Genomic DNA, 244,026 nt, shown 5'->3' with positions numbered 1-244,026 from the left:
ACTGAACCCAGGCCCCCAGCAGACTTAACCATTGGACCACTAGGGAAGTCCTGGTTTTGGTTTTTAAGATGGGATATATTATAGCATTTTGTGATAGGAATTATTTAACTGTCAAGAAATTTCGGTAAAAGGAAAGAGAGGAGACAACAAGAATAGACAGAGGCAGTGGACTGTGGGGGCATGGCGACTGCATGGCTTTAGACAGTGACATGGATGACATTGATTTTCAGGAGGGAGGCAGTATGGTTAGGTATACTGCAGGCCAGCTGGCAGATCTGGAAGTGGGAACACAAGGAAGTTCTTTTCAGATAGCTTTTATTTTCTCAATGTAATAAGAGGCAAGGTTGTGGCCTCATTGGCTACATGTTCACCCTTGGAAATTTCTTCACATCCAACCTTCCTTTCCATTCTCATTGTTAACTTCCCCGTGAAGACTCTTAAGCTGGCCAATAGGGAGTATCCTGGTGGTGAAGAAATCAGCCTCTCCTTAATAATGAAACAGGAGGGAAGGGGGCAGGGCACAACATTTAAAAGAATAACATAGTTAGATTATGTGACATAAAGTGATTAGAACCAAATAGGCCCATGATGGACAAATGGACTTCCATTAGTCCTTGAGTCTCAGTATATGCTCACTGTAGCTCACCAGCAAGATAAATGACACACCCACAGGTGCCCTGATGGTTCCAAGACCAAAAAGTGGGTGGTGGCCCAATTCCTGGAAATCTCCGCCCCTTCCCCATAATAGTTGGAATAATCCTCCCACTCATTAGCCTATGAAATTACCCAGCCCATAAAGCTAAACACACCACATTTGAAGGCTGCTCTTGCCTTCTGAGATGGCCCACCCTCTAAACACAGAGTGTGTTTCTCTCTAAGTAAATCCACTTATTACCTATCACTTTGTCTCTCACTGAATTCTTTCTGTGATGAGACATTGAGAACCTGAGCTTCATTAGGTCCAGAAACCAGATGTGTGATCTCAACTGCAGCACTGTGGGTTTTGGCCTGACCACATGGGTTAGTCCCAAGCTGGGTTTTGGCTAGATTCAAATCCTGGCACATGGGTTCAAGTCCCAATCTGAGGTGAAGGGTTTCAATAAGACAGTCCTACACTTAGAGTCCCTTGGACAGCAGGGAGATCAAACCAGTCCATCCTAAGGGAAATCAACCCTGAATATTCATTGGAAGGACTGATGCTGAAGCTACAACTCCAATACTTTGGCCACCTGATGTGAAGAGCTGACTCATTGGAAAAGATCCTGATGCTGGGAAAGATTGAGGGCAGGAGAAGGAGATGACAGAGGATGAGATGATTGGATGGTATCACGGATTCAATGGACATGAGTTCGAGCAAACTTGGAGATGGTGAAGGACAGGGAAGCCTGGCGTACTGAGTTCATGGGGTCACAAAAAGTCAAACACGACTGAGCAACTCAACAACAACAACACACTTAGAGAGCAGATTCAATTCTTGGGTTAGGAAGATCTCCTGGAGGAGGGCATGGCAACCCACTCCAGTATTCTTGCCTGGAGAATTCCATGGACAGAGGAACATGGCAGGTACAGTTCACAGGGTTGAAAAGAGTCAGACACAACTTAAATGACTCAGCACGCACACATGCACACGTAGAGAAAGTGAAGGTCTCCACAAATTGTTAGGTCCTTCAAATGTGTTAAAGGATAAACACTAGGACACCTATCAAATAGCCTCTCTGAGGTTTGTTGACCCAGGACTGCTAGGTAGTCCCCTCTCCTGCTAAGTATGTCTTCCATCTCCTGAGTATTATGAGGTACCCCCTCCTTGGGCTGACAACAGGCACTTCATTTTGTGAAGAGGATGCTCGTGTGTAAAAGGTGACCTATAATTTATTGTGTTAAGGAACTGGACTTTGATTGCTCAGCTGCTGCTGCTGCTGCTGCTAAGTTGCTTCAGTCGTGTCCAACTCTGTGCGACCCCATAGACAGCAGCCCACCAGGCTTCACCGTCCCTGGGATTCTCCAGGTAAGAACACTGGAGTGGGTTGCCATTTCCTTCTCCAGTGCATGAAAGTGAAGTGAAAGTGAAGTCTCTCAGTCATGTCCGACTCTGCGACCCCATGGACTGCAGCCTACCAGGCTCCTTCATCAATGGGATTTTCCAGGCAAGAGTACTGGAGTGGGGTGCCATTGCCTTCTCCGGATTGCTCAGCTATTGGCTGGTAAACCCGCCTCTTCTTTCCCACGAGGCAAATCAGTTTTGAGTTCATAGGAATAATTTGGCTTGATTGGCAGGGTCTGGAGTAGTATGGATCTGAAGAGGTAGGCCAGGTGGGAGTCTGTGTGTGGCAGGACATTTTCCTGCCTTATTTCACAGAACTGTTTCAATTCAGAAAGCCTGTATTGTTTCAGAAGGGATTATAAATTGAGCCTGAATGTTGGTCTACCCAACCTCTATGTAATCACTCTCTCCATTTCCTAAAAATCCCAAACCAGGTGTCATGTTTTTTGTGCAGAAGCAATTTGACTTTCTACGGTTCTTTCCCAGTTCAAAGGCCAGGAAGAGAGCCACATTTTTGCTCAGTTTAGGTTAAATATTATGGCCCTTGGTTTATAGATGTTTAAAAATGGAACCGATATTCAGGCTGACTTGAAATTAGTTTTTCCTTGATAGTTCTTGAAATCAAGATGTCATGATGATGGTCTAAGGAAAAAATTAGAGATTTTATCCTGATTAGCTGAATCATGGTATGGCTGGGAGGATGAGGTCTGAAAAGAGACATAATATCCTTAATTGCCTCCACAGATATCCAGGTGAAGTCACTGCGGAAATGAATCTCCCATTGAATCTCAGCTTCTCATTTTGCTCCCAGAGCTGAAACAGCCCTTGTGTTAGGTGACCACCAGCCTCCAGATTTCTTGGAGGATACCAAGAATTCAGTCTGACCTTAACATGCTTTGATCTCCCATGGTTCCCTCCTCATCTCTCTTCAGATACATCTCACCCCACCTCTATCCATCTGCTGGTCCTCCTTAAATATCTCTTGTGTGCGCATGCTAAGTTGCTTCAGTCGTGTCTCTTTGTGACTCCATGGACGTAGCCTGCCAGGCTCCTCTGTCCATGGGATTTCCCAGGCATGAATACTGGAGTCGGTTGCCATTTCCTTCTCCAGTAGATCTTCCCGACCCAGGGGTATAACCCACATCTCTTATGTCTCCTGCACTGGCAGGAGAGTTCTTTATTTTTTTTTAATTTTTATTTTTACTTTATTTTACTTTACAATACTGTATTGGTTTTGCCATACATTGACATGAATTCACCACTGGTGTACATGTGATCCCAAACATGAATCCCACTCCCACCTCCCAGGAGAGTTCTTTATAACTAATGCCACCTGTCCAAATCTAACTAGTTCTTCAGGACTAAGCTTAAACTCTATCTCCTCTGTGGAGAGATATAATTAATTTAAGTCAGATGTTTGGGATTCCCTGGTGGTCCAGTGTCTAAGACTCCGAGCCCCCAGGTAGGGGACCCGGGTTGGATCCCTGGTTGGGGAACTAGATCCCACATGCCACCACTGAGAGTTCACATGCTGCAACTAAGACCCGAGGCAGTTCCCAAAACAACATCAACAAACAGAAAGGCAGATGTTTATCCTGAAAGCCAGGCACTCTAGAGTTTCGGGATTCGGAGATGCGCTGTGAATAAAGGACACAACCCGGCATCAGGAAGGCTGCAGTCTAGTAAGGGAGGTATTGCTTGCCCAGGTGACACAGTAGTAAAGAATCTGCCTGCCAATGCGAGAGACGTGGATTTGATCCTGGATTGGAAAGATCCCTGGAGAAGGAAACGGCAACCCACTCCAGGATTCTTGCCTGGAAAATTCCATGGACAGAGAAGACTGGAGGGCTACAGTCCATGGAGTTGCAAAGAGTCAGACACGGCTGAATGACTGCTCTTGCACATAAGCAAGGGAGGTGTTAAAAGAATTAGAGGACAGTGTGGTAAGCACGACAGTGGGGTTGGGTGTAAACTTGAAGAGGCGCAGAAGAGGGAGTTGTTACTTGTGTGTGTAGAAGGGGAAAGCTGTCCTCAGGGAGATGACATCGGAGGCTGAGGCTGAGAAAGGGCTGACTCTCCAAGAGCTCTCTCCTTGCTTTGAATTCCCATAACACTTAAACCTGACCCCTCCATGGAAACCTGGCTTGACTGCCTTGCACAGTTGTTGCTCTTCACTTGTGAGTCTGATTACATCCTGTCTCATACTAAAGCAGGATGGAGATCTTGCCCTCATACTCTCCATGGTCAGATCACTAGCCTGATACCAAATAGGGGCTCAATACATATTTGTTAAATGAACAGAATGACAGGTTTTTCTGTTCCCAAACACTTGATCCAGAGTTTCCCTGAGCAAGCCGGGGTAAATTCCTTCCTAAGGCTTCAGGAAGAAGTGCCAAGTCAGTGGAATGTCCCCTGTTTCCTGTCCTTTGCTCTTTTGCTCTGACTCCCCAGTGTCCCCTGCTGCCACCAAATGTGACCCACCAAGGCCTCCCTTTCGGAGAGTTCTAGGCTCCAAAATGTCTCTGAAGAATCTCCCTTTTATTGATAAATGATGAAATGCAGCTGTGTGAATGGTTGAGCATAAGGCTTTCCAATGTATGCTTTTAAGATATGAGTTTGATTTTGGAAACATGTGAATGTTCACCTATTAAAAATATAGAGAGGGAAACCTAAACCTTGCTTTGAAGATGATGTAAAATTCACCTGAGTGTGAATGACTGATGAATTTTCAATCTGAGCTTTAACAAACTATTTGTTGGGTGAACACAAGAAGATTTCCCTATAGCATCTCTGGATCTCCACTTCGGGCATTTGCTCTTTCTCCCTAGAGAAGGAGGAGACCTCACTACTATGGACAGCCAGAGGCTGGAGGATAAGGGCACTTGAAGCCCTTTCTACCATACATGTCTGCTTCAAGGACATCCTACCAAGCATGGGTTCTTTTGATTCAAACTCCTTTCGATGGCCTCTATTCCCAGCTTCTATTGGGCAAGAGATGGAGCTGGTTAAGACACTGATTCAGACTTCATGTGTTCATGGTTAGTTGGTCTTGAAATTGGGAGAACCCAGGTGGTTAGCAGATTCCCTAGACTCCCTTCCTGGGTCCACACATATCTGTCTATCTACTAGGTATTTCTACTGGGATCTGTCTCAGGCATCTCATCATATCAAAAAATTGCCTCATCATTCTCCACCCAAACCTGGCTCTCTCGGCCTCCCAACCCTCCTGAAGATCACTATCACATATGCAGTTACACAAACAAATCTGGGTTTCAGGCTGAGTTATTTCCTCTCCCTCACCATCCTCTGATTTGAACACCTCATCCTCACGCCTCACCTCAGGCGTGATTGAAACATCTTTCAAATCTCCAAATCTGTTAGGAACTCTCCATCTCTGCAGTCATTCCCCTAATCCAGGCTTCCAGCATCTGTTAACTGGATTATTATAGCAGTCTCCAACCTGGATCCTGCTCCAATCCATCTGTAGCCTTGTAGGTAAAGTCATCATTCCAAAATGCAAAGCTCATTATGTCATCTTCCTGCTTAAAACCCTTCAGTGGCTCCTGCGTGGCATTAAGACAGAAGTCCAAACTCCTATTGCAGTCCTATAGAACTTGGTTCTATTTTTCTTTTCATCCTTATATAAAGCCATCTGGGCTTGGTATTTTTTGTTCTAAGATTTTTAACTACTGATTCAATTTACTATTGTATTGTTCAGTCGCTAGAAGGTGAAGGTGAAGTTGCTCAGTCGTGTCCGACTCTTTGCGACCCCATAGACTGTAACCTACTAGGCTTCTCTGTCCATGGGATTCTCCAGGTAAGAATACTGGAGTGGGTTGCCATTTCCTTCTCCAGGGGATCTTCCCAACCCAGGGATCGAACCCGGGTCTCCCACATTGGAGGCAGACGCTTTAACCTCAGTCACTAAGTCGTGTTCAACTCTTTGTGATCCCACGGACTGCCGCACTCCAGGCTTCCTTGTCCTTCACTCTCTCTCAGAGTTTGCTCAAATTCGTGTCCATTGAGTTGGTGATGCTATCAATTTACTATAGCTTAGTCTATTCCAAGTTTGATCTGTGGGTTGGGAAGATCCCCTGGAGAAGCAAATGGCTACCCACTCCAGTATTTTTGCCTGAAGAATTCCATGGACAGAGGAGCCTGGAGAGCTATAGTCCATGGGGTCACAAAGAGTCAGACATGACTAACACTTTCACTTTCATAATCTATTCAGATTTTTATTTTTTTATTGTGTCTAGGAAGTTATATTTCCTAGGCAACTATTCATTTCAGATTTATTGGCGTAAGTTGTCCATAGTATTATTTTTTAAACTGTGATAGTATCTAGTTATATACATTTGAAAATTCTTAAAAGTTATTTTTTCTCCTTGTTATTATTTTGTCTGGGTTTTAATCTGTTGTTCTTCTCCCAACTTTTTGAGGCAGATGCCTAGCTTATTAATTGTCAGCCCATCTTCTGTAAATAAGTATGGAAGTTGTTAAGATGTTTCTAACTTTCCCTTTAACTGTGTCTGACAAGTTTTCATATGTAGTATTTTCACTATCATATTCAATTCTAACTTTTAAAAAATTTCCATCACGATGTTTTCTATAACCTATTAGTTGTCTATAAGTGTGTTTCAAAATGCCCAACTATATTTCTTTTCTTTTTTGTGAATGACCACCAGTCTTAATCCTTGGGTCACAAAATCACTCCCAGTCTGTACTTCCTGGATACATCTTAGAACTGCCATCCCCAGAGCCATGCTTTTTGGCCTTTGGACTTTTACATACTTTGTTTCCTCTGCCCAGACACTCCTCCTCCTCGCTTTACTAACTCCTTCTCAATGGTCCCAAAGAAGGGCGATGCCAAACAATCTTCAAATTACCACACAATTGCACTCATTTCACATGCTGGTAAGGTCATGCTCAAAATCCTCCAAATTAGGCTTCAAAAGTACGTGAACCAAGAACTTCCAGATGTACAAATTGGATTTAGAAAGGCAGAGGAACCAGAGATCAAATTGCCAACATCTCTTGGGTCACATAAAAAGCAAGAGAATTCCAGATAAATATCTATTTCTGCTTCATTGACTATGCTAAAGCCTTTGACTGTGTGGATCACAACAAACTGTGGAAAATTCTTAAAGACATGGGAATACCAGATCATTACCTTCCTCCTGAGAAACCTGTATGCAGGTCATGAAGCAATAGTTACAACCAGACACGGAACAATGGACTGGTTCAAAATTGGAAAAGGAGTATGTCTAGCCTGCACCCTGCTTATTTAACTTCTATGCACAATACATCATGTGAAATACTGGACCAGATGAAGCACAACCTGGAATCAAGATTGCCGGGAGAAATACCAATAATCTCAGATATACAGATGACACCACCCTTATGGCAGAAAGCAAAGAGGAACTAAAGAGCCTCTTGATGAAGGTGAAAAAGGAGAGTGAAAAAGCTGTCTTAAGACTCAACATTCAAAAAACTAAGATCATGGCATCTGGTCCCATCACTTCACAGCAAACAGATGGGGAAACAATGGAAACAGTGATGGACTTTATTTTCTTGGGCTCCAAAATCACTGTGGATGGTGACTGCAGCCATGAAATTAAAAGACACTTGCTCCTTGGAAGAGGAGCTATGACAAACCTAGACAGCATGTTAAAAAGGAGAAACATCATTTTGCTGACAAAGTTCTGTTTAGTCAAAGCTATGGTTTTTCCAGTAGTCATGTATGTATATGAGTGTTAGATCATCAAGAAGGCTGAGTGCCAAATAGCTGATGCTTTTGGACTGTGGTGCTGAAGACTCTTGAGAGTCCCTTGGACTGCAAGGAGATCAAACCAGTCAATCCTAAGGGAAATCAACCCTGAGTATTCACTGGAAGGACTGACTCTGAAGCTGAAGCTCCAATACTCTGGCCCCCTGATGTGAAGAGTTGATTCATTGGAAAAGACCCTGATGCTAGAAAATATTGAAGGCAGGAGAAGATGACAGCAGAGGACAAGATGGTTGGATGGCATCACCGACTTGATGGGCATGAATTTGAGCAAGGTCCGGGAGATAGAGAAGATCAGAGAAGCCTGGCATGCTGCAGTCCATTGGTCTGAAGAGTCAGACAGGACTGAGCAACTGAATAATAACAACAACTCAACCATCAGGTCTCATATTTTCTTAATTAAAAAAAAATTCTCTGCACATCTGACTTGAAATTCCAATCTGGATTAGATAGCCTTCTGCTTTTCTAAGTGCTATCACACAGCTTACATTTAACCTACTGCTTGTTGTTGTTGTTGTTTTTATCCCTCACTTTGAATTTCCTTCTGCAAACTCCTTGAAGACTCTGCTCAATGCCCGGCCACATGACTCTTACCCTCTCACTTGCTGGTAATTTCTGTTCTGGAGCCACAGAGAACGATACATGGCTGCTTCCCTTCTCTCAGGAGTATCATCATATCCACTGAATCTTTTTTTTATGGTTATGGTCCATCACTGGCTGTTCATTCAGCTCCAGCCCACGCCACCCAGGTCCCTGGGGGGCCTGTTCTCCAGAGCAGGACTGGGGCCAGGCTGGACTCCAGCCGATTCCCCTACCCTGCTCCAGCTCAGTGACTCCCTTGCACTGAGCCTTCTTGCCAGCAGGTGGCACCCAAAGCCTGAAAGCTGAACTACTCTGTCCCACGTTGTTTTTCTGAGCTGCTTATTGGGACACATTACCTGGCTTGGGCTGTGCTTGGGCTTGGAGAGGATGCTCTGGCCTGTGGACCTGGCTCCTGGCTCCTATGCTGTTGTCCTTTCCTCCTGATCTAGTAGCAGTCATTGCCTGGACTTCCCCTTTGCCTCATAGTCTGATTCAGTGTGTAGGTAGTTCAGTTCAGTTCAGTCGCTCAGTCGTCTCCGACTCTGCAACCCCATGAATCACAGCACGCCAGGCCTCCCTGTCCATCACGAACTCTGAGTTCACCCAAACTCACGTCCATCAAGTCGGTGATGCCATCCAGCCATCTCATCCTCTGTCGTCCCCTTCTCCTCCTGCCCCCAATCCCTCCCAGCATCAGGGTCTTTTCCAATGAGTCAACTCTTCTCATGAGGTGGCCAAAGTATTGGAGTTTCAGCTTCAGCATCAGTCCTTTCAATGAACACCCACGACTGATCTCCTTTAGGATGGACTGGTTGGATCTCCTTGCAGTCCAAGGGACTCTGAAGAGTCTTCTCCAACACCACAGTTCAAACGCATCAATTCTTTGACGCTCAGCTTTCTTCACAGTCCAACTCTCGCATCCATGCATGACCACTGGAAAAACCATAGCCTGACTAGACTGACCTTTGTTGGCAAAGTAATGTCTCTGCTTTTCAATATGCTATCTAGGTTGGTCATAACTTTCCCTTCTAAGGAGTAAGCATCTTTTAAATTCATGGCTGCAATCACCATCTGCAGTGATTTTGGAGCCCCCAAAAATAAAGTCTGACACTGTTTCCACTGTTTCCCCATCTATTTCCCATGAAGTGATGGGACCAGATGCCATGATCTTAGTTTTCTGAATGTTGAGATTAAGCCAACATTTTCACTCTCCTCTTTCACTTTCATCAAGAGGCTTTTTATTTCCTCTTCATTTTCTGCCATAAGAGTGGTGTCATCTGCATACCTGAGGTTATTGATACGTCTCCCAGCAATCTTGATTCCAGCTTGTGCTTCTTCCAGCCCAGCATTTCTCATGATGTAGTCTGCATATAAGTTAAATAAGCAGGGTGACAATATACAGCCTTGACGTACTCCTTTTCCTATTTGGAAACAGTCTGTTGTTCCATGTCCAGTTCTAATTGTTGCTTCCTAACCTGCATAGGCACTTATGCTAATAAAATGATCATTTTTGAATATCATGTATGTTCTTATGCTCTTTCTTTACTAACCGTCTCTCCACATTCTCCCTGCTTCCTCTTAGATCATCTAGGAAACCTATCTGAGCCCATCAAGGAAGCCCAGCAGCTTGGCTCCCCTCTTAGTTTCTTTTCCTGTCCAAAGCCTAAGGGCTAGAACTGCAGTTATTATTTTTTCTTTTAAATATTATAACAAAAAATTTTTTTTGGCTGTGATGGGTCTTTGTTGCTGTGTGAAGGACTACCTCTAGCTGCAAGTGGGGCTACTCTTTGTTGTGGTGCGTGGGCTTCTCACTGCAGTGGCTTCTCTTGTTGTGGAGCGCAGGCTCTAGGGGCACGGGCTTCAGCGGTTGAAGCTCACAGTCTCGATAGCTGCAGCTCATGCGCCCTAGAGCACTGGGTCAGTAATTGTGATGCTCAGACTTAGCTGCTCTTCCTGGACCAGGATCGAATCTTCCCGGACCAGGGATCGAACCCATGTCTCCTGCACTGGCAGGTGGATTCTTACCCACTATACCACCAGGGAAATCCTATTTTTTTTTTTTTTAAAGTAGAGAACAAAAAGTAGACAACTTTTGTTTGTATGTGTGTATAGGAGTGTCACTGACCTGGAGAAGGAAATGGCAACCCACTCCAGTATTCTTGCCTGGAGAATCCCAGGGACAGAGGAGCCTGGTGGGCTGCCATCTATGGGGTCACATGGAGTCAGACAAGACTGAAGCGACTTAGCAGCAGTAGCAGCTGACCTGGGTCCCTGAATTCTTTAACAGAAATTGATGAGGCCAGATAAGGAATTCGGGCGAAGCTATATTGGGACTTAGACTAGCACAAAAGGGCAAGAACAGGTAACAAGTACCCTTGCTCGCTCTCCCATGGAGGGCAGGCTGGTTCCTTCAATGGGGTGAGAACAGGAGCAGATTCACAGCTGGGGCTGGAGGGTGGGTTCGGTGTTCTGCCCATTCACTTGAAGGCGCTGTGCGCAGGGATCATGCGCAGTACCCTGCTTTTGCTCCTGGCGCCTAAGTGGCAGTTGGTCTGTAGCTTTATATCTTATTGTCCATAACTGCACTGATTGAGGCAGGCATGCTGTTATTTTTAATTCCGTGTAGTTTCTCTGCATTCTGTTGCTCAAGGAGATGTTTGTCCAGCTGCAAGTGCAAGCACTCTGGGAAAGGGTCCCAGACTCCAGTCTCTCAGGAGGAATTTCCTGAGGCACTGCTAGTATCACCTCTTCATTGTCTGAGAAATATTTTAAAATTAGCTTTTGGTGGTGGACAGTTCCTTTGATCACGTCACTGCTTTGGGTCTGAACTTGGTGGGTGACAATCTCACAAAAATTACATCCAATTACAGCAGTGTTTTTATAGGTGGGCAAGTGATCCTTGGGAGGTAATGGAGGGGCTACTAATCTTGTCTGGAAGAGGGTCAACAAAGGGACAGTTTGATGTGACCCTTGATGGCAGAGGGGAAGGTTATCCTGTCTAGGTAGAAAAACAATGGGAATAAAAGGAGAACCACAAATCAGCCTTCTGTATTCCCAACCTCTGCCTGTTAAAATCCCCTCAGCCTACTCATAGGCATCTTTGGTCAAAGCCTCCCTTGGGTACCAAGGAATACGTACCCCAAGAAGATACTGGAAGATACTGGCAAGATACTGGCAAACTCCTTTGAGAGATAATCTGGTCTCTTCTGGGTGCCTTAGCTTGCGCCTCTCACCTGCACATTTGCCCTGCTGTGCCCAAGTGTGGCTCTCCCATCTTCTTGACCGCTGGTATCTCCTCTTCCTTCTTCACGCTCTCCTAGGAGCTAATGGGAGTTCAGCTGGAATTTCAGCTACCTGTGCTCTTGACGCCGGGTCTCAAGATGTTGTGGGTGAGATCCTTACCCTGTCCTTCTATGCTCTGGTTTTCAGCTTCGTGAACGCAGGCCAGTTGGCAGGTCTCTCCTTGGGAGGGAATGAATGCCCCACAAAGGCTGTGAATGGGACTCTTCTTTCAGGCTGGAGAGACAAGGACTGGGGAAGAGAGTGATTTGGGGACCATGCGACAAATTTAAGAAAAAGCTCATATTTTGCTGATCCTCAGCCCTGGGACAATGAGCAAGACAAAGGCTACACTTGGGTGCCAAGAATACTTACCCCAAGAAAGCACAGACTGGAAGACACTGGCAAATTCCCTTGAGAGATAATCTAATCTGCTCCCAGCAAAGATCTTAGGACTAGAGTTATTAAACCACTCTGGAGAAAATGCTGGGGTTGACACTGTCCACAAGTGCAGACCCACATCTCTGCTCTTCTCTTGCTGATAAACACTCCCTACCAACTTTTAGGATTCGAACGAAGCACTGGGCTTTTGGTATTGTGGTTCTATTACACTGGCAGCTAGACCCTATCCTGCCAGGGAGCATTACCTGGAGGTTCTGGAGGTTGGAGGTACTCTGGAGAAGAGCTGAGGGAGAGGTTTCTGGACATGGAAGAAACCTCTAAGCCCATTAAGCTCAACCCTATCTGTCATTTTATAGTTGAGAAAACAGATGGGAAATTGCTTGCTTGCTTAAGGTCACACTGAGTTAGTGGCAGAGCTAAATCTATAGAAAACACTGGTTGCTATGGATTTTTCTTTTCTCTTTTTTTTGGCCATGCTGCAAGGCTTGTGGGATTTTATTAATAGTTCCCTGACCATGGATTGAACTGGGGCCCTTAGCATGGGAATGTGGAGTCCTAACCCTTGGACCACCAGGGAATTCCCAGCTGCTATAGTGCTTAACACTGACATCTGCCGTAACCAGATGATGTCTCATATCCCCCCCACCCCCCACCACCCGTATCTTATTTCCTTATCGTGGGGCATGAGTGATTATGGACCACCTAACGTGGTCCAGGATGAAATGCTATCCAAACCATGTTGAAAAATGCCACCACTAAGCTTCAGACCCTCACTTTTTGCTTATGCCTGAAGTGTCCTCTCAACAGGAAGAAACAGATTCTGGTAGAAAGAAAATAGGTCTCTCGCTAGCAGGATCTCAAAGCCAGTGGAGAAGTGAAATGGAAAGGGCCCTGGAGGATCCTAAAATAAAGGACACAGGAGCCTTTGTGTGTGGGGGTTGTTTATTGCAAACTGTTATTATTAAAGTGGTATTTTACAAGTGTTTTTAAGACAGAGGACAGACAGGCTCTGAGCTGGGCCTCGGCTCCAGAGGCACACACCCGGAGGGGAAATGGCACTTGCAGGGAACGTGAGCTCAGCGGCTATTCACTTCATAAGCACAGTCGTGCTGGAGTCTTCTCAGGAAGCCTGAGAGGAAAAGAAGGGAGTGGGGACAGCCATGAAGCAGCTGCTTTAAATTCCTAATCTCGCTCCATCCCCACTGTGCACAGGGCCTTCTGGGGCAGGCCTCAGAGCCACCCTGGAGACTGACACAAATCCATCCTTGGGCCCAGGCTTCCTGCCAACTCGGGGGGTCTCGGTCATCCTTGTTATCACTCATCACTGATTTACTTTTTCTGTCAGAGATTTCCCAAATTTGTAGCTTAAAAACACCAGCAGGAGAAGAAGCAAGGAATGTTCTTGTTAATATAAATCCACAGCAAGATGGCTTGAGAACTGGGTGTTTCCCACGGTTGGCAGGTATGTGGACAGTTGCCTGCATTCTTTATCCATAGGTGCTTGAATGCATAGTAGTTTTGAACATGCAAAGGGTCTGCACTTTTAGGACTTGCTTGTGTTTTTGAGAACCTCTAGAGAGACTCACTGGATCAGAATCAGCCTAGCAGAATGTGGGGACAGGGGCGACTTGGATCCTAAGATCATTCCCAGGAGAGAGGGAGCACTGCTTCCAAAAGTAGCAGCAGGGAGGCTGTGCCAAGGCTCTGCCCAAGGGTCCAGGTGCCTGGTGTGGAGAGGTGGCTCCTTGCGCAGTTTTGGGTTACTGTTTGGGCAAAGAGAAGTCCCAGGCAGTCTCCTGTGCACATTTCCACATGGCCTGCATGAGGCGGGTGAAGCCCATGTCTTTGGGCTTCTCCAGGCCTCTCATCAGCCGTTGCTTCATGATAGAAACAAATTCCTTATTGCTCAGCTCTCCATTGCCTAGAAGAAGAGGCAAACACAACAGGGATAAGTGAAGGCCTTGGAACAAAGATGAGAAAATTTCACTGTCACATCGTGTCAGTTCCAAAGCCTAGCACTCTCTCACGGCCAAATTCAATTCTCTTGGCTAAAAGTGAACTGATTTGTGCCTTCCTTGATGTTTTCGACTGCAACTCAGTGACAATTCAGTGTAGTGTGACAGAAGTTGAATGAGACTATATTATATGTCAGTTCCTGTGCTATGCTAGGTATTGAGAATAAAGAGATAAAAATGACTTTGTCCCTTGAGATACCATCAGATCGTGGGAGAGACAAGTACATTATTTAAGTATTATGGTAGATGTCATAATGGGGTAAACAGAGGATGCTATGGGGCACAGAGGAAGAATGTCTAACTCAGGATGGGCAGGGTACAATTACAGATCAGTAAAGACTTCATGGAGGTGACTCTTCAGTTGACTCCCAAAGGATGAGCAGGAATTGGCCACACACGGGGGAGTGAGATGGGAGAGGCATTTCAGCGGCGGTTGTAGCATAAGCAAAGGCACCGGCAGGAAGCAGTCCAGCTGCTGGAGAGCCACACTGGGTGAGGTACTGCTGGACACACAGAGGTACAGGTGGGGCCGGGAAACCAATGAGGGAGGCAGGGAGACAGGTCCCTCAGGAGCCTGTATTCTCCTTAAAGGGTTTGTACTTTATCTTCAGGGCAGGAAAGGACTGGAAGAAGGGAGGAAGATGCAGTTAGATTTTCATTTTGGATGGATTTCTCCAGCTGGATGATGACGGTGATGGCCTGGAGGGTGGCACAGCTGGAGTATGGGAGCCAGTTTGGAAGCTGCTGTGACAGTCTAGGCTGGTACACCTGAGCTATCTGCAAGGCTCCATCAGAAACAGTGTCTACGTCAAGGGCAGTAAAGCTCAGTTTTCCTGCCGGACTCCAGAGGGCCCCACTTACCATCGCAATCGAAAAGCGCAAACACCACATCACACACATGATCTGAGAGTTCCACTTTGGCCACCGTCCGGGCCACCTGCTGCATGGTCACTGAAAGAAAGATGTTGAGTTAGCCCAGCAGAGGGACTTTTGTTTTGCTTTCTCTGAATGAAAGGATAAAAACATTCCATCACAGTAAAAAATTTTCAGATGTATTTGTGATCATTCAGTTTTTAATCCATAACCACCCTTCCTTTTCACTTCAGGTTCCATTTTTTTCTATTGCTGCCACACTTTAGGAGGTATATATAATTAAGTAAGAATGCCTGGTAACAATTCATAGGGAAAGTAGATAAGAGGTTACCAACAGCTGGGAAGTTAGTGGTTAATGGGTACAGATTTATCATTTGGGGTGATGGAGAATTTTTGGAATAGTAGTGATGGTTGTATAACATTGTGAATGTAATGAAAGCCACTGACATACTTAAAAAATGGCTTAAATGGCAGCTTTTGTTATATGTATTTTACCATAATAAAAATTTTAAAAGTTAAAATCCACATAATATTTAAGAATGGAATTCTAAGTCTCTAGCATATAGTGGTGGCTTTTCTAATAACTTATTACCAGAAGAGTGCCTTGCAAAAAAGTAAAGAATATCTGATATTATCATAGTCTCCATCTTGGCATTTCCCTCCCACTGGAAAGAACACAGTAACAAATAGTCAAAGAAATAATGAGGCAGCCAAAGGATGGGGAGATGAGAAACAAGGAGGCTAGTCTGACTGCACTGAGGCTTCGCCACCAGTTGCTGATGAACAGCGGAAATGCACAGCTGGGCTCCTGCCCCTCCTCCTGACAGGTTTTCCCTCACCCACTTTGTTTTTTCCAACGTGCCCCTTGAGAGAAGCAGTGGCCCCCATCTCGCTAGATCAGAATACAGTGGTTTTTTTTCTTTCCCCCAGACTTCATCAGAAAATCTCCTCTCCTGCCGTTTTCTCTTTCTCTGACATTTACTGTTAAACACTAGCAATCATGTGAAAATTGGGTTCTCACGAAAAACAAGCCAGGAAGGAAATTAAGCGATTTCCCCTGCCTTCTCTGTCATTTATCCTCAAGCCTGATCTAGCTACATCTAGAAATTATGTTATTGCTTATAGACACACTCTTAAGTGAGGTAAAACTCAGAGGAGAGAAGATGAATTTCTATTCCTGAATCAACTAGCAACGAAGTGTTTGTATCTATAAACCTCAGTCGCTAAGTCCTGTCTGATTCTTTGTGACCCCAAGGGTTGTAGCCTGCCAGGCTCCTCTGTCCACTGCCGCTTCCAGAGGCAATGTAAACTTTTTAAAGTCAGTGTGATTTCTCTGCTTATTTCACGCCTATAATTTCAGTTCTTTCTTGTCATTTTTTTTTCTGCATTTGATCTCTCACTTTGCCTCTATGGCCTCCATACACTCTCCACGGTGCTCTCAAGGTCAGCTGATAGAAATGCCAGAGCAAGGCAGAGGAGCAAGGTGACGCAGGAGGAAAACTGTGCTTGCAGTCATAAGACCTGCGCTCTAGTCCTGGCTCCACCAACTTGCTCGTGACCCTGATGGAGTTATGTGATCTCTTTGGATACAGTTTCTCACATCCAAAAGAGGAGATGCCACAAGATAACTGCTAAGGCGGCTTAGTGGTGCAAAGAGTGGTTCACTGGCATTTCCCAGGATCTGAGGGTGACGGACAGGAGTGGAGGTACACAGAAATAGCTGAGGATCTTGTGTGGTGAAGGACAGAAGAAAGGTATAAAGGCCACAAGCTGGGCTGTGTCTCAGTGTCCACAGGCTCTGGCTGGAGGGGACGAGGCTGCTCACAGGGCGTGAAGAGCCAGAATCCTCCTCTTGCGGCTTTAGGTTACCGCTCACACTGCACTTCCTCCCAGGACATGAGTCAGCATGAACGAGGAATCAACATCCCTTGGAACTACAAGACTTAAGCAGACTCCTGTGTGGATGTTCATGAGATGTAGTTAAGTGCTGCCAGGGGAGATGGGGCCTCTACCAGACTGTGGAAGTTTTAGGGTTTAGAAACTTCTCCTGGTAGGTCTAGACACTTTATTCTCTCAGTTGGCTTAGGAAGAACCAATTCCTGCTAACTAAATGGCCTGGGGAAGGAAGAGAAAGCAGAAGGCCAATTTACAAGGAAAACAGTTAACTGTTAAGAGAACTAAAGGGATAACAGCTGGTCATTATACTTCTCAGTAGGAAAATCTACTAAGGAAACTCAATTCACCTCAGAAGTTTGCTCAGTGAAAAGAGAATAAGATCAGAAGACCCTGGGTGCTCTCAAATTGTGGTCACTTACCAGAATACCCTAGGCAGCCACAGAAATGTGTCCTGAGAAGTGGTGCAAAACTTGTTCTATATTAGATAAATACGGACACTTTATGTTAACCGTTCCTTTCTCTGCCAATGTTTATTAACCATGCCCTTTTCACATCAATACCACACCTGTTTTAACTGTTAACTACACCTCTTTTTCTCTCAGTTCCATTCTCTCAGGGCACAGTGCCCATCATCAATTCTTCTTGATGCTCCCAGTGCCCATCCTATTCCCTATGAAGATGGATCTTATTCTCTAAATAAACCATTAAATAAATAATATTCAATGTCAGTGAGAGCTCTTGGCTTTTTCGGGTGAAAAGCTCACTGAAGTGTTATTAAGTGGTTGCAGAACAGAGACTTCTCGAATTCCACAGGTGAGAATGCCTCATTATAAAGGCCATCTCTTAACAGAACAGTTACAGAATATGTTTCATCTCATATGGAGAGGGCTCTGATGCCATCTGTACTACAGGAGGAAAACCAGGGCTGCTGAGGTATTCAAACCACTGGGATGTTACCAGCCAGCAAAGAGCCTGGCTGGGGTGCCCTTTCACTGTCTGAGATCCTCAGACAGGCCCCCAGGGTGTGAATCAGAGCAGTGGAGGAAATGAACATTAAACTAGCTGGTGGAGCTCCAGCCAAGAGTACTGGGGACAAGTAGGATGACAGACTACAAGCCAAGTGCTTGACAGCTGGTCCTGAGAGCTGGCTCATTCAGATTTGCTTCCACATCTCTGAACCAAAGTCATAATTAAATCACAGCAAGAACAATCCCCCACCACTTCTCCCCAGACCTCAGCTTCTCCATGCAGACCAGTTGCTGGTACTGGAATGTGGGCCTCGCCTATTTAATGATGCTAACTGATGGATGGTTGGGATTCTAATCTGTAAAATGTCCCTATGGAGCATGAAATCCCCCTGGAGAAGGCATAGGTTTCCAAGGCCTATCTATTCCTTTGGTACAAATCTGCTCCAGCTGCCTGAACAATAGATAGGCATGAGACTGGGTGATTTCTACTAGATTGGGATGGGGAGGAATTTGCAGAAGCAGGCTCATTGGCACTCAAAAATGTGTTAACCATCTGGCTCTTTGAAAAGTCCAAGCAGAATCTGAGATGTGCCAGGTCCCCAGTTTACTCTCTGGCATAGTCCATGACTGGACAATTCAGCAGCACAAAGAAACACATACTGAGTTTGTGTGACTCTGTCAGATGCTATATTATATAAAACTATCTATTCACAACAGTACTCGAACAGAGGAAAAGAGAGTTCTGAAGGGATAAGAGCCCAAATATCCATTTGGAATCAGAGAATCTTAGAACTGGAAGAGACCTCAGAGGAAAGATAAAATGCAAAGAATTTGAATGACTTGCTCAGGGCCACAAAGCTAGTTGGTAGCAGGGCTGTGTCTAGAATCTAGGTCTCCTGACTTTCAGCCCATGCTCTTTTTCCTATACACACTGGGCTCACTCCATCCCTTATACGGACAGTGGATCCCCCCATGAATCTGTCACTCTATTTTTTTGGTGGGGGGAGGGCATGCCATGCAACTTGTGGGCTCTTAGTTCCCTGGCTAGCAACTGAATCTGTGTCCTCAGCAGTGAAAGTGTGGAGTCTTAACCATGGGACCACCGGGGAATTCCCTGAAATCTCTCATTATAAGTTAAGAGAAAGGACTCAGGTGGAAAAAAAGCCAAAATATGAATTACTCCTCGCTAGTGGGCAGGGATGAATAACTGAATAATAACTAGGGGTTGTGAGGAGCCAGCACTGTAGTCTGACCACAGATCTGATGTTCTGTGTGATGGAAGACATCAGTATTCCCTTGGAACATATACTAACAATTTTAAGGACAACTCAGAAGGTTTACTAAAATGCAACCCAATGAAAAGCATATGAAATAAAGGTGGCCCTGGGAGTTCTGCCTGTGATGCATAAATTGAGCTATGCACAGTGTGACCCAATTAGGAGCTGCCTGTCTCTTCCTAATGCAAAGGTGTTTGGAAAGGTGATACGCCAAGTTGGGTTGACAGTCTCTAGCTGTGTGGCCATGGGATGATGCCTGTCTTCGTGGACCGTAATGGAGAAAATCAAAAGCTGGCTTGTGACAGCCAAGGTTAAGTGAGGGAGACATTTCTGCTTCAGCTCTGAAAAGGCTTATGCTGTAGAGGTCTTAGTTTCTTAAGTCCATCCCTAAATGGCTTCGGGGAAGATGGGGACAGGCGGAAGGATTTCCCTTTAAAGAGCACTTGTCCTTTCTTTTGCATCTTCTTCCAGGATACTTTGGCTAATACAACACACACATTTCAACCTGACTGAAAGGGGTGGGGGTGGGAAGGAAAGGACAACATTTAGGATAACAAGCAATTTCAGGAGCCAAGAGTAATGCAGTATACTAATAATGAAAATGATAACACTCTGTGTTATGCACAGAGCTTCTGTGCCACAGGCAGGTTGACCAGCTCTGTGCGCTCAGGCTGTCCACCTGTCAGAGGTGATGCTGGTGATCCTGGCTCTTAAATACTGCTATATGCCAGAAAAAAAAAAAAAAAAACTGTGGCCAGGTTTTCTGAACCTCAGAGCATCATTCCAGATGACTGTTTCAATGGGCTTCCATGCTTAACCTAGTAAAACTAGTTGACAGTAAGGTTTATTGCCATTGTCCAGTATTATATCTGGGGTCATTAAAAATGCTCATCACATTTGTCCACAAAAGGCAAGCATTTCTACCAGCACCATTAGGCAGTGATTTCAGGTGCCACATTCAGAAGGCAATCACAGTTCAGTGGGGGAAACCATACATACCATTAAGATTGTGAAACATATAGGAGAATTATCAGACATATTAACAGACACACATGGGTTACAGTGGAAAAGCTCGTATTTGGTTAGAGGTACATTTTGGACCCTCATTCTAAAGGATTAAAGAGACAGACTGCTCCAGATATGGCATGTAAAGCAGTAAGTAGTAGGTGGTGGAGGAATCAGTTTGAATAAGTACTGGAAGCAGGAAAGGAGGCTAATGCCTGACTAGGCAGCTTGAACAGAGGTGCAGGTGGGGATGAGAGCATTAGGCTAGATTTGCCATCAGGACAGACTGGCAAGGGGCCAGTCAAGTCTCCTTGCAGGGAAACCTTTATAACACAGCGGTCTTATCTCGAGACCAATTTACCATTTTACCAAAATTTACCATATTTGCTTTTCCCTCTTTGACTCTTTTAAATTTTCATTATTTTTTATTTTAAAAAGTTATTTTTCATTATATAATACATTTAGCTATTGAAATTCAAATGGTACAAAAGGGTTGAAGTCTCCCTCTCAAAGTTATGTCCCATCCCCCTCCAGATGTTGTCCACAGGCAATGAACATCTCCAGTTTCCCTAGAAATATTTTATAGATATAAAATCAAATATTTATCCTTCACTTCTTCCCACAAAATGATTTAAATATATGGTTTTGCTTGACTATTTAACAACATATCTAAGAAATAATTCCATTCCAATACATAAACAATTCCTTTTTGACAGCTGCACAGCATTCCACCAAGAGCATGTGTCATTATTTAGATAACCACTTCTTTACATTATTCTAACATCAATTTTACCAGGGTTCAATCCCTGGTTTGGGAAGATCCCCTGGAGAAGGAAATGGCAATCCACTCCAGTACTATTGCCTGGAAAACCCCATGGACAGAGGAGCCTGGTAGGGTACAGTCCATGGGGTCACAAAGAGTCGAACACGACTGAGCGACTTCACTTTCACTTCCAACCGCAATTTTGGAAGTGGCTTTTATGTTTGCTTTGCAAATTACTTCCTTGGCTATAGTTGTTAGCCTCAAGAGAGTCTGAATTTCTGATAACTAAAGTCGAAAGCAACTGAGATATTTAAGTTCAGCTTGCTGAAATGATGCAAAAGGCTAAATACTCATCTTAACACATGTCTTATCAAAACTTCAGAGGTACACCTGTGGCTGATTCATATCAATATATGGCAAAACCAATACAGTATTGTAAAGCAAAATAAAGTAAAAATAAAAATTAAAAAAAAAAACAAAAACTTCAGAGGTCTCTAAGGGCAGTAGCCCCTGAAGCCCTTGCAAAGCAGTGCTTGCATTAAATACTAACCTCTATACTTCCCCAGTTCGTATAATTTCTTTCTGATCATTTTCATCACAGGATGTAATGCTGGCTGATATTCTTGTCTCTTTAAGTCGGTGTTTTGGTGGTTTATCTTACCCTCTTTCCTCTCTCCTTCAATGGTAATCATGAGTCCCTAAAGCAGCTCTCTTTCTCCTTGGGGCACTTACAAATAATTTCACTAAATCACAACATATTCAAAGCAACAGAGTTAAGCCAGAATCAGTCTTTAGAACTGCTAAGTGACTTTAAATTTTGGCGAAAATAAGTTAGTTCTCTGCAGAGAGAGAAAGTGCGTCATAAAGCAAACCTTTCAGAATTTGAGCTTCTATGCCTACAGTATGAATACTTTTGTTTTAAAAATTGATGGCTTTGTCTTAAATGAATGGAATCCTGGCAAGCACTCTCCTTCACACATAAACGTTCTTACAAAACGAAATAATGAACTGAAGCACAGGAGCCTGCCTCCCACAAACTTTAAAAGAATTTATAGGGAGTTTCCTAGAGGTCTAGTGGTTAAGACTGTGCGTCCACTGCAGGGGGCACAGGTTCAATCCTTGGTTAGGGAACTAAGATCCTGCATGCTTGGCAGCATGGCCAATAAATAAATAAATAAGAAAAATACGAGAATTTATAAAATAGGAGCTTTTTCCCCATAACCTCTTCTCCACACATCTTTATGACATTCCCATTTCCTGCCTTCATGCTACAGCTGTCTGGGGATGCTCTCCTATACATTCTTGCTGTAAACTTTCCCCCATTTTTGTCTTCTCATAAAAGCTGTGAGTCACCTATAGAATTCTCTAGACCCTTCTAGTGGCAGTGAGTGCTGTGTACCTAACCGAACAGTGGTATGGAAGTGAATGAACTGGAATCTCTGGTCTCAGTTTTGTATCACACTAGCTGTGATTTGAGCAAGCCATTTTCCTTCAAGTGTAATTGAAGAAGTTAAAAACAAGGAAGTGGGGGTTTAAGCAAAATGATTTCTAAGCTCCCTTTTAGCCCTAAAATTTTATGACTGACATGTTAACATCTTTTTAGATAACATGGCTTAGATCAATTAAAATGTGCATATCTTCAGAAGTCCTCAAAGAATTTAACTGGTAATTTCTGGAATTACAGCCGGTATGGTGGGTAGAATTTTGAGATGGTCCTCAAGATCCCCACACCCTGTAAAATCTCCTCTCCTTGAATGTGGGCAAGACCTGTGAATAGGACGTGATACCACTCTCGTGATTAGGTTACTTTATACGGACAAGGTAATGGGATAGTCATTCTCATGATTATAATTATGTAAGAACCCATCTCGCACACTGAGGAAAGAGATTCTCCTGCTGGCTTTGAAGAAGTGAGCTGCCATACTGTAAGAGGGCCACACAGCAAGGAACTGCGGTGGCCTGCTGAGAGTGACAGCCAGTATGAAAAAGGAACCTCAGTCCTACAACCAAAAGGAGCTGAATTCTGCCAAGAACCCAAATAAGCTTGAAAGACGACTGTCTGTGAACTCCAGATGAGAAAGCAGTCCTACTGATGCCTTGATTTCTATCTTGTTAAAGACTTTGAGCAGAGAACCCAGTTACACTGTGCCTGGACTCTCTGACTTATGAAAACTAGTATGATAAATAGGTGGTATTTTAAGCTGCAAATGTGTTGTAATTTGTTGTAAGCAAGAAAGTAGGGAAGGTATTTATGGTTGGGAATGTCCTTTAGAGATTCCTCAAATCATACTTTATATAAAGCTATGCTCATTCTACGTACATTTTATGGAACTGTCATTTTCTGCAACTATTCATAAATTAGCTCTTATCAAGGCACTAGCCAAGATCTAATTAAATTTTAAATTTCTTAACAAGAAAATAAATTAAAACTGCCACCATTCTTTTGGGAATTCAACAGCCTTGCTCTGATTTCAAATGTATTTGATAATTATAAGTCAGTTCATTTTCACAGATTTGGATACAGCTTTAGGCTACAACATGTTTCTTAAAACATTACGACATTCAGTAAAAAGCTGATTTAGTTATAGAATTTCAAATCTGGAAGAATGCTTGGTGATATTTAGTATAACATCTAACTTGAGGTCAGAGAAATTGTGACTTGCCCATGTGTCAAGGAAATTAATGACAAGGGAAGGTGTCATACTCCTTTTGTCCTCCCCTCACCCTAGGCTTTTATTAGAGAATTATACCATCCTTTTCAGGATCTGATCAGGTTAAGAATTAATTCACTCATTTATTCAACATTAATTAAATATCTACTGCATATAAATAATTATTCTAGGCTCAGAGCAGGACACAAAGATGTGGAAAACATGGTTTTTGTCCTCAAGAATTTACAGTCTAGTAGACAATTACCCTTTGATTGCTACAGATACTAGAGATATTAATAGGGCACAGATAGTCCTAGGAGCAGGGCTTCCCTGGTGGCTCAGATGGTAAAGAATCTGTCTGCAATGCAGGAGACCCAGGTTTGATCCCTGGGTCCTGAAGATCCCCTGGAGAAGGGAATGGCTACCCACTCTAGTATTGTTGCCTGGAGAATTCCATGGACAGAGGAACCTATGGGTTACAGTCCATGGGGTCACAAAGAGTCAGACATGACTGAGTGACTCACACACACACACACACACACACACACACACACACACACACAGAGTCCTAGGAAGAGAGAAGTTAAATAATGAAAATTGGAGATACTAAGGGAACATTTCATGCAAAGATGGGCACAATAAAGGACAGAAACAGCAAGGACCTAAGAGAAGCAGAAGAGATTAAAAGGAGGTGGCAAGAATATACAAAAGGTATATTCTTCTGTGTATTCTTGACTATACAAAAAAGGTCTTAATGACCCAGATAACCATGATATAGTCACTCACCTAAAAACAGAAATCCTGGAATGTGAAGTTAAGTGGACCTGAGGAAGCATTACTATGAACAAACCTAGTGGAGGTGACAGAATTCTAGCTGAGCTATTTAAAATCCTAAAAGATGATGCAGTTAAAGTGCTGTACTCAATATGCCAGCAAATTTGCAAAACTCAGCAGTGGACCCAGGACTGGAAACGTCAGTTTTCATTCCAATCCCAAAGAATGTTTAAACTGTCGTACAATTATGCTCATTTCACATGTTAGCAAGGTAATGTTCAAAATCCTACAAGTTAGATTTTAGCAGTACGTTAACCAAGAACTTCCAGATGTACAAGCTAGATTTAGAAAAGGCAGAGGAACCAGAGATCAAACTGCCAACATCCGTTGAATCACAGAAAAAGCAAAGGAATTTCAGAAAAACATCTACTTCTGCTTCACTGACTACGCTAAAGCCTTTGACTGTGTGGCTTACAACAAACTGGAAAATTCTTAAAGAGATAGGAATACTAAACCACCTTACCTGTCTCCTGAGAAACCTGTATGCAGGTCAAGAAGCAACACATAGAATCGGACATGAAACAGCAGACTGGTTCCAAATTGGGAAAGGAGTATGTCAAGGATGTATACTTCACTCTGCTTATTTAAGTTTGCAGAGTACATCATGCAAAATGCCAGGCTGGATGAATCACAAGCTTGAATCAAGATTGCCAGGAGAAATATCAACAATCTCAGATAGGCAGATGATACCACTCTAATGGAAGAGAGTGAAGAGGAACAAAGAGTCTCTTGATAAGGGTGAAAGAGAACAGTGAAAAAGCTAGCTTAAAATTCAACATTCAAAAAACTAAGATCATGGCATCTGGTCCCATCCGTTCATGGCAAAGAGATGGGGAAAAAGTGAAAACAATGACAGATTCTATTTTCTTGGGCTCCAAAGTTACTGAGAATGGTGACCACAGCCATGAAATTAAAAGACACTTGCTCCTTGGAAGAAAAGCTGTGACAAACCTAGACATCGGATTAAAAAGCAAAGACATCACTTTGCCGACAAAGGTGTCTATAGGCAAAGCTATGGTTTTTCCAGTAGTCATGCATGGATGTGAGAGTTGGACCATAAAGAAGGCTGAGTGCTGAAGAATGACTGCTGGAGAAGACTCTTGAGAGTCCCTTGGACAGCAAGGAGATCAAACCATTCAATCCTAAAGGAAATCAGTCCTGAATATTCATTGGAAGGACAGATGCTGAAGCTGAAGCTCTAATACTTTGGCCACCTGATGTGAAGAGCTGACTCCCTGGAAAAAACTTCAATGCTGGGAAACACTGAAGGCAGGAGAAGAAGGGGACAACAGAGGATGAGATGACTGGATGGCATCACTGACTCAATGGACATAAGTTTGAGCAAACTCTGGGAGATACTGAAGGACGGGGAAAACTGGCGTGCTGAAGTCAATGGGGTTGCAAAGAGTTGCACACGACAGTGAATAAACAGTGAAAAACAATGCCTTCTGAAAGCAATAATCCCAGGAATTTTTAGATGAATGATGAATTTTAGGAGAAACTAAAAGCTCCAATCTTCCTCATTAAAAAAAAAGCAACATACAGCTTCTTTTTTCCTTTTTTCTTATTTTTATTTGGCTGCACTGGGTCTTAGTTGCAGTATGTGGGGTCTAATTCCCTGACCAGGGGTCGAACCTGGGCCCCCTGCATTGGGAGTGCAGAGTCTTAGCCACTGGACCACCAGAGAAGTCACAACAACTTCTAAATTAATACAAATTTCAAAAAGTGGCTGAAAAAAGCAGTAGATATTACTTTCCAAGAGGACAAACAGTAAGCCATATCAGGGTCTAGGGTGATATTTTAAAAAAGAACTTTGCCAAATTGCCATATCTGGAGAGGATGTTTCTAATCTATTAGCTCCTTAATGAACTGAAGATAAACAGACAGAGGAAAGTCAGTATTTTGGGGTTGAAAACAGAACAGGCGGCTGTCTATAGTCATAATTTCAATCTAGTATAATAATACAGGATTCAGTTCAGTTCAGCTCAGTTGCTCAGTCGTGTCCAACTCTTTGGGACCCCATGGACTGCAGCACGCAGGCCTTCCCATCATCACCAACTTCTGAAGCTAGCTCAAACTCACGTCCATCAAGTCGGTGATACTATCCAACCATCTCATCATCTGTCATCCCCTTCTCCTCCTGCCTTCAATCTTTCCCAGCATCAGGGTCTTTTTAAATGAGTCAGTTCTTCACATCAGGTGGCCAAAATATTGGAGTTTCAGCTTCAGCATCAGTCCTTCCAGTGAATATTCAAGACTGATTTCCTTTAGGATAGACTGGTTGGATCTCCTTGCAGTCCAACGGACTCTCAAGAGTCTTCACCAACACCACAGTTCAAAAGCATCAATTCTTTGCCACTCAGCTTTCTTTATAAATGACAGCAATTGTGCGGTTAATTTGAACATTCTCTGGCATTGCCTTTCTTTGGGACTGGAATGAAAACTGACCTTTTCCAGTTCTGTGGCCACTGCTGAGTTTTCCAAATTTGCTGGCATATTGAGTGCAGCAATTTAACAGCATCATCTTTTAGAATTTGAAATAGCTCAGCTGGAATTCCATCACCTCCACCAGCTTTGTTTATAGTGATGCTTCCTAAGGTCCACTTGACTTTGCATTTCAAGATGTCTGGCTCTAGGTGAGTGATCACACCATCATGATTATCTAGGTCACAAAGATCTTTTTTGTATAGTTCTTCTGTGTATCCTTGCCACCTCTTCTTAATATCTTCAGCTTCTGTTAGGTCCATACCGTTTCTGTCCTTTATTGTACTCATCTTAGCATGACATGTTCCCTTGGTATCTCTAATTTTCTTGCAGAGATCTCCAGTCTTTCCCATAATATTGTTTTCCTCTACTTCTTTGCATTGATTACTGAGGAAGGTTTTCTTATCTTTCCGTGCTATTCTTTGGAACTCTGCATTCAAATAGTTTATCTTTCCTTTTCTCCTTTGCCTTTCTCTTCTCTTCTTTTCATAGCTATTAGTAAGGTCTCCTCAGACAACCATTTTGCCTTTTTTGCATTTCTTTTTCTTGGAGATGGTCTTGTTCACTGCCTCCTGTACAATGTCACGAACCTCCGTCCATAGTTCTTCAGGCACTCTGTCTATCAGATCTAATCCCTTAATCTATTTCTCACTTCCACTGTATAATTGTAAGGCATTTGATTTAGGTCATACCTGAATGGTCTAGTGGTTTTCCCTACTTTCTTCAATATAGGATTATCTCACTTGATTCTCTCAATGGCTTGAGGCAAGGAGTCTATATCACCATTCTACAGATCAGGAAACTGAGGTTTTGAAAGCTTCAGTGACACAAAGCTAGTGAGTTCAAAGACACAAAGCTAGTGAGTTACAGCGATTCAAAATCAGGTTTGAGTTTAAAACCAGAATTTATGCTGGCAGACAAACTTCTTGAATATATTTAACTTTCAATAAATGCTAGATGTTGGAAGTGTCTCTGAAAGTATAATAAAACATTGCCACACCCACAAGTAGAGGTGATAAGGAACACCTGGATTGTTAGAAGTTCAGATGTCCACATCTGTATATCCTATAATTTGATGTCCAGAAATGACAGCTTAGTATAGATATATGTATCTTCTGTTCTGTGGGAGCCTTCAAAGGGGTACCAACTTTCCTTGCTAGATGACCATATTTAAGTAATTGCAGGCTTTTGTGTATTGGTTTTTTCACCGAAGAGTAATATGGTCAGAAAAGTGAAGAACATAGATGTGTCTACTAAGATGTTCCTTTGTGGGCATAAGAAGCTAGATTAGACAATTCCAAGAATCTGTGTCACTGCAGAGTATGCACTACAGATGTCAGAGTGTGTCTGAGCTGGAAAACATGGTTCTGAACAGAAGAGACAACTGTAGGGGGAGAAATGTCCTATTCCATATTTAACAGAAGGGCACTGACTCCAAAACATCAAAAGGACTCTATTCCCACCCAAGAATGGTCAACTCTTAACCAAAGGGAACTAGGAGGAAACAACCTAGTGCCTGTCCTCCCTACGCTACTGAGAACCAGAGTTCACAATGGTGAACCTGCCTTGTCTCCTCCTGGATTACATTTCAGCAAAAAATTTTAAATCCCAGAAGTGTTTTGGGGTATAGAGACAACATGATGGTATGGAAAGAATACAGGCTTTGGGATCAGAGAGCCCTGAGGCTGAATTCTGGCTCTACTTACCAGCTGAGTAAGCAAGGGTAAGGTGCTTCATTTTATATTTCCTTTTCCATAAAACAGGGGATAATACTACCTTTCAGTAAAAATACTTGGCGTTGCAGAGAGCACCTTGTAGGAGCTATGCCGCAGGTTTTACTATTTATTTTCCTGACTTGTCAGGTAATTAGGTAAAGTGTACATATAGAATGACTATACAGAATTGAGGGCAACTATATCATAAATTATGATTTTCAATTTAAGTTGGCCTGTGCTGGAGCATGACTACTAAAGGTCATGGACTGTATTTGTGCCACTGTTTCCTGTATCATAGTTCAAAGTACACAGGAGATACAACTGGACCTACAAGTTTCCCAAATCTCTAATATTCTAAGGTGTTTTATAATGGGGCTTTTCACCACCTGGAAACCTTTTATTCTCTTGGCAGAAATAAGAACACTCTAAGTCATACAGGCCATAGCTCATTCTAGAGCTCCAATTCAAATAATTTCTCACTTTTCCATCATAGGATGCCGTGGAGAAGGAGTCATGTTCAATTTTCCATTACCTTCTTCAGCAGACTAGGGTAAATCATTCAGACAGCCCTTGAGAGGTTATACATCTAATTTTATGCCCAATATGTGTATGAATAAGCAATAGAACCAAATCCTCTTCAGTGTGAAACAAGAGATGACCCATAGTAGAAACATACTATTAGTTCATGTAGAAAGGTTGTTTCTCCAGATGGTCAGATTCACCAAAGACATCTCATTCTTGCCTGGCAGTTGTCTTTTCACATGGGCCAAGGGGAACTAAAGAAATAACCTCAACAAAATTTGCCATTTTCATTCTAGAGGGATTAGATCACATTGTAATGTAAATCTGGAATTGCCACCTGCCTAGGTTCTCCAACTGTTCCGAGGAACATTAGCTCTGTAAGTTGTTAAAAGACATTTTAGGGCAAGTCAAGTTTGGGAATTTTATCACTCTCTTGGAGATTAATAATGTACATTAGCATATTAAAAAGTTGGCAGGAGTAGTGCCGCAGGAAGAATTTCTGTATAACTTGGCATTTTACAAACTTATTTGAACCATGGAACACTTTTTAGGGGTTTTGTTTTAAACCCACAGAACCATTAACATATTGCAGTATATAATGTTCTTCACAATGCTGTTTGGGAAATTCTGTGCTAAATTATGTCTAAAGACAGGTTTGCAAGCTCTAAAATAGCCAAGGAAGAGACAGTGCCAGGGCCTCTAAAAGGTGCCAATTTCTGAAGGTCCTAACCTTTTAGGAAAAAATGAAGACAGCTGAGACTGAGAATAGCAGGCAGACAAAGGTACTCATATGTCCACCCAAAGGTACTCTTCCCCCACCTCCCATAGAGGTCAGAGGCTCTAACTAGCACCTATCACAACTTGAACAACTTGTATCCTCTTCTTTCTCCCCTGATGATAGATTGTGAGCTTCTTAAGAGCAGAACCCCATGCCAGCACAGTGCCTATGCTGCTAGCTGAATGAATCCATGAACCATGCTAAATCTGCTTATATCATCAACCTCGTAATGCAAGCAGCAGGCATTTACTCAACATTCACTGCATGATAGGCACAAGGTTAAGTGTTATATGTAGATTTATCCTCAGAACAATCCTGTGAGGTGAATATAGTTATCCTGATTTTAAAGACACAGAAACTAAATTCAGAAACTGCCCAAAGCTACTCGGTTAGTCAGGCTTCCCAGGTGGCTCAGTGGTAAAGAATACACCTGCCAATGCAGGAGATGCAGGAAATGTGGGTTCGATCCCTGGTTGGGAAGCTCCCCTGGAGGAGGAAAGGGCAACCCACTCCAGTATTCTTGCCTGGAAAGTCCCATGGACAGAGGAGCCTGGAGGGCTACAGTCCATGGGGTCACAAAAAGTTGTATGTGACTAAGCACACACATACACTAAACTAGTCAAAGATGGAGCCAAGATTCAAATCCAGGCTTGTGCTGTTCACCACTGTATTTTTCTTCCTCTCTTCTAAGATGTATCTCAGCAGTGAAATCTCATGATTCTGTGGAAGCAGAATTGGTATAGAACTCAAATCCATGGAAAAATCACCAGTCTGACTATCAGGCTAAGGAAGGTTTAAAAGGGGAGAGTGCAAGGAGAGCCTGTAAAAGACAGGCACATCTGGTGGAGGGAAGGAACTTGGAATGGTTGCCAAGCGCATGCTAGTCTTTCCATGTGCAATGTATGTCAAGTCTAAAACACAGGGCTTACAGAAGACAGTGAATTCACGACATGAGTTTGTTCTCTGGGTCTACTGTCAAAGGTGAGGGGTTACTGGCTTGAGATCCTATGTCTTGTTCACATCTATCAAGATATTCAGTCATTCACCTATTAATTGATCAAATATTTACAGAATGTCTACTGTATCTTAGCTATTGTCCTAAGCACAGGAAACATATCCAGGAACAAGACAGATAAGCATTTCAGTAAATAGGGATAGATAATAAACACACACATAAATATACAAGAAAATACCAGGTAGTGATAAATGCTGTGATACAGGCTGATGGAGCTACCTAGGAAGTGATTATGACACCTCAGTTACAAGAGCCAAACACACTGAGGTCCCAGGAAAGAGCACTTGAGGTGAAGAACAGCCAGAACAAGGGCTTTCAGGTGGGAATGAACTTCGTATATCTAGAAAATAAAAGAAGGACATGCAGAGTGGAGTGAACTGGTAAGAAAGTGATATCTGTTATACTCAGGAGTATGTAAGAGCCACGCCACATGGAGCCCTATAAGCCCAGGTAGAGAGACTAGAAGTAGAGTGGGCTAGATGGAGAAACAAAGTCAGATTTGGGATTTCTGGAAGTAGAGACATAGATTCACTGAAAAAACAAATATGCAGATGAATGAGTATGGAATCAAGGATAATGCTTACTTTTGTTTGTTTACTTCAGTTAAGTGTTTACTGAAAGCCTACTATCGATGTATAAAACATCACAGATAGTAATCTCTACTCTACTGATTACCTGTATTTGTGAAAATTCAAGCCCATGTCTATAATTTATGCATAGGGATTGATAAGAGTCAGAATATCTTAGGTTAAAAATTACAAAAGCTATAGATAATGTAGTTAGTTTTATATAATTTTTACTGAGTAGTCAGGGAAGGGGCCCTTTGAAGAAACAGAAGTTAGCCAGGGAAAGAAAGACCATAATTAGGTTTCTTTAAAAAATTCAGTTTTAGGGACTCGCCTGGTGGTCCAGTGGCTGACTCTGAGCTCTCAATGCTGATACCCTGGGTTTGATCCCTGGTTGGGGAACTAGATTCTACATGCCACAACTAAGACCCTGAACAGCCAAATAAATTAAAAAAAATTCGGTTTTAAATAGACAATACAAATATTCTCATAGTAAATTAAATTCATTTTTTGTTTCTACTTTTGCTTTACTTTGCGGACTACATATGAGTGATATTTAGTTCTTGTTTGCTATAGTGAGTTGAATGTTGGCCCAAGAGATATGTCTGCATCTCAGGCCCTGGAACTTATGAATGTGACTTTGTTTGGAAGAAGGGTCTTTGCAGATGTCATTAAGAATCCTGAGATGATCCAGGTGGGCCCTAAGTCCAATGACAAGTGTTCTTACAAGAGACAGACAGAAGACAGGCAAACAGGGAGAAGTGGGTAGGGAGGCCATGTGAAGAGAGAAGCATGACTGGAGTTATGGAGCCAAAAGCCAAGGAGTGACTAAGCCACCAGCGGCTGGAAGAGGCAAGGGAGGACTTTTCCCTAGAGCCTTCAGAGGGAATATGGCCCTGCCAACACCTTAATTTCAAATTTGTGGCCTTCAGAGCTGTGAAATAAATTTCTGTTGTTTCAGATCACCGTGTTTGTGGTAATTTGTTATGGCAGCCCTAGGAAATGAATATGCTTGGCTTTTCCCTTACTTCGCATGAATCTAGGCCAGTTTCCCCTAGATATCTATCTTTTACACTCAGGGAATCCAAAGTTATACAGATGAAACAAACTAAGAAGTCAAAATAAATGCCAAACATCATCTATCTCAAAGCCAAACATATTTCTGGATATCAGATATGACTATATAATTTGTACTGCTGCCTTTGTTAGCAAGGATAATAAGGCGTGAGCTCTATGGAGAGACTAAACATTGCAGGAAATGGTCTGAAGTTATTTGAAAGAAACACTATCCTTTTTTTTAACCACTAGGTTACACTTTCCTTTGCTATCATTACCCTGAATCATTCTGTTTTGTGCATCCTATAATTTTAACACAGATAGTGATTCATCCTATATAATTGTTCCTGAGAGCAAATCTATGATCTTTAGTTAGACTTTTCAAAAAAAGGTATGCAAATATAAAGATGAGCCTATTTATTTTATTTAATAATAAGCGATGACTTCAAATCTTTTATGTTGGACTTACAGATGCTGTCAGATCTGTTCTGTGAAACAAAGCAATATAACCAAAGGTATTCTACAGAAATGACCCTGTGGCATTATACAAATACATGCATAACCTCCTGGAGAAGGCAATGGCACCCCACTCCAGTACTCTTGCCTGGAAAATCCCATAGATGGAGGAGCCTGGTGGGCTGCAGTCCATGGGGTTGCTAAGAGTCGGATACAACTGAGCGACTTCACTTTTACTTTTCACTTTCATGCACTGGAGAAGGAAATGGCAACCCACTCCAGTGTTCTTGCCTGGAGAATCCCAGGGACAGGGCAGCCTGGTGGGCTGCCGTCTATGGGATTGCACAGAGTCAGACACGACTGAAGTGACTTAGCAGCAGCATGCATAAGCTCCATGATTTAATTAAATTTTTCCAAAGGTTTTCACAAAGTTCAGAAGAGGGATTATTTTAAACAAACAAAATTATATAAGTAAACAAGCAAGGAGATGAATATTCTTTTGAAAAGTTATGTGGATCAAGAAAATGAAATAAAAGGCATCCCTGCTGGAAAGGAAGAAGTAAAATGATTTCTATTTGCAGGTTGCATGATCTTATATTGGAAAATCTTAAGAAAACCACCAAAAAAGTGTTGAATAAGCAATACTGTGTTTATAAAACCCAATCAGTGCTTTGGAGAAAATTAAAAATCACAAATTGCAGTACTCAATGGTGAAATAAAAACATTGTCAGATAAATCAAAAACTAAGAGAATCACTGCCAGCATATATGTACCATAAAGAATGATAAAGGAAGTTTTTCAAACTGATAGTGATATCAGATAAAAATTTAGATATTCAGGAACAAATGAAAAACACTCAAATTGGTAAGTATGAGTAAATGTGGCTAAGTATAAAATTTTTTTGTTAATTTACTAAAAGTATAATTGTTGAAAACAAAAATCCTAACATTATATGATAATGATTATAACATCTATGGAGGAAATATAACATGGCAACAATAGCATAAAAGATGGGGTGACAGTAAATGGAACTATATGAAAGCAAGGTTCTTACAATTAACCTGAAGTGGTACAATATTAACTTTAAGTAAAACATGAAAAATGACAATTTCTAGAGAAATCACTAAAATATACAATGCAAAAAGGTAGAGCTAAAAGGTCACCAGACCCAACTCTATGTCTAGAAGAGATGAAAGATTTAACACAAAAAGAATAGAGGAGGACAAACCACGCAGAGAATAACTACCTAAGCAACTGACAAACAACTAATCTCAAAAATATACAAGCAACTTACGCAGCTCAATACCAGAAAAATAAACGACCCAATCAAAAAATGGGCCAAAGAACTAAATAGACATTTCTCCAAAGAAGACATACGGATGGCTAACAAACACATGAAAAGATGCTCAACATCACTCATTATTAGAGAAATGCAAATCAAAACCACAATGAGGTACCACTTCACACCGGTCAGAATGGCTGCGATCCAAAAATCTGCAAGCAATAAATGCTGGAGAGGGTGTGGAGAAAAGGGAACCCTCCTACACTGTTGGTGGGAATGCAAACTAGTACAGCCACTATGGAGAACAGTGTGGAGATTCCTTAAAAAATTGCAAATAGAACTACCTTATGACCCAGCAATCCCACTGCTGGGCATACACACCAAGGAAACCAGAATTGAAAGAGACACATGTACCCCAATGTTCATCGCAGCACTGTTTATAATAGCCAGGACATGGAAACAACCTAGATGTCCATCAGCAGATGAATGGATAAGAAAGCTGTGGTACATATACACAATGGAGTATTACTCAGCCGTTAAAAAGAATTCATTTGAATCAGTTCTGATGAGATGGATGAAACTGGAGCCGATTATACAGAGTGAAGTAAGCCAGAAAGAAAAACACCAATACAGTATACTAACATATATATATGGAATTTAGGAAGATGGCAATGATGACCCTGTATGCAAGACAGGAAAAAAGACATAGATGTGTATAACGGACTTTTGGACTCAGAGGGAGAGGGACAGGGTGGGATGATTTGGGAGAATGGCATTGAAACATGTATACTATCATGTAAGAATTGAATTGCCAGTCTATGTCTGACGCAGGATACAGCATGCTTGGGGCTGGTGCATGGGGATGACCCAGAGAGATGTTATGGGGAGGGAGGTGGGAGGGGGGGTTCATGTTTGGGAACGCATGTAAGAATTAAAGATTTTAAAATTTAAAAGATAAAAAACTAAAAAAAAATAAAAGAAAATAAAGTATTGTGGAAGAATTCTAAAAAAAAAAAAAAAAAAAAAAGATTTGTGCTGTGCTTAGTCACTCAGTCGTGTCCGACTCTTTGTGACCCCATGGACTGCAGCCTGCCAGGCTCCTCTGTCCATGGGGATTCTCCAGGCAAGAATACTAGAGAGGGTTGCCATGCCCTCCTTCAGGAAATTTTCTCACCCCAGGGATCGAACCCAGGTCTCCCGCATTGCAGGCAGATTCTTTATTGTCTGAGCTACCAGGGAAGCCCAAGAATACTGCAGTGGGTAGCCTATCCCTTCTCTCGGGGATCTTCCCGATCCAGAAATTGAACTGGGGTCTCCAGCACTGCAGGCAGATTCTTTACCAGCTGAGCTACCAGGGAAGCCCACCCAAAGAGCTAGAGTAATTAAATCAATACCAGACAAAATAGACTTCAAGAAAAGGTATATTACTAAACATAAAGGGGGAATATTTCATATTGATAAAATGGCTAATTCATCAGGAAAACACAATAATCATAATCATTAAATATGTATGTACTTAATACTAGAACTCAAAATTCATGAAGTAAAGACTGACACCATTTAAAGGGAAAAACAGACAAATTCACACATCATATTTAGAGATTTTAACATTTCAGTCTTACTAAGAGCAACTAGACAAAAAAATCAGGGCATATAAGATCTGAACACTATCAATCCACTTTGACCTGACATTTTTGTAACGTTACATTCAAAAGAATGCACATTCTTTTCCCATGTATATGAAACATTCATAAAAAAAAAAACTGACCAAATTCTGGGTCATAAAACAAGTTCTCAGCCCATTTTAATGAACTGAAATTTTATACAGTGTGTATTCTGACCACAATAGAATTAAATTAGAAATAAAAAACAAGAGTATATCTAGAAAAATAAAATATTTGGAAATGAAAAACAACCTATCTTGTGCAGGAGACACAAGGGGCTCAAGTCTGATCTCTGGGTTGGGAAGATCCCCTGGACTAGGAAATGGCACCCTATCCAGTATTCTTGCCTGGAAAATTCCATGGGCAGAGGAGTCTGGAGGGCTACCTGCCCATGGGGCCGCAGAGTAGGACACAAATGAGCAATCAAGCACAAAGGTTTATTAGGATGAGAAAGTAATAATCAAAAAAATTTGATAAATTAAACTTTATTAAAAAGAAGAATTTCCACTACTCAAAAGACCTCATGAAAAAGTGAACAGGCAAGCCGAGACTAGGAAACTATTCACAAAATATATATATCTGATATAGGATTTATATTAGAACATAACAAGAACTTCCACAATTCAATAAGACAAGCAACTTATAAAAATGGGCAAAAGATCTGAACAGACACTTCACCAAAGAAGGTATCTGAATGATGAGAACACAAAAAGCTGCTCAATAGCAGAGGTCACCAGGGAAGTACAAATTAAAAATACGAGACACTTTAATGTACATTCCAGAATCACAAAAATAAAAGATACATTGTGGAAAAGTGTCTGAAAGTTTTTTTTTTTTTTGATAAAAGAAATACTCACCTTTCTCTGTACTCAGCAATATACTCCTAGGTATTTATCCAAGAAAAATGAAAATATGTATCCTCAAAAAGATTAACAAAGATAGCCAATAACTGGCAACAGCTAAGATGCCCAACAGAAGAAAGGATAAACAAATTTTGGAATAGTCATACCATAGATTACTATTCATAAAAAAGGAACAAAACAAACTACTGTATGCATAACAACGTGGGTGGGTGGATCTCAAAAACAGGCTGAGAGAAACTGAGTGTTTATGGTACAATTCCGTTTGTATGAAGTTCTAGAACAAACAAAATTATCTATGGTGGAAAAATATACAGAATTAAGGTTGCCTCTTGATAACTAGGGGCAGAAATTAACTGCAAAAGGGCACAAGGGAACTGTAAACAACTATTGAACTATTCATGCTGAAGTACTTAGGAGTGATGTACACTTATGTCTCTAACGAACCATCAAAAAAAATGAGGAACTGATAAACAGAAGGATGAATATATGCACAGATATCAGAGAAATATAGCAAAATGTTAATTGAGCTGGACATATGGATGTTCTCTGAATAATTAAACTACTGTGTATGTTTGAAGTTTTTCATAATATTGGGAAAAACTGCTTGCAATTGCTCTGCTCGCTCCCACTGCCTGTACAAACTGGAACTGAAGTTGTATGAAGTAAGCCAGTGGAGGTGCTATTCTCAGACTCATGATTTTATCTTTAAAGAAAAACACAAAAACTAACATGAAAAAGAAACCAAACTATTCCTTCCCAACAAAGAACGAATTAAAATGAACAGCAACTTTAGCTTCACATTTTGTATGTCATGACTCTGGCTCTGATAAGAGAACTTCCAAATTCCATGCATTCGTCCTCAGCTTAGATGTGTTTCTAAGACTAATCATTTAAAGATGGGCATCTGCCTTGACTATAGTGTTTAGCTCAAGAAAATGTATTTGCTGAACTTGGCCTCTCAGGGTGAAATGCAAGGCCCATTCAATGTCAACAAAACAAAGCAAATCAAAAACAATGTCAAGAAAAATTCACATATTTCTGTTAAGGAAGGGTAGTCACCTAATGGATTACAGATTCACTGTTTATAGCTTCAAAAAAACACTTTTGGGTTTCATTACCTTTATCAAGAGACGCCCCAGCCATATGGTAAAAGCTCAATGCAGTGTCTACATCATTAATATTCTTTAGGAAAGTAAAGAAGTTCTCCACTTCCTGAAACGTTAGCCCCTGAAAGAAGAAAAACAGTAAGGTAAGGCAGGAACCTGTGCAAAAAGGAGCATAAAATGCAGAAGACTAGGCAGTTACTCATGCCTATAAATCAGAAATTTATGCTATGTCTGGAACAGAGACTCAACAAATTACTCAAGAAATGTCAAATTTACAAACAACAGGGGAACAAAACATTGGAATTTTACCCTAAGAAAGGCATGCTAGCTAATTGCTTTCCCCTCATATGTAAAATCTGACATGAAGCTGTTTAGTGATGGGTGGATATCTTTAATCAAAATATTTCTAACTATATCCTCCAATTAGCCACAGTATCTGTTGTGACACTCTCTAAATGAGCTGTAGCCACTTGATTTGTTATACATCTTAACAAGTAAGACCCATTAGGACTTTCATTTTAATAATCTACTCAATAGGGCAGTCAAGCTTTTTTGAGGCTTAAGCTAATTAAAGAATCATCAAAGTCAGTGATATACATGGGAATAGTTTCAGGATTTACCAGAACCCAAGCAACTGGGAAAGTTGTTCATTATACCAATTTAAAAGCTACTAACGAAGCAATGAAGCAATTGGCCATGTAACTTTAATTTGATGAAATTTCTGTGAATGAGGAAATTCTTTTCAAAAGCTAGTCAAAGATTTGCTGATCTTTAATTCTACCTTTTATGATGGCTCAAGAGAGTAGTTGGATAAAGAGAGATTAGAGGAAGGAAGATCTGTCCTACTTGCCTGCTTCCCATTTCTCACACATCATGCTGGGATGGAAATGAATACAATTTCAAAGAAGTGAGTAACACTGGAAAGACACTGAGGTTAATGCATTTTAATGAAGCATAAGGTCCTTAATGGACTGCAGATATTGACAGGCTTCTAAGCAGTACTGCTCCTCTTCCGATTTCCATTTCCCCAAACCACAGAGCCTGGGCTTCCCAGGTGGCACAGTGGTAAAGAATCTACTTGTCAGGAGACGTAGGAGACATGGGTTCTATCCCTGGGTTGGGAAGATCCCCTGGAGTAGGAAAAGGCAACCCGCCCTAGTATTCTTGCCTGGAAAATTCCTTGGGCAGAGGAGCCAGGTGGGCTACAGTCCATGGAGTTGCACAGAGTTGGACATGACTAAGCATGCATGCAAACTACAGAGTCTAGGAATTTATATCTGTAACTCAGTAAAAAGGAAAACTTAATATAGACTACAGTATACCAGGAAACTCGCCAATGATATCTTTATCAATCTAACTAAGAGCTAAAATACTGTATGATTATGTCATATAATCTTCTTAGTTTTCCCCCTTCAGTTCAGTTCAGTTCAGTCGCTCAGTCATGTCCAACTCCTTGTGACAACATGGACAGCAGCACGCCAGGCCTCCTTGTCCATCACCAACTCCCAGAGCTTGCTCAAACTCGAGTCCAAAGAGTTGGTGATGCCATCCAACCATCTCATCATCTGTCATCCCCTTTTCCTCCTGCCTTCAATATTTCCCAGCATCAGGGTCTTTACGAAGAAGTCAGTTTTTCACATCAGGTGCCCAAAGTATTGGAGCTTCAGCTTCAGCATCAGTTCTTCCAATGAGCACCCGGGACTGATTTCCTTAAGGACGGACTGGTTGGATCTCCTTGCAGCCCAGCAGACTCTCAAGAGTCTTCTCCAACACCACAGTTCAAAAGCATCAATTCTTTGGCACTTGGCTTTCTTTTATGGTCCAACTCTCACATCCATACACGACTACTGCAAAAACCACAGCTTTGACTAGACAGACGTTTGTTGGCAAAGTAATATCTCTGCTGTCTAGGTCATAGCTTTTCTTCCAAGGAGCAAGCCTTTTAATTTCATGGCTGCAGTCACCTCTTTTGGGGCCCAAGAAAATAGTCTCACTGTTTCCACTGCTTCCTTATCTATTTGCCATGAAGTGATGGGACCAGATGCCATGATCTTAGTTTTTTGAATGCTAAGTTTTAAGCCAGTTTTTTCACTCTTCTCTTTCACTTTCATCAAGAGGCTCTTTAGTTCCTTTTCGCTTTCTGCCATAAGAGTGGTGTCATCTGCATATCTGAGGTTATTGATATTTCTGCTGGCAGTCTTGATTCCAGTTTGTGCTTCATCCGGCCTGGCATTTTGCATGATGCCACAGGTGACAAGATACAGCTTTGATGTACTCCTTTCCCAATATGGAACCAGTCCATTGTTTCATGTCTGGTTCTAACTGTTACTTCTTGACCTGCATACAGATTTCTCAGGAGGCAGGTAAGGTGGTCTGGTATTTCTATTTTTTTTTTTTTCTCTTTTTTTTTCCTTTTTTTTTCTGCTTTTTTAAAAAGAATTTTCCAGTTTGTTGTGATCCACATAGTCAAAGGCTTTGGCATAGTCAGTGAAGCAGAAGTAGATGTTTTTCTGGAACTTTCTTGCTTTTTCTATGATCCAACAAATGTTGGCAATTTGATCTCTGGTTCCTCTGCCTTTTCTAAAACCAGCTTGAACATCTTAAGTTCTTGGTTCATATACTGTTGAAGCCTAGCATGGAGAATTTTGAGCATTATTTTGCTAGCGTGTGAAATGAGTGTAATTGTGCAGTAGTTTGAACATTCTTTGGCACTGCCTTTCTTTGGGATTGGAATGTAAACTGACCTTTTCCAGTCCTATGGCCACTTCTGCCTTTTCCAAATTTGCTGGCATATTGAGTGTAACATTTTAAAGCATCATCTTTTAGGATCTGAAATAGCTCAGTTGGGATTCATCACCTCCACTAGCTTTGTTTGTAGTAATGCTTCTAAGGCCCACTTGACTTTGCACTCCAGGATGTCTGGTTCTATGTGAGTGATCACACCATCATGGTTATCTGAGTCATGAAGATCTTTTTTGTATAGTTCTTCTGTGTATTCTTGCCACCTCTTCTTAATATTTTCAGCTTCTGTTAGGTCCATACTGTTTCTGTCCTTTATCGTGCCCATCTTTGCAAGAAATATTCCCTTGGTTTTTCCCCTTAGAATCACAGAATTTAAACATTTAAAAACTATGGAATATGAGGATCAAATAGAAAGGTGTGTAAAACATAAACATACAAATGAACAAACTCTGTAAAATGAAATTTTACACCCATAAAAACTCAATTCAGGTCAAGAAGCAGATTAGTCAGTATCCCAGGAGCCTCCCTCCCCTTTCCCAACAATGGCCCTTTACAGTCATGAGCCTCTTCTCCGTGATAAAAACCATTCTGAATTTTAGGAGATTCATTTCCTTGCTTTTCATAAAAAAATACCTTTTCTATCTATTTATGCATCCTTTAACATATGTTTAAGGAGTTTAAGTATATCTACTTTTGAATTTTATAGATGGAACCATGCAGTATGTATTCTATTATATATGGTTTCTGGCTTTAAAATATACATGTATATTTGGCCGCACCACGTGGCATGTAGGATCCCAGTTCCCTGAGCAGGGACTGAACCTGCATCCCCTGCACTAGAAGCATGGAGGCAAGCAATGGACTGCTAGGGAAGTCTCTGGCTTCTGTCTTTAACATTTTTTAATATTTTTGTGTATGTCTGTAGTTTATTCACTTTTATTGCTGTAAGTATTCCACTGTGTGACTATTCTATTCGGGCTATTTCCAGTTTTTGGAAATTATGAACAGTGGTCCGTCTTATTTAAAAATTCATTCAAACATTTATGGAGCACCTAGTGTGTACCAAGTTCCATAACTTTTGGTGGTGAACTGGAAGGCCTATATTAAATAATTTCCTCTCAACTTGAAGTCATTCTCATGGTCTTGACTTAGAGCACCCAGAGGTAGAGTTCATTTCTTGTAAAAATGCTACAATATGCTAACTAATGTAAGCACTAGGCTATAACATAATACGAGAATTCCACTGGATCAGAAACACAGGTTTTACATCATCTACTTATGAATGGATACACTAATACCATCTTCTCTTTCCATCAGAAGACATTAATGGAAGAGTATTCAGTCTTTAAAAGGAAAAAAGTTCTGATACACACTACAAAGACAAACTCTGAACACACTATGTCAAGGGAAATAATACAAATTACAAAAAATACAAAGGACAAATACTGTATGATTCCACTTATATGAATTACCTAGAGTAGTTAAATTCCTAGAGACAGGAAGTAGAATGGTGGTTTCCAGGAGTGGGGAGGGGGATAATGAAGAATTATTGTTTAATGGTATGGAGTTTCAATTTGGGAAGATGAAAAACTTCTGGAGATGAATGATGGTTTTGGTTGCACAGCAGTATGAATGTACTTAGTACTATTTAACCATTTAAAAATGGTTAAAATGGTAAATTTTGTTCTATGTTTTTAATGGTAAATTTAAAAAAAGACATGCTAAAGCTTTTCTCCTTTTTAAATTTTACATATGGATTTCCACAGGGTAGGGGAGCATTGGTGTCTGAGTTTATGAAAGGATTTTTAAGGCTAAAAGGTTAACATAAATTCCTAAAACTGAAAGGGCAACCTCTAATGTGTGTTAGTTAATTTACTGTGAAACATTAAAGATGACAGTGCTTACATTGAGAATTATTAGAGGACAGAAAAATCTAAATTGAGTGATTATTCATTTGATGACAGAAAAACAGTGGAATATAAATCATATTAAGCCATTATTAAATAAAAATATGCAAGATTTTTCCTTTTACTACATAAATATAATTAAAATTTTTATTGAGCACTTACTAACCACTTAGCACTCTACTAGGAACAGTGAGAAAAATAAAGTTGCTTTGGATATGGGTCTTGGTCTTATAGAGCTTAAAATTTTGATAGGCCTCCTTAAAGAAAAGGTGATGCTATTCACAAAATTATTATTTCTTGGTAACTATCTCAGCAAAAAGTCCAAAGATTTATTAGAATAAAGCTAGAATAAGAGTGCAACATGAAGTTTGTAGATAGAAAGTGCAAAGACAGGCTTTTGGAAAGTTGAGTTGCTCGGACTTAGAAGGCTATAGCTTAAGTACAATCTTTTGTTGGGTGACTTGAACTGCAGATATAGTAGTCAAAAGGAAATACCCTTCTCTTAGGCTTGGCATCAAATGGATTTTTTAAAATATATACTATGGGGAAATAGAAGAAGCAGGAGTTATTTTATTCTGTGACCAGATTTTCAACAAACCAACTGAAAGAACTTACATGACTGGACTAAAAAAAATATATAAAATTAATAGTACTCTATTGTTTTAAAATGAATTTAACATTAGAGAAGTTGTTAAACAAGCAGACAGAATTGTCTTTCAAAACTAAAAGCAACTGATAAACTGTTCAGAAAAAAAACAGAAAATCTTTATGACCTTGGGTAAGGCAGAGTTCTTAGATATGACACCAAAAACACAATCCATAAACAGAAAAAAATTTGATATATTAGATTTTATCAAGGTTAAAAATTTTGTGCTTAAAAATACTGAGAAAACAGACAAATCACAGACTGGGAAAAATATTTTAAAATCATATATCTGATAAAGCATTTATATCCAGAATTATATAAAGGACTCTTTTTTTAAAAATTACAACAAATTTTAAAATCTTTAATTCTTACATGCGTTCCCTTAAAATTTAAAAAAAAATAAAAAAAATAAAAAAATAAAAAAATATATATATATAAAAAAAATAAAAATTACAACATCATGATTTATTAAAGCACAGCATTCTGTACAACAAAGGGCGTTAACAGTTGTCTATTCTCAGCCAAACTTCTCTATAAGTTAGTTTCTCTTAATAAAAAACGTTATACTTTAAATTAGTAATTTAACTGATGAGGAAGTTACCATAATACCTATTTTAACTTTGAACAAATCTAACCTCCTATTGGACATTAATGTAAAATCCTGACATAGAATTTGATTTAAAACTTCTCAAAATAAATTCATTAAAGCAGGTTCCCTGTGAAAATATGTAAGAATGAAAGCTAATAGCAGGTGCAGTCTTTACATTTTATTAACCATAGAAGATACTTTTATAAAAAGTCTAATAGAGACATTAACTGTGCAAAAGCTGATGAGATTTACAGTCTTAACACAGAAAGGACATTGTGTCAGTTCAGTTCAGTTCAGTTTAGCCGCTCAGTCGTGTCCGACTCTTTGCGACCCCATGAGTCACAGCACACCAGGCCTCCCTGTCCATCACCAACTTCCGGAGTCCACCCAAACTCATCTCCATTGAGTCGGTGATGCCATCCAGCCATCTTATCCTCTGTCATCCCCTTCTCCTCCCGCCCCTAATCCCTCCCAGCATCAGAGTCTTTTCCAATGAGTCAACTCTTTGCTTGAGGTGGCCAAAGTATTGGAGTTTCAGCTTTAGCATCAGTCCTTCCAATGAACACTCAGGACTGATTTCCTTTAGAATGGACTGGTTGCATCTCCTTGCAGTCCAAGAGACTCTCAGAGTCTTCTCCAACACCACAGTTCAAAAGCATCAATTCTTCGACGCTCAGCCTTCTTCACAGTCCAACTTTCACATCCATACATGGCCACTGGGAAAACCATAGCCTTGACTAGATGGACCTTTGTTGGCAAAGTAATGTCTCTGCTTTTGAATATGCCATTTAGGTTGGTCATAACTTTCCTTCTAAGGAGTAAGCGTCTTTCAATTTCATGGCTGCAATCACCATCTGCAGTGATTTTGGAGCCCCCAAAAATAAAGTCTGTTTCCACTGTTTCCCCATCTATTTCCCATGAAGTGATGGGCCCAGATGCCATGATCTTCGTTTTCTGAATGTTGAGCTTTAAGCCAACTTTTTCACTCTCCTCTTTCACTTTCATCAAGAGGCTTTTTATTTCCTCTTCACTTTCTGCCATAAGGGTGGTGTCATCTGCATATCTAAAAGTCCATTAATTCTACACTTAAGAGGATCATTTCTTTATGTAAGGATAATCTCATTTATGAATTACACACGATATGTAGTTTAGGATCCATCTACACTATGCTTGTAACTGTATGCTGCTGCTGCTGCTGCTAAGTCACTTCAGTCGTGTCCAACTCTGTGCGACCCCATGGACTACAGCCTACCAGGCTCCTCCATCCATGGGATTTTTCAGGCAAGAGTACCTGAGTGGGTTGCCATTGCCTTCTCCTCAGAATTATATAAAGAACTCTTACAACTCAATAATGAGATAATAATAACCCAATTAAAGAAAAGATCTGAACAGACATCTTCCAAATAAGATATATGAATGGCTAAAGAGTACATGAAACAATGCTTCAGATCATCATTCATTAGAGAAATGCAAACTAAAATCACAATGAGATATCACTACATATCTATTAGGATGACTAATCAAAAAGACAGATAATAACAACTTTTAGTGAGGATATGGAGAAAATGAATTCATGCATTGCTGTGGAATGTAACTTTGGAAAACATTATGGCAAACTTCTTAAAAAGGATGTTTCACAAAATTTTACTATATGACCCAGCTAGCCACTCCTAGGAATCTCCTTAAGAGATATAAAAACATAGATGCACATCCAAGATTTGTATGTAAATGTTTCTACCAGCCTCAATTTGGAAACAGTTCAAATGTTCATCAACTGGTGATGGCAGAAACAAGATATAAATATCTATACAGTGGAATATTATTTACTATTCAGTAATAAAAAGTTAGAAACTATTAGTATATAGTTTATACTGAATAGTAAACAGTGTTTCTGAATAGTAAATAGTATTCCATTGTATGGATAGTAAACAGTCTTCCATTGCATAGTAAAGCAGGGACATTACTTTGCCAACAAACGTCCGTCTGGTCAAAGCTGTGACGTTTCCAGTAGTCATGTATAGATGTGAGAGTTGGACCATAAAGAAGGCTGAGTGCTGAAGAACTGATGCTTTTGAACTATGATGTTGGAGAAGACTCTTTAGAGTCCCATGGATTGCAAGGAGGTCAAACCAGTCAATCCTAAATCCTGAATATTTACTGGACGGACCGATACTGAAGCTGAAGCTCCAATACTTTGGCCACCTGATGCAAAGAGCTGACTCAATGGAAAAGACCCTGATGCTGGGGAAGACTGAAAGCAGGAGAAGGGGATGATGGAGGAAAAGATGGTTGGATGGCATCACCAACTCAGTGGAGATGAGTTTGGGGAGATGGTGAAGGACAGGGAAACCTGGTGTACTGCAGCTCATAGGGTCGCAAAGAGTTGGACATGGCCGAAGAATTGATGCTTTTGAACTGTGGTATTGGAGAAGACTCTTGGGAGTCCCTTGGACTACAAGGAGATCCAACCAGTCCATTCTGAAGGAGATCAGCCCTGGGATTTCTTTGGAGGGAATGATACTGAAGCTGAAACTCCAGTACTTTGGCCACCTCATGAGAAGAGTTGACTCATTGGAAAAGACTCTGATGCTGGGAGGGATCAGGGGCGGGAGGAGAAGGGGACGAGAGAGGATGAGATGGCTGGATGGCATCACTGACTCGATGGACGCGAGTCTGAGTGAACTCCGGTAGTTGGTGATGGACAGGGAGGCCTGGCGTGCTGCGATTCATGGGGTCGCAAAGAGTCGGACACGACTGAACGACTGAACTGAACTGAACTGGAGCGACTGAACAACAATTCCACTGTATGGACAGTAAATAGTATTCTATTGTATGTATGAATAAACCTAAAAACGTAAGTAAAAGAAGCCAGACACAAGACTTCAGTATTATATGAATGCATTTATATGAAATTTCCAGAAAAGGCAAGTCTATAGAAACAAAAGGAAGATTTATGGTTGTGTAAGACTAGGGTGGAAATGGGTATTAACTATAAACTAGCATGAGGGCTTTTTCGGGTGATGGAAATCTTCTAAAACTAGATATTGCAGTAATGACTGCAAATTTACTAAATTTGCTAAAAATCATTGATGGGTGTCACTTTACAAAAAATCATTCATGGATGAATTGTACACTTAATTTACATATGCTGCTAAGTCACTTCAGCCGTGTCTGACTCTGTGCAACCCCATAGACGGCAGCCCACCAGGCTCCCCCATCCCTGGGATTCTCCAGGCAAGAACAGTGGGTTGCCATTTCCTTCTCCAATGCATGAAAGTGAAAAGAAAGTGAAGTCACTCAGTTGTGTCTGACTCCTAGCGACCCCATGGACTGCAGCCAACCAGGCTCCTCCGTCCATGGGATTTTCCACGCAAGAGTACTGGAGTGGGTTGCCATTGCCAATTATACCTCAATAAAACTTAGGGCAGTTATAGTAGAATGAGAAGAGAAGGAAGGAAAATTTGGCTTCCTCTGGAGTCAGCTGTAAATTTAGTATCTCATATTGAGAGGTCATGGGGGGTACAGACACACTGTAATGATGATTCTCTTGTGTTGTCTTTTAACTGGTCATAGTAAATCCATCTGCCAATAATCAACCCAACTGCCTGAGTTCCCTCTATGGCCCATTAAAAAAAAGGAACAGTATCCTTCCTTCTTTCTTATACACTATGCTTCTCACCAATCTATTATCTGCTCAATTTTTCTGCAAATTTTATAATTTAGTTTTAAAAAACACTTACATTATTTTTATACTAGGTAATATATGTTGTACAGTACAAAGTAATTCTTTCTCTACCCTTGTCATCTAGTCTCCCACCCTCCATGTGGTCACTGTCAAGTGGGTACCCTTTCAGAGGTGTTACTATGCTTGTCTTGCTTCAACAAAGCATCGTCCCATTGCAAAGCCCAGAGGTTTCTTCAACTGGTTGCTGCCTGGCAGTAGGGGGAAGTTGCACCATTTGTATTGATTACATTTCTTTAAGAATCTAAATGTCCTGAAACATCACTTTTCTTTCTATGTTCCTTCCTACTGTTGACAAAATATCAGTGACACCCAGTGTCAATTGGAAACCCCCAAACTTCTTAGTGCAGTATACAAGGTCTTCTACAACCTGGTTTCATAATTTACTTTTCTAGCTATCTCACTAAGAGATAGGCTACAGTCTAGTAACATTGTTTTTCTTGTTTACTCCAAACTCTTCTGCTTATTCAAATCATAGAGAACAGTGACAATAAACAGATTCATTAGTAGGGTGATTATGGACTCTGGAATGAGATAGCCTGGCTTTGAATCCTAATGCCACCTCTTAAGATACTGTGTGTTCTCAGACAAATAACGAAGGTTCAGAAAAAGCATTTTTCATCTCAAAAATGGGGATCCTACCCACCGAGCAGGACGTGATAATTAGGGAGAAGACAAATAAATGTCTTGTACATAAAAAGTACTCAGTAAACCACTAGACCATTCAGGTATGACCTAAATCAAATCCCTTACGATTATACAGTGGAAGCGAGAAATAGATTAAGGAATTAGATCTGATGTACAGAGTGCCTGATGAACTATGGACAGAAGTTTGTGACACTGTACAGGAGACAGGAAGCAAGACCAGCCCCATGGAAAAGAAATGCAAAAAAGCAAAATGGCTGTCTGAGGAGGCCTTACAAATATCTGTGAAAAGAAGAGAAGCGAAAAGCAAAGATATACCCATTTGAATGCAGAGTTTCAGAGAATAGCAAGGAGAAACAAGAAAGCCTTCCTCAGTGATCAGTGCGAAAAAACAGGAAAATAATAGAATGGGAAAGACTAGACACCTCTTCAAGAAAATCAGAAATACTAAGGGAACATTTCATGCAAAGATGGGTGCAATAAAAGACAGAAATGGTACAGACCTAATAGAAGCAGAAGATATTAAGAAGAGGTGGCAAGAATACACAGAAGAACTGTACAAAAAAGATCTTCATGAACCAGATAATCACGATGGTGTGATCACTCACCTAGAGCCAGACATTTTGGAATGTGAAGTCAAGTGGGCCTTAGAAAGCATCACTATGAACAAAGCTAGTGGAGGTGATGGAATTCCAGTTGAGCTATTTCAAATCCTGAAAGACGATGCTGTGAAAGTGCTGCACTCAATATGCCAGCAAATTTGGAAAAATCAGCAGTGGCCACAGGACTGGAAAAGGTCAGTTTTCATTCCAATCCCAAAGAAAGGCAATGCCAAAGAATGCTCAAACTACCCCACAATTGTACTCATCTCACACGTTAGCAAAGTAGTGCTCAAAATTCTCCAAGCCAGGCTTCAGCAATACATGAACCGTGAACTTCCAGATGTTCAAGGTGGTTTTAGAAAAGGAAGAGGAACCAGAGATCAAATTGCCAACATCTGCTGGATCACTGAAAAAGCAAGAGAGTTTTAGAAAAACATCTATTTCTGCCTTATTGACTATGCCAAAGCCTTTGACTGTGTGGATCACAATAAACTGTGCAAAATTCTGAAAGAAATGAGAATAACAGACCACCTAACCTGCCTCTTGAGAAATCTGTATGCAGGTCAGGAAGCAACAGTTAGAACTGGACATGGAACAACAGACTGGTTTCAAATAAGAAAAGGAGTACATCAAGGCTGTATACTGTCACCCTGCTTATTTAACTTATATGCAGAGTACATCATGAGAAATGCTGCGCCGGATAAAGCACAAGCTGGAATCAAAGTTGTTGGGAGAAATATCAATAACCTCAGATATACAGATGACACTACCCTTATGGCAGAAAGTGAAGAAGAACTAAAGAGCCTCTTGATGAAAGCGAAAGAAGAGAGTGAAAATGTTGGCTTAAAGCTCAACATTCAGAAAACTAAGATCATGACATCTGGTCCCATCACTTCATGGCAAACAGATGGGGAAACAGTGGAAACAGTGGCTGACCTTAATTTTTTGGGCTCCAAAATCACTGCAGATGGTAACTGTAGCCATGAAATTAAAAGACGCTTACTTCTTGGAAGGAAAGTTATGACCAACCTAGAGAGCATATTAAAAAGCAGACATTACTTTGTCAACAAAGGTCTGCCTAGTCAAGTCTATGGTTTTTCCATTAATCATGTATGGATGTGAGAGTTCAACTATAAAGAAAGCTGAGTGCCAAAGAATTGCTTTTGAACTATGGTGTTGGAGAGACTCTTGAGAGTCCCTTGGAGTGCAAGGAGATCCAACCAGTCCATCCTAAAGGAAATCAGTCCTGCGTGTTCATTGGAAGGACTGATGTTGAAGCTGAAACTCCAATACTTTGGCCACCTGATTCGAAGAGCTGACTTATTTGAAAAGACCCCGATGCTGGGAAAGACTGAGGGCAGGCAGAGAAGGGGATGACAGTGAATGAGATCGTTGGATGGCATCACCGACTCAATGGACTTGAGTTTGGCTGGACTCCGGGAGCTGGTGATGGAAAGGGAGGCCTGCCGTGCTGCAGTCCATGGGGTCGCAGAGCTGGACACGACTGAGTGACTAAACTGAACCTAACTGGAACAATAGGTCAAAGTCCAGAATAAGCTGTCAGGCTCATTCTAAAAACTAGTAGTAATGAATTTACTCAGTTATGCTCTGAAATATATTCTCTTCTCTGGTATGTATAGGGTCTTGAGGGATAGGAAATAGGGAAAAGGCTGGCCACATCTTGAATGCTATACCAACATAGTGGTTTTGGTGGACACCCAATAATTGGGGTTGCTGCTGTAGCTGCTAAGTCGCTTCAGTCGTGTCTGACTCTGTGCAACCCCATAGATGGCAGCCCACCAGGCTCCCCCGTCCCTGGGATTCTCCAGGCAAGAACACTGGAGTGGGTTCCCATTTCCCTGTCCAATGCAGGAAAGTGGAAAGTGAAAGTGAAGTCGCTCAGTTGTGTCCAACCCTCAGTGATCCCATGGACTGTAGCCCACCAGGCTCCTCTGTCCATGGGATTTTCCAGGCAAGAGTACTGGAGTGGGGTGCCATTGCCTTCTCCGAGTTTCTCAAACGTTCTGGGATCAATGTTTCTAGAATCTGACATTTTATGAAGACCACAATGTGGGTTCAACTCTCAAGTATCTGAAAGAACATGTGAACAGAAGAGACCACATGAATATTATCCATAGAAAACAAGAAAAGTAAATAACCTAATAGGTTTATTATGTCTTTATGAGGGTACATACTATACATTCATCAATGCATCTGATAAACAACTGCCTGTGAGACATCATACAGAGGATGGCAAAGATGAGCAGGATAGTGCTTTTAAGAGGCCCAAAGTTGAGTGAGTTGTATTATAATTATTTATTATGTCTTCCTCCACTATGAGAACAGACAGCTGGTTTTGCTCATTCTTATATTCCCAGTATTTAGAAGAGTGCCTGGCACATGGGTGCTCAATAAATATTGATATGAAATTAGATGGTTCTTTGCATAGATATATGTTTTATTAGACTATTACAGACTACATATTTCTTGAGGATAGGCTATGGCTTTATCTTTTATCCTACAGTACCTGGTTTTGAATATAGCAATCTCTGCCACTGAACTGTAACTTTCAATTCATTCTTGAGTGGATTTGCTAAATTATTAAAGCTTGTGGCGTCTGCACTCTTAACCATAGAGAATCAACACTGTGAACTACACCTATGAAGTCTCAGGAAAGTCTCTTTCCTTTAATGAGGAGAAGATGGTAATTTGAAGGATGGAAAATTTAAAAAAATTTTAAGTTGAGTCACATTTGACCTAGAAGAAAAATTCACAGAAAAAAAAGACAGTGAAGGGAATGGGGAAACTCTGATAGAGGTTAGGGACTAATCTTGAAAACAAAGCCAAAACAAAACATGTTTTCCATAAAACAAAAAAAGAAAGAAAGAAAAGAAAAATCTGCCTTTGTTAAATAAGAAACATGGTGGTTACTCAGCATGAACAGAGTCATTTTTCCTGGCACGGCAGGCTCCCCAATTCCTCCAGCTATTACTCAGGGACAGAACTAGAGACACTGATGAAGCAGACTTTTCCAGCCCAGTGGCTGGCAAGCTTCACTGCACATTAGAATCACCTGGGGAGACTTTTAAGCACTACTGATGCCTGGACCCACCCACTGAGCTTCTGATTTAGTTGATTTGAAGAGGGTCTCAACAACCACATTTCTGAAAAGTTCCCCAAGTGAGTCTACTGGAAAACCAGGTCCAGAGGACTGCATTAGAGGAAGAGTATGGTTAGGAAAAACGGAATTTTGTTAGAGAAGGGACAAGATCTGTAATAGGAAGCCTCAGATTTTAGTCCAGATTGTGGGCAGATCATTAATTTCTCTTCTTCTCTGTCTCTATAATCTCAAAGGCAAAATGAGATCTAGCAAAGCTGTTACAAACACACACACAAAAAATGGCTGTGAAGCACTGCATGGTCACTAATATGCAAATATTTAGTTAATAACACCACTAGGACCTTCAATCTTTTAGTTCTGGTTTGAAATTTTGTACAGAACCCCACACAGAAAGTGACTAACATGTGCCAAATGAAAACTTACATTTTCATGTTAACAAATCCAGAGTGGAATAAAGGAAGCAATTAGGAAGCAGATAGTCATTCCCCTATAATGGGAAATGGTCCCAGAGAGATGGACTGGTAACCTTAGGAGGAAAAGCCCTTCATTAACTGTCATTTTAGTTAATTGCTATGTTCACAAATTATTTAACCAACAAGAGAGTACAATCAATCTCCATCTCCTTGCTAAAGCAGGCTAGAAATTCTGGGCCAGAAATAATTTAGCACCCCAGATTTTTATCACCTGACAAAGTTTGTCTTTTCACTTCAGGGCTTTTTTGCAAGGCCTTTGGGTCCTAAATTAACTCCTGCCAAAGCTAGAATACTTTTATTTCTTCAAGGGAGATGTCTCCAACACCCAATTTATTGCTTTAAAATATAAATTCATATCAAAACATGAATTAACCTATCATGATAGATAATGTTGTTTAGTTACCAAGTGGTGTCTGACTGTTTTGCAACCCCATGGGCTGTAGCCCACAAGGATCCTCTGGTCCATGGGATTTTTCAGGCAAGAATACTAAAGCGGATTGCCATTTCCTTCTCCAGGGGATCTTTCTGACCCAGGGACAAAACCTGTGTCTCCTGCACTGGCAGGCTGATTCTCTACCACTGAGACACTTGGGGAGTGATAGAAAATTATTTTAAGGTCAAATCAATGCCAGGACCAAAACTTAAAAAATAAGTTTGGTCGGGGATCTCCCTGGTGGTTCAGTGGTTAGGATTCCATGCTTCCAATGCAGGGATGGGGGTGGGGCGTTGTAGGTTGGATCCCTGGTGGGGGTGTATGCTGTGTGGTGCAGCCAAAACATTAAAAAAGGGTCAGGTCAACAAAAAGGGGTATTCCCTACAAAATTCACCTAGATATTTGTGATCAACTTTCTGAAATTATAACTTCCAATAGATATGAGCTGTGTACTAGGCAATATAGGAGTTCTCTTTAGGAGAGAAGCATTGTCCTCTGTCACTTTCTGTTAAGGAGTCTTCCTTCATAGCTAAGAGAACAGCTTCAGACCGGCTGGACTGCTCAGAGAAGCTGACACTTTCTCTCAGAATCCAGCCTGCTCTCAGTTGCAGTCCACAGCCTGTTCAGAGGTCCTTTCAGCTTTTCAACACCCAAGGTACGGAGGAAAAACTCTAGCTGATAAGAACTGCTTTCCACCAACATGGGGGTGATGCTATTCAAGCAAGATTTCCTGCACAAAGACTAACAAAACGGAAATAAGCCCAGGCAATTCTATTTCTTACTGAGTCTTTAGAGTTTAGAGCCTGCATAGAGGACAAGGGTCTCAGTTTACGAGGCCAGTTAAGTGATCTATCCAACGTCCACAGAAACTTCTGAGGCAGGACTTGAAGTCAAGTCTTCTAGCTCCGTGTCTATTGTATCACCCTACCTTAGCAATCCCTCATGGAACATGTTTAATGTTAGGTCAATTTTCCAGGCACGGCTAAGTGGTAATTGTTGTCATGTGGAAAGGGTATTGGGCTGAAAATGAGATCTGGGGTCTAGCCCTTGCATTGCTGTGTGTGTTTGTGTATGTGTGTCTCTGTGTGTGTGTACATGATCTTTAAAAGATCTGGCCTCTTTACTAGTTTTTGGTTCAGTTTGTTCATCCCACTGCCTAGAAAACCCCAGACACTGACTCAGTTCTACCATCTGCTTCTTCCTGTACCAGGTACAGCTCTGAAGGCTCTCACAGAGCAGTGTTGACTAGTGTCACCACAAACCCATGGTCCCAATCTCAATGCTGCTCAAAAAGGACCCACTCATCTCCTCCTGAAATCTCTAATCATCATAGTCTCAGCCTTTTGCTTCTATGCTTGCTCCTTTCCAAACTATTCTTCATAAAGCATCCAGAGTTGTCTCTTTAAACATACACACAACTAAGCTATTTCCCTGCTCACAACTCTTTAATAGCTTCTCATTGCACTGTGAATAAAACCCAAACTCATTCCACGCGCTACAAGGTCTTGCAGGTTCTTGCCCTCATCTTCCTCTCAGATCTCATCTCAGGCCATGCTCCTCTTTGTTAGTATTCATCAACCACAATAATCCCCGTTTAGCTCCCTACACATGCCAGATTTCATCTTTCCTGCTTGTTATGGACTGAATATTTGTGCCCTCTCACCCCTGAAACTTAATACACTGAAGCCTTAACCCCCACTGTGGCTGTATTAGGAGATGGGGCCTCTAAAACAATAATTAAGGTTAAATGAGGTCACAATGCTGGGGCCCCAATCAGATAGGATTAGTGTCCTTATAAGAAGACACATTACAGAGCATGTTCTCTCTCTATAAACACTAAGGAAAGGTAATGTGAAGACAGAGCAAGAAGGTGGCTGTCTACAGAAGAAAGCTTTCATGAGAAACCCAATTTGCTGACACATTGATAACAGACTTCTAACCTCCAGACCAGTGAGAAAACAAATTTCTGTTTTTTAAGCCACCCCGTCTATAGTATTTTGCTATAGGAGTCCAAGCAGAGTTAATATAACTACTGCCTCAGAGTTTTAAACATACGCTATTTCCTTCTTTCCAGAACCTCCCTCTTCCTTCTTCCTTCCTTTTTTTCAACTTCCTCACTTTCTGTTTAATATGCCTTCCAATTGGACCACTGTAATAAAACAACTCTCCCAAAGGTCACCATTTCACCAAAACCAATGGGTATTTATCATTTTATTTTACTGGACCCTCTCTTTCCCATGGGACACTGTAGATCCCTTAGTTTTTGAACCCTCGTCTTCCCTGGCTTTGATTTCAATACTTTCTCTAGGTACTCCTCTAACCATTTCCTCAAGATTTCATTCTGGAACTGCTTAAATGTTAGTGTTCCACTTGATCTTGCCCTTGGCTCATGGTTCTATAATGTTCTTCTTGGATAACTTCATCAATCTTCATGATTTTAATTCTAATAGTGTGTTGATGATTCCCAAACCCAGCTCAGTCCTCTAAAATAGATTTGAATATTCAACTGCTGGTTAACCATCTCTACTTGGGTAGTCCACCAGCACCTTAAACTCAAGATATCTACAACTGAACTCTATATCTCCCCATGGTGAACCAGTCTCTTTCTTTCAATTCACTATTTCAGTTCATGGTCACATTGTGATCTGAACAAAAAAACCTAGGGTCATTCGAGGCTATTCCTTCTTCTTCAAAACTGCTTTTTTATTTTCAAGTGCCAGAAATAAATTAGTCATAATTAGCCACTAGTTCACTCTCATTATGTTAGTACCTTTGCAGTAACAATATGCTCTCTTGGTTTCCTCTAGGCAAAGATACCTACCTTTCCCTCTTTGAAGTGCTTCTTGAGCTGCTTCTGCATGGCAGTCAGCTTCTTGGACTGCACTCCACTGTAAGCCAGCAGCATGCCACCAAACTGCCTCTCAGTGATTCTCCCATCCACAGGGTCATGGCGTTCAAACTGGAAAGTGAACAGAAAGAGTGCTCACAGGGTCAAATGGGAACTATTTTGAAATGGGATGTGGAATGATCAACTGTTGGATTCTGAGAACAGCTGGTGGCTGGGATCATATTTTGAACTATAATTCTCACCAAGATTTAAAAAAATTAGAAACAGAATATTTGCGTTTATATTCCAGATCTGCCGCCAAGTTACCCAACTACTCTAGGAGTCAATTTTCTCACCAATAAAACAGCTGCTATAACATCTCCTATATCTTCTAGATCAGGAACTTCCTTGTGAGAATAAAAACAATGCCAGAACTCCATTCAAATTCATTAGTAATATTATTAGTAATAAGTGCTCTCTGGATCATCCACATCTCTGTTACTCAGAGAAAACTTAAAAGCTAATTATTATAAATTTGATCAATTGTACATACCAGTTCCTTGATCTGTACTTAGTATTGTTATACAGACCTCTGAAGACTTTAAAGAAGAGCAATGTGTTTTCCAGTTTTCCCCCAAATGGTAATCAAATGTCAGAACATCAACAGAGCTTGAAAAAAAATGTATAGAGCATATGATGCCTCAATTAGACATGCATACTTATCACAAAGCTACAAAAAATCATTAAGCATATTTAAATATGCAGATAGAAAGGCTAAGCACAAAAAACTTCAAGCTAACCTAAGTAATATCAGAAAACTAAGACTGTCATTTAAAAACAGAGAGAAGTTATCTCAATACCAGCTGCAGTGTTAATGATATATATAAATGCCTAAATAATAAAATGGCTAAAATGGGCCTACAAACCAATTAGAAAGCCACATGATTTCAACACGGTAAAATTTCCCAATGGTTTTATTAGAAAATAACAGTTACAAAGAAACTTTCACATTTCTACATGATAGGGCAAAATCTTATTCTCCTAAGAGAGTTATATATAGACATAAGACACAGCTAAGTAAGATCAAGTCAACAAACATTTCCTGAATGTCTACTAGTTATCTAGCACTGTTAAGTCACTGTAGGGTACAGGAAAGAAGATTCAGTTTCTGTCCTTAGGAACTTTACCATCTAGTAACAAGATAAGGTTTACACGTAAGATATAAAATAAGGAAGTATATAGTTAAGGGTGAAAGTCTCTCTCAGTTTTTATTTCCTTGCTTAGTTTAGTAAATTGATATACACTTTGTCTCCTCATTGGTCAGACTATGTCAGTGAGCAAGACACACTAATTACATTTGAACAACAGTAATCATTTGCTGTTAGTATACTATGAACCAGGTACTTCACTCATACAGTCTTTCATTTAATTGCTGTAACAATCCTATGGAGTAGATATTATCAGCTCCATTTTACAGCTGAGAAAACTGAGGTAGATGAAGTTAGAGTCGGGAGTCATATGTGGCTCTGTCTGGAACCACAGACTGTTATCTCAATAACATACTATTTCCTCCTTCTAAACACTAGTACATATTCATCCTATAGGATAGCAATATGTTGTTTTGGATAAACTTATAAAGCAAGGGTGCTTAGTCATATTTGAGTGAGAAGCAAAACTCTTTCCATAGAAATCAGCATCATCAATACTAAGCAAAAGCCTCGGTTTTAACTCAACCACTCAGTATTTCATGTTGGCCACACCATCACTTCCACAGAGCTGATTAATTTTTGACAATACCAAAAGTTTTCAGGACTTAATTTAAGTTTGATTTATGATTCAGTTAGCCACCCTGAAACAAAAATGGAGGACTGATAAAATTTTTTTAAATGAACATACTTTCTGCAATGTTTAAATCAGATTTTCAGTGACATGTGACACCCGGGCCAAACTGGGCTTCTTCAAGGCATGTGAAACAAAGCTGCCATTCCTGTTCTCCTAGGCTTCTACTATTTAGTGCATTCATTTTATCTTTATCTGGGAGATTTCACAGTTGTAGAGAAATCCCATACATTTGAATTAGAGGAGTTAAGTTTTATCCCCCAAGATAGATTCAAGGTTGCAATGTCTCTTTTTACAGTGTTGGCAGCAGCAGCAGTGTGCTCAGGCTTATGAAAGCCTGCATTCATCTGCTCTCCACAGGGGTATAAACCTCACCTCTGCCACGTCTCAAAACAGTAAAAACAATTTCCAGTGGAGATCCCCAAGTAACAATTCCAGTGCTCAAATTAGCATTTTTACTAATGTTCTTTGAAAACACAGACTTGTCTTTTTCTATCATTATTGTTATTGTTAATATTTTGATGTGGTTGGACATACATGAAAGGGCGTGAAAGTGAAAGTGTCCGACTCTTTGCAACACCATGGACTGTTGCCTGCCAGGCTCCTCTATCCATGGAATTCTACAGGCCAGAAAACTGGAGTGGGTAGTTTTTCCCCTCTCCAGTGGATCTTCCCAACCCAGGGATTGAACCCAGGTGTCTCAAACTGCAGGCAGATTCTGCACTGTCTGAGCCACCAGGAAAGCCTAAGAACTATAAAACTCAGATCCAAGCAGTATAGCCCACTTCAAAGTTCACTACCTTCTCTATAATTAAGATTTGGAGCAGCACTAAAGACCTACTAGGCCAGGGAGCTTCAAGGGTAGTTTCTCAAGGACCTGAATTAGGGCTACATTTTCCAGGGCAATAGCTTGACATCATGTGGCACCACATGAATATAATCCCCAAGGTCATGAGAGGGTCTTTGGGGAAAGATAGATTATTACAAAATTATCACAGTGTAGAAAGCTTCTAATTATACATCTGGAAGCAATTCAAATGATTGGCTTGTATTTTATTTACCAGATATCGACAAAGCCTCTTAAGTTCTACTTTAGTAGGACAATTAAGAAATTCCATTCTATTTGATCCTGTGGCACAGAATACGTATGTTCTAGGGTACCACCCACAATTTTCACTGCTCCTTCAGACTGTATTAACAAAGCTACAGTAATAGAAATAGCATGGTACTGGCATGATACCAGACATAAAGATGAGTGGAACAAAAGAGCCCAGAAATAAACTCACACACCCTGGGGTTAACTAATATGACACGGGGATAAGAAAACACCATGGAGAAAAGGCTATTCTTTCAATAAGTGGTGCTGGGAAAACTGGAAAGACGTAGAAAATAATGAGATTAGAACATTCCCTCCTATCATATATAAAACATTCCACATATAAAAACAAACTCAAGATGGTTTAAAGATCTAAACATAAAACTCCCAGAAAAAAACAGTTTGACATAAATTGTAGCAGTATTTTCTTGGATCAGTCTTCTAAGACAAGAAATAACATAAAAAGATAAACATAAAAAGAAATAACATTAAAATGAAGTAAAAAAGAAATAACATAAAAAAATAAACAAATGGGACCCAATTAAACTTAAAAGTTTTTGCTCAGCAAAGGAACCATCGACAAAAAGACAACCTATGGGATGGAAGAAAATATTTGTAAATGATGAGAAGGGGTTAATATCCAAAATATACAAACAGCCTATACAAGTCAGTATCAAAAAAATCCAATCAGAAAATGGGCAGAAGACCTGAATAGACATTTTTCCAAAGAAGAAATACAGATGGCTAACACGCACATGAAAAGATACTCTATATCATTAATTATTAAAGAAATGTGTAAATCAAAACCACAATGAGGTATCAAGTCACACCTGTCAGATTGTCTATCATCAAAAAGTTTACAAATAAATGGTGGAGAAGGTATGGAGAAAAGGGAACTCTCTTCCTATACTGCTGGTGCAAATGTAAATTGGTGCAGGCTATTGAGGTCCTTTAATGGACCGGAACCTGGTGGTCCAGAGTCGAGATAAGAAAGTAAAGGAGAGAGAAAGAGGCCGATATTCCTTGGTTTATGCAGAAAACCAATAAAGCTCCTGACACGGGGCTTGCGCTGTTCATGAAGGCACCTGGCGCCCTCTCAACGGGGTGAAGGCACAGAGTGCCTTCTTGAGAGGGTCTCAGAAGCCTGGGCAGGAAAGTGAGCACAGCAGGCTTCTGCGCTCCAGAGAAATAGCCTGAGAGAGAGAGAGAGAGAGAGAGATAGAGAGAGAGAGAGAGACACGGGGACCCAAGCTCTGATGGAGCAAAGATGTTTTATTCAACATGTGTGAGTACTTATACTGTCTTACAAGGTAGCTATTTTCAGCAGAGATAAAATCAAAACTTACAAGTTATCAAGGAAACATGGGGTCATCCATATAAGACAGAGAGGGTAGTAAATAATCACTTTTAACTCTATGGGTCATAAAAAGGAAGACGGTTGTAAACAGTTACTTATCACCGTATGTAAAAACTAACGAAGGAAATGCATGCATTCCCAAGCCCCCGGGGGTAGTGTGCTACTCCACTTAATTCCTGAATACTCAGGAATTAATAAGGGACAGAGGATTCATGACAGATCCAAAACAGCACACAGGAAGCCTCCTATTAAATGCTTCCTGACAGCAGGTCACTACAGAAAACAGTGTGGAAGTTCATTAAAAAACTAAAAACAGAACCACTATATGACCCATCAATTCAACTCCTAGGTATACCTATCTGAAAAAAATGAAAACACTAATTCAAAAGACACATGCACCCCAATGTTCATACCAGCACTATTTACAATAACCAAGACATGGAAGGAACTCAAGTGCCATCAACAGATGATGGAATTAAGAAGATGCAGTATATATATAAACATATATATATATGCAATGGGATACTACTCAGCCATAAAAAGAATGAAATAGTCATTTACAGTAATATGGGTGAATCTAGAGAACATTATGCTTAGTGAAATAAGTCAGAGAAGGACAAATACTATTATCACTTACATGTGGAATCTAAAAATAATACAAATGAATGTATATATACAATAGACACAGACTCAAAGATACAGAAAGTAAACTTATGATTATCAAAGAGGAGATGAAAGGAGAGACAGACAAATTAGGGGTATGGGCCTAATAGACACAAACTACTATATACAAAATGTTAAGCAATAAAGATATATTGTAGAACATAAGAAATTATATCTATTATCTTATAGTAATCTATAATGGCGTATAATCTGCAAAAATACTGAATCACTATGCTGTACACCTGTAATGAACACAATATTGTAAACTGACTATACTTCAATAAAACAAACAAACAAAGAAATTCTAACCTGTTGGATCCTGTGGCACAGAACATGTACGTTCAAGCACACTACCCACCATTTGCATGGCTTCCCTGAGTCTAGGAATAGAGCTGAACAGCCTAGCATTTTCTCTTCTGTGCCACTGCCACTTTCTCAAATGGATACAAGCTGTTGGCTTCCTGTTGTTCCCCAGGGGGCTGCAGGGCAGGGAAGCAGGGGACAGAGAAGAGGAGCCAAAAAACTGTCTGCAAGATTTTCCATCGGTTTCTGACCACACTGTGCCTCTCACTCCCATCCTTGCCCCTTGTTGAGAGAAAGAACAGTTCTGTGGAAGGACAGATGGTATGTGTGTGTATACACACACACACACACACACACACACACACACACACGAGAGAGAGAGAGAGAGATGAAATGATTTAAGGAAGAAGGGAAGCTAGGAAGAAAACATGTACTATGAACAAAGGCCAAAATAAGATTAGAAAATTGTAAAAGAAAAAAGAAATCAGTATCTGCAAGTGGGTCTTGACTTATTAAAGCCTTTTGAGGTTAATATAGTTCAACAAATATAAAATTATTCTCTATCACAAAATTACATTTCAGGAGACTCTGTCTACCCCTCAGAGTAAATCCTGCCCTTTTACAAGTATAGGCTTTTCCTAGCTTCTGAACTGTACAATTCAAGTAATGCATAGTAATCTCAAGCCACTGAGCTGAATACATCTATGTTTTCCCATCTGACAGTATTTGGATTTTGAGATGTGAATCATGTCACTGCTGCTACTACTAGGAGTCTCAGAAAAACTGTTTTGGAAAAATGATTTCAGGCCAAGTTCTCTACTGCAAACCACCCAGCGAACATGACATGTTTAAATATGAAATCTATGTTTCTACAATTGGTAAGTGACATTAGAGAGCCCCAGGTCAAATCACCTTAATCTTAAGGTATGAATTTTCTTAATCTTTAAATACAAGATGCATCTTCATTGTCAATAATTAATATGACTGTCTTTTGGCTAAGGAGGAAGGCCTATAATTTGAAGGCAACATGATTCAGTGCCCTGAGCAAGGGCCAAAACAATCCATTGGCATCTAGGGCCATGAGATTATAGATTACCAAATTTTTAACTTGCTAGACTCTTCTACTTCAAATCCAAGGATTCTTTCCATTTAAAAATGGTTTTAAAGAAAATTCATGCTGGTGAGCAAATCAAGTGACTAAAAGACATGAGTACCAATCACACAGTTAGATCAGAAAAAGATTAACTTTATAGTCTGATTGTCAAAGTTAAGAAAATAACAAGACTAATTCATGAACTTAATATAGGATAATAAAAATCAGGATGTATTTGACTAAAGGTGTTGGAGAAAAATATTTTAGATCTGGAACAAAGGAATTCAAGGTTTGATAAGTTTTGGTTTCATTCCATGCAAAGTAATATATTTAAATGACTAGGAATATAGATTTTAGAATCAGCTGCCTGGGTCTGAATTTCAGCTTGAACCCATACTTACTGCTGTGACTTACTTTCTCTAAGAATTTAACTTCTCATCAAAAAAAAAAAAAAAGATAATATTCACAACCTCAAAGTGTTATAAGGATTAATTGGGATAATGTGTGCGGAGAAATTAGTACAGAGTTTGGTGCACAGTTTGAATTCCAATAAATGTAGCAATTAATATTCTTATCACCATATCACTTCTCAGGAAAGTGCCTCAATTGATTATTCTCTTCTTTTTTTAAAAATATAAATTTATTTATTTTAATTGGAGGTTAATTACTTTACAATATTGTATTGGTTTTGCCATACATCAACATGAATCCGCCTCTTCTTAATAAGTGTTAACTAAGTTCAGCTTACTAGGTCTCACTTCTCTTTTCATAACTGCTTTCGCCCCGTCTCTGTTTACAGACTACTACTTTCATATTTGAAAAGCAGAAAAAGTGAATGTAACAAATATCATTTGTTATACAACATAATAGAATAATTCCTAGATTAAACTACCTAGAGGAGGCTGAAGCAGAACAGCTTAATAAGACCTGTATCCTGGCCATATATTACTAGACAGAAAACTTTCATAAAGGAGGTGCACAATAAATATTTAGTAAGTGAACAGAGGTAGAACACTAGAAAATTAATTCACAGCACAGTGTTCTACTGTTGAGAGTATTTCCTATCTGAGGCAAGGATTACCTCTCCATTTCTCCCTTAACCCCTACTTCCACAATATTGATTTCTACAAGAATATGCTTGAGAATGTCATTAAATATGACTAGTCAGTAATATATTTGAGTGCTTACTAATGTTCCAGGTGCTGTCCTAAGAACTTACCTTATGTAATTCTCACAATGTTATATAACAGGTATTATTATTATTGTTTTATTTTATAGACATGGACACACAAGCAGAGAGAAGTTAAATAACTTGCTCATACAGTTAATCTGGTGAGAAATTTCTCTTTCGGCTCAATCAAAACAGTTTATGTGCTTTCTTATCTTAAAGGCATCAACAATCATATTTCCTTTCTTACCCTGGTTACGGAAAGCTTAGTCAAGTTTGTGACTTACCTCTAACAAGAACAGGAGTTTACAACTTATGTTTTTCATAATAATCTTACTCCTGGCTTTCTCTTAACCTTCTTCCATTTTTTAACTTTCATTTCTCAGCAAATTTTATTTTATTTTTGTTTCACTGAATATATTCTTTAGGGCTTTATTAAACCCTTTTTTGAACAAAGCAGGGTATAAAAAAGTGGTGTTGGACATCTCTGCTATTTCAGTTTTTGGTTATAATAAATATCACCACTGGGATCAAGTTTTTCTGTATTTTTCATCATTATTTTTGCATTGATCTCTAGAAATGAATTATGAAATAAACATCTATAGGCTCTTTTAATTTTTGACTATGAAATATTTGATATATACAAATAATACACATGATAGACAAGTCGTGAAGCATAATAACTAAAAAACTTCCATGAATTTACCACTAATCTGAGAGGAAGCATTAGCACAAATAGTTGAAGTTCATCTCTCTGCCTCCCCTAAGAGGTAACATCATTGGACTTCATTTTTTACTACCTTGCTATCTTTGTTTAGTTTAAAACACATGAACAATATTGTTTATTTCTTCTTTCTTCTGAACTTTATAAAATGTTATCAGAGTGGATGTATTCTTCTGTGATTTTCTTTTTTTCAATTTACCGTTGTACTTTTAGAATTCATTCATGTTGGCACATTTAAGCATGCTTCTTTCATTCTTACTCTATTGTTGATTTCTATTATTTGAAAATATCACTATCAGTTTTCCTATAAATGGACATCTGAGTTATTGTCAGCCTTTTTATAAGGCTATTATGAATATTCTTATATCAGTGTCCTGGCGAAACAGCAACAAGAGTTCCAAGGCTAGAGCATGTATGCAGAAGTGGAACTCCTGTCTTATCAAGATAATATCTAATTACTCGCCAAAAGAATCACACCAATACTTTTCATCACTATGTATAAGAGCTCTCTTTGTTTCATACTTTCACCAGTACTTGGTGTCGTCAGACTTTTTATTTTTTGCCAATCTAGTGTGTGTAAAAATAGTAGGCATAAATTTTTTAATGCTTTTGATATATATTGCTTAATTTCTAGAATGATGTATTGCTTTATAATCCTAATAGTATATGAGAACACCCTTGATAACATCAAGTATAATTTTTAAAAATCTCTGCTAGAGTAAAAATGGTAACCCATTTAAATTAGCATTTCTTTGATTACTAGTGAGGCTGACCATTTTTCAAATATGTGTACTGGTCATTTCTATTTCTTCCTCTGAATTTTCTACCTTCTTTGCCTATTTATTTACAGAATTGCTGATATATGTCTCATTAATTTATAAGATTAAAAATATTTGCCCTGTATTAATACAGTGTAAGTTTTTTCACCCAGTTCGCCCATCTTTCAATTTTGCTTAAGTCTGCTTTAAATCTTCATTGTGGTGAACACATGGATCTATTTGCCACTTGTTTCACTGGCTTATAGCTAGTAACTCTTTTCCTGTTAGATAACAGGCTAACTAAGCATTGATTTATCATTTCTTGATTTAAAAAAAGGAAACATAACCTAAAATATTAAAACATATTCTTCGGTGTCAATCAATGAAAGTGATTAAATCCTCAGAACAAAGGTAAGCTTTGCTTTAAAAAGTCCTCCGGATACTGGGTGAAGTCAGTCAGACAGAGAAAGACAAATATCATATGATACTGCTTATATGTGGAATCTAAAGAAAAGGTATAAATTAACTTATTTACAAAACACAGAGTTACAGATGAAGAAAACAAACTAATGGCTACCAAGGGGGGGAAAAAGGGGACGGATAAATTGGGAGGTTGGGACTGACATATACACACTACTATTTAAAAAATATGTGTGCGTGTGTGCACGCGTGTGCGCGTGCATCCCTGCGCGCGCATGCTCAGTCACTTCAGTCGGGTCTGACTCTTTGCAACCCCATGGATCATAGCCTGCCAAGCTCCTCTGTCCATGTTATTTTCCTGGCAAGAATACTGGAGTGTGTTGCCATGCCCTTTAGGGGATCTGCCTAACCCAGGGATCAGACCCACGTCTCCTGCACTGCCAGCAGGTTCTTTGCTTGCTGAGCCACTGGGGACAGATAACTAATAAGGACCTACTGTACAGCACAGGGTACTCTACTCAATATTCTGTAATGATCTATATGGGAAAATAATTTTAAAAAGAGTGGATATATGTTATGTATAACTGAGTCACTTTGCTGTACAGCAGAAACTAGGACAACATTGTAAATCAACAACTATACTCCAATAAAAATTAATTTCAACAAAATAAAATCAACTGAGAATATTAAAAAAAAATAAAATAAAATAAAAAATCCCCCATTGCTGACTTTTTTTAAACTAGTTTTTATTTTTTTTTTCTGCCATGCCACAGAACATGCAGGATCTTAGTTCCCCAATCAGGGATCGAACCCATGCCTCTGGAAGTGTGGGGTCCTAACCACTGGACTGCTAAGGAAGTCCCTTTAACTAGTCTTAATGTTTGGGAATTTAGACTAAAATCAGGTTATTTAAACCTAACTTAACCAGGTTCCCTTTAATTGAGGGAATAAACTCACAGAAATTCAGTCCAGTTAACTATCTTTTTTTGTTTAAAGGAATATAATCAGCTCTGGAGTGATGATAGCTCAGTTGGTAAAGAACCCGCCTGCCACGCAGGAGACCCCAGTTCAATCTCTGGGTTGGGAAGATCCGCTGGAGAAGGGATAGGCTACCCACTTCACTATTCTGGCCTGGAGAATTCCATGGACTATATGGTCCATGGGGTCGCAAAGAGTCAGATACGACTGAGCGACTTTCACTTTCATGGAGTGATAGAAAAAGCGAAAAAAAAAAAAAAAGTTCAGTTCTAAAGAAAAGAAGGCCTAAAAGGACTATTATACTTTCTTAGAAAAATTCCTCAGGTTGTTAAAGAATAACCCATTCTCTATCATTCATAACAGCAAATATTACTGTTACAGCATTTACTATGTGCCAGATCCTGTTCTAAGTGCTTTCCATATACTAATTCACATAACATTCTGAATTATACAAAATCTGTGTGGTTGTTTTCTTCCTAAGATATGACCTTGATCAATATGAAAAAGACTCAAATTCTGGCAAAATTAACAGCTATTTAATACTCTAATCAATCTATGAAGTTAGTAGTTCCATATGGAATCACTATATCATGTTAGTCTCAAGCTATTTTTTCCTCTACAATAACTCAGAAAGCAGTAGATCTTACCATATCCAATTTCTGCTTTCAACATCATTTTATTCTAAATCACAGCAACATGAAAAATACCTTAGTCTTGGCACTATATATTCCCTTGAGATTTGAGGCCCAACATTATTCAGAGTTCAGGGACATTCTTCTTTTCATGAGATCACAAGAATTTTGGAAACAGAAAGTCCATGTATTGGAAAAAAAATATAAAAGCTCCAATTTTAGTAGATAAGAACCAAGGACTAATCACGGTAGGAAAGCAAAGTGCTATCTTTTTCTCATCTGAGTGTCAGTTTGTTTTCCTCTGACTTCATTATTTCTGTAGATAGCTCTCTGAGATCTATTGTCTAGGTGAAAATACAATGTACATTTCCATGCTGCTTTAGTCCGAGCATTGCTGACAGCATATCAGCACTCTTTAATGAGTTGGACATTTAGCTTGTTCATTACTTGACACCTAATGTCACTATAAAAGACTTGATGTGCTGATTTTACCTAAAGGAACCAGTGTGAGAAGCTGTTAAAAAGTAACGATGAAAATTAAGACATACAATTTACTTTGGGCTTGGTGTATTCATAATTGATCAGTTCAACACAGTGAATTATTAAATAAAGAAAAATAAAAGCCTCAACAAATTAGCAAAGCCAATCTAGCAACATATAGAACGGATTAAATACCATAACCAAGTGGGATATATCCCATAAATGAGAGGATAGTTTAACAACTGAAAGTCAGTTAAGGTAAGACATATCAAGAGAATAAAGGTCAAAAACTAAATGATCAAAAAAAAAAAAAATGGGGAGAGAGGCAGACATTTCTTCTTGTTACCATTTTCATATAAGAATATGGGTAATTTCTCCTACTTCCATTAAAGAGAAAACTCTCTAAGTCAGTAGACAGCAATTACCGGCAAATGATGAACAGATCAAAATTTGCCTAATAGAGACAAGAAGGATATACATTTTTAGTGGACCCCAGTGAAACAGCAGGAAAGGGACAGGGTAAAACCTTTAAAAGAATGACATACTGTTGAGGATATGACAAAGACTGGTTAGAATCAGTTAGGTCCAAGATGACAGAAGATTTGACTTCCAATGGACCTTAAGCCTCAATATACGTTCATTGTAATATGTTAGCATGCTAAATGACAGTTTTGAGGCTGACCACAATAGGACAAAAAGTGGGTAGTGGTCCAATTCCTGGAAATCTCTGCCCCTTTTCCCAAATAGTTGGAATAATCCTCCTACTTGTTAGCCTATGAAATTACCCAGCTCATAAAAACTAACCATCCCATATTTGGGGTCTCTTGCCTTCTGAGATGGCCCACACTCTCTGTGGAATGTGTTTCTCCCGTGGAATGTGTTTCTCCCATGGAATGTGTTCTTGCTTTTTGAGATGTACCACAATCACTGCAAATGGTGATTGCAGCCATGAAATTAAAAGATGCTTACCCCTTGGAAGGAAAGTTATGACCAACATAGATAGCATATTCAAAAGCAGAGACATTACTTTGCCAACAAAGGTCCGTCTAGTCAAGGCTATGGTTTTTCCTGTGGTCATTATGGATGTGAGATTTGGACCGTGAAGAAAGCTGAGCGCTGAAGAATTGATGCTTTTGAACTGTGGTGTTGGAGAAGACTCTTGAGAGTCCCTTGGACTGCAAGGAGTTCCAACCAGTCCATTCTGAAGGAGATCAGTCCTGGGTGTTCTTTGGAGGGAATGATGCCAAAGCTGAAACTCCAGTACTCTGGCCATCTCAGGCGAAGAGTTGACTCATTGGAAAAGACTCTGATGCTGGAAGGGATTGGGGGTGACAGGAGAAGGGGACGGGACAACAGAGGATAAGATGGCTGGATGGCATCACCGACTCGATGGACATGAGTTTGAGTGAACTCTGGGAGTTGGTGATGGACAGGGAGGCCTGGCGTGCTGCAATTTATGGGGTCGCAAGGAGTCGGACACGACAGCGACTGAACTGAACTGAACTGAACACTGGCTCAGACGGTAAAGAATCTGTCTGCAATACGGGAGACTCAGGTTTAATCCCTGGGTCAGGAAGATCCCTTGGAAGGGATGGCAACTCACTCCAGTATTCTTGCCTGGACAATTCCATGGACAGAGGAGCTTGGTGGGCCACAGTCCATGGGGTCACAAAGAGTTGGACACGACTGAGTGATATTTAAAAAAAAAACCAAAACATTCTGTCTATGAAATGAGTATCTCTCTAAATAATCTACTTCTCACCTATCACTTTGTCTCTCACTGAATTCTTTTGTGATGAGACATAAAGAGCCTGAGTTTCATTAAGTCTTGAGACCAGGCGTGTGATCTCAATTGAAAGACAGTGGGGTCAGGTCCCAATCTGAGCTTTGGTTGGGCTGAATTCCTGGCCCATGGGTTCAAGTCCCAGTCTTGTGTGTCTTCACCAGCATGATGTAAATTAGCCACCAATTCACTAAAATATGTAATATGAGCTCTCCCAAGCTGTACTGATTTGTACCTAATTTTTTCATAACAATAAATTTAAACATAAAGCCTTTCTACAGCAAGAATAATCCAATCAATTTTAGACATTCTGTATTCTTTTTTTCATTCCCCTCCCATCCAGGCTGCCACATAACACTGAGCAGAATTCCATGTGCTATACAGTAGGTCCTTGCTGATTATCCAGTCTAAATATAGCAGTGTTAAAACAGTCTGTATTCTAAAGGAGACTTCTTTCAGCTGTGAAAGGACTTGGAACACCTCATGGATCTAGGGAAAGTAAATTGCTTTATGCTAAGCATTCAGATTTTTCTTTATTTTCCCTCTCTGGGATATTGTCCTCACTTTTTGTCTATCTGTACAACCCTGTCCTTTCTTGAACTTAACCTCTCTTCATGGCTCTACTGGTTATTCCAAAACACTTGATTCCTCTGAGTTTTCTGAGATCTTACAATAGATTAGGTCTAGGCATCAGAGAAAATTATGCTTTGCATTGTATTTTCTTTTCTTTTTGAAAGTGCACATATTGCTCTTTTAACATTATGTACTTCTTGAAGGAAGAGTCCATGTCTTATATTTTTCACTCTGTCATACCCAGAGCTGGGCCACACAGCATGTTCTCAATAAATAATTTGTGTTGATTGATTAAATTTCTGCCTCATATAAGACTCCCCTATCAGTTCTTTACTTATCATCTACTAGGAGCTTATATAGCTTTTCAGCCTATACTCTTGAATACCAAAGGTGAGACTATGCCACTTTACTAGAATTGATAATTATTCCTGGGGGTGGAAAATCCTAACACTGCCACTAGAATTTCAAGGATATGATTAGTTGCGGGCTCCACTATGAAGCTCCTTTTGCTACTTTACCTAAGTCCAGTTATATATAAAATTTCTCAATAATATTCAGTTTGCATTTAAAAAACTGAAAGAAACAATAAAAAAATAGGTAAGTCAATAAGCATACTGGAGGATGCAGATAGGATAGACAATGCCAGATTCTGTAGGCCAAAATAATTTGTACTCGGAGTCTGAAACTGTGTTGGAATGATAAATTAGGTGAGAATGGCAGGTACATTAATTTATCCAAGTGAAAACCACAAAAACCTATCAGTAAAGTTTCCCTTCTTCTGTCACTTGGTATTAGAAAACCACCATATCATCAATTTTCATAAAATTCAAGCCAGGGTAGATGTCATAAAATCATTATAGTCACACTGTTGTCCATTAGGAAAATGGGAATATTTTGATCAAAACACAGAGACCCACTCATCTAAATTAAAAGTCTGAATTGCAGCATCTATACGCAGCTGAAGACATGTGCAAGAGTCTTTTCATTTAGTCTTTAAAAAAATATATGTTTATTTATTTGGCTGCACCAGGTCTTAGTTTCAGCATGCATGTTCTTTATCTTTGTTGTAACATGCAGGGATCTTTAGTTGCAGCATGCAAACTCTTAGGTGCAGCATATGGGACCTAATTCCCTGACCAGGGATGGACTCTGGCTCCCACAATAGGAAGTGCAGAGTCTTAGCCACTGGACCATCAGGGAAGGCCCTCATTTAGTCTCTACTCACTGAAATTCTAGTTTGGTAGCTTCTGGGAAATACTTTACGCCGCTCTATATAGTCTCTACTCTGGCTCTCTTGAAGAATTAGGATATGCTTCCTGTGCCCATTTCAGAGATCTTGATTATTTGGGCTATGCAAATGAATCCAATATATTACAGTGGCAAGGATAAAGGTTTTGCAGTCAGGCTGACTTGAGTTTGTTTTTTTTGTTTTGGTCTCTTACCAACTGTAAACTCCTGAGCAATCTATTTATCCTTTCTAACCCTTGTTTCCCTCATTTGTAAAATGGGTATAATAACAGTACTTTCCTTGTGAGATTATTCTGAGGGTTAAGTTAGATAATACATGTGAAACAATCACCCCATTTAATATTTTACAAAATGCATTTACTTATATTTTTTGTATTTTAATATCTCTGAAATCAATATGCTTCTTATAATTGCTATTGGCTAGGCAGCAGTTGCAATGCTGTTGTCATTGCCTGTACAAGATGTCAAAGCTTGCAAAATGAATGTCAGTGGCTTGGAAGAAAATCCTAGGTAACAGTGGAGTATTTCTTTAAGAAATGCTGCATTACGAATGCTCTTAATGGCTCAAAGGAAAATTTGGTGTAAATTAACAGACATTCATAATTCTGCATCAAAAGAGAAATTCAGAAGAGTTGGGCCCTGAACGTGAGGACATTTTATACCGATTTATCTTATTTATAATTCCTTTTATGAATACACAGGATGATATAACAAAAATCTAAGCCTAAAGGAGTATTTCAATAGGCATTAACTAAATATATTTAGTGCAAGGAAAGCATTTTTGTTGTGATTTACTTGACAATTTTTTCTTTTTTAGTGGCACATAAAATAATGGTACATCTCATCAATGTTTGTGTTTTAGATTCAATGAAATATGGTAATACATTGTCTAGCACATATTAAGAGCTCAGTAAATGTTAGCTGCTATTAATAAATGTTAAGTTAGCCACAAATAATAATAATAACAACAATTTTGCTTCTATTAACTTCAGTTCTGTTTAAAGAGAAACAAACTTTCTTTCCCTACAAAGATAATACAGAAAAAAAATTGAGAAAGGAGAGAATAACTACAACTAAGTAATTCTCTTAACTCTCTCCTTATTACTCTTCACATGAGCATTTTTGTTGTTTATGAGAAGAAAAGGAAAAGAGGTGGGCAAGAGTGGAACTGTGCTCAGGGCATAGAAAGTTTAATTCTAAATTGTCTTTCCTTATAAAAACTGTACTTCTGCAAAAATTTCTGGAAATAGGAGGTATAAGAATAGACTATAAGCTCTGCAGTTACTACCTACGGGACATAAATAAACAAGTGGGCTGAGAATAATAATGTACAAAATGCTTCCTTCTTTTGAGTCTCATAATCACCTTTGAAATAGGTGTAATAGTGACCATCTCCATTTACATAAGAGGAACGTGAGCTCTGAAGAGTAAATGGGACAAAGCCAAAACAACAATAGCCTAGAGGGTTTTAAAATGAATGTGTATTACCGGCATGATAAAATTATGTAACTACTTTTTATGAGTGAATGATTTAAAAAGTCTATCCCTAAAGGCTGATTTAAGATCATGTAATTACACATTTGCTTAACAAATTAAGAAAAAAAACCTAGCTAGGCAATTATAAATTAAACTGCTAGCTTATACCCAGGAGGAGAGAGCATCATTAAAAATAGTTATTACTTGATGTTTTCTATAGGAACAATGTCACAGATAAAAGATATGAAAAAATCAACTGTGGCTCAATTTGAAAAAGAGCTGTGTTCAAGGAATCCATCGTGACAACTCTCTCTATGCTTCACAAAAGCTAGACAGTTTAACTGAAAGAAACATAGGTTCATTACACTAAAATAATGGAACAGTTATGGCTGTACCTGTTTTTACATGATGAACTAAGTTGAGTATTAAGTTGTATATTCTCAAATTTCTACCTTCTTGGAAAACACTAAAATACTATAGTTTGAGGACACTATCTGTAAAATTAGCAATACATTCCATTCTGTGGTTTCTGGAGCTCAAATCTCAATTTATCTCCCTTCTTGACATGATGATCCCTTTTTGATTGGCTTAATCTTATCACCCATTTTAAATTTGCCCATTCAGAAAGCCACTGCATAGGCAATAAGCTCATGCCTATTAGGTGCTATGGAACTGGTTACTAATTTTTAATATACTAAAAATTATGCTGGAAATTGCCAATTTTCTTAGAACATAAAATAGGGAGCTAGAGAGTGAAATAATGTACAGAAATTAGAATTCAGGTTGACTGACAAGCATAAGGACAAATGTAAGAAAGACTGAGAGACTAAAGCTTAGAAATATGCAGCTCACTGAAGCTTTAGTGTAGAAGGTGGGAAGAAATGATGAGTCCAAATGCAGGCAGGTGAAAGGCAAAGTATCAAATGGGCAAGATCACTTTGGTGGTCATTGTCTTTCATTAAAAAAAAGAGAAAAAGATAATACATGTTTTTCCCTGACATAGGAACATGGAGGAAAGTTATCAAATCCTTTTATGATGACAATGGTAAAAATAGAAAGAGAACTTGCTTTCTATTTGAATTGTATTTTAGGTTAACAGTAAGTTTAGCTCCCCCTGGCTGGTCAGTTACGTGTTTTAGAGGCCAAAGAGTAACCAATGAGTGAGGTTATTATATATTAAATCCCTCAGCACTATATGACTTCTGTTTTTGTTTTTTGAAGTCATCGAGCTAATTAAGAAGGTTTTTCTTAAATGTTATTTTTTCATTTTTTTAAAAACCAAATTAAAAGACAAAGAAGATACTTTTCAAATATGTGGTAGCATTTCAGTTTTTAAAAAGAGATAATTAGGAATTTTTCATGCTTAATCATGTGGGTCTTCAAGACAGCAATTACTTAAAATTATCTAAACTATCATACCCTATAATGTACCTCTAAATTATGTGAAGTTTAACATCATTATTTTTAGTTTTTCTAGTTGTATTAACGCTTCTCTTTGGTTGCACATAATAGAAACAAACTCAAGATAAGTTCAGCAAAAAAGAAATTTAGGAGCCTCAAGAGACAAGGGCAAGCTCATGGAAGAAAAAAGACTGAAAGCCAGGATTACAATATTGGCAGGTCTCTTGTCTCTGTGCAATTGCTTCACTCCTCATTTTCTGTTATCCTTTCTTCCTCTGCACTTGATGAGTTTACACGGTAGGCAGCAGATGGTTACCCTGGAGTTCTGGTGTTCATATCTTAAAACACCAACTATGTCCACTTCCAACTTCAAATTCCCTATGGAGAAACTGAATGGCCCGACTTGGGTTGGGCATCCACTGCCAGTTCAATTAGCTGAGATAGGGGAAGGGGAAGGTGATAGGAGGAGGAGAAGTAGGAGGTACAAGGTATAAATACTGCTTCTAGGAGCCCACAGCTGTGTTTGGTAGGTAGAATGGGACAAATCTTGGAGAAAAGGGAAGTGTTGAAAGTTGAGTAGATATCCCAAAAGACGCCTAATTAATTAACACATAATGATGCCATTGAGAGAGATTGAGAGGGTGAGTGCATGTGTGTGTGCCTTTATCAAGCTTTTGACTATTTCCTGAGCATCTGATTTGTGTCAGACACTGTACCAGTCACTAAGGAAGTAATAATGAGTCCAAAACTCTAACAAAAGTTCTCAAGGAGTGTTTGGAGACAGGTATTTAAGAAATAATCAGGAGACTATCTAATCAAGTCACCTGAAGAAAAAGTACAGAGTGTTATGGAAATATGTAATCTAAAATGAGGTCTAACTGGGCTGTGAGAAATAAGAAGGAGGTAACTGGGGGAAGGGAAACGAGGAAGAGAGTATTTCAGGCAAATCAACAATAGTGCAAAGGCCCTATTGGTACGAGATGAACTTGGAAGAGGAGGCGACAGCGGTCAAATTATACAGAGTCCGGGGTAAGGGTTTAAGTCTTTATTTCAAGACGAGTGAGGAAGGCGAGAGTGGCTACAGTGGGACTTCTCTGGTGGTCCAGTGGGTAAGAATGGGCCTTGCAATACAGGGGACACCCGTTTGATCCCTGATTGGGGAACCAAGATTCCACTTGCCATAAAGCAACTAAGCCCATGTGCCCCAACTAGAGAGCCCATGTGCTGCAATTACTGAAGCCCAAGTGCTCTGGAGCCCGCAAGCCACAACAAAAGATCCTGAACAATGCAATGAAGATCTCGTGAGAAGCAAGTAGAACCTGATGAAACAAACAAACAAAAGAGAGTAGCTAAAGTAAGACTAGTTGGGAAGTAACTAAGTGATTCAGCCAGAAGATAACCTGTAGTGTAGACTAGAATGGTGTTGGATATGAACAGAAGTGGTAAGATGAGATGATGTTACTAAGAGGGATTGTGGGAATGGGTGTGACGAAGATATCTATGCCTAATACATTCTTTTCTGCTTCATATCTAGTTCTTTGAATGGGACTTTAGCTACTTGGAAAGCCGATGGTTGCTTGACTTTCTCACTACTAACTTGAAGTTTTTACTAAAAGAAAGATAAATTCTCATTTCTGCCTGGCAGGTCTTTCTTTGCTGGTCCTAACAGAATGTTTTCATGTGTGAAATTATACTTCCTTATATCTTTAAATTGTTTTTAACACCTTCCCTTCTGAGGGTCCCATAAGACTTGCAACATCTGATACACTCATGTGAATGGCCAATACAAGGTAATAGGGGCAGTGACAGCTATAAAGGAGGCTGCTCTTTTCATCTCTTGTTACTCTCCAAAGTAGCAGAGATCTCCTACCTTCAAACGTATTTGATCTAAAGAGCTAGTCTAACACTGAAGACAAAGATATTAGTATTGGTTGGTCATTCTCAGTTCTATCCCTTTCAGTTCAGTTCAGTTGCTCAGTCGTGTCCGACTCTTTGCGACCCCATGAATCGCAGCATGCCAGGCCTCCCTGTCCATCACCAACTCCCGGAGTTCATTCAGACTCATGTCCATTGAGTCCGTTGATGCCATCCAGCCATCTCATCCTGGGTCGTCCCCTTCTCCTTCTGCCCCCAATCTCTCCCAGCATCAGAGTCTTTTCCAATGAGTCAACTCTTCGCATGAAGTGGCCAAAGTACTGGAGTTTCAGCTTTAGCATCATTCCTTCCACAGAAATCCCAGGGCTGATCTCCTTCAGAATGGACCGGTTGGATCTCCTTGCAGCCCAAGGGACTCTCAAGAGTCTTCTCCAACACCACAGTTCAAAAGCATCAATTCTTCGGCGCTCAGCCTTCTTCACAGTCCAACTCTCACATTCATACATGACCACAGGAAAACCCATAGCCTTGACTAGATGGACCTTAATCGGCAAAGTAATGTCTCTGCTTTTGAATATGCTATCTGGGTTGGCCATAACTTTTCTTCCAAGGAGTAAGCGTCTTTTAATTTCATGGCTGCAATCACCATCTGCAATGATTTTGGAGCCCCCCAAAATAAAGTCTGACACTGTTTCCACTGTTTACTACAATGCAAATACTGACTTCTTTGCTTCCAGCTTTCATGGAGCTGGGAGGCAAAAATAAGCCTCAATTTAGGGAGGAACAAGCTGTCCATGGCTTTTTTAATACAGAGGAGACTGCCACATAAACACAAGGTCAAAATTATTGCACCGTTTTCAGTACAGAGGCAGAAAGGAAGTTAATTAGTATTTCAGACCAGAATCAACCAATTCAATACACTAAAATTATACCACCATGATAACATAAAAAGGAAAACTGCACATTCTTCTGTCATATATTTACCAGCACATATTGGCAGAGAGGCAGGTATTTCCAATGTTTGAAGCTATCTAGAAACCATGGTTTGAGATATACTAATTTATAGCTTAGCAGCATTCATTTACTAAAATTGTGTTAACTTTTACTTCCCTCTGAGAATAAAACTTGCCCCACGGAGCCCTCTGGCACATGGACATGATGATCACTAAAAAGTCGTGCAGGGAAGGTGACTCTTTCGGGATGACTTCTGCAAAGCTAGCTGGGAAGGGCATCTAAGGTGATGCTCCATTATGCCAGTTTAAAATAAATCATGTTTCACTAAGCAGAGCAGGCTCCTGTTGACGAAGTATGTATAAAATCTGATTAGCTTTGGTGAGTTAATGACTACATGTTCAAATAAATGGACTTCTTACTAGACTCACCGGATTAACCAGCTCCACAATTTATTATTTTTCCTTGGCAGAAATTGAATGCAAAGCCACATTAACATCACATTTGAGGTTATACATACTCACAAGTGAGTAAAATCAAAGAGATTGTTCCCCTAGCTATCGTAACCCTGTCAGAGCATAAATACTAAAACTTATGAACTAAAACACTTATTTCAAATCCACAGTTAGGAAACGAATACACCACAATATTCTTTAAGATCAGTTGTGGAGATATTGTACTAAGAGAATTTTAATTAATCTTTCCTGATGGAGAAAGAGAAAATTCCTTCACAGGCTCTTTAAAATCAAAATAAGCAAATCAACAAACCAACCAGCACCATTTCCCAAGCATTAGAAAAATCCCAGCATTACTTTAGATTCAAATTTAAAAACTAGTCTCAATCAAATTTAACCTGATACTCATTTACTCAAAAATTTAGTTCAGTTTAGCATTGGAAGGACTGATGTTGAAGATGAAACTCCAATACTTTGGCCACCTGGTGTGAAGAGCTGACTGATTTGAAAAGACCGTGATGCTGGGAAAGATTGAGAGCAGGAGGAGAAGGGGACGACAGAGGATGAGATGGTTGGATGGCATCACCGACTCAACAGACATGGGTTTGGGTGGACTCTGGGAGTTGGTGATGGACATGCTGCAGTTCATGGAGTCACAAAAAGTCGGACATGACTGAGCGACTGAACTGAACTGAACTGAGCCTATTGGGAAAATTCCTGACAGAAAGCAGAGTTTGATCCCATTTCTTTCGTTAACATCACAGAGTAAGATGAGCTTATACCTAAGTGAATAATTGTAAATTGTGTAAAGGGATAACCAAACAATAGCTACTTTCTGCCTAAAAGTTCCAAGTCCGTTAGACCAAAGAAATCAACATTTTCAGACATACAGAAGGCTATCACTAAGGGATGTATTACCCAGGTGTTTTAATACATACCACCTTCTGTGTATCATGAGAACAAAATTCCTTAAATCCTGAGTAAAAAAAGGCAATCTGTTAGTTTTTAACAGGTTGGTGTTAAAAACTCATTTGGTATTACAGTGGGAATTTTCCAAGTTGATTACAAAATATTTCAGAAAAAAATCTATGCAGTATTTTCATTCTAGATAGTGATTTCAAAGAGATCTTAACAGATATATTTCTTAAATTACAAGCATGCAAACTAAAACATATCACATCATTTTAGCTGTACATTTATTTCTTCAGAATGTCCAATACTTCTGCCACTAAGGGGAGCAATATACCATGATGCATAACACAACAGAGATTAAGCTTCCCCCCTCCCCCGGGGGGGGAACTTGAATCCTAGAGATGAGAGGAGCCTTCCTTGTCAATTCAAAAGCTGCATGTTGCTGCTGCTGCTACTAAGTCACTTCAGTCATGTCCGACTCTGTGCGACCCCATAGGTGGCAGCCTACCAGGCTCCCGTCTCTAGGATTCTCCAGGCAAGAACACTGGAGTGGGTTGCCATTTCCTTCTCCAATGCATGAAAGTGAAAAGTGAAAGTGAAGTCGCTCAGTCGTGTCGGACCCTCAGCGACCCCATGGACTGCAGCCTTCCAGGTTCCTCTGTCCATGGGATTTTCCAGGCAAGAGTACTGGAGTGGGGTGCCATTGCCTTCTCCACAAAAGCTGCATAGCAGGACACATTTCTTTGGAAACAGAAGGGACTGGGACAGGAATATGGCAAGCATTTGCTGAGTCTGGATTACATGAACATGCAGCTGGGTGTCTGGTGAAGCAGAGAGAAACTATGGATGTACACTGCCTGAAGACTACAAGGAAGCAAGCCTTCTGGGAAGGAAGAACATAAGGCTGCAATTCTCTGTTCACTAGATTCACAGCTAATGAAACATGTGAGGGAGAGCTGTGGTGACCCTGAGCAGTGCCAGTGGTTCAGAAAGGCAATGAGGCATCTGCGACAAATCAAGCCAGGGCAGAAAGACAAACTGGTGGGGCAGCTTCCGTGACGAGTCAATTGCTGGGAAAGGCAGAGATGGTGGTAGGGCCATGAGACAGCACTACTGGAGATGGCCTGTCACTGGAACTATTCTTGACACAGCCCACCGAAGGCTACTCTTATATCCTGGGGAAGGTGGTAAGTGTACACAGGTGGTACCCTATATAGAAATGGTCCCCAGTGTTCCCCATCTTCTAATATTCTCTCACATGCAGTCTCCTCCCACAATGGACCATGTCAAGAGAGCCCTGTGAAGAGGTCCAGAGAAGGAGGAACTGAAAGCCTCCTGCCTGTGGCCATGTGAGTGAACTTAAAAGAGGACCCTCCAGACTAGTCAGGCTTTCAGAAGACTGCAGTTCTGGCTGACACTGTGACCACCACCAAATGAGAGATAGCCAGAACCACCCAGCTGAGCTGCTCCTGGATTCCTATCCCTTAGAAACTGTGTGATACAATTAATTCTTTAAATGGCTAAGTTTGGGGATAATTGCTTATGCAATAATAGATAACTAGTGCAGAATTGTAATACTTCACTTTTTAGAAACCATCTTCCTACTTTGAAGAAACACTAGAGCTTGAGCAGAAATCTATACCAGCGGTGGTAGTAACACCAACATGAGAGCTGGAGTTGCAGCATCACACACATTACCTCGAACAAGAGCAAGTGTGAAACCAACCCTATTAACATTAATTCATCCTCTATGCTAGAGAGAAACAGAGAAACAATTACTATCACAACAAAAATGACCCACCAGATAGGAAAGGTACTTTCACTACAGCAAATGAGATGCTTCTAGAGTTTCTGGGTTTGTACTCTGCCAGTCTTAATAGCACAGAAAATTCATAGAAACTACTTCTAAATAGGAAGGCGAATAATAGCATATTAATATTTTTAACAAATGATGACAGCAATAACTTTGTATTAATGGTTCTGTATATGATGTCCATTAAAGAGAAAGTGAACCAATACTATATTCAAGGAAAAACTACTTCAGTTCCTTAATTTCTGGCATCATGCTCCATAATGTATCCATCTGGAAATTTGAAAAATACTATCAAACATCTCACTGAGTGATATCTTCAAGTACAATGAATTCAATACACCTCACTTATTTTTCTAGTTGGATATTCTGGAAATCACTGATTTGGGATGAAAAATAGAATCAACATAATGACTGTGAAACTGGAAATTTTCTGGAATCTTTTCAAACATTAAAGGAGACAAAACTGCAAAGAATATCAAGATGGGCCACTGGACAGAGATGTCAAGAAGTTACTGACTCTTCCCTCACTTCCTTTTCTGATAAAGCAAGAAGCGCAGGGGCCAACAGCAGTTTCTGGGAAGGGGCTCTGTGGAGCTGTCCAACATTCGACACTAAAATTTCACACAGGCAGTCACAGATGAATGAATAACTGAACAAATCTTCCTAGAGTGATTGGTGGGTGCCAGGCATGCCACTGGGGTCTTTGTTATCTCAGGCAGTCTTCCTTACAAGTCTGTGAGGTGGCCATTACCCTAACTGTACAAATGATGAAACACAGGCTCCCAAGGCCATAGAGGTAAGACTTACATTTAGATCAACTTTCTAAAAGTCCAAATGGCATAACTGTATACTGATTATTCTTTTCACAAACATTTATTGTTCACCTCTTCTATGTATACCTCCATCATTGTACTTTTCTTCCTGTACTGTAATAACTAATTTCCCAGACTGATTATAGTTCCTTAAATTTAGGAATCAGGGTCTACTTGGTTTCATTATCCAGTATCTAACACAATGCCTAGCACACACCTAAACACTAAATAATTTTAATTTGTTTTTAGTTAAAAAAAAAAAAAAAAAAGACCAAGTATTACATTTTTGGTTTTTATTTCTTCTGCTAGGTAGACACGCTATCACATTTCAAGGAAAGACTGGTAAAGAAAAGGGGCATCTCCCAAAAAGCTTTTTTGGCATTGCTTTATTTCAGGCTTTCCTGATAGCTCAGCTGGAAAAGAATCCGCCTGCAATGTAGGAGGCCTAGGTTTGATCCCTGTGTTGGGAAGATCACCTGAAGAAGGGAAGGGCTACCCACTCCAGTATTCTGGCCTAGAGAATTCCAATGACTGTATAGTCCATGTGAATGCAAAGAGTCAGACACGACTGAGCAACTTTCACTTTATTTGAGGCTTTTTATGTTAAAAATGATTTAAGTAGTTTATATTTCATTAGGCCAAGGAGCTTTATTTTTTTTATTTTTTTCGAGCAAGGACCAATAGCTTTATTTTTAAAAGGTACTTTTATACCTTGTCTTATACATAGAGGGAAATGAAAGATGTAAAGTCATATAGAGTCAGCCCAAACATTACATCTATTTTGTCTTTATCAAAACCAGGATTTTTTCTGCAAACCTTTCCCATAAACAATATTGTGTACATTATCTTCTGGCCTTGGAGGCCTGTGAACATTTTATGACCCTCTTTTGATAAAGGCTTCTCAACCAGAAAACTTATTTTCCCTTGAAATGTTTTTTCTTATATTTCTAATCTACGTCAGCCTCAGAAAGTATTAAACAAGTTACATTTCTCATGGAGCAAAGGTGCAGTGAGTTATAAGAAAGAACCAATTAGCTCAAAAGTCTGATGTGGTTAATTTCAAGGCTACACTTGTTTTTCTTACATTTCAACTATGTTAACTAATGCACTCCCAGGTAAACAGTGGATAAGAGATATGGGAACTTAGCAACAAGCATTGGCCCAATAATGAAATCCTACATTAGCACTACTCTAATAACTTTTAACTCTTTGAAAGGCTCTATGTTTTAGGCCTTCCATGCCTCTCACAGTTGGGGGGCTGTAAATAATCATATGCGTAGCTGCAAGAGTTTGGATATACCTGCCAAGCAAGCTAGAATGCTAACAGAGGGGTTTTGATTGGAAATATTCCTCTCATGTCCAGGAGACTTATTAGCTATAGCCCTAAGTTGATTTTCTCCAGAGAAAGGTGGCCAGGAAAAGCCCCCTGCTAATGTCAGAGGAGTTGGTGAAAGTCATGAAATAGTAAAACAGACAGATTCTGGTTTTGGGGTAGATGCTCGAGAAAGCCTAGGGAGTCCCTTGAGTTCTGAAGCCTTGCTTAACAATTCTCTTCCACATGACCTTGTCATGGGTGGGATCTCCTGTGGTGGCTCCCAGCAGAAATAGATAGAAACCCCAGAGATAAACCCATATACCTATGGTCACCTAACGTATGACAAAAAAGCAAGAATACACAATGGAGAAGAGACAGTCTCTTCAATAAGTGATGCTGGAAAAATTGAACAGCTCCATGTAAAATAATGAAATTAGAACACTTTCTAGCACCATACACAAAAATAAACCCAAGATGCATTAAACACCTAAATATAAGACTCACACTATCAAACTCCGAGGAAAACATAGGCAGAGCACTCTTTGACTTAAATCACAGCAAGATGTTGTAGGATCCACTGCCTAGACTGGCAAAAAAATAAAAACAGTTAAAAGTGAAAGTGAAAGGTTAGTTACTCAGTCTTGTCCAACTCTTGCATCCCCATGGACTGTACCCCCACCAGACTTCTCTGTCAATGGGATTTCCCAGGCAAGAATACTGGAGTGAGTAGCCATTCCCTTCTCCAGAGGATCTTTCTGACCCAGGGATAAAACCCAGGTCTCCTGCACTCCAGGCCAATTCATTACCATCTGAACCAGCAGGGAAGTCCCAGAGTCATAAAAACAAAGATAAATGGGGCCTAATTAAACTTAAAATCTTTGCACAGCAAAGTAAACCATGAAAGAAAGTGAAAGTGAAGTTGCTCAGTCATGTCCTACTCTGTGCAACCCCATGGACTGTAGCCTACCAGGCTTCTCCGTCCATGGGATTTTCCAGGCAAGAGTACTGGAGTGGGTTGCCATTTCTTTCTCCACCAAGGAGCTTTAATATGAAAAAACACTCATGCTAATATTGCGGTAGATTGATACAAAATAAATAAGGAGAATGTGGGCAGAGAGGGAGAAAAGGCATTCTATTAAAATAAGAAATGAAAGAGACTTGACAAAAGCTGTTTTTGTGCTGTTAACTGAATTCAGAGGGTAATAACCTGATATAATTTATATGATCCTCTAAAGTGGCATTTGCTCAGAGTCTGTATTCAACAGGCTGCAATGCATTATTTGTTCACAAATTACTGCAAAGCTGGCTCTGATTCCTAAGATATTGTCTAGACGTCTCAGTCTCCCCTAAGGTTATATGGCAGGCTAGAGGATAAAGCTATTTAAAAAAAAATCTCCTTTCCCTCTAAGAAAGAAAAAAATAGACTTACAAGAGTTATTTAAGGCCAAATTAGTTAGAAGAAGGGAAAAAAATTAGAGGACAAAAAGCTTCTTTCCACTCATTAGTACAGTTATCATTCTTTAAAGCTCAAATTCTTCCTTGTAAAATGTCCATAAATTCTGAGAACCATAATTCTGAAATATGGCGAAAGATGGCTAGAAGAGGGATAAAAATGAAAATACCTACTCAGATCCCTTAGGTAACACTGAGTTCCAAGTTCTTCATTCAAGGTCTGATTTAGAGGCCAGATTTGATCTTTCTACCAGTCCAGCTAGCTCCAGAAATCTGGAGAAAGCTTCTCTTCTCTTATCCAGTCCCCTGCTTTTCATATGCTTCTCAACAATCTCTGCAGACCCAGACTTGAAGGCACAGAGACTCTACCAACCTGAGAACACCTAAGAGACACATTAAATCTTGTCTGGGACAAACTGGGTAAGAAAGGTCATCTTCTCTATCATCCCTCTCTTGGCTCCAGTCCCAGTGTACTCAGCGCTTCCTTGCCTCTTCTCATCTAACCAGAACAAAGAGCTGACAAAAATCCTTTCTTCAGATATAATAAATTGCAGTTAAAGCTGACTCAAATATTGCCATCTCTGGGAAAATTTCCCGAGTGGTCTCTTGCTCTTTTACTTCACAGACTGATTTACATGTCCCTTATTATACTCTAATTGCACCACATAAATCTCTCCAATATGGTACTTACAACACTATGCAAGCATTTCTGGTTTATTCAGCTCACTTTTATAAGTTTCTTGGGAGTAGGGACAGTATTTTGTTCATCCCTGAATCCTGAGCATTCAGCACAGCTCCTGGAATGCTAGTGTAAGTCAGTAGTTAAGTGCAGACTCTAAAATTGGGTAGAAGGCCTAAAGAGACATTTTTCTAAAGACATACAGATGGTCAACAGGTACATGAAAAGACACTAATATCACTAATTATTAAGAGAAGCATAAATCAGAACCACAATGAGGTATATTAACTCACACCAGCCAAAATGGCCATCATTAAAAAGTCTACAAATGTTGGAGGGGGTAGGGAGAAAAAGGTACCCTCCTACAGCGTTGGTGAGAAGGTAAATTGTTGTAGTCTATGAGGCAGGGCAAAGGCTAATAGAGTTTTGCCAAGAGAATGCACTGGTCATAGCAAACACCTTCTTCCAACAACACAAGAGAAGACTCTACACATGGACATCAACAGATGGTCAACACCAAAATCAGATTGATTATATTCTCTGCAGCCAAAGATGGAGAAGCTCTATACAGTCAGCAAAAACAAGACCGGGAGCTGACTGCGGCTCAGATCATGAACTCCTCACTGCCAAATTCAGACTTAAATGGAAGAAAGTGGGGAAAACCACTAGACCATTCAGCTATGACCTAAATCAAATCACTTATGATTATACAGTGGAAGTGAGAAATAGATTTAATGGACTAGATTTGATAGAGTACATGATGAACTATGGACAGAGGTTCATGACATTGTACAGGAGACAGGGATCAAGACCATTCCCAAGAAAAAGAAATGCAAAAAGGCAAAATGGCTGTCTGGGGAGGCCTTACAAATAGCTGTGAAAAGAAGAGAAGTGAAAAGCAAAGGAGAAAAGCAAAGATATACCCATTTGAATGCAGAGTTCCAAAGAATAGCAAGGAGAGATAAGAAAGTCTTCCTCAGCAATCAATGTGAAGAAATAGAGGAAAACAATAAATGGGAAAGACTAGAGATCTCTTGAAGTAAATTAGAGATACCAAGGGAACATTTCATGCAAAGATGACTCAATAAAGGACAGAAATGGTATGGACCTAACAGAAGCAGAAGATATTAAGAAGACACAGCGAGTATACACAGAAGAACTGTACAAAAAAGATCTTGATGACCCAGATAATCACGATGCTGTGATCACTCACCTATGCCAGGTATCCTGGAATGTGAAGTCAAGTGGGCCTTAGAAAGCATCACTACGAACAAAGCTAGTGGAGGTGATGGAATTCCAGTGGAGCTATTTCAAATCCTGAAAGATGATGCTGTGAAAGTGCTGCACTCAACATGCCATCAAATTTGGAAAACTCAGCAGTGGCCACAGGACTAGAAAAGGTCAGTTTTCATTCCAATCCCAAAGAAAGGCAATGCCAAAGAACGTTCAAGCTGCTGCACAATTGCACTCATCTCACACGCTAGCAAAGTAATGCTCAAAATTCTCCAAGCCAGGCTTCAGCAATACGTGAACCATGAACTTCCAGATGTTCAAGCTGGTTTTAGAAAAGGCAGAGGAACCAGAGATCAAATTGCCAACATCCACTGGATCTTAGAAAAAGAAAGAAAGTTCCAGAAAAACATCTATTTCTGCTTTATTGACTATGCCAAAGCCTTTGACTGTGTGGATCACAATAAACTGTGGAAAATTCTGAAAGAGGTGGGAATAACAGACCATCTGACCTGCCTCTTGAGAAACCTGTATGCAGGTCAGGAAGGAACAGTTAGAACTGGACATGGAACAACAAATTGGTTCCAAATAGGAAAAGGAGTACGTCAAGGCTGTATATTGTCACCCTGCTTATTTAACTTATATGCAGAGTACATCATGAGAAACGCTGGGCTGGAAGAAGCACAAACTGGAATCAAGATTGCCGGGAGAAATATCAATAACCTCAGATATGCAGATGACACCACCCTTACCACAGAAAGTGAAGATCTAAAGAGCCTCTTGATGAAAGTGAGAGAGGAGAGTGAAAAAGTTGGCTTAAATCTCAACATTCAGAAAACTAAGATCATGGCATCCAGTCCTATCAGTTCATGGCAGACAGATGGGAAAACAGTGGAAACAGTGGCTGACTTTATTTTTTGCGGCTCCAAAATCACTGCAGATGGTGACTGCAGCCATAAAAGACGCTTACTTCTTGGAAGGAAAGTTAGATCAACCCAGAGATCAACCCAGCTTCAACATCAGTCCTTCCAATGATTATTCAGGACTGATCTCCTTTAGGATGGACTGGTTGGATCTCCTTGCAGTCCAAGGGACTCTCAAGAGTCTTTTCCAACATCACAGTTCAAAAGCATCTATTCTTCAGTGCTCAGCTTTCTTTATATCCAACTCTCACATCTATACATGACTACTGGAAAAATCACAGCTTTGACTAGATGGACCACTGTTGGCAAAGTAATGTCTCAGCTTTTTAATATGCTGTCTCCGTTGGTCATAGCTTTTCTTCCAAGGAGCAAGCATCTTTTAATTTCATGGCATAAGATTATGCAGTAGAAGTGACAAACAGATTCAAGGGATTAGTTCTGATAGACAGAGGGCCTGAAGAACTATGGATTGAGGTTCATGACATTGTACAGGAGGCAGTGATCAAGACCATCCCCAAGAAAGAGAAATGCAAAAAAAGCAAAACGGTTGTCTGAGGAGGCCTTACAAATAGCTGAGAAAAGAAGAAAAGCTAAAGGCAAAGGAGAAAAGGAAAGATATACCCATTTGCAAGCAGAGTTCCAAATAACAGCAAGGAGAGATAAGAAAGCCTTCGTCAGTGATCGATGCAAAGAAATAGAGGAAAACAACAGAATGGGAAAGACCAGTGATCTCTTCAAGAAAATTAGAGATACCAAGGGGGAGCATTTCATGCAAAGATGGGCACAATAAAGACAGAAATGGTATGGATCTAACAGAAGCAGAAGACATTAAGAAGAGGTGGCAACAATACACAGAAGAACTATACAAAAAAGATCTTCATGACCCAGACAACCATAATGCTGTGATTACTCACCTAGACCCAGATATCTTAGAATGTGAAGTCAAGTGGGCCTTAAGAAGCATCACTACAAACAAAGCTAGTGGAGATGATGGAATTCTAGTTGAACTATTTCAAATCCTAAAAGATGATGCTGTGAAAGTGTTGCACTCAACATGCCAGCAAATTTGGAAAACTCAGCAGTGGCCACAGGATTGGAAAAGGTCACGTTTCATTCCAACCCCAAAGAAGAGCAATGCCAAAGAATGCCCAAATACCACACAGTTGCACTCATCTCACATGCTAGCAAAGTAATGCTCAAAATTCTCCAAGCCAGGCTTCAACAGTATGTGAACCATGAACTTCCAGATGTTCAAGCTGGATTTAGAAAAGGCAGAGGAACCAAATATAAAATTGCCAACATTTGCTGGATCATGGAAAAAGCAAGAGAGTTCCAGAAGAACATCTACTGCTCTATTGACTATGCCAAAACCTTTGACTGTGTGTATGACAACAAACTGTGGAAAATTCTTCAAGAGATGGGAATACCAGACCACCTGACCTGCCTCCTGAGATATCTGTATGTAGTCAAGAAGCGATAGTTAGAACTGGACATGGAACAACAGGCTGGTTCCAAACTGGGCAACAAGTACGTCAAGGCTGTATATTGTCACCCTGCGTATTTACCTTATATGCAGAGTACATCATGAGAAACCATGGGCTGGATGAAGCACAAGGTGGAATCAAGACTGCCAGGAGAAATATCAATAACCTCAGATATGCAGATGACACTATTCTTATGGCACAAAGTGAAGAAGAACTAAAGAACCTCTTGATGAAAGTGAAAGAGGAGAGTGAAAAAGTTGGCTTAAAATTCAGCATTCGAAAACTAAGATCATTGCATCTGGTCCCATCACTTCATGCCAAGTAGATGGGGAAACAATGGAAACAGAGAGAGACTATTTTTTTCGGGTCGAAAAATCACTGCAAATGGTGACTGCAGCCATGAAATTAAAAGACACTTGCTCCTTGGAAGAAAAGCCAGGACATGGAGCAACCTAAATGTCCACTGAAAGAGGAATGGATAAACATGTGGTATATATATACAGTATACTATTACTTAGCCATAAAAAGACTAAAATAATGACAGCAACCTAGACGGACCTAGAGATTATCATATTAAGTGAAGTCAGTAAGCCAAAGAAGTATCATTTGATATCACTTATATGTAAATCTAAGAAAATGATACAAATGCACTATTTCTAAGACAGAAACAGACTCACAGATATCAAAGTAAACTTATGGTTACCAAAGGGGATAGTTAGAGGCAGAGGAGGGAAGATAAATTAGGAGTTTGGGATTAACATATATACACTACTATATATAAAATAGGTAAACAACAAGGAACTAGTGTATAGACTGGGAACTATACTCAATATCTTACAATAACATAAAATGGAAAATCTGAGAAAGAATATATATATGTATATATATATATAATAGAATCACTTTTCTGTACACTTGAAACTAATAGAACATTGTAAATTAAATATACTTCAGTTCAAAAAAAAAGAGCAGACTCTAGAGGCAGACTGCCTAGAATCAAATATCAGCTCCTCCTTATCATGCTAGGGACCTTGCGTAAATTACCTAATTTCTTTGCATCTTCATTTTCTCATTTGTTAAATGTGGATAATTATAATGCCAATCAAATATTGTTGTGAAGATTAAATGAAAATAATGTAATAAGGACCCACAATAGTGCTCAACTTCCAGTGAACTCAAGAGATATGTTGGCTAGTATTTTTATTACGTAATATGTACTCAATTTTTTGCTAAAACGTTTGATACTTCTACAACAGACTGTTGTAGCTAGGAAAGTAGCTACTGATTTAAACATTCACAGTCATCTTTTATACTACTTTCCATTTTACTGTATCATGTTCAACTATATTGTATATTAAGCATTCTGCTGGGTGTAAGATTAAGAAATTATCGCTGCATTCTGATTTCCAGAGTTGAGCTATGAACTTTTAACACACTGGTACACAGCTCATTCATAAATTTGCGAAGTGCCTGTGTTCTACTAAAAAAAATGGTTAATAAGACTATTTGAAGATAAGACTGAGGAAAAATTTCCACCAGAGAAAAATCAAATTTTCATGATTTATTTATGAGCCCCTTTTTTCCTTGCGTCCAGTTTAAAGTTAACTTAGGATGTAAATTAAAGATATGTGATGACAAGAAAATCCTGGTGACTGCCAAGTATGATAAGAGGTATCATTAACATATTGACTTTGGAATCACAATGCTATCTGCATATCAAAAAAGTATTAATCTCTAAGTTTTCTGCACATTAATGATCAATCTGAAATGTCAGATTCAGAAGTACTAATTAATATCTTTTAAAAATCATGCCTAGATCATATATGTTTAAGCACCAAAGTATCACTCAAACTTTCCTTTCATTCTCCAAAAGATGTGAAACAATAAGCACTGTTTTCTGTAATTTTTATAGAATAACTGATTAAGGTTACATTTACATCAAAGGAGCTTTGTATCACCATGGACATTCTACTATGGATAGACTTTCCAATCTGATTCTACCTACAAGCAGCAAATGACAGCAAACTTGAGCTATAGGGTGTAAAGGGAACTGCAAGAAACTAAATCAGTTTGGCTTTATGTTTTACATATCTTCTTATTAAACTAACACCCTGAGAGCTAACTTGGTTTCATCAGGGCAAGACTTTGGACCTACCTGACAATATGGTACAGAGAGAAGACAGAATTAGCTTTAAAAAGTGTTCACATCAAGTCATGAGTGACTGACTTATAAAGAGTTATTGTGGGCACTTAAATTTTTATTCTATCATTTTTATATATTTCTATTTTAAAAATTTTAATTGGAGGCTAATTACTTTACAATATTGTGGTGGTTTTTGCCATACATTTACATGAATCAGCCATGGGTGTACATGTGTTCCCCATCCTGACCTTCCCTCCCACCTCCCTCCCCATCCCATCAAACCCAGACTGGCAATCTATTTCACATGATAATATACATGTTTCATTGCTATTCTCTCAAATCATCCCACCCTCGCCTTCTCCCACAGAGTCCAACAGCCTGTTCTTTATATCAGTGTCTCTTTTGCTGTCTCGCATATAGGGTCATCGTTACCATCTTTCTAAATTCCATATATATGCGTTGATATACTATATTGGTGTTTTTCTTTCTGACTTACTTTGCTCTGTATAATAGGCTCCACTTCATCCACCTCATCAGAACTGATTCAAATGTATTCTTTTTAATAGCTAAGTAATATTCCATTATATATATGTACCACAGCTTTCTTATCCATTTGTCTGCCGATAAACATCTAGGTTGCTTCTATGGCCTGGCTATTGTAAACAGTGCTGCGATGAACCTGGGGTACACGTGTCTCTTTCAATTCTGGTTTCCTCGGTGTGTATGTCCAGCAGTGGGATTGCTGGGTCGTATGGCAGTTCTATTTCCAGTTTTTTAAGGAATCTCCACACTGTTCTCCATAGTGGCTGTACCAGTTTGCATTCCCACCAACAGTGTAAGAGGGTTCCTTTTTCTCCACACCCTCTCCAGCATTTATTGCCTATAGACTTTTTGCGTGAGATGGTACCTCATTGTGGTTTTGATTTGCATTTCTCTGATAATGAGTGATGTTGAGCATCTTTTCATGTGTGTATTAGCCATCTGTATATCTTCTTTGGAGAAATGTCTGTTTAGTTCTTAGGCCCATTTTTTGATTGGGTTGCTTATTTTTCTGGAATTGAGCTGCAGGAGTTGCTTGTATATTTTTGAGATTAATTCTTTGTCAGTTGCTTCATTTGCTATTATCTTCTCCCATTCTGAAGGCTGTCTTTTCACCTCGCTTATAGTTTCCTTCATTGTGCAAAAGCTTTTAAGTTTAATTAGGTCCCATTTATTTTTGCTTTTATTTCCATTACTCTGGGAGGTGGGTCATAGAGAATCCTGCTATGATTTATGTCAGAGAGTGTTTTGCCTATGTTTTCCTCTAGGAGTTTTACAGTTTCTGGACTTATATTTAGATCTTTAATCCATTTTGAATTTATTTTTGTGTATGGTGTTAGAAAGTGTTCTAGTTTCACTCTTTTACAAGTGGTTGACCAGTTTTCCCAGCACCACTTGTTAAAGAGATCGTCTTTTCTCCATTGTATCTTCTTGCCTCCTTTGTCAAAGATAAGGTGTTCATAGGTGCATGGATTTATCTCTGGGCTTTCTATTTTGTTCCATTGACCTATGTTTCTGTCTTTGTGCCAATACCATACTGTCTTGAAGGCTGTTGCTTTGTAGTATAGCCTGAAGTCAGGTAGGTTGATTCCTCCAGTTCCATTTTTCTTTCTCAAGATTGCTTTGGCTATTAGAGGTTTTTTGTAACTCCATGCAAATGGTGAAATTATTTGTTCTAATTCTCTGAAAAATACCATTGATAGCTTGATAGGGATTGCACTGAACCTATAGATTGCTTTGGGTAGTATACTCATTTTCACTATGTTGATTCTTCCAATCCATGAACATGGTACATTTCTCCATTTACTTGTGTCATCTCTGATTTCTTTCATCAGTGTTTTATAGTTTTCTATATATAGGTCTTTTGTTTCTTTAGGTAGATTTATTCTTAAGTATTTTATTCTTTTCGTTGGAATGGTGAAAGGAATTGTTTCCTTAATTTCTCTTGTTTTCTCATTGTTAGTGTATAGGAATGCAAGGGATTTCTGTGTGTTAATTTTATATCCTGCAACTTTACTGTATTCATTGATTAGCTCTAGTAATTTTCTGGTGGAGTCTTTAGGGTTTTCTATGTAGAGGATCATGTCATCTGCAAACAGTGCAAGTTTTACTTCTTCTTTTCCAATTTGGATTTTCTTTCTTTTTCTGCTCTGATTGCTGTGGCCAAAACTTTCAAAACTATGTTGAATAGTAGTGGTGAGAGTGGGCATCCTTGTCTTGTTCCTGACTTTAGGGGAAATGCTTTCAATTTTTCACCATTGAGGATAATGTTTGTTGTGGGTTTATCATATATGGCTTTTATTATGTTGAGGTATGTTCTTCCTATACTTGCTTTTTGGAGGGTTTTTATCATAAATGGATGTTGAATTTTGTCAAAGGCTTTCTCTGCATCTACTGAGATAATCATATGGTTTTTATCTTTTAATTTGTTAATGTGGTGTATCACATTGATTGATTTGCAAATATTGAAGAATCCTTGCATCCCTGGGACAAAGCCCACATGGTCATGATGTATGATCTTTTTAATAAGTTGTTGGATTCTGTTTGCTAGAATTTTGTTAAGGATTTTTGCATCTATGTTCATCAGTGATATTGGCCTGTAGTTTTCTCTTTTTGTGGCATCTTTGTCAGGTTTTGGTATTAGGGTGATGGTGGCCTCACGGAATGAGTTTGGAAGTTTACCTTCCTCTGTAATTTTCTGGAAGAGTTTGAGTAGGATAGGTGTTAGCTCTTCTCTAAATTTTTGGTAGAATTCAGCTGTTAAGCCATCTGGTCCTAGGCTTTTGTTTGTTGGACGATTTCTGATTACGGTTTGATTTCTGTTTGTGATGGGTCTGTAAGATTTTCTATTTCTTCCTGGTTCAGTTTTGGAAAGTAATACTCTTCTAAGAATTCATCCATTTCTTCCAAGTTGTCCACTTTATTGGCATACAGTTGCTGATAGTAGTCTCTTACGATCCTTAGTATTTCTGTGTTGTCTGTTGTGATTTCTCCATTTTCATTTCTAATTTTGTTGATTTGATTCTTCTCCCTTTGTTTCTTGATGAGTCTGGCTAATGGTTTGTCTGTTTTATTTATCTTCTCAAAGAACCAGCTTTTAGCTTTGCTGATTTTTGCTATGGTCTCTTTTGTTTCTTTGGCATTTATTTCTGCCCTAATTTTTGTGATTTCTTTCCTTCTACTGACCCTGGGGTTCTTCATTTCTTCCTTTCTTAGTTGTTTTAGGTATAGAGTTGGGTTATTTATGTGATTTATTTCCTGTTTCTTGAGGTAGGCTTGTATTGCTATGGACCTTCCCCTTAGCACTGCTTTTACTGAATCCCATAGGTTTTGGGTTGTTGTGTTTTCATTTTCATTCGTTTCTATGCATATTTTGATTTCTTCTGTTATTTGTTGGTTATTCAGAAGTGAGTTGTTTAGCCTCCATATGTTTGTATTTTTAATAGTTTTTTTTTTCTTGTAGTTGACATCTAATCTTAACCGCATTGTGATTAGAAAAGATGCTTGAGATGATTTCAATTTTTTTTGAATTTACCAAGGCTAGATTTATGGCCCAGGATGTGATCTATCCTGGATCTATATTTTAAACTAATGATTATTTCATGTTACCTACCCAATCTGTTAATTCTTATAGGATTGGTAGGTATCTAGATATAAAAAATAAGTAAAGCAATCAAAATAAAAAGCAAGAAATAAAAGTATTTTGTATGGTGAAAGAATAGATTCCTTTTTTAAAAAAACACTTGGGAAAATAATGCTTGCTAAAGGGCTTTTCTCACGAGTTTTATAAGCAGTTGAGCAGTTTATGCTGGCTATGTACTTCAGTTTTTTTACAAAAGATAAACTGGTAAAAAATTTTATTATCATAACCAAATATAAATAGATTTTTTATAGTGGGGACTGTTATCTTAATAACAAGGTTAAAGGTTATTTTTGTTCATTTGTTTTTTAAGACTTTAAACATATACTTTGCTCCCTAAAGTTATAAATCCCTAAAAGAAACAAGTACTCTCTAATAACTCTTTTAATGATTTTTAAGTTGAAAACATCTAAGGATGAAATAAGAAACTGAAGATTTATTACTATCTACATTCTGCTTTGTAGAGGCAAAAATAGAAGAATAAAACTAAAGAAAAGAAGAAAAAACCCAACAAACATACCTCATTTTGTTTCTTAGATTTAGTTAAATCAAAGTCAATTCTCAATTTTAAGTTTACGTAATAAGAATCAGTTTCCCAGGAGGAAAAAAGCCCAAAATAGATTATTAAGATAAAAAGAAATTTGCTTTGCCAAGAGTGTTCTAGTTCCTAAAAGTGTTTGGTTGCCTTCTGATCTCCTTTCCAACAATCTTTTGGTCAAGAAAACAGCTGAGGTTTGTCTTTTAATATGGTCTTCCACTGAGGCAAGAAAGATTTAATTCTACTTTAGTACTTTAAACAGATGAGTACAAAGATGTCAGCTTGATGATGTAAAGGGTAGGTGATTCTGGAATTCTTTAATATTAAGTTCCTTACAATTTAAATTAAATTAACCCTCTTGTTTTTTTTTTGCTCTACTCTTAATGGCAGATGAGAATAATTAGCATAGATTTTTATGTCACCTTGTTATCTTTCTTTCTGACTGAACAAATCTAGTTAACATCAATATTTTTTTTCTTGAAGACTGGGAATATGAGACAGTCATTGTTACCCTCTGAATTATACATAATTTGCCTTCAGATAACTGATACTCATTCCATTTTAAAATGCAATAATCTGGTTGGTTATGCAATAAGCAAAACTTACAAAAAAGTTTTGAACCCCAAAACTTATGAAAAAAGATGTTACAAACTAGAATTCTGTTAGATGATACTCTTTCAGTTTGCCTCTTGTGTATTCCGAAGTTGCCTTCTTCCTTGTATAAATTAGTTTTTACTTTTCTTTGACATAATGACAGCTCCTTTTTCTCCTCCCCCCAAATTAATCATAATCTTTCAAAGAGTTCTCTATTACCTTTCATTTTTGATTGACATCCTACTTGCTGCAGTCCTCAAGAAATCAATGAATATATTAACTGAAATTAGACTTGGCACCTGTCTCCAAGGAACTCAGCTCAATAGTTCTTGGTAGACTTAGATGGAATTTTTAATAACTTCAAAGGATATATTTTAAAAAACTGTTCATTTTTGATATTAAGCCACTATGATTTATTAAAATTAGTGTATATCTGGCTTTTATATGCATATGTTAAGTATTTAATTAAATAGTTCATAATTTTATTCCAAGTCATTATAACTGCTTTTCCCAATAGCCTTAAACACAAAGGCATTTCACCATTACTAACTCATATTTTCTTATGAAACTGGGCATTCTAAAGTCATTGTTTTAAATCCACATTTTTTTAGGTCTGAAATAAAGACAGAGGGTATAAAAAAAAATGACCAGAGTTAAGAGCATTAAAACACAAAAAATCTAACAAGTCAATGACTGTTATGAAAAGAAACTGAGTAGGTAGTTTACATAGTATTTTATAAACACAAAGAATGGTGTATTTCTTCTCAGTCATAAGAATCAACTTGAAGGGCAAAGAAACTGGAAAAGAATGGTGTTGAAAAAGGGAAACTATAAATATTTAGGATTTTTTTTTTCTGTTCCTAAATTTCTGAACATTTTTTCTTTAGAGCTCTAAATAAGTCATGTACAGAAACCTCATCTCAGACTAAAAGTAATAACAATCAAATGATAAACAGAATGAAAAGAGCTTAGTCTGAAAGGCTGAGTTGGAATCCTGATTGTACCATTTACTACCTCTAACTTTTATCATTTCAAGTTTCAGTTTCTATAGCTGGAACATGGGTATAATATCACCAAATCCAATAGGGTTAGTGATGATTAAAATAAAGAAGGCATGTATTATCTACACATTGTCTGGCTCATAGTAGGCATTCAATAGATTTTGTTCATGGACTTTTCCCCTTCCTTGACCCGTGTGGAAATTAAATTTGACAGATAAATCGTGTTCTCTTCACTCTCAAAGCTACTGTGGTAAGAAAAAGATAGAAATTAAATGGAGCTATAAATCTCCTTGATCTAAAATTTTAAAGTAGATTTAGTAAGCAATGAAATTAAACTGGTAAGATATAAATAGAATGATGGAACTTATAAAACCCATGTGAAAGTTAAGATAGTGTTAATCATTTCTATTTTCCTCTTGGCTTTGATGATATTATATTTCATATTCAGTGAGGGGAGAAATTACCTAAACTTCAAAAACTAAAAGTGTTTCATAAAAACAAAATTTGCTTCCATTTTCCAGATGTTTTATCAGAAAACTATTTCAAAATGAAAGTAAGGATTTTTGATCATTTGTCGGGGATGATCTATTTATGTGTCTACTATGCGCCAATTGATATACTAAAGGGTAGAGGGTATATAAAAGAAGGTGGAAGGATAACTATTAAAGGCATGGTACATGCCAAGTGTTTCAGGGTCACATCACTGTGTTAGTTCAGTGGGGCTGCCATAATAACAGACTACCAACTAGGTGACAAACAGCAGAAATTAATTTTTGCACAGTTCTGGAGGCTGGAAGTCCAAGATCAAGGTATAGGCTGAGCTGCTTTCCTCTAAAGCCTCTCTCCTTGGTTTGCAGTTGACTGTCCTCTTGCTGTCTCTTCACACGGTTATCCCTCTATGTAAGTTCACCCCTGGTGTATCTGTGCCTCTTTCCAAATTTTCATTCCTTATAATGTTACCAGTAGGACAGGATTAAGGCTCACCTTAATAGCTGCATTTTAACTTAATCATAGCTATGAATTTAACTCAGATGACCATTATATCTACTACTGTGGGCAGGAATCCCTTAGAAGAAATGGTATAGCCATCATGGTCAACAAAAGAGTCTGAAATGCAGTACTTGGATGCAGTCTCAAAAACGACAGAATGATCTTTGTTCATTTCCAAGGCAAACCATTCAATATCACTGTAATCCAAGCCTAAGCCCCAACAGGTAACGCTGAAGAAGCTGAAGTTGAACGGTTCTACGAAGACCTACAAGAACTTTTAGAACTAACACCCAAAAAAGATGTCCTTTTCATTACAGGGGGCTGGAATGCAAAAGTAGGAAGTCAAGAAACACCTGGGGTAACAGGCAAATTTGGCCTTGGAATACATAATGAAGCAGGGCAAAGGCTAATGGAGTTTTGCCAAGAGAACGTACCGTACATAGCAAACACCCTCTTCCAACAACATAAGAGAAGATTCTACACATGGACATCACCAGATGGTCAACACCAAAATCAGATTGATTATATTCCTTGCAGCCAAAGATGGAGAAGCTATATACAGTCAGCAAAAACAAGACCGGGAGCTGACTGTGGCTCAGATCATGAACTCCTTATTGCCAAATTCAGACTTAAATTGAAGAAAGGAGGGAAAACCACTAGACCATTCAGCTATGACCTAAATCAAATCACTTATGATTATACAGTGGAAGTGAGAAATAGGTTTAAGGGACTAGATCTGATAGACAGAGTGCCTGATAAACTATGGATGGAGGTTCATGACATTGTATAGGAGACAGGGATCAAAACCATCCCCATGGAAAAGAAATCCAAAAAAGCAAAATGGCTGTCTGGGGAGGCCTTGCAAATAGCTGTGAAAAGAAGAGAAGCGAAAAGCAAAGGAGAAAAGGAAAGATATAAGCATCTGAATGCAGAGTTCCAAAGAATAGCAAGGAGAGATAAGAAAGCCTTCCTCAGCGATCAATGCAAAGAAATAGAGGCAAACAACAGAATGGGAAAGACTAGAGATCTCTTCAAGAAAATTAGAGATACCAAGGGAACATTTTATGCAAAGATGGGCTTGATAAAGGACAGAAATGGTCTGGACTTAACAGAAGCAGAAGATATTAAGAAGAGGTGGTGAGAATACACAGAAGAACTGTACAAAAAAGATCTTCACGACTCAGATAATCATGATGATGTGATCACTAATCTAGAGCCAGACATCCTGGAATGTGAAGTCAAGTGGGCCTTAGGAAGCATCACTACGAACAAAGCTAGTGGAGGTGATGGAATTCCAGTTGAGCTGTTTCAAATCCTGAAAGATGATGCTGTGAAAGTGCTGCACTCAATATGCCAGCAAATTGGAAAAGGTCAGTTTTCATTCCAATCCCAAAGAAAGGCAATGCAAAAGAATGCTCAAACTACCACACAACTGCACTCATCTCACACGCTAGCAAAGTAATGCTCAAAATTCTTCAAGCCAGGCTTCAGTAGTACATGAACTGTGAACTTCCAGATGTTCAAGCTGGTTTTAGAAAAGGCAGAGGAACTAGAGATCAAATTGCCAACATCTGCTGGACCATCGAAAAAGCAAGAGAGTTCCAGAAAAACATCTATTTCTGCTTTATTGACTGTGCCAAAGCCTTTGACTGTGTGGATCACAATAAACTGTGGAAAATTCTTCGAGATGGGATTACCAGACCACCTGACCTGCCTCTTGAGAAACCTATATGCAGGTCAGGAAGCAACAGTTAGAACTGGACATGGAACGACAGACTGGTTCCAAATAGGAAAAGGAATATGTCAAGGCTGTATACTGTCACCCTGCTTATTTAACTTCTATGCAGAGTACATCATGAGAAACACTGGGCTGGAAGAAGCACAAGCTGGAATCACCATTGCTGGGAGAAATATTAATAACCTCAGATATGTAGATGACACCACCCTTATGGCAGAAAGTGAAGAGGAACTAAAATGCCTCTTGATGAAAGTGAAAGAGGAGAGTGAAAAAGTTGGCTTAAAGCCCAACATTCAGAAAATGAAGATCATGGCATCTGGTCCAATCACTTCATGGCAGATAGATGGGGAAACAGTGGAAACAGTGTCAGTCTTTATTTTTTTGGCCTCCAAAATCACTGCAAATGGTAATGCAGCCATGAGATTAAAAGATGCTTACTCCTTGGAAGGAAAGTTATGACCAACCTAGACAGCATATTGAAAAGCAGAGACATTACTTTGCTGACTAAGGTCCGTCTAGTCAAGGCTATGGTTTTTCCAGTGAGAGTTGGACTGTGAAGAAAGCTGAGTGCCGAAGAATTGATGCTTTTGAACTGTGGTGTTGGAGAAGACTCTTGAGAGTCCCTTGGACTGCAAGGAGATCCAACCAGTCCATCCTAAAGGAGATCAGTCCTGGTTGTTCATTGGAAGGAATGATGCTGAAGCTGAAACTCCAATACTTTGGCCACCTCATGCGAAGAGTTGACTCACTGGAAAAGACCCTGATGCTGGGAGGGATTGGGGGAAGGAGCAGAAGGAGACGACAAATGATGAGATGGCTGGATGGCATCACCGACTTGAGGGACATGAGTTTGAGTGAACTCTCGGGAGTTGGTGATGGTCAGGGAGGCCTGGGGTCGCAAAGAGTCTGACATGACTGAGCGACTGAACTGAACTGAACTGACTCCCTAATCTGCTTTATAACATTCTACTGCATTGGCTATCTACATGGTATGTCAGTGGGCTTTAAGCTCTCTAGCATCTCAGGGTAAAAGACAAAGGTCCATGCTCTGTCTCTTGAGACTCTGTCATGTGTCCAAGAATGAGTGTCAGGCTAGAATGTGGTAAAGCCGACATCTGCTCCATATTCTGATGACGCCGTACTGTTGTTTAAAGTTTGTCAAAACTGCCATTCTGACTTGTGCTTTATATTCTAACTACATTTTATACGCCATGCTAAGTTGTAACTATATAATTAATAAGTTAAATAATTTCACATTCCCAAATTATGTTATAATGTTTCCAAAGAAGACCGTTTCAGGTATGCATACAAGGGGCCAGGAACTCTTACACAAAAACAGCTGGACTCCTGAAAGCAGAATGTAAAACTCCCATGTGAAAGATGTCCTCCTTATACCGGCAGGAAAGAAACAAAGAAAGGCAACTGTGGACAAGTAACTAAAACATATGGGGGACCAAAGGAAGATAAGAATTATTTTAACAAAATCTGTTTGTATAGATAACTCTTGACTTTGACTCTCTTTTTCTGGTGATAAGAATGCGAACTTCATAAAGCTAAGTTGCTTCTCTCTGCTCAACTTAGTATATAAACACTTAGCCCAAGCCACTTCTTTGGGTCTTCATTTTTTTTACGGGGATTCCCATCTATGTGTAAAAATCTGTATACTTCTCTCTTGTTAATCTGCCTTACATTAATTTAAGACTTGGGCCCAGGTGCAGACCCCAGGAGGATAGAGGTAAAGTTTTGTGCCCCCTGCACTATATATAAAATAAATAAATACTTACCAAGTATTACAGGGGGTACAAGAGTCTCTTGAAGGAGGCTGAATATGGAGAACCATTACTTTGTTATTTTAAGGTACATTCCTTAAATATTAATTATACTATTTCCAAAAAAAAACAGTGTGAAAGCACATTCTAAAGTTAGATCTGATTTTAGTATGATCTATTCTTCTGCTTCTCTTCTAGAGAATGAATATTAAGCACTGTTCTGATCAATAATGGGAATTCAGTTAGGACTTTTCAAACTGTCTCAACTGAGGTAAGTGGGTGGAAGAGGTGGGAGTAGTATATTAGAATCTCTGGGGAAAGATGGGAGAGCAGATAGAGAAGTAATATTCAGAGTTTAAAAACAAAGCAGCACTTTTCTCCAATAGTTTTATGTGTTTTTAGTCACAGTATTTAATGTTTTAAAATTTCAAATAACATTAAAAGCAGGGCATATGTTAACCCATAAAAGGGGGTGGAGAAACACCAGCATAAGGGAATTTTTTAAAATCTGAGGAAATCAGAGACTTCATTTTTTTGTCCTCTAACAAAAATGCATACAAAAGGCATTTAATGCTTGTTTTGAACCGAACAGACTCAGTAGGCAACTAATCCAAAAGCACTTAATTCAACAAATACAGGCACAGAAAAAGGTAATAATACTCTTACAGAGTTGTGTCCAGGAACTGAATACTATGATGGTCTAAACTTTAAGTGGAAAAGTAAATCCTCAAACCCAGTATGACACCTTTGTAACTCTGAGTACACATATCTTTATTTCTGACCTTTTGTGTTTCCAGCTGTTATTACCTTTGTAAACTTTCATAGGAAGAGCTCCTTATTATCCTCCCTGCCTTCATCCCCTGGTGACTTTTACACAATAAGCATACATGCTCAGGTTGAAAACTGCTCTGACTCCTGAATTTCTTTCTCCTCAAGCTGAGCATCCAGAGACAACTAAGATTTTCAATTTAGACTTCTGGGCTTTCAGTCCTAGAATCATATTATTTCCTACTTGCTGTCAGGCTGCAGATCACTGATAAGGTTCAAACCAATCAGTTCTCATGGTTGGAGGTAGATAAAAAGAATACCTATGGTACAGGCCCCTCCCAGCCTAGAGGCTCTTCGTGGGTATATGATGGACAATGTCCTGAAGTCCAAGAAATACCTACCTCCAGCTTCAGAACATCGTGCTGCAGTTTACGCTGAAATTCAAGGAAGTTTTTGATTGTCAGCTTCCCCTTGAGATCAGCTCCAAAAAAGTAGGTTGTGAGGGCTGAACACAAGCCAGACTTGAGGGTGTTACCAGTTGTAGGACGATCTCTGTGACGCATTCCCATGCTGGTTTGGGAGCGAATAATGCTCTGAACCTAATGGAGAAGCAAACCCCAGTCCAGAAAAACATTACAAGATAGAAAATGTAGAAAACTAAGAGTAATAACAGTCAACTAGTTACTATCTGCCTACACTGTGCTACAATTCTCTCTTTTAATGCTCACAACAATCCTATGAGGTAAGTCCAATGATTATCCTCATTTTACAGACGAGGAATTTGAGGTATGCTGTTAAGTAACTTCCCTGGTGGCTCAGATGGTAAAGTGTCGGTCTACAATGCGGGAGACCAGGGTTCAATCCCTGGTTTGGGAAGATCCCCTGGAGAAGGAAATGGCAATCCACTCCAGTACTATTGCCTGGAAAATCCCATGGACAGAGGAGCCTGGTAGGGTACAGTCCATGGGGTCGCAAAGAGTCGGACACGACTGAGCGACTTCACTTCACTAACCTGCTTGGAGTCAAGTAGCCAGCAAGTAATAGAACCGGTAATACACATGCCTGACACGTTTATAATGGGAATGCTCTTAAAAATCTCTCTTGAGAAAAAAGTATGCATTTGTTTAAGGCTTGAAACCTCACACACAACACTAAACTAATCATCAGCCTCACAGTAATACCTTCCATATCTCAGGAGACTTTTAAAAATTTCACACTTCTACTATTGACTCTCTAGTCGTGACGAGAGGCAGTACAGCTATAGGCAAATACTTGATATCTAAGAGAGGCAACACACTAATTAGAATGATAATGCAAAATATAAAGTTGGTACGGAGCAATTCTCCAAGAGAAGATGGGGAATTGGTTTAATCTTTGAGAAATTTTAAATGAGATTCTGAAAAAAGAATAATTTTGGGGGCTAGCAACCATGGCCTAACTATTGATATACAAAATGAGCTTTTTGATGCAAGTCTATGACTGCTATAGCATATTTTCCCCCCACTGGTTCCTGCAGTCTTTTCTACCTCTTTACAAGCTAATAAAAACAACTATTTAGAATAAAATTATAATATGTAAAGACAGATAAAGTTATATTATAATAGATAAATAATATATATAGCCTTGTGAATAATGATTTTTAAATTGCTAAATTAGAAAAGTATAATATTTAAAAACTTAAGATTTGTAACAATGGATTTACTTATTTAAATGTCTTTTATTCATTTTATTTATTACCTATGACCATACAAGAGACTTACTTAACACAACTGAATAGTCCCTGGCTCTAAAAGGTAACAGTAGTATAATGGAAAGACGTGAGATGAGGAATCAGGAAACATGGGGTCTAATTATGTTGCTCTGTAGTACAAGCACAATTTATATAGGTCATTTAACTTCTTTGGGCCTTAGTTTTCTCACTGGAAAAGTTCATGGTTAGAGGACACTGTCTCTAAGTTTCCTTATAAGTTAATATCATAAATGCTTCTGATTATGCTTTTTTTCTGGGTTCATGTTTTATCAAGTGAATAAGACTGTTTGACGTTTGTTTTTCATGCACGTGGAGATTTGAAAGATGGATTTTTAAATTATTTACGTTGAAGATTTTTAGACTTCAAATTGAAATACAGGATAATCAGTGCAGTGCTGCTTATATTTGAAGGCAATACACAATTCATTTTCTCTGCCTAACTGTGAGAACTGAAGAATTTTTTAGTAGCAGTGAATCAATATTGTGTACCACTGTCAGGACCTGTCATGATTTAAATTTTGCCTGTGCTGTAATATTGTAGCTTATACACTTTCAACGGTGGAAACTGTATGTTAGCTTCAAAAGTGTGGTGCTGAAGCGTTTGTGTGAAAATTTCATCCCCTTTCTCTGTCTCACAGCTGACAGGTATTATTTCTCATACTTTAATACTGAAGAAATTTCTGTCATGGCCTGGGTGAATGTAGCCCTGACAGTTATGAGTTTTTTAAAAAAAAATCTTTTGGCTAGGTTAGTTCTATTTTATGATCTGCTATGAAATGGGTTAAAGAAAGGGATACATGTGGAAGAAAGATCGGAGAAAGCTCACACTTTATTTAGAGTTGAGGAATGCTTTTTATTTTCTTTTTTATTATTTGTTTATTTTGGCTGCACCACACAGCATGTGGGATCTTCTCTGACCCCTTAGGACCAGGGAGTGAACCCATTCCTTCTGTGGTGCGAGTGCAGAGTTCTAACCACTGGACTACCAGGGAAGTCTGAGTAATGCTTTTTAGTAATTTATGTTTATGCACGATGAAAGTGATTTTTGAAAACGATGAATGAAAGAGTAACATCAGGTATTAGTTTGCCTCATGTCACTTTCACTTGGAAGACACATAATGATGAAATGTGTGTGTCTTCATATTGGTCTGTTTAACTTTTTAAAATAAGCTTAACAAACAAACTGTCAAGAAAATACCTATTTAGCTAGAAACTAAAGGAAAGTTTGAATGATTGAAAACTTAGTGCATTTTCAACCTAATTATTATTATTATATTGCCCAAAAATGTAAAACACAGAAAGATGAAGCTGAGAAACTTCTAATAAGAGCTATTCATCCCTGAGTCACCTTATAATTATTTTTCTTTTTCTAAAGAGTTTTTACATCAAAATTTCTTGTGATCAATATTACAAGTTGCATCAGTTTAACACATCCAGTTATCAGGGGATCATATTAGATGAAATTTATATTCCCTTCTCTGTCAGGTGAACAGAATGGTGAAGCGATTGCTACAAGTCATTCAGCCTATCAACAGCAATGCCAAAAATATTGGTGAGGATATGGAGAAAAGGGAACTCTCATGCACTACTGGTGGGAATGTAAACTGGTGTAGCCACTATGGAAAAGAGCATGAAAGTTTCTCAAAACATTAAGACCGGAACTACCATATTCAGCAATTCCACTTCTGAGTATCAAAGAGAAATCAAATCACTGTGTCCAACAGATATCTTCAGCTCCCCACCATATTCACTGCATTATTATTTACAATAGCCAGGACATGGAAACCACCTAAGTGTCCCACTGGCAGATGAAGGATACAGAAAATATCACACAATGGGAATGTTATTCAGACATAATTTAAGAAGAAAATTTTGACATTTGTGACAACATGGATAAACACTGAGCACATTATGCTACATAAAATGTCAGACAGAGAAAGGCTAATATTATATGATCTCACTTATATGTGGAATCCAAAAAACAGCTGAACTCATAGAGGACAGATCGTTGGTTGCCAGAAGCGAGGGGTTGGGGGTGGGCAAAAGGAATGAAGGTGGTCTAAAGCTATAAACTTCTAGTTATAAGATAAACAAGCCTTGGGGATATAAGCATGGAGACTATAGTTAACAAACAAAATTGTGTATTTGAAAGTTGCTAAGAGAATAGATCTTAAAAGTTCTCATCACAACAAAAAAAATTGTAACTGTGTGATGATGAGTATTAACTAAACTTATTGTGGTAACATTGCTATATATATATTGCAATGGTCAAATCATTATACATATATGTATATATATATATGTATGTGTGTGTGTGTCAAATCATTACATCACACACCTAAAACTAATACAATAAGTTAACTATATCTCAATAAAAAGAAAATAGTTCTGTATAAAGTAAAATAGTTCTGTATAAAATAAAATTTAAAATACCAAAATAAGTTCTATTTACAATCATTTGAGGCCACCCAGTAATATCAGTAAAGTGCAGAATTACAGAAAACTGAAGGTATTAGATGGACATAGCTTGCAAATTGAATAAATATCTATAGGGATTTTGAAATCTTTGTGTATTTTTTACTTAAAGATACACTATACCTGATACTTTTTCCTACTTCCTTTTGGCCCCTTTACTCATTTTGAATACAAAAGTACTTTCTTGCACGTATAGATTTTTTTCCTGTTTTGAAAATACTTCTATTAATCATAATAATTATACTTGGAGAGGTACCATGACCCTCCAAGGATAGAAGTTTGATGGAAATATAATCTCTTCCTAGAATTCAGAAGAAACTATATACATTTATGGCCTTCCCTGGTGGCTCTGATGGTAAAGAATCTGCCTGCAATGCAGGAGATCCGAGTTCAATCCCTGGGTCAGGAAGATAGCGCCTGGAAAAGGGAATGGCTACCCACTCCAGTATTCTTGCCTGGGGAATCCCATGAAAAGAAAAGCCTGGTGGGCTACAGTCCATGGTGTTGCAAAGAATCAGACACAACTGAGCGACTAAGCGTAGCACATACATTTATGGCTAGAACCTGCTACAGTAAAAGGTATGGTATCATTTTTCCTTCCCTCATAGAAATCCTTTCAGAACATATGTCATACATCCTTGTATTCTGGAACTTCCTGGCACAAAGAGGCTATTTAATAAATACTGACTGAATATATGATTGAATAGCCATAACTTAGCCTCTCAACATTAGACTCTAATTCATGTCGGGGAATTAGAGCAAACTTGACCTGAATCATATGCTGAAATAATTTCTTACATTTAGAGTAAAAACAAACAAAAAACCTTCATCTATCATAAGTGGAGATAATTCTGAAAAATGATCCTTTAGGTACTTCAAAAATTGGATAGCATCAGAATATACTATCAAGGCCAAAGTAACTCCAAGGCACATGAAAATGTGTTGAACATTAATGTATTTAAAGGAAATTTCCAGGAAAACTTGCCTGTTCAAACTCTTCCATGTCTACTTCTCCATCTCCATTCAAGTCAAACATCTTGAAGGCAATTTCAAAATTTCTCTGAGGAGCTGTAAGTTAGGAAGGAAGGAAGGGCAGGAGGGAAGGAGGAAGGAAAGAGAAAAATATTTAGAAGGTATTGACCAAAAATAAAAAATCATTGCTTTTTAAGAAAAAAGGATGGTTAAACATTAAAATGTAACTTCAAGTCAAAGAATGCCACCACATTTATCTTGATTAACCTTTTAGCAACAGTTCTTAAAACCAAGAGAATTTTACCATGGCCAGTAAAGATAGTACTTATCTATCTTTGTGTTCCAACACTCTCTTAAATACTTTACTTTCTTAGAAACCATCTTCTCTTAATTGAATAACATTACTGTTGTTCTGTTACTTAAATGCAGTGTTATTTTTCTGGGCATGAAAGTCTATTTGGGGTGAGATATACTGCTGCAAAGTAAGAAGCTGAAACTATCTTTGTCTTGCCTTTTTAAAACAAGCTAGCTTTCTACCCTGCTCTTTCTAGTCTCTCTATTGTAAGTACAATCAGGAGTTCAGTGGCTATCACTCTGCCAACAGGTTATTATCAACACATTATCTATACCATTCTCCTCAATGTCACTATAGCTCTGTGGTAAGGCAGAAAAGCACATGGTCAGCTACCCAGCCCCCTATTTTAATTGTGTCAGCTTGATACATAGATTACTGAGTAAAGTATACGTAAATGTTTAAAAATCAAAATGAAAAATACAAAGCTTGAGAAGACAGTGTATTTTTTTTCCCTTAAATGAATGGTGAAAGTGTTTCAGGACTTCTTCAATGTCCCCAGATCAATCAAAATACAATTATTATATTTGTACATTAGGATAAAATATAAATTCAACAGCCCTCCTCTCCTTCCTTACCATGCTAAATATTCTAGTAAAGAAAACTAGGGACTTCCCTGGTGGCACCCAGGCTCAATCCCCAGTTGGGGAACTAAGATCTCACAAGCTGTGTGGCATGGCCAAAAAAAGAAAACTAAGTCACTTACTTCCTTCAGTGCTTCAAATTTATTTAGCTATAGAAAATGAAATTTCCTATATATATCCTAATACTATCAAATTAAATTTTTAGTTAATATCACTTTTAGTTTAAAAAAATTAAAGATAATATGTAGACAAAAAAGTAAACAAGGGCTTAGTATATTATGCATTACTGTACACAGTTCATATCCTGTCTTGCTCATTAATTTGTCAGTATCAACACTTTCTAAGCTTAAATTCCATTTTCAGCTAGCTAGCCTACTAGGTGGGTAAGCTCCTGGTTTTTAGTTGCCTGGGTGAATCATTGCTTCTCAGTTTCCAACTGCCTCTTTCGCTTGATACTGGCTTCCAACAGGTTTGCTTTTCTTAGGCCACCAGTATGACTGCTGAGAAGGATGCAGGGCAGGAGGGCGGGGATTCGATTTTTGTATATTTATTGTCACTTCTTAAATTATTCCCATTTGTCTGGATGCCATCTTTTACTGAAGAGTTACTATGTGCCAAGCACTGAACTGGATAATTTTAAGCTGCTTTCTAATTTTGTACTCTCAATCCTGAAATTATTTCTTTCTTAATTTTTTTTTTTTTAATAGAGTAGGATGTTGGGGCTCCAAGCCACTAAATGACTCGCTCAAAATCACAGCTAATAGGGAACAAACAGAACTGGTAAGTGACTGAGGTCAACAATGACTATTCATTATGTTCCACAGCCTCCAATATGAAAATTGTGGTTCTTATAATAATAAACACACTCTTCATTCTGGTATGCTCTAACTTAGAAACAAAACAACAAAACATGACTCACTGGTTATGTCAGTCTCTGAAATAGCTTAGAGTTTCAAGTTTCATCTAACGGACATTCCAGATATCAAAGAAACATTGCATGTACAATGCTCAGTAGTTTAAGCTTAGTTGCAATCATAGGCATAGGCAACATCAGATTCTGTAATGGGTTTGTCATATGTTTTAAAAATCCTGAATATAAATTCTGTTCTTCCCTATTGTCTCACAAACTTAGCTCACTTCACTCACATACATTATGTACCTAACCCTTGTAGATACTTGAAATTTTAACAACCGCAGACAATATGAGGCCACTGAAAGTTTTAAGCAGGGGAGTGCCACAATCACACAGGCATTTAGAAAGAACTTCTCTGGCTACAGTATGAAGAATGTACTGGAAAACAAAATTCAGTCTCAGAGAACATCATTAAAGCTCCTGAAACTTTAAAATGTGAACTGAGGTGATGGCAGTGGTCATGGAGAGAAGAAAACAAATTTGAAATAAGGGGACAGAAAAGTATATAACTTAATGATTAATTAGCTGTGATGAACTGAGAGTAAAAACGGCTGACAGCATGACTGGCTTAGGCTACCAGGTAGCTTCAGTTCAGTTCAGTTCAGTTCAGTCACTCAGTCGTGTCTGACTCTTTGTGACCCCATGAATCGCAGCACGCCAGGCCTCCCTGTCCATCACCATCTCCTGGAGTTCACTCAGACTCGTGTCCATCGAGTCCGTGATGCCATCCAGCCATCTCATCCTCTGTTGCCCCCTTCTCCTCCTGCCCCCAATCCCTCCCAGCATCAGGGTCTTTTCCAATGAGTCAACTCTTCTCATGAGGTGGCCAAAGTACTGGAGCTTCAGCTTTAGCATCATTCCTTCCAAAGAAATCCCAGGGTTGATCTCCTTCAGAATGGACTGGTTGGATCTCCTTGCAGTCCAAGGGACTCTCTCAAGAGTCTTCTCCAACACCACAGTTCACAAGCATCAATTCTTCGGCACTCAGCCTTCTTCACAGTCCAACTCTCACATCCATACATGACTACTGGAAAAACCATAGCCTTGACTAGACAGACCTTAGTCGGCAAAGTAATGTCTCTGCTTTTCAATATGCTATCTAGGTTGGTCATAACTTTTCTTCCAAGGAGTAAGCGTCTTTTAATTTCATGGCTGCAGTCACCATCTGCAGTGATTTTGGAGCCCCCCAAAATAAAGTCTGACACTGTTTCCACTGTTTCTTCATCTATTTCCCATGGAGTGATGGGACCAGATGCCATGATCTTCATTTTCTGAATGTTGGGCTTTAAGCCAACTTTTTTACTCTCCTCTTTTAATTTCATCAAGAGGCTCTTCAGTTCCTCTTCACTTTCTGCCATAAGGGTGGTGTCATCCGCATATCTGAGGTAGCTTACATATCATTAAAGAGAAAAAGGTAATGTAAAAGATTTGAGGAAAAAATGATTTCAGACAAGATCTGCTGAATTCTAGGAGTCCACAGCATATTCTGATGAAAATGTTCAGGAGACAGTTGGAAATATGGGTCTAAAGCTTAGAAGAGAGAGCTTAAAGCTAGTAGTCATATTAGCATAAATAGATACACACCTACATATGCATTGGAGAAGGAAATGGCAACCCACTCCAGTATTCTTGCCTGGAGAATCCCATGGACAGAGGAGCCTTGCGGGCTACAGTCCATGGGGTCATAAGAGTTGGACACGACTGAGTGACTCTGACTTGACTTGACTTGACTACATATGCATGCTGAGTCGTGTCTGACTCTTTGTGATCCTATGGACTGTAGCCCACCAGGCTTCTCCATCCATGGGATTATCCTGGCAAGAGTACTGGAGTGGGTTGCCATGCCCTCCTCCAGGGGATCTTCCCGATCCAAGGATCGAACATAAACCTCCTGCATTGCAGGCAGATTCTATACCACTGAGCTACCCGGTTAGCTTCAAAGACCTGAAATGAAGATGTCCAAGGAGAACTAAAGATTGAGGAGAAGCATACAGAAAGGACAGAAAGAAGTTGGAAGCTAATATTTAAGGTGAAAGTAAAAAGTGAGGAAGCAGTGACAAAGTGGTATCACACCATCAAGAGAAATGTGGTTCAAAACGAATAGGAATAGGGGAAGATTTGGCCAGAGGCACTCAAAGGGTTGCTATTCATGAATTACAGCAGCATTCTCATTTCCTGTCTTCACTGATTACAGAGACAATGCAGAGTTGTTAAATTTTTAGGTTTATCATGATCTTCTATTCCTACTGTCTTACAAGTTCTGTGATGGCATACGCACAGGCATTTAAATGACTGAATGAGTTATTCTGGCAACTCATACTTAATATGATCTCCTACAACTAAGGTTAAATTCACTTTACCAAACAAAGAACATCTTGTACTGCTTCAGGTTTCTTTATCTTTTTAATCCTGGCTTACTCTCAAACACAGTATTTGCTTTACGTGGAATGACTTTAAGAGTGTTTATTCAAGAATATGCGTTGACACTCTCAGGCTGAGCTCTTGCGCCCTGGTCACTGATACAGCATTTCAGGACAGCAGCCATGCGCGTTCTGATCACATTTAGGCCTTAGCAGTCTATCACGCAAGCTCCTTCCACAGTAGTTCTCTCAGGTCATTCAATCTTCATTTGCTGATCATATCAAAGCACTAGAGACAAACAAGCAAAAAACCAGCTCGCCTTAAGTGAAACATGCTACACAGGAATAAGCTGCTAGGCAACTTTTCTTGTACCCTCTTGTCTCCCTTTGAGAGTAGACTTCAGAGTAATTTTTAAATCTAGCTGCTCGGGAAAGCTAAAAGTATCTTGAGTTTACATTAATTCACAACCTATTGCCATAGAAAGGTAGAGAGAGGGGAATTCTTTTGAATTTCAGGCTACTTGTACAGTGAACAGTGAAGCTTCGCCCCACTCGTCCTTGTGTTAATGGTTCAATCTATTTTCTGCACAGCACTATCTAAAACAATCATATGTTGGGACTGATTAAAACAATAAGATTCTATACAAAGTTCATCACTCTACATCTTTTACCTATAATTCTGTGACAGTTTTTACTACAAGTAAATGGAGATACATTAGATCTTGTTCTAGTGTAGAATAAAACATTTTTATGTTATTCTATTATTGACAATAATGACAAGAGCAATAACAACTCTAGATTTGTTCAAAGCACAGCAGATTTTTCTATACTGTTTTAGTAATAAGTAAAAAACCATGTTTTTCTATGTATGTAAGTCAAATAATCAGATAGCAACAATATTAGCTGTCTCAAGATTTTCATGACTGTTTCACTTACTTTTTTTTAAATAGATAATGCAAAAGCCTTGGGCTCTAATTCTGACTTTTCCAATCTAACGAGTTATTATGCCTTAAATTCTTTTTTGGTAGTACTGATGGGATGAACAAAAAAACTAAATAGGTTAGATTCTAAACAAGTTTCTTATTTTCTGTTAGCTTGGTTCTCCTACCACAAAATCCCCACCTTACTATTCCTGTTGTAAAATTATGCATAGGACAAATGAGGTAATTAATATGCAATATCAGAGAACTCTGAGTGAGGAGAAAAAACTGTATATAGTATGATGAACCTTCATTCAGTGATAAACCTGCCTACTGAATTTGTAAGGATGATCATATAGCCTCTGATTATTTCTGAGGGAGGTCACCACTTGTAATGTCTAACCATTGCTGGCCAGCAATGGCCATATTAATTGAACTTTTTTTCTCATGCAGAATGGGCTTCCCAGGTGGTTCAGTGATAAAGAATTCCCTTGTCAATGCAAGGAGACACAGGAGATAGGGGTTTGATCCCTGAGTCAAGAAGATACCCTGGAGGAGGAAATGGCAACCCACTCCAGTATTCTTGCTGGAAAATCCAATGGATATAGGAGCTTAGCAGGCTCCTGTCCACAGAGTTGCTAAGAGATGGATACGACTGAGCACACACCCACCACCACCTTCTCAAGTAGAGCTCAAATCTAACTCTTTGTAGCTCTTACAAATTGTCCTAATTTAATTTTTGAGAGAAATACAAAATAGAACTGTTTCTCACCTTTATGATGTCCCTCTGAATATGTAAGAACATAGTGTCATGTCTCTACTAAAGGTTTCTCAGAACCTCTTTCCAGAACGTCAAGGTTATTTTGTAATAGCCTTCTCTGGGGTACATTAGATGACCAATGGCTCCCATAAATACAATATTCTACAATGGTTAATTCTGGAATGACTTATCCTTTCTAATAACAGTAGGACTTCTCTGCAGACTAACATATTAACATTTTTCTTATATGAGGGCATGTTTTGCTTTTCCACCTTAGGCTAAAGCAAAGGAGTAGAAAAACCTGCAAGATTATATTTCAAAAAAGTTGTCCTCTCTCAATTCTCCTGAATTATTCAAGGTATGATGGCTAGGTGCAATCTGGAAGAATCTTTCTGCCTTTTTTTTTTTTTTAAACACAGACTGGAAGCATTGTAGTTGTATTATAGTATTCCCCTAGGATAATTAAGCTTCCAAAGGACACTACATAAAGTGAAAATATCCTAAGAATTTTTAAAAAACATACTTAAGCAAGAGCAGATCAATTTTCTTTTCAATGACATACTTGCTTTCTAAGTCAGATCTGATTTCTGTTAGTAACTATTTCACAGGCACTCTTTGATAATCTATTAGCCTCTTCAGCATTTTCTAATATTAGGTTTCATGCTATGTGCCAGGCTAACACTATAACTAGCAAACGGACTGCAAATATTTGAAAAACAAGACTTAAAGAATCATAAAAGATAAAGTCAAGAAATATTTATTATAAAGCTATACATTTTATATTTTATTTTTATATATAGTTAACTTTGTATTCAATATCACAGTTATCCAAGTCTATGCCCCAACCAGTAACGCTGAAGAAGCTGAAGTTGAACGGTTTTATGAAGACCTACAAGATCTTTTAGAACTAGCACTCAAAAAGATGTCCTTTTCATTATAGGGGACTAGAATGCAAAAGTAGGAAGTCAAGAAACACCTGGAGTAACAGGCAAATTTGGCCTTGGAATACAGAATGAAGCAGGGCAAAGGCTAATGGAGTTTTGCCAAGAAAATGCACTGGTCATAGCAAACACTCTCTTCCAACAACACAAGAGAAGACTCTACACGTGGACATCACCAGATGGTCAACAGTGAAATCAGATTGATTATATTCTATGCAGCCAAAGATGGAGAAGCTCTATACAGTCAACAAAAACAAGACCGGGAGCTTCTGGCTCAGATCATGAACTCCTTATTGCCAAATTCAGGCTTAAACTGAAGAAAGTAGGGAAAACTGCTAGACCATTCAGGTATGACCTAATCAAACCCCTTATGATTATACAGTGGAAGTGAGAAATAGATTTAAGGGTCTAGATCTGATAGATAGAGTGCCTGATGAACTATGGATGGAGGTTTGTGACATTGTACAGGAGACAGGGATCAAAACCATCCCCATGGAAAAGAAATGCAATAACGCAAAATGGCTGTCTGGGGAGGCCTTACAAATAGCTGTGAACAGAAGAGAGGCAAAAAGCAAAGGAGAAAAGGAAAGATATAAGCATCTGAATGCAGAGTTCCAAAGAAAAGCAAGAAGAGATAAGAAAGTCTTCTTCAGTGATCAATGCAAAGAAATAGAGGCAAACAACAGAATGGGAAAGACTAGAGATCTCTTCAAGAAAATTAGAGATACCAAGGGAACATTTCATGCAAAGATGGGCTCAATAAAGGACAGAAATGGTCTGGACCTAACAGAAGCAGAAGATATTAAGAAGAGGTGGCAAGAATACATGGAAGAACTGTACAAAAAAGATCTTTAGGACCCAGATAATCATGATGATGTGATCACTAATCTAGAGCCAGACATCTTGGAATGTGAAGTCAAGTGGGCCTTAGAAAGCATCACTACAAACAAAGCTAGTGGAGGTGATGGAATTCCAGTTGAGCTGTTTCAAATCCTGAAAGATGATGCTGTGAGAGTGCTGCACTCAATATGCCAGCAAGTTTGGAAAACTCAGCAGTGGCCACAGGACTGGAAAAGGTCAGTTTTCATTCCAATCCCAAAGAAAGGCAATGCAAAAGAATGCTCAAACTACCGTACAATTGCACTCATCTCACATGCCAGTAAAGTAATGCTCAAAATTCTCCAAGCCAGACTTCAGCAATACATAAACTGTGAACTCCCTGATGTTCAAGCTGGTTTTAGAAAAGGCAGAGGAACCAGAGATCAAATTGCCAACATCCGCTGGATCATGGAAAAAGCAAGAGAGTTCCAGAAGAACATCTATTTCTGCTTCATTGACTATGCCAAAGCCTTTGACTGTGTGGATCACAATAAACTGTGGAAAATTCTGAAAGATATGGAAATACCAGACCACCTAACCTGCCTCTTGTGAAATCCGTATGCAGGTCAGGAAGCAACAATTAGAACTGGACATGGAACAACAGACTGGTTCCAAATAGGAAAAGGAGTACGTCAAGGCTGTATACTGTCACCCTGCTTTTTAAACTTATATGCAGAGTACATCATGAGAAACGCTGGACTGGAAGAAACACAAGCTGGAATCACAATTGCCAGGAGAAATATCAATAACCTGAGATATGCAGATGACACCACCCTTATGGCAGAAAGTGAAGAGGAGCTAAAATGCCTCTTGATGAAAGTGAAAGAGGAGAGTGAAAAAGTTGGCTTAAAGCTCAACATTCAGAAAATGAAGATCATGGCATCTGGTCCCATCACTTCATGGCAAACAGATGGGGAAACAGTAGAAACAGTGTCAGACTTTATTTTTTTGGCCTCCAAAATCACTGCAGATGGTGACTGAAGCCATGAAATTAAAAGATGCTTATTCCTTGGAAGGGAAAGTTATGACCAACCTAGATGGTATTTTCAAAAGCAGAGACATTACTTTGCCGATTAAGGTCCGTCTAGTCAAGGCTATTGTTTTTCCTGTGGTCATGTATGGATGTGAGAGTTGGACAGTGAAGAAGGCTGAGCACCGAAGAATTGATGCATTTGAACTATGGTGTTGGAGAGTCCCTTGGACTGCAAGGAGATCCAACCAGTCCATTCTGAAGGAGATCAACCCTGGGATTTCTTTGGAAGGAATGATGCTAAAGCTGAAACTCCAATACTTTGGCCACCTCATGCGAAGAGTTGACTCACTGGAAAAGACTCTGATGCTGGGAGGGATTGGGGGCAGGAGGAGAAGGGGACGACCCAGGATGAGATGGCTGGATGGCATCACGGACTCGGTGGACGCTAGTCTGAGTGAACTCCGGGAGATGGTGTTGGACAGGGAGGCCTGGCATGCTGCGATTCATGGGGTCGCAAAGAGTCGGACACGACTGAGAGACTGAACTGAACTAACTTTGTATAGAGGCATATTTATGTGGTGGCTTCCCAGGTGGTGCTAGTAGTAAAGAATCCACCTGCCAATGCAGGAGACACAAGAGACACAGGCAGGTTCAATCTCTGGGTTGAGAAGGTCCCCTGCAGTAGGAAATAGCAACCCATTTCAGTATTCTTGCCTTGAAAATTTCATGGACAGAGAAACCTGGCAGGTTACAGTCCATGGGGCTGCAAAGAATCAGACATGACTAAGAGACTGAGCACTCCATGTTTATGTGAAGCAAGGCATGTGTGTGGCGGCGTGCTCAGGCCTGTCCCACTCTGCAACCCCACATACGGTAGCCCACCACGCTTCTCTGTCCATGGAATTTTCCAGGCAAGAATATTGGAGTGGGTTGCCATTTCCTGCTCCAGGGTATTTTCCCAACCTAGAGATAGAACCCACATCTCTTGTGTCTCCTGCAGTGGCAGGGGATTCTTTACCACTGCTCTACCTGGGAAGCAAGACATAGCATGAACAGTATCAGTGGCTCAAAAACTTAACAGTTACACACTTTTTGCTTCAACTCAGAAGTCCCATAGACAGGTCTGCCCTCATCTTTGTCTTGTAGAATAATCTATTGACTAAAATATCCACTATTAATTGTGCAATCCACCTGAAGTCACTGGAGATGATGAAAATAACTATAATATTTTGCTCTGGAATCAAGAAATGATTATTCTTAAAATGCAAGATGTGAAATGGCAAATAAAAAAATCCACATCTACTATAATTGGTTACAGAAGACACTGTACTGTGAAATCAAGATTTTCTTTGTTGGTTGTATTAGAATTACAATTTAAAACACTGTAATAACTTTTAGAATATACTAACAAATTTTAGTTAATAACCATTTAGTGACTCAAATATGCTCAAACAAGGGTAAGTTAATTAGACTGTTTCCTGAATATGTTTTCTGTAGTTGTACAGCTGTATGTTCCCATTAAGTTGAAATACAGGGGAATCAAACTATGTAATATAAAACAATGAACATTTTACCACTTAAAATATCTAGTTTCTCCCATGATGAGCAATTTGAAATGATAAAATGGTACGACATTTTTATTGGTAACTTCTGGAATTGAATATCAAGAAAATTTCCTTAGTGGAAGAAAAAAGACAGTAAGGTGATCTGAAATAGCCAAAGTTAATGATATGTAGATATATCAATCTAGTTCTTCTTCTTAGGTTTGCTCTTTTAACATGGTGGAGCGGGAACTCTCCATGACTGAAATGACAAATGCCAGAGATAAAGAGAAAGAGGGCCCAATTATCCAGGAGGAAAACAAGTCATAAAGAAAAAAGTATTGAGTTGTATCATAATTCTCCACAACACTTGAATACTGCAGAGCAAGTTCTATAGAATCTTGAGGGAAAGCAATTTTAAGGGTTACATACAAGTCAACTCATCATTTATCTACATTAGCAACAGAAGCCAGTCTCAGACATTCAAGGACTTAGAAATTGTATAATCCAAAAACTTTCCTAACGAAATTCCACAAAAACACAGTAACAAAATTCATAAGCAGGGACTGGTAAACTATGATGTGCTGGCTATTTGTTTGTGTATTGCTCATGGCTGCTTACAACTGAGTAGCTGTGACAAAGAATATGGCCAGCAAGCTTAAAACATTTATCTTGCCCTTTAAGAAAAAGTTTGCCAACCCTTGGTTGAGGAAATTCTTCAGCCAATGATGACAAAAAAAAAAAAAAAAAATCAATCAAAATAAAGACTGGGAAGATGAGATCAATTAAGAAGTGAGCAGTAAGTTAAGTGAGCAATAAAATCAGTAGAAGAGTTAAGCTTAAATAATGTTTATTAATAAAACAATCATGGCATGTGGCATTTATTAAATGTATCAGGCACTTTATATAAATTATTTAATCCTCCCAATCATTCTGTGACACTGTACTAATATACCCATCCCCTGTTAAAAAAGAGGGAACTAAGGTATTGGGTGTCCAGAATCAAAAAGCCGCGATTCAATTATAGACATTCTACTAGAGTATGCACCACTCTTAAGTCATTATACAAAAGTGGTTATAAAAATAATAAAGTATTAGATAGTCCTTGAAAGAGAAAACATGTAAAAGTACTTTTTAAAAATGACTTGGAATAAAAAATACCAGATTAAAACTGTATTAAATGAACTAAACTGCTCTATTAGAAGACATAGAGCGTGTCAGACTGCATTTATTATTTATAAGAAATATACTGAAAACAGAGTGTAGAGAAGAAAGTGAAAGGAAGATAAATTTCTTGATTTCCAATAGAAGACATCAAAAGAAATAGATGATTCTGTCCTAGATACAAAAAGTCATGTCACCCTTGAACTCCCACAGATACGTACACACATCCTGATCCAGGGATCAAACCTGGGTCTCCTGCACTGCAGGCATATTCTTTAATGTCTGAGCCACCAGGGAAGCCCAGGTAAATCATGGCTTCTCCGAACCCCCATAAATACATATACACATACACATTTAAATTAATTCAAAGGTTACCACAAATAGGAGAGCATTAACATTATTTGGGAGAAAAACTCAATGAACAAAGCAAAAGCTTGAAAGAAAATATTGGAAAGAAAGCATAGAAAACAAGATATAAGGTGACAGAAGAACAAATAAATCACAAAAAAGTTAAATGAACTAAACTGCTCTATTAGAAGACATAGAGCATATCAGACTGCATTTGTTATTCATGTTTGGGAACGCATGTAAGAATTAAAGATTTTAAAATTAAAAAAAAATAAAAAATTAAAATAAAAAAAATTAAAAAAAAAAGAAATATATTGAAAACAAAATATTAAAAAAATAAAGAGTAAGAGGAAATTCAGGAAAACAAAACAGAAAGAAAGCAGAGGTGGTATTATTAATATGAGACAGAAATGAACCAAGAGCAGAAGAAGGATTAAGAACAAACACCATTTCCATATTACTCATAACTACCATCTATAAAGAATATCGATTATATATCCTTATGTACAGGATAATATCACATAAAAATATATAACAAAATATTACGTATAAAGAAGAAATTACAAAAATTACTGTAATATCTAAGTCTCTGACATATTTTACAGAAAACTTAATAAGGTCATGGAGACTTTATATAATACAAACAACAAGTTCAATTTGATATTATCAATGTTAGTGTGTTAGTTGCTCGGTCACGTTCAACTCCCTGCAACCCTATAGACTGTAGCCCACCAGGCTCCTCTGTCCATGGAATTCTCTAGGCAAGAATACTGGAGTAGGTTGCCATTTCTTTTTCCTGGGGATCTTTCCAAAATGGCAACCCACTCCAGAACTCTTGCCTGGAAAATCCCACGAATGGAGGAGCGTGGTAGGCAATAGTCCATGGGGTCACAAAGAGTTGGACACGACTGAGCGACTTCACTTTCTTTTCTTTTCCAACCCAGGGATTGAACCTGGGTCTCCTGCATGGCAGGTGGATTCTTTAGTATCTGAGCCACAGAGTCTGCATGTATTTTTTAAATCTTCAAAGGAAATTTAGAAAGACATTAGATATTAGTCAACATACAAACAGACATACACACACAACACAAACACAAGTAAAATAAGAAATGGTAAATGCAGAATTTTTACAACTATAATACAATAAAACTATGTCATAGGAATAAAGCCACTGATCACCAGGCTAAGATGCTAAAAGAGCACAGGACAAAATTTTAAGCTTTCCTAATAAACTTTTTTCCCCTGAGAAATAGAGATAGGAGGAACTTACTCAATATGGTAAAGTTTATATGACAGGAAGATTCACAATATACTTAACTGAAAAATGCCAAAAACATTTATTTTAATATAATAAAATGGGGATGCTCATTATTAGTGACAATATTTTGAAAGTTATAGCCAAACCAAATATATAATGAAATAAAGCACACATGCTAGAAAAGAAAAAACAATTATCATTATTTGAAAAGAAAAGGTGGCAAGAAAACATAGAAGAACTATACAAAAAAGATCTTCATGACCCAGATAACCATGATGGTGTGAACATTCACACAGAACCTGACAACCTGGAGTGCGAAGTCAACTGGGCCTTAGGAAGCATCACTGCAAACAAAGCTAGCGGAGGTGATGGAATTTCAGTTGAGCTATTTCAAATCCTGAAAGATGATGCTGTGATAGTGCTGCACTCATTATGCCAGCAAATTTGGAAAACTCAGCAGTGGCCACAGGACTGGAAAAGCTCAGTTTTCATTCTAATCCCAAAGAGGAGCAATGCCAAAAAATGTTCAAACTATTGCCCAATTGCACTTGTCTCACATGCTAGCAACATAATACTCACGATTCCCTAACCCAGGCTTCAACAGTACATGAACCAAGAACTTCTAGATGTTCAAGCTGGATTTAGAAAAGGCAGAGGAACCAGACATCAAATTGCCAACATCCACTGCTAAGTCACTTCAGTCGTGTCTGACTCTGTGCGACTCCATAGATGGCAGCCCACCAGACTCCACCATCCCTAGGATTCTCCAGGCAAGAACACTGGAGTGGGTTGCCATTTCCTTTTCCAATGCATGAAAATGAAAAGTGAAAGTGAAGTCGCTCAGTCGTTTCCGACTCTTGGCGACCCCATGGACTGCAGCCTCTCAGGCTCCTCCATCCATGGGATTTTCCAGGCAAGAGTACTGGAGTGGGGTGCCATTGCCTTCTCCACTGGACTATCAAAAAAGCAAGAGCATGCCAGAAAAACATCTACTTCTGCTTTATTGATTATGCTAAAACCTTTTGACTGTGTGGATGACAACAAATTGTGGAAAATTCTTCATGAGATGCGGATATCAGATCACCTTACCTGCCTTCTGAGAAATCTGTACGTAGGCCAAGAAGCAACAAGTAGAACCGGACATGCAACAGACTGGTTCCAAATTAGAAAAGGAGTACATCAAGGCTGTATATTGTCACTCTGCTTATTTAACTTATATGCAGAGTACCTCATGCAAAATGCTGGGCTGGATGAAGCACAAGGTGGAATTAAGACTGCCGGGAGAAATATCAACAATCTCAGATATGCAGATGACACCACCCTTATGACAAGTGAAGATGAACTAAAAAGCCTCCTGATGAAAGTGAAAGAGGAGAGTGGAAAAGTTGGCTTAAAACTCATCATTCAGAAAACGAAGATCACAGCATCTGGTCCCATCACTTCATGGCAAATAGATGGGGAAAGAAAGGAAATTGACAGACTTTATTTTGGGGGGCTCCAAAATCACTGCAGATGGTGACTGCAGCCATGAAATTAAAAGATGTTTGCTCCTTGGAAGAAAAGCTATGACCCACCTAGACAGCATATTAAAAAGCAGAGACATCACTTTGGCAACAAAGGTCCATCTAGTTAAAGCTATGGTTTTTCCAGTAGTCATGTACAGATGTGAAAGTTGGACCATTAAAAAAGCTGAGTGCCAAAGAATTGATGCTTTTGAACTGTGGTGCTGGAGAAGACTCTTGAGAGTCCCTTGAACTGCAAGGAGATCCAGTCAATCCTAATGAAATCAGTCCTGAATACTCGTTGGGAGGAATGATGCTGAAATTGAAGCTCCAATATTTGGACACCTGATGTGCAGAACTGACTCACTGGAAACAACCCTGATGCTGGGAAAGATTGAAGGCGGGAGGAGAAGGGGACGACAGAGGATGAGATGGTTGGGTAGCATCACCGACTTGATGGATATGAGTTTGAGTAAGCTCAGGGAGTTGGTGATGGACAGGGAAGCCTGGCACGCTGCATTCCACAGGTCGCAAAGAGTTGGACGTGACTGAGTGACTGAACTGAACTTTTGGTTTCATTTTTCACTCACTGGTTGGTTCATGATTGTGCTGTTTAATTTCCATGTATTTGTGAATTCCTCAAATTTCTTCTTGTTATTGACTTCTGATTTCTTACTATTGAGGCCAGAAAGATTACTTGATACGATTTCAATCTTTTAAAATTTGCTGACACCTGTTTTGTGACCTAACATATCATCTATTCTGGAGAATGTCCATGCGCACTTGAGATGAATGCATATTGTACTTTTGGATGGAATGTTTGTAAATGTCTGTTAGGCTCATTTGGTTTCAAGAACAGTTCAATGTTTCCCTATCGATTTTCTGTCTGGATGATCTATCCATTATTGAACATTAGATATTGATACTAGATATTAGATATTAGATACTATCATTGTTCTCCTGTTGATTACTCCCTTCAGATCTGTTTCTATTTGTTTTGCTCAGTATACTTAGGTACTCTTGGGTATTTAAATTGTCATATTCTCTTAATGTATTAAACCCTTTATCATTACAGAGTGACCGTCTTTATCTTTTACTACAGATTTTGACTTAAAGTCTATTTTGTCCAAGTACAGCTATACCTGCCCTCTTTTGGTTTTCATTTGCATGGAGTATCTTTTTGCATCCCTGCACTTTGAGCTTAGGTATTCCTTTTAGCTGACGTATTTTGCAGGAAGCCTAGAATCGGGTTTTATGGTTTTTTTTTTCTCACCCATTCAGCAACTCGGCACCTTTTGATTAGAGAATTTAATCTATTTATTGGTAAGGATTTAGTATTCCTAGCTTGTTAATTTTTTTCCTTTTTGGTTCCTTTGTTCTTTCACTCCCTCTCGTATTCTTTTGTAAATTTATGACTTTCTGGAGTGAAATACTTTGATTCCCTTCTTTTTATCTTGTGTGTATCTACTAGAGGTTTTTATTTTTTGGTTACCAATGAGGCTTACTCAAAATATCTCGTAGCTACAAAAGTCTATTTTAAGCTGATAATTTTGATTGCATACAAAAATTCTACCCTTTTCTCATCATTTTGTTGATTTCACAATACATGTACACTGTATATTAACAAATAACTATAGCTATAGCTAATTTGAACACTTTGTCCTTTAACATCGATATTAAGAGTTAAGTGGTTAACATGTCACCATATTGCAATATTTGAGTATTCTGAATCTGACTATCTATGTAACTTTACTGGTGTTTTATATATTTTCATATGTTTTATGTTACTAATATCCTTTATCTTGACAAACTCCTTTCAGCATTTCTTGTAAGGCAGATCTAGTGGTAATGAAGTGCCTCAGCTTTTATTAGGGAAGTATTTATCTTGCCTTCATTTGAAGGACAAATGTTTTAGGTAAAATATTCTTGCTTGGCAGATTTCCTCTTTCAGCACTTGGAATATATCATTCTGCTCTCTCCTGACCTGCAAGGTTTCTGTCGAGAATTCAGCTGATAGCTTTATTAGGGTTCACTTGTATAAGAGATTTTTTTTCTCCTGCTGCTTTAAAAATTCTGTCTGTCTTTGATTGTGGTCAGTTTCATTAAAATGTCTCTTTGAGAAGATCATTTTCGGATGGAAATTTGGGGCCTGCCGATTAGCTTCATGAACTTAGATGTCTCATGAACTTACCTTCTCCCAAGGTTCAAAAAGGTCCCAGTTATTATTTCTTTAAATAAGCTTTTTACACCTTTCTCTCTGGCAGTCAGCACGCACTCCAGCAGCTTCAGGATCTTGCATTGGTGCATATCTAGCGATGCGAGTTGATGGCATGCAAGGGCACAGACTGATTATCCCTGAGCTTGTGCACAGTGGTGGGGATCAGCTGTAAGAGTCTAGACTGGGGAATTGCATTTGTGTAACCTCAAAAGCTTGAACTTGCTGCTGCTGTGGGTCCCAGGTTCCAGTGGAGAGGGTGCTGTGGAGAGACTTTGGTGCTGATGTCAGTAAGTGCAAATATGCAAATACTTTTGGGATAAAACCATGTGAAATCTGCAGAAGTCTGTGACAGCTGTGCTGGCCATTGGTTTGTTTAGTGGGGAAACGCGCTGGAGTCTTCTACAGAGCATGTGTCTGTCAAGCTGGTCACTCCCTCTGCATGGCTTATATTAGTATCCTTGCAATTCTTTCTTATTCCTAGCCATCTCTACAATGTTTCAGTTTTGTTGGTTTCTGGCAAGGATGAAACTGAAGCAAGTCCTTTGTGTGACTGAGAAGATGCAGTTAAGTGGAGCTGTTTTTCCTTCCTTTTTATGTGGATATTCTCAAATTATCTGTTCTACTGTCTTCGTGAAGTTTCTTAAGTTGACTCCAGAGCTCTCCCAGATCTGTTTTTGTTTGTAGATAGTTGACTGTTGATCTTTGTGGAAGGATGGAGGCTGGGGTCTCCTTTTCCATCATCTTTGTGACATCATCAAGTGGGACCCTCATTCCAGTGAATTCACTTCTGGGTCTCCATTTATCTTTAAAGAAATTTCTGAGATTTCACACCAGGTTATATCCCTATTTTCAAAGATTTTATTACTACCACCATGTCCAGTGCATGGACTTCATCATTTAGGGAATATAATAGTTTTGTAAGCATCTTCTTGAAAATATTTCTAGAACTATTATAGGAATTTATAGGTCATTTATAATTAGTGTAAATTCACTGAATCTGAAGATTCAAATTTTTTTTGACTTAAATTTGTTGAGAAAGGAAACTTTGTTTCTTGAAAGGAAGGGTGAAAAGAGACAGAGATATTCCTTTCGTGGCTTAGCAAAAAGCTGGCTTCGTAGATCTGAGTTAGCTCAATGAAAGAAAGGCTAATGCTACCTGTGGAATGGAACCTCCCTCTTTCTAACAAGACCACTTTGTCAACCAGGATGCTCCTGTTATCACACAGCGCCGGGATGTTCTCTGCCTCTCATCCCAATTATTATAGAGAGAGTCGGGGCAGCGAGGTGGAGGGAGGGAGGCAGCCATCTTTCCTTAGAGCCCTCTCCCTGATGGTGCTTCAGCTGTGTCTGATCCAACTAAGAACTTTCTTCTGCTAAACAGCATGTGGATGGGGACTGGGTAATTTTGCTGCTTTTCTGCCTGTGAGTTTCCCCACTAGACCTTATCTTAGATTATGTTTAGCTACACAGTACTAGCAATATGGGTGTTAGTGTTCCCTGTGCACAACAAAGGGGGAAAAGTAATTTTTTTTGGACGAAGAAATACATTTTACCTTGACATTTCACCAAAGACCAATATTTTCCTCTTAATTTGTCTTGGTACAGATCTAAGGGCTTCCATCTGTGGAACAAACACAGGGAAGAAGCCCTATGTATCCAACTAATGTTCACTGCTGGAAAGCCCATGGAGCCAAGCACAAAACAGAAGGATGAGCTGGGTTAGTTTATAAAAGGGCAGGGAAGATTTCCTGATAAATTCAGCATAAACTTTAAGACAGGTAAGTCTGGCAATGGACCCAATTGGGGTTTTAAAATCAGACCTAGTCCAACTCTGGCAGGTTTCTAGACCCAGTTCAGAAAAAGAAATGTGGAAAATCTGGACACTCATAAAGCAGAGCCAGGATCCAAGAGGGCCTCACCCACCACCTACAGAGCCAGTGAGCTCAAAGGGCTCAATAGCTGACAGTCATTACTGCGCTCTGTGGCAATTTTCTCTACATTTTCTCTTTTTCTCAGTCTCTTGTTTTCTTGAGATCAAGAATTGGAAAGGGAACTTCAGAGACCTGGATTCTCAGCCTCAGGAAAGCAGCTGCTCTGGAACTGTCCCGGAAAGAGACTGCATCTATTGCATCGCATCTGGAGACAGACGCTTCTTTATGATATATAGTACCACTCTGAGCCTCCTGTCTGACCCTCTCTTTCTTTTTGAATCTCTCCTCCTCATAAACACCTATAAGTATTAGAGTAAAAGTACCCCATTTTTGCCCCTGCATTCATGGTTGCCTTTTTATCTCTGCTTTCTATCCAACATGAAATAGTTTTATGAAAATGAATAGATTAGTGCTGCCATTATGACATAAAAGGGGCTTTTCTGGTGGCTCAGAAGGTAAAGAATCTGCCTGCAATGCAGCAGATCCAGGTTTGATTCCTGGGTTGGAAGATACCCTGGAGAAGGGAATGGGTACCCACTTCAGTATTCTTGCGTGGAGAATTCCATGGAGGGCTACAGTTCATGGGGCTGCAAAGAATCTGATACGACTGAATGCCTAACACTTTCAGTTTTGGTAATATAAACAGGAATCACTGAATTATTTCATATACTGAAATGAATCCATTTTTAAACAGTGTTACTGATGGTGCATAGGCCAATCAGATGAGCCCAAAGGAAAGCACTATTTACAGTCTGCCTAAACTACCAGGATATAATTTGCTCTGATTTCAGATAAAAATCTTTACTACTTCTGCTGTTATTCTAGGAATTAAAAATAAATTTATTGAAGTTTTAGGAATAAATATAAGACAATATATGGTTTATGCTGCTAATATACAGTAGGTGAACCCAAACAGATTTCTTTTTAAAATTGTAGGCAACTTAAGTTTTGCTCTGAAGGCTGTTAGAACTCTCTATTTTGGAAAACAGATTTTCCTTTATTCAAACAGCCATACTTCTTTTTTTTTTTTTTTCAATGTCAGCAAAGTGAAATTTATTACAAAGATTCTGGAAGCTCACAGAATGGATAGGAGGCTGGGCATATCTTCTGAAAGCAGGTAGAAACCAAGATGCTCAGCTGTGTGGGGCCAGGAGGTAGGACTGATAGGAATACTCTTAGAGCGAAGAGAGCGTGGTCAGGCGTGTTTGGTTGTTAAGGGGGAAGCCCCATATGTCTCTCCAGGTGTCAGCAGAGAGCATCTGGTGGCAAGCGCACCTTTGCCCTGTGAAAGAGGAAGGAACTCCCACTGGCATCCCTTGGGGCTTGTAGAGGGAGGGCTGGCACCTGGATTCAGAGATCCATGGAGAAAGTACCTAGTAGGAGTGCCTTTTTTTCCAAAAAAGAAAGAAAAAGTGCAGTGGTGTTAAGGTTTGGGTAAAGGACACTTGGCAGCTTAAGCAACAAATGTCTGCAGCAGTGATCTAGGACAAATTTCACTGCTTTCCTGAAAATGAGAGACTTGAACTTGATAATCTCAAAGGACCCTTGGGTTTCTAATAGGACCGCTGCAGTGATGAAATAGCTTTCCACTGGAAAGGATAGGATTTAGCATTAGGCGCCTTCTTAGTTCTTTCAAACAGCCATACTTCTATACACAGAGTATGACATCTTCTCATAACTTTTATTCTTATTTAGGTACATCCTATATCATACACACAAAGGATGTATATAAATATCTATAGATATATACCCTAAAATGAATGTGACATACAATATCACATATGTGTATCTGTATATATACATATTTCCTGATCAATTCCAATATAGTTGCTTTATAAAATATGTTTCTCCCTGGTTACAATTAAATGTAAACATATAAAAGATATACCTTCTGGTTACAATTCATTTTCTTTTCAAATCAGCAGAGATAATTGCTTTAAAATTATAAATTATAGGTTTCATTTGATTCTCAGCAAATTTATACATCCACTTCTGTTAAAACTCTTATTTTTGCATACCAAACTTCTTGTCACACAGTGAAGTCAAGATTTTTTTAATTCACCTCCTTTTTTATGACTTAGAATTTTCATTAAAAAAAATCTTATTTAAAAGCATATAGTCTTTCTGATTGAACAGGGAAAGTAATGAGGAAATTCTGAACCTTGTATACTCTCCCTCCTTCTCACCAAGGAAATCCATAAATGGACTCTGCAGACCTCCTAATGTTTTGTGGATTGTGATTTGTAAGTAGAGAGTAGTATATATTTAAACTTAAAAATTATCTGTTGTTTATTTGAAATTAAAATTCAATTTGTGTGCTGTATATTTACTTGCTAAATTTGGCAACCCTACTTACAAACTATTATCTTAGTGAAAAGAGCTCTTAGTTCCATAATAGAGAGGATTTTCCCAAGCAGTATTTGTAAATATGTTGAACACATGACAACTTCTCTGATTTCAGTTCTCCAACTAACACAATGAGAATAATAATTAAGGCCCTAACTACCTCACTGCAGTTATTCTAAGAAAGAATTAGGCTTTAGGGAATTCCCTGGCAGTCCAGTGATTAATTAGGACTTTGCTCTCCCACTGCCAAGGATTTAGGTTCTATCCTTGGTTGGGAAACTAATACCCCACAAGCTGCATCACATAGCCAAATACACTCTAGCCAAAGGTTCAATATGCAGTTATCACTGATGCTGGTTTTTAAAAATTCTATTAAAAAGCGCTAAGTACTAACTACATATCAAGGGTCATTTATAAAATGCTTATTAAATATTCAAAACTCTTTCTTCAAGTTGTATTGTAGTTTGAATGGAAATAATTTAATTAATATTTTAAATAGAAAAAAGAAGACAGGTGACTCCATCTGTGAGAATAACAGTGTTAGGATAAAACTGCTTTGAATATTTTCACCTCTGGTTGGTGAAACAAGTTGAATTATGCACTATTTTGCAACAAGTCCCAACATATGATTTATTATTGTTATTCAAAGTCTATGAAACAATTTCTTCTCATTACCATCAAACAGTTATATATTACTTTACATTAAGACTATACTTGAAAAGAAACTACTGAAGGAAATATTAACAGTGACTTCTTCTCTGGAGAAAATAATTATGGTTTAACTTCTCTGTTTTATAAGGCGAGATTTTGCATCATTGTTTTTCTTAACGTGAGGCATTTAATACCCTCTTTATCTTAAAGATTCATATTCCCTTAGCTTACCAGCAACTCTGTGACAGACAAATGACACAGAAAGACTGTAGCTAATTATATAATTGTCTAGGAGCTTCACAGAGTTAATGTATCTAATTTGGTCCTAAATAACAGATTAGATATCCAACGTATTTGACCCATGGATGAATTCCAGGTACATAAATACATTTAACTGTACTCTAAGTCTCTATGTTTTTTCACTAAAAGAATCTAACATCTTTTCTTTTTTTATTTCTGTACACTAAGGTACGAGTAAAATAAACTTTGGAATTCTATAGTACCAGTCAACCTAGACATGTGAAAGACAAGCTTTCAATAGAAAACAATTAATTTTAAGAGATGTTTTAAAAAAGGAAAAATTTTAGAATCATTGCTGCTGCTAAGTCGCTTCAGTCGTGTCCGACTCTGTGCGACCCCACAGACGGCAGCCCACCAGGCTCCCCCGTCCCTGGGGATTCTCCAGGCAAGAACACTGGAGTGGGTTGCCATTTCCTTCTCCAATGCGTGAAAGTAAAAAGTGAAAGTGAAGTTGCTCAGTCATGTCCGACTCATAGCGACCCCATGGACTGCAGCCTACCAAGGCTCCTCCATCCATGGGATTTTCCAGGCAAGAGTACTGGAGTGGGGTGCCATTGCCTTCATTAGAGAAGATTAATAAACTATGCCTATCATCCCAAACATCCTTAATTGTTATTTATTAGTAATAATTAGAGTAGTTACACTTTTTTCCAGGGCTTCCCAGGTGGCGCTAATGGCCCTAATAGCTATCCTTTTTTCCACAGAGTCTAAAAGAAAAAGTAAAATGGCTAAAAGAACAAAAAAAAAAAGGGAAAAGGGAGAAAAAGTATAGAGAATTCTGCTGCTGCTGCTAAGTCGCTTCAGTCGTGACTGACTCTGCGCGACCCCATAGATGGCAACCCACCAGGCTCCCCCATCCCTGGGATTCTCTAGGCAAGAATACTGGAGTGGGTTGAATTCTAGTGCCCACTAATATCTGTGTTTTCCTTGAAAGGGATGGTGGTGGCGAGGGCACATAGGACCTTGTAGGCCACTGTAAAGACTTTGGCTTTTACTTTGAGATTAAAATCTGAGAGAGACTGGAAGCCTCTGGGGAATTTAAAGCAGAGGAATGACGTGATTTTATGGTGGGATTCTGGATTATTTCAAAGTAGATATGACAGGATTTACTGACATCAGAAATGAAAATATTCAGACTATTTAAAAAAATACACACACAAACTCAAAACACAAACACACACATTCTTTCTTTTTCCAAAATGGAATAATGAAGTATGTATGTTCTGACTCATCAGTATATTGTGAACAGTTTTCTATGCTAATAAATCTCTGCGTTACATATACAAAGTGCTGTATTGAATTTTATTGCATAGATTTATTGTAATTTGTTCAGCCATCTGTTTGATATTTGAATTCTTCCCAATTTATTTTCTGACGATCAGTATCATTACACGTGTCATTTTATTAGCCTAAACTTGAAGAAATGCAACTGCTGGGCCAGAGGGTAAGCACTTATGAAAATGTCTGAGAAACACTGCCAAGATTCTAAAAAGGCATGTTAATATTTTATATTTTCAGTAACACTATCTAGTCAATTAAATTTAGGTGTTATTCCAATAGTTAATTCTGACGCACAAATAGCTTTGTGTACAGTACGGATTTGTTAGTCTATGCGAGGAGGAACAACTAGTAGCCCCTTCATAAGAGGTAATCAGCATTAATCTTTATCCCAGTTTCTTGGATTTCTTTAGATTTTTGAGAGTGATCTTAATTTAGGAAAGACTTCATTCACCTCATGTAGTTTGGAGGACTAAGCCAAAGTCTAAGCTAGTTTAACTGTAGCATAGATCGTGTGGTAAAGTTGCCCGGTATGCAAGGTACAGCTTTGATGCCTACAGTTTGTCTATCTCCTAAACAAACCCATAACCTTTGATTTACAGGTCTATAATCAGCCACAGGAGCCCAAGAACATGTGGTAGGAGGAAGGGAATTATGATGCTCTTTTTAGCAGCACTAATTGGAAAACCTTGGTTTCTACTTTAACAGATTCTGACCACAAGGAAAATGAACACTTAGAAATTTAATGTATATTCTTAGATCAAACTTAAACTTCATATTGCTTTTATGTGAAAATCCTTAAATAATGAAAGAAACTACAAGAGATGTTACTATGAGCTAACCACCCTTACACATAGACTCTGCAATGGCTACAAAGAGAGTTCTTTATTGTGTCTCAGTGTGATTTATTTTGTCAAGTGGCAAGGTTTTCTAAATAATATGAAACACTACCTGTCAAAAACCTGAGATTAAAAACTTCATAAGACTGTGAAATGTTTCTGAATTTGTTCAGCAAGGCTTTAGCTGTGCAGACACTTCTTCCATCTAACTATTGCTCTTCTTCCATTTACATCTTTTCTAGAAAATACATTTCAGCCCCGATTCTATCTATCTATCTAGATTATCTATCTATCTACATAACTTTCTAAGTAAAATTTCACACCTGAAGAAAAGAAATAGCAAATGTTCCTACTTCAAGGTATATAACCTGTTTTTACACTATATCTCTACCTCACTTGCTAGATGACCTTCACAGGGCTGCCAGAAACAGTCTTGCATTTAAATAGATCTTCCTTAACACTGTTATTTGACAGTTGTGCTATATGAAGAGTATTAAATGCCAGAGATGTCAAAAATCTTTGATTCCCCAAGAGTTTCTGGGAAGTAGATTCCAAGGCATGCCTGTGCTTTACCTTTTTATTAAGGTCACATCCTTCTTCAGAAATATATTTTCTTCAAATGCATGTTGCTATTTTTGTGGCCAAATTACATAGGTGATAGATTCCCTACCCCTACCTTCTGAGATCTAAAAAAATATAATCATCTGCTTGACATTCATTTCATTCTATGTGGTTTCATGCCATTCCTTGTGCTCAACAGCCAAAGTGACAATTTATGCCAAGATACAACTTAATGCATATGTGCTTATAATTAGCTGCTTTAATAAAGAGATTGGATATTTGATACTTAATTTATGCTCATTATGAAGGATCCTCTTTACATGTGACTTAGTTTGGTGTCACATAAAAAGCTATTTTTTTGGCTTAGTGTCCAAATAGAAAAAAATTTGCTATGCTAATTAATTTTCTAGCTTTCACTGTGTATAGAGAATAACTATTATTTTAAACCAGTTTTAAATACTAGGCAGGAGGCGAAGGCTACTTGGAGCAATATAAAACTTTAGTATGTATACTAAAATAATTACTCTGAAAATTTCTTAGATACTTAGCCAACAAATATACATGGAGTACTTGTTATGAGCCAGATACTGGGCTGGATACCTTCTCCAGCAAATCAGTCCATGACAACCACTATTTCTTGCCTTGATTTCATTTTTGCTCCCTCAAATTCTTCAGCAAAACAAATGAGCATTTTCCAAAGCTGTTCCAGAAATAAGTAAGCAACACATCATGAAGCCTAAGCATAACCAAACACTATTAAGTTGTGGGTTTTACGGAAAAGTCAGATATATAGAAAGGACAGACACATATGATTCCAGTCCAGCTTCTAAGAGGCAAACAATGGGAAAAAGTAGGGCTCACAGGCCATAGTAAATATTTTACACAACATAAATTACTGAAGGCTGAATTCTACAGAGCCACCCCAATCATCAACAGAACAAAAACAAGATACAGCAGAGGTGGAAGAAGACAGAACAGAAGGTAGGTGAGGTACAAGAGGGGAAGTTTCTATAATCTGTTCTTGGGAAATGATGGAAAGACTCTGGCAGGATGGTAAACTGAGGTCTATTTGACACTGTAATCAAAGGTATAGAGATGGACAGGTGGTTTTGTCTCCTTTCTACCTAGAAGAAACCCAGAGAAGTCACATCCCAAATATTCTTTCATTGAAATATTTTTGGAATGACTACTATTAGTAGGATACTGTGTTAGATACTTTGGGGATACAAAGCCACATAGCAGAGTTCCTAACTTCAAGATATTATTTAGTGATGCCATAACCACTGTCTAAACTTTCATTAATTAGAGAGTTTTTCAAACTAACAAATACTTCTGGAGCTGTTACAAGGTATCATAATTCATTCACAATTCAATGTAAAAAGTTTTTTTAAATTCTGATTTTTAAAACAAGTAGAATTTTAGCTGAGATATAGGAGAAAGTTCTGATTTGAAGAGTGAAGGGAGAAGAAGAAATAATGTGACAGGTTAGGGTACTTTCTAGAAGGCATAGAATTTAGCTATATTGGAGTTTTACTTTTCTTGCTCCAGGAATTTTCTCCCATTGATAAATGAGATCTAAAACAGAAGGAAGCCTTCCCTCATTAGGCCTTTGCTCCCAAGGCCCTAAGGAGCAGAGATGCAAAAACAAGGGCAGACCTCTTTCTTTTCTCTCTTTCAGAGCTCCTATATATGAATCTCATATCATAAGAAGCGGCTCCACAGAAAAGTGGCAGAAAGCTTTACAGGCCAACATAACCCATTCAAGAGAGAATACAGTATATGCAAACATAATAATTTTAGTGGCGGCACCAGCTCATAGAGCATACAGAAAATACTCCTGATTACCTCACTCAATATTCTTTTTTTTTTTTTTTAAGATTTAAAATGTTTTATTTTATTTTTTTTTTAATTTTAAAATCTTTAATTCTTACATGCGTTCCCAAACATGAACCCCCTCCCACCTCCCTCCCCATAACATCTCTCTGGGTCATCCCCATGCACCAGCTCCAAGCATGCTGTATCCTGCATCAGACATAGACTGGCGATTCAATTCTTACATGATAGTATACATGTTAGAATGTCATTCTCCCAAATCATCCCACCCTCTCCCTCTCCCTCTGAGTCCAAAAAGAAAACAGGCCCATTTGACTATCTGTACTGAAAGGGTAGAGCTCTAGGAATCCTGCGATCTCAATCAGATTTCCATAAGATTTTAAGATAATATTAGAATTTTATTAGAATTTTTAGAATATAATTTTCAGAACAGAATTTTCAAAACATGAAAATGGATTAATTTAAATAAAACACAAATATGAAAAGGCTAATAATAACTGATTTCCTCATGGTTATAAAATTATAAAATCTTTCTCAAGATACAGTCAAAACACATTTAGATCTTATCTTTATTTTAAGTCACAATTTGCTACTTTAGTCTCTGTTCTCCCCTTGGCCTTATGAACCCTCAGAACAAATCTCGGCATTGTTCTCAAGGGATAAACTTTGCTTTTGCAAATGAAAAAATTTAATCTTCTAGTACAGTCACAAGGAGACTTGTGAGAGCTAAATACAAACACCACTTATTTCTTGCTAATTTGAACTAAAATTATTTTGTGGTTGTTGATACAAAGATGTAAATGCTTCAACTTTCTGTAACAACAGGGTTTACTGAAATGACATATTTTCAAGTACATCTGGCTCAAAATGAACTTAACATCATAAATATTTGATATATTTAAATGCATTATTTTATTGTTTTGACAGAAACTGTATTATTATAAAATCAATGAATTAACCATAAGAAAGGCTATGCTAGAGAAAGAAGTTACTGGTAAATAACACAGTGAGACACTTTTGGCCTAACAGCATGCTAATAAGAATTTCTGAAGTTCTAAGCACTTTTTATAGGGTAAAACAACACTGAATAAGATCAACCATTTTCTTCTTTGTTTTACCCTTCATAAGGACAATTAGGCAACAGCAGAAAATCCTGAGACATAAAAATTACATGTGCTCGTGTGCAGATGCTGTCATGTCCGACTCTTTTGCTCATCAGGTACATCGGATTTTCCAGGCAAGAATACTGGAATGGGTTACCATCTCCTTCTCCAGGGGATCTTCCTGATCCAGGGATTGAACCCGTGTCACCTGCTCTGGCATGCGGATTCTTCACCACTGAGCCACCTGAGAAGCATCAGTTAGTTCAGTTCAGTTGTCAGTCGTGTGTGACTCTTTGTGACCCTGTGCACTACATCACGCCAGGCTTGTCTGTCCATCACCAACTCCTGGAGCTTGCTCAAACTCATGTCCATCAAGTCAGTGATGCTATCCAACCATCTCACCCTCTGTCGTCCCCTTCTCCTCCCGCCTTCAATCTTTCCCAGCATCAGGGTCATTCCCAATGAGTCAGTTCTTCACATCAGGTGGCCAAAGTATTGGAGTTTCAGTTTCAGCATCAGTCTTTCCAATGAATATTCAGGACTGAGTTCCTTTAGAATTTGACTGGTTGGATCTCCTTGCAGTCCAAGGAATTCTCAAGAGTCTTCTCCAACAACACAGTTCAAAAGCATCAATTATTCGGCACTCAGCTTTCTTTATAGTTCAACTCTCACATCCATACATGACTACTGCAAAAACCATAGCTTTGACTAGATGGACCTTTGTTGGCAAAGTAATGTCTCCACTTTTCAATATGCTGTCTAGGCTGGTCATAGCTTTTCTTCCAAGGAACAAGCATCTATTAATTTCATGGCTACAGTCACCATTTGCTGTGATTCTGGAGCTCAACAAAATAAAGTCTGTCACTATTTCCATTGTTTTACCATCTATTTGCCATAAAGTGATGGGATCAGATGCCATGAACTTAACTTTTTGAACGTTGAGTTTTAAGCCAACTTTTTCACTCTCCTCTTTCACTTTCATCAAGAGGCTCTTTAGTTCATTTTCACTTTTTGCCATAAGGGTGGTGTTATCTGCATATCTGAGGTTATTGATATTTCTCCCAGCAATCTTGATTCCAGCTTTGCGCTTCATCCAGCTTGGCATTTCGCATGATGTGCTCTGCATATAAGTTAAAATAAGCAGGGTGACAATATACAGCCTTGACGTACTCCTTTCCCAATGTGGAACCAGTCCGTTGTTCCATGTCCAGTTCTAACTGTTACTTCTTGACCTGTACACAAATTTCTCAGAAGACAAGTAAGGTGGTCTGGTATTCCCATCTCTTGAAGAATTTTCCAGTTTGTTGTGATCTACACAAAGGCTTTGGCATAATCAATAAAGCAGAAGTAGACATTTTTCTGGAACTCTCTCGCTTTTTCTAGGATCCAACAAATGTTGGCAATTTCATCACTGGTTCCTCTGCCTTTTCTAAATCCAGGTTGAACATCTGAGTTCACAGTTCACGTACTGTTGAAGTCTGGCTTGAAGAACTTTGAGCATTACTTTGTGGGCATGTGAGATAAGTGTAATTGTGCGGTAGTTTGAACATTCTTTGGCATTGCCCTTCTTTGGGACTGGAATGAAAACACCTTTCCCAGTCCTGTGGCCACTGCTGAGTTTTCCAAAATTGGTGGCATACTGAGGGCAGCACTTTCACAGCGTCATCTTTTAGGATTTGAAATAGCTCAATTGGAATTCCATCACCTCCACTAACTTTGTTTACAGTGATGCTTCCTAAGGCCCACTTGACTTTGGATTCCAGGATGTCTGGCTCTAGGTGAGTGATCACACCATCGTGGTTATCTGGGTCATGAAGATCTTTTTTGTATAGTTCTTCCGTGTATTCTTGACACCTCTTCTTAATATCTTTAGCTTCTGTTAGGTCCATACTGTTTCTGTCCTTTATTGTGCCCATCTTTGCATGAAATGTTCCCTGGTATCTCGAATTTTCTTGAAGAGATCTCTGTGAAGCTGTGAAGCTCACTCAGTCGTGTCTGACTCTTTGCGACCCCATGGACTGTAGCCTACCTTGCTCCTCCGTCCGTGGGATTCTCCAGGCAAGAATATTGGAGTGGGTTGCCTTCCTTCTCCAGGAGATCTTCCCAACCCAGGGATCGAACCCAGGTCTCCCACATTGTAGGCAGATGCTTTACCATCTGAGCCACCAGGGAAGATCTCTAGGCTTTCCCGTTCTATTTTTTTCCTCTATTTCTTTGCACTGATCACTGAGGAAGGCTTTCTTTATCTCTCCTTGCTATTCTTTGGAACTTTGCATTCAAATGAGTACATCTTTCCTTTTCTCCTTTGCCTTTAGCTTCTCTTCTTTTCATAGCTATTTGTAAGGCCTCCTCAGACAACCATTTTGCCTTTTCCCATTTCTTTTTCTTGGGGATGGTCTTGATCACTGCCTCCCGTACAATGTTACAAACCTCTGCCCATATTTCTTCAGGTACTCTGTCTTTCAGATCTAATCCCACATTGTACCAGTTCTTGCTTTTGATTTTTCTGGTGGCTTTTCAAAGATTAATAGTACATAGTAAGATTGCTTACAAATAATCCACTTTTTGATCATTTTATTATTGCCTCCACAAGCTATCTAAAACTTTGGTCTAGATAGCCCACAGGGTCAATAACTTTATTTAGAAAATATATGAAGACAAAGAACATACATAAATATTTCAACCTGTCAATGGCCAAGATCCAGATTCTAAATTATGTTATGATAACCTAGTGAATCTTAGTATTAGCTATGAATCATCCAAATCAATAAATAATATATAGCATTCTAGATAAATCTAGATGACTTTTCTTTATATCAAGTTATAAGTCTCTGACTTCAATTACAAGATTTAAGACCACCAGCTAATGTTGTAGTTGGTGAGTCCAGAGTACTAAGCCATTAATAAACCATGCTTCGGCATTTTCATTCAATTTCAATTAACCTAGTTTAAGGATCAAAGCCTCTTTGGAAATTATTTAATAATAATAATTATTAACAGTCTTTATTGTGCCTGGAATGAATCTAAATTTATTTTATCAGTGAGCAGTTATTTAGTAAATACTTAGTATTCTACTTAATATAGATGCTATGGCTCATGTTTGACAATTGTTCAAGTTAATCCATCAAACCTCATCAGACAGATAAAGTATGAAACAATAAAATCTATGAATTAGGGTAAGAGGGGGATATAAATAATTTAATTCTGAATTATAAGAAACCTTATAAATTTCTCATAACCTACTTCATTTAGAAGTAGGTTAGCTTAAAAACATATTTTCCTCACTCCACTGGTACTGGATGTGGACTGAGGACATCAACAGCTAAAAGAACTGTTCTCAACTCAGGATATAAACAGCAGAGTCTTCTGTTTTATAAACTTCATTTCAGAGAAAACTGAAAAAAAATAATCCTTGCTTTGTTACTTTGCCACAATGCTTTATATACAGTAGATAAGTTTGTAATTAATATCACTATAAATCTGTAACAAATAATCATTACAAACCTATGCTCACTGTCAGGCAGTTACATTCTAGGTAGGAAGATGGACAATAAAGAAGATATATCAATTATCCACTTCTGGGTATTTATCTGGAGAACACAAAAATACTAATTTTAAAAGATAAAGGCATCCCTATGTTCAATGCAGCACTATATACAATGGCCATGCCACAGAAACAACCTACGTGTCCACTGACGTATGAATGGATAAAGAAGATGTGGTATACACTCACGCATGTGCACACACACATATATATAAAATGGCACATAACTCAGTCATAAAGGAAGGTAAAATCTTGCCACTTGTGACAACCTTGGACCTTGAGGGTATTATGCTAAGTGAAGTAATTCAGATGGAGAAAGACAAATACCAAATGATATCATTCACATGTGGAATCTAAAAAAAAAAACAAACAAATAAACAACATAAAGCAAAACCAAACTCAGAGAGAACATACTAGAGGTTACCAGAGGGGAAGGGGGTTGAAGGGTAGCTGAAATGGGTAAAGGAGGTTAATTATATATGATGACAGATGGTAACTAGACTTGTAATAGTGATCACTTTGTAGTGTATATAAGATGTTGAATTATAATGTTGAAAACCTGAAACTCATAATTTTTTAGGAAAGAAAAGAAATCAATTATATAGAATGTGAAATTAAAAGACACTTGCTCCTTAGAAGAAAAGCTATGACCAACCTAAACAGCATATTAAAAAGCAGAGACGTTGCTTTGCCAATAAGGGTCTGCCTAGTCCAAGCTATGGTTTTTCCAGTAGTCATGCATGGATGTGAGAGTTGGACTATAAAGAAAGCTGAACATCTAAGAATTGATTCTTTTGAACTGTGGTGTTGGAGAAGACTCTTGAGAGTGCCTTGGACTCCAAGGAGACTCCCTTGGACTGCAAGGAGATCTAACCAGTCAGTCCTAAAGAAAATCAGTCCTGAATATTCATTGGAAGGACTGATGCTGAAGCTGAAAATCCAGTACTCTGGCACCTGATGAGAAGAACTGACTCATTGGAAAAGACCTTGATGCTGGCAAAGATTGAAGGCAGGAGGAGAAGGGGACAACAGAGGATGAGATGGTTGGATGGCATCACTGACTCAATGGACATGAGTTTGAGTAAGCTTTGGGAGTTGGTGATGGACAGAGAAGCCTGGCGTGCTGCAGTCCATGGGGTCACAAAGAGTCGGACATGACTGAGTGACTGAACAGAACTGAACTGATATAGAATGTGAAATCATGCCAAATGCCAAGGAGAAAAAAAGAGAGCAAAAGAGGGATTTAGGAGATGTGTATGTGTAAGTGCGTGTGTATGACAGGATGAAGTGAAGTGAAGTGAGGCTGCTCAGTCGTGTCCAACTCTTTGCAACCCCACTGACATCAGGCTCCTCCATCCATGGGATTTTCTAGGCAAGAGTACTGGAGTGGGTTGCCATTTTCTTCTCCAGGGAATCTTTCCAACCCAGGGATCGAACCCAGGTCTCCCACCCTGTAGACAGACGCTTTACCGTCTGAGCCACCAAGGAAGTTCTGTATGACAGGATAAAAGGTATTTAAATTTTAGGCTGGTCAGAGAAGGCACCCATTATCCAAAGTACATACAGAGAAGAGTGAGAAATTTATGTCACTGCTTATTATAAGCACAAGATATTGCTGCCAAATTGGTTGTTATTCTGGGTGTGAGTCAAAAAAATTGTTTAGCTAAAAAATGAAACTTCTAAAATTGATGGTAAATTCTTGAACACCACTGATTCTATTAATTTCGAAAAAAAAAAAAACCCAGATAATTAGAAATATAACAGTCTTGTATCATATGGGTTATGCTCTTCACATTGCTCTAGCTGGTTTTCCATTAGAAATCTGAAGAATGGTCCATGTTGTTCATTAGAGTAACAGACGAATAAATATGCTAATGTATTCTCCGAGGCCCAAGCCACTCCCTAGCAAAGCTTTTGGTGTTTAAAGGATTGCACTTCTTGCCTGACGACCTGGCAAGAAGTGTATCTAGATGTAATGATTCCTTGTTATTCACAAAAAGGTGGATTCACTGAATGCCTCACTTATCATTCTAGAGGCTATTAGGATGTGGGAAATAACTGATCTCAATGTCATTTCTGTGGCACATTTCCCTCCATGATTTGTTAAATAAAGTAAACAATGCAGTGCACAACATACAGATTGTAAGACAGCTTGAACTGCCCATTATCTACGGCAGAGTTTACGAACAGCCTTTCCACAGCTCAGTTTTAGAGAAAGAAGAGGCACTATGGTAAGCTGTGGCTTATCACTGCTGAAAATGTGACCACAGCGGTAAAGCCAAGTGACAGAAGCCCATGTGCTGGAGTGGCCTGGGTTCAAGCCCTAAATCGTCTACTTACTGTGGGACTTGAGGCAAGTTTTTTTTTTAATATAAATTTATATATTTTAATTGGAGGCTAATTATTTTACAACATTGTATTGATTTTGCCATACATTGACATGAATCCGCCACATGTGTATACGTGTTCCCCATCCTGAACCCCTCTCCCACCTCCCTCCTCATCCCATCCCTCTGGGTCATCCCAGTGCACCAGCCCCAAGCATCCTGCATCATGCATCGAACCTGGACTGGCGATTTGTTTCACATATGATATTATACATGTTTCAATGCCATTCTCCCAAATCATCCCACCTTCTCCCTCTCCCACAGAGTCTTAAAGACTGTTCTATACATCTGTGTCTCTTTTGCTGTCTCGCATACAGGGTTATCATTACCATCTTTCTAAATTCCATATATATGTGTTAGTATACTGTACTTTGGCCACCTCATGCGAAGAGTTGACTCAGCGGAAAAGACTCTGATGCTGGGAGGGATTGGGGGCGGGAGGAGAAGGGGACAACAGAGGATGAGATGGCTGGAGCGAACTACGGGAGTTGGTGATGGATAGGGAGGCCTGGCGTGCTGCGATTCATGGGGTCGCAAAGAGTCGGACACGACTGAGCGACTGACCTGAACTGAACTGATACTGTATTGGTGTTTTTCTTTCTGGCTTACTTCATTCTGTATAGTAGGCTCCAGTTTCATACACCTCATTAGAACGGATTCAAATGTATTCTTTTTAATGGCTGAGTAATATTCCATTGTGTATATGTACCACAGCTCTCTTATCCATTCGTCTGCTGATGGACATCTAGGTTGCTTCCATGTCCTGGATATTATAAACAGTGCTGCGATGAACATTGGGGTACATGTGTCTCTTTCAGTTCTGGTTTCCTTGGTGTGTATGCCCAGCAGTGGGATTGCTGGGTCATATGGCAGTTCTATTTCCAGTTTTTAAAGGACTCCACACTGTTCTCCATAGTGGCTGTACTAGTTTGCATTCCCACCAACAGTGTAGGAGGGTTCCCTTTTCTCCATACCCTCTCCAGCATTTATTGCAAGTTTTTAATTGTTTTGTGTGCCTCAATTTCCTCATCTGTAAAATGAAGATAGTAAACTACAAACATTGCACAGTTGATATAAGGAAAATGTAGGTGCAATTGAAGTCCTCAAAGAAAAGTATCTGGTGAAATAAGAGCTGAAATTTTTCCACATTTTATGAAAACTATAAACCCACAGACCCCAAAACTCAAAGAATCCCAAGACAAGAAACACAAGAACACTATACAGAGATACACAATGAAACGAAAACCAAACAACCCTGTAAAAACTACATCAGTGGTTCTCAACCAGGGATTATTCCTCCCCATTCCTACTCCTCTGGGGACATTTGACAAAGATATTTTTGTTTGCAACAACTGGGTGAGGGAAAGTGTGCATGACTGGCATCTAATGTGCAGAGGCCAAGAACGCTGCTAAACATCTTATAATGGAAAGGACAGCCCTCACAAAAATCAGTTACCCTGCCTAAAACATCAGCAGTGCTAAGGCTGAGAAATATGGGGCTTCCCTGGTGGCTCGGATGGTAAAGAATCTGCCTGCAATGAGGGAAGAGAAATACTAAAAGCATATAGTAATCAAAATGCTTAAAACTAGTGAAAAGAGAAAATCTTAAAAATCATATCCTTATCATATTTTCTCATCCTGACAAATACAGAAAGTATATGAGATTGCAACAGTAAGCATTTTTTGTAAATCACATACCAAGGTTAAGCCAGGAGCTGAGCACCAAGAAGTAAAGGTACCTAGACCTGTAGAGCTACTTAGAGGGATTCCCAGTACTCACAAGTCAATGTGACTTTTTAAAAAAAATCTGAATTTAGGGAGCTACACAATGTGCAGCTTCTATCTTCAGCAAAAACTGAAGATTCTGCTCTGTGGTCTTCCTGACACTTAATCATAGGTAAGAAGTGGTGGGGCCAGGATTTGAACTGAAGTCTGTTTCGAAAATGCATCCAAATAATATTAATAATACAAAATATAAGATCATAAATGTGCTTTCAGTTTACTATTTTGGGTCTTCATAACTAGTTAATATATATCTATTCTGCTAGAGCACTGGTCCACTACAAATTTATTCAATTACTTTGGTAGTCAGGGACAGCTGTGGTAAAGCATATCAGTCTATATTTCTCCATTTTTTTCTGTCAATTAGAGGAAAAAAGAGTAACAGTGGTCACAGCTATGGCAGGAACTGTGTATATCATTTAGTGAAAATTGTTTATAGTTTAAAAAATTTTTTATGGAGTACAGTTGATATACAATGTTGTGTTAGTTTCTGCTATACAGTGAAGTAAATCAGTTACACATATATTCACTCTTTTCTAGATATTTTTTCCCATGTAGGTCATTATAGAGTATTGAGAAGAGTTCCCTGTGCTATACAGTAGGTCCTTATTAATTATCTATTTTATATACAGTTGGAGGAGGAAATGGAAAACCACCCCAGTATCCTTGCTTGGAGAATTCCATGGATAGAGGAGCCTGGCGGGCTATAGTCCATGGGTCGCAAAGAGTCGGACATGATTGAGCGACTAACACGCTTATATACAGTAGTATATATGTCAATCCCAATCTCCCAATTTATCCCTCCTCATCCCTTCCCCACTGGAAACCATAAGTTTGGAAAACTGTTTACAGTTTTATCTTTATAGATGCCTACTCTGGAGAAGAGTAGGAAGAGGTGCTTATTTTTATTTGGTTCTGTCCTCCATGGGGAAAAAATTGAGAATCACTTCTTTCAAGTATCAGATCTCTTTGGTCAAGCTAGGTAGATTTCAATCGATGCACACAGAGAGCTAGAGACATACACTCTTTTTTCTGAATGGTTAAAACAAAGTCATACTAAAGGGAAATAATGCTAAGAACACTTACAGTAGCATACTAATCAACAAAACTGTTTAGCCTAGAATAATCAGAAATTCATCAGTGCTCTAAAGGAGTAAAAGCTGAGTTTTGTGTCTTAAGAAGTTATCTTCCAAGGTTCAAAAATGAATATTCAACACAATTAGAACAACCAAGCCAATCATCTTTAGTAAAGGAAATAATAGATTAATATGTGTTTTACTGAGGAAGTATAAACATTAATTGGAGAAGGAAATGGCAACCCACTCCAGTGTTCTTGCCTGGAGAATCCCAGGGACGGAGGAGCCTGGTGGGCTGCCGTCTCTGGGGTCACACAGAGTCGGACACGACTGAAGCCTGAAGCGACTTAGCAGCAGTAGCAGCCTAAACATTAATGAGGGCTAAAGGAGCAGGCAATGTATAAATTATCCTGAGCTTCAAACAGTTATAAGGTAACTTCACAGGTGCTTTTTTGTTTTCTTCTAACTTTACCTGGATACTTTATTTCCTTCCTCTTTTTCAGGTGGTTCTATATACAAGTTATAGAGAATCCAAAACAACTGAAATTTGATGTAACTTATCATTCATTAACTTTGCAAACATGTTTTGTTTCCTCCTCCAATCAACTTAACTCTTTTTACAATCCTGTATGCTACCTGTAAGTGAATATAAAGTTCATACTTACTTGAAAGAACAGTCGTAAGGAAAATGTAGTCTGAAAAGGATATGAGTCCACATTCTCCAAGGGTGTAAAATATACTGCCTTCATCAGCAAATTTTTCTCGTTCCTGGGCAATTTTCTATTGAATGTATGGGTCCAACCAAAAGATAAAAAGAAGATATAACAGAATGAGAATATAAATAGTTAGAGATGAACGACCATTTATCTGACAGTTTTATGCTATTTATCATAAGCATTTCTCTGATAGCCATTCCAAATTAATGGATCCTTTACAGTTTTTAAGATTATTAAAATTATAAGCAAAAGATGATTTTGTCTATTTGCTCCAACATGGCTTAATGTGAGCAATGAAAAGTTTTCAGTTTTATGAACTCCTGCCACTTAAGAGGCCCACTTCAGGTCTGAATTTGTTTCTGAGTTTGAAAAACAATCCACCTTTTTCTATAGAGGTATATAAGGTAGAGAAGAAAAAAAAAATCAGTTCTAAATACCCAAGAAAAACAACTAGTGATTAGAACTAGTGATCAGAAATGAAGAAGTTAGCAACTATTGTCAACACCCACCCAAATGTTCAGAAAATTAACTTCTGAAATATTAATTTTAACTTTTACCTTATGAACCCCAAGAATCTTAGTTTTTGAAATGTAGAACAGTTTACAGATTAAATAGCATCTCTGAAATATGTCAAATCAGACATACACATTAAGCTTTAGGCATGATATAATTTAGTTATATTTACTGTTACTTTGGTGGAGGCTCCTAAATTTTAGCTACTTGAAGAAACTCTCCTATAACTTAGTTTTAATTCTAAGTATATATTTATTTTCTTTAATCTATAAGCTCACAAACAGAGTTAATTCTCAGGTTCAGAAATGGTCTATCTGGGAAGCAGTCTATTCCTGGGTGTTTAAGGGAAACCTACCCTTTTTTTTTCCTGATTTCCTACCAGACCAGAAACTTAAGAGGTGACATTGATGATACTTTCAAAAACTGAAAAGGATCCATGAAAGAGTTAGACTTGAAACTCATTTTTATAAGTTTGACTCATTTTGGACCAACCAAAGAAATTTCAGGAATTATTCTAGGTACCAAAAAAGGGAGAGGAGGTTTTAAAAACCCAAACCGAACAAAGCGCAGTCAAAGTAATAATATCATGCAAGCACAAAGTAAGCAGCAGCACTGCAAGCATAACCTTGGGAGGAGCATCATGGAAACTAAACCAACAAGCACCACCACACCATCATCCAGATACACAGCCATCCAATAGGTTACCTCTGTCTAGTGAAGATCCCATCATACACACAAAGGAAAGAAAGCTGGTTAACCAATGGAAGACACGAGGACCGAATGAATCATCATGATGTTCTTAGTAAACCCACTCAAAATAGCCTCTCCTGGATATTTGGTTACAATATGAAACAGCAACGATGGAAAAGGCAAAAATCCACAGCTGAATTCCAACGAAGCAGTAAGAGGTTTTGACAGCAGTTTCTACTTAGGAAAGGGCTTCTCTGATTCATTTGTGATGGGCAGAAAGCCTGGTCTGGCCTAACAGCATTTAGAGATTACTTGCTTGAGCCAAAAGCAAAAATGAGCCCACAGTCCAATTAAGGTTAGACCGCATGCCACACTTGATCTTCTACCAACAGATTAAACACCAATTTCAGACAAAAAAAGGCTACTGGATGAAAAGAGAAGCAAAGTTGTTCACTGGGAAGTTAATATTTTAATTTCTCAAAAGAAAATTGTACATTTTTGAACATTATCCAAGATACTGCAAAGGAAAAGCATGTGAACAAGAAAAAAATATACAAAATGAGAACAGGCTGTCAAAGGCATACAATCTTACTTGCTAGAATAAATTTGAATAGAAGCTGAGTAACCCATATTAATTATGTAATGATCTTACAGAGAGACTGCTATAATAAAAGAAAATAAATAGTGTATTGGGATCTAGAAGTTGAGAAACAGACAAAAATCTAAGGACAAACTGAAAGGAGGAAACCTGGCCAAAAAAGCATATCCAATATTATTTTTCTACGAATCATCTGGACCTTGCTGCTGCTCAGAAAATAAAAAGACAAACCTTAAGTTTATAACTTTTAATTTTGATGTAATTTCAAACTCAGAAAAGTGGAGAGAACTGTATAAGGAATTCCCATGTTTTTTATTCAGATTCACCAACAGTTTACATATCTCTTTATTTGCTTTATCATTTTACATATCTTCTTTTATATTATATCAAAACTTGGTGACATGCCCCTTTAGACTTCAATACTTCAATAAATATTTCCTATGAAAAAAGACATTCTCTCATATAATATAGTAAAAAATTTGATAAAATTTGATAAAATCAGGATATTTAACACTGATACATATTATTACTTGTAATCTACAGTCTATTATCAAATTTAGCGAACTATCTCAGTAATTTACTTTTTAGCTATAATACTTTCCCTCTATGGACTTAACAGAAGCAGAAGATATTAAGGAGAGGTGGCAAGAATACACAGAACTATACAAAAAAGATCTTCACGACCCAGATAATCACAATAGTGTGATCACTCACCTAGAGCCAGACATCCTGGAATGTGAAGTCAAGTGGACCTTAGGAAGCATCACTATGAACAAAGTTAGTGGAGGTGATGGAATTCCAGTTGAGGTATTCCAAATCCTAAAAGATGATGCTATGAAAGTGCTGCACTCAATATGCCAGCAAATTTGGAAAACCCAGCAGTGGCCACAGGACTGGAAAAGGTCAGTTTTCATTCCAATCCCAAAGAAAGACAACGCCACAGAATGCTCAAACTACCACACAATTGCACTCATCTCACACGCTAGTAATGTCAAAATTCTCCAAGCCAGGCTTTAACAACAGGTTAACAGTGAACTTCCAGATGTTCAAGCTGGTTTTAGAAAATGCAGAGAAACTAAACATAAAATTGTCAACATCTGCTGGATCATTGAAAAAGCAAGAGCGTTCCCAAAAAACACCTATTTCTGCTTTATTGACTAGGCCAAAGCCTCTGACTGTGTGGATCATCACACACTGTGGAAAATTCTTCAAGAGATGGAAATACCAGACCACCTGACCTGCCTTCTGAGAAATCTGTATGCAGGTCAGGAAGCAACAGTTAGAACTGGACATGGGACAACAGACTGGTTTCAAATAGGAAAAGGAGTACGTCAAGGCTGTATTTTGTCACCCCACTTATTCAACTTATATGCAGAGTACATCATGAGAAACACTGGCCTGGATGAAGCACAAGCTGGAATCAAGATTGCTGGGAGAAATATCAATAACCTCAAATATGCAGATGACACCACCCTTATGGCAGAAAGCGAAGAAGAGCTAAAGAGCCTCTTGGCAAAAGTGAAAGAGGAGTGAAAAAGTTGGCTTAAAGCTCAACATTCAGAAAACTAAGATCACAGCATCTGATCCCATCACTTCATGGCAAATAGATGGGGAAACAGTGGGAACAGTGGCTGACTTTATTTTTTGGGCCTCCAAAATCACTGCAGATGGTGGCTGCAGCCATGAAATTAAAAGATGCTTACTCCTTGGAAGAAACCTTATTACCAACCTAGACAGCATGTTAAAAAGCAGAGACATTACTTTGCCAACAAAAGGTCAAAGCTGCGGTTTTTCCAGTAGTCATGTATAGATGTGAGAGCTGGACTATAAAGAAAGCTGGGTGCTGAAGAATTGATGCTTTTGAACTGTGGTGTTGGAGAAGATGCTTGAAGAGTCCCTTGGACTGCAAGGAGATCCAACCAGTCCATCCTAAAGGAAATCAGTCCTGAATATTCACCGGAAGGACTGATATTGAAGCTGAAACTCCAATACTTTGGCCACCTGATGCAAAGAACAGACTCATTTGAAAAGACCCTGATGCTGGGAAAGACTGAAGGCAGAAGGGTATGACAGAGGATGAGATGGTTGGATGGCATCACTGACTCAATGGACTGAGTTTCTGAGTAGACTCCGGGAGTTGGTGATGGACAGGGAGGCCTGGCATGTTGCAGTCTATGGGGTTGCAAAGAGTCAGACACAACTGAACTGAACTGAACTTTCCCTCTAGTCCAGGATGTAGTCCACAAACATAAATGGCCTTTAGTTGTCATGTCTTTTTTAATCTCCATTAATCCAAAAGAGCTTTCTTTGCCCATCTTTGTTTTTCCCTTTGGAGGTTTATTATTATTTTCCATTACGGTAAAATTCATATGACATAAAATTCAGCATTCTAACCATTTAACCATAAAATGTGTGGGCTTTTTGAATTTGGTTTCTTTCGCAGATCATGGTTTTTGATGGTCCATCTGTGTTGTAGCAGCAATCAGTATTTCATTCCTTTTTATTGCCAAAAAATATTCTATTGTACATATACCATAAATTGTTTATCCATTCATCCATTAAAGGATATTTGTTTCCAGCTTTTGGCTGTTGTGAATAGTGCTACTATGTACATTCATGCACAACTATTTGTTTGAGTATCTGCTTTCAGTTCTCTTGGGTATACATCTGGGAATGGAACTGCTGAGTCATATCACACATTTATGTTTACGTTTTTGCAGAATGGCCAAACTGTTTTTCACAGCAGCTATACCATTTTGCATTACTACCAGCAATGTAAAATGGTTCCAATTTCTCCACATTCTGAGTTTTTTTATTTTTAAAATTATATCCATCTTAGTGAGTGCAAACTTGTATCTTATTGTGGTTTGATTTACATTTCCCTAGTGTCTAAAGATGTTGAGCATCTTTTCACGTGTCTGTTACCCATTTGTATTATCTTCTTTGGAGAAATATCTATTCAAATCCTTTGCCCATTTTTTTGAATTATTTGTTTTCTGTTGTTGAGTTGTAAGGTTCTCTATATATTCTATATACTAAACACGTATCTGATATAGGGTTTGCAAATAAATTCTTTCATTCTGCTCATTGCCTTTCACTCTCTTGATTATGTTCTTTGGTGCACAGAAATTTTAAATATTGATGAAGCTCAACTTGTCTATTTTTTTTCTCTTATTGCTTGTGCTTTTAATGTCGTATCTAAGACTTCATCACAAAATCCAAGATCATGAAGATTTACCTGTTTCTCTAATAGTTCTGTAGTTTTAACTTTTATATTTAGGTCACTAATCTATTTTGAGTTAACTTTGTATTAATGAGAGGTAGGGACTAAATTCATTCTTTTGTATGTGATATCTAGTTGAGCCCATACCATTTATTGAAATGATTATTCTTGTACCATCTGGTACTCTTGTTGAAAACAAACTGACCATATATATGTGAGTTTATTTCTGGATTCCTCATTTCACTCCACCTATGTGTCTATTTTTATGCCAGTACCATGCTGCTTATTTTTTTTCATCATTTTTTAAACCTGTGGTAAAATGTACTTATCATAAAATTTACCATGTTAACCATTTAAAAATGTACAATTTGGTGGTATTAAGTACAATAAAAACATTATATAACCACCACCACTACTTGGTTCCAGAATGTTCTCATCACCCCATTTGGAAACCCTGTATCCATTTAGTCACATTCCACTGCTCCTGCCTCTAGTCCCTGGAAACCACTAATGTACTTTCTGTCTTTATGGATTTACTTTTTCTGGATATTTCGTGTAAATGGAACCATACCTAGTTATTTTCTTAGTGGCCACTCTGTGGATTACAGTTAACATCTTAAATTTACAGCAATCTAGTTTGAATAAATACCAACTTAACTTGAACAGTATTTAAAAATATTCTGCTCTTGTAACATTCCATTTTCCTTTATAGTATTTTCACAAATTACATTTTTATACAGTGTGCCCATTAACATAGATTTTTAAATTACTATCTTATGCATTTGTCTTTTAAATCACAGAGGGGAAGAGACACATGTACCCCATTGTTCATCGCAGCACTGTTTATAATAGCCAGGACATGGAAACAACCTAGATGTCCATCAGCAGATGAATGGATAAGAAAGCTGTGGTACATATACACAATGGAGTATTACTTAGCCGTTAAAAAGAATTCATTTGAATCAGTTCTGATGAGATGGATGAAACTGGAGCCGATTATACAGAGTGAAGTAAGCCAGAAAGAAAAACACCAATACAGTATACTAACACATATATATGGAATTTAGAAAGATGGCAATGACGACCCTGTATGCAAGACAGGAAAAAAGACACAGCTGTGTATAACGGACTTTTGGACTCAGAGGGAGAGGGAGAGGGTGGGATGATTTGGGAGAATGGCATTCTAACATGTATACTATCATGTAAGAATTGAATCGCCAGTCTATGTCTGACGCAGGATACAGCATGCTTGGGGCTGGTGCATGGGGATGACCCACAGAGATGTTATGGGGAGGGAGGTGGGAAGGGGGTTCATGTTTGGGAACACATGTAAGAATTAAAGATTTTGAAAATAAAAACAAACAAATAAATAAATAAATCACAGAGGGATAAACAGGAGTTATAAACTACAAATAAAATACTGCCTTTTTAATTTACCTATGTTGTTATCTTTGCTAGTTATTTCTTAATATAGCTTCAAGTTATTATCTAGTGTCCTTTCATTTCAGCCTTATTCATTTTAGCATTTGGGGGTAGAGTAGAGCTACTACCAACAAACTCCCTCAGTTTTTCTTAATCTGGGAATGGTTTAGTATCTATTTCCTTCATTTTTGAAGAATAATTTTGTAGGTATAGAATTCTTGGTTGACAACTTTTTCTTTCAGTACTCTAAATATGTCAGCCCTCTGGCCTTCATAGTATCTGAAGAGAAACTGGTTGTTAAATCTTATTGTGTATAGGTTGTATGTTGTAAGTGAAGCTAAGTCGTTTAGCCATGTCCGACTCTTCGTGACCCCATGGACTGTAGCCTATCAGGCTCCTCCGTCCATGGGACTTTCCAGACAAGAGTGCTGGAGTGGATTGCCATTTCCTTCTCCAGGGGATCTTCCCAACCCAGGAATCGAACCCAGGTCTCCCACATTGCAGGCAGACGCTTTACCGTCTGAGCCACCAGGGAAGCCTTGTATGTTGTAAGTTGCTTCTTTCTTGCTGTTTTCAAGATTCCGAAACTTCAGCTTTTGACAGTAATTATGTGTCTCAGTATGGGTCTCTGATTTTTTCCTACTGGGAGTTATTCAGCTTCCTGGATGTGTAGATTCATTTATTTCATTGAATTTGGAACGTTTTCAGCCATTATATCTTCAAATATTCTTTCTGCCCCTTTCCTTCTTTCCTTGCCCTTTGAAATTCCTATTATACATATGTTGGTATACTTGGTAGTGTCACATAGTCTCTTAAGCTCTGTTCATTTCTCTTCTCTTTTTTTTTTTTTTTTCTGTTTTTTCAGACTGGATAGTATTAATTGACCTACCTTCATGTTCACTGAAGATTTTTCCTGTGTATTCAAATTTGCTGTTGAACCCCTTCACTAAAATTTTCCTTTCAGCTATAGGAAATGTTTAGTTCCAGAATTTCTATTTGATACCTTTTTTATTTTTATTTTTTTTTACAATTTGTATCTCTTTATTGCTATTACTTCATACCTCATTCTTCTTGTTTCCCTTAAGTTCATTAGTGTACTTTCCTTTAGCTCTTTGAGGATACTTAGGACAGTTGATTTAAAGTCTGTTTATAGTAGGTTCAATATCTGAGCTTTCTCAATGATAGTTCCTATTCCTTTCTTTTCCTGAGTCATACTTTCTTTTCAAGCATAATTTCTCACTGAAAATTGAACATTTTATTTATTATAATGTGGTAATTCTGGAAATAGGGTTCTCCCACCTCCTCAGGGTTTGTTGTTGGTGCTGGTGTGGGTTGTAGTCATTTCTTTAATAATTTTTCTAAATTCTTTCGTAAACACTTTGTCAAGCATAGTCATTCAAGTCTCTGTTTCATTACCAGCTGATGATCTGACAGAGATTTCCTTAAGTTCCTGGATCCAAAGGGTGGGAAAGACAAACTCTCTAGATGCTTGCATATTGGCTCTGTGGTGGGCATTCTTTCAAGGCTTAGCCATTGTTTACCATTCTACCTTTGACTTCTTGCTTTCATGGAAGCTAAACACCAGCCAGAGGTGAAAGTTTAGGATCTGTTGAGGTTTTCCTCTTAGTAGTCATTCAGCCCTAGCATGTATATTCCCTTCCAGATTCATGACTATATTTGGTTTCTTTAGTTTTTGACCTTGAACAATTTAAAAAGTACAGGTGAATTATATTGCAAAATATTCCTCAATCTGAATTAGGCTGGTATTTCCTCATGATTACAATCATATCTATTTGTCTATTATAAACTATGAATTCACAATATCTCTAACTCTATTCTAATGTCACAGAGTACAATTTAGTCTTGCCCTTTATACATGTTACTCCCTTCTCCAAAGGGGAGAAAACTGATTCCCATTATCTGCCAATACATTTATTCATTTGCTCAGGCTTAGAATAAAAGAAAGACAGTTTCACAGTTGTTAATTATCTCTGCAAAAAACAAATGTAGAGTTCAATATCTGTTACAGTTTTGAGTAAAATCCACTTATGGTGAAATGCACAAATCCAATATATAATTCAATGAGTTCTATAAATACATATCTGACTAACCCAGGTACATACTATATTTGGGTTGTAGGACATTTCCACCACCCCTGATGTTTCCTTTATGCCCCTTTATAGTTAATTCCCACCATATTTTTGAACCATGGATTAGTTTTGCCTATTCTAGAACTGCCTACAAATCAACATATATGCTTCAGTGTGCAGCTTCTATGGCTCAGCATAGTGCTGGGGAGATTCATCCACACTCTTATTAACCAGCAACTCATTAATTTTGATTGCAGAGTAGTATAATAACTCAACAAAATAAAAATAAATAATTTATGCAATTTGTTTTGTGTATTAATTATATTGTGCATCTAATACTAATGCATACAGTAATATAAAAACTTATTCATTCCTTTATTGATTAAACACTTAGGCATGTTTCAGATTTTGGCTATTTTGACTTTCCTACAAGTTGTAACTTTTTTACTTGCTATTTTACTCGCAAGTAAAGTTGAGTATGAGTTCCAGTTGCAACACATCTTTGTCAACATTTATGTTGCCACTTTCTTTAATTTAGCCATTTTAGTGGTTCTCTCACCATGGTTTTATTGAGCATTTCTCTGATGACTAAATATTTTATGCACTTTATGCACTCCATTTATCGGCAAGTAATATATCGTTCTTTAGGAAGTATCTGTTCAAGTCTTCTGCCCATTTTTAATTGGGTTGTCTTTTTATTACTGATCATGAAGTGAAGTCGCTCAGTTGTGTCCGACTCTTTGCAACCCCATGGACTACATGTAGCCTACCAGGCTCCTTTGTCCATGGGATTTTCCAGGCAACAGTACTGGAGTGGATTGCCATTTCCTTCTCCAGGGGATCTTCCTGATCCAGGGACTGAACCCGGGTCTCCCACATTGTAGACAGACGCTTAACTGTCTGAGCCACCAGGGAAGTCCATTACTGATCATAGTATGTTCTAGATATGAGACTCTTTTCAGTGTCTCCAAAATGACCCCAATGTTTCTTGCCTTCTGGTATCCATGTCCTTATGTAGATCTAGTCTCTTCCCACATTGAATTAGAGCTGGCCTGTGTAACTAAGAGAATACAGTTCAAGTGATAATGTATGACTTCTGATGCTAATGCATAAAAGGCACCTTGCTCTGCTGGAGGGAAGCCAGCTGTCATCAGAACAGAACAGTCAAGAAGCAGGCATTTGGAGAGCCTACAGAGAGAGGATGTGAGGCATCTCAGTAACAGTACTATCTTATCAACCATTTGAGTGAGCTACATTAGAAATGAATCTTAAACCCTTGGTCAAGCTAGATGACTAAGGTCCTAGCCAACACCTTACTGCAACTTAATGGAAAAGACTGAGCCAAAATCATGTAGGCAAATTGCTCCCCAATTTCTTATTCACAGAAAGCATGAGAGACAAGAAATAATAATTGTCTTAAGCCATTAAGGTTTGGATTTGTTACTGGGTAACCGATAACAAATACAATCAAATATGTACTAAAAGTACATTCTATTAGTCTGTGGCTTATAATTTCTATATCAATAATCAGAAGTTTTAAACCTTCATGGAATCTAATTTCTCAATTTTCCCCTTATGGTTATTGCTTTCTGTATGCTATCTAACAAATTTCTGCCTATCTCCATTTCATAAAAATATCCTCGTTTTTTTTTTAGAAGTCCTATAGTTTTAGATTTTATACTTAGGTCTATGATCCATTTCAAAAGAATTTTGTGTACAATGAAGTAAGGTGGTAAGGTTTATTTTTTAAAATAAGGATATATAGTTGTTTCTAAGCCATTTGCTGAAAACATCTTCCTTTCTCCATTTAATTATTTTGGTACCTTTGTTAAAAATCAATTTACATGTAAGTGTGCATCCACTCTTCTTTAATAGCTTCTGACTTGAGTAGCCTATTTTCTTTTGAAGGTCTTTTGATTACTAGCAAAGCATATGATTGTTTTCCAAAATATAAATAATGTAGATTGAGAGAGACTGCATGAGATGCATTTAGGGTTATAGTTTAGGTCTAATCACCTCCACTACTAGGGCAATTATAAAATTTGCAGAGATAATAAAGATGTCACTGAACAGACCTGAAATTGTACACTGATTGAGAATTACTATCAGACCATATCTCAATAGGGGTTATTTTACATTGACACTTTACAGTGCTAGTTTAGTTAGTGTGATTTTCTCCTAGAGAAAAGCCCTCTAAATGAGAAAATATTTCTGTTTGCAGGGCTATATAGAAGACCTCTGCTGTACTGAGTACAGCTATAGGGACCAGGAGAGGCCAAAAGAAGGTCAAATAGCTCTACATAAGAAAAAGTTGAAAAAGACATCTGGGAGAAGAAATATAAAAGGAAAAAGGACTCTTGAAAGGTGAGCCAAAAAGGATAAGGAGATGTGACCAGAGAGGAAGAGAAAGTATCAAAGCTGGGAAAACGGAGAAAAGAAGGCAGGTGAGCACATATGGGCACATGTGTGTGTGTGAGGAAGGACAGAGAACACGTATTTTGCAGTAGCTCTTTAAAAACAAGAAACAAAGATGTTTAAAGAGGACTTTTAAATTAGTCATGCTTTGTGATGTGCCCTGTGCAACAGTCTTCTGTCTCTTTCCATACTTCTGGAGTTGGGATGGGGGCAGAAGGAGAGAGGGAGAGAAGTTACATTGCGTTTTCTGAGGTATCCACACACCAAAGAGTAGTTCAGGTATATTTATGATTATACAACTATCCAACTCTTAAGAACTTACAAGTGGGTTTTCAAGTTTCCAAGACTCAGACAATTCTTATAAAATTCATAATATATATTAATCACAAACACCAAAACTATTATAATACCATCATAACTGATCTATCAAATTAGGTAGGAGAATCAAATATATATGTCAAGATTTGGAAAGAAGAAAATAATTTTTAGACTATTTTGTGTTGCATGAATGTTTCTTAGCTGATCTTTTCAAATCAAAGGCCCAATTCTACCATAAAATGATATCCTCAAGTCAAACAACAAAGCCAGAGGAGAATCTGTGAAAATAGATATATTTGAGGTTAATAATGAATAAATCTTTAAAAGCACCAAAGTATGGTGAAGATGGAAAATCAAGACTTAAAGCACAGTGGAAGGAAGGTTTTTGGTTATTTTTTCTTATTTCTAAAGTCTTCTCAATGTTTCATTTTGCAAATTGAGAATGTCAAGTAAACTGTTCCTTCACTTAATCTTTTAGATAAAGCTTTATCTTTGACTAAATTTTAACTCACTTTTGTTCTAAGCAAATACCATTTATACACTTCAGGAGGCACAGAGCAAGTAAAACATAGTCTTCTTTAGCAGACTAACGGTAAATGCTCATTTTCTCTCACTGTCTCAGAGGTGGTTGTTTATATTTTTTGTTACTAATGAACACTTAGCATTAATATGCATTTTTACTAGGAAAACCTACCATAATGATTTATACTTAATTCAATATGTTATAAATTCAATATACATAATGAACATAACAAGAGAAACTAAAAGGAAGATATCTATATAAAAGTTAAAAGAAATAGAATATATTCCAATTCTGTTGTAAGACCATACAATATGAGATTAAGCAACATATTAACATATCATTCACTAAAAAATTTATAGAAACTTATTTCATATTAAAGTTCCTCAAGTTAAGATTCTAGCAACTACTTCAGTGTATATGTTGACAATTAAACAGAATTGGGTATTTTAAAAAGAAGCAGTACTTGCAGATACCTTACAAAGCACTATACTATTTTATATATCTTAGAAGCTGCATATCAAACACTACTCCGATCACCTGAATCTCTGAAAGAATGCAGATAAACTGATCACAACAGAATTTCTATTCAAGTTACTGACAAATGTTATTCCTCTTCTGGAGAACAAAACTATGCAAAATATTTCAAAGCAGTGGGCTCACTGACTTAAAATGAAATTTAATTGTTTTACCATTCATTTACATGACCTAGTCTTAGATCTTATATGTTTTAAAATTTAAAACATAGCAATAGATTCAATATCACTAGAACATTCAAATTACTGACCTCAAGTACAAAGAAATTAATAACCTCATAGGAGTCCTGGCATTGATCTCAACTGCACCATATCTAAATCTTTTAATTTTTTAGATAAGCTGAAAGACTTGAGTAAACTTAGAACAAATTAGCAATTACATGTGTAATATACTTCTCAGTTAGTCTAAAACCTCAAATTGTTTCACCAGGATGGCTTTATGCTGAAAGATTCACACTCTGGTTTCTTACCCATCACGAAAACTTACAAAATATCTGGTTAAAATTGCAGGAGACCATCAGGAGACCTGGGACTGGGATTTCCAGACACGATTCAAACAAACTTGTTAATACTCACTGTTCTCAAACACAGTGAATATTATAACAGGTTTGAAGAAAATAAGGCCAACAATTTTGCCTTCTAGGACTCAACTAGATAAAGCCAAAGAAAAAAAATCGTATCTAGGAGCTTAAACTCAATTACTTATTCTAGTTAAGTCTACTTTTCAAGTTCTATAGTTTAAAGTAAACTTTTTTCTGTTGAATAGAAGTTGATGGACTATGCCAGCAAAATAGATGCTAACACATCATCTAGAACTTCAAAACATCTCTGGTATATAGAAAATCTGATAAAGAACACAGCTTTACTATTTAAATTAAGATGCCATCTTTTATGAGATGGAAATAATTGGATTGTTTTAATACTAACATTTCTCTATGTTGCTGAAATACATTTCAAAGCCTGCCCAAATCCCTCAAGAAGTACTTGAGGTTGTATTTCAGAAACAATGATAATAATATGCTTCTTCCAAAAGATGCAATGTTTGCATATCATTTCCAAATGATAGTAGTATTTCTACCTAAGGCTGGGTTAAGGCCAGGAAAGAAGGATGTTAGAAAGAAAGAGAAAATTCAGCAATTTCCTCATGCAATTAATGCTCACTCTTCATTGTTTAGTTGGTGCATAGATAGGTGCCAAAGCCTTGTAAGTTATCAATCTTAAACAATCACACTATTCTCAACCAAACAGAAAATGTTGCACAGTTAAAGTACGTGTTATTCTTCTTTTATCTCATACCTGAACTTGCAAAAAGAAAGAATTTGGGGATATATTAGATGAAAATTAAATTGAGATGTTTCTAATTTATATAGTTCATGATTTCTTCTATTCCTAACTCAGTTTCCAAATTTTTTAAAGGTATTATTGAATTTGAGTCAACAAACACAAATTTCTGTGCAACAAACTACAGAACGTGAATGCTTAAGATCCTGGAAACTTCACTCTTGCAGAAAGCTGTTCTCTTTTCAGTCCCAATTCTGGCCACTTTAGCTCTAAGAACAACTCCAAACTCCTAGAAGACAAATGCTTTCCTACTTCATAAACTAGATGGCTAGAGAGAATAAGGATAATAAATGAGGATGCTTTAAAAAAAAAAAGTGGCAGAAGATTTGATTAACGCAATGATAAAAATTCAAAAAAGTGTAATACAACAGAATTCATTTCAAAGAAATGATTTCTTAGTATTTGATGAAGTGTTATCAAAACCCTAGATGTGGAAAATCATCAAACGTGTTAAGTTTCTACCACATTATGCCTGCAAACTTGCTTCAAGGCAGCTCTGGGTGGGAGAATCTATATTTTGTCATTATTGATTATCTGCTATCCAAATCTAAGAATTTAATTTTGAATGTTGGCCACTCAAATCAATCAGTACTGAAAAGAACTGTCCTGAGCTCAGCAGCAACACTGGTTTCAGTCACATGGGTTAGAAAAGGCTTCCTTATCACTCTGTGGGAAAACAACCTCACATACAAATTTTGAAAAATAAGTCAATAGTGTTGCACCTTCTCCTATTTGGAAAATCACTTTCAAGAAAAAATACACCATAGGAAAAAAGGAAAAGAGCTTCACTCTGAGGATCACTGTTCATATCCTTGATTTACACTGTTCTAGAAACTACCACTTCCCAGGAAATCCTTTGGATGAAGAACTTTTAAATCACTTCAAAGTCAAACAGCAATGATTAAAGACATATTAAGAAGTATAGTTTGCATGTTCTCTGCGTGCATGCTTAGTCACTCAGTCGTATCTGACTCTTTGCGATGCCATGGACTGTAGCCCACCAGGCTCCTCTGTCCGTGGAATTCTCCAGACAACAATAATGGAATAGGTTGCCATTTTCTTCTCCAGGGAATCTTCCCAACACAGGGATCAAACCCGTGTCTCCTGCATAGCAGGCAGATTCTTTACCCTCTGAGCCATTGGGGAAGTCCATTCTATGCTAGGTATTGTGTTAAACACTTCTATTATCTCTTTTAAGTTCTTACTGCAATTCTACGAGATAGGTGATACTATTACCTGCACTTAACAGATATAAAACTGAGGGTTACAGAAGTAAGAAGCCCAAGGTGACAATGCTATAAAGTGGCAGGACAGGTCATGATCTGACTCCAGAACCCATGCACGAACCACTGTATGTTATATTATATCAAATGCACAAAAATACATCAGGTGTCTATATGGTGGTTTAGTTGTTAAGTCATGTCCGACTCTTGCAACCCCATGGACTGTAGTCTGCTAGGCTCCTCTGTCCATGGGATTCTCCAGACAAGAATACTGGAGTGGGTTGCCATTTCCTTCTCTAGGGGGATCTACCCGACTCAGGGATTGAAGCCGGGTCTCTTGCATTGCATGCAGATTCTTTATCAACTGAGCTATGAGGGAAGCCCAACTATTTGTAATTTCTAAAACTGATAATGCAGGTCAAATACTGTTGGAACGGAACAGTTAGTTATTGTAAAATACTAATCTTGAGGTTTAGCTTGTATTAGCTTATTTATCTTGAAGATGAAAATCTAGTTAATGATGTAGGTGCACATCATATTTTTATGCCTTGATTTGTTCAAACACATATTTTAATAATTTGCAAAATAAGTATCACTAAAAGAATGTAATGATTCTCTATAATCTTCTTAACTAGTAGATGTTAGGTTGATTTATAATTGGAGAAGTTTTTTCTTTTTTTACTTTACAATATTGTATTGGTTTTGCCATACATCAACATGAATCCACCACAGATTGGAGAAGCTTTTTAAGTTTAGAATTTTTTTTAAAAAGTGCACCATGGCAGAGATAAATATGCAAACCAAGAACTGTCCTCAGCAATCAAAGGTCGTCAACACATATGAGTTGAGAAATCATTTTTAGCCATCCTTAGAAGAAATAAAATGTTTTGAGTGACTTTCACAGAAATCTACTTATGTAACTTTCAAACATGCTAGCATGTTTGTGCTAAAATGATTTTTTAAACTAAGTTAGTTTGGAACAAAGTCCTTTCAGATTGAAGTGAATTTCAGATTTTGTTTCATGATGGAAATGCTAAACAGAAAGGCACGGAAATGTAATGGTTAGTGATGTTTATGCTTTCAAATCAACAATGATAAATCAAATGGGTTCACAGTTGATCCCAAATTCAAACACAACAAAATCTAAAATAAAAATGTATTTAAAGACATCTTAATAGAAGTCTTAATATTTGGGGTAACCATGTAAACTATACCCTCCTTGGGAGCACTTAATGATTATATTATTGTTTCTTTGTTCAAGATGAATAATCAAGGACATGGATTAAATCAATAGACTTTAGCAGTGGTGGAACTCAGGGACTGGAAAGAGACATTACAGTCACTCCCTATAGAAATATAATAAGTACTGACACCATTCATTAGCTGCATCTGAAGAATAGCACTCATATTGTACTACCAGGAAAGAAAACAACAAAATGATTCCAGCCTTTCCACAGGCAACAGGAACTTAGCATGCAAAGGACAAATCCTTGTAAGGAAGCAAGCAAGAAAGCCCTCTCCTAAAAAGTAACTGCTCACTGACCTTTGGAAGCTTAAACAATTTTTACTAGTGTTACCAAAATGAGTGATGTTTATAGAACCCAACGTAAGTAAACAATCCCCCCACTACCTATTCTAAGAAAAAGAGCTTATTATTTTTAATACAAAAGGCTTATTAATAAGAATTTTTAGCTGCTTCCTACAAACTGTCCTGCCATAAATAAGAGAACTGGAAGCGGCTTTCCTCAGTCGCAGGTGTTAACATCTCATTTGATTTACGCTCCTTAGTACTTTGCATGATGGTTGAGCCATAGCTATTCTAAAACAAAATCTCTGGACTTAAGCAACATTGATAATGAGGTTATCAATCAATTATTTTGATATAGTAATTTAAGTATTTGTTGATTTGTTTCAGAATGTAGTTAAAGGAAAATTAAGATAATCTACAGAACCACTAACAGGATGAATGGTTTGGAGGGTTGGTAAGGAAACTACTACAAATATATATACCATTTTAAGAACAAGGAAGCACAGGGAAAATGTTGTATAAAAATAAAGAACACCCTATAATCTTCACTAATTTATTATTTTAAGCCAAAAGATGTTTTAATTAAGTTTTACATTTTATTAAGAAATGCAAGAGTAATGTTTTTAGTAGATATTTTCGAATACATTTTAATAGCTTATAAACTGTAAGTCTAAACCTTCAAAGATCAACTTGAAAAGTACTTCTTATGTGTGTCCTTGAAATTCTCCTTTGTCAGCCTACAAATCTATATATTCTTTTTCATCATTTTGTCCATGTATTTGCTGCTTTTCTAAGTTAAAGCTGTTGTTTAGCTCAAAAAAGCAAAATAATGAAGTGTTTCTAAATGCTTCATCTGTTTACTCTTAAGTCATTTTACTGAGTTAAGTACAACTAAGTAACTGCTTTATCTGTATTTATTACTTAAGAAATCTCAAAAGGAAAAAAAAAAGGACTAATTTTTCACTTGGAGTTACTGTTGTCTCACCATCACTGTTACAGTTCAGCCAGGAACATGGTTTCCCTACTAAGACAATTTAAATGACCCAACTGAGTATCTACTATACAATGTTTAAAACAGTTTCTTTAACTTTTGTGTGTCACATAATGTTAAAACTTCCTTTTAAATTATGCTAGGTTCTATATTCTCAAGGACTTGTGAAGTGTTTGACCTGTTATATTAGAGATAAAGTACGTTAATTTAAAGTGACAGGAACTGAATCATTCTAAAGGGAGCAGGGAAAGGACATAAGCATGCACTGAACCTTTATTCCTGCAGCATTACTATGGGTTTTGAAACATTAATTAATTTAAAGCACATGCTGCTGAGTCGGTACCTGCCAGAAATCCTGATCAGAAGATGAGAAAAAGAAAAAAATTGACATTGTTTGATTATATGAACAAAAACTCCTAAATTAAATATACATGTATCACAAACTATTATAACATATAAAGGACCAAATGAGATTTGTAATAAAAGGACTGAAAATCTGTAAACAGGAAATGAGAAATACATAGAAATATTTTATATATTATCTAGTAGGTACAGTAGAACAAAACAAAACAAAAACCCAAGTAATTCATTTCTTAACCTTCCCCTAAAAAACATACAATTTCAGAAAAACTTCACAACACTATAAAAAGAGAATACATGAATAATTAATGTATTAAAGGGAAAGCAAATATTTAACTTTTTTTCATAGGTAGTCAAACCATTATCATTTCATGACATATTTTTTAACTTCATGGCAAATTTGTTGCTTTACTAACCATATTTACCATATAGACAAGCAACTCAGATGAGTTCAGAGGATTAGTAACTACTCTAAGGAAGAGTTCAGTAAAGAAGAGTTTCAGACCTTAGAAACAGGTCTCTTGCAAATTATATTGCCAAAATAAAGGACTATTCACATGAGCAACAAAAAGCTAATCATGAAGTCCTAGAATGAAGGCCAGCATTGATGAAAGCAGTTAAAGTTAGCTGGGTATCACTCCAAAATACCTTCAAATATCAATGGCTTTAAAGATTCTTTTTTTTTTTTTAAACAAATAAACTTCACTGGCTATTAAATAGAAGTTGACCTGAACTTATTATACTTCTCAAACCAAGCTTAGTTCCTAACTAAAAAATATATGCTATCAGCAGTTTAGAAGCCTAAGGCTAAGACTGATATGACAGAGGCCCAAAGGCCTCACAGTACTGGGGGAGATGAGTCACTGTGACCACAGAACAGCCCAGATATGAGAAATCAAACCAGAGGTCTCTCTCCAGTTTATAGATCAGCCATTTAATCGCTGATAGCTGCTCATTACAGAGATGGCACAGGGAGATTTTTATAGGATTTAAATGGGAAGAAAAGAACGATGGAGAGAGCAATTATGAAGACAGTATGCTTCTCTCTAGCATTTCATGCAAATGAAGAAAGAAGATAACACACACAACAGCAGCTAACTCCTTCCATAAGCTGAGTAAAGGGCTCCAAGTAATGCAAAATAGCTATAATCTGTAGAGCCAGATACTTTGCCTTTTGTCCTGTTTTTATAGTTACAGAAGATACTCAGAGATTAAGTAGTCTCTTGCCCAAAGTTGTATGTGGCAGAATTCATATATGAATACAGGATTGTCTATACCCAAAACCACATTAATCTCATCCTGTGCTTTTAACCACTAATAAATATAATAATTCAGAATTCTGTATTTTTCAAATCCAGTTCAGCATACCTACAATATCTACCAATCATTTACATGTAGCTATCAAATACTGAGATGCTCAAATTGTACATCTCTTGTAAAATATTTTAGACACCAAAACCAGATTTTCTGAGGGCTGTGGTGTGTACAAAGAACTAAAATTGCTAATTTGTAAGAAGAGAGAAAAGTGAGAAAATACTTTTTAAAATTATTTAAAGAACTTCAGATGAGAAAGAAAGAAGATGAAAAAATTTGAGACTAAAAATAAAACAGAAAAGTACAACAGGTGTAAAAGGATTTTCTGAAATGCTGAACCAGTACTTGATTTCATTTTGATGATGTAACTACAGTGTAAACTTTTGCTTATCTAAGGGTATAGGGTAGCTTGAATCAGATGATGCAACATTTAAAACAAAACCAATCAATATTTGAAAGACTAAATAGTTCAGTTTCTAACAGGAATATTATTTTCTCAATAGAAAGTAATCTTCATTTTAATGAGCCAAGATCCAATTTTCAAATATAGATAACAATCTTCACTTTAAGAGTGATGGTTTTGATTAAAAAAGAAAAAGGAAAAAAAGACAGTATTTTTCAAAATGCCAACTGATATTCATGGCATTTGAGAAAACAATGGAGGAAATGACAGTCAAGTTGAAATTCTTCTAAATTCAGGTATTGAAATTTGTGTATTTCTTGTTTACTTTCTTTAAAATTTAACACTGTGGTTTTTCAGGTTAACATAGGCTTCTAATCCAAGAAGAAAAAATTAACACTCTTCAACAAAGTGAAACACCAAGTTCCTTTTTGCACAAATAACACTGTTAATAAAATAAAAGAAATAATTGACAAGAGAAATTTCTACTTACAAATAGATCATATAGACAAACAGCTTAGATACATGAAAGGAGATAGATAATAGCATAGCGATGATGCTAAAGCTGAAACTCCAGAACTTTGGCCACCTCATGGGAAAAGTTGACTCATTGGAAAAGACTCTGATGCTGGGAGGGATTGGGGGCAGGAGGAAAAGGGGACGACAGAGGATGAGATGGCTGGATGGCATCACCGACTTGATGGACGTGAGTCTGAGTGAACTCCGGGAGATGGCGATGGACAGGGAGGCCTGGCATGCTGCGACTCATGGGGTTGCAGAGTCAGACACGGCTGAGCGACTGAACTGACTGACTGACTGACTGACTAAGACAGTGGATCAGCTAAGAGTCCAGTTTGGACTCTTGGCTCCACCAATTACCAACTGTATGATCTCAGGTTAAAAAAAAAGAAGGCTAATTTACTTAACTTATATGTATTTTAGTATCTTATTTATAAAATGATGAAAACAGTAAGCTATCTGAAAGAGTGGTTGTGTGCATTAGAATTATTATGTATAAACACTTGGAACAGTTCAGTTCAGTTCAGTCGCTCAGTCGTGTCTGACTCTTTGCAACCCCATGAATCGCAGCACGCCAGGCCTCCCTGTCCATCACCAACTCCTGGAGTTCACTCAGACTCAAGTCTATTGAGTCAGTGATGCCATCCAGCCATCTCATCCTCTGTTGTCCCCTTCTCCTCCTGTCCCCAATCCCTCCCAGCATCAGAGTCTTGTGCTTGGTAGATAATAAATACTCAAAAACTTCGACTATTGTTCTTTTTCATATTATTAGTAGTACTGACAGTAATAGCTGCCTCAAGAGACAAACAGAGTCAAGCATTTTTCATTTAGAAATTTTACTTTCAACTAAAAAACAAACCACTGACAACTAATGAATCAATGTGTTAATGGAGTTTTCTTTAAAGGGCCAAATTATCATCCCTAAAATAATATGTAATTATGAAATATCTGTGGAGAACTTCAGGCTTCAAATAATTGAAATACTTTGTGTATCCTCTTGGAATGTCTTACAATTTTTAGGATAAATACAAACATGGATCAAAAAAATGAAGCAGAAACAATAAAATTCTGTCTCTATATTCTTATTTATCAATGCACGTGTGCTAAGTTACTTCAATTGTGTCCAACTCTTTGTGAGCCGATGGACTATACCCTGCCAGGCTTCTCTGTCCATGAGATTCTCCAGGCAAGAATACTGGAGTGGGTTGCCGTGGCCTTCTCCAGGGAATCTTTGCAACCCAGGGACTGAACCGCCATCTCATTATGTCTCCTGCATTGACATGAACTGAGAAGCCCTATTTATCTATAGAAAGACCTGAATAAATATACCAATTCACCAGGAATTTAGAACTGACTGGTTTTGAGTCTGTGAAAAGCAAAACAAAGGAGGGGAGGAAGTATATAATTAACAAAGTAGAAATCATAAGAAAATCAATCCTGCTATTAAAACTTGAGCAAAATTAAAATAATTCAAATAAATATGAAGAGTCACCAAATTCTTCAGTTCAGTTCAGTTGCTCAGTCGTGTCCGACTCTTTGCGACCCCATGAATCACAGCACGCCAGGCCTTGCTGCCTATCACCAGCTTCTGAAGTTCACTCAAACTCATGTCCATTGAGTCAGTGATGCCATCCAGCCATCTCATCCTCTGTCATCCCCTTCTCCTCCTGCCCCTAATCCCTCCCAGCATCAGGGTCTTTTCCAATGAGTCAACTCTTCTCATGAGGTGGCCAAAATACTGGAGTTTCATCTTCAGCATCAGTCCTTCCAATGAACACCCACAACTGATCTCCTTTAGAATGGACTGGTTGGATCTCCTTGCAGTCCAAGGGACTCTCAAGAGTCTTCTCTAACACCACAGTTCAAAAGCATCAATTCTTCGGCACTCAGCTTTCTTCACAGTCCAACTCACATCCATACATGACCACTGGAAAAACCATAGCCTTGACTAGACAGACCTTTGTTGGCAAAGTAATATCTCTGCTTTTCAATATGCTATCTACGTTGGTCCTAACTTTTCTTCCAAGGAGTAAGCATCTTTTAATTTCATGGCTGCAGTCACCATCTGCAGTGATTTTGGAGACCCCAAAAATAAAGTCTGACACTGTTTCCACTGTTTCCCCATCCATTTCCCATGAGGTGATGTGACTAGATGCCATGATCTTCGTTTTCTGAATGTTGAGCTTTAAGCCAACTTTCACTCTCCTCTTTCACTTTCATCAAGAGGCGTTTTAGTTCCTCTTCACTTTCTGCCGTAAGGGTGGTATCACCTGCATATCTGAGGTTATTGATATTTTTCCCAGCAATCTTGATTCCAGCTTGTGCTTCATTCGGCCCAGCATTTCTCATGAAGTACTCTGCATGTAAGTTAACTAAGCAGGGGGACAATATACAGCCTTGATGTACTCTTTCCCTATTTGGAACCAGTCTGTTGTTCCATGTCCAGTTCTAACTGTTGCTTCCTGACCTGCATATAGGTTTCTCAAGAAGCAGGTCAGGTGGTCTGCTATTTCCATCTCTTTCAGAATTTTCCACAGTTTATCATGATTCACACAGACAAGGGCTTAGGCATAGTCAATGAAGCAGATTCAGTTCAGTTCAGTCGCCCAGCCGTGTCCGACTCTTTGCAACCCCATGGACTGCAACATGACAGGCCTCTCTGTCTATTGCTAACTCCCAGAGTTTACTCAAACTTATGTCCATTGAGTCAATGATGCCATCCAGCTATCTCATTTTCTGTCGTCCCCTTCTCCTCCTGCCTTCAATCTTTTCCAGCATCAGGGTCTTTTCAAATGTGTCAGTTCTTTGCATCAGGTGGACAAAGTATTGGAGTTTCAGCTTCAGCATCAGTCCTTCCAATGAATATTCAAGGCTGATTTCCTTTAGGATGGACTGGTTGGCTCTCCTTGCAGTCCAAGGGACTCTTCAAGTGTCTTCTCTAACACCAGAGTTCAAAAGCATCAATTATTCGGCACTCATCTTTCTTTATAGTCCAACTCTCACATCCATACACGACTACTGGAAAAACCATAGCTTTGACTAGAGGGACCTTTGTTGGCAAAGTAATGTCTCTGCTTTTTAGTATGCTGAAGTAAAATGTTTTTCTGGAACTCTCTTGCTTTTTCGATGATCCAGCAGATGTTGGCAACTTGATCTCTGGTTCCTCTGCCTTTTCTAAATCCAGCTTGAACATCTGGAAGTTCACAGTTCACATACTATTGAAACCTGCCTTGGAGAATTTTGAGCATTACTTTACTAGTGTGTGAGATGAGTGCAATTGTGTGGTAGTTTGAGCATTCTTTGGCATTGCCTTTCTTTGGGATTGGAATGAAAACTGACCTTTTCCAGTCCTGTGGCCACTGCTGAGTTTTCCACATTTGCTGACATATTGAGTGCAACACTTTCACAGCATCATCTTTTAGGATTTGAAATAGCTCAACTGGAATTCCATCATCTCCACTAGCTTTGTTCGTAGTGATGCTTCCTAAGGCCCACTTGACTTTGGATTCCAGGATGTCTGGCTCCAGGTGAGTGATCACACCATCGTGGTTATCAGGGTCATGAAGATCTTTTCTGTATAGTTCTTCTGTGTATTCTTGCCATCTCTTCATAATATCTTCAGCTTCCATACCATTTCAAAGAATATAATCGAATCTGCATGAATGTTCTTAGTATCTTATTTCTTGGTGATCTTGTCCCATGTCTATAGAATCTTCCTCTATGTGTTGCTTGGATCACGAGGGTGTTTGTTATGACCAGTGCATTCTCCTTGCTATCTTTGGAACTCTGCATTCAAATGGGTGTATCTTTCCTTTTCTCCTTTGCCTTTCGCTTCTCTTCTTTTCATAGCTATTTGTAAGGCCTACTCAGACAACCATTTTGCCTTTTTGGATTTCTTTTTCTTGTGGACGGTCTTGATCACTGCCTCCCGTACAATGTTATGAACTACTTTCCATAGTTCTTGAGGCACTCTATCAGATCTAATCCCTTGAATCTGTTTGTCACTTCCACTGTATAATCATAAGGGATTTGATTTAGGTCAAAACTGAATGGTCTGGTATTTTTCCCCACTTTCTTCAATTTAAGTCTGAATTTGGCAATAAGGAGTTCATGATCTGAGCTACAGTCAGCTCCTGGTCTTGTTTTTGCTGACTCTAGAGAGCTTCTCTATCTTTGGCTTCAAAGAATATAATCAATCTGATTTAGGTATTGATCATATGGTGATGTCCATGTATAGAATCTTCCCTTGTGTTGTTGGAAGAGGGTGTTTGTTATGACCAGTGCATTCTCTTGGCAAAACTCGTTAGTCTTTGCCCTGCTTTGTTTTGTACTCCAAGGCCAAATTTGCCTGGTACTCCAGGTATCTCTCGACTTTCTACTTGCATTCCAGTCCCCTATAATGAAAAGGACATCTTTTTTGTGTGTTAGTTCTAGAAGGTCTTGTAGGTCTTCATAGAACCATTCAACTTTAAGTTTTTCAGCATTACTGGTCAAGGCATAGACTTGGATTACTGTGACAATGAATGGTTTGCCTTGGAAACAAACAGAGATCATTCTGTTGCTTTTGAGATTGCATCCAAGAACTGCATTTCAGACTCTTTTATTGACTATGATGGCTACTCCATTTCTTCTAAGGGATTCTTGCCCACAGTAGTAGATATAATGGTCATCTGAATTAAGTTCACCCATTCCAGTCCATTTTAGTTCACTGATTCCTAAAATATTGATGTTTACTCTTGCCATCTCCTGTTTGACCACTTCCAATTCGCCTTGATTCATGGACCTAACACTCCAGGTTCCTGTGCAACACTGATCTTTACAGCATTGTAGTTGACCTCCATCACCAGTCCCATCCACAACTGGGTGTTGTTTCTGCTTTGGCTCCATCTCTCCATTCTTTCTGGAGCTATTTCTCCACTGTTCTTCAGTAGCATACTGCGAACCTACCGACCTGGGGAGTTCATCTTTCAGTGTCCTATCTTTTTGCCTTTTCATACTGTCCATGGGGTTCTCAAGAGAATACTCAAGTTGTTTGCCAATTCCTTCTCCAGGGGACCACCAAATTCTATACCATAAGAATTTCAGTGGGAGGGGGGTTCATGTTTGGGAACGCATGTAAGAATTAAAGATTTTAAAATTTAAAAAATAAAAAAAATTAAAAAAAAAAAGACAAAAAAAAAAAGAATTTCAGTCCCCCTGCTAACATCATCTAACTAACATCTTTGATCTGCAATACAATTTACTCTTAAAAGACAGGAAATCTCTTACATAACTTACTATATGTATCAAGGAGTAATACTGTACTTGACCTTATTGGCAGACTCATATTTTATCTGTGATATGAATAATCACAACTCAAAGCATTCAGACCATTACAGTACAGGAAAAAAATGTGCCCCTACTCCACTTGGGGAAACAAGACTTTTCCCTAAAAGGAATGGAATTTTAAACTTTACTGATATTAAAAAAAAAAAAAACTTTTACCTAAGTAATTAAAAGCATTTGGTTATATTAAAGCTTTGACTTCTAACTACAGCTCTCTTTTTTATTCTTGCATATCATCTTTTTATTATAAACACTGTAACCGGTATTTTCTTTTCTAGACTTTGACTGTACTTTCCTTTCTTTCACCTCAATGTGGACAATGTTTCAATTTGATTTAAAATATTTTCCTTTTCCATGTATACAAATATTCTTGTCAGCATCATAAAGGAGATGGAAATAAAACACATGTTAATTCTTTCTCCAAATTAGGAGAGATTCTAAGGGGGCTGTAATTACAAATATTGAAAAGACTCATTCCAGAGGCATGATTTTTGAAAAGTTCAGGGAGAGGTTAGGGGAAAAGGGAACCTGATAGAAAGGAAATAGTAAAAAATCTATTTTCTAAAAAAGAAATATATGTTGGAATGATAATAACGGACGACTAGTTTCAACGGGCAATTCATCATTATTTAAAAAAAGAGTATTAACTACTTCAAAGACAGCATGAACTTTGACTACTTCAATGCTCTGGAATACTGGTATTCTGTGAAGAAACAATTTTACCTAGACAATGCAGTTTTCTACTGTAACTTGAAAAAAAAAAAACTCATGGTAGGTAGGGCTTGAAATAGAGAAAATTGACTATTACAGACAATAAGAACAGAAAATATAAAACATAATTTTTAACTTGTGGTATGCTAAGGAAAAAATGAAAAGTAAGAGAAACAGGAAAATGAAGGGTTTCAGGACAGCAATTACATGAACAAATATTTGACAACTATGTAAAATAAAGGTTCTATTTAGGAGGGTGCTTTGTCTTATAGAACAATTATTGGGTGATAAAAAGTTAAACTCAGGAAAAAGTACAGCTTTCATTAAAGAAATAATTCATGAAATAATGGCATTAACAAATCATAACGAGAATGTATAGATACTATGGGGAAAGAATGCATTATTTTAAAAATCTATGATATATTACACTAAAAGAAAAGCCAGACAATATTCTGTGTTACCATCTGTATGCTAGTGCCAACACTCTAATTATAATGATTTTCAAATATCCTCAAATAGAAAATCTGAACTTTTTTAAGTGTTGAGGTTTTTAAACTAGTCTGAATATTTTTTAAAATATCATTTACCTACAAAATATAATCTTTTAAAAAATTATCTATTCTTTTTTTTTTTTTTTTGCTGTGCTGGGTGTTTGTCGCTTTGTGCAGGCTTTCTCTAGCTGCAATGAACAGGGGCTGCTCTCTAGTCGTGGTGTGCCTGCCTCTTGTTGTGGTGGCTTGTCTTATTGTGGAGCACCCGCCTAGTTGCTCCAAGGCATATGGGATCCTCCCGGATCAGTGATTGAACCTGTGTCTCCTGAACTGGCAGGTGGATTCTTTTCCACCAGGGAAGACCCTACAAAATATATTCTTACAAGGCCACTGACTGTAGTTTCTTTACACAAGGCCTGTGTTAGCAGATAGTTTTGAACTGCATAAATGCTGCAAGTTTCAATAATTGCATGACTTTTCTACAAAGGAAATTGCTAAGCATCCTTAGAGTAAGGGTATGCTAAGCATCCTTAGCATACATTAACATATGGTAGTGATGAGCTCTGGAAAAAAGATCTTCCCCCCGCAAAATCAAAAGCTGCTTAATCAAATTCAATTTCATGAACTATCAGTTGAAACAGCAATGTTTCATTTACTTCTTGAAAATTCTCTGGTCAAAAAGAAGAAAACATGAAAAGTAAGGAATAACTGCAACTATTTGTCAATATCATTGGGCCATTCTTTTCTACTTTGCTGGAGTTTGTATGAAATTCAAGTACAAATGAAAAACACTGCAGAAAAATGGTACTACTTCTACATTTCTTCTTGCTCTTATTGACCAAAAACACTAAAGTACAATTCAACAAGAAGGCAATAAAATAAGACAATTTCTTAGTGGTCAAATGATAGACTTAATTAAATGGTGTGCTGAATGTTAAAACAATGGAGAAATAAACAGGATGAAAACAAATATTTCTCTAAGCAATTTACAACTAATTCATCTTTCAAGTTAAAAAAAGGAGAGAGGGAGAAAGAAAATTATCTGTTTAAACATCAAAATAAGTTTCAAAGGAAACTCAATTGTTTTCTTAGTAGTAATTTCTACCAAGTTTCTAACTATCATGCATGAAATTTACTATAATTATCACATACATCTGTTTTTTTTCAACGGAAATTATCTTAGGAGTTATGTACTCTGGAAATTGCTATTCAACAACTGAGATTTTCTGACTCTTGGGAGAATAAGAGTCATGAAGATCCAAAGGAAAGAATTAAGATCAACACTTGAATTGAAGGAGGAAACAGACAGAACAGGCTCCATCTTGAAAGCAGGACTCCATCTTGGGCCGGACTATGGACTTTGAGCTATACGCCCAGTATCTATGGAAATGACATACCAACTGGAAAACCAGGCCCTCTGGATGGAACCCCAGGGCTTGTAGCTAGACTCTCTGTTGCCTAAAAGAATACCCTAATTATCTGTGTAACCGAATAGAATCATAAATTCTATTTTGCTTATTGGGGTATGACCACAGGCCTATTGATAATTGTCCAGTTAACTACCTAGGCTTAAGGCGTATGAATCACGGGTTAACTTTGATTGTATCTTTCTTTTCCTTTGTTCAGACTAGTTTCAGGGAATTTGGGGAGGCAGGTTTGGGCATGTGCACTTAGGGTACATAAGGTTTTCAAAAAAACTGGTCAGGGTCCTCGGCTAAAAGGAGACTCTGCCTTGGGCCCACTGGTGTAATAAACTGCACTCCACTATCTGCATTGTTCTTCTGAGTGAGTTTGTTTCCCAGAACGCGTGGCTACAACAGAATAAGCATTGATTCTTATAATTATTGAGGGAAAAACTTGATACACTGCAAAAATCCCTGAAAAAACTAATAAGTTAATTAAGTACTGAATGAAATTTGCACTCTTCATTATTTGAGATTTAAAAACAGTAAAGAAACTACTTTCTTTGACTTCATATGAAATAAAGACAATTCATAAAGACATAAACTAGACGTGAACTAAGTTTAAGTACCCCATTTAGGAAGCATAACCTTCACTCCTTAAAATAAAACCTTAATGATATATTTGATAGAGTACAGGACTTAAATGAAGAAACTAGCAAAGGAATTAAACATGCATATCATTATGCGGATGAAAGGGGAATTTGTGCACTTTTTCGGAGGAACAGGCTAGCTGGCTCAGGGTCACTGGCTCAGTTTTATATCTCCTTATGTAAGTGTCCCATTCTTTTATTCTCTTTCAGAATCTGTTCCCCTGGATGAAGTCAACTTTTACATGCCTGAGTTTCATATAAATCGTACTTTCAAACATTATAACATTGATATCCTTAAATCTTGCCTTTCCTACTCTGATCTCAGATTTTGTGCTTTAGTGCATAAACATTTGCAACTATAACCTGTTAAGACTGCCTTCCAAACATAGAAGCACTGCCATTTTTGTCTCCATAGCAAGAGAAGTACAAATACTTTAAATTATTTTTAAAATTTATTTGCCCTTTATTGAACGATAATTGCTTTATAGAATTTTGCTGTTTTCTGTCAAACCTCAACATGAACCTGCTGTATGGCTCAGGAAACTCAAATACTTTATATTTTTATTGCATTTTACTCTTGCTATTTTATAAAGATGAGTGGAAATTGAAAAAAAATGCAAACAACACAAATGATAAGAAATGTAGAGGTCATAGATTTAAATCAATTGAAACAAAAGTGGAGCTCATCAGTCAATCCAAAAGTCGCAAATTTCTAGCATCAAGTTGACAAGTACTGGCCAAAACAGGAGAAAATAAAGAGCACATATAAAACATGAGTTACTGCCGGGAGCCAGCACAAGGAGTCCCGCCCGTGGCCAAGGTCATGAGGTTAAGGGGTCCAACAGGCAAAGGCGAGTCTGGCCTTAAGGGAGCCTCACTGGATTTTCTCAAGCATCTACCCCCAAAACCAGAGTCTGCCTGCCGTACTGCATTATGCTTTTTGCTTACGCTTCTGACATTAAGAGGGGCTGTCCCACCACCACCTTTTTCTAAGTGAAGTGAAGTCGCTCAGTCGTGTCCGACTCTTTGTGACCCCGTGGACTGTAGCCCACCAGGCTCCTCTGTCCATGGGATTCTCCAGGCAAGAATACTGGAGTGGGTTGCCATTTCCTTCTCCAGGGGATCTTCCCAACCCAGGGATCAAACCCGGGTCTCCTGCATTGCAGGCAGATGCTTTATCCTCTGAGCCACCAGGGGAGGCTCTGGAAAAAGTTAATTTAGAGCTTTTAGATAATAAGTCTCCTGGGCATGATAAGAGTGTTTCAATCCAAAAACCCCTCTGATGGCTTTCTAGCCTGCCTATAGGACTCTTACAGCTGCACATGATTGTTTGTAGCCTCCCGACCGCAAGAGGCACAGGAAGCTCAAAACATCCTAGGAATGTAGGGGCTTCCCAGGAGTCAAAATCATTAGAATAGGACTGATTAAGGGTTTCATTTGTTGGGCCAATACTTGCTGCCAAATTTTCATATCTTTTATTTGTTGATATAGTTGATATTTAGAAAAAGCAAGTAGCAACACAGATCTTTGAGTTAAGTACCTTCTTTGTTATAACCCACTGCACCTTTGTTCTATAGGGATGTAACTTTAGTGCTTTGAGGGTGATGCAGATTAAAGAAAAACACTTCAGGGGAAATGAGATTAACATTCATTAAGGAAGAGAGCCATAAAGTGTTAGCAGGCCTCTTGGCCAGAAGATAATGCAAATCACCTGAGATCTTTTGTATACAAAAAGATACACAGAAAGGGTCAGGACTGCTGCCCCTGCATGACTCTGTATTTTCCATTATGTAAAACTTAGGGTATATAAACACCTTTTAAAAATAAAGTTATGGGGTTTTTGCACAAGCTTGGCCTCCCCCGTGTCAACTCTCTCTCTCTCTCTTTCTCCCTCTCCCTCCCTCTCCTTTTCAGGCTGATCCCTTGGAGCGGAGGCTCTCCATGTCTACTTATTTGTCCGGGCTTCTAAGACCCACGCGAGAGGGAGGCGGGGCACCCTCCGCTATTCAAGCGGACACCTGTGGCCTAACGTAGATGGTGCAAGTTTCTTGTCTTGAAACTTTATTAGCTTTCTGTGTAAACCAAGGAACACCAGTCTCTTTTCTCCACTAATTTTCCTACTACACTATTTTTTCCTAATCTCTCTTTATATTTCTAATTGAATAATTATTTCCTAAGACACCAACTCCGTCCCCTGTTCTAATTACCCTGGAACCACTGGGGTTGGACCCTGGCAAGTTACTATTAGGGCTTCTATATTTGGGAGTTCTCTAGGAATGGAAATTCCCCTTTTAACATGTAAAGTTGCTGTTTGACTTGCACATCTTTATCCAACTTCTTCACATGTTTTCAGGTTTACAAAAAAGGACTGGATTCTCATGTTATGCTGGATTCCTTCAGTAGCCAAAAAAAAAAAAAAAAAGTGATCTATAAAATTGATTTTGTTGTACGATATTAGTGACATCATGAGTCATACCTCCAAGGAATATGCAATTGACTAGTTGATTTTTCCCAATAGGTCAGTCAAACATTTTATTGGTTACCTCCTTCCTAGGTGCCAAGCATACTCTGGACTCTGAGTGACATAAAGATAGATAAGACAGGGGCCTAACCTGCCAGAGACTCTGAAATCAGACCCTGACACCAGTGTCTGCAGTAACCCTTTATATCGATAGTAGAGACACCAAGGATCAGAGAGAAGATGGGGTTGTCCCAAAGCAAAGCTAGAACTCTGAACCTGGGTCTCCTAGCTTCTAAATGCCCTTTCTTTTTGATCATTCTTTCTTTTAGAACATGTGATTTTAAAAAGAAGATATCCACAGATGGAGGCATTGTGCCACCTGAATAGAAAAAGTAAATTTTAGGCTGGAAGCCTTGGCTTCCAAGATCTCTCAGATCTCTCAACTTTTAAAGCAGCCACTCATTCTTTCCACTTGTGCAAGAATCTGGGCACTTATATCTTCACCTTACCAATACATGTAGTTTTATACAAGGATGCAAGATTGACACATTCCTGCAACATCAGCTTCTATTAACCCTGACTTCTACCCGTCTAGAGCCTAGTTTGTAATCCTGCCTTTTCCAGCCACTTCATGATTTTCCTTCTGACTTCCTTCTTGTTAAGCTTTGTAAAGCCATCCCTGGCTCGATCTTCTTCCTGCTGTGCTTTCTTCCTCCACTTTAAAATAGAACTTTTACTTTTCTCTCTGACTCTGTGTAATATTTTCTTTTTCTTTTTGGAGAATTCAGTCTGAAAGGGAAAAACATGTTTAACTGACTGTTTTGAGATAATAAAATTAAAAGTTTCATTTTCTATACTTAATGATTTAATTATATGATTTATTCAGGCATAAAATAAATTGAAAGTAAGTATAATGTAAAATTTATATGTATATTGGGGTGCTCTTCATAATTGTTTTAAAACTACTAGTAAGGACTTCTCCAATTTTCTTGTTAGGGTTATGACTATAAACTATCAAAGTCTAAGGAAAGTCAAATCAGATAGGTGTTTTTATAAGAAATATAATATTGGGGAGTTGTTAACCTTTATAATGGCTTCTAAATTAAAATTCAAATGTCAAAACACAGTCAATTAGCCCTCATTATATACAGCAGACAACCCAACAGCATTACTTTATATGCAAAAACACAGAAGAACCTTCTGCTTGATTTTTTCTGTAGAACCATTTGAAGGCCCTTACAGGCCTCCCAATGTAAGCACCAAGCTTTTTCAGTAAGATAAACAAGTATTCAGAAATTTCTCACAAATAACTTTAGAGGAACTTTAATAAACAACAGGATATACATGTTGTGTCGTAGTTCACTCACCTTTCCATCAAAGCGTTTTATTGTATACTGATCCAGACCCAAGTCTGTAAAACAGAAAAATATAATGCTTAGTCACTGATTATAACTCAGGTGAAATACATGAAATGCTAGCTCTCAGTTTTGTTTCCAATCCCATTGAGATGGTTTAGCTACAACATTATTTGAACAGAAATGAAAATTCTGTTCCACTTTCAGACTTAAAGTGTTGGTACTAAAAAATACCAATCCTTTATTTTATATATGAGAATGTGAAACTCTTAGAGATAAAAAGAGTCCATTTGCAGACCTATTCATGTACAAACCTATTCAACAGTAAAGCCAAACTAGAACCCTGGACTCTTCCCAGGATGATACTTTTTCATTACATCAAAATGATATATTACCTCTAAATAAGGTGAGGGGATATTAGTTTTATCTGAAAGCATAATCATTTTTTGTATAAAGAGATATGAGTTTAATACCAGGAGACATTGTGCAACACACCTAAACAAATTCAAATCGGCCATCTTAATATGACCTTTTAAAGGTGGGCTAAATAATAACTGTAGCCTTGGGAATTCCTAGCGTTGTGAAATACTAAGCACCATGAAAGATAAAAGGAAATATATTAAGTGTTCTTGAGGGCTGGGATTTTCTGTTTTTGATGACTGCTTTATCCCAGTATTTGGAATAGTGCTTGGTCACTAAATACTTAAAAAAAAAACCCACAAAACTGAATGAGTAAGATACAATCCTTGCCTTGAAGAGTAACAGTTTTGTAAGAAAGACATATGCAATAATATTGCATGGGGAGATACAATGAGTTCAATAAGAGGATGCTGTGGGACTTTTTAGAGTGGAGAAATCAGTTCCCAATTAGACTTATTTTTCTTGCATAACTACTTAGTTGTTTTCTTTCAGTTCTCACTTTCTTCATGCCAGTTCAGGCCCTTATTTCATTATGCTTACAGTAATACAATGATCGGAATATCACTGCTCCCAAAGGAAGCTTTTTGCATTTCTGCTTCTACACATTTGGTTATACATGCTCATCTAAAATGTGCTTCACCTTCTAGAAGTCTATCTGGAATAAAATGAACCACTGACTGCAAAAGAAGAAGAAAAGTCAGAAAAAAAGAAAATCTAAAAACAAATCTAATTTGAAACTTCACATGTACTCAAAATATCAGTTATAAAGGCAGAACATGCCTCTATGATAAAAAAAATAGAGAACAAGAAAGACTTGTAGACAATTAAAACTAGCAAGGGGAGATAAGAAAGATTTCCTAAGTGAAGAGTGCAAAGAAATAGAGGGAAACAATAGAATGGGAAAGAATAGAGATCTCCTCAAGAAAATTAGAGATACCAAGGGAACATTTCATGAAGAGATGGGCACAATAAAGGACAGAAACAGTATGAACCGAACAGAAGCCAAAAAAATTCAGAAGAGGTGGCAAGAATACACAGAAGAACTATACAAAAAAGATCTTAATGACTCGGATAACCACAATGGTGTGATCACTCACCTAGAGCCAGACATCCTAGAGTGAGAAGTCAAGTGGGCCTTAATAGCATCACTACAAACAAAGCTAGTGGAGAATTCCATTGAATTCTAGCTGAACTACCTCAAAGCCTAAAAGATGATGCTGTTAAAGTGCTGCACTCAATATTCCAGCAAATTTGGAAAACTCAGCAGTGACCACAGGACTGGAAAAGATCAGTTTTCATTCCAATTCCAAAAAAAGGCAATGCCAAACAATATATTCAAACTACCACTGCATTCATTTCACATGTTAGCAAGGTCATGCTCAAAATCCTTCAAGCTAGGCTTCAACAGTATGTGAACTGAGAAATTCCAGATGTACAAGCTGGATTTAGAAAAGGCAGAGGAACCAGAGATCAAATTGCCAACATCCGCTGAATCATCAGAAAAGCAAGAGGATTCAGGAAAATATCTACTCCTGTTTTGTCGACTATGCTAAAGCCTTTGACTGTGTGGATCACAATAACCTGAAGAAAATTCTTCAAGAAATAGGAATACCAGACCACCTTACCTGCCTCCTGAGAAACCTGTATGCAGCACAAGAAGCAACAGTTAGAATGGGACATGGAACAATGGACTGATTCAAAACTGGGAAAGGAGTACATCAAGGCTATATATTGTCACCTTGAGTATTTAACTTATATGCAGAGAACAGAACATCATGTGAAATGGTTGGGGGAATGAAGCACAAGCTGGAATCAAGATTGCTGGGAGAAATACCAATAACCTCAGATATGCAGATGACACCACTCTTGTGGCAGAAAACAAAGGGGAACTAGAGTCTCTTGATGAAGGTGAAAGAGGAAAGTTAAAAAGCTGGCTTAAGACTCAACATTCAAAAATCTAAGATCATGGCATCTGGTCCCATCACTTCATGGCAAACAGATGAGGAAACAATGGAAACAGTGACAGAGTTCATTTTCTTGGGCTCCAAAATCACTGAGAATGGTGACTGCAGCCATGAAATTAAAAGACGCTTACTCCTTGGAAGAAAAGCTATGACAAACCTAGACAGCGTAATAAAAAGCAGAGATATCACTTTGCCAATAAAGGTCCATATATCAAAGCAATAGTTTTTCCAGTAGTCATGTATGGATATGAGAATTGGATCATAAAGAAGGCTGAACACCAAAGAAATGATGCTTTCAAACTGTGGTGCTGGAGAAGACTCTTGAGAGTCCCTTGGGACTGCAAGGAGATCAAGTCAGTCCATCCTAAAGGAAGTCAGTCCTGAATATTCATTGGAAGGACTGATACTGAAGCTGAAGCTCCAATACTTTGTCCACCTGTTGCGAAGAGTTGACTCATTGGAAAAGACCCTGATGCTGGGAGAGATTGGGGGCAGGAGGAGAAGGGGACGACAGACGATGAGATGGCTGGATGGCAGCACTGGCTCAATGGACATGAATGTGAGCAAACTCTGGGTGATGGTAAAGAACGGGGAAGACTGTGATGCTGCATTCTATGGGGCTGCAAGAGTTGACACAACTTAGTGACTGAACAACAACAAAACAGTGATTGTTCATTTCCTCATATTTCTTAATATACTGTCAGGAAATTACAAAAAGTTATCTCCCTGGACCACTGCCAAAAAGACAACAGAATGGAAAAGAGAAAATAGAAGAGTGAATTATAGAAAAACACAGACTCAATACAAGGTCTTCTGTTATACAAGATCTTCTGTCATACAAGATCTTTTCTCATTCAGAAATACAGATGACATAATTCAGAAAGTATCGGCAGAACATTTCTCATTTAAGTAAAATGAACAAAACTCACTTGTAACCCACTCCAGTGTTCTTGCCTGGAGAATCCCAGGGACAGGGAAGCCTGGGGGGCTGCCATCTATGGAGTCACACAGAGTCGGGCACGACTGAAGTGACTTAGCAGTAGCAGCAGCATGATTTCAACATATAATCAATATGAAACTTATTGAGATATTTTACATTGTATTTATACTGAGTTTTTTAAATCTAGTGTGTATTTTACAATTATAGCACATCTCAATTTAGACTAGCTACATTTCACATTATTACCATAATATCCAAAAGAATTCAAAAGTTAACTTGAACGGATTTATGTTTTTCATTGAATGCTCTTTACTATAGTTGGGAACATATTTTACCATGGGCATCTACCCAAAAAAAGGAAGGGGCATGTAAGGACAGCCTGGCATGTACTGAGAATTCCTGTCATTTAAAAGCAAATACAGACATAAAGTACTTAGTTGAAATACATGATTGGTTCATCCTATTATATTTAGATTTCTTTACCTGTCAAATGAAGGGGATGGTTGGATTAGATCAGTTCTTAACATGGTTGGGGGGTGAAATACGGGAAATGTGGATGGACTACTTCATTCTATCCTTACTCCCTACTTCTCTTAAAATTCTAATAGGCTCAATTACAGTGGGGAAGGGAGAGTATGCTGAAAGGTGAAAACACAGCATGTATTATTTGAAAATGTAATCAGATGACTCCCCTTCCATTTCTCCACCCTCATTCTTTGGGTCTTAACTTAGAAACACGGGATGTTATGCTGCTATGCCTAGGGTGTTTTCTATGGTTCTCAAACTTCTCTTCAAAGAACTCCCACAGTCATTTAATGTTAACAGAGTGACCTAAACATGATCTCCTCCTTTTCATTAATGAGAAAGATGACCCTCAAAAGGATTTAATGATTGTTTTCGATTTTAAGTCTAACAATCTTTTTAAATTATGGCAGTTGCCCATCTTGAATCCACACTAAAAATAATGTAAATGTGCATATAAAATAGTCTCAGTTGAAGCTCTTGAGTGAACATTTAACAGGTTTGTTTTAAAGATGATAGCTACTCATTTTGTCAAAAGACATAAATGAAACTGAATCATATATATAATTTTGATATAATCACATATATAAAATCTAAAAATTAGAAGTAAATGGAAACTATGTAATTTTACATAAGAAGTCCCAGCTTCAATATTTAGAGATTCATTTTTCAGTTTAAAGAATTTATTCTAAAAAATGGATGCAGAAAATTATCCTAAAATTTTATATAAATGACTGTATTTTCAGCTTATGTCAGTCAACAAAACAAAGTATAGTTCAAGTTCATCAGATACAAGAGATAAACTTTTGCTTAAAATCTAACTGCTAAAAATCAAAGGCAAAGAAAAAAAATCTTTAAAACAGGCAGTTTAAAGTACTGAAAGAGAAGAGTTTCAATCCAGATTTCTTTATTTCGTGAAAATATTTTTCAAGAATGAAGACAGGGCTTCCCTAGTGATCCAGTGATTAAAAATCTGCCTTGCAATAATGCAAAGGACATAGGTTCAATCCCTGGTCCAGGAAGATCTTACATGCCTGGGGGCAACTGAGCCCATGCATAACAATTCCTGAGCCTGCTTACCCACAACTAGAGAAAGACTGTGAGCAGCAACAAAGATCCAGCACAGTCATAAATAAATAAATAAATATTTGAAAAAGAAAAAAACAAACCTTAAAAAAAGAGAGTGAAGACAAAATAAAAATGTTCTCAAATGAAGGAAAACCAAGAGAATTCATCACCAGCAGAACTGCTTTAAAAACGTTATCCTTCAAGTGTGAAGAAAGTGATACCAGAAGAAAATATGGAACTTAGGAATAAATAAAGAACAACAGAAATACCTAATACTTATTACAGATAAATTTAACAGACTATTTTGGCAGTCGAAATAAAACCTTAAAACAGTATCTGGAAGAGTTTTCAACTTATGTAGCTCTAATACATATGATGTGTGCTTAGTTGCTCAGTTGTGTCCAACTCCTGCATGAACTATATAGCCTGCCAGGCTCCTCTGTCCGTGGGGATTCTCCAGGAAAGAATACTGGAGTGGGTTGCCATGCCCTCCTCCAGGGGATCTTCCCAACCCAGAGATCTAAGCCAGATCTCCCGCATTGTAGGTGGATTCTTTATCGTCTGAGCCAGCAGGAAAGCCCAGGAATACTGGTGTGGGTAGCCTATCCCTTCTCCAGGAAGGGAGTCCCAACCCAGGAATCGAACTGGGGTCTCCCGCATTGCAGGCAGATTCTTTTTTTTTTTTTTTTAAGATTTAAAATGTTTTATTTTTTATTTATTTTTTAAATTTTAAAATCTTTAATTCTTACATGCGTTCCCAAACATGAACCCCCCTCCCACCTCCCTCCCCATAACATCTCTCTGCGTCATCCCCATGCACCAGCTCCAAGCATGCTGTATCCTGCAGGCAGATTCTTTTACCAGCTGAGCTACCAGGAAAGCCTAATACATATGATACTATACCATAAACTGGGGAGAATACTCCACTTGAAGCAGTAAACTATAAATTCTTAGTAAAGTGTGAAAAATTAACTACGTATTGATATATTATAATCCCAGTAGCAACCATTAAAGATACACAACAAAATATACTTAAATTCCTCTGCCAAAATCAATTAAAATGAAATATGAAATAATCTTCAGGGATTCCCTGGTGGCTCAGTGATGAAGAATCTACCTAAATGCAGGAGACACAGGTTCGATCTATGATCCAGGAGGATCTCCCATATGCTGAGCAACTGAGTCCACATGCCACAACTACTAAGCCTGTGCTCTAGAGCCTGGGAACTGCAACTGTGCAGCCCACATGCCACTACTGAGCCTGTGCACCCCAGAGCCTGTGCTCCTCAATGGGGGAGGCCACTGGAATAACAAGTCCATGCACCTCAACTAGTGAGCAACCCCGCTTGCTGCAACTAGAGAAAAGCCTGTGCAGCAAGGAGGACTCAGTTCAGTTCAGTTGCTCAGTCATGTCCGACTCTTTGCGACCCCATGAATCGCAGCACGCCAGGCCTCCCTGTCCATCACCAACTCCCGGAGTTCACTCAGACTCAAGTCCATCGAGTCGGTGATGCCATCCAGCCATCTCATCCTCTGTCGTCCCCTCTTCCTCCTGCCCCCAATCCCTCCCAGCATCAGAGTCTTTTCCAATGAGTTAACGCTGCATGAGGTGGCCAAAGTACTAGAGTTTCAGCTTTAGCATCAGTCCTTCCAAAGAACACCCAGGGCTGATCTCCTTTAGAATGGACTGGTTGGATCTCCTTGCAGTCCAAGGGACTCTCAAGAATCTTCTCCAACACCACAGTTCAAAAGCATCAATTCTTCGGTGCTCAGCTTTCTTCACAGTCCAACTCTTGCATCCATACATGACCACTGGAAAAACCATAGCCTTGACTAAACGGACCTTGTTGGCAAAGTAATGTCTCTGCTTTTCAATATGCTATCTAGGTTGGTCATAACTTTTCTTCCAAGGAGGACTCAGCACAGCCAAAAATAAATAAGTAAACAAAATTTTTAAAAAAATCTCCAAATAATCTGAAAAGAATGCAGGAAAAGAGGTAAAGAGTAACATAAAAGGGGAAAACAAACAATTAAATGGTAGACCTTAATCTAAACATATCAAAAATTACATTAACTATAAATCATCTAAATATATTAATTAAGAGGTAGAAACTGTCATATTGGATAGATAACAAGATCCAACTACATGCGGTCCATAAAAAACCTATTTTAAATACAATCGTATAGGTAAGTTAAAAGTAAAATGATGGAAAAAGATGTATCATGAAAAGTGAATCAAATAAAGACAGAGTAGCTACATAAGTATCAGACTATGTGGACTTTAGAGCAAAAGAAATATTAGCAAGGATAAAGAGGGTCAATTATATAATGAAAGAGGGTCAATTCACCAGGAAGACAGAATAATCCTAAGCGTGCATGTACTTAGTAAGAGAGTTTCAAAACATCTGAAGCAAAAGCTGATAGAACTGAAAAGATACAGACAAATTCACAAATAAAAGTCAGAGATCAACTCCCTTCTCTCAATAATTGACAGAGACAGGAACAGATAACCAGTAAGGATATGGAAGATGGAAAGATCAGTGGTTGCCTGGGACTTGCCAGGGAAAAACTGGGAAGGCAGGATTACAAATGGGCACAAAGACATCCTAGGGGGTGATGAATATATTCATTATTTTGATTATGCTGGTGGTTTCACCACTGTATGAAGTGAAGTGAAGTGAAGTGAAGTGAAGTGAAGTCACTCAGTTGTGTCCGACTCTTTGCGACCCCATGGACTGTAGCCTTCCAGGCTCCTCTGTCCATGGGATTTTCCAGGCAATATACTGGAGTGGATTGCCATTTCCTTCTCCAGGGGATCTTCCCAACCCAGGGACTGAAGCTAGGTCTCTCACATTGTAGACAGACACTTTATCATCTGAGCCACCAGGGAATACGTCCAATTAGTATATCTGTACTGCTTGTTTTGTTTTTGTTTGTTGTTCAGTCGCTCAACTGGGCGCTAAGCCTTGACGTGATAGACAATTAAGAATTGCTACTTCGTTTGCTACCACAAGCCCCACTGGTCACTAGAGTCAAGCTATTAAGGATGTGCCCTCCCAGTGGCAGTCACAAAAGCTGGAAAGTCAGACATATACACAAGCTCCCTGTTCAGAGATACCAGCAATCTGGGACAGGGTACAGGGAGAGCACAAAAATGATGCCCATTGGCCTGCCCAGTCTCTGAAGAAGTTTATAGTCAGACCATAGATGTGTGTTTAATTAGAAGCCTCCCCTCAGGCCACAGCCATGAAGATAAGTTAGTAAGCCTCTTTACACAAAGACTGGGGTGTATTTCATGCTGGTTATCTGTGCTGTGCCCTGGCATGGGCTAATCAGTTAACAACTGTTTCTCCATTTGTTACAGCCCTATGGGACCCGAGAATGTAAGCTCCAGTGGCCACTAGAGGCAAGTGATCAAAGGATGTGTCCTGGGTGCCAGCTGCAAAACCAGGATGCTAGACATGCACACAAATCCCCCTCTGGGAGACACCAGTGACCTAGGGCAAGGCAGAAAGGTATGCAAAGATGGCTCCTACTGGCCTCTACAATCTTTAGACAGTATTTCAGCATGTCTCTGGATGCGTATTAAACCAGAAGCCTTCTCCACAAGCCAAAGTTCCAAGATAAGCAAAGGTACCTGTTTCACAGAAATACTGGTGGTGTTTCAATTTGATACATCCGTGCTGTGCCCTGAGGGTGGTAGCCAGTTAAGAATGGTTTCTGTATTTGTTACAGTCCTATGGAACCTGTGAACATAAACCCTGCTGCCCACCAGAGGCAGGTGAACAAGGGGTGTCTCTTGGGCAGCTGCTGCAAAGAACAGGGCACTGGATATGCACAAGCACTTCTCAAGGAGAGACTGGAGACCTGGAACAAGGCAGAGGGAGAGTGCAAGCCTCTGTCTTTGGAGAATATTTCAGTAGGCTCCTAGATATGTGTTAAATTAGATGTCTACCTCTCAGGCCAGTGCTGTAAGATAAGCAAATAGGCCTCTTACACAGAAAGACTGGGCACTTTTCACTCAACTACCTTTGCACTGGTCCCTGAAGGGTAGCCAGGCATGAGCACTTAAAGAACTGCTCTTTAGTTCACTATAGGCTTGTGGGTCTTTCAGATGCAAGTCCCGTTGGCTTTCAAATCTGGATATTCTGGGGCTTACCTCGCAGGTGAAGGTCTCAAAAGCTGGGGTACCAGATGCGAGACTTAAACCTCCCACTCCTCAGTTAGAAGCTCAGATCTGTGAGTTCCCTCCTGACCACCGGTTACTGTGCCAGGAGTGGAGTTTATGGCGAGATTGTGTCTCAGCCTTTGCTACCCATTTCGGTGTGGGTTTTTTCTCATTTGTCTGATGTGTAGGAGTATAGGAGTGGCTCATCTAGTTTTGGAGTTTCTTATTCTTCTTTATACAGTTGTAGATTTGGAGTGTCCATGGGAGGAGGTGAGGTCAGGATCCTCCTACATAACCAACTTGACCCCAAACCACTGAATATAATCGAGGGTAAAATTATGTGTCTTAGACGAAAAGTGCTCTGTTGCTGCTGCTGCTGCTAAGTCGCTTCAGTCGTGTCCGACTCTGTGCGACCCCACAGACGGCAGCCCACCAGGCTCCTCTGCCCATGGGATTTTCCAGGCAAGAGTACTGGAGTGGGGTGCCATCACCTTCTCCGAAAAGTGCTCTAGGTAAGATAAAAAATGGCTCTCTAGTAAGAGTATCACTAAGGGCATGACTCTTATTCTAAGGAGAATATGGAGTCCTGAACAAGTTAATTCATAGTATGATCTCTTTTCTCTTTTCACATCCCTTTTGTCTTCCATGTAGATAAAATCAGATCAAGATGAATAGATCAGCCAGTGGGACGCGGTGGAAAGGAAACAGAGACCCTCTTTGCTCTGATCAAAGCTCAAGTTTTTCTACAAAGTACTTTAAAAACTCTATCCATGCTGCTGCTTCTCCAAGTCATTGGCTAGCTATGCAAAATTAGTTACTACAAGCAGCAAGCAACTGTCTTATCCACTGTACACAGAGATGCTGATGATATTAAGGCTGCAAAGAAAGGAGATGAGACATATTCAAGTCATACACTACATATTTTTAGTCCTTTTAATGTCCTTCCTGCTTACCTATGGCTACTCTAAACTTTCTTGGTATTCAGTACAAAAATATTCTTAATCAGCTTGCTACTGAAATTCATTAGCACTCTACGCACTTAAAAACGGCTTAATTTTAGGGCTGTGTATGCTTTGTGATTATTTTTGAACTATTCTAAAACTAAAACTTACAAGTTTAGATCTGTTAGGTATCCTGGGATATAGTATGTGTGAAAGCCATGACAAAACAAAGCTGAAATATGAGCTACTGGCTAGAGTCCAACCATCTGATGACGAATTCAAACTACAAAAAAACAGCCTCATTCTTTTCTTTGTTTCAACCCACATTGGAATAATATATATTTTACTTCTGCTACATCAACATTTATGGAAATTTGTGTTCATGAGCAAACAAAAATGAAGCCAAATTTTATCCTGAATCTCATTTTAATAGATTACAATTTTCCCTCCTGATTATTTTAAAAGAAAAGCAATTATTCATTATTCTGACTTTTTATCAAAATCAGAAATATGCTTGGCATACGAGACATTTAGTAACCATTCTGTCCATATAACAGGTCTTTCAATAATTAAAAAACAAAACTACAAAGTTAAATGCCAAAATGTATGTAAGCAATTAGAATATATAATGATTTCCAAAGGGGGAGAAATTCCTTAAATGACCAGATAATTTTTACTAACCTACCTAAAGTGTTGCTTCATTTTCCCTGTCACACTGGAAGCAAAGTACAGTTTTATTTAAAGTTACTGCCACATATTAGATTTCATCTGGGTATTAGAAATAATTTGACAGTACAAAATATTTTGCCATCATAAAACCCAGGAATATATCTCTCAATCCTTTTTCTTTGTCTTACACACATCATCTTTAATCTCTCCTTCCACATGTCACAAAATAAGGTGTTAAAACTAATTCAAAAGATTCAAAAGCTAAAAAGTCGGTGCAATCAATGGAAACTGTTTGGTTTAGCAGCATTTAGTACACTCATAGTGTTATATAACTATCACCTCTATCTATCTAATTCCAAATATTTTCATCACTCCAAAACAAAAATAAACCAAAAACACCTTGTGCCCATTAAGCAGTCAGTTCTCATTCCCCCAACCCAGCTGCTGGCAATTGACAACCTGCTTTCTATCTCTAGATTTATCTAGATATGTTATACAAATGAAATAATATCCCAATATAAAATAAAAATTAAAAAAAGCAATCATATGATAAGTGGCCTTTTGTGGCTGGTTTGTTGATGATTTTTATTTTTTAATTTATTAAGATTTGTTTTGTAGCCTAACACATGGTCTATCTGGTCTATTCTGGAGAATGTTTGATGTACGCTTGAGAAGAAATGTATCCTGATACTCTTGAGTGAAGTGTTCTATATATGTCTATTAGATTTAGTTGGTTCATAGAGAGTTAAGTCCTCTGTTTCTTTAATGACCTTCTGTCTAGATGTTCTTTTCACCACTGAAACAGGGTTATGAAGTCTCTAACCATTATTGTAGAATGATTTCTCCCTTCAATTCTGTCAATCTTTCTCTCACATATTTTGGAGTCTGTTATTTGGTGGGTGTATACACATATATTTATCACTGTTATATCTGCTTGATGAACTAACCCTTTTATATATAAAAATGATTTTTTAGATAATGTCCTATGGTAAAGAATCAGCCTGCCAAAGCAGGAGATGCAAGACACATGTGTTCGATACCTGGGTTGGGAAGCTGCCCTGGAGTATGAATTGGCAACCCACTCCAGTATTCTTGCCTGGAAAATTGCAAGGACAGAAGAGCCTGGTGGGCTACAGTCAATGGGTTGCAAAGAGTCAGACACAACTGAGGGACTGAGCAGGCATGCAACACTCTTCTAAAGTGAGTTTCCTGTGGACAATATATAGGTAGGTCATATTTTTTATCTCCTGTCAATCTGTATCTTTTAACTGGTGAGTTTGTTTTAGATTTAAATTGATTATTAATATGGAAGGACTTGCTTCTTCCATCTTGTTATTTGTATGCTATATGTCATGTCTTTTTTATCCCTTCATTTCTCTGATCTTGCCTTCTTTTGTGTTTGATTTTTTTTTCTAGTGTACTATTTTAATTCACTCCTCATTGCCTTTTCTGTATATTTTTTAGTGATTTTCTTAGTGGTTAACCTGAGGATTACAATTAACATCTTAAATTAATAATCTACTTTGAATCAACATTAACATATCTGTAATTGTTGTTTTACAAATTTCTTTTAAATCACATAGAAAACAAAATAGGAGTTAAAACTCCAAAAACAATACTGACTTTTCTATTTTCCTATATACCTTTACAGGTCTTTATCATTAAAAAATTTTCTTTGTATGATTTTGGTTACTATTCAATATACTTTGATTTCAGCGATTCCAGTTAGCAACAAACTTTCTCTGCTTTTACTATCTAGAAATTGTCTTAATTTCTCCTTCTGGGACTCCTATTATGCATATGTTGGTATTCTTGCTTTTGTCCCACAAGTACCTTAGGCTCTATTCATTTGTATTCATTCTTCTTGCTCTGCTCCTCAGACTGGACATCAACTGACCTATCACCAAGATTCTGATTATTTAATATAGCTGCTCAAATCTATATTGAACTCTTTCAGTAAATTTTTAATCTACTTTTCAGTGCAATAATTTTAAAAATTTTGTAATTATATTTGGCTGCACTGGGTCTTTGCTGCTGAGCACACGCTTTCTCTAGTTGCAGCAAACAAGGGCTACTCTTAGTTAAGGTACAGTGCACAGGCCCCTCCATTGCAGGGCCTTCTCCTGTTGTGGAGAACAGGCTCTAGGTGTGCAGGCTCAGTATTTGTGACATAAGGGTTTAGTTGCCCCATGGTATGTGGGATCTTCCCAGATCAGGGACTGAACTTGTGGCCCCTGAATTGGCAGGTGGATTCTTAACCACTTCACCATCAGAGAAGCCCTCAGTTCAATAATTCCTACTCAATTACTTTTCATAATTTTAATTCTTTATGAATATTCTCTGTTTATTAATACATAATACTGCCTATTTCCTACAGACACTTGCCTACGGTTTCCTTTAGCTCTTTGAGCATATTTAGGATAGCTGATTTAAAGTCTTTGTCTAGCAAGCGCAATGTCTGGATTTCCTTGGGGATGGTTTCTATTTCTTTTTTTCCCCTCCTATTCGGATAATTGTTGATAAGCCATGAAATTCTTCAAACTGAAAATTAGACATTTTTAATATTGCAATGTCATAATTCTGGAAATCAGATTCTCTCTTTTTCCCAGAGTCTGACATTGTAACTTGCTGAGGACTACAGTCATCACTTTGTTTAGTGATTTTTCCAAACTATTCTTGCAAAGACTATTCTTCCTCATGTGTCATCAGTGAAGTTTCTGCTCTATTATTTAAGCAGTCATCAAGTGCTCTCACAGAAATTTCCTTAAATGTTAGATGCAAAAAATAACAAACCAACAAACAAAACACATCCCAGCTATTTTAGTGTTTGTAGATTGGCCCTGAGCTAGGGTGCTCTTTTGATGTTTAGCTGCTGCTGCTGCTAAGTCGCTTCAGTCGTGTCCGACTCTGTGCGACCCCACAGATGGCAGCCCACCAGGCTCCGCTGCCCCTGGGATTCTCCAAGCAAGAACACTGGAGTGGGTTGCCATTTCCTTCTCCAATGCATGAAAGTGAAAAGTGAAAGTGAAGTCGCTCAGTCGTGTCCGACTCCTAGCGACCCCATGCACCGCAGCCTACCGGGCTCCTCTGTCCATGGGATTTGCCAGGCAAGAGTACTGGAGTGGGGTGCCACTGCCTTCTCCGTGATGTTTAGCTAGACTCTCCTATAACTCCGCCTTAACTTACCTCCACTTCCATGGAGCACAACTATCAACAAGAAATACAAGGCCACTCAAGTCTTTTCCAAGTATGCATCAGGCCCCGAGCATCACTTTGGATTCCCTAGGCAGTAGCCTTTCAAAGCTCTTATTCCCTGAAATGTCTTTATTCTCATCCTCCTCCTTCCTAAGCTTTTTAGTCTGTCTGCTGCTGGTCCTATCTGCCGTCTCTTGGCCTGATGGGTTACAGGTGGTATTCATGTCTTTAAATTTTTAAAATAGATGACATTTTGAGGTGGGTGAAACAAAAGGCAAATCTTTGTGCTGGTAGCTCAGTAAACTATCAGATGAGTTAAAAGGCACACCCACTTTTTAAAAAACAAAACTGTATACATTGCCCTTTACTGAATTCCCCATCACTAGTAAGCCACAAAAGGAATGTAGGCTGCCATTCCCATGACTGCTGCTAAGCAGGGAAATAGGGCATGGTAGGCAGGTAACCAAAAGGTCACAACACTTTCTTTCCAAAATCTATTGGCTTCATTAAACATTACCCTGGTTGCTATAACTGTTTTTCATTAGATTTCAGTAATCCAAAACGTTGATTTTGTCCATTTTGGGCAGCATAATGATTTGCTTCAGTGAAAGAACCGATTTTTTTACTGAAGAAAATGACAGAGTCATTTTTCCCACCATGTCTCCCAAAAGCATTTGTAAATTATTACCTTTAACTTATAATATTAAGCCCTTTATTTTCTTTCCTCACATCTCATTTCTTCAGGCTGGTTCATCTGGATGAGACATCCTTTCCTCTGTTCTTCAAAACTTTTATTCAAACTTAAAAGTATTCTCTAGAAACCATTCTCTAAACTTCCAGGTTGAGTTAAGTGCCCCTTACTTACACTGCCATAGCACCTGTTCTTTAACAAATCATCACATTCCTGAAATTACCTGTTACTATCTCTGTCTATCCCACCAAAGAGCAACTTGACAGCAGTCACATCTGTAATGCATTGCCTTCAGGAATAGTTTTATAACAAGCAATGAATCTCAACCAGAGGGGTAAAATCTCCTCAGCATTTTAGATTACAGGCTCCTCTTTTCTACTCCTAAAGCCTAGCATAATGCCTAACATCCAGCAGCTACACAGTGAATATAATTATTGCATGGACTTACATAGTTTAGGTGATACAGAGAAACAAAGCAGCATATAATGAGATAAATACCACAATCTTATTTTTCACTGTAGCAACTTACGTTCTGGTTGTTTCTCATTGGGTGTTATGGATCGCACAAAATCTTGCGGTGTCATAAACACTTCAGATTCACCATGCTCACTGATTACTTTCAAGGTGGCAAAATAGCGGAAGATTTTATCTGGTGTGGAATATGCACGAATCCTATTCTCATATTCCATCACCTAAAATCAGAAATTCAGAAAGTGTTACTGTATTAAGCAATTCTCATTTTCATGTATTTTCTCTTACTTGGGAGAAATTTTATACCATTTTTCCTATAGCTGTTTTTTTTTTTATATTAGAAATTACTTGTGTCTCAAAAACCTATGATATACTATTCATACTTCAATTGAAGCAATGATTGTATAAGTTTTGTTTAGAATGTTTTTTAAGGTTTTTTTTTAGTTGGAGGATGATTGCTTTACAACGTTGGTTGGTTTCTGCTGTACAGCATTACAAATCAGTCATAACTCTCTCCATATATATATATGTAAATCCCCTCCCTTTTTAAACAACTTTATTTTATTTAAACTTTGGCTGTATTGGGTCTTCATTACTGCATGAGAGCTTTCTCTGTTTGCTGCCAGTGAAGGTAATCTCAGCTCTAGGGTGTGCAGGCTCAGTAGTTGTAACCCCACAGGCTTAGTTGCCCTAAGGCATGTGGAATATTCCTGGACCAGGGATTAACCAGTGTCCCCTGCAATCCAAGGTGGATTCTTAACCACTGGGCCACCAGGGAAGCCTTAGAAGTTTTTGAACAGTTTCCTAATTTCCTAAATCATTGAAAGCAAGCAAAAGAAAAATGTCATACAAGAATTCAAAAAGTCTCAGTCAAAGGCTCCATATACATGAGAGCCTATCATTTTTTAAATACCAAGTTTTCTAGAAGGGACTAATTTTACAGTTTTACTTTCATGCAATTTCCTGAATTCTAAAACAAAACAGACATGGGACTTTCACAGATCTGAACAACTCTTTCAAATACAAATTATGTTAAACAGCAGCATAAAAAATAAAATTACATGTCACAGAAACTCAATTATTAACACATCTGAAGCAAAGACTTTTACTTTGGACTGAAACATTAGACTTCCAGACAACATTTAAATATAGCATATTTAGAAAAGAGTAGATGTGGGAAGAACACAAGAAAATATTTGAATAGGAACAAAATTATATATGGCATACATTTAACTAAAAGAGTATAACATTAACATAAAAGCTAATATAAAAGTTAATATAATGTTAATATGAAAGTCCATTTCTTTATCTAGCCCCCAAGACCCCATCTGTACAGGAAACATACAAAAATACTGTTATCTTTTGTGTAATATTCTTGTACAACCTATATAGTACTTTGGTGAAAAGATTTCTCTCATACCTGAATTTTATATGTTGAGATAACCAATACTAAATAGTATCTTATAAATAACTGGCTAGAAAATATGTCAAGGCAATATGATCAATTATTGGATTATTATTTAGATCCATACAATATGGATCTAAATCCATATTGTAAGGCAATTATCCTTCAAATAAAAATTTAAAAAATCTATCAGTGAATTCAATGTCTATAAAAAACATTATTCAATGTCTATATTAAAAAAATTATTAATGTTTTAATTTGCTTTATTAATACAGCTATTACTGTAACTGTCATTTCTGGCTAGATGGTCACTTTGAGGTCACCGAGAGCAGCTGGTTAACAATGGACTCAATTCCATTACCAGATGTGCTTTCAGTCACCAAGAAAGGAATGCTAATTTGTAACTATATGTGACAGGAATCTTTCTAAAGCTAATTTGCATTAAAGTCTGAATACTGATTTCAGAAAATTTTTCAATAGATTTGGCACATGGCAGACACACTAAGCATTCCCTTAGCAGCCTTTCAACCCCTTAGCAGCCTTGAAACTTAGCTACAAGTCTTAAACCGAAGGCATTTTATATTTTACTACATCTGCTGGGTCATACCAGCTACAAAACAAAAATAATCAGTTTGTAATATTTAGGATATAAGCTACAGCTACTGTCAAAGATGGCTTTTTCAACTAAAATGTTAAGTCAATCATATGTAAGATAAAGGTAGAAAAAGAACAACTTAAAAGTCAATGACTTACAGACTGAAAATCAGATTCTTCATTGTTACCCAAAAAATACACTGCTGAATATTACTGATTAGTTTTAGTTTGAAATAATAGGTAAAGTAACAGACTTCCTGCATTTCTGCATTTTTAGAGGTTAATACAGATATATGGCATAGTATATTTTTGTTTTTTTTCACTTAGCAATCTAGCTTATTTTAAAGTTTTTATTGAATTTGTTACAATATTGTTCCTTCTCCAAAAGGCATGTGAAAAGATGCTCAATACCACTAAGTATCAGAGAAATATAAACTAAAACTATAATGAGGGGCTGACACCAGTCAAAATGGTCATCATCAAAAAGTCCACAAACAATAAATGCTGGAGAGAGTGTGGTAAAAAGGGAATCCTCCCACACTGTTGATGGGAATGTAAACTGATACAGCTACTACAGAGAACAATATGGAGGCCCCTTAAAAAACTAAAAATAGAGCTACCACACATGATCCAGCAATCCCACTCCTGAGCATGTATCTGGAGAAAAACATTGTTTGAAAAAAATCCATGTATCCCAGTGTTCAATGCAGTACTGTTTACAATAGCCAAGAGACAGAAGCAAGCTAAATATCTATTGACAGATGAATGGATAAAGAAGACGTGGTACATATACTCAAGGGAATATTACTCAGCCATTAAAAAGAATGAAATAATGCCATGTATAGCAACACAGATGGACCTGGAGTTTATCATATGAAGTAAAGTAAGTCAGAAGGACAAATATCATATGATATTGGCTTACGTATGAATCTAAGTAAATGATACAAATGAACTTATTTGCAAAATAGAAAGAGATTCATAGACTTAAGAGAACAAACTCATGGTGAGGGGAGGGACAGAATCAGAGTTTGAGACTGACATGTATACACAGCTATATTTAAAACAGATAATGAACAAGGAATATTGTATAGCATGGGGAATTCTGCTTAATATTCTATAATAACCTAAATAGAAAAAGAACTTGAAATAGATATTTGCATGTGTAAACTGAATCACAGTGCTGTACACCTGAAATTAACATAATATTGCTAATCAACTATACTCCAATGTAAAATAAAAAGTTTGTTGTTGATTTTTTTAAAAGATACAGATAAGAAGTATTGGTGAGGGTATCGAGAAAAGTGGACACTTCTGCACTGCTGGTGGAAATGTTAAATTGATTCAGTCACTATGGAAAACAGTATGGAGGTTCTTCAATAAATTAAAAATAGAACTACCATATGACCCAATAATCCAGCTTTTGGGTATATAGCCAAAGGAAATGAAATCAGCATCTCAAAGCAGTGTCTGAACTCCATGTTCACTGCAGCTTTGTTCACAATAGCCAAGGTATAGAAAAAAAAATCTATGTGTCCATCATGGAATCTCAAGGGACTCCAAAGAACCAATATAATTTTGAAAGAAGAACAAAGCTGGAGGACTCTAACTTTCTGATTTCAAAACTTATTACAGTCATAAGAAAAATGTGGTATTGGCATAACGATAGGCATATACACCAAACAAACAGAAAAGAAAGCCCAGAAATAAACCCTCATATATATCATCAAATGATTTTTGACAAGGGTGCCAAAATCATTCAGTGGAGAAAGCAAAGTCTTTTTGACAAATAATGTTGGGAAAACAAGATATCCACATACAAAACAAAAAACATACAAAAAAATGAAGTTGGGTGCGTCCCTGGTGGTCCAACGGTTAAGACTTCCAATTCCACTGCAGTGGGCATGGGTTTGATCCCTAGCCAGGGAAGTTCTGTATGCTGTGAGATGCAGCCAAAAAAGAAAAAACAAGAAAACTTTTAAAAAAGATGAAGTTGCACCCTTATCTAACTCCATATTCAAAAATTAACACACAGTGAATCAAAGACCAAAATGAAAGATCTAAAACTAGAAAACTCTTAGAAGAAAACGTAGAACAAAGCTTCAGGACACTAGATTTAGCAGTGCTTTCCTGGATGTGATGCCAAAAGCATATGCAACAATAGAAAAAAAAGAAAGACTTCATGGGTGTACCTATGGCTGATTATTGTTGTTTGGCAGAAAACCACAAAATTCTGTACAGCAATTATCCTTCAATTAAAAAAATAAAGTGGACAAAAAAAAAGGTACCTTATATAAGTTAAAAAACATTTGCTGTACATCAAACAGCAATATCAATAGATGAAAAGGTAATCCGCAGAAGTTAGTGATCAGATCATATAGAAAACTACTAAAATTCCATTAAAGAAAATTTTAAAATGGGCAAAGGATGTGAACAGACATTTCTCCAAAGAAGATATACAAATGGCCAAAAAGCACTTGAAAAAATGCTCAACATCACTGATCATCAGGGAAATGCATATGAAAACTACACCAAGATACTACCTCAGATCCATTAGGATAGCTAATATCAAAAAAACAAAAATAACAAGTGTTAGCAAAGATGTGGTAAAAGAGGAACCCTTGCTGGTGGGAACGTCAAATGGTGCAGCACTGCCAAAAACAGTGCTTTCATAAAAACAAGCACTTCCATTAAAATAAAAACACACAACTGAAAATAGAACTACCATATGATAATGCAATTTCACTTCTGGGTATATACCCCAAAGAATGAAAAGCAAGGTCTCAAAGAGATACGTGTATACCCATGTTCAGAGCATCATTATTTACGACAGCTTAAATGTGGAAGCAACCTAAATATCCATAAACAGATGAATGGATAAGCAAAACATGGTATATACATACAGTGGAATACTACTTAGCCCTAAGAAATTCTGACATATGCTACACCATGATAACCCTTGAGAACTAGGTGCAATAAGCCAATTACAAAAATACAAATACTATACGAATCCACTTGCATGAGGTTTTTCTTTCTTAGGTATTCAAAAATCTGAAAGTGGAATGGTGGTTGCTAGGGGGATCAGGGAGAGAGGATAGTAGGGAGTTATGTTTAACGGGTATAGATTTTCAGTGTTATAAGATGAAACATTTATGAAGATGGATGATGGTGATGGTTGCACGATATTATGAATGTTTTTATTACCACTAAACCATACACTCAAAATTGGTTAAGATGGTAAATGTTACGGTATATGTGTTTACCACAAAAAATATTGGAAGAAAAAGAAAAGAGACCTTGGGGGAGTACTGGAAGAACTAACAAGAAAAAAACATGAAAAATATTTAAAAGATATACAGGATGTATCGTAAGGATTCAAAAGAAAAGAAAGGACATTTAAAAAGAATTCCAAAAGAAAAGAAAGAACAGTGAATCAGTACTGAAGCAATGTGTAAGAATTTTTCAGAATTGAGAACTTGAGGTTTCAAAAGGGACAGTAAAATTAAAACTAAAAAAAAAAAAACAAAGCTAAATAAAATAAAAGAGAGAAGCATGCACAAACTAACAATAATAGTATGCCATGAACTAAGTGATACGACTGTCCTAGATCTTTGTACTTGAGAATTTTTTTAAATTAAAATAAAATAAAACACACAAGACAACCAGGCCATGCACAGGAATAAAAACAAATTCAGGACACTTGTTTACATCTGAAGAGGAAGAGAGAAAAATGAGGTTAGAGTATACAACAATGTATTTTTTATATTCACTGTTTCTTCTTACAAAAAAAGGAAAACACAAAAAACTGAAGCAAATATAGCCAAATCTTAAAACCTGATAAAAATGAGCGTGGGTACATGTATATTTATTATAGCAGTCTCTATTTTTCTCATTGGATATTTAAAATATTACAGAAAAATCAAGAGAACATTAAAGAACAAAAGCAAAAAGTTTATATGAAAATGATGGCTCAGAGGTAAAGAACTGGCCTGCAGTGAAAGAGACACGAGGTGGGAAGATCCCCGGAAGAGGAAATGGCAACCTACTCCAGTATTCTTGCCTAGAAAATCCCATGGACAGAGGAGCTTGGTGGGCTACAGGCCACGGGGTCACAAAGACTGAGCCACGGACATGACTGAGTACTGAGCATGCAGGCATGGCGATATCAAAGGCAGCATGTAAAGACGGTAGCAGTTTGGTATTCCAGGGTAAAAATCTGAATAGGACAGTATTTAGAAAAAGGTGCACGATCAAAAATGAAGCTTATTATTAATTGAAAGATAATTGCTTTACAATATTATGTCGGTTTCTGCCATATATCAACATGAATCAGCCACAGGTATACCTATGTCCTCTTCCTCTTGAACCTCCAGCCCACCTCCCACCCCATCCCACCTTGATGAAAGGTTGTCACAGAGCCCTGGTCTGAGTTCCCTCAGTAATACAGCAACTTCCCACTGGCTACCTATTTTACAGATGGTAATGTATATGTTCCATGCTACTCTCTCCATTCGTCCCCCTCTCTACGTTCCCTCTCCCTGTATCCACAGTCTGTTCTCTATGTCTGTGTCTCCATTGAAACGGAAAGTGTTAGTCACTCAGTCATGTCCAATTCTTTGCAACCCCATGGACTGTAGCCCTACAGGCTTCTCTGTCCATGGAATTTTTCAGGTGAGAATACTGGAGTGGGTTGCCATTCTCTTCTCCAGGGGATCTTCCCTACCCAGGGATCGAACCCAGGTCTCCCACAATGTGGGTAGATTCTTTACCATCTGAGCCGCCAAGGAAGCCACCAACGGAAGTCTTCATTGCTGCCCTGCAAATATGTTCATCAGTACCACTATTCTAGATTCCAAATATATGCATTAATATATGATATCTGTTTTTTTCTGACTTAATTCATTCTGTATAATAGGTTTTAGGTTCATCCATCTTATTAGAACTGACTCAAATGCATTCCTTTTTATGGCTGAATAATATTCCATTGTATATATGTACTACAACTAAAACTGAAGCTTATAATTTAATTAATGAGAGAAGAGTCTTCAACATGTCTATATATAGACTATGTAAAATAATGAATAACAAAGAGTAACTAAAAAAAAGGATAGAGAAAGAATAAGTGTTTAAATAGGTTTGCGGGGACAAAATGACAAATGGGATGATTGCCTATTCACTGAGACTTTAGTGAAAGAAAGACTATATTTCAGATTTAGATTAAAAAGGGTTTATAGCTTTGAGAGTTACCAATTAAGTAAACTACACTGATAGCTTTTATTTTTTCTGTGAAGTATAGGATATAGTCAACTCAACTGCTAAGTAGAAAGTAGAAGCAGAAAATGGAAGATTCAAAAACAAATGTTTATTTGGGTCATTTTAGCCCTACATTATAAAATGTAACATTTGACTATAAATGAAACTGCTGGTGGCAAGATAAATTTGAACTTTCCTTAAGTTCACTCAGGGCAAAAGATTAAATAGATGTATCATTTTGGAAACATGGCATGATGGATAATTAACTTGTAGTGCATAAATTCTGTTCAAATTCACTTTAACCAGAAGTGTTTTGGGGAATGACATATTTAAGAGCTTCCTCCAAGTAAACAGAAGATCCGAATTCTCAAAGGAACTATTCTTGTTTGCAATTATACATGCTCCCCAGCACACATAAAGTAACTCAAATTATCTTGTGTTGATTAGTTACATTTTTTAGCAAGTAAAGGTAATTTTCTGAATTTCAATGTGAACATGCAAAATGTCTAAGAAATTCAGCCTTTTGACTTTTCATCATGTCTGCTGAATTCAAACACCCACCATCACAGGGATTACTAGAGAGGAGCTAAAACTTTTCACAGGTAAAGCTATATACAACAATATACTTTGTTAAAGATTTTAAATGCTAGAGTTATGTAAAGTTTATGCTGCCCTCAAAAAGTAGTTGATTTGTAGACTTCCAAAGGGATCTTCTTCTGCCTTTATAATTTGGCATCATAGATCAGTATATCACAGACTCAGCTTCACATATATGAGAACATTCAGCATGAGAAAGATCCAAAAAGCAATGATCACCTTACATAGTTGAATTGAAGAACAAAGAAAAGATATATTAATCTTGATTACAAATCCTATATTCTTCTCACTACCCCAATTAACTTCACATTAAAAGAATACATTTGCCTTAGAACATGATGGAAAATTACAAAGAAATGAATCACTTCAAAGAGAATATAAATCATTTGAAATATCTGATAAAAGACTCAACAGCATTATTCTAAAATATAATTAACTATAGTTCTAATTAATTTATAAGATTGTGTTCCATACTTTTCTATCTCTGAATCCAGAACGTTTCTTCTTTTTCTCTTCTGGATAAGGCTCAAGACAAACACCTGCAGCCTTTTTTTCAGCATTACAATCTTCCCCTTCCTCTTTACTCTTCCCTTTATCACCAAGTTCACTCTTGATGTTGTTTGCAGATGGAGATTCTGCAAGGGCCCTGGATATGCAAAAAATAAAAATTAAAAAATCTATCAATCAAGAAGGTCCATCATATTAAACAAATAAAGATTCTCAGGTAGAGCTTAGCAGGAGTGACAGCAATGAAATTCATTAAAAGTTCTACAAGAAAAGGTTGCTCAAAAAATTAAAAATAGAACTAACATAAAATCCAGCAATTCCACTTATGATTATATATCCAAAAGAACTGAAAGCGGGGTCATGAGGAGATTTTTGCACTCATGTTAATAGCAGCATTACTCATAATAGCTAAAACATGGAAACAACTCAAATATATACTGATAGATAAAATGGATAAAAGAAATATAGTATACTCATATAACAGAATATTAAGCCAGAAATCAACGCCTTTTCCATAAAAGAGACAACTGGAAGGACAGAAGTACACGCAGGAATAGGATGGTCAGTTAACACTCACCTTTTCCACAAAAGACCAGTACTTGCAGTTACTGCAGATGCTCCAAGAAAAGCCACCATCATTAGCCGTCGCCTGGTCTGGGCGGGCTGTGATCCTCCATGGTACCATCGAGAGCCCACTGCCAGCTCTGCCAATGCAGAAAGTGAGTTAAGACGAAACATCCTATGGACAAAAAGTAGAAATATTATTCCTAGCAAATGGCAGTGACAGTGATGATCATGATAATAACAGTATTAAAGCCAATAAACACTAGATATTTAACAGCAGACAGTATTCTAAACACTTGACAATACCACGTATTATCCCATTAAATCCTCAGAACAATCAAATGAGACAAATACTACGACCCATAAACCTGATATATCAGTCAAGGTACAATTAGAAGAAACCACATGGTAATTTGAACAGGGAAAGTTTAATATAAAGCATTATTAATTACAACAGGCAAAAAAGTACTAAGGGGTAAAGACTTCAGATATAGGGAGCAGTCACTACTTAACAGGGCTATTTCAGAGCAACAAAAAAGAAATATATCTGTAAAGCACCACTCCCAAATGGGCTGAGATCAGACAGTGGTGAGGATGCAGCTATGGATGTCCGAGAAATTTGCTAAGTGCTATACCAAAAGAACTCGCTGTAAAGCCATCCACAAGTGACTGAAGGAGAAACAGGCATTTCTTCTAGATTACATGACTTTTTGTAGTGGCAATTCATTTAAATCACAAAAAGTAACCATGCTTCTCTTTTTTGATTTTCTCAAAGCATAGTTTACTTCTTCCTGATTTAAATTATCTTGTACTTTGTACATATACTCACATATTCACATATTTGTAACATAAATAAGTTTGCCCCCACCTTCAACATACACACTTGGTTCTGAGTTTCCTTTAAGGTCAAAATTACTCTTTACCTTTCTGAAAACAGTCTAACACAGTGGTTGTTACATTATAGCTGCTTAAAATATTTAACAATTTTACTTTAATGTGAAAAATGTCAAGTTACAAATCACACAGGTACTGGCTCTGTACATTTAAGTACATTTTTCAGCCCCAATAGACTATGTCTTTTGTTGTTTGGGTCCAAGTCAAGTTAGACTATTTAGCTGTCTCCCTGAGCTGGTTACTGACTCTTCTCTGAGATCAATACCTATAATCTCAAGTATATCTTTCTCCTAGCCTCCTTCATTCAACCTAGCTCCAACATCAAAGTTGGAGCTAAATCTTGCCCTTACAGATAAAGTGGGAAATAATTAGTTTTTTCTATGTCATATAACCTAAGCTTCAGCAACACAATTCTTACATCCCTTCCTATCCTAGCAGTCACCTCATTTTATTGCACATAATCTAGCAAATTCCAGCACCAAGGAGACTGTCCTTTTGTTTTCTTCCTGTCAGTCAACTTCCAATTCATTTTTAAATTAACATTTTCCAAACCCACAAGTGCATTCATACACAGCATTGCTTTTGTCTATAACAAAAACAAGCATAACTAAAATACTCATATCTGGTGAAAACATTATTCATCACTGACAACAGTAAGAAAAGGGCACTTGAAAGTTTTCAATGTGAAAGACAAATAACAACCAATCAAAAGCTGGACCAGGGATTTCCCTGGCAGTCCGGTGGTTGATTCTGTGCTCTCACTTCTGAAGGCCTGGGTTCAATCTCTGATTGGGGAACTAAGGTCGTGCAAGCTGTGTAGCATGGCCCAAAAAAATCTAACTGCATAGGAGATGTGGAAGACAAACAGGAAAAAAACTAAAATAATAATGACAACATTAAGTAATATAGGAATCCAGTGACTCAAGATCTAGTCTCAACTCTACTGCTAAACAGCTGTGCACAAAGTAAGCTCATCTCCTCCCCAAAGAAGAGTTTATCTACTGATGAGACAACTGCCTAAAGGAGTTTTAGGGTTTGTTTTCTCTCTTTCATGTTCTCATACCTCTGGTGAAAAAAGATAATGCAAAATTTAATCTATTTCCGTTAGGGGGAGAGACTAAAACAGTATATACATGGTTCAAAACTTACTAGCTTTGAGAACCCATTTCTGTATGCTATGGCTTCAGAGGATTTTAAACATTGGAGGTCCTGAGTTATAGGAACATTCCACTTACATTTGGCATTGTAATTCAAATGTTACTGTCTACACCTCATTTCACCACTGATTTTAATCTCATTCTCCAAAGTACACAACAAAATATACATCTATTCATCTTTTCTAGTGTAATTTCCAAAGATGCCAAGTAAACTTGAGGGAAAAAATTATCTCACTGAGAACAGACTATTATAATTTAATTCCCAGCTTTGTACTGAAGAAATGGTGTAACTAGTTGAATGTGCTAATTTTTGATAAGAGACCATTTAACAGATTTAAGGAGATCCACTTTCTGGAAAATTGAATAGGCCAATAGGCCGCAGTTATGTAGTAATGAAGATTAACATGTACATTTATGACATGGATTAAATAAAATCAAAACCAGTGCATTTTTCTCTGCCCTAAGAGTCCTCATCCTTCTCCAAAAAGAACCATGCCTCTAAAAAATAGCTTTTATGTGAACTGAAAAAAGATGAAGAGGTATTTCTAATTAAGAAATGTCAGGGGAAGCAAGTAAAAGACAATTCTGTTACGAAGAAAAGCATTATCCATGCAACAAGAAACAGAACAAGTTAGTTAAAAACAAACAACAAAAACCTGTAACAGTATAACATTGCTGTGTTTCCATATCTATTATTTTTAAACTATTATGCTTAAAGTATCACTTTCGGTAAATTTCAAAGGGGCACAGAACCAGAAAATCACTTAATTAAACATCCCTATTTTACAGGTGAAGGTACAAAGATCCAGATAAGTTATGCAGTTTACTCATAGCTAATTATTACCAAAGCCTACAGTAGATCCTAAAATTCTTGATTCCCAAATAAGCAACCCAAGGAAGGGGAATCATTTTAACTGTTCACAGCAAAATAAATATAACAGCCACACTTCAAAAGGAGATCAAGTGTCCAACCATAGAAAGATAAACAATTTTATAACAGACTACAATGTAATACAAATATTAAAATTATAACCCTTGCTGCTGCTGCTGCTAAGTCGCTTCAGTCGTGTCTGACTCTGTGTGACCCCATAGACAGCAGCCCACCAGGCTAGCCCATCCCTGGGATTCTCCAGGCAAGAACACTGGGGTGGGCTGCCATTTCCTTCTCCAATGCATCAAAGCGAAAAGCGAAAGTGAAGTCTCTCAGTGGTGTCCGACTCTTCGAGACCCCATGGACTGCAGCCTACCAGGCTCCTCCGCCCATGGGATTTTCCAGGCAAGAATACTGGATTGGGGTGCCATTGTCTTCTTCTTAATTAACTGTTCACAGCAAAATAAAATAAATATAAAAGCCACACTTGAAAAGGAGATCAAGTATTCAACTATAGAAAGATAAACAATTTTATAATAATAGACTACAATGTAATACAAACATTAAAATTATAACCATTAGAAAGTATTAAATATTATTTCACAAGCCAACAGAAAGCTGTGCTAAAGATATAAAAAGACAGTTGGAAAAAGAAATAAACATGGCTCTGTAAGCTATGAAAAGATAATATCACACATAATAAAAGAATGCAAATTAAAAATATACTGAGGGCCTCCCTGGTGGTCTAGTGGTTTAGAATCCATCTGCCAATGCAGGGGACATGGGTTCTATCCCTAGTCCAGGAAGATCCCACATGCCATGGAGCAATTAAGTTAGTGTTTCACAAACTAAGCCCATGCAATTGCAACTACTTGAGCCTGAGTGCCTAGAGCCTGTGTTTCACAACAAGAGAAGCCATCTCAATAAGAAGCCCATGCATCACAACAAAGAGTGACCCTCATCTGCAACTAGAGAAAGCCTGCATGCAGCAACGACGAACCAACACAGCCAAAAATAAATAAGTCCTTAAAAAAAAAAAAAAACTATACTGACATTCACTCATTATGCTGGTAAAACCCAGAAATTTGAAAACATACTTGTTAGCAGTGCTGTAGAAATGGCATTGCTGAGGAATGTGTAAATTGGTACAATCTATGGAGGGCAATTTGGTAATATCCATCAAAATCACCCAAATAAGTTGCATACAATGACGTAGCAATTCCAATTCTGGTTTAATACACTACTGATACTCTTGCACACCTCTGAAATTACACATGTAGACAGTTATTCACTGCATCATAACTGTAACAAACCCGCCTCTGTGACCTCAGGGACTGTAGCCTGCCAGGCTCCTCTGTCCAAGGAACTCCCCAGGCAAGAATACTGGAGTAGGGAACCACTTCCTTCTCCAGGGGATCTTTCCAACTCAGCGATCGAACCTGAGTCTCTTGCACTGCAGGCAGATTCTTTACCATCTGAGCCACCAGAGAAGCCCATGAAACAAACATTGAAAGACTAAAAATCACCCCAAAGAGAATCAAGAGAGAACTGCTTAAACTATGATAATATACACAAGGCAATAAAACATAGAGATTAAAAGAAAAAGAAAAAAACTATGTATATATTTGAAAAGATTTTCAAAACATACTGTTACCTTACTAAAGCAAGGTGTGGGATAGCATATGTAGTACACTACCCTTTACGGAAAAAGAGGGGAAATAAGAATGCATATTTGTATATTCTTATTAACTCTGGAAGGACACACCAATAGTGTGTGTCCTATACCAATATGAATAAAAGTAAGCAATACCAATAGTGTTGTCAGGATTGGGAAATGGGTAAGATATCAGATGGAGATTTTTATGACATAGCATTTCATTTTTAAAACTATGCTTATGTATTCATCTAGACAAAGAGTATTTCAAACAAGCATCTTCACTGAAGTTTAAAGACAGAATACAAGGTAATATGTGCATGCCAATTAAATAATGTAAAATATATGTAAAGCTTTTTAATTTAGGAAAAATTTTTAGATGATGCAAATAAAACTTAATGATTACTCTGGGGAAAGAGTTTACTTAAACTTTCTCATTCAGAGAAAAATAAAGGCAGGCCCAGGTTGACGTTTTGTCATTTACCAGCCTTATGAACGGGCTGAGGCCCAATAATGCCTCAGAAAACAACCTAGTGATTGAGGTCTGCTCAGTCGTGTCCGACTCTTAATGACCCCATGGACTTAAGCCTGCCACACTCCCATAGGATTTCTTAGGCAAGAATACTGGAACGGCTGCAATTTGCTTCTCCAGGGGATCACCCAACCCCGGGTAGGGATCACACCCAAGTCTCCCACATTGCAGGCAGACCACCTTAAAGGGCCCCTAAGCTTATTTAAATTATATGCAGAGTACATCATGAGAAACGTTGGGCTGGAAGAAGCACAGCTGGTATCAAGATTGCCAGGAGAAATATCAATAACCTCAGATATGCAGATGATACCACCCTTATGGCAGAAAGTGAAGAGGAACTAAAAAGCCTCTTATGAAAGCGAAAGAGGTGAGTGAAAAAGTTGGCTTAAAGCTCAACATTCAGAAAACGAAGATCATGGCATTTGGTCCCATCACTTCACGGGAAATAGATCGGGAAACAGTGGAAACACTGTCAAGACTTTATTTTTGGGGTGCTCCAAAATCACTGCAGATGGTGATTGCAGCCATGAAATTAAAAGATGCTTATTCCTTGGAAGGAAAGTTATGATCAACCTAGATAGCATACTAAAAAGCCAGAGATATTACTTTGCCAACAAAGGTCCGTCTAGTCAAGGCCATGGTTTTTCCAGTGGTCATGTATGGATGCGAGAGGTGGAATGTGAAGAAAGCTGAGTGCCAAAGAATTGATGCTTTTGAACTATGGTGTTGGAGAAGACTCTTGAGAGTCCCTTGGACTGCAAGGAGATCCAACCAGTTCATCCTAAAGGAGACCAGTCCTGAGTGTTCATTGGAAGGACTGATGCTGAGGCTGAAACTCCAATACTTTGGCCACCTCATGTGTAGAGCTGACTCACTGGAAAAGAGCCTGATGCTGGGAGGGACTTGGGGAAGGAGAAGGGGACAACAGAGGATGAGATGGCTGGATGGCATCACGAATTCGATGGACGTGAGTATGAGTGAACTCCGGGAGTTGGTGATGGACGGGGAGGCCTGGTGTGCTGCGATTCATGGGGTCGCAAAGAGTCGGGCACGACTGAGAGACTGAATTGAACTGAACTGAAGCTTTAACTCCCTGTATTGACTCCCCATATTATGGCAAATTTCCCCAGTAAGATAAGACTTACTTAAATCAAATTCACATCCCAATACTCTGATTACTGGCACATCCTGATTCAACTTATCAAACTATTAGAATTCCAGACTTTATCCTGAGCCTGACTTAAAATATCTGCTTACACTCTATGTTATGTCCCTGGTATTTATGACCTCTGACAACTGCTCATTTAAAGAACAACTGCTTGGCTCTTGCACTCCAGACGCTGGCCTACATAAACCTCTTTTGTACTATTTCTGTTTGTTACTCAGCACTACTGTTAAAAGCAATATCTGATAATACTAAGGCCAAGATATATTTCTAAGATCCATCTATATTTGGCAATCAATAAAACTCAGACCTCAACTATAACCTCAGCTTTCAAAGTGTTTAGTTTACATGAACTAAGATTCTGAGAAAACAAGGACTAAGTGTTCTTTATATCTGTATTTCTAGACTTTAATACAGTATCTGTCACAGCTAGTTTATACAGGTGATGGTCCAATGAATTCCATGAACCTGGAAATATAGCTGCTCTCTGAGAACTACATTGTAAAATCAGCAATATCTTGAGTACTCACAACTTTATAGTCATCTGAATGGCAGCTGTATACTAACCACAGAATTAGATTCAGTAGGCCATCAGAGCCTCAATCATTAAGTATCTTAATTATACACTTAACTCTCCTTTATTCTATTTCTATGCTCACTTAAATTGAAGAAAGTAGGGAAAACCACTAGACCATTCAGGTATGACCTAAATCAAATCCCTTACAATTATACAGTGGAAGTGACAAATAGATTCAAGGGAACAGACCTGATAGATAGTGCCTGAAGAACTATGGACGGAGGTTCATGACACTGTACAGGAGGCAGTGATCAAACCATCTCCAAGAAAAAGAAATGCAAAGAGGCAAAACGGTTGTTTGAGGAGGCCTTACAAATAACTATGAAAAGAAGAGAACCGAAAGGCAGAGAAAAGGAAAGATATACCCATTTGAATGCAGAGTTCCAAAGAACAGCAAGGAGAGTTACCTTTCTCAGTGATCAATGCAAAGAAAAAGAGAAAAACAACAGAATGAAAAAGACTAGAGATCTCTTCAAGAAAATTAGAGACACCAAGGGAACATTTCATGCAAAGATGGGCACAATAAAGGACAGAAATGGTATGGACCTAACAGAAGCAAAATATTAAGAAGAGGTGGCAACAATACACAGAATAACTATACAAAAAAGATCTTCACAACCCAGATAACCACAATGGTGTGATCACTCACCTAGAGCCAGACATCCTGCAATGTGAAGTCAAGTGGGCCGTAGGAAGCATCACTACAAACAAAGCTAGCGGAGGTGATGGAATTCAGTTGAGCTATTTCAAATCCTAAAAGATAATGTTGTGAAAGTGCTGCACTCAATATGCCAGCAAATGTGGAAAACTCAGCAGTGGCCACAGGACTAGAAAAGGCCAGTTTTCATTATAATCCCAAAGAAAGGCAATGCCAAAGAATGCTCAAACTACTATACAATTGCACTCATCTCACATGCTAGAAAAGTGATGCTCAAAATTCTCCAAGCCAGGCTTCAACAGTATGCGAACTGTGAACTTCCAGATGTTCAACCTGGATTTAGAAAAGGCAGAGGAACCAGAGATCAAACTGCCAACATCCACTGGATCATCAAAAAAGCCAGAGAGTTCCAGAAAAACATCTATTTCTCCTTCACTGACTATGCTAAAGCCTTTGACTATGTGGATCACAACAAACTGAGGAAAATTATTCAAGAGATGGGAATACCAGACAATTTAACCTGCCTCCTGAGAAATCTGTATGCAGGTAAGAAGCAACAGCTAGAACTGGACGTGAGACTGGTTCGAAATTAGGAAAGGAGTACTCAAGGCTGTATATTGTCACCCTGCTTATTTATCTTATATGCAGAGTACATAATGAGAAATGCTGGACTGGATGAATCACCATCTGGAACCAAGATTGCCGAGAGAAATATCAATAACCTCAGATATGCAGATGACACCACCCTTCTGGCAGAAAGTGAAGAAGAATTAAAGAACCTCTTGATGAAAGTGAAGGGGACAACAGAAGATGAGATGGTTGGATGGCATCACCGACTCAATGGATATGAGTTTGAGTAAACTCCTGGAGCAGGTGATAGACAGGGAGGCCTGGCATGCTGCAGTCCATGGGGTTGCAGAGAGTCGGACACAACTGAGCAACTGAACTGAACTGAACCGATGCTCACTTAGTAATTGTGATCATAATTCTGCTTCCTGTTTAGACTGCCTTCAAAGAGAGAGCATGTTGATCAGAAGATGGGCGTTTCTAGTTCTCATGGTAAATTAATAAACTGGCAATCTGCAATCTGGTTTATAGTTTTAATCTCCCATAACAGTCTAAAGAGGCTTCACCAAAGCAGATAAATTACATAGCAATAATAAGATTCAGTTTGAGGCCTTGGTCCATGGTAACATCTTGCCCCTCTGACTTGCCATTTCATTCAAACTTATACCCCAGCGAGAATTTCCCAAAAGTTTTGCATGGCCAGAGTCACTGAACCTAGGGAACCACATTTACTATTCCTTCAGCCCAGGGTGTAAACTGAATAAGTGGAAGGCAATGAATGAAGAGTCTAAAGAAAGGGAAATGATGGGAATATTGTTTTGCTGGACATGATACAGATTGTTGTATGAAATAAGCAAGACTACTTGCACTTTTTCTACAACAGTAATATAGGAATACATTTTTGTTGAAAATGTTGTTGTAGAGAAATATATAAAGAAACTATGTATACACGCACATATATATATTCTTCACTCTTCCATTATGGTTTGTCACAGGATATTGAATATAGTTTCCTGTGCTATATAGTAGGACCTTGTTGTTTATCCATTCTATATATAATAATTTGCCTCTGTTAACCTTAAACTCCCATTCTCCCCTTCTCTAGCCCCATTTTTAACTTTGATACTGACAAATTATCCTTCAATACTGACACTTCAATTTACATACCCACCACGAGTGTATGGGGGTATTCCTTCTCCTGTATTTGCTAGTCTCAGTCTTTTCCATTTACATTAATATGATAGGTAAAATGATGGTGTGATCACTCACCTAGAGCCAAACATCCTAGAATGTGAAGTCAAGTAGGCCTTAGAAAGCATCACTACAAACAAAGCAATGATGTTGTGAAAGTGCTGCACTCAATATGCCAGCAAATTTGGAAAACTCAGCCACAGGATTGGAAAAGGTCAGTTTTCATTCCAATCCCAAAGAAAGGAAATGCCAAACAACGCTCCAACTACTACACAATTGCACTCATCTCACATGGTAGTAAAGTAATGCTCAAAATTCTCCAAGACAGTCTTTAGCAATACACGAACTGTGAACTTCAAGATGTTCAAGCTGATTTTCGAAAAGGCAGAGAAACCAGAGATCAAATTGCCAACATCTGCTGGATCATCAAAAAAGCAAGAGAGTTCCAGAAAAACATCTATTTCTGCTTTATTGACTATGCCAAAACCTTTGACTATGTGGATCACAATAAACTGTGGAAAATTCTTCAAGAGATAGGAATACCAGACCACCTGACCTGCTTCTTGAGAAACCTATATGCAGGTCAGGAAGCAACAGTTAGAACTGGACATGGAACAATGGACTAGTTCCAAATAGGAAAAGGAGTACGCCAAGGCTGTATACTGTCATCCTGCTTATTTAACTTATATGCAGAGTACATCATGAGAAACGTTGGGTTGGAAGAAGCACAAGCAGGAATCAAGATTGCCGGGAGAAATATCAATAACCTCAGATATGCAGATGACACCACCCTTATGGCAGAAAGTGAAGAGGAACTAAAAAGCCTCTTGATGAAAGTGAAAGAGGAGAGTGAAAATGTTGACTTAAAGCTCAACATTCAGAAAACAAAGATCATGGCATTTGGTCCCATCACTTCATGGGAAATAGATGGGGAAACAGTGGAAACAGTCTCAGTCTATTTTTGGGGGCTCCAAAATCAGTGTAGATGGTGACTGCATCCATGAAATTAAAAGACGCTTACTCCTTGGAAGAAAAGTTATGACCAACTTAGGTAGCATATTGAAAAGCAGAGACGTTACTTTGCCAACAAAGGTCTGTCTAGTTAAGGCTATGGTTTTTCCAGTAGTCATGTATGGATGTGAGAGTTGGACTGTGAAGAAAGCTGAGCACCGAAGAATTGATGCTTTTGAACTGTGGTGCTGGAGAAGACTCTTGAGAGTTCCTTGGACTGCAAGGAGATCCAACCAGTCCTTTCTGAAGGAGATCAGCCCTGGGATTTCTTTGGAGGGAATGATGCTGGCTAAAACTCCAGTACTCTGGCCACCTCATGAGAAGAGTTGACTCATTGGAAAAGACTTTGATGCTGGGAGGGATTGGGGGCAGGAGGAGAAGGGGACGACAGAGGATAAGATGGCTGGATGGCATCACTGACTCGATGGACGTGAGTCTGACTGAATTCCGGGAGATGGTGATGGACAGGGAGGCCTGGCGTGCTGCGATTCATGGGGTCACAAAGAGTTGGAAACGACAGAGTGACTGAACTGAACTGAACTGAACTCATAGGTAAAAAACCTAATTTAATTCATATGTACCCTATAGATATATAGGACTATAGGTAAATAGGGCGATAAAGCAAGCTGAGAGCTGAAGGATTGATGCTTTTGAACTGTGGTTTTGAGAGTCCCTTGGACTGCAAGGAGACCAAACCAGTCAATCCTAAATGAAATTAGTCCTGAATATTCATTGGAAGAACTGATGCTGAAGCTCCAATACTTTGGCCACCTGATGCAAAGAACTGACTCACTGGAAAAGACCCTAATATTGGGAATGGTTGAAGGCGGGAGGAGACGTGGACGACAGAGGATGAGATGGTTGGATGGCATCACTGACTCGATGGACATGAGTCTGAGTAAGCTCCAGGAGTTGGTGATAGACAGGGAGGCATGGCATGCTGTAGTCCATGGGGTCACAAGAGTCAGACATGTCCCAAGTGACTGAAATGAACTGAACTGATATCCTATAGTTAATGAGTCTGACAGTATTTATTTTTCTAGAGTTCACTGTTGGTTTTCTGAGGACCATTAGAATATCAAGCTGCATTTATTTTCTTTTGTTCCATATTCCCAATCTGTGTGCTTTATATTTTCTTACTTGCAAAAAAGAGGCATTTGTTTCACCTAGATTATTTTTAGGTATAAAATAATATATTTAATTATTTATAATATAAATTATTATAAATAATTTAATATAAATATATTTATAATATAAATATAATATTTATATTAATCCTTTCATTCAATGTTATTTTTAAGTTGAATGTTATTTTTATTAAACAACAACAAAAGGTTAGAACTTCCTTAATCTGAACCATTTCAATACTTTTCTAATTCAATCCAACTGAGCTCCACCAGAGCTGCCTGGGAAGATTTGTTCTACCTAGTGTTATGCTTTCTAATGACTGGTTATACTTTCAAAATACTTGAATTGATTAGTCATTCATCACATTACTGAAAAGAAAAGATGATTTAATCTAAACAGCAATGAAGTTCTCAAAAATACCCCTCAAGTGTTTCATCTTCACACTAGCTAAAATTTACACTTCACACATACTAAAAATTACAGTGCACTCAATTCATCTGCAGTACAGGGAGGGACACAGCTACTTCAGTGTTTCACAACACAGATGGATACAATTTTTAAATTTTATTTTACTAAAGCTACAACCTAGAACACTCATTAAATACACACTAGGCAGTAGTACAAACATCAACAAGTATATTGATTTCATTGATATTTGCAACACTTATTCTTTGCCAAGGGTGTGTGTTATCCCGAAAGCACAGGCAATCTATGAAAGCGACAGTTGCCATGAACATAGGAGGATAAACAATAGGGAAAAATGAGCATTGCTATTGCTATATTTAAGATTCATTGACTTCTGAGAAAAGATTTAAGCAGATTTCAGATTACCGGTGAAAATATTCCTTGGGCAAACTTTAAGAATTATTGTAATTAATATTTTCATAATTGATTTCATATCCATAGTTTATATACCCATAGAGTTCACTATATGACCATCACTGCATGGCAAATAGATGGGGAAACAGTGGCAACAGTGGCTGACTTTATTTTTTCGGGCTCCAAATCACTGTAGATGGTGATCGCAGCCATGAAATTAAAAGACGCTTACTCCTTGGAGAAAAGTTATGACCAACCTAGACAGCATATTAACAAGCAGAGAAATTACTTTGCCAACAAAAGTCCATCTAGTCAAGGCTATGGTTTTTCCAGTGGTTATGTATGGATGTGAGAGTTGAACTATGAAGAAAGCTGAGCACTGAAGAATTGATGCTTTCGTTTTTTGTTTTTTTACTTTTTTAAAAATATAAATTTATTTTGATTGGAGGTTAATTACTTTACAATATTGTATTGGTTTTGCCATACATCAACATGAATCCACCACAGGTATACACGTGTTCCCCATCCTGAACCCCCTTCCCTCCTCCCTCCATGTACCATCCCTCTGGGTCGTCTCAGTGCACCAGCCCCAAGCATCCGGTATCCTGCATCGGACCTGGACTGGCAATTCGTTTCATATATGGGATTATACATGTTTCAATGCCATTCTCCCAAATCATCCCACCCTCTCCCTCTCCCACAGAGTCCAAAAGACTGTTCTATACATCTGTGTCTCTTTTGCTGCCTCGCATACAGGGTTATCGTTACCATCTTTCTAAATTCCATATATGTGCGTTAGTATAGTGTATTGGTGTTTTACTTTCTAGCTTACTTCACTCTGTATAATCGGCTCCAGTTTCATCCACCTTATTAGAACTGATTCAAATGTATTCTTTTTAATGGCTGAGTAATACTCCATGGTGTATATGTACCACAGCTTTCTTATCCATTCATCTGCGGATGGACATCTAGGTTGCTTCCATGTCCTGGCTATTATAAACAGTGCTGCGATGAACATTGGGGTACACGTGTCTCTTTCAATTCTGGTTTCCTCAGTGTGTATGCCCAGCAGTGGGATTGCTGGGTCATAAGGCAGTTCTATTTCCAGTTTTTTAAGGAATCTCCACACTGTTCTCCATAGTAGCTGTACTAGTTTGCATTCCCACCAACAGTGTAAGAAGGTTCCCTTTTCTCCACACCCTCTCCAGCATTTATTGCTTGTAGACATTTAGATCGCAGCCATCTGACTGGTGTGAAATGGTACCTCATTGTGGGTTTGATTTGCATTTCTCTGTTAATGAGTGATGTTGAGCATCTTTTCATGTGTTTGTTAGCCATCTGTATGTCTTCTTTGGAGAAATGTCTATTTCATTCTTTGGCCCATTTTTTGATTGGATCGTTTATTTTTCTGGAATTGAGCTGTAGGAGTTGCTTGTATATTTTTGAGATTAGTTGTTTGTCAGTTGCTTCATTTGCTATTATTTTCTCCCATTCTGAAGGCTGTCTTTTCACCTTGCTTATAGTTTCTTTTGTTCTGCAGGAGCTTTAAAGTTTAATTAGGTCCCATTTGTTTATTTTTGCTTTTATTTCTAATATTCTGGGAGGTGGGTCATAGAGGATCCTGCTGTGATGTATGTCGGAAAGTGTTTTGCCTATGTTCTCCTCTAGCAGTTTTATAGTTTCTGGTCTTACATTTAGATCTTTAATCCATTTTTAATTTATTTTTGTGTATGGTGTTAGAAAGTGTTCTAGTTTCATTCTTTTACAAGTGGTTGACCAGTTTTCCCAGCACCACTTGTTAAAGAGATTGTCTTTAATCCATTGTATATTCTTGCCTCCTTTGTCAAAGATAAGGTGTCTGTAGGTGCGTGGATTTATCTCTGGGCTTTCTATTTTGTTCCACTGATCTATATTTGTGCCAGTACGATACTGTCTTGATGATTGTGGCTTTGTAGCAGAGCCTGAAGTCAGGCAGGTTGATTCCTCCAGTTCCATTCTTCTTTCTCAAGATTGCTTTGGCTATTCAAGGTTTTTTGTATTTCCATACAAATTGTGAAATTATTTGTTCTAGCTCTGTGAAAAATACCATTGGTACCTTGATAGGGATTGCATTGAATCTATAGATTGCTTTGGGTAGTATACTCATTTTCACTATATTGATTCTTCGAATCCATGAACATGGTATATTTCTCCATCTATTAGTGTCATCTTTGATTTCTTTCACCAGTGTTTTATAGTTTTCTATATATAGGTCTTTAGTTTCTCTAGGTAGATATATACTTTTGAACTGTGGTGTTGGAGAAGACTCTTGAGAGTCCCTTGGACTGCAAGGAGATCCAATCAATCCATCCTAAAGGATATCAGTCCTGGGTGTTCATTGAAAGGACTGATGTTGAATTGCAACTCCAATACTTCGGCCACCTGATGTGAAGAGCTGACTCACTGGAAAAGACCCTGATGCTGGGAGAGACTGAGGGCAGGAGAAGGGAAAGACAGAAGATGAGATGGTTGGATGGCATCACCAACTCAATGGATATGTGTTTGGGTGGATTCTGGGAGTTGATGAAGGACATGGAGGCCTGGAGTGCTGCGGTTCATGGGGCGGCAAAGAGTTGGACTCGAATGAGCAACTGAATGGAACTGAACTGAACTGAAAGTTCGCTAACCTGGGCTTATGTGTCTTCATGAAGGCAGAAACAAAGAACTGCAACTAATACAATATATAAAGCCTAATACTTTGGGCTTAGACACATTCAAATGTTTGTTGATTTAAATAGAAATATAGTATTTTGAATAATCCCAAATACTTATAAAAACACTGACTTAATAGGCTATTGGACTGAAAGTGAGAAGAATCAAGTTTCTAGGTTGGTTGTTTCTAAATGCCTTAACATGACAAACTATTTCTGTACTATTCCCCTGACCAGTATTTCTTTAGACCCAAAATGAAATCCCACCTCATCCAAGTGGGATTTATTTGCATAACTTATAAAAGTTGTGTAAAATAATCATTATTACTCTCAATTCCTTCCTCTGAATTCCTATATAATTAACAGTTTGTACCACTATTACCGTACTTTGTTTATTAAATCATTTTAATGTATGCCTGCAAGCTTGCCAAAGAGACTACAAATCTAAAGATATGAAGTATATTTTAGCTTCTAAGTATCCTAAGCGCCAGTTAATGAATCTGAAGTTATTACTAACAGTAATAACAAGTGTAATGTTCAATTACACTTGAGTACATAAAGAAAACTTAGGGTCTCCTTCTACCTCTACTACCACCCTTCTATGTGATCAGTAAAAGCCTTATCCTGTCTAATAATGCAGGGAGATGCACAGCACAGGTGGTTATTTCTAAGCCCTTTCTGGCTTTAAGAGTTTTTCAGAAAAACAAAATGTAAAGGTATTTCGTACTTTACAAAAGTACAAAGGAAGGAGAAAGTCATCCTGATTGGCTATTAATGACATAACAAACTACATTAGCTTCATTGGCTTAAGAAAATTTCATATAATCTAAAATGTCCAATTGCCATTAGTTCATTTAAGTCTTTAGTTATTTATTGAACAAGGTACTGTGAAGGCACTGCAGGAGACACAAAGATGAGCAAGACATAGTGTGCCCACAAAGAACTCATAATTTGGTAGTGAACATAAAACAACTATTCAAATAACCATAATGCAAAGCAGGGAAAAAGGTGTTACTACAACACAGCAACAGATTCAGAGAAAGAAAAAATTACATTAGGTGGAAAAGCGGAAGGGCTCAAGAAAGAATTCAAGGAAGATTTACTGAGAGTGGGAAAAAGCTAAGCATTCTTTACAAAAGATCTTGGCTGAATACACTGTCTTAGAAGCCTTCGTCATTTTATCTGAGGAATGGGATAAGCTACCAGAAATATAATCTTTGCTGTACAACTATGACACTTCTAAAGATGCAGTAATATGTCAGATTTTAATTATGCCAAATACTTTTTTAAAACATCTGCATACATTTCCTTTAGATGAAATGAATCAGATTGAAAGTTCCGCAATGAAGACACCAGGATGACTGCCAAAACACAGTAGAGATTAACATTCATGTCTAGAAAAGATGCATTTTCATACCTCAAAGTGACATTACTGACAGTATAACTAAGGAAACCTCACACTTCAGCTCATTCTGTTCTGAGAAGTGAGTATTTTTCAATAGCAGAGAAAGAACTATTTTAATGATGTGGGGAATGTAAAGTTAATTTAAGTCACAGAAATCACTAATAGTAAAAAAAAAGAAAAACTATGCACAAGAATCATGTCACAGAAATGTTAGGTTTTACACAGAACTTTTGTTATATACTCGCCAAATGAAGATGCTACAGAAAAACAAGTCAATATCTCATAGTATGCAACTCTCTGAAACTCTGTGAAACATTCCTTCAATCACCTAAGAAGCTTCAAAGTTCACTTTCTCAAAACACACATACATACCTGCACTACACACACACACCTGCACTGCACACACACACACACACACACACACACACACACACACACACACACACACTTTTTTTTACTGCAATTACAAAATCTGAAACTCACATCTGGTGAGGCAGGGAAGAAATGAAGAGTAGCAATTTCCCTTCCTTGAACAACTGCACAAAAGAATGGAAGTCTATTTAAAACAAAAAAACACCATCCAGGAAACCACACAAATAATGGTAATCAATACAAATTTTCTAAAACCACTAGTATGTGCTAATGTATTGAGATGAATAAGCTTCTTCCAATACTTAAAATTTCCATAAAAGAATGTCTCCAACTTTTGATTTAAATCTTGGAAATTAGGTACCTATAGATATAATCGTAAATAAATAATTTTAATGTACTGAAGACCCATTATAGAAAACTATCAAATGAAAAAAAAATCACTTATCAGTAAGGAAAGCTAAGCACTGCTCTAAAAGAAATTAGTTCCAAGAAAGTACTGACTTGTACAAGCAAAGGCCAGGGTCTGTAGAAGTGAAGAGGAAGAGAAGTAGTCTAGAAGATGCACTGTGGAGAACCATTTTTAACTCTCCACCTCCTCTAAACATCTTTGGTTTATCCAAAATTAAGGCACATTTCAATTTCAAGCCCTAAGCCTCAAAAATTTTATGGTGACTTAGCTATATTTTTGGCAACACCAGCAGTCACAAAATCCTCATATATAACAAAAAATTTCACTTAAAATATTTCTGTTTAAACAATTCGTATCATAGGATAATCCAATAATATGCTGTTAACCAATATTTGATTATTCACTTGGAATTTTCTGTCAACTCTCAGAATATAAAATGTAATCTTTATCAACAAACCAAAGTACAAAGTGTGAGGTTAAGGTTTGCATATATACGATTTCAAGGTAACAAACAGGAGTTGCTGAAGTCATTAGAGACTGCCTACATTTCTGTCTCCCAATATTTTCCCTAAAAGCAATGCAGAACAACAAGAAGGGGGAAATAGTCACATGAAAACCATGAAAAATATGCACAAGGGCAGAGGGTATATGGGAAATCTTTGTACCTTCTTCTGGATTTTGCTTTAAACACAAAAGAGCTCTTAAAAAAAAAAAGTAAACTTTTAAAAAAATTCATGTAGAATTTCAAGGGACCCCAAACAGCCTAAACAATCTTGGAAAACAAGATGAACAAAGTTGGTGAACCCTTACTTCCTGATTTCAAAACCTACTACAAAGCTATAGCTATCAAAACAGTATGATATGGCATAAAGACAGACATATATTCCAATGGCATAAAATAGCCCAATAATAAACCTTCACATATATGGTCAACTGATTTTCAGCAAGGGTGCCAAGACCATTCAACAAAGAGAGCACCTCTTTTCAACAGTGTGGAAAAACTACATGTCCACATGCCAAAGAATGAAGATAAACTCTTAGCTTACACCATATGCAGAAATTAAAATTCACCATAGATTTAAGCATAAGAGCTAAAGCTGTAAAACCCTTAAAAGAAAACACAGGGAAAAAAATCTTTAAAACACTGAGTTTGGCAATGGCTTCTTGGATTGAACATCAAGAGCACAGGTAACAAAAGAAAAAATATATTGATTTCATCAAAATAAAAACTTTTGTGCATGAAATTAGAATACCAAGAGAATGAAAACACAACCCACACAGAGGGAGAAAATATTTGCAAGTAAGGACTAATATCCAGAATATATAAAGAACTCCTATATCTGAACAACAAAAAAAGAGTAATCCAACTCAAAAATGGGAAAAGAACTTGAACAGACATTTTTCCAAAGAAGACACACAGATGGCCAATAAGTACATGAAAAGATGCTCAACATCATTAGTCATTAGGAAAACGTAAATCAACACCACAATGATATAGTATTTCATACCTATTAGGATGGCTATTGTCAAATTTAAAAATGTATTTCTCAAACCTTTAAGATTTTTAAGCTAGAACTGAAATATGTAATGTACTGGCATGATAACAATACATTACAGGAATAATATCTTTATCATATATAGTCCTAATGCTTCTAACTGTTAATTTCCAAAACAGCTTAAAATAATTACTTTGAACCAAAAATTTAAAGCTGAAAAAAAAAAGCTATTTTCAATGTCCTGAAACACAATATATTAGACTCGAATAACACAACTACACATGATTACGTTACAAAAAGGCTTCTGCAGGATAACAAAAAACACATCAGAAGGAATATTTTTAAAACCAGTATGGACATAAAATATTTTTATCAACATGATCAACAACTTAATGTAATGAACACTTAACAGAATACTGAACAGTTTCATATTACACATTCTTTTCAAATACACAAAAATATTATAGAAATTAACCACATGAAAAACATCTGAGTTTTAAATTTAAAAGTCAAGTGACAGTGGAAGTGGAAAGTTACACATGAAGGATTGACCAAATGTTGATAAATAACGAAGCTGGGTAATGGATGCATAGGGGTTCTGTATATTAAGGCAATCAAAATATTGTATAGGTTTCAAAATTTTCGTAATAAAAAGTGTTTAAAACTTGATTATAGAAGTTCTGACTCCAATTAATATGAAGTGGGCACACTCATTCCTTCGTGTCTGTCTCACTGAACACAACTAAAAGCCCTGAAGGAGTATCTATCTGAGGACTCTGAAAACTAAATGCTAACAGGCAGAATGGAAAAGGAAATAGATCCTAAGGTAATGCTGAAATGGCAATGAGTTTCCCATTTTTTTCCTCTGGTCTCTCCATGCAAGAATTCCAACTTAGCCTGACACCAAACATGTGCACTTGATGCAGACAGAAAGGTCTCCAAGAGCCATTTATTTCTGGTTTGATGAGCAGGAAAAGTAACTTCTATGAGTAAGAAAGAGTGGGAGAAATTCCCTGGGTTTGCATATGTGTGTGTGTTTGCCTTTGTTTGTTTTCTCCCACCCAAGCAATAAAGCATTCCTACAGTAGTGCCGAGGAACCAGCAGTTGGTAAGTCATCTAATATCAGAAAAAAGGAAACAAATTTTCTAACCAAAGAAACAGTGCCCCAAGAGCTCTGGGGCATCTCTTCTACTTTTCTGTCCTCTGGTCATTAGACCCAGGAGGCTGATACAGTTGAATTATATGACAGGGTAAAGTGAAAGTGAAAGTGAAGTCGCTCAGTCGTGTCTGACTCTTTGCAACCCCATGGACTATAGCCCACCAGGCTCCTCCGTCCGTGGGGTTCTCCAGGCACTAATACTGGAGTGGGTTGCCATTTCCTTCTCCAGGGGATCTTCCCAACCCAGGGATCGAACCCAAGTCTTCCGCATTGCAAGTAGACGCTTTAACCTCTGAGCCACCAGGGAAAGGAAAATTCTAGGCTTGAATTAAAAGAAAAGCAGTCCTTGGGAGCAATTAAGCGTTGGGGATATCACAGAAAGGGGGAGCTCAATAAAGTGAAACCATAGGTTCCGTATGATCTCCTGAGCTTACCTCCAAGGTACACGTTGATTTTATCTTAAGCAGCACAGCAAAGGATCTATGAACTAAGGTATAAGGTAGACCTTATTCTATAAGGTAGAGTATAAATGGTTAGACTTCATCTATATAAAGTTCAAAATCAGACAAAACTAAGTGTTTAAGGATACACATAATCATGATTATCATCAAAATTCTGGAGGATAATTTATCTCCTGAAGAGATAAATTGTTTTAGCAACTAAGGTTCAAGACTGGCCTCTGTGTGGGGCACACAAGGGACAAATATGGATAGCACTGCAAAGGCTAAAAAAACTGATGTGACATTGCAGCTCCAACCCATAAAAGGTCAGGTGGAATGTGCAGCCTGAACCTAAGAGGCCAACTGCTCGCTAAAGGAAAAAACCCAACATTCTTTACAGGATTTAAATAAGATGTGCAGAGTCAAAATATGATATTCTAGGAGAATTCTATGCCCACAGACCTTCTCTAAAAAACTACATAAAGTTCTTTAAATAGAAAAACTATATAATATTGGAGAGAAACCTGAAAATTCAGGAGTGAAGGAAAAACAACAGAAATTGTCTTTCATTGTTCCTGAGAAGTAACTTTTACCTTTGTTCCTTCGTATGTAATATGTCATTTTCCCTCTGAGTTCTTGTTACTTGGTGCATATTAGCCTGGTAGCAACGGGTTTTCCGTTGTCCCAGGATAACTACAATTTTCAGCAGTTACCTTGTGCCACGGGATCTTGTGCATAGGGCTTTCTCAGTGACCCTGTCTCTTCTTCCTCAGATGTAGACTTCTCAAGATCTCAGCTTCTGACAGTTTCCTGCCCCTCTCCCAGCCGTTGAGATTTTTTTCTTTTTCTCTCCTCTAGACTCAATGGATTTTACCTATGTTCTGAGGTGAGATATAAAATAAGTCCAACAACATGAAGCTTTGCATGCTAAATCGCTTCAACTCTGTGCGACCCCATGGACTGTAGCCTGCCAGGTTCCTCTATCCATGGGATTCTCCAGGCAAGAATACTGGAGTTGGTTGCCACGCCCTTCTCCAGGGGATCTTCCTGGCCCAGGGACTGAACCTGTGTCTCCTCCATCTCCTGCATTGGCAGGGAGGTTCTTTACCACTAGCGTCACTTGGGAAGATGTGGAGCAATAGGAACTTTCACACCTGAAGTTGGAACTGTACATTGGTTTAATCACTTTAGAAAACTTTGACATTATCTTGATAAACAGAAAACATGAACACCTTTAACCCTGCAATTTTTTTTTGTTTTTTTTTGCTATGCTGAGTCTTTGTTGCGGTCTGTGGGCTCTCTTTAGTTGTAGCACTTTGAGCTTCTCTAGTTGCGGCACACAGTCATAGTCGCCCTGCGGCATGTGGGTTTTTAGTTCCCTGACCAGCACTTGAACCCATGTCCCCTGCACTGGAAGGCAGATTCTTAATCACTGGACCACCAGGGAAGTTCCTAACCCTGAAATTTTACTATAGAAAAGTTCAAACATATTCTGAGGTTCGAAGCAGAATGTTCACAGCAATCGTGTTTATGATAATCAAAACTAGCAACAACCCAAATGTTCATCAACAGTTAAAGGGATAATAAACATGTCCTAATTCCTAATGCAGATAAAAGAATAAACAGGGATTCATGTCATGGTCATTTATGTGTACCTTAATTTTTTATACACTTTTACTTCAAAATAAATCATTTTTTAAAAGGAATTACTAAATTAACTTTGGAAGATTTACATCCCCCTCAAAATGCTTTACAAGTAACACATGATAAGCCTCATAAATATAATGTTCATTGGAGAAGCATATCATAAAAGAATATAAATGGTTAGACTTCATCTATATAAAGTTCAAAACCAGACAAAACTAAGTGTTTAAGGATATACATAATCATGATTATCATCAAAATTCTGGAGGATAATTTATCTCCTGAAGAGATAAATTGTTTTTAGCAAATTATGTTCAGAGACTGAGACTGTTTTTGCCAATAACTTATTTAACCCAGGTTCACTGCAGGAATTACATGATAATATGTCACAAGCCAACAGCATACAGGATAGTCTCTTTATAAGTAAATAAAGAAATAACATACTCCAAATCAACGGTAGACTGCTTTGGATAGTTGATTCAAATGATTACACTATTTTTCCAGACAAAGAGGAGATGAAAAAATAAAAGTCCAAATTTAGCCGAGGGAAACCTTTTTAGGAGTTGGTTTTCAGAAGAGTCAGCTTAGCCAACCAACAGCTGCCAGTGCAAACTGAAATCCCTTGTTGCTAGAGCTGGATGTTAGTGGAAGGAAGGCACCAGTGTTGGCGGACAAGACGATCTCCTTCACAGGATGACTGCACAGTTTTCATCACTGCTGGCAAAGAGCAGCCTCGCTATAGCACGTCTTTGGAGAGCTATTTTAGATCAGTAAAGAGTAGCCTTGCCCAGATTGAACATTCTCAGTAAGTCCTCTCAAGTTCTTGGTATTTAGAATTTAAATGTTCATTACGACATAGTCACTCCTCCATATATTCACATCAACAAGCACTCAGCAGCACAAAAATTTTGATGCTATCATCTTGACACAGCCTCCCCAATGTAAACAAATACACCCTTAGATCAAAACAACTTCATTTAAGCTATAGACAAGTAAATGAAATCATAACAAGCCAACACACAACAGGCTGTGTGATCAAGGAAGGGCATATCGGGGACTTCTGGGGTGATGGAAATGTTCTTTTGGCCTGAGTGATGCTACCTACATGATTCACTTTTAAAAATTATTATTTAAAGTGTACATATCTGTTTCATGTACTTTTCTTAATATATGCTATATGCCATAGCTTTATATGAAATATACAATATAAAATTTTCTTAATGATACTCAACCATTCAAAAGCTAATATTAGACTGAGTTAATCTACTCATACAACAGAACAAACCTAAAAGGCCTATATAAACCTACAACCATAACCTCATTCACAATTTGCTAATCATTGAATTCATTCATTGCTAAGTCTGTTTTGCCCATGAAGTGTAACACGGGAATGTATAGCAAAAATAGTAGTTGACTAAATCTAACTTTAGAAAACACTTTTTGATTCCACAAAGTGTACATTTTTTAAGGAAAACATAAGTTTTCGATCAACAATATATACCATAGAAAAAAGAATATTTTATGGGTTTCCCAGTGGCTCAAACAGTATAAGAGCCCACAATCCAGGAGACCCAGGCTTCATCCCTGGGTTGGGAAGGTCCTCTGGAGAAGGGAATGGAAACCCACTCCAGCATTCTTGCCTGGAGAATTCCATGGACAGAGGAGCTTGATGGGCTACAGCTCACAGGGTTGCTGTGAACTGTAGAGTCAGATGGGGCTGAGCAACCAACACTTTCACTTCCACTATTAAATTAAAAGCTCTAAATCCTACTGTGATGTAGAAATGATATCTGAAGACAGAATGAAGGAATCAATATTTTAAAAGAATATCACCTTGCATTTTCAGAGAACTTTATATTTTAAAATGCTCCAATGAATACTCTCCCATTTGCATTATATTCAATTTCCAGAAATGGAAAATGGGGTACATGATTAAAATGTCATAATAATTCCATGTCAGAACTCAACTGTGAGTCCATGACGTTTTTCAGAATCTCATTCAACAGCAAAGGACTGGTCAGCAGTACAGGCCAATCTGTAAGAATAAAATATATTTCTGCCAAAGGAAGTCTCTTTCTACATAAATAACAATTTCAGTGGAATTTTTAAGCATTCACAGCAACAGACATCTTTATTGACACTCTTTTATAAGAATCTGTCTATATTTATGTTCTCTCTAGAAACAAACCTGTTATGCTGACAGTAATATTAGATATTTCACAGGCTGCTTTTCTTTTCTTTAACCTTTACTTCAATTTCTATTTACCCAGGTACTCCTTTTTTTTAAGACTTTCACTTATTTACTTGAAGATTTTTTTTTAAGACTTTCACTTATTTACTTGAAGATGTTGTTTTAAACTTTGGGATTTCATTAAAACAAAACTATTGCTGTTGTTCAGTCAGGTCCCACTCTTTGCGACCTTATGGACTGCAGCACGCCAGGCTTCCCTGTCCTTTACTATCTCCTTGAGTTTGCTCAAACTCATGTCCATTGAGTCAATGATACTATCCAACCACCTTATCCTCTCTCACCCTCTTCTCCTCCTGTCCTCAATCTTTCCCAGCATGATGAGTCTTAACCAATGAGTTGGTTCTTTGAATTAGGTGGCCAAAGTATTGGAGCTTCAGCTTCAGCATCAGTCCCTCCAATGAAAATTCAGGGATGATTACCTTTAGGACTGACTGGTTTGATCTCCTTGCTGTTCAAGGGATTCTCAGGTGTCTTCTCCAGTATTACAGTTTGAAAGCATCAATTCTATGGTACTCAGCTTTCTTTGGAGAAGGCAATGGCACCCCACTCCAGTACTCTTGCCTGGAAAATCCCATGGACGGAGGAGCCTGGTGGGCTGCAGCCCATGGGGTCGTGAAGAGTCTGACATGACTAAGCGACTTTCCTTTCACTTCTCACTTTCACGTATTGGAGAAGGAAATGGCAGCCCACCCCAGTGTTCTTGCTTGGAGAATCCCAGGGACGGGGGAGCCTGGTGGGCTGCCGTCTATGACCCGCACAGAGTCGGACACGACTGAAATGACTTAGCAGCAGCAGCAGCTTTCTTTGAGGTTCAAATCTCACATCTGTACATAACTACTGGAAAAACCATAGCCTTGACTATACCTTTGTCAGCAAAGTGATGATCCTGATTTTTAATATCCTGCTGTCTAGGTTTGTCATAGCTTTTTTCCCAAGGAGCAAGCATCTTTTAATTTCTTGGCTACAGTCACCGTCTGCAGTGATTTTGGACTTTCACTTATTTACTTGAAAATGTTGTTTTAAACTTAAGAATTTAATTAAAGCAAAATTAGAACATCACAAAGTTCTACTAAACATGTATATAAATTTGTATTATATATTTTGTTTTGTTCTGCTTTGTTGTAATAAACTGAGGCCCAGACAGTTGTGTCTAACTCAGGGTTATCTAGTTAGTTAATTAATTTTAGATACCAGACCTTACTAACTCAACCTCTTACTGGCCATTAATTTTGAAGTCAGTAAGACCTGTATTTCTGACTTTGGCAACTTTGTGCATAAAACAGGGATAGTAACACTTACTGCAAAGAACTTTAAGGAGAACTACATGAGAAAATGCTTATAAAATGCTGAGCACAATACCTAACATGCAGTGAGTGATGAAAAAATGTTTGTTTGGAAGGTAACAGAATGCTGCTGACAGTGATAATTAAAATAAAAACTCTATTTTGCAACATAAATTTCACTAAAATGTTACATAAACACATAACACCTAAATATATTCCCTTTAAAGAAAACATTTATGCAAAGTATCACTACGAACAAAGCTAGTGGAGGTGATGGAATTCCAGTTGAGCTGTTTCAAATCCTGAAAGATGCTGCTGTGAAAGTGCTGCACTCAATATGCCAGCAAATGTGGAAAACTCAGCAGTGGCCACAGGACTGGAAAAGGTCAGTTTTCATTCCAATTCCAAAGAAAGGCAATGCCAAAGAATGCTCAAACTACTGCACAACTGCACTCATCTCACATGCTAGTAAAGTAATGCTCAAAATTCTCCAAGCCAGGCTTCAGCAATATGTGAACCGTGAACTTCCAAATGTTCAAGCTGGTTTTAGAAAAGGCAGAGGAACCAGAGATCAAATTGCCAACATCTGCTGGATCATGGAAAAAGCAAGAGAGTTCCAGAAAAACATCTATTTCTGCTTTATTGACTATGCCAAAGTCTTTGACTGTGTAGATCACAATAAACTGTGGAAAATTCTGAAAGAGATGGGAATACCAGACCACCTGACCTGCCTCTTGAGAAATCTGTATGCAGGTCAGGAAGCAAGTTAGAACTGGACATGGAACAACAGACTGGTTCCAAATAGGAAAAGGAGTACGTCAAGGCTGTATACTGTCACCCTGCTTATTTAACTTATATGCAGAGTACATCGTGAGAAACACTGGACTGGAAGAAACACAAGCTGGAATCAAGATTGCTGGGAGAAATATCAATAACCTCAGATATGCAGATGACACCACCCTTATGGCAGAAAGTGAAGAGAACTAAAATGCCTCTTGATGAAAGTGAAAGAGGAGAGTGAAAAAGTTGGCTTAAAGCTCAACATTCAGAAAACAAAGATCATGGCATCCAGTGCCATCACTTCATGGGAAATAGATGGGGAAACAGTGGAAACAGTGTCAGACTTTATTTTTGGGGGGCTCCAAAATCACTGCAGATGGTGATTGCAGCCATGAAATTAAAAGACGCTTACTCCTTGGAAGAAAAGTTATGACCAACCTAGATAGCATATTCAAAAGCAGAGATATTACTTTGCCGACTAAGGTCCATCTAGTCAAGGCTATGGTTTTTCCTGTGGTCATGTATGGATGTGAGAGTTGGACTGTGAAGAAGGCTGAGCACCGAAGAATTGATGCTTTTGAACTATGGTGTTGGAGAAGACTCTTGAGAGTCCCTTGGACTGCAAGGAGGTCCAAGCAGTCCATTCTGAAGGAGATCAACCCTGGGATTTCTTTGGAAGGAATGATACTAAAGCTGAGAGTTGACTCATTGGAAAAGCCTCTGATGCTGGGAGGGATTGGGGACGGGAGGAGAAGGGGACGACCCAGGATGAGATGGCTGGATGGCATCACGGACTCGATGGACGTGAGTCTGAGTGAACTCCGGGAGTTGGTGATGGACAGGGAGGCCTGGCATGCTGCGATTCATGGGGTCGCAAAGAGTCGGACACGACTGAGCCACTGAACTGACCTGAAGACTCTGATCATAAATTTATCTATTATCTATTCTTGCTATCTAATCAAGGAAAAGGACACTTGTTTTCTTCTAGTCTAAAAACCATTTCAAATCCATGGAATCACTTCACCATTTCTAAGAAATCTTGTATTTTCAAAACTATCTATTACAACAAGAAAAAAAATGAACTCAATTAAAAAACGGACAAAGGATTTCAACAGATATATCTCCAAGAAGATATACAAATGGTCAACAAGCACATGAAAAGATGCTCAACACTATTAGTCATTAGGGAAATGGATATTACCAAAAAAAAAAGCAAACAAACAAAAAGCAGAAAATGACAAGTGTTGGAGAAAATATGAAGAAATTGGACCCTTGTACACATTTTTTTTTTTTCACATTTGGTACAAATGTAAAATAGTGTGCCACTATGGAAAGGTCAAATGTAGAATTACCATGTAATCTAACAGCTGCAACCCTAAGCTTATATCTAAAAGAATACATAGCAGCACTATTCACAATAGCCAAAAGGTGGCAAGAGCCCAAATGTCCATCAACAGAAAACCAAAGTATGTCGTGTACATATAATGGATTATTTGGCCTTAAACAGAAATGAAATTCTGATACATATTACAACACAGTAGTCAGATTCTATTTTTAGCTTTGGGTCCTTTGAATTCCCCTGTATCCCTTCTGGCAGCATGTCATGCAGCTATAAATAAACTTCATCAATGTACTTTATGGAGCTGCCTGCTTTGTTTTTGGTCTCAAAGTTTCTTCTTAGTCCAGAAGATACTATTCAGTATCTCTGCCTTCTAACATGGGTCAGCAGTAGGCTTCTAGTAATTAAGTTTGGGGGGATTCAATAGTTATATGTGGATTTTCAACTGTTTAGGGTTGGGTGGGTACTGGCGTCCCTAACCTCACACTGTTCAAGAGCCAATCATAATTACCAACCTACAAAGAGGGCACCAAAAAACGTATATACCCAGACTCATTCTCCACCCTCTGTCATTAGCCAAACCCTACTGGATACCAGAGCAAATGGAGCATAGTGTGTAGTCCATAAAGGTCAGCTTCCTGGAGCACAAAGTAGGATGAAGAAGGGTAAAGTAATAGTGGGGGCAAACAAAGACCATCTTGTACAACATAACCCACTACTTTACTGCACATGTCTATTTTACTATACAAAAGGAAGAATCAAAATAAATGTATTTTTCAGTATAAATAAGTTCCTGTTGCCATAAAAAGTAGGGCAATCAATGGGTTAAAAAGACAAAGGCTTTTGTTATTTAAAAACAAAAGGAAACTCACACATTTTGACAAAAAGATTCAGTACACAGGCTGCCACAATCAAGAGCATTCAGTACACAGTCTGCCACAATACCCTTGCAAACACTGAGATGAAATATGAAGAAAGAAAAAAAGATCAATATAACAAAATATTAAGCACTAAAAGAGACATCAGAAATTTTCAAATTTTCAGTATGAGAGGACAAGCCAGAGAGGATGATACTTCAAGCAAGTTCATCAAGATGACAAAAATACTTAGTAGCAAAGTTGGAAACAAACCAGTCCTGTAACTCCTTGTCTCATTCTCTTCCCACCATAGACTATAGAAATAAAGCTGGAAATGCTTCATATTCGGGAAACTGACTAGTAAACAAGTTAAATAATCACCACCCAGATGCACAGGTTAGAATGTTTCTTACAGTAGAACCCTATGTTTCCCACAGTAACAATATTCTGCCCTCTATCCTCTTAACCAAAAAATTACACTTCATGAATCCTAACACACATAGTACACACAGAACCTAGAAGCTGAACAGAGACCTTAATCTGAGCTTAAAGAAAATATGCAGTTAGGAAAGAAATTATCGGTGAATTAACAGCCATTTTCCTATAAAGCATGAAATTAAAACCTCTGGGTTAATCCAGAGGAGTCATCCAATGCTTTGACAGTTGAATTGCTCCTTCAAAATCTGGGGTATACATGAAGAATGCATATTCCATTGGTCTGGATGAACACAAAAATCACTTCTTAAGATGCACACTAATTGCATACTTAGGAAAATAACAAAATAAGAATGCAGTATCTCGAAGACAAAGCCCATAAAATCAATTATAAAGAAAAACTAATTTAAAAAAAGGAGAGAGAAAATAAAAGTATTAAGGATTAAAGTAAATTACTTATAAAAGTAAAAGCAAATTTAAAGTGGCTTCTTTTCCAGAAAATAAAAATGTAACATCAAACCTTTGCAGCTCATTTAAAAACTTTCAAACACTCAAGAATACTATTATGAACATCATACCTAAACTGAACAATTAACATTTCATCTATTTTCTTCATCTATCTATCTATCTATGTCTATCAAGTTAATTTTTAAACTCAGTACCATTGTCATACTTGCTGCTGCTAAGTCGCTTCAGTCGTGTCCGACTCTGTGCAATCCAACCAGGCTCCCCCGTCCCTGGGATTCTCCAGGCAAGAACACTGGAGTGGGTTGCCATTTCCTTCTCCAATCCATCAAAGTGAGAAGTGAAAGGGAAGTCGCTCAGTCATGCCAGACTCTTCACGACCCCATGGACTGCAGCCCACCAGGCTCCTCCGTCCATGGGATTTTCCAGGCAAGAATACTGGAGTGGGGCGCCACTGCCTTCTCCAATTGTCATACTTTCTCAACAGCAATTTCCTAATATCTTCCAATACTATTAATAGTACATATTCAAACTTTCATAAAACATATAGCTGGTTTTTTCAAACAAGGATCCACACAAAAATGATGTATCTTTGGTATTTTCTGAAGTCTCTCTAAAATAGTTTCTTCACACATGACCTTTTTCTCCCCTCACAACCCTAATCTTATTAGCTATACATAACATAAAATTTGGAGAAGGCAATGGCACCCCACTCTAGCACTCTTGCCTGGGAAATCCCACGGATGGAGGAGCCTGGTGGGCTGCAGTCCATGGGGTCGCTAAGTCGGACACGACTGAGTGACTTCACTTTCACTTTTCACTTTCATGCATTGGAGAAGGAAATGGCAACCCACTCCAGTATTTTTGCCTGGAGAATCCCAGGGACAGGGGAGCCTGGTGGGCTGACATCTATGGGGTCACACAGAGTCGGACACAACTGAAGTGACTTAGTAACAACATAAAATTTATCCACATCCAGTAGAGTGTCCTTTATGTATTATCCTTGTGCACTACTAATGGGAATGTAAGATGGTGCAGCCACTATAAAAAATAGTACAGCAATTCTTCAAAAATTAAACAGAATACTATATGATTCAGCAATCACACTCTGGTGTATATATCCAAAATAACTGAAAACAGGGACTTGAATAAGTCTTTGTACATCCCTGCTCATAGCAGCATTTTTCACAACAGCCAAAAGGCAGAAACAACCCAAGTGCTCATGAACATGAATAGGTAAACAAAATGTGGTGTATAAGTACAATGGAATATTCAGTTCAGTTCAGTTCAGTCGCTCAGTCGTGTCCAACTCTTTGCAACCCCACGAATCGCAGCACGCCAGGCCTCCCTGTCCATCACCAACTCCCGGAGTTCACTCAGACTCACGGCCATCGAGTCCGTGATACCATCCAGCCATCTCATCCTGGGTCGTCCCCTTCTCCTCCTGCCCCTAGTCCCTCCCAACATCAGAGTCTTTTCCAATGAGTCAACTCTTCGCATGAGGTGGCCAAAGTACTGGAGCTTCAGCTTTAGCATCATTCCTTCCAAAGAAATCCCAGGGCTGATCTCCTTCAGAATGGACTGGTTGGATCTCCTTGCAGTCCAAGGAACTCTCAAGAGTCTTCTCCAACACCACAGTTCAAACGCATCAATTCTTCGGTGCTCAGCCTTCTTCACAGTCCAACTCTCACATCCATACATGACTACAGGAAAAACCATAGCCTTGACTAGACAGACCTTTGTTGGCAAAGTAATGTCTCTGCTTTTGAATATGCTATCTAGGTTGGTCATAACTTTTCTTCCAAGGAGTAAGCGTCTTTTAATTTCATGGCTGCAATCACCATCTGCAGTGATTTTGGAGCCCAAAAAAGTAAAGTCTGACACTGTTTCCACTGTTGCCCCATCTATTTCCCAAGAAGTGATGGCACTGGATGCCATGATCTTCGTTTTCTGAATGTTGAGCTTTCAGCCAACTTTTTCACTCTCCTCTTTCACTTTCATCAAGAGGCTTTTTAGCTTCTCTTCACTTTCTGCCATAAGGGTGGTGTCATCTGCATATCTGAGGTTATTGATATTTCTCCTGGCAATCTTGATTCCAGTTTGTGCTTCTTCCAGCCCAACCTTTCTCATGATGTACTCTGCATAAAAGTTAAATAAGCAGGGTGACAATATACAGCCTTGATGTACTCCTTTTCTTATTTGGAACCAGTCTGTTGTTTCATGTCAGGTTCTAACTGTTGCTTCCTGACCTGCATAACCTTTAAGTCTTACATTAAGTGAAACACATCAATCACAAAAAGGCAAATACTGTATGATTCCACATACATGATGAACCTACAGCAGAAACAGAAAATAATAAGCTGAGGCCAGAGATTAGTGGGGAGAAGGAAGTAAAGCTATTTTTTAATGAGTATAAAAGTTTTCTGTTTGAGAAGAAGAAAAAAGTTCCAGAAAAGAATGGTGGTGTTAATTGTACAACAGTGCAGATACACTTTATCCCTCTCAACTGTATACTTTTAAATGTCTTTAAATGGTAAATTTTTAAAAACAGTGGTAAAATAGACATAAAATTTACCATTTTAAGGTTATATTAAATATATTCATCACATTATGCAATCATAGCACAATCCTAATTTTTTTAACAAGACACCTGAATTGTATTTCTCAAACTCTGGATTTATATAATGGCTGCCTTGTAGCATGGTTTAAATATTTCTCTACTCCTTTTATTTCCTGTAAACTAGAAGTTACACCTAAAAGTTTGATCAGAGTAAAATTAAGTACTTTTAGCAAGAACTCTTCATAGATAATTTTGTATATTCATAAGCCTTGGCTTAAGTTTTCTTCTTCCAGGTCTAACCTGCCATTAAAGTCAAGTCTGTCTTTCATCTCAGCCACTGTAGTTTCCACCTATAGCTTTGCTTCTGTTGTTGTTCAGTTGCTAAGTCGTGTCTGACTGTGACCCCATGGCCTGAAGCATGCCAGGTTCCTCTACCCTCCATTATCTCTTGGAGTTTGCTCAAATTCACATCCATTAAGTTGGTGATGTTATCTGTATCTTCCATGTTCCTAATTAACACATTCAATCTTTCTGCTATTTTTTTAAGCATATGGAATACAGTTATAAAAAACTGTTTTACCCCCCTTTCCACTAATTCTATCACCCATGTCACTTCTGTTTCAGTTTTTTTCTTTTTCATTATGAGTCATATTTTCCTGCTCCTTTGCATGTCTAGTAATTTCTGATTGGATGCCAGACACTGTGAATTTTACATTTTTGGGTGCTAGATATTTTTGTATTCCTGAACCTATTCTTGAGCTTGGTTCTGGGACACGAATAAATTACTTGGAAAGAGTTTGACTGTTTCAAGTCTTGCTTTTAAATTTTTTAGGCTAGGCCAGAGCAGTATTTAGTTTAAAGCTAGCTTAAAGCTACTGAGGCAAAACTGTTCAGAGTACACAAGTCCCCGTTTACTTGCAGTTTGGCTCTTTGTGGTTTCAGTTACCCATGGTCAACACTGATCCAAGAATATTAAATGCAAAATTCCAGAAATAAACAATTCAAAAGTTTTAAATTGTGTGCTCTTCTGAGTAGCCTGATTAAAAATCTCACTGTCATGTTCCATGCCCCATTCACTGTCCTGCCAGCTCCCCATGTGAATTATCCTTTTGATTGCCTTATTTGATCCTCAATAACTCTGAGGTTTCTCTGATCCCAAAGCCATTGCTCTTAACCATCATGCTTCCTTACCATTTCAGGAATTATTAGGATAGGAAGTCAAATGATATCAACCTTAAGTTGAAAATCAAATTATGAAACTACTTAATTCAAAAGCTATCATAAATTAAAGGCCTGAGAAAATCAGTAATGCTGCTTTATTTGAAACAGATTACAACAGAATCTACTTAATCATTTTTAAAAACACAATTTTCAAATCTAAATGAAAGTTTTATTTGAAGAAGAACATGATTGAAATGAAAATGAACTATCATCTGAAACTAGAAAATGTAGATTTAAGTGTATTTATAGTATTCACAACAGTTCTGTCAAATAGAATATGTCAGGATGAAAGAAATGTTTCATATCTGCACTGTTCAATACAGTAGCCACTAGTTATTTTGGCTACTAAGCATATGAAACATCTCTAGTAAGACTAATAAACTGATTTTTAATTTTAATTATCATAAAATTTAATTATAAGTCATCTGTTTGTCTCCACCACTAGACTGTGAGCTCCTTAATGAGTGGAATAGGTTTTATTTCTCTCTTTCTAGTGCTTAGGCACATATTAGGAAGAGAAAATAACTGATGTGTGGCAGAACGTGTGGACAGAATTTTCTAGGAATGTCCAAGTAAATTCTCTAAATGCATCAGTCTGATAAAGGTTACAGAGTGCAGACTTAATCTATTAAATTATACCCTACTTCTACTCTGATTTTTAAAGCAGATAAAATATCATAATTACTCATTTATTCACCAAACGTGTTCTGAGCTTGTATATAAGACAGGTACTCTGTTGAGTGTTCAGGAGATGATGGCAAATAAGCCTTGTTTATGGCATCAAGAATCACTCATTCTCTAGGAAAATACATGCAACTGCTCCACAAAATAAGGAGAGTATTTTTTAAAAAATAAATATTATGGGAACCACTAAGGCAAATAACCACCTTAGAGTGGAGGCAAATACACAAATTGAAGAACAACTCATTAATCTAATCTGAAGAGGAATAATAACTCAGACAGTTGGAAGATGGTAGGATGGTGAAGAGGCATTCTAAGTACAACAAACAGCCCAAGTAAAGACATAATGACACAAAAAGGCACAGATCATATGGGAACAAAAACTAGTTCACTATGACTAGAACATAGGAGAAGGGACAGGAAGAAAAGGTAGAGAGATCAAGTTATATTACAGCTAGATTCTAATGCCCTTCATGTGCCATGTTACAGAATGCTCACTTAATCCTACTAGGATAGTGGACAAATTTCACATGTTTAGTTTTTAAAAAGGTAAACTTTAGCTTGCTGGTTTAAATCCAATAACTCCAATGAACAAACTTTAAAACGAAAAATCTGAACTGTAAGTAGAGCTTATAAATAGACATCAATAACTGTCTGACTCTGAACAAGCAAGATTATTAAGATAAGCATTTTAAGTTTTAAACAACCAATTTAAAACTTAAAATCATTTTGAAGGAAAATGCAAACCTTACTTGTATGCCTCACATGAATGATAAGGATTTATCTCTTAAAGATTTCCATGAGTTTCCTTTTTCTCATACTCAGTATCCTTATCTTAAATTTATTATTGTTGGCGAGGAATCTTTACAATTTGCAAAAAACAAAACTGATTACTCTGTTAGTTTAGGGGGGAAAAATTAATCCAGTTCTAGCTGATTATTTTCTCATTAATAGGGCCAACACCTCTCCGCCCAATACAGCAGTATTTAAACTCCCAACCCCAGATCACTAATGATATTTGATGTCGATCACTTATCACAATTGTTCAGTTCCACAGTTGCCTCTTCCGGTTTTTCAAGTAACATTCTAAATTGCTATCTCTTCCACCTGCAGGTATCCAGTATATCATGTTCTCAAAGTATTACTTTTTTGCAGGAGTATTATCCCGAACTTTTCCTTTAAAATAAAAACAAATCCATTTTTATCATTTGAACCTATTATTTAAAGTAACCATAAATTCTGCTCTGAACTTCCAAAGGTGCTCAACGCCTAGCTCCCCTTCTATAGTGAAGGAACAAGCTATCTTCCTCTTAATGACCTTTACTGAGCTCAGAGTTTGTGTAAAATTTACTCAATACATTCCCCCATCCTGACACTTACACTTGAAGTAAGCAATTTTTATTTTTGTGTGTTTTTTTAAGTATAGTTGATTTGCAATGTTGGGTTAGGTTCAAGTGTACAGCAAAGTGATTCAGCTATACATAAATATATTTTTTAAGATTCTTTCCCACTATAGGTTATTATAAGATACTGAATACAGGTCCTTGATATTTATCTATTTTATATTTTAGTATGTATCTGTTAATCCCAAACTCCTAATTTATCTTCCCCCACCACCTCACTATCCCCTTTGGTAACTCTAAGTTTGTTATCTATGTCTATGAGTCTATTTCTGTTTGTAAATAAGTTCATCTGTATCATTTTTTTTAGATTTCATATACAAATGCTATCATATGATACTTGTCTTTCCCTGCCCTACTTCACTTAATACAATAAACTCTAGGCCCATCCATGTTGCTGCAAATGGCATTATTTCATTCTTTTTTAGAATGGCTTAGAAATATTCCACAATACACACACATCCCACATCTTCCTATCCATTCATCTATCATCATCTATCAGTGAACATTTAGGTTGCTTCCACGTCTTGGCTATTATAAACAGTACTGCTATGAACACTGGGGTGCATGCATCTTTTTGAATCGAGAGTTTTCTCCGGACGTGCATTCAGGAGTGGGACTGCTGAATCATATGGTAGTTCTACTTTGTTATTTGAGGAAACTCCATGTTGTTCTCTTCAGTGGCTGTTATCAATTTACATCCCCAACGATAGTGTGGGAGGGTTCCCTTTTCTCCACACCCTCTCTAGCATTTATTATTTGTAGATTTTTTATTTTTTGGCCATGCCCTACAGTTTGCAGGATCTTAGTTCCCCAACCAGGGATTGAACTTGGGCCCATAACAGTAAAAGGGCTGAGTCCTAATCACTGGACCACCAGGTAATTCCCTAAACTTTTTAATGATGGCCATTCTGACCGGTGTGAGGTGATACCTCATTGTAGTTTTGATTTGCATTTCTCTAATAGTTTGTGACATTGAGCATTTTTTCATGTGCCTGTTGGCCATCTGTGCATCTTCTTCAGAGAAATGTCTATTTAAGTATGCTTATTTTTCAACTGGGTTGTTTTTGGATTTTTTTGATATGAAGCTGCGTAAGCCTAAGCAATCTTTACAAATTGGGCAGTCTGCTAATAATTGTGTAGCTTAAACGAAGTTTTCTAGTTTATTGCTATATATGCAACATGGAATTTAAAACCCACTAAAATCTAGACTAACTGAATGAAGAACTTCATTAATTCCTCCAACATCTATATAAACTCTCTGGGCTAAACAGTCTCCAGTTGGGAAAATAAATTCTTTGTAGACATTATTTTTTGTTATTGTCACTGTTAACAATCACATTTAGGGACTTCCCTGGTGGTTCAGCAGCCTAGACTCTGTGATCCCGATGCAGGGGGCCTGGGTTTGGTCCCTGATCAGGGAACTGGTTCCCACATTCTGCAACTAAAATTCCATGTGCCACAGCTAAAAAAGGTCCCGTGGGCCACAGCTGAGACCTGGCGCAGCCAAATAAATAAATAATTTAAAAACAACACAACAATCACATTTATGAGAATCTGCTAAATCCCAGGCACTTGGCATATATTAATTAATCCTCAAAAAATCCCTATGATATATTACTATTTTCATTTGCAAATAAACTCAAATTCTGAGAGATTAAGTAACTTGCTCAACATCAAGAAGGGAGGGAGTTGAGTTTTAGAACAGAGACCTGCCTGCCTCAGCTAAAGCCTGTGCCACCAGTGTTAGCAAGTAAAGCTCAAATGACCACTGAATTGAGCTACTAACATCTTCTAAATGAAAACAAGAAAGTGGAGTAAACAAGATGTTGCATCAATTATATTTTCTCTTAAAATATAATGAATCATCAGAATAATCCATAAAGATACGAAACAAGACACTAATGTTAACTATAGTTTTAAAGCTGACACTCAGTAACAGCAATTAGTGACAATTATTATTTAATTTTTAAACAATGCTCAAAATTAAATAGTTTCTGTATAGAGTTTTGAACATGAAGTAATTAAAGAATCAAGTATGTAATCATATTTACTACATACACTTAAATATTTAAAACATTTATTTACTATTTATACACTGCAGTTTATATAATCAAGCTCACACACAACAAAAAATACTTACCAATATTCAATTTTAACAAATTGGCCAAATATACAATATATTTAAAGTTGGAAAATCTGAGTACTCCAGAGCATGGGTACTTCTACATGTAATAACAATACAAATAGGTGCACTCAAAGAGTTCAAATTTCAAGTTCTATAAATTAATAGTAGACATTTTAAAAAGGAAAAATCAACATGCAAACTGTAAAAAATAATTTATATCGGGAAAGGAAAGCAGTTAATTTTTTTAAATACATGTAAAATTATTTTTGGAGACGGCAATGGCACCCTACTCCAGTACTCTTGCCTAGAAAATCCCATGGACGGAGGAGCCTGGTGGGCTGCTGTCTATGGGGTCGCACAGAGTTGGACACAACTGAGCGACTTCACTTTCACTTTTCACTTTCATGCATTGGAGAAGGAAATGGCAACCCACTCCAGTGTTCTTGCCTGGAGACTCCCAGGGATGGGAGAGCCTGGTGGGCTGCCGTCTATGGGGTCGCACAGAGTCGGACACGACTGAAGCAACTCAGCAGCAGCAAAATTATTCTAGTGAACATCTGCTATTACTACCCGCCCAGCAATCTTTCTCCCTTCTCCAGGAAATGACGCTTCAATTTTCCTTTGGGAACTATATGTCACCTACCCTTAATTCATGTGCTTTTGAACTGTATCTCCCTCCATCCTACTCCACAGTGGGAAGAAGATCCAATTCTGACCACCCACGGCATTCCATCTGTCTGGTCACAGAGATTGTCTCTAGGATGGGCAATGACCTAAGTAAGGCCACAGAGTAGTTTGCTATTGTAACAGAATTCTATTATAATAGAATCAGAAAAAGGGAAGTTTTCTCTCTTCTGGAGTTTCTGAGGTTGTAGGATGTAAGCCCAGTGCTATCAATGCCATCTTTCTCAGGGAGTCTGACCCCAAACTCAACTTTTCCACACTGATGCCCAACCCAAAGCAAGAGGAAGTAGTGGTTACCTGCTGGCATGGGAAAAGATAAATTAGGATTTCAAGTTTCAGTGTTATATTTCTTATTATGTTTCTATTTTTCAAAAATAAACATATATTACTTTTATAATAGGAAATATAAAATATTTAAAAATACTACCCCTGTACTTTCTTCTCAATTATTCTGAGATAGCAATATTTAATGTCTTAAAAAGCATTAGTAATTTTCTCAGAATTTACTTAAGTGAGTAAAAATCTACTTAAAAAGAATCAACTTTTTCCCTTAGCATAAAATCAAGCAGTTTTCCTTTCTGGTGGGGGGGGAAAAGTTGTGAGTAAACTTTTTTAAAAGTTAGTTCTCTTTTAAAGGAAATATTTTAAAAAATTATACTCAAGGGACTTCCAGTGGTTAAGACTCCATGCTTCCAATGTAAGGGGCGCGGGTTCCATCCCTGGCTGGGGACCTAAGATCCCATGTACCACACAATGTGGCCAAACAAAAAACTCCACTCCATGTGGAAAAAAACTGGTAAACATTTAGCAAGTGTTGCAGTCATTGTAAAAATTGGTCAAGAGGGAAAAAGTGGCCAAATTAGGTGTAGTAACTTTGTCAATTACTCAGTCCTATATTTCTGAATAATATAAAATCTGAAGGTTCAATTAAGTCTTTCAGTTATTATTTTACATAATACTCCATTACAGGATAAATTACATACCATTGTTAAACACAGGAAAGTCACTCTCAAGAGTCACCTCTTGGGAATGCAAAGTCTATGCAACATAGTAAATGTTCTCTATTATAAACGAAGATAGCAAAACACTCTTTTGTTCTCTTGCTCATATTAGTTTCTGTCATTTTCCTTTTCTCCCCAGGTACACAACCAATCCCTGAATCTTTCCTTTTTGTTAGCATTACTTTGTGTCATAACCTTCAGTAAGGTCACTGAGGGCTTCCTATGTGGTTCAGTGGTAAAGAATCCACCAGCAATCCAGGAGACACAGGTTAGATACCTGGGTCTGGAAGATCCCCTGGAGAAGGAAATGGCAACTCCCTCCAGTAATCTTGCCTGGAAAATCCTATGGACATAAGAGCCTGGTGAGCTACAGTCCATTGGGTCTCAAAGAGTCCCACACTGAGCTACTAAAAGGACACTGAGAGCAGCTGGAAGCCACAGCCACGTTTTCACAAACAAGGGAGTGAGTTCTAAAAAGGTTTTAGGATGAGACAATATTTAAGCAGCTCAATACCTTAGGCAACGCCAAGAGGATAATGGGACAGTCAACCTGGACAACACCTAAGTCTCAAGATGCTGACATTTTATTAATTTGTCATATCATTTAATGAAACCTAAACTCTCCAACAAACTGTTTCATTCCTTTCTCCTGCTAGATAGATCACATTCACCTGTGACTCAAAGGAATATTTTACCATAAACAAAGGTATACCTGAGAAACTGCCTCCAAATTCACAGACATATCTACTTATAAAACAGAAAGTAAATATGTCTTTCCAAGTATCACAAAGAGAATAAAGTATTTTACTCTAGTCCTAACTATAAACTGGTTATTCTACATATACTTGCAAATATCTACAATACTTTTTAGGCATCTGAAAGAGAAGATAAAGAAACCATAATACTACACAGGGAGGAACTCATAAAATACGGTTTAAGCTCTTCTTCCAACATTTTTACACTGAGTCAATAACGCCCGGCTCATTCTCAAAACATCGTATTGTGGGCCAGGATAGGATAGTGAGAAGGAAACTTGAGAATGGGTAAGACACTGGGAAAGATAAAAACTGAACGGTTCAGGAAACCTGCACTTTGTTTTGTCCTTTCAGGTCCCCCATTTATTTTTCCACTTTTGTCATTTCAGTGATTAAAACTTCCCCTCATGAGAGACCTAACTATAAACTCCCCACCCACTTCCAACCACATCCCCAGATGCTAAGGATGGTCCCTGGTCGCCTGAGGGAGGAGGGACGTCGGCGCTCAACTGAATCCTGCCGCTGGGAACTCGGAAGTAGAAGTTCTCCCGGGACAGGCAGAAGGGACTCGGTGAAGTGAAGGAAAGCTGAGGAAGCGAAGCAGGCAGGACTGAGGACTGGTCTCAAGCCCCAGTCTGGACACATCAGGGAGAGACAGCTGTCCCGCTAGACCAGAGAAGTCGCCTGACCCTAGAGCAGACAAACGGCTGGCCCCAGAGGTCTGGTCTCTAAAGCTGTTTCGCATCCCCCTTCGTTTCGTCTTCCCTAAAAGGCTGTCTCCTCAAACCTTCACTGTCCCAGGACTCACCCGTCCACGCCTGAGCTGCAGTTGCTTCTCCGTCAAAAGCCGCCCACCTCTGAAAATCATAGAGACGAAGAAACAGCCAAGACAAGCCTCCACTTCCACCACCCACCCTCACGTGACTCTCCTAGTCGCTGGGCCTTTCGGGATCGTGGTGAAATACGTGTGGGAGGAGCACGGAGGAAAAGGGGTGGGGAGAGGCCCGGAAGCAACCCGCCCCGCCCGGACCCCGCCCCGGCCTCGGCCCCGCCCCGGCCTCGGCTCCGCCCGCTTCAGTATTTAGGAGCGAAGGTAAGCTGTCACCGAGACGCTCTCTGGTTTTTTCTCTGCGCATTCTACCTTTATCGCCCTCACTCACCGACACACAAGGCATATAGGAATCTGTTAAAAAAGAGATGTATTGTGCTTGTTGCCACCTCGTTGATACCTTTTTGTTGTTGGCTAAGCAAAAGGAGTCAGTGAAAAGAGAATTGGACCACAGTGAGTTGGAAATTATTTTCGAGCTGCATTTAGATTTAGGCATCTGATAAAATTTGCCTATTTCCTGATTTTGAAGTGTTTTTTCAACTTAAGAAACCTCACCGCTTATTTTAGTGTTGTTTTTTTTTAAAGTGTTCTCTTTGCAAACTAATGTTATTGAAGAGTTTCGTCACTAATCTACTAATAGCATGTTTTTCTCTGATGTTCCTATCAGAACTGAGATGGAGAGGGGTCCCCTCTTCTGCTGTGGAAACAGAATGACAGTATTTTGATGATGATGTGAGAGAAGTTTTAAAGAAAAGTTTCTTCAAAAATTTCCTTAAAGCTATAGAAAAAGCTACCACAAATAGAACTATTAATATCATTGGATTCTGTGAAGTAAGTAGAACAACTATTTTCTGCATTTCTTCTCAGAGGACTGTCCCTCCGCTCTACCCTAAGAACGACACATTATTATGTTCACGGCACTGCGCTCGCACTTTACAAGCAACCCAATGTTTGTTTACAACCATCCTGCAGATGAAAACTTTTTATTCAGTTGCAGGCTAAGACCCCGAGGTAATGAGCAAATGCTAGAGCTGACACAGACCTAATCTAAAGATCACCAAGGACGTCTTAAGCAGTTTTCTTCAATCTGCTGTCCTCTGGATCCGTTTGCCTCAGGAGTTAGGAATCTTGGCTGATTTGCTTCTTAGCTATCAAAATGTGCCTATTTCTTTCTATTTAGAGCCTGTAATCTGTTAAATGAAACATCTAAAGACATCCTTCCCCGTTTACTAGCAGGCACTTAGCATGGTATCCTTCTCAGGTAGCCCATCCATTCACGCTGATTATGGGCATTTCAAGTTGTGTCATAGGTTAGTATCAAAAAACACTGTGGGGGCTCATGGAATCTTAACTGGTAGCTCGGTCAAGTGTTTCTCAGAATAAGAAAAAGAAAGTTATCAATACATAAATTTTGGACAAAGATCAGTTATTAAGAATTGGTAAAATTCAAACCTGGTTTTAGTCAAAATTTGTCTAAGGACTTCCGTGGCCTCCAGTGGTTAAGACTCACAGCTTCCAGTCTTCCTGCAGGAGTGAGGGTTGATCCCTAGTGGGGGCCATGTGCCATATGGCCCAGCCAGATTAAAAAAAAAAAAGTCTAAATTTGTCTATATAAAACTAAATGACCTGTTCAGGTAATTATTAAATGTCATGTAAAAACATAACTCACAGATCTTAAACTTTTTAGTTTCAGGACCCCTTTACACTCTTAAAAATTATTGAGAACTCCAACAACTTTTATATGTTACAACTATCAATACTTGTCATGTTTTAGAAATTAAAACTTGAAAATTTTAATTTTTTAGTCATTGAAAAGAGCACATTGTATGTTGCCATAAATAGATATTTTAGAATAATAACTATATATTTTTCATGCATCATGGTTTTACTTTTCTGTTGATTTTTTAATGTGAGGTTTGTAGAAATAAGATGATTCTCGTTCTTTTCTTCTTTAATCTGTTTCCATGAGTGTGTCTGTGCACACTTAGTCAATCAGTCATGTCTGACTCTTTGCAACCCCATGGGCTGTAGCCTGCCGGACTCCTCTGTCCATGGGGATTCTCCAGACAAGAATACTGGAGTGGGTTGCCATGCCCTCTTCCAGGGGATCTTCCCAACCCAGGAATTGCACCCGAGTCTCCTGCACTGCAGGTGGATTTTTTACCAGCTGAGCTACCAGCAAAGCCTAATCTGTTTCCATATCAGTCATCAAATAGCCACTGGAAAGCTCCACTGTACTCTCAGAGAATGAAAGTGATAAAGGCAAATTACAGCTTATTGTTATTAGGAAAAAAGTCTTGCCCTAACAGATCACCAGAAAGGACTCAGGAAACCCCCAGGAGTCCATGAACCATACTTTGAGAAGTCTGTTTTAAACCATACAAATGTCAGCTACTTTAACAAAAACTATCATCAAGCAGAACATTTAGGGGAAAGAGGGACAATACAGAAGAGACAATACAGACAATTTACAAACTAGACCAGCCTTGTAAATGTGAGTACTCTTTCTCCATTTTCAGGAGCATAGATTAAGTTATTAAAATTCAGGGTCATAACTGAACACAACTGTATTTTGCATTAGAAACCGGTACACCAATCCAATATTGTCTTTCTACCTGCCTGCTATCCAAGGTGGTTCCTGTCACATGATATATAATACCACTAAAGTAGGTTTATATTCCCTGCACAAATTAAGACTCAAATAAAGTTTGAAGTTAAAATTCTTTTCGTAAACATATATTGAATGTCTACAACATGCAAGGTTCCTAATAGGTGCTGGGCTTATAAAATTTTATAAGCACAGTTCCTGCCCTTAGACAACTTATGTATATATAATAAGACTTAAACCCTGGTAAAAATGTATTTTTGCCACATTCAGTGGTTCCCAAATGAGTTTGATGATCAACTGTCTCAGAATTATCTGGGGAAATTTTAAAAATACATATTCCTGGCTTAAGAGATATGATGTTAAAGTGAATCAGGATGGTGCTCAACAATTTGGATTTTTTTTAAGTGACCCAAGTGTTTCCATATAATAATGGGTCTGGAAATGAATACAAAGTACATGCAACAAAAAATGAACTAGGTCTTTGTCCCTAGTACTGTGCTCAGTCGTTTTCGACTCTTTTGCAACCCTCTGGACTGTAGCCTGCCAGGCTCCTCTGTCCACAGGATTTTCCAGGCAAGAATACTGGAGCGGGTTGCCAGGCCCTCCTCCAGGGGATCTTCTCTATCCAAGGATGGAACCTGTGTTTCTTATGTCTCCTGCCTTGGCAGGTGGATTCTTTACCACTGGATTCTAGCCACCTGGAAAGCTTGTTGCCAGTAGTGTGACACGTAAAATATGATCTCTTTATTTCATCTTCAATATTTCAAAAGTGTATTATTGTTTGAAGACCTTGTTATCAAGAGACAGAGTAAATATTTAATTTCATTCAGTTAAAATAGAAATTGACATACTTATTTCAAACATTGTATAGTTCATCTGCCTTTATCACATAAAAATAATGTGAGACATTACCATAGCAGTTTGCATCACATGACACCACTGTAAGAAGCAAAACATCTTTTGCAACAAGAATGTGATGACAAAATGTTGTTTTATAGAGCTTTGATTAAATTCCTTTAAAATGAATTCAATGAAATGCCCCATGTTCCATTACGCTTATCTTTAGGATTCCACAGATGATAGTATTTCAAAACTTATACAGTTTTTCTTCATAGTTTTCTTTTGAGGATATGTTATGTTTAAGGAGCTATTGAGAGACTTATGATCCATAGTTTCTGTTGCAGTCAGTGTTCTTTGTCAATATTGTAGCCAGAATTATATTCGAGTAAATAAGACAAAATTTTAAAAAACAAGCTTAATATTTCCTTCTTTCTTACCACAGAGGGAAAAAAAAGAAATAGCTAACTCAGCCATAAATATGATTAATAAAAGTTGATATATATATATTTCTCTTAATCTTATGATTGATAATAACTTCAAAATTAAAGACTCCCTGCACAGATCTTAATTTCTAAATATTTTCCCCCATGAAAAGGAATCAAAGCTTCTTGAACAAATGACTGATTTCAGGACTAGCACAGGAAGGTACAAGACGATCTGGAACATCCTGTTGTGTCAGAAATAAGTGCTCAAAAAACAAAATGGGGGTATGTCAATAGCAGCCTGGTTGA

The 244,026-nt window shown here is 38.1% G+C and overlaps 1 protein-coding gene and 1 non-coding gene across 5 annotated transcripts; both read right to left on the bottom strand.

The window, feature by feature from the left end:
• MICU1 (mitochondrial calcium uptake 1) lies at positions 13,013–239,966 on the bottom strand. Of its 4 annotated transcripts, XM_005699177.3 has the most exons (14): positions 239,827–239,966; positions 199,352–199,513; positions 198,742–198,913; positions 190,480–190,642; positions 175,385–175,428; positions 160,727–160,738; positions 144,194–144,199; positions 142,925–143,039; positions 105,929–106,011; positions 101,120–101,317; positions 55,600–55,737; positions 37,891–37,999; positions 14,966–15,055; positions 13,013–14,010 (listed from the first exon to the last, which is right to left on the bottom strand). In XM_005699177.3, exons 2-14 carry the CDS (start codon positions 199,510–199,512, stop codon positions 13,850–13,852), a joined length of 1,452 nt encoding a protein of 483 aa, XP_005699234.1. In that variant the 5' UTR covers position 199,513; positions 239,827–239,966; the 3' UTR covers positions 13,013–13,849. The 4 variants fall into 4 exon arrangements, with proteins under 4 accessions (XP_005699234.1, XP_013831114.1, XP_013831115.1 ...); XM_013975660.2 differs by lacking the exon at positions 144,194–144,199; XM_013975661.2 differs by lacking the exon at positions 160,727–160,738.
• Positions 25,986–26,058, bottom strand: TRNAG-CCC. The gene has a single exon. It is a non-coding gene; the product is annotated as a tRNA-Gly (tRNA).

The sequence above is a fragment of the Capra hircus genome, chromosome 28, assembly GCF_001704415.2.
Source record: "Capra hircus breed San Clemente chromosome 28, ASM170441v1, whole genome shotgun sequence".
NCBI lineage: Eukaryota > Metazoa > Chordata > Mammalia > Artiodactyla > Bovidae > Capra > Capra hircus.
The sequence above is the reverse complement of the archived record's forward strand: the minus strand, read 5'-3'. Positions and strand labels throughout refer to the sequence as shown.

What these genes read in the sequence shown, in the direction of transcription:
- MICU1 (XM_005699177.3), bottom strand. Translation starts at nt 199,512, where the DNA reads ATGTTTCGTCTTAACTCACTTTCTGCATTGGCAGAGCTGGCAGTGGGC. An exon ending in ACTGGTCTTTTGTGGAAAAG is followed by an intron (nt 198,914 to 199,351) that starts GTGAGTGTTAAC and finishes TTGCATATCCAG; the next exon opens with GGCCCTTGCAGAATCTCCAT. An exon ending in TGGGGCGTCTCTTGATAAAG is followed by an intron (nt 15,056 to 37,890) that starts GTAATGAAACCC and finishes TCTTTCTTTCAG; the next exon opens with TGACCATGCAGCAGGTGGCC.